At 41.5% G+C, this 288358-nt stretch overlaps 1 protein-coding gene and 1 long non-coding RNA gene across 6 annotated transcripts; one reads left to right on the forward strand and one right to left on the reverse strand.

The window, feature by feature from the left end:
* The first annotated feature begins 61608 nt into the window (after positions 1 to 61608).
* On the forward strand, positions 61609 to 193522 carry ZNF462 (zinc finger protein 462). Of its 5 annotated transcripts, none has more exons than XM_033123997.1 (13): positions 61609 to 61651; positions 117577 to 117826; positions 118374 to 123952; positions 124735 to 124899; positions 126537 to 126823; positions 129567 to 129685; positions 133543 to 133734; positions 163186 to 163453; positions 165572 to 165708; positions 175074 to 175297; positions 187116 to 187248; positions 191594 to 191717; positions 192846 to 193522. In XM_033123997.1, exons 2-13 carry the CDS (start codon positions 117607 to 117609, stop codon positions 193051 to 193053), a joined length of 7656 nt encoding a protein of 2551 aa, XP_032979888.1. In that variant the 5' UTR covers positions 61609 to 61651; positions 117577 to 117606; the 3' UTR covers positions 193054 to 193522. The 5 variants fall into 5 exon arrangements, with proteins under 5 accessions (XP_032979888.1, XP_032979887.1, XP_032979889.1 ...); XM_033123996.1 differs by lacking the exon at positions 61609 to 61651 and adding an exon at positions 64598 to 64728; XM_033123998.1 differs by lacking the exon at positions 61609 to 61651 and adding an exon at positions 64598 to 64728 and having other exon boundaries at positions 126540 to 126823.
* A 74510-nt stretch (positions 193523 to 268032) lies between these two features.
* LOC117032451 (uncharacterized) lies at positions 268033 to 272791 on the reverse strand. Its single transcript, XR_004424733.1, has 3 exons — positions 272616 to 272791; positions 270826 to 271078; positions 268033 to 268190 (listed from the first exon to the last, which is right to left on the reverse strand). It is a non-coding gene; the product is annotated as an uncharacterized LOC117032451 (long non-coding RNA).
* Positions 272792 to 288358: the final 15567 nt, after the last annotated feature.

The following is a 288358-nucleotide window of genomic DNA, read 5'->3' on the forward strand; positions in this document are numbered from 1 at the left end:
CGAGAGGCTCCCTGTCCCCAGAGATCTGAGACAAGCTCCTGAGACGTGCAATATGTCTCCATTAGCCAAGCAACCAGCTTTGGGTGTGTTTTCTAATTCCGTGTTCCTGTGTTCTTAGCTGCAAGCCTGCCAGACACTCAAGGCTCATCAGCTTTTCCGAACAGAGAAGAGAGAAAAGTTTCACATGGTTTGCCTTATAGATCTGTTTCTCCTGGGACCTGGTGCCATAGAGGCTTGTCACCCCCATAACCTGTGCGGACTTAGCTGCAGAGCATGCTGAGATGTCCATGCTGAGTCAGCCGACAGACATGAGGAAGCAGACACAGGCATGGCTGGGAGAGGGGCTGACCAAGCTGCGGGACAAGTTCTAAAAGAGATGGCAGTCATCCAAGTCCTGATGTCCAAAGTGGGCAAGAGGAGAGGGGGAGTAGCACAGCAGGTAAGAGCTCGAACTTCAGAGTTAGACAGAACTGGGTTTGAATCCTGGCACTGCCACTTGGCAATTCTCTGACCTTGGGTGACTTACATAACGTCTTATGCACCAGAGGTAATAAAAGAACCTCCCGATTGTTCTGAGGATAGTATGAGACAATGCTTTTAAAGTTCTTAGCACGCAGCCTAGCCCAGGATAAACTATAAGTAATGCTCTTCGCAGGCTGTTTCTGGTGGACCACACTGGTGTAGGCTGGCAAATGTTCCAGCTGATAGGTTGGACTGCAGATCCCACCTCCTGTGTTAGGAAAAGTGGAGCATAGTCAGGAAACCAAGACAGGTAAGGTTCTGAGCTAACACACAGCCTGAAGGTACCTGGGCCGGGCCCAGGTCCCCTGACAATAGAAGTGATGATGATGATGATGATGGCAGCAAGACACATATGAGACCCACCTTCTGTGGAGCAGGAGCCCGTGACAAAAGGACCAGTTCAGAGCTCACTCTGTGAAGGGGTGGGACTGAGTCTACGAGCTGCAGGACGTGCACTGGGCAGGGCTGAGGCCTCCAGACACGTTATCATGTTTGAGATTGTTTATAAACCCCATCACAGGTAGGCACATCATAACACCTTGTGTTCCGCCCTCACATGTCGTTGGCAGAGATAAGGAATCGAGACACCTCAGTCTAATGAATTCACATCCAACTCAGCATCCAGGGCAGGAGAGAAAGCCAGAAAAATCAGGGAGGAGAAGCAGAAAGGTTTGGGAGGGAAACTTTCCAAATACTGAGTGTGTCCTCAAGCCAAGTTAGCCACAACCAATTTCTAACATGGACATAAGACGCCGTCTTGGAGAACTCTCTCTCTCTCTCATAGCCCCTTGAAAACGTGATTGTAGTTAGAACCGTATGGAGGGTCTAACATGTTTAAGGAACCTCCTGCCTATGTCCTTCAATTGCTCAGTCCCAAGCAGCCTCTGGATAGGATTGAGGGGAATCGACACTAAGTCTCCTCAGAGGCAAAACACGAGAACCTGCCGCCGAACTTCCAAAGTTACAGTTTTCCAAGAATATGTGCTGTCCTGTGTTGAATGAGGGTGAGCACTTGTCAAGTAATTTCTCCAGTTTAGAACCTGAGAACCCGAGCATCTGATCTTGCCTCTGTGACATATAAGCCAATGAGCTTAAATGATGGAGGCATGCAAAAAGCACTGGAGATGGAGAGGAAATAAGGCGGCTTCTCAGCTGATGCAAACTCTGTGATACGCTGTGCTCTGGGCTGGGATTATTTTTAGGCTTTGGCACTAAAATCAGGATTAGTGTTTCACTCCCTGGCCTCTGAAGACACTCATATGACTTCGTCTGTCTGGACATAGCATGTGTTCTGGTACCGGTTGTGTCAAGACCACTACCCGACTCCACAAGGCCACCTCATCCCTGATATAATGTGCAAAAAACAAGTCTGATACCTGTGTATCATGCAGATTTTAAAGGGCCAAATGGCCGTGACAAAAACAACAACAACAACAAAGACCAAAACCACTGAAAAGCAAACTTCTACAAGACATACAGAAACCTTGAATAACCTCTGGAATCTACTGGAAGCCACCCCAATGGCATACCTCCAACATGTCTTACGAAAACTCCACCACATTCGACTGTCTTCCACATTTTCCTGTTGGCCTGTTTCCTTCTACAGCATGGATGACTCACCCCTGTAACGAGCCATCGCGTAATTGGCCCAGTTCTAACCAACAGACGGGGACACAGGTGAAGTGGGGCAGTTTCTTCTGTCCTCCCTGAGGCCACTGAGCTCACCCCCTACACATACCTGTGTTGAGACTGTCCACTAACTCGACCCACCAGGACCCCTCGTTATTGTCTGCTCCATTTAACAGAGCCTGGCACACACTGGGCACTTCATAAAAGTGTGTTAAATAAAAAACGGTGGATTACTGCCTAAAACTCTGAGCTTCATTTTTCCCAGTGCACCCCTGCACTCTGCTTGCAACAAGGAGAAACAAGTCATCTAGCAATTCACTAGGTTATAAAACTGGCCCCTAGTAAGTGCTGGAGAAGGCTGGGGGAGAGGCAATGGAGATATGGGACCGGGCTAAGGGCGTCTGAAGGTCAGTGTTGGTTAAGGAAACCAGAGATGACCAAATTCAGGGTGAGATTAAGAGGTAGAAATAGTCCAAACTCCCCAGGAAACACTTCGGTGATCATATTAAGAATGCTAATAATAACACTAAGAATATTCACTTACTCTTTTACTGTTTGTGACTCAAGTTTCTACAATGTTGCAGACATTGTTCCCAGTGTTTCTGACAAAGCTGTAAACAAAACAGGCCAACTTCCCATTCTCGGGGATGCAGGGAGACGATGTAAAGAAGTAGATGTCTAATGAGCACTTGAGAGGGAGTGTCAGGAAACGAGGGGCTGTGATTTTATACAAGGTAGCCAGGGAAGGCCTCAGCTGTAAATTAGTATTTGAGCAGAGACCTGGAAAGGATAGTTCCAAACAGAGGAATCAAGGAGGAGAGTGGACCTAAAGAAGCCACCAGTCGTGGGAGGCAAAGTCAGAAGGTCAGCAAGGGGCACATCATGTAGCCTTTTCACAACAAGGTGCCCCAGTCCACTGCTTCCCACACGAGAACAGATAGTCGTGTGTCTCATGTTGTGTTATACAATTAATAAACATCCACTGCCACATCAGCAAAACTTCGCACCAAACCTAACTTCTTTAGAGGTGTCCCCTCCCAAGGCCTAAACAAAGGGACAAGAATAATGTCAGCACAGCTTTTTGTTTTCGTTTGTTGACACGTGGTAATAAGCATACTACTGCTGTAAAAGTCTCTCTTAAACGCAAGACACCACCTTCCGTCCAGTCCATGGTAAGCTACACACCACTCTCCAGGGGGGCCTGGGTTTTTATGGACAGGGCTGGACGATGTCAGGCCTTGAACTCTTAGCTTTCATTCATTTAAGCCTCACGATAACCTCTCAGGTAGGTGTAATCACTCCCATTGTGTCAGCAATAAAATGAGGCTCAGAAAAATGAGTTTACCCCCAAATTACTCAGTTTATCAGTAGCAGCATCAGAATTTCCACCCCGATGTTGCCACCCACTCTCTCTAGAGTCTTGGTGCCTTTCTGTCCTATTTCCCCAGCAGGAGGTCCCATGAGTGAGTGTTGAGGGAACCAGGCACAAGATTAGCCCTCTAACCCGGAGATTCAGAAAACTTCCGGGATGCATTTAGTCATCAAGAGAATAAGCCATAGGAAATGCGGCTGTTTACTTCCTTGGGTGGTCAAGAGCATTTGTGGGGAAAAGGAAACTTGACAGAGTAACTTTGCAAATCAGAATGAAATAAAATTTTCCAAGATTACCAGGTATTAAGGTGCTGAACTAGGAAACTACTAAGTATTGCACTCTCCAGGGCTTTTTCTTTCATTTATTCCATTCATTTGTTCATTTCATTTACCCATTTAACATGTATTGACTGCCTGCTATGCTATGTACTCACCTCCTGCAGCTCGAATCTCCAATTTGTAGCTTGGCCCCTGATAAATTTGCTTTTCTAGGAAAGACAGAATGGCATTGAACCTGCTTTAGTTAGAAGCTGTGGGTTCGACTCAGAAAGTTGTTAGTAGCTGTACAAATTACCGTTATCGTTCTACTTCTTCAGATGCTAAAAAATGATAACGATAGTATTAGTCCTACGTCATACTTTTGTTGTAAAGATTTCCTAAGAGAAAGTGTGTGAGATCACAGTTGGAAATCAGGACATGTGAGCTAAGTCTGAATTTGTGGGTAAATGCTCTTCTATTGGGGTTAAGTCTATTGCTGGTTTTTAGAGCAAATTCCAGAATGTGGAATTAAAAGAAATAGGGTCTGCAGAAGGGTGTCCTCCATTTCCCTAGTCCGCTCTTTGTGCGTGTGCTTGGGGGAGCCTCATCTTGATGGCACTGCCAGGAAAAGGAAAAGCCCCAGGAACCTCATGTGGTCCTGCCTGAGACTAGGGTCTAAGGCTGCAAAGCCTTGGTGAGAATGGTAGATGCTAAAAGAACCAAAGACAAAGCAATTTTCTTTTGTCTTGTGAGAGGCAAATGTTTGAATACATCTTCAGTATTTTCCCTTTCTTCTGCAAGAGCAGCCTACAAAAATGTATTTGGTTATGCGCGTGCAATGCTGGTTCCTGGCCTCTGTTCTTGGAAACCCACTTTGGAATCTCTTCACCAGCCAGCATCTAAAATGGAGATGCTTGAGAGCTGTATGTTTAAAGAGTGAAAATGTTTTCTACGATCTAAGAAATAGTCTATCCGGTTTTATGCAGTAATGTAAATTTGGGGTATCTTTAGGCTGAGCTGAGTTTCTGCATGTCTTTCTGCTATTTCTTGTGAAGTGTTTCTTCTCTGGAACTGGTTACTAAAACAAGAGCTGAGATGGTCCCAAATGCAAAAATATGGAGAACTGATAAAGCCCTTACTGCAGGGCTTCAGACAGAAGATTCAAAACACGAGAGAATGCACTGGGAGAACTGAGACCAACTAGTTTTCTAAGGGAATCCTGAATTTCTGGCAGGAGTGTACCATAACAACTGAGGAAGGGTAGAGCCTGCTTCCTCTGAGTAAATTATTTTATATAGCTCAAGCAGCATTTGAGTAACTGTTGCTTGGCCTTATGCGGATGTGTTTGTTCTTGTGGAGGCTATGCTCACAGCAGGTACTAAAGCCAACCCAGAGAAATAAAAGAGGAGGCACTGAGCGATCTCCCCCTTAGACTGGAGAAAGCACTGTACAGATGAACTGGCCTCGGATCGGTGAAATTCCTGACAGATGTTTCGATGTCCTATGCATGGACAGAGGATGTTTTTGATAAACATTAAAATTGTAAGAGCTTGATGACAGTTGCACATTATCTGTGAATATACTAAAAACCATTGAATGGTATACTTTGGATAGGTGACTTATATAGTAGGTTGATTATGTCTCAATGAGCTGTCTCTTCATGTGCTTAAAAAAGGAAGGAGGTAACAAAGAACACCCCTGCCTACCCCCAAGCTATATACCAGGGGTGCCAAAAAAAATGTATGCACGTGACTTGTATTCATCTTTCGGTATTGATATATATTGAGTATTACAGTTTTAACACAGTTTTTTCCTTCTTTAAAATGTATATACATTTTTTTTGGCACCCTCTGTGTGTATTTCTTCCATGACTTGTGAGCTTATTTTGATATCTTCGGTAAGGGCCATAGGGTAAGGTCTTAAAAGTTGGTGGAAGAGCCTGCCATTAAGCAAGTGACCCCCTCCCCTCCACCATCCACCCACCAGTCAGTCATCCCTGCAAAAATGAGGCAGCTATTTGTATATTGCTATGTTCCCTTGGTCATCCCTGAACCTCTACTCAAGTCTTATTTGTGAATCATCTTCTTGTCAGCTGGTTGAATACTCCTAAAACAAATAACAACGTACATTTATTGAGTTCTCACCTAGAACTTCATTATTATTTCCCCATAAGAGCTTTATTACACACTATTTGTATTAGTCTACTCCGGCTGCCATAACAAAATACCACGGACTGGATGGCTTAAACAAACAACAGATATTTATTTTCTTGCAGTTCTGGAGGCTAGAAATCCTTGATCAAATCTGGTTTCTAGTGAAGGTTCTCTTCCTGGCTTATGGACGGATGACTTCTCACTGTGTCCTCACATAACCTTCCCTCTGTGCTTCTGTAGAGACAGAGAAATCTCTAGTGTCTCTTCCTCTTCTTAGAAGGACACCAGTTCTATCAGATTAAGGTCTTCATTTATTATTATTATTAATTATTATTATTATTAAGTTATGAACTCATTTAACCTTCATTCCATACCTAAAGACCCTATCTTCAAATACAGTTAGGGGTGAATTTGCGGTGGGGGGAGCACATTTCAGTGCATGACACTATTATGTCCCCCATTTTATACTTGAGAAACTGAGGCTTAGAGAAATGATTTTGTCATTGCCAAAAGCCAAGAGAAGAACCCAGGGTATCTGATGGAAGAAACGCATCGTTTCTACTTCAGTTATACCACTGGAGTGAATTATGTGTGTGTACACTTTAGCCAACATATAGTTAGGAACACAGGCTGGATGGCGCCTGAGAAATCGATAGGGGAAGAGAAATCTTAGCTAGGCTGAAGTCATGGCAACCAGGTTCTGCCAGCTTTCCCCACCTTTGGGGCAAAAGAGCCTTCCCCCTCCGTTGCCAAACTTGGAGGGTCTCAGTCTGAGGTTTATTAAGAGAGATGACGGTTTGCCTTACATGATTCTTATAAAGAAGAAACATTATAATGCAGACACTAGAGTCCCCACGAGTTTGGATGACAGCCACATGTCTGGTAGCAAAGTACATAGCCCGTGGTTCAAAGTCACCCTGTTCCTTTTACCACTGAGAAGTATCAGTTAAGCCACAGGGATCATCGAGTTCCTTATCATCGCCACAACTAGACCTAACCATCCTGTATGACCGCATGCTCCCAACTTTTTCTCTTTACCCCTAATATCTCAATGTATTTGCTCAGTGCCCTATTCCCTCTGCCTGGCCTGCTGGGTGAAAAATAACAATTTTAAAAATGCCCAGTGGTAATAATGGCTGAGATGTCTTCTAATAGTATTTCACTTATTCATTCAACAAGTGTTTGTAGCCTCCCTATTGTAGATCAGATACCATTCTAGGCACCGGCAATACTAATGGTGAATAAGTCAGAAAAGATCCTTATCCTCCAAGCACACGTGTTTTCCTTGGAACTTACATTATTATGAGGATCTTAACTTTTATCTTAAGGAGAGCATCTCTACTGCTAAACCAGTCATGAGCAGTGCGGAAAAAAATCAGTCATGCTTAGAAGATCTGGTTTCAAGCCCCAGCTTCATGGCTTTCAGTTATTCATGTAACATCCTCTATGCACTAGGAACTTTGCTTAGTGCTAGTCATATAGAAATGACTAGGGGGAAGTCATTTTCATACCTGCTGGGTTGGTAGGTATATTTTATAAATGATAAAACTGAAGATCCAAACAGTATATTGCAGAGTCAAAACTACAAACCAGGTCCTCTTATTTCAAGTTTGACCCACCTTTTGCTATACCTCATGACCTCTCCTACTGTTTTTAGGACAATATGTAGTCTTGCCTAACGTAACTCAGATTTATATCACCTGAGACTTGACACTCAAGATCTAGACATTTGACTGGAATCCCATCTCAATGATTTGTGTAAAGTCAAATCCTTCTCCAAGAGTTTTGCAAATTCCCAGAGGGCTTATGAGCCCAAGCGTTGGTCTGCTTCCTGGAATCCTAATTCATTATTCCACTTTTATAAAATGGGAAAACAAAGGTTAGACTGAGCGCCTCTGCCAATTTCTAAAAGAAACCAACAACAACAAAAACTGCACATACACACACACACACACACACACACACACACAGCATTGGGTAAAGGGATCTGACAGCATATTTTAGACCAAACAACAGAAAATATATTAGAGATTTCTAGTCTTTAAAAGTCCTTTCAGGCCACTCCACCCCTAGGGAGAGTTCCTTTTGTGACTTATGCCCTACAAGACACCTAAATTCTCAACTGCCCCTAGCTTCTTTTTCCTCTTGCTCCTCCTGTCTCCCTCCTGGGTTTCCCCTAGAAATCCAAATTCCTGTCCCTCTACCATTCAGAACAAGTCAGTTCTCTCTAGTTCTCACTTCCCAACCTACGTAATCAAACTCAGCAAGGCTTGCAGCCATCCATTTAAGAAAACTACTCTCTTTAACAGTCAATTTTGGTTATTTTTAAAAGCACATCTTCTGTTATGCAAACTTTTTAAATGTTTCTTTTCAATCTTCTTTGATATTATGTATAGCCTTTTTGAATACGAGTGTAGGACCAGCTTTAAGGCAATGGCTTATTCCATTCTTTCACTCAATACCGTAATCCACCATCAGCCCCGTCTTGAGAACTGAGCCAAGCAAAGTACAAGATGAAAAAGATCTAGCCCCTGACCTCCAGATGTTTACCTGAGAGTGGAAAATCCACGATAATGATCCATAAAATCTCCTGGAACTCTCTCAAGTTGTTACCGGCATAATAGCGTTTGTGAAGGCAACGTGGGTTCAGTGAAGAGCTAATGGGGTTAGGCAAGGTTGCCTGGGGAAACTGGGATTTGAGAAAGGATCAAACGGACATGCAGGGTTGGAGAAATATACAAGATGGAAAAGTTTAATCAAGATAGTGGACAGAGTACGTGTAATGGACTCTAAGTCAAGACAATCTTGTGGGAGACATCTTGGTGTGTGCTGGTGACATTTCACTCCATTCCCACCTCCTTCTGGTCCACCACGCCTAGCGGCAGCTCGCAACCAAGCAAAGTAAAAGATGTATCAACCCAAGTGTTCTCACCTCAAGCCCGAGACTCTTTTTCTTATCCCAGTAGTTCTCAAATAGTGATCCCACAAAACAATAGCTTATCGTGAGCTTCACTAATGGGTTCTACATCTGAAATCTGGTCTTTTTCTAATGGTTGAGGGAAAATATTACTGGAAAATGTTTTGTGCGATTTTGAGTTTTTCTTTCTCCAAATTTTAAAATTCTTTTATCCAATTTTCCCCTCATTGACAACAAAACAGTAACAAGTTGCAAATAAGTATTAATGGGGAAAATAAGCTACATTCTAGGCTCTCAGTTTTGCTTGGTTGGTTTGTTTGTGCTTTCATGAATAAGTACTCTGGGAGCCATTCTGCTTAGGTTCACATCTCTGCCTTGCCACTTAAGAACTGTGTGTCCTTCCTTGGGCAAGTTATTATATTTAACCTCTCCTTACTTCCTCGGTTTCCTCACCTGGAAAATTGGGATACTTATAGATCATTTCACAGGGTTAATGTGAGAATTAAATGAGTAAATTAGATATTATGTGCATTAGGAACAACCCTAACATCAGGAAGTTTGATGGCAATATAATAATAATAAGATTAAAAATAATAATAGCTAACATTTATTAAGAATTTAGTATGTGTCAAGCACTAATTAATTAATCAATAAATGATAGCTAGTACTATCATTATTTTTTAAATTATTATTACCATTATTATTATTATTTTGTCATCAGTGTTCCTGATGGTAGAGTTATTCCTAATGTGATAATGAAAAGAAAGAAATAATTATTGCATAGTGTTCTGAAATGAGCTCCATGACCAGCTTCTTCTCTGCTACCTGTAAAACATTTGAGAAGCCCTGCATTATTCATCGAGGCGGTCGATGCCATTCTTCCTTCACACAGACTTTCATACCAATAACTTTCCATCCAAATTTCAAAATAGAACATTTGCTTCTAGTTGGACAAAAGTCCCTGTTCTGAAGCCAACAAGGCATCCAGAATTCATTGACTGTTCTTGTGTATGCTAGATAAAGGGGGTGAGGGAGAACCGTAGAGGAAAAGGCTTAAAATTTTCTACTATTGTTGCTATTTGGAGGTTTCTTTATGTGTGTTACAGAGAGGGCTGCAATTATGTAGTTATGTAGTTCTCAAATGTAATGGATTCCAGCGTTGGAATCATGGTCAGAGATTCTTTCTATGGTTTCAAATCTTACCATTCTAATAACAAGACAAGTTCTTATTAAAGTGGAGAAAACTGAACAAGATGCATTGCAAATCCATTTTAAGATTCTCCTGGCTAGCAAATTAATCCTGACATCACCCTGAAACAGAGAACATTCTGTGCTTAAATAGTTACCTGGACTATACTGAAGAGTTCTTGTAATGATCCTTCACAGAACTCATGGGCTGGGATGGTTTCATTCAATCCTCAAACAACCAGATAGACAACTTCCAGAGGTAAGAATTCTCATAGATTCTGCTTTACCTAAAGCGAGGATACAAAATTAAATGACCAGATGATTAAAGCAGCATTTTTCTTCTAACCATTAGTCATTGTTTAGAGATCGACGGTTTACAAATACAATTAGCATCCTGCTGAGGGCATAGCTATTTGCATCACAGAGGTATCCCTTCTGCCTGGAGACTGCTGATATGGGAATTTGTTAATATACGTAATTCAAGATTATCCTGTTTGAAAAGACCACAATGAACCAACTCCTGTAAGGTCTCATGGAATTGGAACAGTATGGTCATTTTTAGTGGCCCAGAGAAAATCTCTACATTATCAACAAGGCTGCATGATTAAGTCTTTCAGAAACCAAGGAAAGAACTTCCACAAGAAGTAGTTTCTACAAAGCATAGACAAAAATCTTTTAATAACTAACTTACCAAGACCAAGGAAAGTACCCATCCCAGAATCCCTACAGTGAATTTCAGTTATAGCAAAACCAAGCTGCAGAGACTCACATTAAAACTCTCCTCAGAGATTTAGCAACGTGAAGTGCAAGTTCTCCAAAAGGAAATGATGTTAGCCGAGCACGAGCTTCAGAATCCATTAGACTGGAATCCGGAAACATTGTTAGCAGTGCTCCTAACCTGTCATCAGGAGTTCTTGATTATTCAAATATAATGAATGCCAAGGGTTGGAGCATATCCAGGGAATATGGGTCATGCTGCTTTTGATAAATACTTAAAAATAGTGGTCACTCATGCTAAAGGCTTCATCTGAGGCATTTTTAAACCAATATTATTTCCAACCCTTATCATGACTTTCAAAGTGAGTAGTACCATTATCATTTTACAAATGAAGCCAGAGAGGATCAGTTGTGGTTGGCCATCTTCTGAAGGCCTAGGACATAGTAACTGGCCGAGCCAGGGAAACTCAGGTTTGCTCGACTCCAAGTCAGGTGATTTCCCTATGTATTGAACTACCTCCCCAAAGTTTGCATAGCGCCATTCTGTATATTAATCACCCCATAGGCTCTAGTCAATAGCTCTCTGATGTAGGTATCACTATCCTTGTTTTAAAGAGAGTTAAACTGAGGTTCAAGAAAATAGGTAGCAGGTGAAGGCCATACAAGGAGCAAGTGGCAATTCTCGTCGAGTTGGTACCACCGTGCAACTTCCTGAGAATTAGCAACAGAAATCCATCATCAACCAGGAGGGTGAGGTTCAAATTGAACTGAGTCGTGTTAGATCCTTAATCAGACACATTGCATTTAACTTTTTTCAAAATCTGTTGCCATGGTTGTTAAGATCAGCATGCATTACATCTCACAGCTGATGATGCTGGAAATTGTGTTGTGAGGTGTCATTACAAGGGAAGGGAAACCCAAAAAAAAGTCAGTTTAGTTTATAGCAATTGGCTTCAGTGCCCAAGGCCACTGTTCCATTTGGAATTGTATTAAAATATTTTACCAACCTTTGCAATTATTATTATTATTATTATTATTATTATTATTATTATTATTGTAAAAGAAGTGTGTGGTCTTTATAAAAAAATATTAAATATAAAAAAGTAGAAGGCAGATGGAAGAAAGCCCATAGTTCCAGCATCCCAAGTCAACTACAACTAAGTTTCTTTTCTTTTCTTTTTTTTTTTGCTTCTTTAAATGTATATGTCGTTTTATGTGTCTTTTATAAAGTTCTCATCATACTGGATATATAACTTTAGGTCTTACTTTCCAATGTATATCTTGCATTGAACATTATAACATGGGCATAACCAATGCCAGGTTAACGTCTGCTCAATTATTTATTGAGCTTGGCTATAATGATTTGCAAAATATTTTTCTCAACAAAATAGTCCTTTAAGCTTTTATTGATCTCGGTTATAATGAACACTGCAATGGGCATCTTTATGCATAAAGATTTTATGTTTTAATTAGGTTTATTTCATTGGATAGACACTCAGAAATGAAATTAATCATTTTAAAACTCTTAGTAGATATTGTCAGATTACTTTTATAAACGTATGTATTTCCCACTTGTAATATCATTGGAATATCCCAAATTCATCACGTTGACAGAAAATCCCCCAAAGTATTCTCTGAAAACCTGTATGAGTCTGTGTCATTCATTCTGAATTTAGCCTTTGCACCTCACTAGCATGCTAGAAATAATCTTTGGCTCCAAAGAAAAAAAAATTTTGGATGACTTTCAATAGACAATCAGTATCTTCAAGCCAGAACGGCCCTTTCTGCCATGCACTTCTCTTTACTATTGGCTAATAACTGGGCACTGTGGAGAAGACAGCTGCAACCACAAACTCTTAAGCAGCACCATCCACAGTATCTTAGAGGACAATCTGGTTCTGGGTGTTCTGGACAGTGGTGAGGACTTTGCAAAGCATAGCCTTGTCCAAGTTGGTCAACAGCTGATGTCTGATGAAGCAATTGTCACTTATGAAAGGTCATTTCGGGCTACATGCCTTCCCTTTGGGAATTCTTTTCTCCATAAAAGTTTCCAGTGTTGGGATAGCTTTGAAGAAATAGATCGTAAAAGAGATGGAGTTAGGGCCTCACTGAGTTTTCAAAAAAGAGGACTGAAACAAATATCTGTAAGGAGATAGAGAACTTTATTCACCAGAATCCTGCTCTGGGCCGGGGAGTAGGAGGAATATTCCCAGACTAGGAAGAGGAGCATCATTTTGACTGGGAAAAGGAGAATGGAGGGGCAGGGGACACGGGGAAAGGGACAGAGCTTGAGAGAGAAGCAGAGATTGAATTGGAAACATAAAGAGGGGAAATTTTTGTCATGTCTTTGAACAGATAGACGAGTGCAGAAAAATTTTAATATATTTTAGTGATGATGTAATGTGTAAAGTTCTGGAGTAGCCCTTCAAGAAAAGATAGTAAAGATCTACATTATTTTCTAGTCCTTTAGTGTTAAATTTGTAGTGGTTTGGGGTGGTGGCGGTTAGCAGTGAATTGTACTTACTGAGCTGTTTTCTGTGCCACTTGGCAGAAGCAGGTCTAAGGTAACTTACCTCTATCTAAATTATGTAATTACCTTGCGAAAAAAACCACTCTGAACTGACTGGGTTTTCACCAAAGCCCATATACTTTATATGTTGATATGTTCCAATTAACTTTTATCTTACCCATTTTAACACCAACCCCAGGACTATGACTGTCACTTGGGAAATCTAGAATGTCACTTTTGCTGTCCTGAAGTTGACTTAAGCCCTGACAACTACTCCCAACTATCATCTCCGTATTTGCTCTTCTCACTAGTATGGGCTTTGGCTTTTCTATCTACCCTACGTGCGCTCCCATAGCATTGCCAGCCCCACCTGATGGCTAGTATTTGACTCAGTAGTTTTAGTGTAGCCTAGGCATCCCTTATGCAGCAGAGGTAGCATACCAATCACACAATCAAAGGAAAACAAACTCATGAAAACACTTTTGGTTGCCATCTATCATTTTGATCAATTATAAATCAGAGGGGGATATCTAGAAGTCAAATTGGAAATTCAATATCATCTTCTTAAGCTAGTACACTAATACTCATCTCTCAATAGGAGTAAAGTCACCTCTTATTTGAAGGTTAGTTTCCAGTGCTAGTTTTAGGTAAAACATTCAATATAGTGAAAAAAAATTACTTCCAAAATCGCTTAAACTACCCACAAATTTTTTTGTAATACAATTCTTCAACAACTCTAGAAGCCCCCCCAAAACCAGTTTTTCCTCCAGGATTAAAATGGATCGCCAGTATTTCAAAGGAGCACAAGAGAAAATCATTAGCATGTGTTTAGAGGCCTTGTTGTATAAAAATATAAACTGTGTCTTAAACTCTTGACATAGTATCAGCATGACAAGATACTCCCACTAGAAGAGATACATGGCAACTTGGAGAGACATGGGAACACCAGAATTGCAGCTTCCAATTCACACTCACTCTGAGGTAGAAGCTCATTGACAGGAAATATGAACAGAATACCTATGCATCGTAGTAGCTATGACGTACCTACTCCTAGACTACAGCAAGGGTGTCAAACCTTCTTAGAGTATTCTTTCATTTATTTCAGAAGCACACACCATATGATTACTCTGTACCAAATATTATGTTGGGTACTATAGCACTTACATAACAGAATATGAAATATTCTCTAGGAGCTCACTGTCGGGTGAAAGAGACAGATATTTGAGCCAGTATTGATAACTCAGTCCTCCAACAGAAATGTAGGCATGAATTCATGGGACACAGTAGGAGGCCTTATTAACCTCGCCTTGGATGGGTTGTGGTGGTGATTACAGAACCTTCAGAGAAGAGGTTCACTGATGATGAGTTTACAATTCTCAGTGCAAAAAAAAGTGGTGGTAGCTCCCACCCTAAAGGCAAAGAATATATAATTCATGCTATGGTTTCTCCAAAAGCAAAGCTTATGATCTTCTTAGTACTATTTGTTCATTCATTCATTCATTCATTCATTCACTCATTTATTCCCTTAATTTTTTAAACACCGTGCTGTAGAGAAGAGTATGGGCTGTGGAGTCCCTCAGACTACATAACCTGTGCAAATATGGTAATTACCCAAGCTCTCTAAATCTCAATTATCTCCTGTTTAAAAGGTGAATAATACATCTTGGTATTTTTTAAATTAATTGAGATGATACTTGCAAAGTACTTAGCATAGTGCCTGAAACAGAACAAATCGTCAATAAATACACCTGTTATCAGTCACTGTGCTGTTTTTAAAGATGACTAGGAGCTCTCTGGGGAAAAGTAGAGTGGGGATTCTAAGCCCAGTGAAAAGCTTATACAGACAGAATGAAGAGAACATACAGTGTGTTAAGGAAACAAGACAGTCCGTTTGGTGATTGTGTAGAGTGTGTGTTTGCAGGGAGTGGCAAGTGATGAGATTGGAAAGATAAGTTGGGTCCAGATTGTGAAAGACATTATAAACCATAGAACAAGTTTGAACTTTATCCCGCTGGCAAGGAGTAGACAATAGAGGTCTTGAAGAAGGAAAACAACATTATAACTTTTTTTAAGGAAGAAAATTCTGACAGCAGAGTATATGAGAGATTGGAGAGAAGAAAAGTGGAGGCAGGGATATCAGTGGAATACGTTTGCAATAATTCTGGCAAGAAAACCCCAATGTAGTGGTAATGAGTGGGGAAGGAAGTGGAAGAATTATATTCGAGGGATATTTCTAAGGTGGGATTAACATACCATAATGATGGATCAAATGTGGGGAACAAGAAAGAAGGAAGAGTCTAGAATAATTCTAGCTAGAATTAAGAAAGAGAAGAAAGCAGTGGCACAGTTGATTTTGTTGGTTAGATAAGTGGTATGTGTATGCAAGACATACGAGTGGAACTGTTGAGCAGGCAGTTGAAAGTTGGGTCTGGAGTTCATTGCAAAACTCTGAACTACAGAGATAAATTTGGGAGTCATCAGAGAATAGTGAGCAGTGAAAGCTCTGGGAATGATTCCAGGAAGAGGAGTTCAACATACCATCTTCTTAGTTGATTGCATTACTTTCCCTGGCATTCACTCTTCTGAAATGAAGTGAAGAGTAATCCATGTCACATGGCCTCCAAAAATAAGGTCTTCAAGCCATCCTAGAGCTATTCAACTTTCACCACATTTTCATTCCACAAAATGCAACCATGGTTAAGTCACCACACTTTCTAATGCAGAGGAAGTATCCTATGGCATTGAATTAATGAAAAGAAACATGTTTCTTGGACTTTGGGGCCTTTACTACCTCTTGATGCTAGATAGAAACCATGGCCTCGTATTGCAAATAAGTCGCCTCCATTTTGCTCAGCCACAAAATGTTTGAGAACTAAATTGCTCATTGTTTAGAAGGCAAGAATAAACTCATCTTCAGAAAGTAACTGCATACACATTGAATATGAATGAAACCCATCTTTTTATTACAGAAATCAAAGTTCAGAGGTTCTTCTATCCCCTTACCATTTGTCTTCCTCTCAAGTCTTTTGGGGCGGGGAGGTGTTTTTGTCTCTATATAAACGCAATGTCTTTATTGTGTCCCAGATCCATGATAACTTTGTATGATTCTTCTAGGACAAGAAATTTTGATTGTAGAAAGTGTCTCTAAAAGGGGTTGTGATGATCCTAGTTCCACCTTAAACATCAGCCCTAGGCCAGTTATTTGAAGCAAATGAATGACCAAACACTACCTTTGTGTGTTTTTTTTAATAGTCCACCATTTACTTTGGCTTAGTGTAAAGAATTTATGGGCAGGAGCATTATTAGAGAACCATTATGCCTCATCACCCTCAAGCTAAGTGTTGGGCAAAAAAAAAGGTACAGGAATATAGTCAATGGTCTTGTAATAACTACCCTGTTTCCTCGAAAATAAGACCCAGCCAGACAATCAGCTCTAATGAGTTTTTTGGAGCAAAAATTAATGTAAGACCCGGTATTATATTATATTATATTATATTATATTATATTATATTATATTATACTTTTCTTATAGTAAAATAAGACCGGGTCTTATATTAATTTTTGCTCCAAAAGACGCATTTTCGGGGAAACACGGTATGTACAGTGTCACATGGGTAGTAGACTTGTTAGGGTTATCATTTTGGGAGGTGTATAATGGTCTAATCACTATGTTGTTTTGTACACCTGAAGCTAATAATAAAAAATAAAAGAGTACAGACTACTAAGGATGCCCGCACACTGACTAATAAATGGACGAGATTAATCAGAATGGCGTGGTGGTTTCTTCATTGCTCAACATTTCATATCTTATTAACAATAAGAGTCAGTTATACCAAAGTACCAATGAAAGAACATGGAATTAAGATTTTGAAACATCCAAGCTCCTACTTCGACCAAATCAATTAAATTTTTGAGGGGTCAGTGACTCTATTTCTAAAACACTAAAAATAGTACCACCCTTACAGTTTTTTTAAGCATTAACAGGAGATGTGTGAAAACACTCAGCATGGAACCAAGTAAATAAAGACTTGCCCCAAATATCAATACTGGAACTGGATAGGAGCTTGCGATCTAGATAAGATCATGGTCTGCTTATACGAGGGTCTGAGTTTTTGCTCTAATGACTCAGTGAGATTGGAACTATTGAAATCACAGACCTTGAGTCACGTTAGTTGTAGAGTGTGGATGACCCATCTTTATAGCAACCGTCAGTGAACATATTCCTACTGGAGTCACTAGAAAATGTAAGACTTTTTAAGGGGTCGTTGCTCTTCTGATTGTGACTTTTAAATAATCTATCAGAGAACATATATTTACCTCAACATTAAAAAGCTGTAATCAGCTGTCTGCACAACTGGTGAAGTGAAAAAATTTTTTTAGGTTTTTCTACACTTGCGGAACCTGAGACAGAAAAGGTAGAGCAACCCTCAGATTTAGTAAAGTTTTGTGTAGAGCACTAGCTACCTGTAAGACTCTGAACTAGAGTTGCCTTTATATTGTAACATAATACGCATGACCAATATTGTACAAAATTTGCAAACTGATTTCTAATCCCTAGGGAATTTGACTATGTATATTTCTCTCTCTAGTAAAAAATTTTGTAAGGGAAAAACTCCAGAGAATTTCCACTGAATACAAGGGATTGAAGAGAGCAAACTTAGCAAACAAACCAGCTCATAAAAGGTCAAAGGACATTTAAGGGAGCTTGCCAAGATAAACAGCATAGGTTCAAAGAAAAAACAACAAAACAATGAATTAATATTTTAGAGCTCTATCTCATAGCCTAGTATATGTCACTTTCCTTATATGTTAGAATGAAATAAGTTCATATTTAGCAGATACTCACCAATGGGAAACTGATTTCTGGGACCCACCTGCCATTCACCTCACAGCTTGCTGCTGGTACAAAGAAAGATTAATGTACCTGGTCCCACAGAGCCAGTGGAGGAGGTTTGAGTTTGTGTCTTATTCATGACCAAATCCTCTCCAGCCAACCATGCGACTTCCTGGAACCATCTGTGAGAAGCTGTGGACTTTGTCATCCTGGGCCATTTATCCAGGCATGATGTTTAATTAGTGCACACAAAGTTGATGTGAAAGGCTTGGCAGCTCATCCCCTCACCCCTGTTGGGTTCATTGCCTCATTAGAAAAGCCCTGGATGGCTGACCAGCCAGACAAAACTAACAAGCACATTTTCCTAACCATTCGCAATAGCAGTAACTAACATTTTCATAAAGATTTAAGGTGTACAGAATGCTTTTATGTATGCAATGCTCTCTGTCGCAGTATCGTAGAGCACCAGACGTGGATTGGGAAGTCTCGAGTCTAAATCCCAGTTGTATCATTATGTGACATTGGAAAAAGTATTCTGTCCTCTTTATATCTCAGTTTTCTCCTCTGTAGAACACCTGCTTAGGAGTTGTTTAGATTGATTGAGATAGCACATGTGAAAATAAGTATACCCTTGGAGGTATTCAGTCAGTGGTTATTGTTGGGACTCAGTCTACGGCCTTCCAACTTCTCCATCCATTTAGTTTGAAGAACAAAATGGTCAGCTACACATCTGGCCCCAGAGAGACCCTCTGAATCGAGTGGACAGCCAATAGACTCTAGAGGTTAACTGAGAAGACCATAATAGGAGATTCAGGTGGGAAGAGTGTAGGGGAAGATAGTTTACCTGTCTTCAGATAAGATCTCATTGGCAATCCAGACTTCCTAGAAATAATTTTCTAGCTAAGCAATATGCTTGTTCGTTGCTGACCCAGCATGGCTATGCATGGTTCATGTGACCAAAGCAAACACTTTGGACAAAACACAGGAGACTGTTACAGTTTGACTCTAGAAGAAAGATCTTGCCTCTTGCATCTTTTCTTTCCCCATGTTCTGTTTCCACACTCCACAACTGAGTCCTAACCTCCCTCAAGTAAAGGGGAATGGAGCTTATAGACGAACTGTATTTGAAGGAAAGCAGTGATTACCTCTCCTATCTTTCACAGTCAAATAAATATTTACTATGTAAGGACATACAGCATACATTAAAATTAATGCTTTGCACAGCTTTGGAAATGTCTGTCATATCTGTCAATGTTTCAATAGCTCCACGACTGTGAATGGCTCTGCTGTCTCTCAGTGAGAGCTGCCATTTTCCTGACGGTGCTCAGCAGGAGACTGGGCTGATTACACACTCAGAGCCAGAGGACAGGCAGCTAAGCAGAGGAAAGCCCAAGGGAGGGAGAAAGAGCGTATAAAGTTTCTGTTCAGTGAGGTCTGCAGCCCTTCTGCAATATTTTTGGAGAGTAATTTAATGGTGATTGCAAATAAAGAATAGGAGTTGCATCTAATAGGGACTCCGTGTTTATGGACTATTAACAAAAAAAACACTGGAAAAAACTGACAATCATCTTTCCTTGGTTAAATAGCCTATGCAGAGCTATGTCTTCTGTATGTCAAGTTGTCACCAGCCTAAGGGTTTAAGAAGGGACAGTTTGCACTTAAAACATATCGATGCACATGTTTTCCCAAGTGTCATTCACCCAACGCCTGTGCAGTGCGGCAATATTTGGACTGGGGTAATTTTATTTTAGTGCTTGCCCCTCCTCTAGGAACAGTGTCACCTCCTGACACTAATCTGGCTGCTGAAATGATGGCTTCCAGTTTCCTTAATGGTGTATTCATGATCCCTTTAAAATGCCAGTGATCTACTCTTCTTGGGAAATATACACAACCATTAAAAAAGCCACATTTTTCAGCCATTGGTCTTTCCACAGGCACCTTGGGTCCTACTGTGGTTACAGTAACCAGAAGATGAAAGGAAATTTGACCAGCTATTTTGGGACAGTGAGAGCAACATATCTGGAGAGCTATAGAAATGGAGAAAATAAGAGGTAAAGTGGGAAATAGCAATAACAGAGAGGCATGTGTTACTCAGTCGACTCCATTTTCCCAAGTATTCAGAAATGAATTAGTGACATTCTTGAATGTGCTGGAATGTCTTGCTTCATTCCAGCTGTGTTTTCTCTGTGACTCATACATTAGGGTCCCATCTCTTCAGTTCTAATACATGAGTGATCCAGTTTAACATTAGTGCTAGCTTCCTGGTTGTTGGTTTTTTTTTTCTTAGAAACACACACTTCTTTTGTTAGGAAGAAAGCCAATCCTCTCAATCAATATATTTATCAATAGATATGCTTACCCATAAAAGGTATTTTGCATCCTAAAAATGGGACTGGAAAAATCATTATGCGAGCTCTATCTCTAAAACTGTTGAAGTTACCTGGATGTTTGAAACATTTTTTTCATTTCAGTATATATTGCAAAGAAACTTGAATGTATAATTCCAAAATTCAGAATCAACATAGGTGTTAGTTTGGGTTCCCCAGAAGCAAAACCTGAGATGAGGATTCTTATAGGGGTGATTTATTGAGGAAGTATTCTCAAGAGAAACTGGTAAGGGTGGGGAAATCAGGACAGCAAAGGAAAAGAAGCCAAGCATGGTGTCAGCTCAGGTGAAGTTTCAACCTCAGCCTGAACCTGTGGGAGCTCTGGAGGCTAAATAATGCTACAGAGTTTGTTCCACTTTGAGGCATGGGAGCTGGAATTTCATACTCCTGAACCAGTAAACAACTAGCTCCAGGATGCCCCTGAGAAATGTAAACTACCAAGCACATTGTGCTCTTAGAAGGTCTGGGCAGAGTACCCAGTGGCACAAGGGTAGTTCTCTCAAGAAGGTTGACGGCCTGAATTGTTAAGAGCAACATCAATGTCCAGGAGTGAAGGGATGGTACCTGAGGGAATCTGTGTGAAGCACCAACATCATCCAGTATGATCATATGGTTATTTATTCACTAAGTAATCATTTAGTGCCTACTATGTGCCAGGTACTGGGACAAGTGCTGGACTTATAAAAATGAACAAGAAATGATTTTCTGAAAAAGTTCAACAGCGAGAGGAAAGGACACACATATAAAGAGGTCACAAATTATAATGTGTTTGGTGCTACAAGGATAAAAGTGCTGCGAAATCACCATGGAGAAGTGCACAATGGCCAGGAGTGGATGTCATTCCAAACTTCAGAAAGGACATCATCGTAAGCATCAGACACTTGAACAAATAGAACTCGAAATCTCATGGTGAAAGGATGAAGTTCTGCACACTCAGCTTAGCTGAACTTCGCTCACACCCTGCATTATTGTTGTTGCTTTTTTCTGAGACATTCGTTAGATATTGACCCAGAAAACATTTACGGAGAACCTGATGTGTTCCAGGAACGACAACGAGCACTGGGAAGACAGAGAAAAAGCACAGCCCAACCCAGGAGGAGCTCACGTCCTGAGCTCTCCTTTCCCAGGGTGAAATCCAGATTTTTCCATCTGAAAAATAAAGGTGTAAAAATTCTTGATACCTGTCTGTACCCAAGAATAATACTTGAGAAACATGAGCTGCATGGAAGGGCTTCAAATAATTAAGACCTCAGAAGCCTCCAGGGAAAAACAAAACAAAACAAGCAATTTTTCTTCTCTCATGTTTGTGGACAATGTGGGCACAGTTAGCCACCGACTTAAGCTCAACTCTTCGAATAAGTGACTATTATCCCCAGTGAAATATCTAAAATGTCTTAATATATGGCCAAAAAATAGAAAGTAAATGAATCGTGAGCTCCCTGGGATACTCACTACCCCAGGCAGCCAAACAAAACCACATATAAGAAAGTGCCAGAATGAAGGATGGTGACACCCAGGGCCCACACGTGGACGTGACTGTCACTACAAAATGAAGAAGGGAAGCATATATAAGGTGAAGGAAAAGGAAGTCCTAAATGATTCTTACCTCATGTTGTCTGCCCCAGTCCACCAACTATATGCCCTTCCCTGGCCAGTCCTAATGTTGCCCAAATTACCCCAGCTGGCCAGGTTCTACTTCTATTGAAACAACCTAAACACTTCTCTTAATTCAAACAGTTCCTGTGTCTACGCCATTCAATGAACTCTTTGCAAATCATCTGGTCTTGTTTCTTAACTGTCTCTTCTATCCCCAACAAGTATGCAACCGCCTTGAAGGTAAAAAATTCTTATTCTTCTTTTCAAGCTCTTCACACCGAGTGCAAGGTCAACGGGAGAAATCAAAGCTCATACTTGCTAATGGAGGAACAGGCAGAGTGTCCTCAAGTCCCAAGTGCACCCTCCAATTCTGAAGGACAAAGAAAAATGTGGGTGCAGGGAGAGATTAGATATTGGCAACAATGCAGATGAGTCATCAGACTTAGACAGATTAGCGTGAAAATGCAACAAAGAACAGGCTGAGATCAGGATCTTACTCTGGTGAAAAAGCTGACAACCTTAATCAAAGGTTGGCAAAAAGCAAATGGCAAGAGTCAATTTGAGGAATAAGTCGAAATCAGATCTGGCAGAGGCTGAAAGGCAAGAAGTTAGGGAAATGAAATTTGGAAGTTGGGTCTGGGCTACATTGTACCCACAATTCTCTGTGGACAGCAGCCTTAAAAAAATTTCTTTTGACATACAAAAGGCTGTACGTAATTAATATATATAACTTGATGAATTTATAGATAAGTTTGGTTTGGTGAAACCATCACTACAATCTATGCCATAAACTCATCAATCACCTCCAAGTTTCCTTCTGCCCACTTATTACTATTATTATTATTTTGTGATGAGAACACTTAACATAAGATCTACCCTCTTAGCAAATTTTCAGGTGTACAATACAGCATTGTTAACACTATGCTGTACAGTAGATCTCTAGGACTTAGTCATCTTATATAACATAACCAAAACTTTGTACTCTTTAACTAACATCTCCTTGTTTCACCCCCCAACCCCACCCCAAACCCCTGTCAATCGTATTCCACTCTGTGCTTCTATAAGTTTGACAATTTTAGATTTATCATATAAGTGGTACCAAGTAGTACTAATTTTTCTGCCTGCTTTATTTTACTTAGCATAATATCCTGCAGTTTCATCCATGTTGTTGTAAATGGCAGAATTTCCTTTTTCTTTAAAGCTGAATGATATTCCATTGTTCGTGTGTGTATGTGTGTATGCGTGTGTGTGCATGCACACACACTACATTTTCTTTATTCATTCATCCATTGATGGACATTTAAGTTGCTTCCATGTCTTAGCTAGTGTAAATAATGCTTCAATGAACGTGGCAGTGCAGATATCTCTTTGAGATCCTGATTTCAACTCCTTTGGATATATATTCAGAAGTAGGATTGATGGATCAGGTGGTAGTTCCATTTTTTTAGTTTTTTGAGGAAGCTCCATACGCTTTTCCACAGTGATTGTACCAATTCACAGTCACACCAACAGCGTACAAGGGTTCCCTTTTCTCCACATTTTTGCCAACATTTGTTAATTTTTTTTTTTATAAAACGCATCCTCACAGGTGTGAAGTAAATGATCAGCCTCTTTTGATGATGAAGTCTCCACTCAGTAATCGCTGTTGAATTGCATTGATGGCCTCCTTGAAGGATGAAGAATTACATGTCTTAATAGTTTATGTGAAATTCCAGTTTTGAGAATAAAAATCTTAAGGACTACAACAACTCTCTGTTCTTCAACTTAATCTGCTGAAAAAATTATAGAAACTACGAAATGGCTATGCCCAAGGAAAAGAACATGTGCTCCAACTATGTAAATAATTTATGACATTTCTTTGTTTCAAATGAGTATCTTTGACATTTTTATAGCAATAAGGGTAGAAAACTGGTAGAAATTAGCTAAGGGGGGGTGTACTTAAAATGGTAGAAAAATTGAATACCTAGGTCAGCACTGTTTATAGGACTTTCTGTAGTCGTGGGAAACTTCTGTATCTGCACTGTCCAAACAGTATGGTGGCCACTAGACACAAGTCATTATGAAGCAATTGAAATGTGGCTAATGCAACTAAAAAGGAACTGAATTTCTTCATTTTCTTTAATTCTAATTAATTTAAAGTAAAATAGGCACATGTAGCTAATGGATCCCACATTGGTCAGTGCTAACTTATATCTTATTAATAGAAGAATGAAGAGAAAACAAAATAATGAGGTTGAAGGAAGAAGAAAAAAATAATGACTAAGATTGAAAAAGTGATGAGAATGGATAACGAAGTTGGTCAATAGAAGGGAAGAGGGAACAAGACCATCTGGGAGATCTGTTTTTATTTAGAAGAAGATGTGTTGCTAGGAGATGTATCAGCCTAAGACCAGAGTTAAAATAGCTAAGCTAGGAGAGGTTAGACTGACAAGAGGCTTTGTCAGGAAATATCAACCAGCTTCAACAATTTGGAAAAATGTTGAGCTAAGAACCTCTTCCATGTCAACTTCCAGGCTCCTAAGTAAAGCCATGTGCCGTGTCTGTTTCAGTTTTAGATTAGGCCAAGGGATATCCCTAGAAGTCACTTTATTTGATGTTACTTCCCAAGGAATGGTAGCCATCATTCTTTGAAAGACGATTCTGACTGGTTGAGCCTTTAACCCCAGAAAAAAATATGATAGAAAAATCCCACTAATCCTTGAGTGCATTTCATTGATTTGCGGAATATGTTGGTGTTTGTAGCACTTGGTCCATCATTCCACAGAAAAGCAGATGATTTCACCGCTCATTGTGAAATGGGGAACTCTTCACACAGATGCATAGACCAAACTAACCAATCCACCTTGTTCCTGTTCAACCAAAGACATTTTCTGAACACTGGAAGACTCTATTGAAGTCACTAGAAATTTCAAGGGTGAGGAAGTTCCTGCAGAAGGAGAACAAGAAGAAACATGCTTTCTATCTGCACAAGGTTACCTAGCTGGTGAGTGGGAGAGAGCGGGTGACCCAAATTTCTTTCAGCCAAATCTTATATGAAAGCACCTGACCCAGGGCCTGACCTTGTGGGCTCCCTTCCTTCCTCAAGATCACAGAGGAAACAGAATCCATATTCCTTGGGCCAAAGGAGATTTTCCACACTACAGTACCTAAAGGTCACTAGCAGGTAAGGAAAGAGGCATCAACGCATTAAAATACTCACTGTTAGGTCCGCTGTATGTGAGACAGAGATGTGCCAAATCTTGACCAGAAGTGAGGGGAAAGATTTAGGCAAAAAATGATTTTTAAGTAAAAGAAAGAAGGTGCAACAAATTAGAAATTTGAGGTGGGCATTTTAGGTTTAATTAGTGGCTGATTAATGAAAAGAGCTCCTGTATACTTACCATGTTTCAAATAATGAGCTAAGAGTTTTACAAATAGTTTCCTTAAAAAAAAAAAAAGGATTTGGTAGTAGTTGTGGTTGACTCTCCAGTATTTATTTATCCTGAAATAGTTGGTCTGTGCCAGCCATGCAGGTTCCGTACTTGTTACCAGTTATTACATTAGGAATTAACTGCTAACCCAGTAGCCTTCGGGTAAAATTTCCCTCATTCTTAAGCAAGAGAAACTGGAAAATGTGACCTTTATTTTCCCTCTGAAAGTAGTGAACCCTGACAATGATAATGTTAAAAGATGGTAGGAACATCACTGAATCATTGACTCTCACAGCCCTGGAATCTACTGTGCCTTTGAATATCTTGCAACGTGAAATAACCAATTATCTTACTATCAGAATGTCCGTTACTTGTAGCCAAAATTATCCCAGTTGATTTATTTCATTAGCCTCATTTAAAGACCAAAAAAGAAAAAAAAAATGAGGCTAGAAATATTAAGCAACCAAATTACAAAGGTAGTAAACATAACAGCAAAACTGGGATTTGTGCATTGATTCATCTGATTTCAATGCCCAATCGTAAGCACAAAATTAACTAGACCCATTTTGTTAAGTTTCCCAAAATTTTTCCACTGACAGTCATTTTACCAAAAATCTCTTCACCTCACATTAGAAAAGTGCCAGACTTAACGGTTACCAAAAAAAGTACTTGACCAATTTCGTTTTTAGATCTACCAGCCCTAATTCTTATGTATTACTCTTTTCTTTCTCATTCAAGTACAGATGCACACCCTCAAGAAAGTCAGCCTCGAGTATAGCAGCTATCGATTCTTTTTGCATTTGTGATGTACTTTTAAATACTAAAAATGTGGGTGTGCTTTTGAAGGGATTAAGTTTCTTCCACCAATCACAAAGTATTGTCTCACTGTTGGGTTAGAACTGCAGACTGGCTTGACAATTTCTGATCTTCATTCATTCTAGTCTGCTGATGACAGCTCTTACCTTTCCTTGCAGCAAATAATACCACATTGCACAACATGTTCATCTCATCATACCTTCTGACAGAAGTCACTGCATTAAATGTGTGTACTCAGTTGTAGCAAAAATAAACCTTATTCTTGGATCAAATGTTGGTAATACACCAAGGAAATGTTCATGATGTATCGGTCAACCTTGACACAATCGTCAAGAAACACAAATCAGGTTTAAAAAGACAGTTTTGTAAACAACTAATTACAGTATAGTCTCAGGGAATTCTAGAAAGAAACATCAATGCAGCGGATGAAATAATTCTTTCTAAAGTGTTACCAGAGAAGGCTTCACAAAGGTGGAGACTTTTGAGCTGGACCTTGAAAGATGAGTAAGGTTATGTCTATCTGAGAAGGCAAGTTGGGAGGAATGTGGGGGAGAGGATGCCAGGAGGGAATAAGATGGGTAAAGCCATAGTGGCTTGGCCTTTCCTTTTGTAGTCACAGAAGAGAGGGTTGCCCAGTGAAGCTGGGTATTGCTTGTACTAGGAGAAAGTCTCAGTTAGTTCATCCCCAACAATGAGGAAAAGAGAGCTTTATAAAGATATCTGTGAACTTTAAGACAGAAATTACAATAATTATTATTCCTAAACATGTAAAACACCCCACACTTTAAAGTAAATATTACATACATTATCTAAGTTGGCATTTACAACTAATATTATTACTATTTCCCCTACACTGATGAGGAAACCGAATTTCAGAAAGGTTGGTGATAATCACGTAGCAAATATGCAGCTTAAACTTTAAGTAAAATGCTCTTTCCCTCAGAGATCCAGCGTCTCCCCTCGAGCATCTCAGAAACTAAAGGTCATGGGGAAATTAATGTTCACTGACGCCAATGAACACAGGTCAATTACTGAGTAAATCAAGGAATTGGGAGATAGTACATTTTTGTTCTTTCTGGCTGTATTCTCCAAAAACTACACTCTTCTAATGTGAAAACAAAAATTAGACACACTGTGAGTACATTTAAGATGTAAGTGGTGATATTTCTCTAAATTTCAAAATTGTTCTTTATTTTATATCTAAGAGTATTGCTTTCTAGACTATAAAATGATATATACTCACTTTATAAAATTTGAGAGAGAAAAAACTCATTTTAATCCAATCACCTGTTAATATTTTGATGAGTTTTTTTCTATGCATATTTAAATGAATGTATATGCGTATGCATGTACCTCATGGGCCACCAATTTCTTCTTCAGATTGTTCATTTACTGAGGTGGAAGAGAAGACAAGCAAACTATCTGAATTACCTAAAACACTTCATGCTAAAGGAGTTAAGTTTAATTACTGGAGCAAATAGAGTATAGCGAGCAGAAGTTGACCGAGTTCAACAGAAGATATCTGAACATTGAGAGCATATCTAAGTTACTGGTCCTTCTCAAACCAAAGATCCCAATTGGGTACACCAAAGTGAATAGTGTGGAGATCACTTTGAGACATCATCTAATAGGAAGTCACAGCTTTGTGGTCCCCATAAGGATGGACCTACTTCATGAATCTGAGTCCTAAAAGCATAACGACCACTTGCTGGTCCCCATGATGTAACCTGAACACTATGTCTACACTGCCAAAAACATACGGTCATAATGTATTAAGAGGCAAGTGTAAACAGTGAAATCTGGGACCCATGAAGACGGTTGTCAGCACCAAGATGGTGGTCAGTAGGGAATTCAGAAACCAGGAAATGAGAAAAGATCCTAAGAATGGGACGACCCAAGATGTTTTACTGAAAGGCACATGATCACCCCTTGAAATAAACGTTAATCCATGAATCGTATCATCCACCTCAATTGGAAATACCACACCCTCCGTTCCACCTGGATGGAAATAGCTGCCACCTCCCTGTGTTTGTGCCACCACTAAGCTTGACCTAATTTCTGCAGTGAATTTCTTCCAGCTTCAGGATCTGGCTCCCACTCTTAATGAGTAGAGGGCCCAATCCTTACACTTCACAGATAAAATTCCCTGACACCAGAAGTTGCAAAATGAAACTATTTTCATGGGACTTGTCTGTGTTGAGAATGTTCTTTATCTTCTGTAGGTGTCAGCTCTGGAAACATCTGAGGTTTTTCATTCATCTCTACATGATACTGTCAATCACTTAAGGAATATGAAGAAATGTATTGATCACTTATATGCCAAGTTTTGGGTAAAGTGAATGAATTAAAAGAAAGTTTACTCTTTCTGCTCTCAGCAAGCTTGCAGCCTGTTAAAATATACACGAATAACCCAAAGTCAAGTGTATAAGTCAGGAGGAGATACAATTAAATACTGCATGGTGAGGAGGCCACGCTGATGTACTAGAAGAAAATAAGGCCCTATGGGCTATAGGCAGAGGTGTCCAGTGAAAAACATCTGAAGTCAGAACCTAAGTCAAGTCTTGGCAGCACTACCTTCTAGTTGAGTGACCTTGGGCAACCTCTTTGAGCCTTTGAACTGGATGGCTTTGTCTTCTTCCTGCCATAAAACTCTATAGCTCTCCATGACTCATCTTGAGGAATAATGAATATAGAAAATTTGTGTAAGTAGAGAGTAACAAAAGGGCATTCAAGATATGAACAACGTTAATCAGGAGAGAAATGAATTGAGTATGGCTGGGAAGACCCTAAGGCGTTGACAGTAGTAGTGCCTTCTGGATGGAGATTTAACAAATACAGACTATTGTCCAGGCCAGGGCTCCCATTTGCTCTCTTCTCCCAACCTGGAGCCTCTCTTAGCACTATCAGATCCACATGGATCGAACCCTTACCCAGCCACACCTAAACAGCCATCCAGATGGCCAAAAACTAGAGTTCAAAAGGGCTCCAGTCTGAGAACTTCAACTGTGTCGGGAATCATTTTGTTGCTTTTAGTAAAAACCCATTCAAACTAACATTAAGTAGAGAAGGGCTTATTGAAATAATACAGGAGGATCCTATTAAATCTAACTGTAGATGTAGTAACCAGGCCTCACATGATCTGGAAGGTCATCAGCGTCAGGTACCTACTTTCTCCATCTTGCTCACTGGGCCATGTGATTTCTTTCTCTATGAGGCATCTACATCATTCTCCCTTTCCCAGCTTGTTCATTCTTGTCCCATCCATAACATGGCTATTTAATGGATTCTGTGTCTAACCGTTCATGAGTGTAGTGTCTCAGTGCCCAACATAGATAGGCTATAATTTTTGTAACTCATTTCTAATTCTAGGGAGAGCATCTGACCACTGGCCAGCTGATAGATTTATAAGTTCTCTAAAATTTGTCAAATTATCAGTGGCCAATAGAACTTGTTGTACCCAATTCTGGCTCTTTCAGGGCTTTGAGTGGAATAGATTAAGCTAGAAGGAGAATTTAGCTATGGCAAGCTAGTCAACTACTGTCTTTGCTATCAGCTACTATTATAATTTAGACCTCTTATGGGTTAAAAAGATTGTGTGAACTAACCTAATGACCTAACTATCATTCATAACATAATTTTAGAAGAAAACATGCTTCAAGTTCCAAATTTCAACAAACTTTTGGGACAAAAGGCATTTTTAAGTTGGGGGCTATCGCCATTCAATGTCTACCAACTAAACATGACATATGAAATAAAGGCATTGGTCAGACTTTGTCTCAACTTGATTCCAAGGACATTCCTTCAAAATTTCTAACACTCTTGAAAACCCATCTGTGCCTTCATGTGGAGAATAAAGGCCAATCACTTAGAAAATAATTTACTTTTAGAATGGTAGCTGAATGGCTGGGGAAAAGGTAAGATGGCCAGCCTTCCTCCATGACATTAGGGAGAGCTTCAAAAGAAGGAAACTAACCTTTGTTGAATGTCAATCACATGCCAGAAACTATAACAAGGGCTAGACATGTATTTTCTTATTTAATTCTCATAAATCCTAAGAGGAGGCTATTGTTAACCCCACTATCCAGACAAAGGAACTGAAACTCAATGAGGACAACTAACTTGTACAAAGTCACAAAAGTTGTGAGATAAAGCCAATACTCAAAACAGTCCATCTGATTCCAAAGTACGTGCTCGCTCATTTCCCTCACTCACTCTAATCAGCACAGTGGTTATGGGCATGGGCTCTGATACCAGATTACTGGATTCCTACCCAGCTCCATCCCTGACAAGGCAAGTGAACCTGTGGCTCAGGTTCCTCAATAAATGAGAGTTATTTAGAACCTATTCCCAAAATTGTTAGAAGGACTAAGTGAATGTAAACACGAGACGTGCTTAGAAAAATTCCTGACACATCTCGAGCTACTCACCATTCACTTTGGTCTATCCAACTGGGATTCCTGGGCTTGAGAGATACCAGCAACTTAGATATGCTCTCAAGGTCCAGATATCTTCAGCTGAACTGAATCAAGATCTCTTTGCATCCCCTATATGCTCCAATAATGAGGTTTCAGCAATCCTATTTTGTGGCTCATTCAGCACACAGAGCTTTTCAGAGTTTTTCAGAACTCAGATGATCTGCTTGTCTTTTCTTCAGCCTCTGTTGATGAACAATCTGAGAAAGAAATTGGTGGCCAATGAGGTACCTACATACATAGATGCGCAGAAGCAGAAAATGCATCAAAGCTATTGTTATTATTACCTACCCCAGCCCGACCCTCCCCGTTGTTTTGAAGCTATGATCCATGAGCAGATGGTTAATACTATGAAGGGGGGAAAATCATTTGCCTGGATTTGATTACAAGCACACACTAGTATTTGCAAACTAGAAGATATAGCAAAATGAAGAAGAAATGTAAGGAAATCCACGAGAACATACTTACCCAAAGAAACAAGCTGAAAATCTGTCAGCACAGATATTTTAGAAGGAGGGTGGACCAAATACTGAAGAAGCAGAAGAAGGAATAAAATATGCTATCAGAGTAATCTTCAGTGCTGGCCCTAGGGGGATAAACTAAGTAACCTAATAGGTGTTTTCCATCTTTGAATTCTATGCCTAGAATAGCAATGAAGGTTTTAGCTCAGAATTGGGATGCTACAGCCAGCTTGGAAGGTCTGCAGAAAGAAGCTTTTATATTACCTACCCACACCATGTCTGGCTTAAACTAGTGCTGACTGATTTCTATTTTCCTAAGTGCTCACCTACCATAGCAACATTTTCCCACACTATGTGCAATCATCGTGTACACATGCATGCAATTATGGCTTGAGATACATGAGCATTTGTGTATAGATAGATTTTGAAAGGTAATGTTCATTCCTGATGCATTGGTTCTGATTTACATTCAATACGTAGAGAATGAAAGCATATTTCTTTTAGAAGGGAAAGAAAAAAAACAGAGGCTGATGTAGTTGGGAATTTATGAGTCAAATATTAATTCTCTGAATATTTCAGTAAATGAGTATTATACTGGTAACTTGCAATGTTTATCAAGGATAATCGTGTGCATTGGGGGAAAGAGGCCGGCGGGGAGAGAAAGCTATAACTTGCTTCAGACTTCATTACCAACATGACTTGGACTACCTATTAAAATTATTATGATTATATCTTTAAAGGTAAAAATATGTTCAAACTGATCATATTAATTTCCTTATGGTGGTAATGAGTTTGAGTTACAATGTCAAAATATTGAAACTAAATAACCATTAGAGCTCTTGCAAAGGTTATTAGAAGAGAAGATTTCTCCAGATGATCTAGAAATTAATGCCAGTTAAATCATAGTTGAATAATGTATGGGTCAAATTCCATGTTCTTAAATTCAATAAAAGTATATTTTTATTATACCACTTTTTATGATATTACATGAGTAGATGAATATAATATTAAATAAATAGATCCGGTGATTAAAATGAAGAGATTATTATTACCTGGGACTTTTTTATCTTTTGCAAACAGGTATTTGTTGAAATGGAATCCGACCCACATAAACAAATTTATCTTTATGGATGTGAATCTGATATGGCGAAAACCCTTTCAAATTTCTATGCCACATGTTCTTTCCATTACTAACCACATACAAAGATATGTTCTACGTGCATGTAAAAGTTATTTCCGTTGAATATGGCATTGAATTCTCAATGAATCTCAAAATGTAGTAAATTATGAAATACTAACTCAAACTGTTCCATTTAAAGATACTCATTGTAAAATATATGGGTGCGTGGAAAAATAGCTGAATAACTATGTCAACATTTAATTCCCTCAAAATGCAATCCTTCATTTGCAGATGATTGTTGCATATTCAGGCTTTTCACTTTTTCTTCCCCCATTGTAGTCTAGTGACATTAAAAATAACTTCCTTGCTTAGAGTCTCCCACCTTGGATTTTCCCCCAAGGTGCTTGAGTTTACCAAAAAAAAAAAAAAGTCCTAGGAAGCTTACTACATGGAGACGATCATTGTACAATTTATCTCCAGATAGAATCCTCTTCTGTAGGCAACAGCCAGATACTGTGTTTAGAGTTGGTGCAACCCTCATTCATCCACACATTCTTTTTTTTCAACTAATAGTTACTCGTTGTGCCAGACACCATTCTGAGTGTTTCATGTGGCTAAAGACAGAATAACAGTCAAGGAAAGAAGAGAGAAGAAATCTTACATTCTTGAAGCAAGGCTCTGATTATACAGTACTTCCTTTGTTCACAATAATTGCTTGTTACCTTATGAAACTATCCTTTAATTAGAAATGCCAATACGGGAAAATGTTAACTAGATCTCGCACCTATTATCAAATGTAAGATATGTCAAAATTACAAGCAGTTGTAGAACAGCACATTCATAATAACAATGATAATAGTAATATAATAATAATAGTAACATCTACCACTTATTAGTGTTTCGCATGTACTTGAGAAAATGGCAAACACTTTACATTTAACCACCAGACTGTCGATTCTCAGGGTAGGAACCATGTATATGTCTTGTCCATGGCTACATCTCGTGTCGTGCAAATTGTAAATATTCAAAAAGTACTTTTGTCAAAGAAATGCAATTAGATAAATAAATAAATCTATCATCTCATTAACTGCCTACGAGGTGGATTACAAACACACAATTGTATCATTACCTATCATTACAAGATGAGTCAACTTAGGTACAGAAAGATAGAGTATTCGTGGCAAAACTAGGATTGAAATGCAGTTCTGATTGACTTCAAGGTCTGTTGTTATAACTACTCTTCAGCAATGTCTCCTTGTATTGTGGGTCCCAAGTCTCACTCATTAAATTAAACTTATTCCTGATTAAAACAAGCATACAATTCTCTTTTATTTGATAAATAGGTTTGATCACCTACTATGTTTCTCATTTTTCATGCCATCCCTCTATAAAAACCTATTCAGATTTTTTTCAGACACCTCTAATTAACTTTCAAAATAAATGTACCTTAAAGCAAGTCTTCTTTGTCCCAATCCCAAAATTCAATGTTTGTATTACCAAAGGAAGACAACCTCTCAGCGATGCTCATATGGTTTCCATAACCCAAACCACTCTTCTCTGTACTTTGAAACCTAGTGTATAGTGAAATTAGCAAGCACGCGGGTAGAGCAAACCTGGGCTCTAGTCCTAATTCCACTACTTTACTAGCTGTGTGACTTCAATGGTTTGACTCCTGTGAGCCTCAATTCTTCCAATGTAAAATGGGAACAACTGGAAGAAACAATGATACAATATCTGCAAAGTTCCCAGAACAGGAAGGCATATAAGAGGCTCAATAAATGTCAGATTCCTTCAGAGAACACATTAAAAAGAAGCAAAGAACAGGAACAACCAGAACGGACAGAAAACGCAGGTGTGGGGTGGTTATACCACTGCTGGTGAACAACACCAAGGAGACAGGCAAGAGGGTGAACCTGGGGGACTCTAGAATGATGCCTGCTGCTGGCCCGGGTTTATGGACAAATCAAAGCCATGACTTTCTCCAGTAAAAGTGCTCAGAGGGATGGTTCCAGTGCCTCAGGATGAAGCGTGGAAAGGGAGACTTGCCCACTGACACTGGGCCTGAGTTTTCCTCATTTGGAGAGTCCACTGTCATCTCAAGTAAGGGAATTCTGTGGAGCAGAAGGTCGTAGAGGATCTGAAGTGTGGGACTAGGTGATCTCTGAGGTTCAATCCAGCAATTGCATATTATGATTCTAACTTCTGACCAATTTGCTAAAGTAATGTAAGTGATCTCCAATGGCCTGTGAGTGCACCAAGGCAGAACACCACAGTGTTGAAGGAAAGAAGGGGAAAAAAAGGAAACTTCGCATCACCCAGAGTGCAAAACCTCTAAATGCAAGAGAAATTATTTTAAATGGAACTAGGAAGCATAGTCTAGCTGACTTCAGAGAGGGCACTGCTCTCTCTCTCCCCAGCACCCCAAGAAAAATTCAGTCTGTGCTGATTGAATCTTCGTAAATATATGTGAGTGCAGCCTCACACACAATATTCTAAAAGCATACAGGAAAAATAATCTATAAAATTTCAAATTGAAAAGAGAAGGCTCTGCTCTCTAGGTCGGCAAAGAACATCAACAATATACTAAATACCTGATCTGTGCCTTTTACTGGAGACAAATACAAAAACAAATATGAAAATATCGTGTAATTAAGTGGGGAAGACAACACTCAACATGATAGAGTAAACTGATCACTAAATAGAAGAACAAATAATGTGCTGCGGAAAAACAAAGATTCAAGCTAAGAAACTAAAAGAACGTTCCATGGAGAAAGTGCCATTGGTCTTTGAAGAATAAACAGAATTTATAACAAAGAACAAAAAAAACCCAGAAAAAAACAACCTCCCTAATTTAAAAAAATGGGCAATTCCTATGGACAAGCAATTTCCTCCAAAATACAATATAAATGACAAATAAACATGAAAAAAGATTAATCTTATTATACTAAAAAATGAAAATAAAATAATGCAAAATTATTTTTCATCTATCAGAGTGGCAAACATTTTGTAAATGATAATATCCAATATTGACACAAATAAGAATATTTTATATAGTTTTTATGAGAGATCAGGCAATATATATCAAGGCCCTTAAAAATAGGCTTGCCTTAAAAATGTTAATACAAATTTAACCAGCAAATCCAAATCTAATCCAGTCAGAAGGGACAAAAAACAAAGAGACACGTAAAGACATATATCAAGGCATTATTTATAAAAATAAAGTATTAGAAATTATTTAAATGTTCTACAATATCTATATAATAAATATGAGGCATCCATTACATATATTTTAAACAGACATATTTAATGACATTGGAAATTTTTTATTATACATCAATATATGATTTAGAAGGGTTCTAAATTATATGTATTTATATGTATGTATATGTATTATGTATATAGCTTTGATGTAAAGACTAGAAAATACATAGAAAAATATAATACTATTTCTGAATTATGGGATTATGTATTTTATTTTACTACCTCTGTAAAATACCAAGTTTTTAATTAAAAAAATAATGTTATTTAAAAAAAATTTTTAATGAATTGGATTTAGACAAGTGACATGTGGAAAAGTGAAAATGACATTTTAGTCCAAAGAACAATACAAGTAAAGACAAAAAGACAAATGTGAAAAGCATTTTGGAAAAGGTAGAATAGAAGGAATGTAGCAGTAAATAGGACTGGAAAAGTAGTTGGAATCAGATTACCCAAGAGCTTGAAAGTCATGCTCATGAATTAGTCCTATGAAGAGTGAAGATCCTTAGTGGGGTGATTGCGTGACCACATTGGTTTGTAGAAAAACTATTTGATTGACAAATTGACCTATTGGGGGGGTGGAGGATGGATCAAAGGGAGAAAACAAGAAGAGAGATTGTTGTCTACACACTATACCCTAGCAATGGCTTCCAAACTTTTTAGAATATGCCACACAGTAAGAAATATGTTTTATATTGTGACCCAACACACACACACACACACACACACACACACACACACACACACTTACCCCTACATATGACTTAAACAAAGATTTCATGAAAAAGCCATACTCTTACCTTATGAAATCTACTTTCTATTCTGTTGTGTCCTATTTCTTTCCAGTTTATAACATTATATATACGTGTGTGTGTGCGTGTGTGTGTGTGTGTGTATACATACAAATTATTTTTTAAAATTCTGGCCACAACCCATGAAAATGATTTCATGACTCATGATGTGACCACACTACTCTGGGAGAAATCCAAGCCTCCCTCTTCTCTCCCCAGCTCCACTCTTGTGGAGCAGACCAAACACCAGTAATGGGTTAAGACCAAGAACCCATACTGGGTCATGATACTAGAAGCTGGAACTTTCTGGGGAAGAAGCAAAGAGGGAAACAGCTTTTGACCCCATGTGGAGAAATATTGGGGTGTGGGTGGAGTGGGGATCTTGCTCCCTTGAGCTCCCTTTCTTCTTGGAATGCTTCTCTGCTCAGTAAATTACCTCCCATAGCCAGTGAGATAAGTAGGTGTGGGCCTTGTTTGGACCCTCCAGAATGAACCCCACCCACAGAAAGCAATAGAAAACAGGACTTAGCCTAGGAGAAAGGAGTCTGAAGCAGATGAACAACGAGCCCAGACATAAGCAATCCTTTCAGCGGCATGTCTAATTCCTAATATAGGCATTTGGAACAAAAGCCTAAGCCAACAGAAAAATACGGTAAATTGGCAGGCTGCTCTTGGTATAACTTTCCTTTGGGCACAAATTTGTAGGCAGTGACTGTGGATGGAAATTGTGCTTCCATCTATTCTGATAGAAAAGGATTCAATAGTCCTAGTAAGAGATGATCCAGGGAAGGTAGATCTAATAAACAGGTGATAGAGTCAGCAGGATTTGAAGCCCAGTTGGATTGGGCAGAAATGACAGAAAGAGAAGGGGTAAGTGTGGTGGAGAGTAGCTCCAAGATTTCCAATGTGGGAGATTGGGATGGAAACTGAGTGTATTCTGACATCCTCAACAAAGATAGAATTATGGGAAGAGGAACAGGTTTTACTGAGAAAATAATGAGCTGTGTTTTGGTAGAGGTCCATATCAGAGAAAATTCAAACAGCAAAGGGACAAAGGTATTATATTCTTCTTGAAGTGTTCCTATTTCTTATGGAAGAAGGCAGAAGAAGGGCAGTGAGCCAAATAATAAATCAATTCAAAATTACAAATTTCTGGATTTAGAGTGAGCTAGGGTATATCCCACTTCATGTGGCAAATGCAAACAGCAGCACCTGTACATCTAACCACCTTTTCTTGTGGACCTTTTCACTTATCTTCTCCTAACAAACCTCACAACAACAGGGAGATATTGGGGTCATTACTTCCAGTTTGCAGATGAAAAGCCTAGACACAAAGATTTCAATAGGCTTGCCTGAAATCACATTTAGTTCTGGCACTTTTTACCACTGCCTGTTCTACCCTGCAGCCCCCTCTTATTAAACAGTGAACCTATAAATTCGATCATAAGTAGAGAGGGGAAAGAGCCAGCTGAAGAGGCCCAAATGGAAGAGTCATCTCTAAAAGAAATGTGGAATATTCCAGAAGCCAGGAGTAAAAGACATGCGTTACTCAACTTGGAAGATAGAATAAAATTATTGAACATAAAACCCAGGCCATTAGAAAATGTTTCCATAATTTAATGCTAGTTATGTTATGAAATACAGCTCCAGTGAAATCAATCTTACGGCTTTACACAAAGAAAAATAATTTTAGGAAACGATAGCAAGGCAATTAAAATGTTTTCTGCTTTGATCACTCTGTTGTGTTTTAGCAGATTCAGTAAGGTTAGTATGTATGAATTATGTTTTTATTAACAATTAGTTTAATCCTTTTGACGTAGAACAATGAAGTCAAATTTTCCCCAGCAAACCAGTGCAGTGGAGAAAGAACTTTGGATTTAGAGAGGACAAGGTTTTAATTCTGATTCTACCATCTACTAGTTTGGTGACTGCCATTGGACAAGTTGTAGCAGAATTTATCCGAGTCTCAGTTTCATCATTTGGTAAATAAAAATAACAATACCCACCTTACATAATGGATGTAAGGATTAAAAGAGATAAAAATGTATGTAAAGCTCTGAGTCCAGTGCCTGACATAGCAGAAGTTCAATGAATAGTAGCTACGATGATGAAAGAGAATGAAGAAAAAAATAACACTATACTCCAGCTTTGGAAAGATGAGGTAATTTTTTAGGTCACTAGGTAAAATTCTTTCTGGAGGTTTCAAACTTTTAATAAAACACAGTATATGCTTATAAAATATGTGTTTGGTTCTAACACTCACAGTTTGTGTAACCTGAGGAAAGACACCTTGTCTTCTTTGGCTCTGATTTTGCAAAATACCAGGATAAATACACTTCTGACCTTTCCAGAAATATAGTGAATACTTGCTTTTCAAAGATCAACCATGGTTAGAAGTTTCCTATATCAGAAGTCAGTCAGTCTAGCTCTTGTCTTCAGATAAACACATACACACTCATAATCATGCGTACAAAACCCAAACCATTTCAGGAAGACACAAAGTAAGCCTTTTTGGTGTAGGTTTTCAGAAAGGAAATGTGGCCATCTTTCTAGGGAACCTAGCAAGGTATTTAGCAATTTATACTGTTGGGAAATTTTTCCTTAAAAATAAACAGAATGTCTACGTTTCAATTGTATTTCCTTATGTTCTCATCTTAGCAGAGTTGAAGTACAATTGGTTGCCTTCCTCTGATAATACCCCTTTAAATATTGAAGGATTTATAACAGCTTTCTCTCCCTCTTCTCTTCTCCAGGACAAATCATCCCTGTGCCCTTAACCTCTGCACAGCATGCTAGAATGCCCTGATTCTATTAAAGTGCTTGGCACCCCATGGACCTTAATAAAATACTCTGGACAAACTGGCTAACGTGTTGACTTTTGCCATAGATCTTATTTCCCAAACTTCTAAACATGCCTGTAGCTTTCCTGTCCAAGTTCAAATATAGTATGACACATCACAAGTGCTGAGAAGCAGGAAGTCCATCACTGAATCTGGCACCGCAATCCTGAGTGGAAAATACCATTTGTTTCCTTGACAGTCTATCCTTGGGAACTGGACAAAGTGTGGAGCGAAGGGTTAACGCTATTGTGGAAGAGCCTCTACACCCTACCAGTTCTCAGAGCACAGGGAAGGGTGACAGTGACTGGAAACAGGTTAAATTCCTGGTGCTGTTCAACAGGAAGCTGGAGAAAAGGTCTAAAGGTCTAATGGCCTCATAATTAAGGGCTTCTTCTACTCCACAAGTATATAATCAAGAGCCATCCTGCAGGAAGAAAAGGAAAGGACAACAAATGGGAAAGTCACTTTTGCACTGAGAATTGGCTAGCAAAGAGGATGGAAGGCAGAAGACCTTTCCAACATGTTAAGAGCCAAAAGAGTACCTTTTAGTGTTTGTTTTGATTATATTTGCCTGTAACCCAGCAACTGGGCCCAGATGCCAGGAGCCCAGAGAGAACACTGCTGATGACTAGTGTATGAAAAGAAAAAGAATTCCTTTTATTTTCTTACTTCTATGGTTCTTCTTAAGGTGAGTGGAAAAGGCTAGTCAGGACCTTTTGAAACTGTTGAGAACCCTTACTCATTTTTCTAGCAACAGTCGGATGATTTATAACACCACATGTTCTCATTGGTGGTTTCCTCTTTTTTTATTTTTGAAGACAAGACACAAATGGGAAATGTGAATCTTGGGCCAGAGTTAAACTGATCTTTTAAAGCAACCAAATGAATTTTCCAGTCACTATCTCCCCCATCTTGAGGCTTTTCTCCCTGAATCACTGAGTTCTCCTCCTTACAAGGACAACCATTCATATGCTCAGTGTCTCTCTAAACTTCTCAATTGCATGTTGCCAAATATGTTAAGTTGCTTTTGCTTAATACTTTCTCCCTCTCTGTACTGAAAAACAAAAGTAATGTATTCAGTATATAAAATTCATTAGATCTATTATAAATCACACCAAAACGGTCTCAGAAAGAAGTATATTATTTCAGTAGATATATAGAAAAAGGAGAACACAAAACTAAATCATTCTTAACAATCTTTGCAACCAGGTAAGTCTTCTCTCTTCAAACTAAATCCCACCTCTTTGAGTGTTTAGGTGTTGGTTTATTCTAATTTAACCCTCACCACTTGAAGGCATTTGAAGATAATTGTTAATACAATCCTTAACCTCTTTTTTTCTGGATGAATTAATCCAAGTTCTTGATTCTCCCTCTTCCTGCCCTGCCATGCGTCTATTTAGTATGTTAGAAAATAAGTCTGAATTAAGTATTTCCTTTGTGTTAGTTAATTCAAAGGCTCTTAAAATTCCCCATGATTTGTTGATTTAAATAGAGAAATTGCAAGTAAATTTCATCTGGCTGACAAATTCGGTGAATGGGATTTTCTAGTTAATCAAACGTTCTCTATATATTAATAGTCAAACATTTTGAAGTATAGCTAACAATAAAACTGTGTGCTACAGCAGTTAACCACTCTCATGATTCAGATGGCATTTTAGAATCCTGCATTGCTTCAATACCAGTTTTGAAGAGTCCATTATGCACCTTCACACTGGTAGCTTGAAATCAGCCATGAAAGGAATATTTATAAAATAGGAAGTAGTAAGTTCTACAAGGAGACCCATTTGTTAAACATTTGCCACTGGCTTCTAGGTCACTATTACAAATATAATTATCAATTACCTATAAATTTCTAATTGTAAAATTTATGCCCTCAAATATGCCACAATGTAGTAGAATAGAGAAAAAGTGAATAGCCAGTCTGCCAATATCACACATGCTTAAAGTTGCAAATATGCAACCTGATTTTAATTATCGTTAGAAATCATTTTCTAAATTTTTAAAATAAAAGAGTTTTCTCCTTAAGTTAAAGGTGAGTAAAACAGTAATACATGTTGAAATGACAGAATGTTTTAAATCCTATTAAAAAGGTTAAAGGAGCTTTACTATGTAAAGAATCTTTGAAAATCATTAAGTAAAAGATATGTACCTCAATAAAAAATTTTGGCAAAGAAATGCAAATAGCTACTAATTTTTGAAAAAAAATTACATATTATGGCACAGAAATAAAATAATAAGATTCTATTTCATCTATAAAATTGGCAAAAACTTAATTCTTAATAAAAACATCCAATGTTGGTACAAGTCTGGAGAAACAAGCATTCCTGTACTGCTAGTGAAAATGCAAAATTTGTATTACTGCCCATTCCTCTTTTTCTCTTGATTTTGTAAAAGTAGTATATGGATGGATAAAAATGTTTAGGAAGAAGGTCCTATTCATGATTGAAACAGGAATTCTGACTCCTTTATGCTCCTAGATCCAAATCCTATTGGGAATACAATGTATCTGGGGAAAATTGGAGTGCTTATAGAAAAAAACTAAGAAGAAAAGAAGGACAAAAACACTATGTTGGCCTAAAGTCCTTTGAGATATCTATATAAACTTATAAAATCAATTTAACTTAAACAATCTAATAGATATTTCCCCCAAGGAATGGAGAAATGTCAGTTGACAGGTAATTTTTGGACATTAATAATGATAGTGAAAAACAAGTCTTTTGTCTGATTCAAAAAGTTATAGCACATCTTTTACACTTTCATAGTCAACAAAGATCATGTAATATTTGAGTGAAAGGGAGATTAGTGGTCTTGTAGACCAATCTCCCCTAACTTACAGCTGATTTATTACGTCACTCACAATACTCTATGTGTTGGGTGCCTGATTTGTGCCAGAAACTATAGTTGGTGTTCGGGATACAGCAGGGAACAAACCAAAGTCCTTGATCTGAAGGAACTCAGATTTTAGCTGGAAAGAAAGGTAATATGCAAATAAACAAATGTGTAGTATGTCAGGTGGTGCTAATAGAGATGAACAGTGTACGTACACCCTTGAATGTATATGTGTGGATTTGTGTGTGAGGTGCCTGTGAAGAGTGGTGAGGGAAGGCATCTTGATAAGGTGACATGTAAGTGGAGACCTTGCTGAAAAGAGCATGTCCCTGAGGATATCCGATTGCAGAGAATTCCAGGGAGAGGGAATAGCAAGTGTAAAGAATCAAGTCAGAAAAAGGAGGCCAGTGTGGCTGAAGTGGCCTGAGCAAGAAGAAGAAGGGTAGGAAGACAAAATTACAGAGTCAAAAAGTAGGGGAGACAAAACCCTACCAGGCCCTATAGTCCGAGATAATCCAATACACTTTGGATTTTATTCTGGATGAGTTGGAATACCACGACGTATCAGTCACCTGATCTGTTTAATGTTTTAAAAGATCCACTCACAGTAATCATTGACAGGTCAAGAGTAGGAGCAGAGAGGTCATCAGAAGACCATTGAAATCATCCAAGCAAGAAATGACGGTGCGTTGGCCCAAAGGAGCAATAGAGGAGGTAGGAGTGACTCCTGCAGGGATTTGAAGCGGAAGGGTAGGATTTGATGATGGATTGGATACTGAATGTGAGACAGTGATGTGTTAAAGACAACAGGTTTTTGGAAAATGGAACTGCCATTTACTATCAGGAAAGACTGGGCAAGGGAAAACCAACGATTCAGTTCTGGATGTGAGAAGTTTGAGGCCTATTAGACATCCAAGCAGAGATCTTGAGTATACACTTAGACATAAGGGTTCTGGAGTGCAAGGGGAGAGGTTCAGGCTGAAGATGCCAATTTTGGAGTCATATAGTTATGGTACTTAAAACACATGGCTGTATGAAATCACATTGGGAGTGGGTTTATACAGCCAAGGGAGGGAGTCTGGGGACTGAGCCTAGATCTCTCCAATAAATAGAAGTAGGAAAACGAGGAGAGTCCAGCAAAGGAGACTGGCAGTATATGGCTTGTGAGATTGGAGGAGAATCAAGAAAGCAGTCTCAGAGGTCAACTGAAGAGCAAGTTCAAGGAGAAAGCAATCTACTGAGACAAAGATCAAATCTGATGAGGACTGAGATTTGACTAGAAGTCATAAATTTATAACTTTTATGTTTTTCCCATAACACCATCTTCTCTCTATTCCATTGTTACCTTGCATGAGCTACAGATAGGAGGGACTTCCTTCTCACTCTGGGGAGCTGCTAATTTATAATCAAGTTCACTGAAACTTCCATAGAAATAGTGAAGGAGGATGTCTTAGTTTGTGCTTTCCTGAAAGTAGACCCTGAGACAAGGAATTGAGAGAGGCCAATAGAAGGTGTATTAATGGAGTGTTACTACTATTGACAACTAGCTCTGTTTCACGAGGACCCTCTGAGGAAGTATACAGAATATGCTTTAGCATTATGAGGAGGGTCAAACTAGGGTAGTTATTCACAGACTCATTGGTTGAGAATTGCCTGTCGGGGTGATAAAATACCTACCATTTCCCAGGTTGCCTTGTGCATGTCCTGCGGTGCTAGCAAAAATCCCTAGGCAGCTAAACAGAAAAGCATGGGTACTTGAGGTAGGAAGCTGTCTCCGTGCTCAAAAAATGCCCATCAGCTGCAGGTGAACCCAGAGGTGGTCTGAGTGAATATGGTTATCTTCTATTGAGGATAATGCACCTATGGTAGCATTGGTTCCCACCACCCGGTAGCAGATTGTCTGGACTTTGTTTCTTTTTGGACTGTGAACTAAGCCTTTTAGGCAAAGGATCAAGTGGTATTTTTTTAAGGACTTGCTGGGTGGGGGAAAAATATATACGGAGTGAGAGATTATTTTTTAACAATATTTATTAGGTCTTTGAGTGATAAAACATGGCTTGATTAATGTAAGAAAGCATAACACATTGCCTGCGTATTTTTGTCTAGATATGTCTGGAAAATCTTCAAGTTTCTGCTGTGTAGAAAAACAGAAAGAAAATTATTCAAATATAAATATTATAAATAGCATTCTGTTCTTCTTTTTATTTTAAAATTTATTATTTAGACCCACCTAGAACCAAAAAGGATTTCATCTGGCTAAAATAAATATTAATACCTTTTTATGTGTTTTAGTAGTGCACATATCCATGTGAATATCTCATTAAAATGAAATTATTCATAAGTTCATCCAGTGAACTACCGCCATTATCTCAAGAAGCTATATTTCTCCCCCGATAACCAATGGGTCTTTTTATTAAATAGATGATAGATGTATGCCTTAGTAAGGTTTCTTAACTTCTACAAGGAACTTACCCACATCGATATGCCTTTCATTGACCACACAGACTATCTGAACTCCAGGTTCTCATTAGAGAGCTCAGTTATTCCAAACAAATAAAAAACGTGATTGCAAGCAGTGACATTAAAAGGGATTGCTTGGAGCACAGGAAGTATATTCTTTCCTCTAGGTTCTTTGGGTTGTCCTGGATGAGGTTAGACTGCGAGAAACATGCCCATGAAGATGGAATGACTTTGGCCCTTCTAGAACTGCTCTGAACCAATCAAAATTTCATGTTATCCCACTGGCCTACTGAGGGGCTGCAAATGAATCCACAGAAGTAATGGCTCTCTTAAGTGTTTAACATGTAAAAATGAGAAAACAAATGTTGTTTTGCCTTTATCTTCTGAACGCTGTGTCATTAATGATTTATCTTAACCTGTTTTGGCCTACCCCAAACACACTTACAGGAGTCTATGTGTATGCCATGCATTTCTGTACGCTAACTTGAGCATACATAATAATCTGTTTCTCATAATATAGTAGATCAGATACTAACTTTGCGAGGTGACGTCATCCCTGATTGGGCAATGATAACAAAGAGGATTGACTCATGAACCTATTCCAGCTTGGAAGAGGTCATTACTAACACCCTCCTGAACTCTCTCTTTTGCCTTGATTCTTCAAAGAGATCACAAAAACACTGGGCTTTGAGGACTTAGGATTTCGTACAGCTGGGAGAGATGTCTAATAAATTGGAAAACAATAACAAGATTGAAAACTACTTTGGCAGTCTGAAATGATAGACCATTTTTTTAAAATAAAGATTGTGTATAATGGGGATAATTTAAAAATCTTGATTTAAGAATTAAAAAATTCTATTTCACAAGTTCAAAGTGAAGGAGAAAACCTAATGGACCCATATGTGTTAAAAGGATAAAAAAGGAGGCAGAAGCTGAGTGGTAGTAAGTTGACCTAATAGAAGTAAATGACACTAATGCTAGCAAAAGCTAGACCCATTATTGCAAATATTAACTGAACTTGATATTCAGCATGATATTTCATGTTTCTCATGAAAGTACGTGAAACTTCCTCTCTACTGCCATAGCATTACACTGTTTTTTTTTCACAGCCTTGTCTTTCCAGAACAGTATCAGGAACACATCTGGGGAAAGAAAATTGAGTTGGAGAGGCTCTGGAAATCTAGATAGTTAATGTGGAATAACAACAAAAATTTCAGTCAGATGTAGAGTGTTTTTTATTTGGAAAGGGTTATGGATGGGTTTGTTTTCAGACTTTTGAAGGGCTGCCAGGTAGAAGAGAGCAAGCATTCCATGATCCTCCAAACATCCAAACAGAAAAGGCAAGATTATAAAAAAGCAAGATTATAAGCTATTTGAAGGTAGAGACCGTGTCTAAAGCATTTCTATATTCCTGGCAAGTCCCATTGCACTGGAGTTGTTATTTGATCCTCATGGAGGTATAGAATTGATGTTGCAAGAAGACAGATTCCAGCACCATATAGAGAAAAACTGTACAAGAAGTGAAACAACAACCTTTCAATATGTTGAGTTTCTTATCACTGGCAATGTCACAGCTCTGAAAAAGTAGGGTGTAGTGGTTCAGATTAAGAACATGGACTCTGGGATGAGGCCGGCCGGGTTTAAATTTCAGCTCTGTGAATTAGCTGTGTGACCTCAGACAAATTACTTAACCTCTCTGAGTCTCAGATATTGTCTGTAAATTATGTACAGTGGTGATTGGCTTTCAGTTTTGTTTTGATGTTTAAGTTGAGACAATGTTTGTGAAGAATTAGGACAGTGACCAGGACAATAGTAAACATTCAATAAATCACAATTATTTTACAGTCTTCTAAGAATATCGTGGAAGGGATTCTTGCCTTAGATGGAAAGTTGAGTAAATCATATCTTGGCCTTGCTCAATTCAAAGATTCTCTAATTCAGCACTATTCTTTTCTATATCCTTAGCATTTTATAAAAGCATCTAGAATTGCATTTATCTCACGAAACTGAAAGCATTAAAGTAACCCTCAAACTTCTCAATAGAAAGGACTGGCTCTTGTACATCACTATACCTCCAAGTGCCTAGTACACTGGCTGACATATAGTAACTACTACTACATTCACTGTATAAATGAATGAATGATCAAATAATTATTTTATTCATCTCAAAACATAGACCATATCTACCATCTTTTAATGAAAATTTCAAGTACAAATGCTTGATCAAATCTGCTTGATCAAATCATACTTCCTGTGAGCCCAAATAAGAAAAGCAAGTGATGAAGATTATAATTTACTTATCTTAGTCATTTACGAAACCAATTTACCTTAGTCATTTACAAAACCAACATTTGTTGAGCACCTGCTATGGGCCAGGAGTTTTTCATGAATACTCTCATTTGATCTGTTAATGTATCTATGAAATAAGTATTATTTTACATAATTTGTAGATAACGAAGTAGAGTCTCTGAGAACTTATTCAAGTCACACAGTTAGGTGTGATATTATTAGGTGATAAATCCATGATTTGATCCACGATAGATCCAGAATTTGAGTCTGTTTAATCCAAATACTAAGCTGCCCCTTTTAAAATATTTTTAATTGAAAAAGCAACATGATACATGCTTATTTTGAAAAATTCAAAAAATTAGAAATACACAGACTAAAATATTGAAGCCCCCTTTTAGCAAGTTTTTCTCCCCATGCCCTGTATTAATATCCTATAATCTATAAATCATCTAATAATGCCTCTTTTCAGATATTGTTCTATGCAGTTGTATACTTATATGATATAATATATAAATGCAACATTTATAATATAAATATATAATGTAACATAAAAAGTAGCATTTAAAAATAAGTATGACTATTTTTTTAATTTAATGATATATCTTGAAGATCTTGCCATGTCAATACAAACAGATCTATCTTAATTGTAATGGAAACATGAACATTTGCCACAGTGTAAATTTATATGCTCTAATTTATAAAAAATAATTCCACTATTGTTAGGCATTTAAGTAGCTTCAGATGTTCTCCTATTAGAAACAATACTAGAATAAAAACTTTTGTGCACATATGCAAATATTTCTATAGGATGGATTCTTAGAAGGATAATTTTTGGGTCAGAAATCTATGAATATTTTAAATTTTGATAGATATCACTCCATTGTCCACCAACCCACTGTACAGATTTACATTTCCACAAACTCAGTACTTGTATGTTCACATCAACACTGGATAGTATCAATTTTTTTAGAAGTATTTGACAATCTGATGAATGAAATTATTTTATCATTATTATAATTTTCACATCCATGATTAGAGGTATGATGTCTTTTAAATGTTTTGCCCATTTTGTATGTAGGCTGTGAATTGCTTGATGAAATTCTATGTCCATTTAAAAAAATGTAGATTGTCTTTTTCTTATTGAATCATCGAACTTTTTGCAAATAATATTTATCCATTGTTATATATATTGCAAATATCTTCTCCAGGTCTGTTATTTGTCTTTTAACTTTGCTCACCTATAGAATTTATTATGTAGGTTAACTAGTCAATATATGTCATTTTAGAAAATCTTTGTACACCCAAGATTATAAAAATAGTCTTTCATGACTCCCAGTATATTGCAGTTTTGTTTTTCCATGTATATAATTTTAATCCATCTGGAATCGATTTTTGCATATAGTGTGAGAAAGGAACATAACTAAATCATCAATTATTTCCAACTGATTTGAACGCTATACTTATTATGTACTAATCCTCATGTGTACACAGGCCATTTTTGGACTTTGTGTTCTTTATTGTGCCCCATTCTGTATTCTGCTATTTGTATTCTATTCTTGCACCACTACCACACTGTTTTTGTCACTGTATCTGGATAGTAAATGTTATGATACATGATGAGGAGTTAGGCTTCATACTAGTCTTATTTTTGTAAATGATAATTTCCTCCTATAGATAGACTTTAGAATCAGTTATCAGGGTAAAAAAGAAAAAGGTATTTTGATTGGGACGACTATGAATTTGTGGGTTATCATATAGAGAATCAACATTTTATTATTATATATTGAGACCTCATACAAGAATTTGATGTATCTCAGTAGGATCTGGTCAAGATGGCAGAGTAGGTGAACACTTACCTCCTCTCATGATCACATCAAGATTACAACTAAATTACAGAACAACCATCATTGAGAATTGCCCGAAGTCTAGCTGAACAGAAGTCCTACAACTAAGGACATACAGAAGAAGCCACCTCGAGCCTGGTAAGAGGGGCAGACACGCAGAACAGGCTGGTCCCACACCTGCATGTGATCATTAAAAATTGGGAGGGATATCTTGGCTTCAAAGGTTCCCCTCTCTCCCCGAGGAGAGAGGGGTCCTAACCCCACACCAGGCTCCCCAGCCCAGGTCTTAAGTGACAAAGAGAGAAGTCTCCATAACTTCTGGCTGTGAAAATCAGTGGAGATTGTGGCTGAGGGAGACAATGGCAGCTGCAGTCCCAGGTGGTCTTAAAGGGCCTGTGCATGGACTTACTTGCTGACAGACTCACTCGCTCTGAGCTCCAGCGCTGGGGCAGCAGCTCGAAAGGCACCAGGGACACATGGGGAGGAACTGAATTGTCTGCCTTAAGAATGAGAGCTGGAGGGGCAGCTTTCTCTGGGACAGAGGAGCTGGTGGAAGCCACTGTTTCTTTGTTGAGCCCTTCCCCCTCCTGATGTGCAGATGCTGGGAGGACGCCATATCTGAGTCTCCATCAAACTGGCTATCACCTTTCATCTGCCCTGCCCTAGTGAGTCCCTAAGACCACACCCCACCCAACTTTCAGGCACACCCAGGCTGCTTTCAATGGCTTTTCCATATAAACAGCCTGCCTTGGCTCATGCTGTGGACTTTCCTAAAATCTCTCAAAGACAAAACCCAAATAAGCAGCATCCTGCTTTGGAGTGTCCCATACCTCTGGCTGACCACTTCGCCCTTGCTAACAGGATCCTAATTTTATTTAGGGGTCAGCAGTGTGTCCAGTCCCAGAAGATGAATCATAATTGGTCTGAACCAAACATGGCAATCCAAATGGTCGTGTCTTCTGCTACATGCTCACTTTCCCTGGCACCCATGCCACCAGGGTTGCCCATAGTACCTAGTATTATACAAAATGTAATAAGGGAAATTCTAATAATTTTTACACCTTGATAAAAGTAAAGCCCCTTTGCTCCTGTCCCCATTCTCTCTTCCAACTTTCAATGTGGATGAGCAGGCACAACACCTGTTTGGGATAGCCATAATGTGGCCATGAGGCCACAAATATGAGACAAGAAGACAGCAAATTGAGATGATAGGGCAGAAAGATGAAAAATGTGTAGTTCCTTGAAGACATTATTGAGCCACTGAACATACCAATATATTGCCTTCCTCCAGATTCCCTTCTCAGTAAATAAGTTTTAACTCTTGATTAATTCAGCATTCTCTAACTGAAGCTGAAAGCATCCAAACCTATTTAGATATTACTGGCATATGGGAAAATTATTGATTTTTGTATGTTTCCCTTGTCCTCAGTTCCCTTATTGAACTCTGAGCGCTATTAATTTTTAAGAAGATTGTTTGAAAGATTCTAATTTGCATTTGCTAATAATGACATTTTGGTCTCAACCTTTGTAGTATTAATTCTTACTATTTCTTTAATTATCTCAAAGTCTGAGACCTCAGTGAAATGTTGAATTGTATTAGTAAAGAACAAGTATTTCCTTTTTAACTGTTGACTTTAATGGGAAACTTCTAATATTTCAGTAGTAAGATTTTGCTGTAATTTTCTGATAGGTATCCTGGTAATAATAATTTAAAAAAAAAAAGAATCCTTCTAGTCGTGGATTACTAAAAGTTTGATTTTGTTTTAATTTTTTTGGTTCTAATCAGAAAGGGATATTAAATTATATCAACTATTTGGTAACTCAAGATGATCTTATGCTAATTCTCGTGTGTTCAGTCAATGAGCTACATGAATAGATTTCCTGGTTTTGAGCATTCTTGCTTTTCTGGGATAAGCTTATTTACTCATGGTAAATCATTTCTTTCATACGCTGTTGGATTTTTATATAAAATATTTTATACAAGAGTTTTGTATCTATATTTACAGTAAATACTGATATAAAGTTTTGTTATGTATTTGGTTTTCTTTTTTGGACTAAGGGATGGCAAAGTAACATTAGACACAAAGAATGAGAACAAAATGTTTAAATAACATAAGACTTTTATTTCTAAAACTTCTGGTATTCTTTAAATATTTCTGTGAGCACCTATTACTTTATAATAAATGTTTAAAGATAAATACATACATATATTTTACAAATAGAAATTATCAGTTTCCATAAGATATACTAGAATTTATTTAGTATTTTTGGTGTGGTTTTGGGGATTTAGCTATGTTTTCTCTTTTCTCAAATAATTGGTTTATTTTTCTTTTCTTCTTCCTCTTGAGTCAATATTCATTATTATATAGATTTTTGGAAAATTATCCTTTTTATCTAAGTATTTCAATTTTATTGATATAATATTCTCATAAGTTTTTAATCTTCTGTGTCTGTAGTTATCTTTCCTTATTTTAATGTTATATATTTGTGTTTTCTTTTTAAAATAAGACTTATTTGATTTTTCTGTTGATACTTAAATCGATTAAGTGTACTTATTAATTTTCATAGAATTCTGCTTTTAACACTCAATAGTTTCTACTTAAAAAATTTTTTTAGCTCCTTCCGTTGAAGATATCTGCATATTTTAAATAGTTTCTGCTTTCTAATACATTTCAGGAAATTAATTTTTATATGACTACAACTGGGTCACATCACACAAGTTTTGATACGTGGTATTCCCACTCTTGCTTATATTTAAGTAGTCTGTAATTTCAGCTTGGTTTTCTTTTTACCCAAAGGTTATTATGAAAGGTATTTTAAAGTCTTTTAGTATATTGTATGTGTGTGTGTGTGTGTGTGTGTGTTTCTGTTTTTTGGCAGTTAGTTTATAGTTTTATTGCACTCTGATTTGTATTCTACTTTCAATATTTATTGAGTTTATAGCACTTTTATTTTTGTGACTGAATGGTCAATTTTTATAAACGTTCCATGTATAATGGAAAAGAATATTAGGCACATAGTTCTGTACATACATCTATATTCAAGTTTAATGAATGTGTTATTCAATCCCTCTATATTCTTTTGTATTTGAGGGCCATTTAATTTGTCATTTTTTGGTGAGGCATGTCAAAAATCTACAATTATACCACTATAGTTTTGTAAACTTCTTATAGATATAATAGATTGTACTTCACATATTTAAAACTTATTAGGTACAAAAATGGTGAATTATTCCTTTTATCAACTAAAATATTTTCTCTTTCATTTTCGTATTTTTAACTTTATTAACTAGACAGAATTTTATTGTCTAGTATTACTATATTTCTTCTGCTTTCTTTATAGTACTTACGTGATTTCTGGTTACTCCTTTTTATTTCTAAAATTTCTGGTTATTTACTTTTATTTATGACCTATTTATATAGCTATTTGCATTTTCTGTTTCTCAGACTATCATGTTGTTTAACATACCACCTACTAGAAACTGACAGATTCTGTGAACCTGAGATTGAAAAAAAGGATATAAAAGAATTGTACAACCCATTTAGTAAACTTGATTAGAGTTTATGGTTATTTATTGGGTTTAACAGTGCGAGAGTTTCTATATCTCATCCATTAACATATGTTCTGAAAAATGACGTGCATATTAATCAGTTTTATTTCTGACCTCTTATTCATATTTCTGATATTGCATTTTCTATTATCACATCCTCTTGTTTGTTTATATCGTTTTTCTTTTACTGCATTAATTGAATTTTCTTGTTCCTCTTTTCCTGTACGAATGTTAAAGTCACTGCTTTATTACCTTAACTGATTTCTTAGTGAGATGAAACAAATGAACAGTGAACAGTAGTGTAAGACATTAGACTCAGAATCCTGAATCTAACTATATTAAGAAAAAAGTTGATGTAAAGTTTTGAATATATTTGTAACCCACTAATGTGTCTGTATGCAATTTTGTAAAATGATAAAGCTACCATTTGGGGACATGTGCTTAACAATAACCTGTGTCTTGTTGAGGGAATATGGGCTGAGTTAATTTATATATACATATGCATATATATATATATATATATACATATATATATATATATATATATATATGGAAATTTTGCTCAAAATTTTAATCAAACCTAAATAACACTGTGATCTTTTTCAGTTTAAAGGGATAAATCTGATAATAAGAGTAAATAAGAACCGATAATAAAATCAACGCACATTTACTAAAGTAGACAGATAAATGGAACAAATGGATAACTATCTTACTACATCCAAAATTGTAGTGCGTAATAAACGTGGCATTTCAATTAAATGGGTAAAAAAGGATGCTTTTTTTAAACAATGCTGTGACAATTAGTTAATGATTTGGCAAACAATTATGTTTAATACCTACTTTGTATCACATATTAAAATAAATTCTACTTAGATGGTAGAGTTATATGTAAAAATAAAAATCTTGGAATTAGTAAAAAAAAAAAAATTTTTTTTGTCCTATTAGGAGTTTTGAAGGCCTTTCTGATATTATACCAATGGTAGAAAGCATAAAGAAAATGAATGATGAATTTAAACACAAAAATTTTAACTTCTGTTTATCAAAAAGCATCATTATTAAAGTTAAAAACAAATAAACAACTAAGAAAAATATTTAATTACATATATAAAGGGTTAATATGCTTAATCTATAAGTGACATCATAAATCAATGTAAAGGCGCACACACACACAATCATACTAATAAAAAATAAGCAAAGGACATAAGTTACCAAGTCACAAAGGGAGAAATGCAGAAAAAATAATAGTAATTCCCTTTGTGTTTTGAGACTCGATATTAGTTTTCTTTTTTAAAACTTTTCTATATTTGCTAACGTGGATACAATACATACTACTTTATATCAGGAACTATATCTATGTAGATATAGATACATATAGAGAGATGGAGATAAAACACATATTGCTATGTTAAGCTGGGAGTTTAATACTTGACAATGAGGAAAGTTGGTGCACTCCGGAATCAGAAGTCCTGAGTTCAAGTCCCAGTGCTTGTCGAATGATCTTGGGCAAGTCACTGAACTATTTTGAGCCTTGGTTTCTCCAAACATAAAACAAACAAAAAAATCTCCATGTCATAAATTGTTGTGAAGACCAGATTTTAAAAGTGAATGTGGGAGATGCTTTGTGAGATCCTTCATAGATGTCAGTGATTCCTATCGCTGATCTAGAGCGTTAGCACTTTTCCAGCCTCCAGACAAAAATCTGTGCATCTTCTCTTACACACACCATATCCCTTTGCCTGATGAAGATTTATGTTTCTGACTTGTTGTCCAGGTGACAGCTGGAGATGTCTTGGATTTTGCAATCTCTTCAATGAATGGGACAGGAGCGTCTTCTAGATCTTGGGTATGGACTATAGTCAAATAAAGCTGTAATAACAATCACTATTGCTTTCTTTTCCCATGTTATATGCTTTAACACTTAGTTCTGGTATCCACGGAGTTAATTTGATTACCAAGTGGATACTTTAATTCCATATTCATCACATTTAAAAAGTCCCTACTAATTTCCAATTCAGTGCTCTATCGTAAGTCAAATGAGAGCACTGGCCAACGGCCGTTTTCAATAGTAGGAATTAATTCCTGTGTGAATGCTGCATGATATACAGTGAACGCATAAGGACCAGAACAATCAACTTTTCATATGATCCCTGATATGCAGAATAGTGCTATGTGTCTCCATTTTTATCTCCATGTGTAATAAAAGCAGAATTATCATTTTCCAGGTGAAAAGCTTTAAGCTCCCTTTGTCTTTTCTTTTTCCTTCAGATCCTAAGCCTATAAAAACCATTTTAGATTGAAAGATGAGAAGAAAAGGGAGGAGGAAACCTCTAAATATTCCCAAGGAACAGAAGATATTGATATATGGAGAACACAATTAGCCATTCTGCTAATCCTTTGAGATTAGAAAAAAAAAAATGAAATGAACTGAAAGTCATCAAAATAACTTAGAGAAATCATGAAAACTATTTATTGATTGACTAAGTTGTGAATTATTGTTGGTCATGTACTGTACGGGATCTCATTTCTGGAAAACCTTAGGAAGGAAGGGAGAGTAGGGAGAAAGAAAAGAAGGTAACTGAGTTTTTAATTCAATACCAGCTCAAGGAAATTTCTTTTGCTAGGATAGGCAAATTGGATGTAGTAGAAATTGCCATGAAGAACTGAGTAGGTTCTAGATGTTCAATAACTTGGTATGTAACCCTGGGCAAATCACTGTTCCTTGAGACCATTTTCTCAACTGGAAAACATCAGTGGTTTTCAAATTGTGCTTCCGCAGAACACTGCTGATCTAGAAGGTACATTAATGAACAGTGGTGGTCTCTATACAATTCACAGAAAATGGAGTGAAATAAATATTCCCCCCTTTGCTGTAGTTTAGTTATTTATGTTTATTATAACAATTCCTGCACTGGATGGATTTTTCTGAGCACATACAACTGTTTCTTCGATTTGGGATATCAATAAACAACATCTTTCTTGATATTAAGGTTTTCTCTTCCACTTTTAAAAATCCTTCGGCCCTACTGCCACATATCTGGTAGCTGAGTTCTAGCACTTGACAAAGGGAACTAACAAGCAGCAAATAAATAGTAATAGGAGAAGTTAGACACAGTCAATCATGCTTAGGTTTTTTTTAATTTTTCATTATTGTTGTTGATATTTTTTAAATTGCTTAAATAGTAATGGATTATTTGTCATGGGTACGTATTTTGGTTTTGATTTTCCTACCTAAATATCTGTTTCATGACTCCAAGTCACCCTTCATCAATGCTGCCTCACAGTAAAGCTTAAATTATAGACTGCCATGTTCTTTATATGCATTTTTAAAATCCTCATAACAATCCGATAAGTATTTAATTATTCTTCTTTTATAAATGTGGAAACTGATTTATGAGACCAAGGCCTCCACTGGTAAGAGCAAGAGCTGGAAACTAGATGTCTAGTTTTGTCTTTATTTTAAACATTAAATCAATAAATACTGAGTTAAAATCTGCTCCTTGGGCAGATTTCAGGATAAATATCAGAAAGATACTAAAGAATAAACTTGTTCTGTATTCCAGACACTTAAAAAAAAAAACATGTAATCAATGAGTAACTTTTGTGAAACACTGTTCTTACCAGCTTGCTGAGAAATCTAACCCCGACGTAGTAGACAGCAGAGAATATGTGTGGAGTCCATATTATGGTGAAAAGACGACTAAGATGGAATCTACAAGGGGTCAGTCATGGGCTGGTGGTTAGTGAATGCAAAGGAAGTCAACTTGGTGCTGGCTGTTCCTGCCAAAATCCATAGTAGATGCATTGAACTCTGAGTAAAGGCTGTTTTGGAAATCAAATGAATATATGCAAGGATTTTAAGGTATGATTAATACATTTCTTTTATCAACTAGACAAATATTTGGTTTGGTCAGTCTTTATGACATAAGAAAAATTTAGTGCTGGCAAAATTTATTTGCAAGTTTTAAAACTTTCTTTCTAATTGCAAAAGAGATACGTTCATTGTAGAAATGTTTAAAAATCTGAGATACATAGTGAAAAAAAGATATACTATACCCATAATTATGTCACCTAGAAAAAAATTACATCACCTGGAAAAAACTATTAACACTTTATTTCTACTTTTCTAATTAGTTTTCAATCCTGAAAGACACACACACACACACACACACACACACACACTGTACAAATGTGAGATAATGCTATATATAGTTTTGAAATCTGTTTTTCCCTTATCAAAAAAATCATGTAAATATTCCAATATCATTTAATATTTCCTAGGGAATTTGATAGCTAAATGTCTTTCTACTACATAGATGAACATAATTTCTTTAACCATTCATTTGTTGTTGGGTACAGTGAAACTCCTTGTACATTAATTTTTGATGACATTCATGAATATTTCTTTAATTTCTAAAAGTTAAATTCCTGGGTTAAAGACTTTTAATACATCCAGAATGACTGAAACTTTTCACTCCCACCAACAGATGGTCTATTTTTTCACATCTTCAACAACTGGGAATTATATATAGCCTCTTAACAATTGGGAAATATAAACATATATATGTATATATAGGTATATACACACATACAATATATATTTCTGCCAGGTTTTCAGTATAAAAGAGTATCAAAGCTTTCATTTGCATAACTTATGAAGCTGAACGTTTTTCATATTAGCTGTTAGTAATTTTCTTTTGATAATATTTGGTAATATTTTGAGATTGTAGTAGAATTCTAGATTTGAAAATAGAAGAGTAGAATTTAGGAGAACTGGATTTTAGTCTTCTTCACACCATTAGCGTTGGGAGACATTGGTTAAATCATTCAATCTCTTTGGTGCTATATTTCCTTTTGTATATAAAATGTATTCAAAATGCCCACTCGAATCATCCTATCGTCCCTGTGAAAGCAAATTACATTATCTTTGTGGAAAACAGTTACTATACCACAATTTTATTATAAGTATTAATAAGCTCTTTGAAACACATTTATAATGATCAGACACATAAAAGTAGGTTCTATCATTTAACTTTAAAATGTTTTTAAATAATTAAACAGATACTTGATAATTCAGTTCAAACAAAGCAGTGAACTCCATAGTATGCATATATAGAGGATGCCAAAACAACTGTATACACATTTTAAGAAAGTAAAAAACTGTATTAAAATTGTAATGCTCAATATATACTGATAACAAAAGATGAATACAACTCCCATTTGACTTCAGCAATTACAAGAGGTGCTCAAAGTGGTTACCATCAGCCTCCAGACACTTCTGATTACGGTGAACTACTACTTGAGCAGCGCTGACCAAAGGGACACATTTCTTAAAATGTGTATACATTTTTTTGGCACCCTCTGTATATGGGGTGGGGAAGGAGAGAGGGCAAAAAAATGTATACAAATGGACACTTTGGTCAACGTTGCTCAAGCAGTAGTTCGCTGTAATCAGAAGTGTCTGGATGCTGATGGTAACCACTTTGAGCACCTCTTGTAATTGCAGAAGTCAAACGTGACTTGTATCCATCTTTTGTTATCGGTATATATTATCACAATTTTAATAGTTTTTTCCCTTTCTTTTTGGCACCCTTTGTGTGTGTGTGTGTGTGTGTATGGTATATTTATAATTATATAACCTATGGATTATATATAAGTTCCCCATTTTCGACATTTTTTATAATAAGTCAACTTACTATTGACACAGTATATTTACTTTCAAGGTGATTTCCGTGTGTCTGTACATTATGAAAAAATGATCAGTGATCATAATTTTGCATCTAGGTCTTTCACCTTGCATGAGACCATTTTTCTATTTAATTACAAAATCTTCATATTTTAAATTGCCTAATATGTCATCATGGGAATATATTATTATTTATTTAACCATCCCTTTTATCTTAATCTCATATTTTCAATTACTTACTTTACCTATACAATTTTTTGTATAAATCTTTTCTACATTTCTGACTGTTTCCTTAGGGTAGGTTCTAAGAGGAGGAATTAAGGGGACAAAAAGTGAGAGCTTTTTAAGACTTGAAATATATGTTATTAAATGGTGCTAAAAAGACTACTAACTTTTAATTCTTATTAATGATATATAATGAGAGGGCTTAATTAGGGGGTATATAAGCCATCACTGGACCACATAATTTTTTTCTTATTTTTTTCAGTTATAAAAGTGATTTATGTTTGTAGACACAAAAATAAAAAACACTTTCTTTTCCATCTCTCTCACTCCTTACTATTAACAGTTTGGGATGTATACAACTAGGCTGTTTTTTAATCAAAAAATGTTTTTGTTATTTTAATTTTAATAATAATATATTTATTTTTGATGTATATTGAAAAGTGTATGTAAATAACCCATCAAACCTGTGATTTTATGGGTATTACTGCCTCTGAGGTAGTTAAATTTTTTTAACATTGATTTTAAAATAATATATAGTAAGTAATATATATTAAGTAAATAAAAAGTAGTATGGAAATATGTAAAAAAAAGAACAGAAATATTGAAGGTGATATGAGAATGACAGCTTTAGGAAACTGCCATGGAGGCATATCTTCTAGAGCTGACTCTTCCCCACTAGGTCTGTGTTGTTGACCAAGTCACATCCCCTCTCTGGGCATCAATTGGAGTGTAAGTAAGAATCTGGAAATACCGGTACTTCTGCTATAAGGGATGCCTCAACCACTGGGCAATCTTTCAGTTGAGTCTCTTTCTTCTGAATTTTTGGTTAATCTAATCACAGTTGATCTAAAGTTGCTCTCTTTCCTAAAAAATCTTCTCAAGAACATCATGTTAAATTATGAGTTAAGGGAAGACATTGGCTGTAAAATTAAATCACAAAATTTTACCTTAAAATACTGCTTCTCAATAATGCCATAGTAGAAACAGAAAAGTTCAAATTAATCATAATCTCCTTATGGGCCAAATTCCTGTATTGCTTTTGAGAAAGCCAAAAATCTAAAGTTCTGTGACAAAGTGATGTGATTTTAGAGCTAGTGGTTCATCTTTGTATCCCTAATATTCATTTCTGAGTATGGCACACTGTAGGTGCTAGACAAATACTCAATGGTTGAATGATATTACTCAGGAATGTTCCATATTTCAGTAGCTAATTTAATAGAACTGTAAATTTAACTCCTACATATGGGAGACTTTGTTTTTTGAATTTTAGAACATTGCTACTGAGCATGTTCTTGGGTATCCAAAGGTATACACAAAGATTCATTCAGAGTAAGTTTAATGTTATTACAATTTCTCTTCGAGAGCTTTTCAGAATCATGAATCATCTACCTTTGTCTTCTTTTAGTGACTTCTCCCTAAGCATGGGCACTAGTCAACAGGTTACATATGTTTGAATATGGGTTTATGAGAATATACTGATTTTTCTGTAAGGGATCAGAAAGAAGGTGTGCTAGTGACTTCACTTTCTTGATATTTGGAGGGTCCATAATGATCCAATTTGGAGTTTTCACATACACAAAATTTCAAAGAGTGAAAGATCTCGAGAATCCAGAATCAAAAAACAAAAAAAAAATCACAAACTCAAATTGTAAAAGGACTATATTGCAAGGAAAAGGAGTTTTACATAGGCAGGCAAATATCAAGTTCAAGAGGTGCACCGAGGGGTAGCTGGTTAGCTCAGTTGGTTAGAGCGCAGTGCTCTTAACAAGTAGGTCACTAGTTCGATCCCTGCATGGGCTACTGTGAGCTACACCCTCCACAACTAGATTGAAACAACTACTTGACTTGGAGCTGATGGGTTCTGGAAAAACAAATTGGGGGGGGGGAAAAAAAAAGAGGTGCATCACAATATGGTCAAATGTTTAAGGATGAAATAATTAAGAGTTCTGAAAAAGCCATACTCTATTCATCTATTCTTTGTTTTGCCAAAATCATCAGCTTGAACAGTTTTCCAGCTGGAATTTAGAAAGTGGGGTTATAAACGGAATTTTTTTTTTGGTATGGTTTTCAGGAAGAAGGAGTTTTTCTTTTTTATATAATAGAACGTAAAAATTGAAACAATGACATTAGAACATCTATATGCTCTTGTTTCAGTTGAAATTCTACTTTTTAATGTAACCTCTTGATCAACTCTTCCTTCTTTCCATGATATCTTCCTGCAGGTAATAGATGCCCCCTTCCCCCCATAAACACTTTTCTTTGAGAGAGTTGGGTGCTTTTCCCCCTAAACCTTGAAAAACCAAAATGATTTATAGATTATCCATATCCTGCTAGAGTTGAGCAAGTAAGTGGATCATATTTGCACGGGTCATTCTGATTATAGGACTCCACAGTTTCTTGAACTAAAATTGCAAGATTTATTATTCTATTAATGCTCATAAAGTCACTCTTTTGATGAGCCATAATTTCCCTTTATGAGGAGACTGTATGCCAGTCACTCATGATAAGGGAGAAGAAAGTCCAGACTTCCAACATATTCATATTTCCTGGAACATTAATACAGTCTTGAAATCCCATATGATTCCAGGGGGAAATGGCATAGGGTATAGTAACAAAAGGCAAATTTCGCAGAGTCAACATGTCCCCCTGAGGCTTCCCTCACATTGTTGACTGTGTACAAAACCTAAGCTTTTCCACTTTAATTAAAAAATTTAGAAATTAACCCTCCTGGTGGAGAAGCTAACCCACCAACTAGGCTTGTATTATCTTTGTGAATATTCTTAGGGAATTGGAATAGCAGGAGGTGTAAACTTTCTTCTGTTTATCTTAATGGTCTGCTAATGGCACAGCATAATTACAGTTACTTAAGTGCCAAGTTTATCAAGATTTTCCCTAAAACCTCCAGCCACACTGCTTTCCTTGACTGACCCAGCTTTTATTTATGCAATTGCTTTGCTATCATTTGAAAGAAAACTGCCCTCAGTAAAAACAAGCAAACAAACAAAAAGCCCACTCCCTCATCATGTTTAATTTCTTTCAATTATTTTGGTTGGACAGTTAAGACACTTGTAACTCCAAAAAAGTCGAAAAAAATATGTACGGCATCAATTAATTGAAATTTTAGCCTTCCCACATTCAAAAAGCAGGGCTATAGGGGAGTTTTGCAATAGTTTCCTTCACCGCTTTGGGAGATCAATTTGCTTCTAAACCAGAAGGTGGTCTTCTATAGACCACCCTGTATTTGGGATGGAAACTTAGCCATTGTACCTTCCTCCCAATGCACCCACATGACAAGCCCGAAAGCCACCATCTCCCCATCCGTCTCTGGATCTCCTCGCTGCCTTTGTCCCTTCTAGACGTGGAAGCTTGGAGAGGAGGTTTAGTTTCCAAGGATTGGAGCGTTTGAAGGGCGGGGCCATCTCCAAGTCCATCTCCCCTTTTTGTCCTCTTCTCCTGGGACGGGAGGGAGGAGCCAGGTCCCCCCGTGGCCGGTTCGGGAGCTCTCTATCTCGGTCGCTCGAGGTGAGTGTGAAAGGGCGGCAGCCCGTTTAATTGTAGCACAGGTTAATTTCTGGAGTTCACCGCAGTCGGTCCGCCAGCCGCTTCCCGGGTCTTTGCCAAGAGGGTTTATGAGGTCGGAGGCGTGTTGGGGCGCGCTCACGTTCTCGGGAAAGGCTCCTCCCCAGGGCTCATTCCCCGACTGCGGGAAGCCCTGCGGTGCCCCAGGAGCCTTGGGTTTCCTCTGACCTCGTCGCTTCTTCCTCCTTCCCCACCGCCTGGTTCCCTGCGCCCCAGCCCCCGGGGAAGGGCGGCCCCCATCTTAGGACTTCCGACCCACGCCAACCTAGAAGGTATCTCCACGTCGATGAAGATTTTATCACAGCCTCCCAAACCCAGCAGTAATAGGAGCTTTCAACCTGAAATACGATTGTTATTTTCCCGGTGCACAGCTTGACAGAAAAAGTCAGCTTTTTTTATTAAAGACAAAGAGGTAAATTATCAGCCGGGGCAGTGAAAGGGACGGCGGAGACCTGGCGCGTTTCCTCTCGTTGCCACGAGGAATTTATGGGGGAGCGGTGCATCGCTCAGACACCCCTGGGGTCCCGTGGGGGAGGAGCTCGGGTCAGAAGGACTTCCCCAAGTCCCTCCAGGCACCTGAAAGGGGGAGTCCTCCCAATTCTGCACAAAGCCAGGGTCATTTTAGTTCTGAGCAGCCTTACCGTTCTCCACTCTCCTTTCTTCTTTTTCTTTGACTCCAGTCTCCCTCTCGCCTCTGTGCTTTCTCCTCCTTGTTCTCCCCACCCTACTTTTACTCTTCCCTCTCCTCGTCCTCCCCCTCCTTTCTTCACCGCACGCGTAGAGTGTCATTTATTTATTTATTTATCACCCCGCCATCAACACCCTTTTAGGGCTCCCAAGCTTTTCAATGTGAGTGGGAGGAGAAAAGGGCAGGAAGTGTTGACTCGGCGGGGGTGAAATCGTGCCTCTGGGTGAGAGATTCTGACCCAGAATAAACGATTGGGGAATATCCTGGAAAACGAGGATTCAGATCTGCTTATGAAACCCCGCTATCCGATGGGAACCAACTCCGCGCGCGTCTCCTCCTCCCCCTTTATTGTATGGGTTTATGGATGTATCTTCCCGGACTGTTGTTTGGAGGGGGGAGGGAGTGAGTATTAAAGAGCGCAAATCTTGCCCTGGATCCTCAACACCGCGCCTTCCACACCGGATGCGCGCTCCCCAATGCAAAGGAATCCAGCAACATCCCCCAATTCAGACGCGGACAAAAGAAACTTTAATTAAGGTCTCTGCCGCGCGCTGCGTGTTTCTCTCTCCTGAGGCTGTTGATGTCCAACTCGAGGATGCGAGAAATAGAAATGGTACAACCAGCCCATGCCCTTGAACTTCAATTGCTTCTGACTTGCTGTATTGATTTTTTTATACTGTAAGCACCCCCACTCCCTAATCAAGCCTTAGGAGATATTCGACCTGGTGAGAAGGGCGGGGTGGGGGTGGGGGAAGCCCACTCTTGCAAAAGAGGGGTCAGAACGATTTTGGGAAGATTACACTAAATAAAAATTCAAGGTGTGAAATCTTCATCTTGGCTCTTGTCTTCAACACCATGACACCTTATCATTAGGAGCGCTGATTATTACTTTCTGAGCCTTTAGATGATCAGCCAGAAAGTGCAAACAACGTGGGGCTGGAGGGTGTAAAGTTCTTTAAGTAGGCTTTTTTTTTTTTTTTCCCTTTTGGTGCGCCGTCAAAACATTTCACAAGTTAGGAAAAGAAAGTGGTGGTTCCGAGCCTCGGAATGATGGGTTCTTTCCCTCCCCCACAACCCCTTTCCATATCAGAAAAGAAATAAAATGCACAATGAGCCTTTATTTCGGGGGGGGGGGAAAGACTTCAAACTACGTGCCAGCAATGGACAATTTGAGCTTTTCACTGAAGATACTCACACCGCAAGCTGGAAAGGGATTAAAAAACCCCACGTGGTTGATGTGGACTTAGACTTGCAACCTCTAGTTCCCCATGTATGTTCTTTACAAAGATTGGCCTCTAGATGGATGCGTGTGAGGGACTCTCTGGGGCCGGGGGTGGCCGCCTCGGGTAGGGCTGATGGTGGGAGCGCTATGAGCGGCGGAGCAGGGTCCTCACGGGGGGCTTCCTCTGCGGGCCAGGGCGGCCCGGCGCCTCCGGGACGCGAGCGCGCACGCCTCAGCCGGGCCGCCGCGCTGCTCGCACCGCCTTCTCCGCAGGTCTTTATTCATCTCATCTCCCTCTTCCCCTTCTCCTCCTCCTTTGCCTCCTTCTCCTCCTCTTCCTCCTCCTCCTTTCCCACCACCTCCTCCGCCGCCGCCACCTCCTCCTCTTGCATCTCACTGGTCTGGCTCTGTGTTGCTCTGAGTGACAAAGACAATGTCCCAGCCTTAACTTTGCAACCACCTTGCCTCCTTCTGGGGTTCAGCGGGGGGGAGGGGGTTCAGCAGCCGCAGCCTCAGCATCTCCTCCAGCTTCTCCTTCTGCTCTTCTCCAGCTCTTGGATAATCCTTCCCTTTCCCCCCACCCAGCCCTTCCCTCATTTCTTTCTTTCTTTCTTTTTTCTTCCTCTCTCCTGCACGTTGTTGTTGTTATTAGAAAGGCTTCGCGCACCCCCTGGTGCTCCGGCGTTTTGTGTGGCAGGAGAAGATTGTCTTCCTTCTCTCTTTCTGTCTTGCTTTCTCTCTCCCTCTGGTTGCTCATTATTCAGAGAGAGACACAGAGGGAGGGAGAGAGAGAGAGAGAGAGAGAGCGCGCGAGGGAGAGGGAGGAGAGGAGAGAGAAGAGGAGAGAGAGGGGAGAGAGTGAGAGGGAGGGAGGGAGAGGGAGAGAGAGACGGATATCTCAGGTCATCTGCAGCTGCAGCGAGTCTGAGGAGCCGAGGAAGGCAGGGAAGATGGCGATCCTCCATTGCTGAGACCCGGCAGAAGCACATGAGACTCCCAAACAACTTCCACAACAATAACCCGAGCAGGAAGAGGAGAAAGAGAAAGAGGATAAGGAGGCGGTGGGGCTGGAGAACCCGAAACACCTCCCGGCGCCGGGACGCTTCTTCTGTAAGTTCCTGCAATTAACGGCCACCTCGGGGTGGTCCGAGTGCTCCGGGAAGGAGAGCGCGGGGTGCTGGAGGCACAAACGCGCTCATTCATTCGGCCAAGGAGGGTTGGTGGAGCGGGAGGAGAGGAAGTCCCCTGCTTGGACTGGCTGTTGGAAGAGGAGAAGAAGCGAGAGAGAAGAGGAGGAGGAGGGGGGAGGAGGGAGAGCGGGAGGGGGAGGAGGAAGAGGAGGAGGAGGAGAAGCGAGGGAGGAAGAGGAGGAGGAAGAGGTGGAGAAGGTGGTGGTGGTGGTGGCTGTGAGGTGGCTGTGCTTTTCCTGCTGGCTGCTCCTTCTGCTGGGAGGGGAGCGGAGCGCTGTGGCTTAATTAATTTCGTGTAGTTCTAGGGAGAGAAGAGAAAATGAAAGATGAGTGAGAAGAGAGCTGGAGGCTTAGGACGGATGCTCGGAGCGTGGGGACAGGAGTAGGGACAGAGAGGGGGCGGAGGGCGGGAGGCGAGGAGACCTGAGCCGAGAGCGAGAGGGAGCGAGCGAGGGGCAGAGGAGGGAGCGCTCCGAGCCGCCCCGACCTGAGCTGGTTGACCTCTTTCTTTCTCTGCCCCTCTCCTTCCTTTCCCCCTCTCTGTCTGCCTGTCCCCAGCCCGATGGCAAAGCCGTGCGGATTGGCACCCCCCCTCCCCTTTTCCTCAGGTATTTGGCTCTCTCTCTCTCACCCTCTCTCTCTCTCTCTCTCCCTCCGAAGTTGGGATGCGGGGTCGGGATGTGTCGGGGGTGGTTGCTGGTGCGGCTGGTGAGGACAGAGTCTAGGAGCGGGGGAGGGGGGCACGGGCCGGGTTGGGGGCGCAGGTTAGGAGCAGCTGAGGAGCTGTCTCCAGGCTGGGGGTTCAGAAGCGTCTGCTGGAGGAGGACAACGGTTTCTGGAGAGGAGAAGCCATTACACACGCTTGGCTCTCCTCTGAGGAAGGGAGAAAAGAAGGCAGGGGTCTGGGGGGTCGACTCACTCCTAGTGCAGTTCCCAGGGGTCTGCCCTCCTTCCAGGCACGAGGGGAAGCCGCAGCCGCCCCTCATTGGAGCAGCCCCTCTTTCCCTTTCTTTATCTCCCTGTCCTCCATTTGCAAGCTGTCTGCTTTGGTTCCAGTCCAGACTCCAAAACACAAAGCTCCTTCTCACGTTCATTCTCCAGGCTTTTCACCATTCCTGAAGGAACCCTCATTTTCTTTTCATTGTAGCTTCTAACCTACAGAGAGGGAGGGAGGCTGCCTGGAGTTCCTTTTATATTCCTCCCCTACTAAAAAAAAAAAAAAAAGTTTCATTTTTAAGCACGCGTCTGGGATGGGGAAAGACCAACCAGTTGGGGTTTTCTCCCAGGGCTCCCGGGGGCTGTCTGAGTGTCTGTGTTGGCTGTTTGGTTTGCTTTGGTTTTGTTTCTGGAGGTGGCTTGCAGGTTTTGGAGGAAGTGACTAGTTTGGTTAAGAGCTGGGAACTGAGTCAGGTAAGCCGTGTCATGTTGTAACTCCACCAGAAAATGGAGGAGAGCGTGTTTCCAGGAGACAAAGCTGAGATGAGAAGTGTTTATAAAATTATGGATGTCTCCATTTTGAAGCTCTGTTGGTGATGGCTGGAGGACGAGGCTTGCCTCCCTACTCCTACTCCCTTTCCTGGGGGAAATCTTATGGTGGTTCCTCACTGTCTATTCATTATGCAAGGAAATGAGGGGCTTTTAAAGGCTGCTCAGATTTTTTCCCACCAAAGGAGTGCTTTCACAAGTTATTGAGATGTTTGTTTCCATTTTAAAGTAAACTTTTGGAATTTTTTTTCCTATTGAGTGGACCTGAAGGGTTTTGACCTGGTTCAGGAAAGGCAACGCAAAACCTTAAAACATTTTCCACTGAGGTCTTCACACAACTTGAAGCTGCTCCAGGTCTCCTGAAAGTCACCAGGAAATGTTATTTCCTCATTGTGAAGATGGTGGTGGCCCTAACCTGAGATTTGGAGTTCTTGGGCTTGGTTATCATCATGTTTTGATGCATTGACTTTATTTGATGCAAGAGTTTATTGTCTGGTTTGGGTTGATCTCTGGTTAAAAAAAAAAAAGCCCAACAACAAATCCTACAGGATCTCAGAGGAACTCTGACTGACACCAGTTTCTCCAGGGTCTACATTTCTCTTCAGGTTGTTCCATTTGTGTATTAGGCCTTCTTTTAGTTCCTTTGTTTTCCCCCTTCCCATCCATTCTGCCTTTTTTTTTTGCCGTGTTTTCAAGTACTGTAAGTCTTTAGAAATATCAGATATCTTCTTAATGTCACTATGGAAACAAATTTTAAAAATATTATGTCAGTTGAGAAAGCCTTGTGCCCAGGTATCTTCACCTTTTTAATTGGGAGGAATTTATTAGTCTTGTAGGAAGACATTTTGTGAGCATGATTTGAAGAAAGGACCCATTCCTACCTCAGTCCACACACATTGATTGGAGTTCTTCACGGATTAGTTCTAGAGAATGTATGTAATTGATCCAAGTAAATAACTAAATCCTGAAATGCTTGAGGATTTTATAAAAGCCAACCATGAAGATGTTGCTTTTCCATTAGGTAAGGTAGCCATCTTGAGGATAAGGGAAGATGTTGGAAGAATTTTAGATGGACTATTGAAGATAGGTGAGGATGGTTCCACAGTGGAATGAAAACTGGGAGGAGACTCAGAACCAATTAATATATATAGTGAGGAGGCTGATTAGACCTTGTTTTCAACCAAGCAGAAATATAGAAAGGTACCAGCTTCAACAGAAATAAGGAACACATTGGTGAGCGACTTATACCAGCCTTTTTCTTGCTTTGCTTTCTCATTATGTGTCAGATTTGTGTGTGTGTAAAGTTCCTTATGTCTACAATATATTTGTGCATATAGCAGTGGTTTTAAGATTCCAGATGCAGTTATATTCTGTGGAGTAGCTGGTAGCAGTGTCATTCAGTAAATGCACAATGCTGTCTATGACAACATCACATTTTTCAAACCAAACTGTTGTGTCATTAATTGAGGGTTATTGTTCTTCTGAGGGGTGTGAAAGGAGAGGGGGAAACACATGGTTCTTTAGCTGATAATTGTCCATGGTCAATGAAGTAAAACCCGGTTTTTGCAGATGAAGATGTATGGTTTTCAAGATTTTCAGTTGATGTGTATGCTCATTTTAAAATACTTCAGATCTCTGCTTCGTATTCAAAACCTAGGCCTCTCCAAGAGCACTTTAAAAATCTTACTTGGAATCATACCTGTTATTATTCCTTTTTTAATGCTATCTTTTGATACTGTTACTTTTGCTCTTAAGTGGAGTGTCATCAATGTTAAATTTGCTAGTGCATATATGAATGCTACATGTTCAAACTTGGAAGTTCAAATGCAATGGAATAAGGAGTTATTTGGGAAAGTAATTACCAGATAATTTTGCATCTAATTTACCATATATGTTTGTGTAAGCATAAATACATTAGACGTTGATCTTGAAGCAAATGTCCATGATATCTTATTTTGTTGTTAATAACCAGTACAACTGCTTAATTACTTATTTTAGTGGGGTTGGGGGGAATCTGACAGACTGGTTGCTAGTCCAGCATTTTGACTCACCACATTTTTTCACTTTGCCTCCAAATGTTTTAAATGTCTTTATAGACAGTCGTAGAGTTGAGCTTTCTGGAGGAAAAAAATTTGGTGTCTAAGAGGTATTTTGGAGTTTGAGAATATGTTCTCAGACCCATCCCATCTCTGATGCCCTTCATCAACATGAGAAGTGCCATAATAATAAATACTTGGTTTCTTGTATTTTTCTAGACATATACATTCGAAATGGGACACATATGTTGGATAAACCACTATGGGAGAAATAAAAAATGTCAAATTGAACATTCTCATTTGATGTCAATTCAGAGATTGTTTTTGTTTTGGAGACATCAAGTTGATGAGGCTCTTTATGCAGATTTTTTGCCATGCCTCTAATATATCACAAAGAGAAATCATTCTGGAGAAATATATGTGAGCTATGATGCACACTATCATAAAAAAAGATTTTTGTTGAAACTTCTCAGTCCATAATATCTCTCAGATTTATGTCCATCTAATTCATTGATCACATTCCCTGAGGACTTGTTCCACCCCTCCACCCCCCCACTCTTTGGAGTTAGAGACAACTTTTAAAATATAGTTGTCTATCTTTTGTTGAGACAACAAAATAAAATAAATAAAAATTGTATATATGTATATATATAAAATCTTCTAATGAGTCTTCCGGAAGACAGTAAGGGAAAAGAAATCCAACGCTACTAATGGACTTTAGAGTACTTGTGGTCAGTTTTCCTGAAAGAAAAGAATGGTAAAGTTGCCTTGGGAAAGAGTTCTGTTTTCTGTGTGATGGAGTTTAAGAGGGTGTAGTCTATCTTGCATTCTTTCCTGGTGTTGCATTTTTTTGGTGAAGGTAACCTTACTTATCTTCTTTGTGGTGTGTGCCTTTATCAGACTTACAGTTTACTGCCTCATGGGACAGAACATTGACAAAGCTGTATTGAATGTTTCAAGTTGATGACTGGAGAACAGAGGTGCTATTTCACAATGCCACACTCACAAATTAGGAAATATATAAATAATGAACTCAGATTGCAAAGGATCTGACATGAGTGTATCATTGGATGATTGGTACGTGGAAACTAAGGAAATTCAAAAGAAGTGGGGGAAAATATTTCCAGGGTCTATTGCTAAAATCTAGTGAACTGGAAAAAAAAGTCAGCCTATATCAGTGTGTGTGTGTATGTGTGTGTGTGTGTGTGTGTGTAAGCAAGTATCTTTGGTGAGGTTCACATACTTTTGAAGTTGGTGGCTTTGAGAAACATTAGCTGGTGACCTATTAATTGATTATGAGAAAATGGAGAGGAGAGGAGATAATGCTAGAAGAAAATTCCTCTTCTTGTGTGATATGCCAAGACATCTGGCAGATGTTATGTTGGGCCCTAAGGAACGGACAGTTTAATTTTAGACCTAGCAAGGAAATGGGAAGTTCTAAGCTCTTTTAATAGCACAAGTCTTAGTTTGGAGAAGGTTGCTTAAAAAAATAAGAAAGGAAAAGAGGCATTTGTTATAATATGAAAAGAACTGCAGGGAGCACAGAGGTGAAGCTGAGGTTTTGGGGTGATGGACAAAAATATTATTTCCCAAATAGAAATTAACATGAAAATCATGTAAAAGTTGAGCAAGAGGTACACACCATAAACGATGCATGTTAAGTATTTCATCTTCACCACTCAGAACTTCTAATTGAGAAGCTAGTGGTTTTGTGCCTTAGAAAGAGATCATGGCTATCAATCTCCCCCCTCCCCCTGCATTTTACTGAAGAGGAAACTGGCACCAAGACTTGAAGTGACTTGCCCAAGGTCAGAAAGTTCAGCTGTAACAAAGCCAGGCCTAAAACTCAGGTCGGCTGACTCCCAACCCAGTACCCTTTCCTACTGTCCCAGTGCACATGACTGTAGCGGTTTGTGAAACACCAGCTCCGCAAACTGTAATCACTAGTGGGGCAGGAGTATTGATTTTTGTTAGCTGGATTTAACATGTTGGGGGGCCCAGGGCTGAGCATGGTTTCATGTATAAAAGTGATACACTCCAGAGGCCAATTTTGTTTGTGTGACTTGCAGTCAAGTTTTAGCTGTTGGGTTTGTAGCTGTGCTTTTCTTTGTCGTCCTCTCCTCCATAGTTCTGTCACCCAGGCCTTGGTAGTCCTTTTCAAATGCCCTTCTTTGGAAGTTTGTCTGGGTCAATTGCAACTTACAAAAGTGCCCACAATTGGTCTCTGAGGATCTGTCTTGCAACATGGTACAGATTTAAATTGGCTTCTTTCAGAGATGCCATTTTGTAATACTGATAAATGTCCAAGAGAGTGAAATCCAGTCTAAAACAATTACTGGTGATTTTTCAATGTTCCGAACCCATCCAAAAATGTTCCCTCCATATATCTTCTAGGAGCCCAGTTCTCTCTTGCAGACCAAGGGCTTAGCTATTTCCCATTCCCCCATATACATGAAGTCATCCCTAAAGTGACTTTTTAACAAACGAGCAACATTTAACCGTGAGCAAGAGATGGGTCAGTACTTCAGGAAGGGTGAAATAGGTTTCCATTTCTGATTCCTCTTGGACAAGCATAAGTAGTTTTGCAAAGAAGACTGATGTTTGGAAGTTTCCACATTTTCTAAGCCTCTTCCAAACTAAAGCATAAATCTTAATCCAGGAGGCAGTCTGGAGAAGGTAGTGCTGGATGTGGACTTCTGGCAGAAACACAGTTAACGCTATAAACAGTTGAACCTCAGTGTGGCACTCCTCCAAATGAGTTGACTGTCGAAAATAAAATGTTCCAGAAGAACTGGGAGAACAGGAAAGAAGTTAAAACAGCATGGTTTGCATGCCAGTACTGAAGGAAGAAAAAAAATTGGGGGGGGCAAAAAGGGGTGGACATCAGAGAGAAGATAATCCTAAACTGAACTGTCTCCTAGATTTATAAGACTCAGGAGGAGCAGTTTCCAAGTGAGGGAAAATGGATTTTTATGAATTTAGATTGTGTTTGCAGTTTACTAGGAAGCTCTTTTGAATCTTTTGTCCCCTTGAACTTTGTATCTTGAGAACTGCACACACTGATAAATAGAAAGTCACTTGGAAGTGCTTTGCAAAGATTTACATTTTCTGCTTGGAAACACTACCACAAATTTTATCTACTTTTCAAGGGTTCCTTTCTCAACCGTTGAAGCCTATATAAGATTTTTTAGTCTTTGGCTGTGAGGGTCCAACACAAAGTTGGTTTTTTCAGGGTTTGGAAAGACAAGAGGTAGAGTGGAGTTGGTGCAAGAGGTACCAGTATGGTCACCTGCAAATGTATTGTCTTTTAATTCTGGTGAGCAGATTACTGACTTGGTGTCTTCAAAGCGTTCTTGCCTAATTCCTAGCTGGAGACATTTTTTCTTGAGTTATTCTTGGATGGAAGGTTTCTTTTTGTGCCAGGTCATGGGTATTTTGGTATTGATTTTCTTGCTTTCATGTGTTTGCTTGTTCAGTTCATTGCATGTTGCTTCTGGATATTAATAAAACACTTCTGCTGTGCCTGTCCACATCTTAACCCCAAGCTTCATTCAAAGAGTAGAGCCTGATCTTGGGGCTAAAGGAAAGGTTTGTGGGTACTTATTTGTTCAAAAATAAATACTAGAGATGAAGGTTGCTTAATTCAGAAAGTTATTCGCCAGGCTTTTTGAGTAGCCTTTAACAAAGACCAAGGAAAGATGGGGAAAATTCTAAGAACCAATGTATCAATGTTTTAGGATCACTTAGTAGGAAATTAAGCATTTACCCAAGATGAGTAAGCAAGGATTTACCTTTGGATTCAGATTGGTGTGAGCACAAAAGGAGCTGGAGGCCCAGGCGAGACAACTGTGTCAGAAGTAATTAAGCCCAGGATTTGTGGAGAGGCTTAGCTGCCACACAGCCCAGCTGGGGAAGGCCAAACTCGCTCCCTAAGCCCTCGTCTGGCCAGTTGAACCAGAACATGAGCTAAAGCCTTCAAATTTTGGAATTCTTCTCTTCCCTGTTCAGATTTAAGAGCAGTATTCTTCAGTTTTGCTCTTGTCAGTCAGCAGAGTGATTCCCTCTTGAGCTGGGAAATGCCAGAGGGGGCGGGGGTGCTGGGAGCTGCTTCCCTCTGAGGGAACGTTCTCCCTTTAACACTACAGTGTGCCAATAACATTGTATTTATTACTCAGAAAATAATTGTGCCGTGGCACAATGTGGGATACTTGAAAGATGTTTGCTGCACAAAGGTTCCAATACTCACCTGCAGATTAAGAAATGGGTTTCTAAACCATCTCATTTCTATTGCTAATGAAAAGCTTTGGAAGGCACCTATGAATTAGAGCTCCAGCTGCTATCATGGTAGGGGAAGTTAGGCCTTGAAAGGATACACGGATTAGCCCGTCAGAAAAGCAAACAGTAGCATCAGCATAAGTAGAAAATAGAGAGGGTTGTTAAGCTAACAGAAAAGTAGGCTAAAGCATTGCCATAATTATGTGGTGGAAATTTGCTGGGAAGGAGAGAATGCTTGGATGGCAGAAGGAAAAGAAGAGAGGCAGGGTAATGATTGACAAGTCAAAATAGAAGAGGTCTGTCCACTGGGAAGAGCCTACAGGAAGAAGAAAGGCATTGCTTTTAAGAAAACAATAGAGCAAGTGGAAAAAGATCTTGTAATTTGGTGAAATATGAAGACCAGGGCTCAGACCCACACTCTTTGGTCACTTCTTATTGTAAAAAATAGAATTGGGCTTAGAAAACAATTTATGTGACTTCTGTATTGCAAATACGGCTTTTCTGATAAAGGACAGATGGAAACTTGAAGGAACTGGTTAAGTAGGCCTCCGTGGAGATTTTCTTGGAAAATGAACGAAGTAGAGAATAGAGCACAGCAGAAAATAGCTGCATTATTAATGGGCAGCAAATGTGATAGTCCTCTCTAAAGTTATCCATAGAGCTTCTCTTCCTACGCTCTGGGTGCTAGAAGAAATGAAAAACAAAGTCATGCTTATTTCCGAAGGGAAAAGAATGGACGGGGACAACTACCTGGTGTCTAGTTTGGGATTAAGCCATTTGCTTCAGCCAGGCGTCACAGGCTGGTCTGTCAATCCGATCCTGGCATTTTAAAATCCAAACTAAGGCCATTGTCCCGAAGGTTGAGCCCTTCTGATGCATAATTACATCATCCCTCTCTGTTGTGACCCATTCGTCAGCAGTTGCCCATCAATCACTCAGCCCAGATTGGACCTGATTTGGGCTTCTTCATGTGGGGTAAAATTTGAACACTGGAGTATAGACTGAAGATGGCCAAAAATAGATACCGGCTAGAGATTGGGTAACGATTTCAATAACAAGTACTTATCACCCAGAATCTTTTCAGTGGTTTCTGTCTTGAACGGTCTTCTCTGAAAACTGTGAATTATTATTTAATGATGGTAACAGGGAAGGGGGTTTGTATGGAAGAGAGACCATTTCCATGTAGATGTCAGAAATCAGCTGTAAGAACCTCTTTACCTTCTGTGGCAACTGAATACTATCCCTTCTGATACTGGGTAAGGATCCCATCTGTAAGGAGAATAAATATGATTTCTTCATCACAAAGTTCTGCCACTTCCTCTGTAGAGTGGGAATATCACATAAACCTTCAACGAAATGCTATTTCCCCTCCGAGAGTGACTCATAGTTCGTATTAATGCTAGGTAATGTTTGTTTAACATTTAATGTGAACCAGGTACTGTTCATATGGTCAAGAAAACTGAGGTTTGGGGAGGTAATGGACCCAAGGACATGGAGCTAAGAAATGTGGGAGCCAGGTTCACACACATAAGGACCACCTCCTGGACCACCTCCTGGCTCTCGACTGGTGGGAACTCTTGACTGGTGGGAACTGGCCTTGGTTACTTAGCATGCTAATAGCTCCTTGATTACTTAGCATGTTATTAGCATGCTAATAGCTTTTTTCTTCGTTTTTTTTTTTTTTTTTAATTTTATTGGATAATATTGGGGAACAGTGTGCTTCTTCGGGGCCCATCAGCTCCAGTCATTGTTCTTCAATATAGTTGTGAAGGGCGCAGCTCAGCTCCAAGTCCAGTCGCTATTTTCAATCTTTAGTTGCAGGGGGCGGGGCGCAGCCCACCATGCCATGTGGGAATTGAACTGGCAACCTTGTTGTTTAGAGCTCACTCTCTAACCACTTGAGCCATCCGGCGCCCCTCCAGAAGCTCAGCGGCAGCTCGTTGTCTTCAATTTAGTTGTAGAGGGCACAGCTCACTGGATGTGGGAATCGAACCGGCAACCCTGTTGTTCAGAACTTGGCGCTCTAACCAACTGAGCCATCCGGCCGCCCTAATTGCTTACGTTCTTGATGGTTTGTCTCTTCCAGTTGCTTATGCCAGGAGTACATATATCCTAGTGTTCTGGAAGGATATCTGAGCATAATGGAAAATTAATTATAATATATTAGTTAATATGAGAGATACAACATATTGTAATAGCTTGACAAAGTGTTTTTAACTAAAGAGTACCCTCTGTGTTCTGAGTTATAGAGGAGATGTTGGAAAAAAAAAGAAAGCAAGAGACATTATAGGGGGAAATTCAGAGAAAAAATCTTTTTAAATTGTACTGTATCAAGTTCAGCAGTGGAAAGTAGTTATACACATGGATATTTAAAAAGAGCACCTACCACTAATAAAAAAAATTAATCAATTAAATAAATAAATAAATAAAAAGAGCACCTACCTGTCATGGCAGAAAGATATGCTGTATGGCTCTTTTTTTTTTTTTTTAAGTAGAGAGGGTGTCTTGCTTTTTTCCTTCTTAGGGCCCCCTTTGAAAGTCTCAGTGCCCTATATTGGCTCTAGTTACTGTAAACACAAGAAATGTTTTCAAAAGCCACACAGACATATTTGAAAATTAGTTCCACTGTCTAATGGTCATTTTTGGAAAATAGTGCTGATACTCTTCAAAGCATGGGCACTAGTGTCCCCCACGCCCTGTAGTGATCACCCTGTGCTCTATTTAGATCATGGAGACATGATGAATGTGTTGGTTTTATTTGCCTCTCCCTCAAACATCACAGTACAGTAAGGAAGCTGCTGTTCATGGATGACCACAAATGCCCTTAATAGAGTAACAAGTTGTACTAAGGGAGATGGAACAGGTCCAAATACCCGAAGATATCCAGGACAGTAGCTTTTCTGTAAGACAGGGAATTAAGCAATAATTGCTGACTAGACTCTTTAACCTCGTAGCCACTAGTGGTGGTTTTATAAAATCCTAACTTTGCTGTGGTGATCTCTTATCCCCAGGCAGACTCATACCCAAAGCCTTAGTAGACAGGTAAGCGTATGTCCTCTTTGTAAAGTGTACAAGGGGAGGCCACAGAGTCACCCATTTTTACCTGTCATCCATATCATTATCTACCAAACTTATCAAAACCGTTGTTTTCTGAGATAAAAACTTTTAATGGGAAAAGGGCTCAGAAAACATAACTACATAGTAGAAGAGAATGAAATTGAACCCTATGGAAGCATGTAGTTCTTCAGGTGGAATTTCTAATTTTAGAGTAATGGGGACTCATTCTACTCAGCCTTGAGTAGTATCAGCTGAGACCCTAGTCCGTGGTGCCTAGCCATCTAAGATACTTGCTCAGATCAGCCTGTCTCAATGACCAGTCAGTCCTTAACATGTTTCTTCGACCTTCCTCTTAGTTCTTTGAGGAGAAACCTACCCAGGTTTTGCAGAAAGTGAAGGTAAATTGAGTCTGGTATCTGTGTGTGTGCAGTGACATCCAATTGGCAATAGGACGTTGAATTTGAGAATACACTCATTGTGAAAGCGGGGGAGGAGAGGAAGCCTCAGAGCATGTCTGGGAGGTAAATGTATAAAGTCTATGTACTAAGGTCTAGTGGAAGAATCCTCCATTCTACTGAGCAGGAAAGAAAATCACCTCTTCAAAGACAGAGTCCATTGCAATGTGAACAAAGGACATTATATAGATGACATGAAATAGCGTGTGTTTAAGAAAGCAGAATTGTATCCAGAACCTGTGTGGAAATTCTCAATCATATTTTTCTTCTCCTGTGGCTTTGCCTTTAATTAGTAATTTTGGGAGGTGGAGAAGTGAAGTGGTATTGAAGAACAGATGTCAGCGGTCCCTGAAAATTCTTCTTTACCCGTTGGTTGACTCAAGTGCAGGAGTGCCTCGTCCATTGCTTTTCTGACCAGTGTCTGTAGCTTGTTAATATGAATGAACGTCACCCATAGGTCCTGAAATTAGCAAGTGTTAAATGTTATGTGATTATTAGGGGAAAAACAAGATGATCTAGTCAGTGGGCTTAATTAGGTTGTGATTGCCCAGTTGCTGCTTCATATAATTATATTCATAACCTCGTTTCTAGGCGTCAACTACAATTATCAAAATTGACCCCAGCACAGGTAAGTGTTAGTGATCTTTTTTTGAAGCAGCGTCTGAACAGTGATTTTCCAATGTTCCCAGTGTGTTCCTGCCTGCTCCTTTTTACCTTCTTGACACCTTCCGTCATCTTTACCCCATTTCAGTCGAAAGGATGGTGGCAATATTTTATCTGTGAGCATGCGAGTACACGTATAGTATAGCTTGTTGTCTATAGAAAATTCTTAAGATTCTAAGAGTCAAATGTAACTGAAAAACGTTAATAAACCAACAAATGGGAATCTTGAAACCATAAAAGTAAAAAATTGGCTAGACTGTGTTTTTCCTCAGCACATGACACCTGTTCAGTAGATTTCATGTGATTCATTCGAATAGATCCCTTACTTTATAAGGCATAGTCTCAAAATGAAAAAGAGAGTCATCTGTCTTTTAGATACATGCTCGTTAAGGTCTGAGGAATACAGAGTGAGAGCTTTGAACTTTATTTTACCCCATTTCTTCCCCCCAAATTCATGACATTTGCCATCTGTGTATTCTAGAAGAAAAAGAACATGCCATTGCCGGGGACACTGTTTACTGTTTATCTCCCACACGAAGGCCGTGCTTTCTAGGAAATACAGACAACAACCTGTATCAGAAGTGGGTATGTTAGTGTGACACTGAATCACTAGGCCAGATTGTCACTTGGCAGCCTTCCCTTTCTGACATGCGATTATATGGGAAAACAATGCACTTAAAATTTGCATACCATGGCTAAACTTCAGTGCAGTTGAACTGTCTGAAGAACAACTAGGAACTTGGCTATCATGAGTATAAAAGGGTGTATGTATAAATATATATATGTGTGTGTATAAAGATGTACATATATATACATATATATGTTTACATATATATTTAACATCCGTGGTTGGGAATCGGCGTAAGCTGAAGGGTTGACTTAAGATATACATGAATTTTCAACTGTGCGTTTGGTGCCCTTTGCTCCCTTCAAGGGTCAACTGTATGCATATTCTCTGGGAGAAACGCTTAGTTTTTGCTGAAACATCAGCAGTGCAAATTTCTGAGAATTTCTGGGTGAACATGCAGTTCTTTGTGCAGGGGACTTCATTAAGAAAGTCGTGTGTAATGGGTGGAACATACTCTTTGGGACTGCACCAGTATGGGATGAAGTTTGTCTCTGTCCCTTCTTGGAAGTGTGACCTTGAATAAGTCACTTCTCTGTCCCCACACTTTCCTACCTAATCAAAAGGGGATAATAGTATGAATCTGTAGAACTGACCTAAGCACTGAAAAATTTTATATGTATCAGGGTCCTGGTTGATAATGGGCACTCGAAAGATGATAGTTTCTTCCCTCCTCACTGATAGAGAAACTGGGGTCGAGACCGCCCAGAGCTTTGCCAGATGTGAATTATTTTGTCCTTGGTCTTAAACTTCGTGTTTTGAATCCTGCCTGATTAACTTTGTCCCATGTCTGCCGTAATTGATGAGCAGTGCTCACTGCTATTGCCCATTCACAGGTCGACTTTTCCAGATTGTAAGCCACTGGTCAGCCTGGCTGTGGACCCCGGCGCACTCCATATCCGAAGTGAATTCGTTTAGTACAGATCTGTAAATGACCTGAGGATGCTGTCATGTCCTCTTGGACAAGGACGTTTATAGGGTAACAAAGCCTGTTCCAACCTTGCAGAGTAATTCCCTGGAGTGTTGTTGGGGGGACAATTTTTAATCACTGTGAACTTCTATGAGCTTTTTGGAAGAAAGATGTTATTGCTGTTCCTATTGTCTGGCATCATTCTGGCAAAAAATGATATGTCTAAGAAAATTGTACCTATTGCAATGAAAATACTGGCTATGAATGCTGTTTTATATAAAGGTTGGACGCCTCTTTGTGGCTTCACTCATTTGATAGCTCTGAGCCAGTTTGAGGATTGTCCTGTGGCCTTGCTTAGAATTGCTTTGGTCTTCTCTTTGCAAATGTTTATTTTAATAGTCCGTGTCCACTTGGGCTTACTAGTGTACTGTAATACCAGATGCTTTGAGATCTCAGGGGTAAGGAGGCTAATTTTAGAGTGCCTTAAGGGTAGATGATATTTCAAAATGTGGAATCATGTTGGTAGGGCCTAACAAGACTTACCTAACCTAGTTTGCTCCAAGTCAGAAGAACATTCATCAGTGGCCTCTTTGATGGTAAGGTCGTGGTGGTGGTGGTGGTGATGGTGGAGGTGATGGTGATGTTAACGGGAAAGATACAGAACATGTAAGTGATTCTTTGGTGTAGTGATTATTTTTGCCTTTAAAAGCGGATTGTCTAAGAAGCTTATTTTCACATGTTGAAAATTTCCAGAGATAAGGTGTCAGTGGAATTTTTGTTTAATTATAAGAAACTTTCTAGCCACCACTTAAAAATTGTGTCCAGGGACATTTGAGGAGAGAAAAAGAGACCACACATTTATTATTGGTGTTCAGATCTCTAGGATGATTTCACATGAGAGATTTGTGGCCTCAAAGGGTGGATCCCAAAACTAAAGGAGTGGGTACCTTTGGCTGTGGTAGTGGTTATAATAATATGGAATGCCCTCAAAAGAATAAGACATGCGGGAGGGACAGTAGGAACTGAAACTAGGACTTCCGGGGATGCCTGAAAAGCTCTGCGAGTGGAAAGATTTTTCCAGTCTCCTTGAGACTTAGGTTAGGGATGTATTTGGGAGTGCCACCTTCACAAGTGTTCAGTTCTTTACAAATTGTAGGATCCTTACTTAACCTGTGACTACAAAGTAGTAGGAAAGTGATTGGCTTAATTTGGGTCAAGCTCCTAATTTGCTCCTAGCCTCCAGTTTGTCTTTAAAACGGCATTCTCTCTCTGGTGAAGGAGAAGAGGCATAATGTATGTAAAGCACCCAGCACCCTGCCAGGTACCCAATAAAGGGCCACCTCTGCGGTTCATTTGCAATGATCAATTAGGGGCCATCCAGTGCCTCTGGTTCAGAGGCTTGCTCCTTGCCATTCTTCTGCTGCCCGGCTTTGCATGCCTAGTTAGCGGTTGTAGGATAATGATAAGAGTTGGAAAGAATTTAGTGTTTCAATATAAAAATGGGAATCTTGAATTGTTATATTTAAGACATATATGCCCATTCATCTATGCATTCATCAAAACATGTATTGAGCTCCTTTTGAGTACCTGGGATGCCTGCAGTGTGCCTAGGTGGTTGAACCCAGGGGGATGTGGGAGCTCTCTAGGTATCAGTTGTGTTAGGCTCTTTGTTTTGGTAATTAGAGTGATTATGATGGAGATGAATGTCCTTAGCCGCTTTTAAATAGCTTGGAGCTGGGAGATGATGAACTCTGGAGGAAAGCAGTGGGAAATGGATTCCTCCTTAGTCGCATGCATTTCTGTGTTTTTGTTTGTATATATTTACAAGAAATCTGCTAACCGTGTAGCCAGTGCTGCTAGGGTACGTAATCTGGCAGATCGTTTAAATATTTACTCTGAAATATCTTGTTCTCTGTTGGTGTGAAGTAGAGTTTCCAGTTATTTTTAGGTCATTTTCATCTTAACAACCCTGTTGGAGATGAACCAGACACACTACTGTAAACTGTCCCCCACATTTTGATAGAATTTAATAAAGTTTAATGGTTTGGTCCCAAGAGGCAAACCGACCATCTGGTTAGCAGAAGGTTAGGTTGAGTATTGCATGGCTGCTGAGAGGGCCACAAACCAGCCCTGACGCACTGGTAATACGTCCAGTTGTTGAATGCATTAAGCATTGAAATGGTGCTTTCAGGTCTGCCGAGCCAGCAGTTCTGTTACCACCGCTGTGACGCAGGAGATAATTCAGCTGGGCAAGCAGCAGCATGGGGGTGGATCTCCAGTACAGGATGTGTAATGTCAACATGAATGATTGGAGCTGGCAGAAGGAAGGGAAGCATTCATTTCATGCCAGTGCAGGAAGCCTAGAGAGATGCTTCCCGCCCCCCTTGCATCTTGTCCTCTTCTGGAGCTTCCACCTTATGTGTTAAATGATTACCTTGTGCATGGTCCATGGCAAAACTTCAGCTGATTTTCTGCTTCTTTTGGAACCTGGCAGCATACACGGAGCGAACCACGTTCTGCACACATGTAGGGCAAGGAAAGGCAAGAGTTATCTGCACAGACTGGGAGGAGGAGAAAGGGCTTCGTTAGGCAGGCGCATCTTTGTGCTTGAGATGGAATCCCATTGTACATCCTTTGTGCTCGGCTTTGAGACCGGTCATCCGTTCAAAGGCTGCAATCATCTCGGAACATTGTGCTGCAGCTGTAGTCAGTAGAAGGCTGCAGAATGGTTCCAGTGATTCTGCAGAAGCTTAGCAATTACATAATTGCCATGTAACTGGAGAGAGCCATCAGGATTGTCTGGTTCTCCTGGAAAGAAAGCTTCTACAATTTGAGGGGTCGATTGTTTTCCCTTGTTAAACCTGAAAACTGATGAGCAAGTACATCAAGCCACCAGGCTGGAACCAGGTCCTCTCATTGGCATGAGAGGGGAGGACATTCATAAGTACCCTTTGCTGGGCATACAGTGGACTTGCCAGCTGTGATAAAGGGAGAACGAGAGAGAGAGAGAGAGAGCAAGTCACTGACTCTTGGAAAAGTGGATTCTTATATCAGTTGAACGTAATATCTGACTTGTTGCTAATATCTGAGACTATGTTCTGTATGCATTCAAGACATGGAGTATTCCAGAGCTTTCCTAGGGATGGGACCAATGGAGTGGCACTTGATCACCAAGAGCCCTCTCAATTTCTGCTGCCTGCTCAGGAGGATTTTCGCAGCCTCTCTTGAGTGAATACTCTCAGATGCTGATCAGCAGAAACAAGGCAAAGCCTGACTAGCATCAGATGTTCCTAAATGCTGAATTCCTTGCAGCGTCAACCCATGGAGCAGACCAGACAGTTTGTCTGTGAAGACCTAACAGCGCAGGAATGAATTCCTTCTTTCAGCTTGTTTCCCATAGTTGAGACAAATTTGAGGTGGAGTTGGTTAAATGTAGGCATTGAACCAGCGAAAAGTCCAGGCTCCGTTTCATCAGATAGTCATCTAAAATTAGCCACATCTCCTGAACCAAGTGTGGACTTCATGTTTGTTTATGTTAAGTAGCTCTAAATTTCAGCAATCTTGCCTTTCTGGGGTTGGTTTGGTGGTGCTGCTAAGAGTAGAGTGGTTTTCGGGGTACATTTTTATTAATGGTGTAATTTGGGCCTTTCATAACTATGATATTTTCATCTTTATTTCTCTATTTAAATGTGGTTCTAGTCAGAACTTCAGTAAAAGGGAAAATAAAACGTTTGGCTCCTTTGTGAATTTAAAATGATGGCCAGCCAGAAATATAAGGACTTTGACTTTCAAGATGGATTGGGTCCACAGATTCCTAGACCTTTTTACCTTTAGACTTCTCTGCTTTACTCTGTACCTCCTGGGTTTAACGCTGAGATTGACAGATGCAAATGGTGTCTTTAACAAGTGTGATTCCTGTGAAACAATGTTGGTGGGTTTTCAAGGAGCCAGCCTGTCTCAGCACCGAGCTTTTATTTTGTAGCAATCTGGAGGGGTATAGAATCACTCATGGTGACCGGTGTCTGCGTCATTCCAGGCAGGCCTTGGCACGCTCTAACAGATGAGTAAGGACAAGGGCAATTGGCAGGAGGACCCACTGAGTTCATCTTGCTTTGTATCCTAGGAACTAGCCTGACCTTGTTCCATCATCAGTGTTTGGGCACTCTGAGAAACGCTGGACCGTTTCTCAAGGGGTCTGGAGATTGTGTTGAGAGCAGTGTGCTCTCACACTCGGAAGGAACACTTGACTCTAGCTCAGAGACCACATATAAGGGAACTCTGCTATCAGTGTAGGGAGGCCCATGAAGACCTTGGCGGTGAGGGCCATGGTATGTAGTGGAAAGAACATAGACATCTGAGCCAGAGAGTAGCTGTGTGACTTTGAGTGAATAATTTAATCCCTGATCCTCAATTTCCTTATCTGGAAAAAAAATCCACTTTCTAAGCTTCTGGTGGGGAATAAATGAGATCATGAATGTAAATCTCTGGTGCAGAGCCAGACATACAGTGGGCACATAAAAATACTAATTCCCTGTTCTCCCATCCTTAAGTTTTTCTAAAACACTTATTCTAGACAGAGCACTGTTAAACAGTGACTATCTGATTAGGAATGAGAATACACTTGAGCCCACGTGAAATCCCTGTGAGGGGGCTCCTTGAAGCTTGTACTGGTGGGATTGATAAACATTTAACTTTTTGGCATTAGAGGCTAAACAATATCTTTTATTATGTGGTGACTTTTACAAGCCAATGTGCTCCTCCATGAAAGGTGACTCCAAAATCTGGTAAAGGGTAAGAAAAGTACCTTAACTTCCTGTTTGCACGATCTTGAACATTCTATAATAGATTATTTATTAAATTCCTTAGATGACATTCTGTGGGCTTTTTTGTTATTGTTGTTTGTTTTGACTGTGGTTACACAACTAACTTCTTTAAAAGAAAAACCTGACTGTTCCCAAGAATGGCACAGACGGGAGGTACTTGGGTACCTAGAATCCCCAAGACTGAATGATCTTAATGACTCTTATAAGCCTCTTTTCTTTGACCGCTGGCCCAGGGTGCCATTCCTTATGTTGGTGCTCAATGAAGCCTCGTTGACTGTTTGCAGGGAAAAAGGCCTCCGTTAAAATTTAGCCCCATCATCTTTCAAGGCCAACCGCTGGTTTGTCTCCTGATCAGGTACTGAATGGGATTAGCCTAGAAGCTACAGAAAGTCAGGTGCTAGGTTCCTCATTCATCAGTGCCTTGCACAGCGCCTGGGACAACTGTACACAGTCAGTAAGTATGTGTTGAGCCACTAACCAAATCCAGCACTTTCTAAAACGTCTTATTGCGCCTAAATATCTTCCCTAAATACACCTGGCTTTCTGAAACCAAACATTATCTCTTAGTTTCTTCTAAACAGTGATTGCTACTCCAAATATCACTAGACATTCAACATTCAACTTTAGTAAGTGGAGATTTGGCACTGACATTTTAATTTTAAAATGAGAGTTAATGTAGATTCTTCATCAAGGGAAACTCCTCCACTCTACAATCCATATTAAATATATTTTGGAAGTAAGAATGTCAGATTTGCAGTCGAGGTTAAAGAAGCCAAGGAGGGTGTGATTGTCGGTAGTTTACTAGTAGGATCCTGAATGACCCTTCAGGGCATTATAAAGGTAGGTTTCCTAGAACTGAATCTGCAACTTTGGAGAGGAAAAATTCAAATTTAGCAATACTCAGCTAGTCAAAGCTGGTGGTTCTGGAGGAAACTCATTTGCAGTTTTATATGAAAAAGGAAGACATCTTTTCCTAAGACTTTATTCGACCTATTATAGCTAAAGGGATTGTGGCATGTATTTCATAGGGTAAATTGGTGGCATGGAAGCCTCGAGGAATATAGGGTAGAAAAAAATGTTAGAGAAGGAAAAAATGAGCATGCGGTGTTTCCTATGAATTTAACAGAATCGAAAGAATGAAGCAATGGAACCGGGACAATAGTCACGTTCTTTGAAGATCGTCAGGCAGGTTCAAAAAACATGCTTCTTCACCTTTGACCTTAGTTCTTGAACATTTCAATGGAATGATTTAGACCACTGAAAGTCTAGTATGTGCAGAAGCCTTCTAGGTATGAGGTGACCTTGCAGCATTAAAGAAACCCATGGCTCCTGTTAGTTCCAACTTCACTGAAGGACATATTCTGAAGAGCCAGCTCATTAAGCAAGCTTTTGAAGGGTGTGCGCTGCAGAGCAGTTTCCTGTTATTTGGTTAATGGTTGACCTAGTTCTATTGCCATATGCTTCCTGGAACGCATTCTAATATAAAGTATGTGTTAAAGCAAGACTAGGATAATAGCAGGAAAGTCAAAGCCTTTCTGAAGCAGAGACCACATTTGGTCCAATGAGGACCGAATAGTATGTGGATGGAAAATGAAGACATCTCTTCATGGTCCTGTTTACTAATTCAGATTTTAATCCTCACATTTCATCCCAGCCCATTCTAAGGAGTTGCATTTTCCCAGAGTGCCTTGTACATAAGGCCGGCATCGTTAGTTCATTTCTTGTGCATGCTAGGCCAAGTGTGATGTTGAAGTACCCTGAGTAAAATCATTACTGCAAGGAATGATTAGATTAGATTTGGCTAATGGCAGGTGATTTTGTTTTTGTATTATTAATTTTGTATTGCCAACAAGGGATTAGTAAATCTTTTTGTCTGAAGATTGGATGGAGTCCAGAGTCTAAGACTGAAGCTCGTTTGACTTATTTATCATTTTACCTGGAATCCGCAGCCTTGTTCTTTCAGATGGATAGGATAGCCCACACAGTCATGGGGGCTGCTGAGCAAACTTTGCACCAGACACACAGTGTTTATTTTAACAGCTTCAGAATGTGAAGAATCTGTGGGTCTAGTCTGCTAATTGCTTGATATTTGGGTGGTAGTGGAGGAAGTTGTTCTGTTCTCTTCATTACTTATAAAGAAAATCTTTGAGGAACCACAAGTATGTCGGGTGAGATGGGATGAAGTGGACAGTTCCTTTCAAATTGATTTTTTAAAACATCCCTATAGGAATGGTATGGGGCAGTGATTCCTAAAGCAGGCTGATCTTCAGAATCATTTTAGAACTTAGAAACAGAAAGGAGGTTATTAAAAATAGACGTTTAGGTTCTACCACAGGAAAATGATTCAGTAGGTCTAGGGTGGAACCCTAGAGTCCAGATTAAGGAACCACTGTTCTTGGGAATTCAGTATCATTAAGCCGGCAAGAGAGGAAGAAGTAGCCACAGTGCTTTAATGTCTCACATGCAGGAAGTAGGAAAAGGAAAAGAGATGCTGTCAGAACTTGATATTTGTAGCTGCTAATAATTTGAGCTATGGAGTAGGCTTTAGTCTTTTCTTCCCCAGGAATTCAGTACCTCCAGGGCACCTTAAGGGTACCGTATACCAAGTGATTTAGGTTTGGGAACTGTCATCTTAGTGGCAGGTTACTTACTATGCTCCACCACCACCACCATTCCCCACTGCCCTGTCACCTTGCTCCCACCATGGAGACAGTGTTAGCAGAGTATCTGTCATTCATCAATTAAATTGGATGCAGGTTTTCATATTAATACCTTTGGCAGAAACAAAGGGAAGTTATATTATGTTGATTTCTATATACAAAGAAATTGCTACTGATCCACCCAACTAGCTTCTGGATGTTTTTTTGTTTTGTTTTGTTTCTATTAACAATAAAGAGATGTACTTGGTGACCGAGGACTTGCTCCATATGGCTGTCTCTCTGGCCTGGTTTGAAGCTGTTGCCTCTGATTTTGGGTCGCAGCTAGCCGACCCATTGGGAAACCAGAATGACCTTAACTACATGATCACCCTGATCTGGGGTCTACTCGTGTGCCTGATAATAGTTGATCTTCAATATGTGGTTAGTGGATGAATGAATGACTGAACCAGCTTAATAATCATTGCCTCAAGGGATACGAAGCAACTTGGAGAGAAGATGCTACTCAAAGACATGTGTGTGGTCAGCATAACCTTTTAAGGATGTTTTCTGCATTAATCACAACAGAAAGGAAAATGATCCTCTTGTAAAATTTGACAGATCAGACACTGGCTTCCTAAGAAAACGCAGGGAAATTTTTTCTTTGCATGTTGTCTATCCCCAAAACACCTATCACCACTACTACCACAAGAAACCCTGCATGCATTAATGAAAGTGGCTGCAGAACAAATATTGTTAAAGATATTTGATGTTCTTTCTCAATTCTTCCTTCAAACTTTAAAGGCCTCATAGGGAATGAGAAGAATGTTATTTTAGAGGTAGAAGAAACAATTGAGTAGAAAGCTGAAGACATTTTTCTCATTGCCAGTAATTTATTAGTAACAGAAAACAGTGGTCATGGCCTAAGAACTCATGGTCATGTCCTTGGCATGCTTAGAAGCTCCAAGAATGGAAGATAGTCTCTTCAAAGTTATTTTGAGGAGTTGGACACTACCTACTAGGCTTCGAATGCTTACAAGTTAAGAGGTTGAAGTGCCTCCAAGGCTTTAAGTAGCAGCCCCAACATGTGATCTTATTAACCCTGAGATGTTGCTGAGAAGTGACTCAGATCACTGCAAATGATCCTGTCCTGTTCCAACTGCCGCAGGAGCAATGGTATTAGGTCACCCTTTAGGCCTAGGGTGCAGAGCTCACGCTACCAAGACTATAGATCCAGGACAACTTGAATTGGCTATCCTGCGCATGGGACCGATTTCGAGGGCTGCTTGGTGTTTTTGGATCCGTTTGATTCTTAAGCCTTTTCTGTTCTTACCTTCACCCCTACCCTCTACCCTTACATAAATCACTAGACCAGAGAGAGTCATGAGTTGTGATGATTTGCTCTTTGGATGTTTCCTCATCTAGATAGATGGAGGCTTTTGTTTTCCTCAGGAAAAGGTAAAGTATGCTGAAAGTATTAAGAGCCTAAATGATGTGTGATGACTATTTTAAAGAAAGCAACAGACTTGAATAGTTTGTGTTTTACTAAATAATAAACAAGAGGTAACTCATACCCAAGAAGCTGGTTTGTCAGCCTTAGGATGAGAGGAGGTATAAATGAGGTATAAATGAGAGGAGGCATAAATGGCTCATTGACCATTACTGATTTAGTACAAAAGGAAAATGGGGATGGGGTGGTAAGAAGGTGGTTGAGATTGTTATCTCACCAGAACACTCTGGAAGCTTTCTCTGTCTTTTCATGACTCTAGCATGTGCATGTAAATCCAAAATTATTTTAAACTTTGTCTTTTCATGACTATAGTATGTGTATGTAAATCCAAAATCATTTTAAATCTTGAAATGTCTTTCTGTTTTGCTGAGCAAACGTTCTGCCTATTTCGAAAGTTGATAATGACTCAAGGGTATCCAGCTCTCAGAATTCAAGCCACTGCATGTTGGCAATGATACTGGATCCCAGTTTTATAAATAAAATGCCGGGGCACTGCCTTGAGCATCCAGACATAGTCTGGGAGCACATTCTAAATCCTGATGCATGGGTACACAGCAGTGTCACCTACAAAGAACAGGAGGAGATGGGGTCCAAAAGGGAAGGAGTTACTATCATGTGCCGTGATGTCAAGTCCCCCGCTAGAGTCAAAGAAATGAAATCCCAGGCTAGAAGAGACCTATGACGTCATTGTGTCCAGCCCCTTCATTTGGCAGCTCTGGAGAGGCTCAAGTGATCCTTCCAAAGTCCACAATGTAAGACGTTCGTTCGTGAAGTCTGGAATGGAATTGCAGTTTCCTGCCTTGGCCATCTATGCTTATTCCACTACAACAGTGTTGGCAAATGCCTTCTATTTCTTGTGCCAATTTTGATTGATTGGTGGAGACTGCCTGGAGCTCCGCTTGGAGGATTCTGTCTGTGCCCTGTTCGGGCTTGTTGGAAAAGAGCGTGGAGATCAAGTGGAGAAGGCTGCGGTAGGCGGGAGAGGGTGAATGATAGGTGGTGGCACTTGGCCACAGTTGCCTTCCCTTAAAATTATGTGTTTTAAAATCACAGCCTTACTCCCTACCAAAACACTGTCTCACTTGGTGTTCACGGAGACTTCCTATTTCCAAATGTTTTAAACCAAAGAAGAGGATATTTAGTCAGGAGGAGACTCGCCTGCAGATGATCCAAGTGATTTAGCCAAAATAACTAAGTTGTTAAGTAGCCATTGGAACCAACAGTTGGGTTTTCACCGTGGTTTTTATCAACGAACCTGAAGAGCTTGCTTTCTGTGTTATTCGTGTAGTCCAACCTTGATACTGGTGAGGGGTCACTCAGCTCCCTGTTTCACTATCACCTTCTTATTGTTCTACATCTTGTCCGCAGTTTGCCTTTCATGGCCTGCCTTGTGGGACCTCATGGACCATTTACTAAATCCCTTCCCTCTGTAGGTGGTTCACAAAAGTCCCAGACTTGCCCAGGGTCATTCAGCTAAAGTGTGGAAGAGAGTCATACTAGACCCCTGGTACCCTGACCATTATTGTTCCAAGATATTTCCTTAGAGGTTTCCTGCTTATGATAACACATGTGACTTTGAAACTAGAAGGAACCTTAGAGGTTATTTTATTTAATCTCATTTTATGGCTGGAAAAATTGAGTCAGTCCAAGAACATTTAAAGGACTTGCCCAAGGTAACTACGTTGTTAAGTACCACAAAAACCCTCTGGATTGTGAGGAACAAAGCCAAACCCACACTGGACCGCCCCCCCCCCCCAATACTTTTCTCTTCTCTTTATTTAAATGAGGAAAATGAATTGTTTGTCACAAAATCCACAAGGGGCATGATTACCTTGTAATATATTAGGATTTATAGATGCCATATAGTTAGAATGATGCAACTGCCATTAGAGAGGACTTTTTGGAATATTCTTCTGTAGTGTATGTAGTAATTGTAGAAGGGAATACTTGGGTCATAAATTCTCTTGTAATATGACCCTCATAAGGTTTTAAGTGTAATTTTGGAACCCTTTCTGCTTCCAAAGAGAAGCTGTTGTGAAGACCCCTGTGGGGTGTAAATGTGCCTGGCAGTCTACAGAGTGCTGTGAATTTGATTGTCTAGCTCAGTGCTAGGCACATGAGACTTGTTCTGTAAATGTGACTTTTTTTATCTGTAGATAGCGGTACCTACTACCTGAGTTCTGCCATGATTATGCTATGTATGAACAAAGTATGCATGGTGATACTTTGCCCTGAATAGGGTCAATGTTTGGTAGGGAGGGAGCTGTGTTTCACAAACAGAGCAATCTGTTAACATCTAATTTGAGATGAATGCCCTTGATATCAACATAGAAAAGGCCTTGTCATTTCCTCATGCAGGTGCATTCATTTGCCTCTCTTGGCTGGTCTGGAAAACAGAATGGAGGCTCTCCTATTTTTCAGCATCTTCAGCAGCAGACAGCTCCTCTTAAGCAATGCCACTGCCATCTGTTCCCATTGGCCACTCCACATCTCTTCCTCTCCCCACCATATGAGCCAGTGAGGAGGGAAAGGTAACTAGATGTCTATGAGACCTTTGTGTTCAAGAGTGTTCACTCGTGGACCTCTTAGCAAGTAGGCGAGGCAGCCCACCTTGGAGCTTTTGCCCTCTGCTGGAACATTTTCTTTTGAAGTTCCACCACATACAGAAGCATCAATAAAAATGTTTCCCTTGCTCCTTCTGGAACTTCAAGCTAACCTTGAGCCTTTGTTTTGGAAGATAATGGTATAATTTCTACACAAAACTGGGAACAAACCATTCGTAATTCCTTTTCCTCCCAGTCAGTTGTTTCAGCAAAATGATCCCCTTTCACTTTAACAAAAAGATTCTCTTTCTCGCTTAAAATATTCCGGATATGCTTTAACTTGCCTTGGGGTCATAGCACATGTCTCCCAGGACTGATGAGTCTTGTCAGTTGCCCCAGGGCGAGAACTTTAATAAGCAAATTGCGCACACCTGGTTTTGCAAAATATTGGCCTAATGGGGCACCTAGGTGGAAGTCCGGACTTCCACTCCCTGGGAACACACCCTTCCTCCCCACCCCTTTTAAAAGAGAGGCCTCAGAAATTGCTGCCTCTCCATTTATCTTGTAAAACTTTCCTGTCTCTTTGCTCCCCTGTTGTGATCGTTAACGAGCTCAGGTTGTTGCTGTCGCTGCTGCTGTCTTTTGGATTTGAAAGTAATGCCCATGATGGGATGTGGTACGTGTAGGGGGGACTGTGGTTAAAAGGGAGCAGGGCTGGCGAACTCTCTTTGTCAGACTGTGCATCTCCTGCCCTTTCCTTTGATTTGTGGCCGCCATTGGTGTTGCACAGCATTTCGCTGCTCAGACTCTTGGTTAGTTGAAAAAAGACAGCCTGTTTCTGTTTTTGAATGCTGGGCACCAGGCTTATTTGTCTTTCACTCCTATTCATTCATTTGATCATTCATTCAAACATTTATTGAGCATTTGACTATTTGTTGGGCTTTGTGCTAAATGTTGGAGATTACAGAAATGAAAGACCCAGACCCTGCCTTCTAGAAGCTCATCATCTAGTGCTTACATCACTAATTGGCAGGTGTGACACCACATTGCCACATTCAAATGGTGCACTGAATGCATTTTCTGTGGTTTCAGTTCTCTCTCTCTAATTGCTGAAAATCAACTCCTCCAAATAATGTTATTTGGACATCTTTCTTGTCATCCGTTCTTTCAGACAGTACCCAGGTGGTCAGGATGCAGGATCACTCCTTAAGCTGTGAGTAGCATTGATGTATCTGTATCTCCAGACCAACTAATGAGCATGACTATCTTTGGGTGCGTTATGCTCTCGACCAGATTCTACACTGATCTCATATTCCAGCTGCCGTCCTTCCAAAATGCCTATAGGATTCTTAGATTAATTTTTTTCTGCACTGGTCAACCTGTATGTCATTGGATGACGTTTTTATACAAGTTTATAAAATGTATTGATGGCATTTAGTATTCTAGTCAATAAAAACTATATACTGTAAAGCTTTCCTAGCTTTGACTAGGCTGTGGATGACCTTACTCTTCAAATCTGTTGTCAGCCTGTGATCCACCATCATCTGCATGTATCTACTTCAAAAATTCCAGTCATGAACCCAGCAACACCTGAAGTTCCTCTTCCAGGAACACTGGTGATCTTCTAGTCTTTTGGTTTAGAAGAGTTCCTTAAACACCTTTGGGAAAATGTTTTTCATCCACTTCTAGAGTCCCTTTTCGGGTATATAAAAAGCTAGCACACTACATGGCACATGAAACCACTTAACAAAATGTCGTAACTACCTTCTGCATTTCTTTCTCTATGTATGTCGATAATAACCATGGTTATACATCTGTTTTATTATATGCAGTTAGGCCAAATACCATTTATGGTGAAAAATAGTTGGGTATAGTCCCTACTCACGCTGACCCTCAGGCTTACCTTCATAGTGTGGGTGAGTGTCTCAGGTGAGACCAATGTGTCTAGGTCAGAGGGCCTATGCTTTGATACGGAATTCCAGAGGTCATTCCTTGTCTTTGTCTTCTACTCCAAAGCTCATGTCTCTTGCATCATGCTGTGACATGAAATGATGTTGCATCATAAGGAGTGCATGAAGGACTGTGTTGTCCAATTATCATGAGATTACCAAATATTTTTGCCTGGAAACTTGCCAGCGATCGTGAACAAAGAGATGCCCCAAGCCACTGTCTCACCTTTATTCCTGAAGACTGAATGGCATTCTTAATATCCGATGGTTTCCTCTGTACCCTTCTGGTTGAGTAAAGAATAAAGCCAGCTTTTTTTTTTTTTTTGACAAGAATATGGCTAGTACAGGAAATCAAGATTTTGAGCTAATTTGATGAAAATTAGTAAAAAGCCAAAGGTGGAACAGAGAATACACTGGCTAGAAAAGGAAATGATCAATTTCTAGGAAATTGGAGACTGATATTTTTACAGTAATGAAGAAAAGGTCTTCCTGGAACAAAAGTACTGAAGAAATAACAAAAAGAGGCAAAAAAAAAAAAAAATTCCCTAGCACACAAATTATGCAGCCGAGGCTTTTTGTTACTGGAAGTTCTGACATTTCTTGAATCTCCAACTTTCTTGATTTTTAAAATCTAACATTTAATTCCAAAGTAATCTTTATTCATCTCTGTGTTTTCATTCTCCCTGAGTTATCTGTGTCCTCTGAAAGTTTAAAAACAAGTGGTATTTTTTTTCTCATCTCTGTTGGCAAGAGACACACAATGGGCTGCCTTTCCCCTTCTCTGTGGAAAGAATGGAAACATAGTAAGCAGCCAGCGCAGCTCCATACGGGTTGACATTCCTTGCTTCTGCTTCTGAAGTTAAGATGGTCACGAGAGAGAAAAATATTTTCGGTTCCAAGCCTAAGAAAAGGACATTCCTTTTAGTCTTGGCACTCTTGTTTTCATGGTTTTGATTTCTCTCAGAATCATCTTCAGTCCCATTAATAAATCACATCTGAAAATGAAATCACTTTTATAAGTTCTTTTCCTCTCCACACCCTTCATTATAGACAAAGTGATGTTTTCTTAGATTTATCTGAAGTAGCTTAGGATATATTTTCCTGGCATTTTTTGCTCTGGATGAGTTCCCATTGTTGATCAAGCACATTCAAGACAGTTTTCCAGAGCCCTGAGAGACCCATCCGTGCTGACTGTTCTGTTCAAGCAGGGCGAGGGGTGGGGGTGGAGGTGGGGTGGGGGTGGAGGTGGGGTGGGGGAGGGTGGGAGTGGGGTGTGGAAGGGTGGAGTTTAGTTTGCACCTTGCTTTAGAGAATGAAATCTCAGAGGAATCATTTTCCTTTCAGGAAGACAGGGGTTTGTAGGTTAAATTCCACATTATACAAATTCCCTAATGGCAAAGAAGTTAAGTGATCAACAACCTTTCTTCAAAATGCATTTCCCTATTGAAAGAGGAAGGGGATTCCATTTGAGGCTGTTGATTAAGACATGAAGATGAGGTCTGAAATTGGGGGTGGCCCAAGGTCATTGGGAGAACTAATGGACCATGTGAAAATTATTAGCAGCTGGTTTAATAGAGTTGTATAACTACAGCTGTGTGAGAAAATCCAAGCACAAGGTATTTGGAATGTCCCCTTTGAGGTCCTTTCCTACTGTTCTAGAATAATCCTGGCATCCATTTAACAAATGTGCAACTTGGACAAAAGATTAGGTATCTCTATACATGAGCATGTATAATAATACAGGTTTTATTGGCTTTAGGGTTTTTTGACCATCTTTTAAAATTGTTGTTATTATTTTTTTTAAATTCTGGAATCATTAAGCTCCTCCTACAACCTCCTCCTCCATGTCCCACCCGGTAACACCACAGCTTCAGAGTCTTATAATATTTGAGAACTTGAATGGCTTATCTAAGGACTTTTCTTTTCACTTAGAGTTTTTTATTAAAAATTTTAATCATATCAAAGGATTTAATTTGCCAAACTCTGAGGTCTAGTGAAGAAAAAGACAATTGGAAGAGAGATGCCATACTTTCTAAAACACATCTTTTCTCAAAACATAAAGCTGGTTTCTGGTTTTATACAACCTAATAGAAGAATGATTTGCTTAGATCTTTGCATCCGTATCTGGAGGCATACTCAGACACACATAGCTATGTATGTAGGCATATATAAATAATAGTTGGTCTGCAAGGAAATAGGCTTATGTCTTCCGTCTGTCGTGTACCTTGCTAACCCAGGAACTTGACATGGAAGAGAAATGCGGAGGGCATTCTGCCCATTAATGAATTCCACAGCTATGAGTCACACCGGCCCCAGGCTTCTTGCCTTTACAGCATCCTATTCCTGCTCTCAGAGTCAGCGGTCTGGATCTCCAGTTCTGACTTTGGGACTGGGGAAGAAGGTAGGCGATGTCAAAGGTCGTATAAAGTGAGAGTCCCTTCTACATCTCAAAGCAAATTCCCAAAATAGACTATCAACACACACAAAAATGTGGAAGTCAGCTTTAGATAACTAATCCTTGCCGTACATTGATGTTCAAAGCTCTTTATAAATTAGACCAAGGCCTCTCAGTATACATTCGGTAAATTGGTTCTGTACAACAATTTCTTGAAGTAGATTTGCTCTCTGCGACCCACAGAGGTCAAGTGACTTCCCCAAAGTCACAGCTGGTTGAAAGCCAGGACAAAATCCCAGATCTCGTCTTCTGACCAGCCCTTTCCAGTACTCTCCATGGATGACTCACCCACAAATGACAAATGCTTTGTAGCCTTTTAAAGGAAGTTGGCGATATTCAGGAGACATCCTCTAACCTTGTGAGGATGTATCATCATGGAAGGAAATCACCACGCTCTTCATAGAATAGTCCTCCTGAGAACCAGTGGCCAAGCTAGCCTGCTATGGCTAATGTAGGATGGATTTTAGTGATGATTAAGGGCATGGCAAAGATTTGGTAAGGTAACAAAAGTCCGCTGAAATGGTAAACAGTCCTGTCATAGTAGTTTCCCTTCGCCTTTGCTTCACTCAGAAGATGAGCTGGAATCCCAGCTCATTCCCAAAGTAATGTGTTCAAAGCAACAAGCTCTGTTGGAGACGGGGAAAGGAAGATACTAACACTACTCAAGGCAGGCACTGGATTATCTACTGTGTGTGTTGTCTGATTTCATCTTCACTGTGTTATTGTGCAGTGGATGCAGTTTGGTTGTTACTCCCATTTAGCCTATGAGAAAACAGGCTCAGACAGGTCGGGTAATTTGCATGTGTTCACATCAGTGTTAGGTGTCAGTGAGGCGCTGTGACTGCAGGTCAGCTGTGCTCTTTTCATTGTGCAATATTGCCTGCATACTTCTCTGAGGTCGTTGAGAAACATGATTTTAGCATTTCTGAAGGATTAGAGAAGTCCACGAAAATAATGGCTGAGAATCATCGGCGACAGACTATGTGCCCAAATAGTTTTTTATATTTTACCTCATTTAATCCTTAATAGAATCCTATGAAATGAGTACTACCTGTTTTTTTGTTTACACCATTTTTTACAGGTGAGGAAACAGAGGCATAGAGAGGGTATATCATTTACCAAGATCAGACAATTAATTAGAAACTGGATTCAAACTCAAGCAGGTGGGCTCCCAAGCCCCTGCTCTTAACTACCATGCTGGGTGCTGCTAGGCAGGCCAGCTGCCAAGCTCAGAACAGCCCTCGTTGGCCAAAGGTATTTTTCAGCTCAATCAGCTCTTTGGTTGGCGTATTACGAAAATGACCAGCTTGACAGTGTAGGTAGAGAAAGTGCATTTTGAGGACAGTCTTCGTATCTTGAATCTCTGTTATTACAGAGATAAGATATCAAGATATGATTTCAAGAATCCATAAAACTTGGTGTGACAGACTCTCCCTTTTGAATGGGAGGGACCCCTAACTGATTAGTCTCTATCTTAAGTTAAAGATACTGCAGGGCTGTAAACCTGGGAACAGATGTGATTAGATTAGCATTTTAAATCTCTCACTCCAGATGTTCCCTGCAGTAGGTGACCACCTCAAGGTGAGTCCCAGTGAACACTATCAAATAAGTACTTTGTTTAAAGGGATTTTTGAAGGTTGTCTAAGTATACACTGTCCGAAATAGTAGCCCTGAGCCACATGTGGCTATTGAGCATTTGAAACATGCCTGGTGAGAATGGAAATGTTGCTGTAAGTCCAAAATACACTGAATTTTGAGAGTTAGGAGAAAAACAACAACAACAACAAAAAAGAATGTAAAATATCTCATTAATATGTGTTTATCCTGATTACATCTTAAAATAATATTTTTTGATATATTAGGCTAAAGAGGCTTGTTGAAATGAATTACACCTGTTTCTGGCTGTTAGACACTAAATTTCAATTACATACATGGCTTGCATTGTATTTCTCACAGTGCTGGTCGAGGTAATTTCCTTGCTATATATTTAAATAAAAAATATATAAGAATGCCATTATCATCGGTTGATGCCCTATCTGAAGAACCATCTGGTTAAAATATTCCAACCTAAAGACTGTTGCTTCTTAAAGTTCTTGGGCAGTATTCTACACTTCCTTTGGTACTCATCTTTTCAAAATGTAGTTAAAAGTATAATTTTTTTTGTTTATTACTGGAGAATTAAGTGTTCTTGACATATGTTTAAAAAAACTGAGCTCAGACTACGTCTCATTAGTTACTCTTGATGGTTTAGACAGTGGTGACCTGGTTATTAGATGGGGTTCACGGAAAGAATTAGCCTCTGATGTGTCTCCCTTCTCAATACTGTTTAGGTCCGACCACCTCCTCTTCACCCCCAGTGCATCCTCCTGGCCCAGACCTACTTTATCTCATCCCTGGACTACCTCAGCGGCTGCTTTAGCAGCTTGTGTCTCACCACTCTCCCTCCCCACCGCCTGCCCCCAGAACTTCTTCATGGTGTTGCCAAAATAATCTTGAGAGGACACAGCTTTCATTATATCACATTCCCCTGATGAAGGACGATAAGAGTTCCCTGTCCCTCTCCAGTGAACGGAGGGAGGGAAGGATCTGACATTTGAGACTCCGTAGATGTTATCTTATTTAATCCCTGCTGAAGTGGATATTTTTAGTCCCATTATACAGGTGAGGATGCAGTTCTGCATCTTGCCTGAGGTCAGGTGGGAGGCAGTAAAGCTAGATCCTAAGTGCTAGGGTGAGGTGCTATTACCTTTTTTTGCTAAAACCTATGCTACTTCCACTGACTCTAGCTTTCAAGAACCTTCGTTATCAAACCCACGGACCTACCATGTCCTTTGCTTTCCCAGCTGCCCTAATCATCTTTGTGCTTGGAATCACTACTATAACAAGTCACCCTTCATTATAGAGTATTTATAACTCTTCATTCTCTTAATTTTTTTACGTTAGTCTTGTTCCTCCTATATTTTAGCTTCCGTGGGGAAGAGCGTGCCTTATACCTGCCTTTTGTCCCCACGTGTTTCTTGTTTTTCTCTCATGTCCGGAGCCATACCTGCTACCTACCTAGTAGGCACTCAAACGTTCAGTAAATGGATGGTATTGGCACGTGGTAGCTGATCAATAAATATGTGTTTTGGGCTCAATTGAAAATGATTTTTCTTTTAAATGAGGGCAGAGAGGGCCAGGTCAATGACTCCCTCTTCACCCATCTGGATGTGGATGAAATGGACCTTGGCAATGACGAGACACTTCTAAGCCAGACTTTACCTCATCTAGTCTCAGATTTCCCACTTATCTTAGTTGTGGGGTGAGATGGTCATGACTGGTGTCCCATATATCTCCATGGGGTTATGGATTATATTGCTTCTGATATTTCCTGGAGGGACATTTAAGATGTTTTCACATGTTTTGGAGTGGAGGTAAAGTGGACAGTCCCTTCAGGAGAGGGCTTTGCCCAAACTCCAGAGGGCCTCATGGAACAAAACCAAGCATTAGATAAAAGAGTCAACTGGTTGATTAAACTTTGTTCAAATATGTATATGTTCCTGCTAAACCTTACTTTCTCCAATCGTGTGGGACACACCTGCTTCTGTCTGAAGGTTGATGAGAGAGCTAGCAAAGCATTGACGGTCCATTTGCTAATAGGCGGCTGGTGTTCTGTGGTCAGTTTTGGCTGTGCCACTTTGGTTCACGGGGCCGCAGTGTTGTGTGGACACATTAAGAATTTAAACACTAAAGTGATCACACACCCACACATTCCCTAAAATGTGGGCTGACTTGTTGGACCTGGGGATTATTTTTTAAGGGAGATTGTTTAGCGTGTTTACTTATTTCTCTAAAAACACTTCAACTTTAAAAATAATTTCCAGCTTGTAAAACCAACATACTAATAAAAAATACACAAACATTATGGAAGTAGTTAGAATTCAGAGGAAGTGAAAGTCCCTTTAAACCTCACCTCCAGAGAAAACTTCACTGTTAAGGGTTTGGGGAAGATATCTTCTGATTGTTTCCATATAGTACCGTGTTTTCCCGAAAATAAGACCTAGCCAGACCAGCAGCTCTAATGCGTCTTTTGGAGCAAAAATTAATATAAGACCTGGTCTTATTTTCAGGGAAACACGGTAGGTAGTATTACAGCATTATTTAAAAAGCAAAAGACAATGCATTCTGTTTTATAACTTAGTTTTTCATTGTCTGTAAATGTTGGGGAATGCTTCTAAGAACTCCTTAAGGAGAAGCACAGGTTTTACAAGGCGGGCAAACGAACTGCATGTCTGGGGTTCATAGCTTTGTTGACAAGAGAGCTTTGCCACTGCTGTTCTGAACCTTGGCCATCAGCGACCTCATTCCACTTGAGCATGTGGGTCTTTAAAGACGTACTGTTTTGAGTAATTCCATAGAAATCAACTGTTTGGGGACCCGTGAGTTCTTTTGCATCCTAACATTTCTCATCTCCCAAATAGACCAGACTTCTGGAATGCAGTGCTGTTTGAGGAGTGAAAACTGTATTTTGTAAGGACACGCTTTGAAATTTCATTGCCCGAGACAGGAACAGTATAAGGAGCATAGTCCTGTGCACAAGGATATGAGAAAGGGAAGTTGGAGATAGGAACATATCATTAAGTTCAAAAACTCCAGATCAGCTGGGAAGTCTTAGGCAAGGACAGGGGAGAGATTAGGGAAGGAGGTGACTTGTGCTTGAGAATACAGTGGGAAGGAGGCCAGCAGAAGGGTCCCGCTGGTCTAACTCATGGCCATATGGGACTGAAGCTAAAGCCTTTCTCTAATTCTGATCCTCAGCTCCTCCCCCAACACACCTCCCCCAAGCCCCGCCCAAATACAGAAGGTCCATCAGCTCAGCCTGATTTCCTTATTTTGGGGTACTAAGAAACACTTTTTTAAAAACGGATACATGTTACAATTAAAGTTTATATTTAGTGTGCATGGGTTTTTTTTTTTTTTTTTCCTCTTGAAAATCTGTAGTAAAGTATGTCTTACAATAAATTTCTTGCCAAGTGGAGGAAGAAGTCTGTCTAAGTTCCAGACACTGGCCAGGGCCTGGGTTGAACAGCACACAGTCCCTGCTTTCAAGGCACTTACAGTTCGAGGGAGGGAGACAGGGAATTAAGCAGATGGTGCTGCAGGAAACAATGCCTGGGAAATTCAGGAACACCTAGAGGGGTCTCAACCCCGCCCTGGAGTGCCAGGCAGGGCTTTCTAGAGGAAGTGGTTCTCAACTGGGGATGATTTTCCGCTCTGTCTATGGTGAGACCAGTGGAAACACTTTGGTTGTCCCTACTAGGGGCGATGGGGGTTGGGAAGAGAGATGCTCCTGGCAGGTAGTGGGTACTGGCTGGGGATACTGCTAAACATCCTCCAGTGCCTGGGACAGCTCACAGCCAACATCATCTGGCCCCAAATGTCAGTGGTGCCAAAGTTGGGAAACCCTGGTCTAAATTGAGACTGAAGGATGGATGCAAATTGGTGGTGCTGGGGAGGGAGTCAGGTTGGAGAGGGTGATAAGTATCCAGGGAAGAGAGTTATTTAAACAGAGTGTGGGCTATGCATGGTGGAGAATGGCGTGGAAGTAATAGTCTAGTTAGATAGCATTTAAAGTATCCTTTCATTGGTCCGAAGGAGGTCATTCCTGGCCGTGGTGAATTTGTTTTAGCAGAATGGGAGTTACAAAAGCCATGTAGAGGACTGAAGGAGAAGTAAGGAGCATGAAAGCAGTTTGTCTGTAAAAAGGAGGATTAATGGTAATAATGGCAATTATAATTAAGTCCTCCTATATACCAGGAATTATGCCAAATGTTTTGTGTTCATTATCCGGATTATTGCACACAACAACCCTGTGAAATACGGATTTCTTTGTATGGATGAGGAAATGGAGGTTTAGGGAATTTAAATAGTTTGTCAAAGATTCATATAGCTCATAAATCATGGGGTTGGGATGCAACCGTAGGTGGCTTTGACTGTGTTTCTGTTGTCTCCCCAGGGAAGAAGATAGGCCAAGGGACATGGGTGGGGTTGGGGGTGGGGGAAGATAGGAGGTTTTCTTCCTGGAGAGGAGAGTTTAAGATGGGAATGACTTAGCTAGCAGTCAGAGAGAAATTGAAAATGAAGATCAGATGGGATCAAGAGCCCACGTTGGGGAATCAGCCTTAGGCCACAGGGAGTGGGGAGGAGCGAGAGCTACGCCTTCCATTGTGGCCGGAGAAGGGGGAAAGGATAGATGCCCATAAGGATGAGGAAGGGAAAGACAGACAAGATAGAAGCCTCGTTCTCTTAATTAGACACGGAGGAATGAGAGATAGGTAAACATCAGGCTGTTGGGTGGAAACCATGAATTTGCGGGGACACCAATCTGAGGGTAGGCAAAGAGAAGCTTGGAGGAAACACTGATTTAGACAGATCGAAGGTAGAGATTTTCCTAATCGTTATAAGGGAAGGACAACCGGTTAGACTCATAATTTGGTTTCAGGAGTTCATTCTTACAATTTTCTCTCCACCTACTTAAATTCCTTTAAGGAGCAGATGGAGTTGTAACATTTCTTTTCACAGAACTAGAAGACTTTTAAATGCATAGGTGGAGCAATTTGCTTGAGAATTGAGTATATGCAGAAGTAATCAATTAAAAATGGTTTCATGACCTTAAGGTTGGAGTTCCTAAAATCACTGGATATGAATCATCAGAGATTATTGACTTGAGGAGTCATTACAGCGTTCCACACAGGGTAGGATAAGAAATGCTCAGTTGGCAGGATTCGTGGGCACTTGGTCCTGTCCAGAATGTCCACAGAGACATTTGGTCCACGCCCAAAGGTCTTTGATATTTGGTCCTGTCCAAAAAGTCCATAAGTAGTTTTGGGCCATGCCGACCCACCCACCTAACCCCATGTGCCACGAGCAGCCAGGCTGCTACCTTTTTGGTAACCATGAAGGGTCATTATTGCCAGTACAACCACAACACCATTATTGGACCAGTAAAACTTGATCATATTTTTATGTATTAATCCTGTAAACCAAAAGTATAAATAAACGTTACGGGTTATTTGAACCCAGGGATATTTTCTAGGCATGGACGTTTTTGACAGGAACAAATATCAAGGACATTTTGGCTTGGACCAAGTGTCTCCATGAAATTTTGGACAGTACCAAATGTCCTGCAAGGGTTGGCAGAAGAGTCAACATTCTTAGTAACCTGAGTTATTAAACCATTGATAACCAATACCTTGCCAGATCACTCCAGTGCTTTACATTTAACGATTGTTTTAAAAGTTAAAGTAATAAAATCTTGTGGAAAAAAATTTAAGTAGAAAGTGAAAATGTTGTTTACCTGGGCCGTCACCCAGGTAATTTACCTTACTTGTAAATTTTGGTAATTTTCTTTTTCCAATTATTATTTCTCTTTATTTTTTTGTACAAGTGCATTGGCTAGGATTTCCACAACAATAGTGATAATCCTTGTTTGATTGTTGGCTTAAATTTTTATAATGTTTTATCACCGAGTGTGATGCTGAGTATATGAGAGGGTGTGTGTGTGTGTGTGTGTGTGTGTGTGTGTGTGTAAATTATCTTACTACACCATTTTTATTAGAAATGGACCTTGAATTTTATCAAATGCTGTCTAGTCTCTTCTGTATTGTCAAACTATTTTTTTCTCCTTTGATTTTCTAATAAAGTGGAATATAGATTTTCAATATGAGAAAATCTATAGTATTGAATATATATTGAAAATCCTGCAGTGAATTCCATTTGATCACGGAATAATATTCCTTTGATGTGCACCTGGATTTTATTTTGAATTTTTGCTTCAATATTTATAAGTTCATTGACTTGCTTTTATTGTTGTTGTTGTTATTATTATTATTAATTGTTTCGGAGTAAGCCCTGGTATCTATGTTATACTACAATGTACTTGGAAATACATTGGTGAAACTCTTATGCTTTAGGCTTTGGACCAGTTTAAAAAGTATCTGATTTACTGATTTCTTTGAAGACTCTCTTGTGGTTAGGTTGGCTCTTTGCTTCCTAGTCTTTCATTGTTGTGGTTTCTTCTTGAATTAACTTAGGTAATGTGTGTGTTTCTAGACAACCATGTACTATATTTAAGTTTACAAATACTACTAAGAGTTGTACGTAATCATTTTGAATTATATTAGGTTGGTGCAAAAGTAATTGCAGTTTAAAAGGTTAAAATTAATTGTAAAAATCACAATTACTTTTGCACCAACCTAATTTTCCTTTACATTTGTGGATATTTTCTGCTCTTATCCTTAATTTTCTATATTTGTGTTTTGCCCCCCCCCCCCCCCGCCTTTTAAAATTAGGCTAGATAGTGTTTTTTAATTTTATACTGTATTATATTTTTTGAAAACATAAGTGGTTGCTTGGTTAGTTTTATTGCTTTTTGATTCCTAATTTTCTATATCTTAATTAAATCCTTCCTTTTTCTTCTTACTTTGAGTAAGATGTTTAATTCATTTAGTATTATTATTTCTTGATTTGTAAGAAGTATTATTATTTCTTCATTTATAATTTTCATAGAGCTATGAAATTTCCTCTAAGTATAGGTTTTAGCAAATTTCACATTTTATATACATAACATTTTTAAAGTCACATTCTGCAATTGAGTTTTTATTTCTGGTTATACCAGAAATTGTTTAGGAGAATGTTAAAAAATATGTTTCCAAGTGTTTGGAATGTTTTGTTTTCCTTTTTGTCCCCTAAGTTTTGTTGCATTGTAAGTAGAAATTATAGACTGTTTTTTCCATTTGTAATTTATTATCTCTTAATTCTGGCATTATAAACTCTTGTAAACCTCCACGGGCATTTGAAAACCTTTGCAAGTGTCCCACAGTCGCTTGAAATGAAATATGTTTTTTGTTTCCAGGGTATGGAATTTGAAATGTGTCTCTTAACTCAATTCCATTAATTATATTAATTCTATCCTTAGTTGTCTTTCTGCATTTAATCTATTAAGTGCTGTGTCTGTTTCTTCTTATATCTGTTGCCATTTTTTTTTCTTTATTTGGTGATGGGGGTATAATATGATAAATCTTCATTGTGGATTGTACATTTTTACGTTATTAAGTATTCATCCTTAAACTTTTAAAATTATAGTTTATTTTCCTTTACATCTGTGGATATTTTCTGCTTATCAAGCTTTTTTGATAAACTTACAAGTTTTTATATCTTGAATTTAACCATGAATAATATTTATTATGATCCCTACTTTTCCTTTCTTGAAGATCTTAGATATCATTACTTTAAAACGTCTTGTGTCATTTTGTATGTATGTGTGGGTCTCTCGGAGACAAAATGCAATTAGACTTTGTTTTTGAATCTACTCTGGGGATATTTTCCACAGGAGTTGTCCAATTCACATTTATTGATATAACATATATACTTGATTCTAATTAATTTTTTGCACTTTCTTGCATATTTCTGTGCAATTTCCTCTGTCTTTTAATACATGGTCTGTGTTTTCTTTGATTAAAAATAATTAAAAGCTATAGAGTCTGTTTTTATTTTTATTACTAATTAAATTTTAAACTTTAATTAGTGTGCTTTATACCTCTATTGGGGGAGTTTTCAACTTCAGAAAGAACGACTATCAAGTATTTATTTATGTCCTGCTATGAAAGTCGAGAATATTCTCCCACTTATATTTATCTTCTAATGCTGCTTCACCCTCACCTCTTTATTTTTATTATTATGCTTGAGGATTTTCCCCCGTTTTATTGTTCCTATTATATGGAATACTTTATTGTTACTATATTTATAACATTTAAGGGATTATAATTTTGTTTTGCGATTATTATAAATTATTCAATCTTAGCTCTCAATGTAAGTGGGTTCAGTGCTCACGTCCTCTGCTTACGTCTAAATCCCTATTCTTGAGATCTTGATTTTGAATCTTCTGTTGGTTGGATATATTATATCGCTGAGTAGATTTTGAAGAAGATTTAACAAGTGCTGTATTCCCTGATGCTTATTGGAAATTGCATTTGTATTACTTTTATACATGGTTACGACCTTAGTTGAGGCTGAATATTTAGATCATGCTCTCTCTTTCTCAAGCCTCCGCAGACATCCCTTTGCTCCTTTCTATCATTGAATGCTACTGTGAAAAACTCAGAGGCTCTTTTCCCCTGTAATTGACTAATTTTTAAAAATCTTGATTTTATGGAATCCAATGTTTATCCTTGAAAATTCTATTACTTTACCAAGATGTCTCAATTTTGATGATTCTGTTATACTTTTTCCTGGAACATTAGATATTCCTTTATTTCAACGAAGGTATTTTTTTTATCACAGATTTGAGCATATTTTGTTTTGCTCTGTTTTGTTTTGCTGTCTACTTCTAGAATACCTTTTATCTGTATGTTGGATCTCTATTTTCAGACCTTCTTATCTGTCATCTTCTCTACTTGCTTTCATCTACTTGTCCTTCTCCTCTGCATTTTTGTCAGTTTTTTGAAGACTGTTTTTCACGTTATCAACTTTGTTTTTGGTTTGTGGATTTTTACTTCTTATTACTTTAATATATTTATTGATTCTGCAATGATACTATTTTTGTCATCAGTTTCTTTCTTCAACTGCCAGCTCCCCTTTCATCTCATTGTGATATCTTATCATCTTATCTTTGATCTTTTCTAGTATCCCTGTTAATTGTTGTATATAAATTTCTTCTGTGCCCTGTTCTTTCAAAATAGATTATTCATTGGTCTTTTCCATGCCCTGTTTCTTTCTGTCGCCCCTTTTTCCTCCTCAGTTCATTTTTCTTTTCCCTAACTTAATTGTCTTCGATTGGGACATAACTATCAGAACTTTCCCTTGCCCCCTAAACAATGATGGTAATATCTCTTTAAATTTCTTCCCTGAGTCCTGCTTAATTCTGCTTTAAGAACCTGATTTTGGGTCTTTGTGGTGTGTCTTTCTTCGGTAGCCCTGCAGCAGTGTATAAAAGTCATGATTAGGTTTCTAGGCAAGACACAGTTGATGAATTTTATCTCTGTGATTCTGAGTTTTAAGTCCTACTTTTGATTTGAGGGCCTTATTGGTCTGTTGGTTTGGTGTGGCCAAACTTTATTTTTCTTTGTTTATGTCTTCCTCTTTCTTTCCCTTCAGCCAAGCCTTTCTTTGTTTGCATTTTGAGACAATTAGCCACCATATTCCCCAGACGCCCCTTCGTAGGCTTAAAGCACACATCCTTCTTTTGAGGGATTTCCAAATGTGAAAACACATCTCTGTTTTCAGATGTTTATTCTTACTGTGAATTTAGTCTTGTTCTGTACCTTTAGTGTAATAATCAAATAACTACTCCAAGTTTGGAGGTGTTTTCTATTGACTTTATCACGAAAACCTCCTGTCATGTTAGAGTCTAGGGTCCCGAGGATTTTCTGAAACTCTTAGTATTTTCTTGATAAAATACTCCAGTTCTTTCCTTTGTGGATTGCCACATCCCACTTTAGAAATTCAAGGATACCATGTCCTGAACTGTTCTGAGGTTTTTAAGGGACATGAATATCAGCAGCATGGCATTGTACAGTGTTTACTCTTTCAAAGATAACAACTTTGTCTTTTGCGAGTGTGCTCTCACTAGCTTCTGAGGCTGGATCCTGCAACTTAGTGTTTTCCCATTAATGGCTAAAAAGTGAAATATTTGTAAACATTAGTCCTCCTAGGCTCTTTAAAGACTTCAAAGCTATTATCATATTCACTCCATCAATAGCGTTTGTAAGTAGGGTGCCCATGCGATAGAGAAGGGGACTTGCCATTATCGCTGATAGTCCTAGGGACCATTGCATGCAAGAAGGAAGTTTTAAACTTGATCTTAAAACCTGAATGGACATCAGAATCACCCTGCCAGTTTGTTAAAATAGATTGCTGGGCCCTACCCCCAGAGTTTCTGATTCATTAAGTCTGGAGTGGGAGGTGAGACTTTATATTTCTAATGGGTTGTTGGGTGATGCTGCTGCTGCTTTAGGAGCCCCTCTTTGAGAACCATTGTCTCAAACGATGGAAATTCCTTCGGTCTTCAAAGTGTAGGTAAAAGTATTCTGCAGGGAGGCAAAACATGAACAAACATGCACATCTCTGCATCTTCTTGATTTCTAAGCCATTCTCGTCATTACGATAAGAGAGAGACTTTTTTAATAAGAGACCCTTATGGAGAGTATTTCTGGTACATTTTGTTTGTTTATATCTAACAAATGGATACAGATATTTACTAGGAATATAGGTAAGTAAAGGATAAATATATAAATAAATACATGTATTAGTAAATGTGGTAAAATACTCCAAGTTGCAGCTGGTTTCAGAACACCGTCTATGATTTGATGTGAAATTTGTTATCAATAGTATTCTGGAATTAATTGGGCTGAACTGCCCACTAGCTCTGCCAGGAGAAGACTGGCTTCCTTGCCAGGCGTTTGTGGGACTGACTGCTCTTCTCCTCTCCGTTTTAAATGAACTGACCCTGGTATTTCCAGATACCCCTAAGGCTCATTCAGCCAGCCCCTTCAGCGTCTTTGTTGGCAGTGCACATTTTCCATAAGAAACAAGACGATGTTTCTCATGGGGTAGATTTGGCAGGCATAAAGCTACTATATAACCTTGTTCTGATTCCATGAGGTTGGATTCTGAAGAAAGATAATCAGTGTTATAGCTCTTGTTCTTCTGTGTATACCTTTGTCAGCAACTTTCAGTCTTCCAAATGCCTTTCCAAAGTATGAGCACACTGCTTGCATGCCTAAGGAGATCTTTGAACAGTCAAACTGCAGACGATGGATTTTGCACCTTTGCAGTTGCTCTCCAGAGTGTAGAATTCAGAGCAGAGGAGACACTGGGGGTTATTCTGGAATCTGTCTCTGCAGTGAATAAAGACGAGTGTTACTGAGAATATATGTGGGGCATGGACTTTAAGTGTGAATAGCTATTAATGAACCAGGTAACATTTCTAGAGTGTCTTTACTGCCGATTTCCATTCTCAAATTATGGAATTCAAAAGACTTTTTTTTTTTTTCTGGCTTCAGCGAGTTTGTGTTCCAGAAGCCTTGAGCAGGTGACTTTTCCTGAGACCTCAGGTTCATTATCTGAAAAATGAAGATATTGGACCAGGTTGGACTACATGGTCTATAACATCTCCTCTTTAATGATGTTATGAGCCTATAGATAATTACCTTTTAGACTTAATTCTTTATTTGATTTGAGGAAGTCACGAGTAACATATTGTTTCAGTACTTTACAAGGAAGCAAAGTAGAGAAAACGCTGCTCCTGCCTTCATCATACTTCCCTCCACTGAAAACGTTTATAGGGTATTGAGCTATAACAGAGAATGGTTCCTCAGACTTTCCAGAATCCTGGCAAACAAGAATTAAAAGGTGTTTGTGGAGGGAGGGCCACCAAATAGTCTCAAGTGCAGCCTCAGGTGATGACTCCAAGTGTCATGTCAGTTCGGGGTAGCCTGGCAGAGTTACAACTATGTGAGTGGGATGATGCAGTCCGAGCACCTTCCTCGTGGATGATAACGAGGAAAAGGAAGACGAGCACTTAGTCAAATATCAAGGACAAGTGGGGACTTAGAATTCTTGGCATCCCAGTAGTCAGCTCCTCACTGGGATGTGGCTTCAGGAGCTTCATTAGTTGGAGTGGGCGAGCGTTACATAGCATTAAGTGTTGTTTCGTTTTGTTTTTCTGGCCATGGAGACTCTCTGGAATTGATTTGGTTCCTTGAATTGGTACCACTGGTTAATACTGTCCTGGAAAGCAGGCATGCATACACTCATTCATACCGCAAATCTCATCAGGGCCAGACCTGTGCTGGCCCCTGGGGATATAAGAACCAAAAGGAACACATTACTCGTCTTCTGAAGAGTGATTTTGAGTAGCCTGGGGCACCATCAGTTTGAGAGAAGATAATTTTACATGTTGAACAGGAGAAAATGTGCATCGTGTTTTTCACAGAAATTTTGGTTGGAGGCCACATGCTAAATGTAGAACTTGACCATTTTTAATGACATGGACTCCTTACCCACAAAGCCTCAGGGTCATTAACAGTGCCAAGGACCTTATCACTCAAAAAAAGGATGGACTGGTCACATGCTTTAATCTTGGAGTTTTCTTGAAAACTGTTCAGGAAAACACCCAAATCAGAAAAATAAAACTAAAAACTTGAGATATCATATGACGTGAAGGCTGCTAAGATCACTTAGAAACATAGAGTCATAAAATCTTTGAGCTGCAAGAGAACTTGCTGATCATCTAGTACAGAGATTTGCCAGCCAGGGCTCCATGAAAGGCATATAAAGGTGGGTTATATGCAGAGACTGAAAAGGTCTAGAGACTATTTGTGACTGGATTTCCAGCCTCTGCACTGTTGATATTTCGGACCACATCACTCTTTGTTGTTGGGGCTGTCTTGTGCATTGTGGAATGTTTGACCGAATCCCTGGCCTCCAGCCACTAGAAGCCAGGAGCACCCTCCTACAGTTGGGAGAACCCAAAATGTCTCCCGGTACTGCCAGATACCCCTGGTCTGGGGAAGGAGAGGGTGTGAAACTGCTCTATGATAACATAGGGTTAGTAGAAGAATCTAACGATCATGACCAATCTTTTAATGTTTGATTAGAATCCTATAATTCAGAAGCCCTGATTCATTCATTTGTTCATTCATTCAAGACATTTGCTGAGTACCTGTTGTGTGAAGTGTCCCCAGTGCTAAAGATAGCAACGTGAATAGACAGGCATGGACCTGATCTCAGCGTGCTTATGTTCTAGCGGAGGAAGACAGACCATAAACAAACAGGTATCATGTCAGCACTGAAGGAACTAAAGCATTGTAACGTGATAGAAAGTGAGTGTGGTCAGGGTTGTGGATAGGGGACTGGATTTCATGGAGGTGGGGAGTGCGGGCTATTGTTACATGGAGTTGTCAGGGAAAACACCTTGGAGGATGGAACCTTGGAGCCCAGACTTAAATGATGAGGAGTCAGCCATACAAAATTGGGCATTTGCCTCTGAATAATAATAAAAAGTAAGGGAATGAATTAAGTCGGAAAAAAATCTTTCAAAATATGAGAAGGAAATCTTGTAAAACACATGTCCTTTGTACAAAAAGGTTGAACTTCATAATTTAATCTCTTCATTTAGCAAAATGATCCAAGTAAAGACTTCAAAAGACTTGCTCAAGGTGAAGATGGCAGGCAGTCATCACACCTGCTGGGAACAAATTCTTTTATTTGCTAGGTAGGCTTTCTGTACCCTTGTCATCTCCTCCTCCTCCTCCTCCTCCTCCTCCTCCTCTTCCTCCTCCTCTTCCTCTTCTTCCTCTCCCTCCTGTTTCTCCTCCTCCTCCTCCTCTTCTCCCTCCTCCTTCTCCTCCTCCTCCTCTCTCTGCTCCTCTTCCTTTTCCTCCTCCTCCTCCTCCTCCTCTTGGTCTTCCTTCTCTTCCTTTTTTTTTTTTTTTTTTGAATAGCCCAGTAGTGAATACCTGAGCTGAGAATCCTAAGTTTGTTGGGCAAAAGTGAGATTTATCATTAAGGATTCATGGAATGTAGGCTTGGCCAAGTACCTGAGCACTCTAGTGTTTTCACATGGTGATAAATTCTACTGTTATGTTTAGAGACAAATGTCTTAACTTTCTGCTTAGAAGTTCTTGGGGTGCAGTGATTTTTAGGAGTAAACTTATTTGCTGCAGGTAGATTGGGGATTATGAAGGGGCAAGAAATTTTTTAGCTATCTTTAAAAAAAAAAATCCTAGTTTTGGGGTATCTGCCAGTTCCATACATAAACACATACTGTGTTCTCCCTATTATATGATTCTATTAATTTGTTGGAACATGGGTGGGAAAACTAATGGATCTAAATGGGCCATTTGGTTGGTTTAATAAGGAGGAAGGACAGCCTTCTAATGGCTTCTGCTATAGGTAGAGAAAAAAAAATCACAGTATCCTTGGGTAGGAAGACTTGACAGTGTTTATGATCCACACAAGCCCAGCCATTATTCACCTTGCCAGAAAGCAGTCTGTTTAGGGGCTTTATTCTGACAGGGTAGTTAGATCAGGAACTATGTTTGGAGAGGGACAGATAGACCTAGGTGACAGGCTTGTGTAATCAGGTTTGTCAGATATAAAAAATTAAATTGGAAAGGTCACTGAATTGCTTGGTTCAGGGCTTTGTATGCCACTGATACAGGCAGACTTGGGACAATTCTCATCTAAAGGAAGTAACTTGTCTGAATTTTCTGAGCAAACCAAGAGTACAAGGTGATGAGCAAGTCTCAGCGGAATTAGATTGGGATTTTTATGGGCTTTTTCCCAAATAAAAGAAGTTCTTCTAGCAAAACTTTCTTATACTCTCCACAAGTCAACCCAACATCATGTTTGGGTCTTTTTTCTTTTTTCTTTCTTTTCTGCATGGTAATTAAGAGCAAGGTAAGTTGTTAAAATAGTTTTTGGATTCACTCACCAAAACTAGAATTTAGACCTTGTGTGGTTGGTGGGACCTTCTGCGCCAGGAACAGTTAGGGCCATGAAGACACACCCAAGGCTTGAGGTTAGTCAAGCTTTCAAACCCTAAGAGGAGGTACTCAATGTACGTGTACAGTTAGGTCTTTTGTCATGTGGAAGATGACTTTCACTGCAGCTTCTGCTTACTTTGCGTCTTAATCAGTTCCATAATGAAGACCCAGCAGCATATCTGCAGCTTCCCTTTAATTTTACAATTTTTGTAATGAGAGTAGAAACCCAGCCAGCATTCTGAAGAATCTATAAAGGAACACCATGATTTTCTGTCTCTGCCTTTTGGGTGAGGTTTGGCCCTAGGGGAGAGAAATCAGTTATCTCTTGTTCTAAATGCTAGGGCAAGAATGGCTTCAAAGTTTCCAAGGAACTTCTGCTGGGCTCATGACATTTCAGAGAATTCAGTCAACACCAAGAGTGGTTTCCATCATTTGAAAGAACCAAATGAGCTGAGATCTCATTTGTCATGGTTGCCTTTGAGAGTTTTAGTGTGAGGAGGCATTTTGTTTTGTTTTGTTTCTCAAGGAGAATATTGTGAGGACACTTCTCAGAATTAGTTATCTAGTGAACTGCTGGTCCCCTTTGCAGACAATGAAGCCTGAAGCTACTGAGATACCACCCTGCTTCCTCCCTTTCTTTTCTAGTCCCTTCTCTCCTCTTTTATCTCTTTGTTCAAATCACACGCTTCCTTTTCTAAGGACAGGGGAGCTGGCAGACTGCCTATTGGCCTGTTGGCCTCAATTAGCCTTATATCATTGCAAAGGAATGCATGAATTCTCCAGAAGGTATGTACTATCTCTTTCTGTATTAGACACTCACTACCTGCTTTCATAACAGGTCACTCAGCCAGAATCGCTTCTTATTTACATACCTGAATTTTCTTTTTAGTCATTTCGATTACATCCCTATATGCTCATCTCATTTTAATGATGATCCCAGAGGTATCTGTTATAAAATATTACTCCAACATGCTCTGTAATACTTGAAAAATTTACGCAGGAGGACAAAGCTAAAACAAGATAACCTGAAGACTTACATTCTTGACCAGAAGGTGACTGGGTTATTCAACTGCAGATTGCCTGCTTCAGACTTGACGCTGTGTACAAGGTCCCACAGATGGACCAGGCCAACCACATAGAACAGAGGCCACATGCATTGGCAGGATTCAAGGTCTCATGGTATTTCTCTGCTACTATTTAAATTCAGTCTCATATTGGGGGTTACATATGTGATTGCAAATTAATTCTTTCTCTTCTGAAAATTTGGTTTTGAAGAACAGCTGTGTCTCCCTTCTGAATTCCTTAATTATTTATCCTCCCTGATATGTTAAACCTTTCATTAGTGTGTTGAATTGCCAAGAGTACACAGAACTGCTTAGATCATGTAGCAAACAGTATAAACATTTGATAGGACATTTGAAGACACCACATGGTGAGCCAGGATCTGTAGTAGTACCAAATGCCGTGGGGTTGATGGAGGTAGCTTGTTGTCAGAAGTTCTTTGTTGGTTCATTTTGCTGGTTTATTTTTTTAAATCTATAACATAGGAATAGTACATACGTCATTTATACTTGAATTCAGAAGGGGACTGACTCCTAACCGACAGGTCTCCTATTAATTTGGCGTGCACTTGCTCATATCTGAGTTCAAATTAAATAAAAAATTAATTATTTATATGTGTGTGTGTGTGTGTGTGTGTGTGTATATATATAGAGAGAGAGAGAGAGAGAGAGAGATTCCTTAACCACTTACTGTTCCTGTTACTGGAAGAAGATGGATTTCGCCTTAGTTTTTCAGTCTGGCCCTCTTTGGAAAGATGCTTTAAATGGTTTTTAAATTATTAGGACTCCCACTTTGACCATGACAAGAGTAGATGATAAGTAGTGATACAGATCAACCCTTGTTGCTAAGAGTAGCAACCCAACATTCAGAAGTGGATTAGTTAGTGATCAACCTCCCCACCCATTTTTCATCTAAAGCAAGAAAAGTCCGCCCAAACCACGGTCCTGGGGCTTGCAAATAGAAACGCTAACCTCCCCACACACCCCACAGCTCTTTGCCCTCATCATATCAACAATTTCCCATCTGCAAATATGTTTGTAAAATGATCTTTAGGCTCCTGATTTTTCTGTTTTTCTAGTTGAACTATTTATTCCAAAGTTTATGCATTCCACTACCTGTCCTTGGATAACTGGGTTTTTTTTGTTTGTTTGTTTGTTTTGTTTCGTTTTGTTTTTCACTTGTAGGAAAGAAAAGTAAGAAAAGCACAAACAACAGGTGCTCACTAAAGCCTTTTATTAGAATTGTGATTCAGGAGAACTGGGGAGTTCAGTGTCTTATAAATGAAACTAGGTTTCTGGAGTGGACAGAGGAAAAGCACCTGATGGTGTTTCTGGTTCTGTTTCTCAAAGGCTTTGAAGGTTATAATTAGTTGCTACTGAGTCCCTGTGGCCGGGGTGCTTCACAGCTTTATTTCTGGTCTGCAGTCCTTCAGGCAAAGAACGGGTTAGATCCAGGCAAGGCTTGCATGTTTAATTTGGACTCTTCCTGGAGACAGTTGGGATTTTGATGACTTGAAGACCACTTTTATACTTCTGGGCCATGCACACTTAAAGAGCAAAGCTCGCCAAGTTGAACTGGGCGAGGGTGGATGGTGGCAGGATTGGGAGAACCCTGTGAAATGTCAAAGGCACCTCCCCCATCTCTAGTTACTTCTGGACAGTGAGTTGGAAGGACTCAGCATGAAGCTGTGGATTGTCTCCTTTCACCTTCACAGGAGGAAAATGGAGGCATCATGGATCCCTGGGATCCTGAGCACAGAGAGTGTGTGGGCAGACAGTATAAATTAAAATTGGTGTTCTTAAGATGGAGAAAGAACAGCCTGTGTCCGTAACTTCCCTTTCCCCATTCTCATGTATATAGTCCAAATGATTAACAAAAATCTTTGGATTTTTTTAAAAACTATGATTTAAAAGTATTTGTCAAATATGGAAAATTGGATTTAGGGTTTCCCTTTGAAACCCTACATTTTGAAATCCCCAAAGTATAAATGTAAATGGAATAAACCAACAACCGATAATAAGTAGTACCAAAGAATAATGGAGAATTAGAATGGTGCAGGGCTTTCATGTTAGGAGGACTAGTCACTGTGGGGGCTAGGTTATTTGAGAATGAGTCCATATTCACCTAGCAGCTGTCATCATGGGTGGTGTTTGGCGTCTAGTCACCTGATGGAAATATTCATTGGGGGTAGGTGATGGGGGTGATTGTTTGATTTATAAATTCATCTCATGACCTTTTGAAATAGCATTCAGAGGCTTCCTCTTCTGCTTTTGATTTTTCTGATTTGGTCAGTGAGGGGGAAAAATTGCTAATCTCATCACAGAATTTTTAAATGAAGTGGATATAAGATTTAGGCTTTTGACTTGAAATCATCATTTGATAGCAGATCAGTCTAGTTTAGCATTTTAGGGTTGCTGCTTTTTCGGGGTTGATGTAGCAGTCAATTATGCAGAGCTTATTTCTCATCTTTTTCCTCGTTGTTGGTTTCTCAGAGGATTACCATCTGCTGCAAAAAACGTACTCTGGTTGACGGACAGGTCGTCCTCAGGTCCAGTTCTCATTGTCTCTCCCCTCTCCTATTCCCTTCGTCTCCTATTTCACTTCTCGCACGTGGGTACATCCTCAGTCTCATAACACATTAAGTTTCTGTTTCTTTGATTGTTTAGACCATGCTGCAATTTCTGTTTTCTTCTCCTGTCAGTGTCTTCGGGAGAAATGTGTACACAAAGACAAAATGGCTTTCAAAGGAGGCGACATCCTCATTTCAGTCCTTGGTGCAGACATCACATTGAAGGCCATTCAGCTGTACCTGATGATGGTTCTCTCCGCAGCCCGGAGATTAACCTCTTCTAAGGCTCTGAGCTATTTTTGAGGTAGAGGACGCAACAATATTAAAGCTAGAACCCATTAGGAAATCACTTTCATCATCTCTTCTTTTTCCAAATCAGTGCCTTTTTTTTTTTTTTTTGATCTCATAACCCTTTAATCTCCTTTGTAGCAAGCAGAACAAGGAGACTGTTGGTTTGTGTTTGCATCCAGCGAAGTTAGAATCCTTGATAACAGCATCAGAAGACACCAAGGTATTAGAGAACTGTATAGAGAGATGAATTTCATCTCTGGGTAGATGACTTAATGCTGAAGGTGCCCTGCTTTCCTTGTGCAGAACCGTAATTTTTGTTGATGTTGTGCAAACCAGGCTCAAACTTTCCAAAAGACACAGCAGAAAGGCTTTTGTTGCATTATTTCTAAAGGCTTGAAGTTTCGAAGGGAAGAGATTTTGTTTTCCTCTCAGCTACACAATGGAGCTTTCAGAGAACCTCTTTTAAAAGGAATAGCTACAGCCTTTGTGTTGAAGGGTGTGTCTGTTGGCAGGGTCTGCTGATGCAGACAGACTGGCTGGTGATTAACAAAGGTCATTAGACTTTGGAATCTGGCAAGCAGAGTCGGATGGTATGTCTTCTGTGTGTGGAAGGACGACTCCCAAGAAGCCAAGGCATTCTGGAGGTCCCCCCACCCCACCCCCAAACCCTTCTATAGAACAGGGTCTGGTCCAGATTGTCCTGCAGTAACCAGTGCTCTGCTGGGACTAAGGGACAAGCATATCAATCATGGGATAAAAGAACCTTCGGAGATCTTGGTGAATGACATTTGAGGAGGAGAAAGGTGCAGCTTTTCGGAAAGAAATGAAAACAGTTCATTCTTTGTTGGGAGAAGAAGAGCATAGGAGGAGCCCAGCCTGCTCTTCCACCGCTCATTTCTGATTGTCAGCCTAGCAGAATCCCAGAGAAGCCATGTTGTGCACGGAGGAGAAGCTCTGAGCTAAAATGGCTGCTCCTAAGCTCAGAGGACTAGGGCAGCTTAGTGAGTCTTAGAGCTTCAGTGACGCAGGAGCTCATATCTCTTGAAAGTGTGATAAACACATTCAGCAGAGCTGTGGCTTGTTTGGCTGAGATGAAAGGACTAAGCTTGGGGGATGGGGAGTGCACACTGGATGATCTGCTTTTTTCTGTGAAGTGTTCTAAATGCAGGAGTCGTCTGCACCATGGAAAAATTTGTTTTCAGGTCTAATGGACTGTGCGAAAGGAGAAGTGGGGTGGGGCCTCAGTGACTGCTGTAATTCGATCCAGAGCTGATAGCAACCTCTTCCACACAATTTGGGTTGGTGCTTAGACATAAAAGCTTGTGTATCTGGAATATTGAGACTTAGTTAGCTGAAAAGACTCTGGTGCACAGTTCAATGTTTATTGAAAAAGGATAAATTTCTGGGTGAAAGAAGAGGAGGTAAATATCTGCGTCTCACTGGGCAAGCTCAGTCTGTCCAGAGCTGGACCTGCCAGAAGTTATTTTAGCAGGCTATCAGCAGGAGTATTCTTTCATAGAAAATCCTCCTGCAATGGCTTCTTTTACTCCATTGACATATTACTAGACTTTGTTCTCTTGCAGGAATAATTTATCTTTTACAATGAAAGTAGAGAAAGTTGCTATACAGTAAAAGTATAGATTTGGTTACAACTTCAGTTCTTGGCCATCTGGTTCTAGATTTCAGTGACTCAGTAGAGTTTGCGGTGAGCTCAATGAAGTACCTAACTCAATTAAGATAATAACTGGGTATCTCAACTCAGGATATATATTAAGATAGGAAGGACTACACCTTCTAATACATTTTTAATTTAATGGTGGGACTCTCCATTGAGTTAGTGTGAAGCTATCTGTATATTTCTAAGCTATCTATATATTTCTGTCCCATAGTAAACAGCAGAATGAAGGTTAGCTGGGCAAGTTTTTTATTCTTCATCAGGTTCACAGATTTTTATGCCCAAGTGTACACTTCATATTTGGAAAGGAAAAGAAGTAGGAAAAGATAAAGTCATGACTTAGAAGCCCCTTTTCAAAACTGTGAGTTTCTGTTGCCTTAATGTAAATTGAGGTACCAAGGTGCAACTTTAAACTAGAAACTGGATTGTCATCTAAAGTTGGTTGTTTGAGAATCTCATGAGAAATATTTTATGACCTAATTAGATTGGAGAAGCTAAGCTGTTAGGTTATAATTGGTAGTTAGTAAAAAGCAAATAACCATTTAGCTCATGGAAAGAAAAAAAAAAAAAACTCCAGCAAAAACGTTTGGGGAAGGGAGTAAAGAGGTGTATCCCAATATCAGTTAAGATATTAAATTAAAATTATTTTAAAATGCTTATTTCTTAAAAATTACTAAGATTGAAATAATAAAAGCTCTCTCTATCACCACTCTGAGATTCAATACTATTTCATCATTTGGTGATAAAACATCAATGTTATATTAAAACAGCAAATAAAGATTAAAATTTGTCCTTTCTTCTGTATGCACATCTTTTTTGCTTCTGAGAAGATTCTAGTTCAAAAAGAAAATAGGTCCAATACAGAACTAAAGTCAGTATTAATTTACCAAGAAATTTGAATTCAGTCAAGAAATTCAGAAAATACTAACACTGTGGAAGGTTTAAGGGTTTTTCTTTACAAATAGCATTAGAAGATATATTCATATCAAGCCAGAAAAAGTTTCTGCTTTTCTTTATTCCTTCTTTGAAGTTAGGAAGTTGAGGACATCATCCCTATTATGTTTGATTGCCTTCCTTTTTGGCCAGTGTTCCAACCGGTAGAGTTCAATACGAGAAATCTGCTGGTATTAGAATTTTCCCATTAGTGGACTGCCGCCCCATCAGCTTGGGGGGTATGCATTTAGTGCATTACCGAAGATGTTTTGTTCTGACTTCTGCCACAGGTTCCTAATGTGAGAGGGTAGACCCAGATCATGGAGGTGCTTCAGTGTGATGGCTGTGACTTCAGAGCCCCGTCTTATGAAGATCTCAAGGCGCACATTCAGGATGTCCACACAGCATTTCTGCAGCCAACTGATGTTGCCGAAGACAATGCTAACGAACCACGATCCGGGTCCATGAATGCCAGTAATCAGACGGAGGTGGAGTTTTCTTCTATAAAGGATGAATTTGTGATTGCAGAGGATTTATCAGGTAAATCTATACTAAACTCGGCATATCTCATGTATATCGTTGCTCTCATCTATTTTGAGCCGGTTGAGGCCATGGTTCTTGATATGCGTGGTTTCTACCGAGTTTCTTGCTCTTCTGAGTCATTTTCGTAGTTTGGGTGTCATGTTTCTCTTCTTGAGTATCGTAGGTTATTGTCCTTTCAGCTTCCTTATGTCTCTTAGTTTCCCTTCAGTTTGGAGAGCAAAGTAGTATCTCGAAAAGTCCTAAAATATTATAGTTTGTGAAACTTGTACTTTTATAGCTATGTAGCACATTAATGGAGATGAGATGACTGTTGTACCTAAAGTTGAACGAACACTGCATCTTCATCCGTGAGAAGCAATCTATGTATGTTCTTTAATGCTTCGTTAATATTCTTCAGGGCCTCATCTTGAGCTGTTAGGCCTTTTGAGTGTGATGTTTATTAATGAAGAATAATTGAAAGGAAAAATTGATTTGCATGATTAAATTTCTTAATTCTCTTTTGCTTTGCTTTTCTCTTCCCACTTACCTTATGCTTTCTCTTTAGGTCAAAATGCAACTGCATTGGGGACCGGAAGTTACTATGGCCACAGTCCAGGATATTACGGTCAGCATATTGCCCCCAATCCCAAACCAACAAATAAGTTTTTTCAATGCAAGTTCTGCGTACGCTACTTCAGGTCAAAAAACCTCCTCATAGAACACACTAGGAAGGTCCATGGAGCTCAAGCTGAAGGGAGTTCAGCGGGACCCCCTGTTCCAGGATCCTTAAATTATAATATCATGATGCACGAGGGATTTGGAAAGGTCTTCTCTTGCCAGTTTTGCACATACAAGTCACCAAGGAGGGCAAGAATAATGAAGCATCAGAAGATGTATCACAAAAACAATTTGAAGGAGGCCACTGCACCCCCCCCTGCCCCTGCTCCAATGCCAGACCCTGTGGTCCCGCCCGTGTCCCTGCAAGACCCCTGCAAGGAACTGCCAGCGGAAGTTGTGGAACGCAGCATCTTAGAATCCATGGTCAAGCCTTTGACCAAGTCCCGAGGCAACTTTTGCTGTGAGTGGTGCAGCTACCAGACCCCCCGCCGAGAACGCTGGTGTGACCACATGATGAAGAAACACCGTAGTATGGTCAAGATCCTTTCCAGTCTCAGACAGCAACAAGAAGGGACGAGTCTACCTGATGTGCAGAACAAGAGCGCCTCCAGCCCCACGCCTAACTCTACCTATCTGTCCATGAATGCTGCAAGCCGGGAGGTACCCAACACAAATGTCTCCAATTTCAGGGGCTCCATCAGCAACTCCATCATGAGACCCAATTCTTCTTCAGCTTCCAAGTTTTCACCTATGTCTTATCCTCAGATGAAGCCGAAGTCACCTCACAATTCTGGCCTTGTAAACTTGGCAGATAGATCGCGTTATGGAATGGCTGACATGACCAATTCTTCTGCCGATCTGGAAACTAACAGTATGCTGAATGACTCTAGCTCTGATGAAGAGTTAAATGAAATAGACAGTGAGAATGGTTTAAATGTTATGGATCACCAGACATCCGGCATGTCTGCAGAGCAGCTGATGGGCTCGGATGGCAACAAATTATTGGAGACCAAGGGCATTCCCTTTAGAAGATTCATGAACAGGTTCCAGTGCCCCTTTTGTCCTTTCCTTACCATGCATCGACGTAGCATCTCACGTCACATAGAAAACATCCACTTATCTGGAAAGACCGCTGTCTACAAATGTGATGAATGTCCGTTCACTTGCAAGAGCTCATTAAAACTGGGGGCTCACAAACAGTGTCACACGGGTCCAACGTCAGATTGGGATGCTGTGACTTCCCAGAGTGAAAGCCTTGCCTCATCACTGAATGAAGGTGTAGTGTCCTACGAGGGCCCGAGCATCAATGGTAGAAAGTCAGCAGTCCTGGTGGATCCCTTACAGCCACCCCCACCACCCCCGCCGCCTCCCCCGCCACCCGCACAGCCACAGCCACCACATCAGCTGCCACCCCAGCCCCAGCCCCAGCCCCCGCCGCCGCCACCACCCGTGCAGGCCCCACCTCTGCACCCTTACAAATGCACCATGTGTAACTACTCCACCACGACTCTGAAAGGGCTAAGAGTCCATCAGCAGCACAAACACTCGTTCTGCGACAACTTGCCAAAATTTGAGGGGCAGCCCTCCAGCCTGCCACTGGAAAGTGAGACCGACAGCCACCCCTCTTCCAGCAACACTGTGAAGAAAAGTCAGACCTCAATTCTTGGGTTGTCCTCCAAGAACAATTTTGTCGCTAAGGCCTCTAGGAAGCTCGCTAATGACTTCCCTCTCGATTTATCGCCCGTGAAAAAGAGAACCAGGATTGACGAGATCGCAAGCAACCTGCAGAGCAAAATTAACCAAACCAAACAGCAGGAAGATGCGGTGATCAATGTGGAGGACGACGAGGAGGAAGAGGAAGACAATGAAGTGGAGATAGAGGTTGAATTGGACCGGGAAGAGGAGCCAACAGAGCCGGTCCTGGAGGTACCCACTTCTTTTTCAGCCCAGCAGATTTGGGCGAGAGATGCCAGTGAACCCCAGAAGGAGCCCAACTTCAGAAACGTCACCCACGATTACAACGCCACCAATGGGGCCGAGATCGAGCTCACCCTGTCTGAAGACGAGGAGGATTATTACGGCTCCTCGACAAACTTGAAAGATCACCAAGTTCCCAGCACTGCTCTGCTGAATACCCAGACTCCTATCTATGGAACGGAGCACAATAGTGAAAATACAGACTTTAGTGACTCTGGAAGGCTTTACTATTGCAAACACTGTGACTTTAACAACAAATCTGCCCGGAGTGTCAGCACCCACTATCAACGAATGCACCCGTACATTAAATTCAGCTTTCGTTACATCTTGGACCCTAACGACCACAGTGCGGTGTACAGGTGCCTGGAATGCTACATTGATTACACCAACTTTGAAGACCTGCAGCAGCATTATGGTGAACACCACCCAGAAGCCATGAATGTACTCAACTTTGACCATTCGGACCTGATCTACCGGTGTCGGTTTTGTTCCTACACGAGCCCAAATGTGAGAAGCTTGATGCCGCACTACCAAAGAATGCATCCCACAGTGAAGATTAACAATGCAATGATATTTTCCAGCTATGTCGTGGAGCAGCAGGAAGGGCTGAATGCAGAATCCCAGACGCTGAGGGAGATTCTGAATTCGGCGCCCAAGAACATGGCAACGTCCACTCCCATGGCTCGTGGCAGCATGCCAGCTACGTTTAATAAAAACACTCCTTCAAAGACCTTTACTCCAGAATGTGAAAATCAGAAGGACCCCTCGGTTAACACCGTTGTCGTTTACGACTGTGACGTTTGCTCATTTGCGAGCCCCAACATGCACTCTGTCTTGGTTCATTATCAGAAGAAACACCCTGAAGAAAAGGCTTCCTACTTTAGGATCCAGAAAACCATGCGAATGGTGTCTGTGGACAGGGGCTCTGCCCTTTCTCAGTTATCATTTGAGGTGGGTGCTCCAGTGTCTCCCAAAATGTCCAACATGGGTTCCCCACTCCCCCCACAGCCCCCGCCACCAGACCTCAGTACTGAGCTTTACTACTGCAAACACTGTTCCTACAGCAATCGGTCAGTTGTGGGAGTGCTTGTCCACTACCAGAAAAGACACCCAGAAATAAAGGTTACTGCCAAATATATCAGACAGGCTCCTCCCACAGCTGCAATGATGAGAGGGGTTGAGGGGCCCCAAGGCTCCCCTCGGCCACCTGCCCCCATGCCACATCTGAACCGAAGCAGCTCTGAGAGAGACGGCCCCCCTGTGGAGAATGAGATGTTCTTTTGCCAGCACTGTGATTATGGGAACCGGACGGTCAAAGGGGTACTCATTCATTATCAGAAGAAGCACAGAGACTTCAAGGCCAATGCAGACGTGATCCGGCAGCACACAGCCACCATCCGAAGCCTCTGTGACCGTAACCAGAAGAAGCCTGCCAGTTGCGTGCTTGTCCCCTCCTCTAATGTGGAGCGGGACAAAACGAAACTTCGAGCACTCAAATGTAGGCAGTGCTCATATACCTCCCCCTATTTCTATGCACTGAGGAAGCATATCAAGAAAGACCACCCTGCCCTGAAGGCCACAGTCACGTCCATCATGCGGTGGGCATTTCTAGATGGTTTGATAGAAGCTGGCTACCACTGTGAGTGGTGCATCTATTCCCACATGGAGCCTAATGGTTTGCTCCTACATTACCAAAGGAGGCACCCAGAGCATTACGTTGACTATACTTACATGGCTACCAAACTCTGGGCTGGGCCAGACCCATCCCCTCCCTCTCTCACAATGCCAGCTGAAGCCAAAACATACAGATGCAGAGACTGTGTCTTTGAAGCTGTCTCCATCTGGGACATCACCAATCATTACCAAGCATTCCACCCCTGGGCCATGAATGGTGACGAGTCGGTGCTGCTGGATATCATCAAGGAGAAAGATGTGGTGGAGAACCCCATCCCTCCATCTGAAGAGTTGGTGGCTCATGTGAATTGTGAAAACAGTATGCCCATCCCACTGCCTGAGCAGGAACCAGAATGCCCTGAGGATGCGAGGCTTTCCCCAGAGAAAAGCATCCAGCTCTCTTCGGCGAACCCTGCCATCTCCTCCACCCCGTACCAGTGCACGGTGTGCCAGTCTGAGTACAACAACCTGCATGGCCTTCTTACCCATTATGGGAAGAAGCACCCTGGCATGAAAGTGAAGGCTGCTGATTTTGCCCAGGATATTGACATCAACCCGGGCGCCGTCTACAAGTGCAGGCACTGCCCGTACATCAACACCCGCATCCACGGCGTCCTGACCCACTACCAGAAGCGACACCCGTCCATCAAGGTGACCGCCGAGGACTTTGTGCACGACGTGGAGCAGTCAGCTGACATAGCCCAGAATGACGTGGAGGAGACCAGCAGGATCTTCAAGCAAGGATATGGCGCCTACCGCTGCAAACTGTGTCCGTACACCCACGGTACTTTGGAGAAACTCAAAATCCACTATGAGAAGTATCACAATCAGCCTGAATTTGATGTCTTCTCCCAGTCACCCCCGAAGCTGCCAGTCTCCCTTGAGCCCGAGATAACCACTGAAGTGAGCCCCTCCCAGATCTCCGTCACCGAGGAAGAGGTGGGAGAGGAGCCCGTGTCCACTTCTCACTTCTCTACCTCGCACCTGGTCTCGCACACTGTGTTCCGGTGCCAGCTCTGCAAGTACTTCTGCTCCACGAGGAAGGGGATAGCCAGGCATTACCGCATTAAGCACAACAATGTCCGAGCCCAGCCGGAGGGCAAGAACAACCTCTTCAAGTGTGCCCTGTGTGCCTACACCAACCCCATCCGCAAAGGGCTGGCGGCCCACTACCAGAAGCGCCATGATATTGATGCGTATTACACCCACTGCCTGGCAGCCTCCAGGACCATCAGCGACAAGCCCAACAAGGTCATCATCCCGTCCCCACCCAAGGATGACTCCCCGCAGCTCAGCGAGGAACTCCGGCGGGCAGTGGAGAAGAAAAAGTGCTCCCTGTGCTCTTTCCAGTCCTTCAGCAAGAAGGGCATTGTGTCCCATTACATGAAGCGCCACCCAGGGGTGTTCCCCAAGAAGCAGCACGCCAGCAAGCTGGGGGGCTACTTCACCGCCGTCTACGCCGATGAGCACGAGAAGCCGATGGTGCTGGAAGAGGAGGAGAGAGGCAGCTTTGAGAAAGCCGAGGTGGAGGGAGGCGAAGCTCAGGAAATCGAGTGGCTCCCTTTCCGCTGCATCAAATGCTTCAAGCTCTCCTTCAGCACAGCCGAGCTGCTATGCATGCATTACACCGACCACCACAGTCGGGACCTGAAGAGGGACTTCATCATCCTGGGGAACGGCCCTCGCTTGCAGAACTCCGCCTACCAGTGTAAGCACTGTGATAGCAAACTGCAAAGCACCGCGGAGCTGACCTCACACTTGAACGTTCACAATGAGGAATTCCAGAAGCGTGCCAAACGTCAGGAGAGGAGGAAACAGCTTTTGAGCAAGCAGAAATATGCAGATGGTGCTTTTGCAGATTTCAAACAAGAGAGGGTAAGGATATGTTTTGATTTCCCTTCCCCCAGGAGGCCTCTCATCACTGGTGCCCACATGCACTTCTTCGTTGCCAGCCAAACTGCTACAGGCTTCCTAGCGACTTAGCTTGCCAGAGAGCTCAATAAGTCAATTAAACATTTCGAGCTTGATTATCCCCATTCTGTGCTCACCCTTCTCCACGGTCCTGTGCCCCTCCCTCTCACTCCTCCCAAGGCTCCCAAGGGGAGGGTTGGGGTGGTTTCTCTGTATTTCTCTCTGCCAAGTACCCTTATTTGAGGCCTAGTTCCACGACGACGCTCGCTCTCTTTCCTAAGGCAGTTGTGGGCTGTCTCTTGGTCTCATTAGCGCTTCTCAGCCATGTCTCGGTCTGCAGTGTTGCTACATGAACCTAACATCTCAAGGAGTAGAATTTTTTTTTTAATTTATTTTTTTATTTTTTTTGTCAAGAAGCTCACTAATGGCGTAGCTATGCAACGGTTCACCTGCGTAGTTGAAATTGGTTTGAAAACCAGATAACTTGGTGGCAGTGACGATGAGGCTTCTGCACAGAAATCTTCTCTCCTCACAAGTCGTAACATACTTGGGTTCCAGAGACTGCATAGCAGGCAGTGTGCCACGACTCTGACGAATTTGTTATGTAAAAATACTCACATATATCTCCCTTGGTTTTTAACCTGCTAATCTGCTTTAAAATAAAATCTGCTAGTAAGCTACAAGAATAAATGCCGGCTATTGAGGGAGGGCTCGGAGTACTGATGGCTACCACTGTATTTTACCAGCCTTTTGGTCACTTAGAAGAGGTGCCAAAGATCAAGGAGAGGAAGGTGGTGGGCTACAAGTGTAAATTCTGTGTGGAAGTGCACCCGACGCTCCGAGCCATCTGCAATCACCTCCGAAAGCATGTCCAGTACGGCAGCGTCCCGGCCGTGTCCGCCGCCGTGAAGGTGAGAACTGGGAAGGTCTGGATGAGCATTCTTGTGTGCGAGCGATTCGAGTTACTCATTAACCCCACTGCTCAGAGCAGCTCAGGAAAGGGCGTCCCAGAATGTGGGCATTCCTGAGTTATGCTTGGATTGGTCTGGCTTGTTTTGATTTCTTTGCAGGTTGGACCTTCCTCATCTTTCGTGTTTCGACCTGGTCGCGTTTCGGTCTGGTTCTCTTCCACGTGGAGAGTTTGGTGGAAACAGAAGACCTGGGCCTCTCGGTACAGGAGGCTTTGGGTCACCCTGCTATTCTGCAGTTAGTGCCATTAGGTGTTTACTCTTCCAAGTGGCTCGAGCTCTTGAGAGGAATCAAGTGGGTTCTGCCCCCATCATCTTCTGCTCCTCCCACTGCCTGACTCCTTAGCTGTTCTCATCTGGCTGACGGTGCAGACAGCCCAGGAGAATCCGTCTTTACTTCTTATCCTGGGTCCTCTGAGGAGCGGAAGAGACAGTAAATCTAAAACTAAAAGCCTTCAAGTCACAGTTGGCCCTGAGAGCCTGTTGACCTGACTTATCTCCCCCACCCCCTCGCCTGGTATGTTACTGACAAGTGCCTTCCCTCTTCCCCCGCCGACCTTTATTAGGCCACCTGTTTTGAATATCATAATCCTAAGAGCTACTGTTTCAATAACCACACCGCCATCTCTGCCTTCCAGGATATGCCCGAGCACTTGTACTTTTTGAGCAGAGACGTTAGTTCAGGGCTCTGCTCTTTCGGGATATGTGAATATATTTTTTGTCATCTGCCCTTCCTGATCTTGTGTCCTGTTTTGCCAGTGTGGCATGGAGGTAAAGCTTCTGCTTTTCTTCTTTGAAGACGGAAGCCTTCTGGCTGTCGGCAGAACAGTGGCACCCAGGGGCCGCGGCGTCAGCTTCTTCCATGCCACTGCGGTGTGTCCCAGCCTTGTTTCCTGGACTCACTCAAGGGAGACAGAGCAGCTCTTCCTGTGTAATCAGTAATCCAAGGAGCCACCTCGAAACATGAATAACTTAAAACCAGGCTGCTTCCTAATATTTTTGAATTGCTTATACAACAACCTTCCGTCAAGGGGTGAAGTCACAGTCTGCTGGGGCAAGGATGAGCCTGGGGGGGCAGAGGGCAGGATCTTTCACTTCCCTTTTATTTCCTAAGGAAGAAGGCCCAAGGCTCCTAGATGCCCAAACTACTTGGCTTTTCGCCCTTCTTCCCTCCTTCCTTCTCTCCCTCCCTCCCTTCCTCCCTCCTTCCTTTCCTTCCTTTCTTATATTTAAGCCATAACCCTAACCCTGCTTTATGTCAGTGTAGGTAGGATCACAATTTGAATTTTCTTTTTAAGTTGGGAGATAAGTGAGTGAACTGTCTTCAAGTTGAGAGAGCCCTTCTCTCACATTTCCCAGGCAGTAGCACCTTATCTGTTGCCTTAAAATGCCACCACTGCATGAAGAATGGCAGTCGGGTTTGCCCTCCCTCTTGGGGGAGCCGGAGAGGCAGGGAAGAAAGCTCCGACAGAAAGCGCTGATGAGTGTGGGAGAATGAAGGGAGAGGAAGAAAGCCTGGGCAAATGATGATGGATATTTATTTTGTTGGTGGGGCATGTGTGTGTGTGTGGTTCTCTTAGCAGGAGGCTGAAGACCCTTCCCACTTGTTTCTGGATGGATTGGAAGCAGCCAAAGATGCCAGTGGCACCCTAGTGGACCGGGTGGATGGTGAACACTGCTTGCTTGATGGAATGTTGGAGGATGAAACCCGGCCGGGGGGATACCATTGTAGTCAATGTGACAGAGTCCTGATGTCCATGCAGGGGCTGCGTTCTCATGAGAGGAGCCACCTGGCCCTGGCCATGTTTACCCGCGAGGACAAGTACAGCTGCCAGTATTGCTCCTTTGTTTCTGCTTTCAGGCACAAGTAAGTGCTATCGAGTGGTTGCAAGTGGTAACTGGGAGGAGGTGTCATAGTGAACGGCAGTTAAGCCAGAGCAGGAGAAGCTTGGAGGGGTCAGAAGGCCCCATTCACGGTTCTCTCCTGCTGTTTAGTTGCCTGTTACCTTGAACCTCAGTCACCTCATCTGTCAGATGGGGTTAAGAACAGGAGATGGCTTGGTTGACATTAGATTTGACTAAAGCAGGCATCTTTAAACACAGTTTTGGAGGTATCACCGTGATTTACACAAAGGAAAAACAGAGAGTAGATACGTTTACTGGTGTATCTGTCAAACATTCACCCAGAACCTAATCATTATTTGAGGAGTAAAGTTCCATTTGGGAAATTTGAGTGGCCAGGAGGTAAAATTAGGACTGTTAGTCCACTATGGGATGAAAGAATGATTGCTTGATTTATTTTAAAAAGACCTTGAAAGGGAGTTGAGTGGATGGACACCAAAGAGGTACTTGACGGACAGCAGATGAGAAGGTGCTTCTTGTTGCCCATCAGAGCTTGGAAACTGTAAATTTGGGGTCTCGTGTAAGGCTTTTCAGGGTGAGGGGAGGAGGGGTGGCTCTGAGAAGAAACAACCTTTTGTTGCCTTTCTCTTTTCAACTGTATAAGAGAGAAATGTTCAATAATGTGTTCTGCAGTCTTGGATGAAGGTGACTGATTGTAAGACTGACATGCTTTTTATTTTCATGATAATTGAAAATAAATGATGGGCTGTTTGCTTCTTTAAAAAGATAAAGTGATAGTTAGTGGATGTTGAAAGGCAGGACGAGGCAATGCTTCTGCAGAGGTTAGAATGGGTTATAAACTCTTTATTATTATTCAGAGCCTAATATCTAATCTTTGTTATCAGATCCGGGCACTGGCAGAAAACTTGAGTAGTTCTCATCAATTCAATAAGTATTTTTGGTACAGCGTCTGTCACATTTTCTGACACACAGTAGAACCTCAATAAATCATCGTGAATAAATGAATATGCCTTGTGCTAGGCACAGTGCTAGAGCCTTTGGGGGAATATAAAGATGAGTCGGGCATGGTCAATGATGTAAGGGATTTTAGAGTCGAGTTAGTTGGTTTATCAATAAAGCAAGCATACAAATGACTTGGCGAAATCAGGCACATGTCTTCAAAGTGTATATATATATATATATATATATATATATATCAATAAAATGCTATGAAGTTTCAAAGAAGGGAAATGTTACGACTTTGGAAGAATAAGGAAGGTTTTTATGGAGTAGGGAGCATTTGAGTCAAGTCTTAAAGTAGGAGGATAGGACTTGAGTTACTTGGAAAGGACAAAGGGTGTGGAGGAAAAGGTGCGAGAGCACAAGCTTGAGGCAGAGTGTGTGGGGTGGGAAGGGTGGGGGAGAGGCAGCTGAGTGATCTGTAAATTACGCCTAAGGGAGTAGTGGAAGATCAAACCCGAATACGTGAGTAGAGACCATATTTGGAGTGTCTGAATGAGGAATTTGTACTTCATCGTTTACGTTACTGGTAGAGGAAGGCTCTGAGATGAATAAATTCACCATGATTGCTAATTGTTGACCCTCACTGTGGACCGGGCGCTGTGCTACGCGCTTCGATGTATGATCTCATTTTGTTCTCAAAACACCCCTGTGAGGTTTGGTCCCATTATTACCTCCATTTTATAGAAGAACAGTGGAGGCCTTTTAGTATAGAGAGCTTATATAACTTGCCCAAGGCCACACCACGGGTAAGTAATAGCTGGGATTTGATCCCAGGCAGTCTAACTTCAGAGCTTACGTTCTTGTGTTGAAAAAAAGAGAGGGGAGACCAATTCGGAGGCAGTGATAGTAGCCAGTCCAAGACATTAGGATGGAACTTTGGGAATGGTTGCGGGAACAAGGAGAAGCCTGCCGTGGAGAAAATGATTTCAGGTAGGGGATGAGGGACAAAGTGGAGTACAAATGGCACCTAGGTTTGCAGTCTGGTTGGCTGAGAGAATGGTAGTGCCCTTTATAGAAACAAGGGAATGAAAAAGAGAATTTGTTTTGCAGAAGAAAGGGGGAAAAAAAAATTGATGGTGTGTTTAGGGAGGGTTGAGCTTCCAGCTAGCTAAGCGGCATCCAGAGGGAGATGCCCACAGGCAGTTCAGAGTGCTGCCCTGAAGTGCAGGAGAACTTTGCATGTTCTGATGATAAGCAGTGCCACTCCCAAACGAGTCACTTAGAACGGGATCTAGTTCTTTGGGGTAGCAGAACTTCTTCCCATACCTCGTTTGGTCGATTGATTAATTTTTTTTTAATCAATAAGACTAGTAATACTTATAAAGTACTGGGAATGCATTATAATCAAGTACCTGCCTTACAAGTTGCTTCTGGAAGACTGACATATACAGCAGCAAACAGGATTGTGTTTATCAGAGGTATAAGCAGCCTTTACATACACCTGCATGTTTACAGACACGTTGGAAACAGACAGCCCACTGCAAGTAGTTCAATCACTTAGAAACCTCCCTTCCCCACTCAGATGCTCACCTCTTCTTTCCTTTAGCTTCCTCTCCTTTTAGAGTAGGTGCAACTCTTGCCTTTTTTTAATTTTTTTTTTTTTTTGGTAAGCTCTCTCAGTGGGAAGTAACAAAACAACTTTGAACAGCTTAGAAATGGGACTTCTGAAAAAGGGCAATGAGAAAATGTTGTGTGCAATTTTTAATCCTGTCGTTTTATTCTTTTTTCTCTCCTTCTACGTCAAGTTTGGATCGTCACATGCAAACCCACCACGGACACCATAAACCATTCCGATGCAAACTCTGCTCCTTCAAATCCTCCTACAACAGCCGGCTGAAAACACATATACTCAAAGCTCATGCTGGTGAGTTGGTTTTTGTGATGCGTAAGGTCTCTGAGTTTGAAAGCCAGTGGTCTTCACTGTGTGACATTTTAAAAGTGTCTTGCCCCACACATGAAAATACATTATTATTGCGATGGTTCATGTTACGTTTTTATTCATCTAGTAAATAAAAATTAAAGAACCACCCAAAGCCAAAATAATACCAAGCTTATGTCACCCATGTCATAGTTGATTCATCCTAACAGGTATACCTACTAACAGATTCCTGTTAACAACTTTTGTTAGAGAAGTTTCTAAATTCCCTCGTCTTTCTCATGGAAATACAAGGATTGTTACATCCACTAAAGATAATTCCCAACTAAAATAACATTATAATCTTAAGGAAGTTCAAAGGGGCAAAGAGAACTCAAGACATGTAAGATTTCTCATGAGATGCCTTAGATACATTTCCATACACAAGAGGTGACTTTGGGTGGTGAATGTCCAGGAACCGTACTACCGTACTGGTCTCTTGTCACTCGATCGTTCTATCTCCTTGTGCTTGCCTCATGAACCAGGCTCTGCAGTAAGCATGTTACATTCATCATTTTGTTTAATCCTCATGACAATCCCAAAGGGCAGGTGGTGTTGTCACCCTCAGTTTCAGATGAGGAGAGACGCAGAGTGAAGTGATCTGCTCAAAGCCATATAGTCCATTCACTAAGAATTTGACTCCAGAACAAATTCATCCTTGTTGCTGACAAGATGCCGCCCCTCTGTCTTTTCTGTTCTTCTCTACTTTGCATATGCTAGAGGATGCCCACAGGTAGCTAATCAGAACTCAGCCAAGAGAGAAAAGAGGCGATGTAGGAGTGACAGTGGGGTGAATTCAGCCAAGAGAATAGGAGAGGCAGCAGGGCGGGTTCTGGGGACTTGTCCATGACATTCTCCGTCACTCTCAGAAGCCCAGCTCAACAGCAGCCTGTGGCCCTCTCAGGTTTTGAGAGCCTTAGAGGAACTTGCATCAAACACAAAGGAAAATTGGGGAAACGAAGGCCTCAGCTAAGATACGTAGAATTCTAGTTGAAATCTAGTTTAAATTTGTAGTCAACTACAGTTCTTCTGTCTCATTAATTATCAGCTTCCCTTGTGTGGTTATAAAATTCATCCAGAACCTGAGTCATTGACTTCTGCCATTTTCTCATTCCCCGTGGAAGTAGGATCTTGTCTCTGCTGTCTCCTGAGTGTTGAGTCCTGTTGAGCTGGCTTAATGGAGTAAAACTACTGAAGTCTTCCAGATACCCTAAGCCCCACTGCGGGTGGAGGGTGGGACAGGGAGATTAGCTAAATGTGCTTTTCTCTGTTAGTATTTTTATATCTCCAGGAAAATTCAACCAAAGTCCGTGGAGTAAGAGGCTTCAGTGTTCGAGCCACTCTTTTCTAACTCTATATTGTAAATTATTCAGCTGGGAAACCATCCTAGTGAGTTTTTCCTATAGGCCTCAGCCTTGTCAAAGCGCTTTTACCAGTGGGAGTTGGGTAAATGATTTGGCCTGTAGGAAGGGCTTTAAAAGAGTGCCAGGGGCTGCACACTGGCTCCAGGGCACTGAGCTGAAGTGTATGTTCTTAGAGCTGACCAAGCAGACTGGCCTTCTGTGCTCACTCATTGGAGAGAAGGAAACATCCAGAGAGACAGAGTAGGAGCAATGTAATTCAGCTCTCTACACACCTGGAACCTTGGTGTTCATGACATGGTTCTTAGCTACCGACAGTGGCTTAGCTTGGAGAAAGCCAATACATTTTCCAAAGGACTCTTGACTCATCTCGTCTGTTCTAGATGGATTATTTTATTTTATTTTATTTTAGAGGATAAAAAGTTGTATAGACTAACCAAATAACTTGGGTGTGAATTCTCTCTCAAGTTGGGCTTCTTAAAACCACCAAACAAAATTCATATAGCAGGCTTGCATTTAAAAAAATTGAAAAATTGAATCAGGAGAGCAGCTGTGATACACACACACACACACACACACACACACACACACACCATTTATATGATTAGTAAATCCTGTTATTCATGGTCAAGCTTTATCCTGTAACTCCTGTGGTTGGGGGTAAAACAGACGGGAGTTCTGTTTGAACCCTCTGTCTTCTTTGAAGTTTTGTTCTGCCTTGGGCTCTAGCATGTTGCATAGATCAAGGTTAGTTTAGAGATTTTCTTGAAAATACAATCTCTGGGGCTCATCAGTGATGAAAAGGAGGCTTAACGCAGAACTTGGGGTGCTGGGCTCACTTGGCATGTGAAAACATTTAGTGGCAGAATAGTAACCATCTCAGCTAGGTGGGGCAAGGGTGGAGGTTTACCTTCCAATTCCTGCTTCTCTTAGTGAACGGAGAACCGTCAGCTCCATCCTTGGTTCATCTTCACTGGTCCACAGAACTTGCATTACTAAGGATCCTTTCTCCTCTTGTTCCTCTACTTCCTTCTCTTCTCCTCTGGTTTTTAAATTTCACCGTAAAAATAAATTTTTAAAATACACGTTTATTAGAGAAAATTTGAAATTGAAAGAAATATAATCAATCATATATAATCTTATTATCTAAAGACCACTGTTCTTAACATTTAATATTTCCTTTTAACCGTTTCCGCTATAACTATTTTAACATTTGTGATTATAATTTAAACTGAAATATATTATGCCTTCCTATGTATTTTTCTGAGTGTAAGTATTTTTCTGTTATTACAAACTCTTTCAGAATTTATTTTAATAAACAATAATTCATCAAGAAGATAGGCCCACATTTACTTGAAATCATTTCCCTTTGGTTGGAAATTTAGGTTGTTTCATACTTTTTCAAGCAGAAATAAATGTTTATTTCTAAATAAAGCTTTCTATGTATTAAAGGATATTTCCTTACTAAAAACTCTCAGAAGTGGAATTACTGCATTGCAGGTATGACCATCCAAAGCCTATTGTTATAAAAAGCAAAATTGCTTTCGGAGTTTATCTGTCCAACAGCATAAGCATGCCCATTTCACACTCTTGCTTCTTAAAATGCAATTAATTGAAAAGCTGACTTAGGGCAAAGGTAAATCATACTCTTAATTTAATTTAGTCATAGTGATTTGTCCTGTATTTCAGTGCTATAAAAATAATTAAAAGAAAAATCTTATTTTTACTTAAATGTCCTGTTTATTGAAGAAAGTGGAGATATACACACGTACGCACACGCATTTATATATATACAACTCTCCCTTAAAAAACTTGTTTTTTACCCATTTCTGTACTATTGATTACATAGGGAAATAGAGTTTTATGCTGAGGTTTGTGAGTTGGTCCCCCCCAAAGCCCATTATAGAATGTGTGGAACTGCGGAGGTATATAGTCAGCAAGGAAGTGAAGAATGAGAACAGCACGTTAGAGTTTGCACTGTGTGACTTTGTGCTGGAAAGCCACGGATAGACCGCTGGAATAAGAATTAAGCGTGTTATTTTCTGCAGATGTTATAAAGGCCACCTTGAATGAAAACTGACATGGCTGTTTCTAGTATAGAGAGGGAGGAAGAGAGATGGCAAGGCTTTCTGACGGAGGTATTATAGACATTTGGTATCATTCCCTGTGGGGGAACAACCCATGGGCTCTTCCATGTAAGTAGACCGTGAAATGAAAAGGAACCAGGTCACGTGACTATGGAGCTCTTCTAAGAGTTTCAGTCCCAAAGGAGTGCTGTGGTTGTAGTAGTGGGCAGGTGGTTGGTCTGCGAGGGTTAGGCTGTGCAGCGCGAGAAGCACTTCTCTAGTGTGAATTTACCATGTTATTTTTATTTTGTTTTCCACCCCTCTTTATGTCCTCCTCCCTCTTCTTCCTTTTCTGTCCCTTGCCCCGATCTTCTTCCAGGTGAACATGCCTACAAGTGTTCTTGGTGCTCATTTTCCACCATGACAATCAGCCAGTTGAAGGAACACTCCCTCAAGGTCCATGGAAAAGCCCTGACCCTCCCCAGGCCACGAATTGTCAGCCTTCTCTCCTCACATACCCACCACGCCTCCCCAAAAGCTACCCCGGCCGAAGAAGTGGAAGACTCCAATGGTAAAAATGGGCTTCCAAGCCAGAATGAACCACTTAGGGTTGAGGTGGGCTGGGATGAATTGCCAATCATTCTTTCTGGAGAAAATCTGACACAAAAAAACATGGCAGCTCAAGTGAAGGAAGAAATGTGAAAAGGTTGAAACAGCATAGAAATTGGAAGTTGAAAGTGTTGTGAATTCTGAATGTCTGGTGTTGCCTTGTGTGCGCATTGCTTGTGGAAAGAGCATGATGTGTGCAGTGGGTTAGTGTTTGATTCTTGCACTGTATTTGCAAGCAAGAAAGCAAAAGGAATACCAGACAGGTTTATTTCCTTGTTTACTTATTTATATCCGGTCTTGTTCTAAAAAATGTATGTTTTGTGAAGTGTTTGGGGTGTGAGATGTGTAAGTTAACTACACAGAATTCAGAGTAGGAATGGAAAAGGTGAATGGGTGGGGCAAATATGTCTGATTGGGTCAAAAGATAATTTAGGGGTAATGCATTGATTTCTTACAGATGAAGGATGTTGAGAAAGCATCAGGGAGGAGGGTTTAACTGCCCGGTTTTGAAGCCTCAGGAGAAATACAGAAAGTCATGGAGAGGTCTTCTACTGGCAATGGAACCAAAGCTGTAGGGGAGGTGAGGGAAAGGAAGAGGAATGGGGAAGGGGGGGGTTGGGAGAGAGAGAGAGAGAAAAAGAGAGAGAGAGAGAGATCATCGCAGGTGTGACATAGTGAGCAAAGGAATGGTTTGTTGTTTTGATTACAAGAAACAAGTGTTCTGATTACTCAGCTCACCCCAAGAGAATGCAGAACCAGGTGCTTAGGAGAGGAGGAAATCTAGATTCTGAGAGATGTAGAAGACCCTAGAGCTGTTCTCTTCCATGCCCCTCTATTGCCCAAATCCCTTCTGCAGCATCTGTAGTAACCAGTTAGTTACCACCAGCTTGACTACTTCCTGGGTCAGGGAGCGAACTGTTTCCCAAGGTCTATTATTACGTTCTTGGGAGGAGCTTCGTGGACTGGAAAGAAAGTTCATGGGCTTTTGGAAACAAAGGCTTGGCTTTGAATCTTAGGTCTCTCAATGCCAGTTGTGTTTTTCTGGACAATCTTAGTTTCCTAAGCTCTCATATAAATAAAATTGGATGAAGATAACTATTTCAACCAATTACCTTGAGAGATTAAGGAGAATGCCTCAGAAAGCATCTGATATATAGTAGGTATTTAACAAATGGTCATTTTGTTCCTATGATCTTCATCCTTTGATTGAAATTCTGGCCTTTGGGACCATTCATAACAAGCATGAGTTTTGGGTTATTTTTAATGTAAGGGTTTAAAAATATAGACTCTTCAGGTAATCTGAAGATCTGACAGCCCAACATGTCAACATGGTCTAATTATCAGATTATCAAGAGAGTAAATGAGTGATCTTTATTCATGAGGTCTATAAGAAGACAACTGTAGGAGGGAAAGGAAAGGTAAGTCCTGAGGCTAAAAGCTGGCTTTATTGAGTTGCAAAACTTGGTCGCCTTTTCTTTGCAAATCGTTAAACACAATAGCTCCTCACTGGTATCTCTGTCATAAAGGACTTCTGTTTAACAGAGAAGGCTTGTTATTATGATTGTGGCTTGTGATGATGAAGTGGGCACACTGTCTCCTCAACTGTTGTGTGGTAGTTTAAAATGTAGGAGGAAGCGTGTTATAGTTGTTGTTTTCCAGGAAGACTTAGAGTCTCAGAGCTAGGGGTGGGGGAGAGTACATGTGAAAGGGTCCAGAAAATGTCCCCCTTTGCACCTTGAGATTCTGTGTGTTGGAAAAGATTGTTTGCAACAAAGGGCAAAATATAATTTGATGTAAATTGTAAGATCTTTATTAACATGATTTTTAATTAATTGCTTTCATCTGAAATGGAAGCTACACCTGTGGAGACGTTTCGGTGAAGTTGATTCATCCAAATACCATTTCCAGCAAAGACTTTACCTGGGACATTGCTCTCAATGTTCACACCTTCTTTTTCCTTTGTCCTTCTCACTTGAAAGGTGGGTCTCAGTCACAGGACAAGAGAATCCCACAGACCATCCACTGCATGGATTATCTTCCTCAACATAGACTAACAGAGTTAAGTTGAATCAATTTCCTGAGTCCAGACTCTCTACCAAGAGCTGTACTATGCATAGAATAAAATGAAAACAGTACCAGTACTATTCTATTCCTCCATCAGCTTAAAATATTTAGAAGATATTATCAGTACCTACGTCTGAACTAACCACAACCCTAAGCCTGAGGCCTAAACTTTTTTGGGGGCGATTTCAGATTCTCGGAAGTTAGACTGGGTTTGGACCAGGGAGAGGGAGGGTGGACACAGAAACATGATGATATGATTTTGAGTCACTCTCTATGTAACACAAATTGTCTTTATTCAGCCACGGGAAGATAATTTGCAGTATATACAAGCGATGGATTTTAATGCCTTCTAAAGAAAGAACATAGTGACTGTGAAAGCCCTGGGTAGCAGCTCTGTAGTGAGGCGTACACAAAAGTCATTGGACCTACGCTGTTTTTAACATAAATAACCAACATCAGTGGGTCAAAAGTGATTCATTGAATTTGATGAAAACAGAACTTGATTAGAGAGTGGGGTAAACAGAAAGGAGGAATGGAATGGGCTGTTCTCATGAGTGGATAATTCCGTGGAAAAACTAATTAATAGATTGTTCGTTCAATAAATCTTTTCTTGAATCCTGGCTATAGGTCTTGCATAGTTTTGGATGTCCAGGAATGACAGAGGAGGTCGAAAATGAGGAAACTATGTATTAGGGAGCTGAGTGGCGGATTCCTAGAAACGGCTAAGTCTGGGGGATGAAGAAACAGCTGTGGGGCTAGACAGTGGCCTGTAAATCACGCCTTGAATGGTGTTTGAAACACACATGTGAAATCCAATTGCACATTTTAATAGGGAGAAGCTGTGGGGCTATTGGCTCTGGGTTAAGGTTTCCCACACTGCAGATGCCAGGACACTGTGAACATAAGAACCAAAAATGTGTTGCAAGCCTGGGGGGAGTAGAGATCCATAAAACCAGGGAAATCACTAGTGTGTCCTTGGCTTTCTGATTCCCTAATGAGGGATGTGAATAAAACGAGTTGACATGCTCAGTGCTCTTGCGGTGGTCAAATGCTTGCAGTCTTGAGAGTGAGCCAGTCTTCTCTGGCAGAAGGAAACAGCCTGAGAAGGTTGTTCCAAAGCTGCTCTCCCTCCCAACTCGGAGGGAAGTACTGCAAGGGTGGGAAGCTGAGGAGGCCGAAATGAGAAGGTAGAGGGGAGATTTCACCCAGGTGCCTGGCCGCACACCTGTGCATAAATAGAGCTTTAGGCTCTGGGCTGTCAGTCTTGACAGGTTTCACTAGCATGTGAATTCTCTATATATTCTTTCATGTTCAGTTGTTAGAAAAAATGAAAAAAAAGATGCGGCTGTGTGGTAGTGGTTCTGTGTACAGGATAATGGGAAATGACGCGTAATCGGTATTTCTAAACAGTGCGTTTAGGGGAAATCGTAAGGTTGTCAGCAAGAAGAAGATCTCTGCTGTGTTTGTGTGTGCAGGGTTCCTTCTCCTGCCATATAAAATATCAGGCTTTTCCAAGTCTCTGCTTTCAGCATTGAAAACTACATATGCACACATCTATAAAATAACAAACTGGAACAGAGTCGTTTAGTTATGAGACTTGTTTAGGTCTGAGAAACTACACAATACATGGGCAGTGGGTAAGTAATTTAAAATTCAACTGTATCATTTATAAGAAGTCATCCCAATGGTGGCATTCCATCTTTTTACTTCCTCAAATTTCTCCCAAAGAATAGATTATTTCTTCTATCCAGTTATGCTGTATGGAATTGTCTGTTTTAGGAGATAACTTCTGTGATGTGTTTGAATAAAAAATAAGACACTAAGACCAAGTACAAAATAAAAGACGAATGAGAACAACATAGTTTTTTTTTTTTCATCCGTGCTCTGGTTAGCAACCCAGGGAAAACACAAGAACTCTTAGTGGCAATGCCCTTCGCTTTGTAATATAGTCCACCCAGCAGAGAAATCTTTGCTATTATGAGTTAATAGAAAAATGTTGTAAGGAGTTTTTTGATTTTTTTTTCCCTAGGGAAAGATTTTCTGTTATAACTTTTCAATTGGCTTTTCTATTCTAAACTCTAGAATAATATTTGATACAAACACTATTTTTATCAAGACGCCTCTCATCAAAGAACCACAGGCACTTCTTACTGTCATATCAAAATCGAAGTCCTCTGCATTGCATTCAGAGTCTACTGCCCTTCCCCCATTTCATAGTGGCCTCGCTAAGAAATACTAATGTTTCTAGCCATCTCTGTACTTGCTACCCCGAGCATCTAACTTTTTCATTTCTATCCCTGTGCCTTTGAATGAGCTCTGCTGGGAGGTTGGAAGGATTTCCTCCCTGTCTGCTTCCTTCTACGAATCTCTGACTTCCACATTCTCTAAAGACTGACATTTACTGGTCCCAGCCCTCCTCTGACCACTCTGCTATCGCTGGTCTCAGTGCTCTCTTTGCATTTACGGATACGCTGTTGGTTCTGTCCCCTAATTTCCCAATGGCGTCAGTTAGGTAGGTCCTTATCAAATGCTGACTTCTTTTGACTGACCAGTGATTTCTGCAGGCATCATGATTTTTAATTCCGTTAATTGTACTGAGCCTCCTAACGTGTCTAAATCTACATAACCAAATTGTACAAGGGTAAGTTTATTTCATTTCCACTTAAGAGGCAAGTTCAGAGATGACCAATGCAAAGATGAAACCTTAGGGACTGCTCGGACACATCATTCTGCCAAGAGGAAAAGATCTTTTTTGACAAAGCATTTTAGATATTGTCATTGTTCCTTGCATGAGACCTTCTGTAGAGGTGGGAAACTGAAGATTAGACAGGGTGTAAGTCTTTCCAAGCCTCAGAAGGAGACAGAAAGTGTAGTGGAGTTGGAGAGATGGCATTACTGGTGTGGTCACCTGGTAGCAGAGCCCCTTTTTGGACCAAATGCAAACAATTGACCCTGGAGTGAGCTATCTTGTTCTCTGCGTCTTTGTGAAAAAAACATGTGTTTGGTTGTGGTTAAATCTGCATTCAGAGAAGCTATAGTGTGAAACTGAACAACAAACTCATAGATTAATGAAATCTTCTATTCTACCTGAAAATTTTATGCACTGGGATTTTCACATGATATAATGGTAGGAAGACACCTGTTTTATGAGATTTATACTGGTCAGTTTCTCTATACCATAAATAAAGGGTTAGAAAACTTTTTCTGTAAAGGGCTAGATAGAAAAGATTTTCAATTTTGTAACAGTCTGTTACAACTATTCAACTGTGCCATTGTAATGTGAAAGCAGCCATAAATAATATGTAAACAAATGAGAATGGCTGTGTTCCAATAAAACTTTATGTACAGAAACAAAGGGGAGACCAGATTTGGCCCATGGGCATTATGTCACTGACCTTTGTTATAGATGATTGGAGGAAAAAATTATAGTAATACCCATGAAATTAATCCAGTCTTTAATAAATGTCATTATAGACCTTTCTATATAACATATGGACTACTCTTGGGTGTCACTTAAAATGTAACTTGACCTAAATATATCCTTTATTTTATATGTGAAATGTAGGGTATTACATAGAGCTTTAAAAACATTAGCATGTGAGTTACATTGAAACTTAAAATATTCTCTAAGAATTATGTTGCGTCTAGCGCCAAACTATCAACTCATTTAACCTTGACTGCAGCAATACTTGACACTTAAAAATTAAGATCTGAGATGCCTGCTTTTCAAAGGGAAGCTTTTTAGATTTCTAAATAGGTCAGACATAAAATTCAACCTTTAAGAGGATCCAATTAGTTGCTAGGGCATCAGACCTTCCACACAGGTTCCAATTGCAATCAGATTTCTCTTGGGGTGAAAGAAAGAAGAGGTGGTTTCTTTAAAAATGACAATAATGAAATGGAGACTCGAGTGAATAGTTATGAAGTACAAAGATTTACATCATTTATAGCACATGGGATACAAGGCATAATTTTAATGGCTTGACCATAATGTGTAATAGGTTCTGCTGGTCTCGAAATTATCTGACCAGAGAATACTAACCTTCCCTTTTCGACATCAGAATTTCTACATTAAAATGTGATCTGGAGTTTATTTTAATGCTTGTTATGAAGAATGGCATTTCTACTATCAATACTTAGAGGTTTATAACTCCAGTGGTGCAGAAGTCTTCTGAGCTTAAGTTATTAAAACTTGGCCTCAACGGCAAATAGGAAGCCTCCAAAATTATCACCACCCTGAAGTTGAATATCACGCTATATAGCCTTCCCAAGAAACCCCCACCTGCCTGAGATTTCTAAGACTTTTTGAATTAGCCTCAGTTTCACATGCCAAGGATTAGAAAACATTTCATGTGTAAGCGTTCTATGTTCCGGAAACCTTGTCAACTAACCATCTCCCTTTGCCCATGCCAAGAAAAATATTTGTTCATCAGACACGTAAGCATATATTACCAAAGTCATTGAGAACCAGTGCCTAGGAGCACCAGAGTTTCCTTCATAATTCCACATCCAACTTTTGCATCTTAGGGCTGGAGATGACCTTAAGTCTTCCACAACCTCAATTATGAGAGGCAGCTAACAGAAAGAAGAAATCTACTTTATTCTTTAGCAGAAAATATATTCAATTGTTAGTCAGATCATCTAAAATGACTAATCTCTTCTTCTCAAAAAATTTTCCCTTATCTTCTCATTGCCTCCTCCCCCCAAATTTTTCCTTGGAACTCGATCTAGATATTTTAGCCCAATTATATTCGATATAAAATTCTTCAAACTCTCTTGAGACTTCTTATGACTCATGAGGTCTCTCTTCTCTTTCAAATACTATTCTGCATTAGAGGGTTTCACATAAGCAGAAAGAAGAATATTGGATTGGGAGAACTAGCATGAGTGAGCTGTGAGTGAGAGGTACAGATCCTGGGACAGCCTTGCTGGAGAAGAGGGTATGGCCTGGGCAAGATGAGTATGTGGAAAAAAAAAAAAATGTTTTTTAAATGCAGAGATGAGAAGAAGATGCCAAATATAACTTTTAAGAAACAACTGTTACGTAATTTTCAATATAAATCATGAGTTTCGATGATGGTATGGCCCAGGAAAACCTGTCCAAATGATGTACACATCTTGTTAACTCATTCATAATCCTAAATAATATCCCATGGAAATATCCCCACAGTGGTGGTTAAATAAAAATGGGGAGATAAGTAAAGAATGGCCAAAGTTGACATGAGAAATTCAGGTAGGAGGATCTGTTTGCTTTTTTGCCGGATTCAGTTCTTTGCTGTTTATGCCCAGAAAGGGAGGTGTTCGGACCACAGGGCTCTGCTACTTTGCAAGCAGTTTCAGAGCTATCAAGCTCAACCCAAAGGAGGTGTTTGTTTGGCTGAGAGTGCAGGGCGCAGCTAAGGTTTTATTTACCAGTACACTGCTCTTCGAGAAGTCATTCCAGGACTAGGTTCTTCAGTTTCCTCAGGGACACAAAATATTCTTAGACGACTCGTGCAAGCCACCCTCCTTATGTCATCTTTTATTTTCATACACCGTGAGCCCTCCACCAGAGCTGCAGTGACAGCCACATCAAGCAACTTAGGACCTTCTAAACGCTTATTCGAGGCCTTGATTTTGTTTGTTTGTTTGTTTGTTTTTTAAGCATTGCTAGCTATTTTTCCCCCTTGACCAGTTTGCAAGTCATTCATTCTGGTTTATTACAAGGATGCTGAATGCCTCTTGAATTCCTAAGTGATAAAATCAGTCATTATTTTTCTTTTTAAAATTCTGCTGATGGATGCCTTAAATTTGTCTGTCACCTGAATTAGTTTGTCTAATGAATTGGAGATACAAATTATTAGTCTCATTTAATAGAGAAGGAAACTGAGACCCTGAGGAGTGAAATGATGAGTCCAAAAATCACAAAATGTGTTGTATGTGGTGGAGCCGGTGTAAATCCAAAGCCCGTGTTGTTACCTTTTGTGCCATCTCATTGAAAACTCAACAGAAATACACATCCGTAAGTGATCCAGAGTGGCTAGGGCACAACCTCGTCTTATGTGTCTGGGGTCCCGCAATCTTCCAGAGGAAACTAAAGCCAAGTTTAATAATGGATGGGTATTTAGAGCTTACATTAATTGATATACAGATAGTGTGAAGTTGAAAGAATGGAATAGAATGAAGTGAGAAATTGTGCGTTTGGATTTTAATAGCTGAAGCCATGGGAAAGAGAAGGAAATGACAGTCCCAGAGGGCTTCTTGGAAGAGGCGGGGCTCAAGCTGGACCTTGACAGGTGAGTAGGATTTTTACAGGCAGAACGAAGTCCATTCCAGGTGGAAGGAGTATCATCAGAAGTGAGCAAACGTATAAAGGAAGGGGTCCTGGGACAGCAAGGAGACCAGTCTAGCTAGAGTGGTGGGTGTGTAGGGAAGTTAGTGGGAAGACAGTTGGTGAGGTGAGGAGAGGTAGAGCCAAACTACGGGCCTACTCAGTACCAGGAAGAGGTCTGTGGATTTGTGACGAAGCAGTTTTGAACATGAAAGACCAGCAGCAAGGTCCCTGTCCCCTTTGGAAGTGGAAGGGTACTTTTCAAGTCTTGGTGCATTAAGCTAGCATTTGTAGGTCTTCAGGAATGAATGTGCATTAAAAATAGTTATGGGTGGTAGTTATCCCCTTTTAAGATACCTGCATAGATTTTCCTACCGATTACAAAAGTAATACCTACTCAGGATTAAAGATCAACTTTATGGCAGTATATGACAAACTGTAAGGGTCACATAATGCCAGCCTCTTTCTGTTAGCACCCAAAATAATCTCTATTAACAATTTGCTGTAGAGTCATCTAGATGGTTTTTATGCATATACAAACAGGTTTTTTGTGTGTTTTTTTCCCAAAACTGGGACCATAAAAACAAACTTTTTTTTTCATGCTTTTGCTCTCGTTGGAAAGGTTCTCTCACTATTTGACTCACTATAGTTTTAAACCATGACGGTCCATATCTCAAAACAAACAAAATGATTCCCCTTAAAATGATAAGTGTTGAGTACTTAAAAGCTTCGCGTATTTTTGTGTATATCTGATATATGCATTTAAAATGGCATTCTCCGAATCATATAAGGCCTTAGAGGTTTCACCAATCAAAAATTCACTAATTTGTTTCATTTTAAGGCTCACTCATCTCCTAAAAAATAACTTAAAGTCTTTTTTGCTACTGCTTCATACTTAATCCATTTGACATATTGGCAAATGGTCCATAAGTTAAATGACAAAATCAAGATTACAGACTGTCTAGACTGTTCAGAGTAATGAGCTAAGAATGAGCTTTTGCAGGGGGATAAATATGAAATAGGTTGGGTGGCTTCTGACCCTTGCACTCACTTCCACGACTTGCCAAATAGTCTTATAATTGTCAGTTATCGTATCTGTCTCCCCAGCTGAACGGTGTGCTCTCTGAGGTCAAGGACTGTTTCAGAATCCGAGCACTTGGCAGGCCATTCAGTAAATATTTCTTGATTTGAGTTAGGGCAGCAAAATCAACCACACACGAGGAGAACCGACAAAACAATAGTTTATGTGTGAAAAAGCCTGGGAGTTTTAGTGACTGCCAGCTCAGTTGTGTCACACGACGTTGGGAAATAGCCAGTGGGATTGGGCTGCGTGGATGCCGTGATGTGCTGTCCCCCACGGTTGCACATTTGTTTGATCACACCTCCCTCCCCCGTTAACTAACTTTGGCCTCTCCCGCCCCCAGTGGCAACACCATCTCCCTTTTAGTTTTCTGTAAGCAAAGTGACTGACTAATCCCTTCGTAGCGGCCAAGAGAAGTGAGCACATGCCTTACTTTCTGCTTTCTTCATTGATCAGTCCCTTTTCAAATACTTGCTCTCTGCGTATTTCCTTCTCTCTATCTTCCAGAACGTTCTTTTAGGTTTTTCAGTGAACTCAGTGCCAGGCTCGCAGTCTACCTTATTTCTCCAACATTACCATCATGCTGTGGAATTCTAATATACTAGACTCAGTGATAATGACCCAACCCATACTTGCTCTCTTCTGCTAGAGATTTACCTCCTTCCCGACTGGACTCCAACCGCCATTCATCTGTGGCTGAATTCACCATAACTGCTCCACCATCAGCATCTCAAACTCTTAAATTCTCTTTGCCACGACCCAACCCTTCTCTACCCAACCCGCACCCTAGGGGTAGCTAGTCCAGAGGGGCTTTCTCCAGAGTCCGTGTGTCTCTAATTCCCTTGTCTTTCTGCTTTCCAACTTGCCAGATCACAACCCTGAATAACTTTCACTCTGCACTTCCTCTGATTTTAGCCAGTCTTCCTGCCTCTATTCTCAAGTTTTTCCAATCTGCTTTCAAGATTATCTTTGTTAACCACAAATCCGATCTACTTTTAAAAATAAATTTGAGCTTATTCAGATTTATCCCTCTATAACGTCAGTTGACTTGTAAGTATTCCAGGGTAGCTTCTTGAGTGAAAGTGACAAAAATGGATTCACAACTGATGTGCTAGAACAGGGGTGTCCAAACTGCAGCCCGCGGGCCAACTGCGGCCCGCAGTCCACTTTTAATTGGCCCACAGCAAATTCCAAAGATATATTTAGTTTACTTAAATAAACCAGGTGAGGCAATAGGTACTTCACCTCCAGTGAGCGGCCCGGCTATTTGTGTATTTTACCACATACGGCCCTTGGTGAAAAACGTTGAAAAAAGTTTGGACACCCCTGTGCTAGAAGTAGTAAATCACTTCAGTCTGTCTTGCCTGCCCCAAAGCTAATAGTGAAGAAATGGAGTGAGGAGCTGGATAGTTAATAGCTGTAGCAATCGCAAATTATTGTACTTGTGAGTTGCAGTTTCACTGTTACTCCAGTTTTACAGTATTTTAAAATTTTGCCCGTGGGTAAGTTTTTAATTAGGAAGACAGAGAAGTAAAGAAGAAGATATCCACATCTACCTTACATACAAGCAAGAATAATGCCACCAACGTGTCTGTTGGAAGAAACAATAATCATGATAACTAAATCAAAGGCAGACAGGAAAATGTAAGTAAAATTCCTAACTAACGCATTAAAATTAGTAACTTCTGTGTGTTGTTATGTTAACAATAAAATAAGATCATTTCTCCTAATACAGCCACAGTTTACTTCAGCATCTTGGTTATGTTACCTACATAATGGAAGACTGGAAGAAAATAACTCTTTAAAGAATAAAACTCAGTGTTTAAATAAAAGATAGAAAGATTTATTTTTTTCTCTCGAAGTTATTTTCTTCCAATGGCTGCATTATAAGTGCCTCTACCCCTGTAGCTTTTAACAAAAAGGTTTACAGTACTTTTTGGTATGTTTCTCCCTCTTCTATAATAATTGCTCTGGGGTATTATCTAAATCCCTCAGTATGCCGGGGAAGAAAGTTGACTACAGAGATGTCCTCCCATTATGAATTGCCAGAGCAGGAAAGAGTCTGAGAACCATAGGACAGAGGGATGGTGGTTCTGTGCAAGTCAGGTGCAGGCTTCAGGTTTTATTTATTTATTCAATTATTTACATTTATTCACTTACTTGTTATTTACCATTTTCACAATTGAGAGGTGGCAAAAACAATATATGAGAAATTTTAAAACTATAATGTACTGAGCAAACTGGTGGTTGTTTTATACTGATCGTCCTAATGCTTGTCCACGAAGGGACTCTACTTGAGCTGGCCATCTAAAACCACATAAAGTGAAGAAGTGCTGACGCCAGCCCAGCGCTACAGCACCAGACTCTCCTTGCAGACCAGGTGACGCAGCTCCTTGTGCCCCTTTCCCCTGGGCTTCCTGTATGCTGAAAGGGAGTGAGGGCTATTGACTTACAGCAACAGGTCTGTACATCTGATGACTCAGCGAGCCCTCCCAAGTTCTGCCACAGGATTCTGGTGGCGGTGGCTTCCCTTGGGCACTCCCACTCAGGGCAAGCATCCAGATGTTCATGGAACCTCTTCCTCAACTCATAACCTTTTTTGTTTCTCCAGTGGAATATTGGAGTCGCGCTGTGGTACTGGCATTGAGTGTGACTTCCTCTGTATCATTGGGTTCCCTCTGATTGAGCTAACGCTAGGAGGAACCGTTTTCACACAACTGGAGCTCGTGAAAGTTAGGCACAACTGATCCTTGCAAAACTGGTTCTCTGAATAATCATCTTTTCTTAATAGTCTGCATGGAGATGTTGAACCCCTGAGGTTGACGTTTGGCTTGAGAGTGGCGGTAGGCCCAAATCCAGGAAATACCACACACATTGTAGGCCGTGAAACACCCAGCCTGTGCAGGCTTAGGCAGAAGACCTGACGATGTCCGTATCACACAGGAGTGTGCTAAGATAAATCGTTTACCTTCTCTGAGCTTCGGTTTCTAATATGTAAAGTAACGATGCCTAGTTTTAGAAGTTATTTCCAGGGTCCAATGAGGTGACACACAGAAATGCTTTCATAGTCTAAATTACTGCAGAAATGTTAGATATTACTAAAGTAGTATAGTAGAAGCAAATTTTGTGTCAGTTTATGATAATGTGTCATCAACCCAAGGTTGATGAGGATTTTTCTTCTTCTTTTTTTTTTAATGGAAAAGGAAGAAAATTTCGCGTCTTGCCTTGGAAGCTGAATGAAATTTCTTTACATCATGAGCTGTTTCTTAGTAGTCTAAATAATTCACTGTTTGGAAAGTGATACTTAATCTGGAGCCCTGTGCATCAAAATGTGTGTGAACTTTGGGGCTTAATTGAAGCCACGCAGACAAACGGCTTAGCGCCTGACGTCCTAATGGGCTGGTAAAAGGCATTGATAAGTCCTGGTGTCAAACACCATTAGTGTTGTTATTATTGGCGTTAATCAATATGCATTTTAAATTCATAACTGTTATTAGCGTTGCGTATCTGCTGAGTGAGTACTTTACAAACATCGTCTCATTTCATTTTAGCCACACGACAATCTCATGAGACTGTCACGTCCATGCCTAGCTCCCTGCTGTTTCGGAAGTTGGGAAGTGATTCGTGGACATTTGGTCCTGTCCAAAATGTCCACTGTTACGTTTGTTCGTGCCATAAGGTCCCTGAAATCCAGTCCTGTCCAAATGGCCCGTGCTTAGAAAATGTCCCTGGGTACAAATAGCCCATCGTGTTTATACTTTTGGTTTAGAGGGTTAATACATAGAAAATACTATCATCATTTATGGGGGTAGGGAGATGGGATGTGGTTTTGAATCTTGCAGAAGAACAGAATTTAAATATCAAGGACCTTTTGGAGTGGACCAAATGTCTCAGTGGACATTTTGGACGGGACCAAATACCTGCAAAGAAGAAGAGGAAAACAGGCTTAAGAAGGGTCACAGTTAGCACCTGGCAGAGCTGGCGTTAAGGTGCACAGCAGCCTGACGCCAAAGCTCTGTCTACTATGTCACACTGTTTTCCTAAACCTCAGTTTTAGATGTGTTATTTTTTCCTTTGAAAAGTCTAAAAACGGGAAAGTGGTCTGTGTTTTAAACAGAACCATTCTTGGATAGGACCTTCTGCAGTTTTATTCCTATAATTGCAGTTTTAGCCTTCAAATCTCTTGAAAGAACCAGTATCCCACCTTGGATTTCCTCACCATTCATTCTCTTCTTAAACTGCTAGACTCTGTGTTCCGCCTTCAGCATTTTATTGAAACCACTCTGATGATGTGGCCTGCTCTTGGCGAACTCCAGTGACATTTTCTCTGGGAAGGAATCGTTCCTTGCTTGTTTACACCTGCTGCTGCCTCCTTTGCCTCCCACCTCTCTCTCCCTCTCTGGAATCCCTTGTAGTGTGACTCGCCCCCCACCACTTTAATGAAGTGGCTTTCACAAGGGTTGACAGCGACTCCAGACAAACAAGTCCATGGCCTCTGCTCCTGTCTCATCCTTTTTTTTTTTTTTTTTATCATGGCATTTAAAACCGCAGACCTTCCTCCCAGGAAAATTCTCCCTTGGTTTTGGGCCTGCTGTGTGTTTCAGGCTCTCGTCTGGCCTCTCTGATAATACCTTCTCTTGACCTTGTTTTCACGGTTTTCCTCCAGCTGCCGTCATGTAGAGCACGGTCTGGGCCTTAGTCCTCTACTTGCGCTCTCCCCCCTCCCAAACACATGGAATCAGCACTCACTCTTCTAAACGATGCTGCCAAAATCTCAACCGCCAGCCCTCACCTCTCAGGTTAAGCCCAGACCCGCTTTTCCTCTGCTCCTCACTTTCTCTACCTGGAGTTCTCACACAGCCTTTACCTCTAAGGTTCTAAAATGGAACTCATTAACTTCCTCGCGAACTTGCCCCTCTGCCAGGGCTCAGGGTACCCAGCTGGAATCCTCTGCATCTTCAGGTCTCCTTGGATCCACATTCCATCAGCCAGTCAGTTGCCTCCTCAGTCCTGTTGTTTCCATCTCCTTCCTTCCTCTCATATCCACCCTTCTTCCCATCCCCATCTCTTACCTAGCCACTGTCATAGCCACCCTACCTGCAAACTCTGCCCTCCAATCTCTAAGCAAGGTTAAGAGTCATGTCATTCTCCTATTCAAGAATCTTTAACAGCTCTACGTGGCCTGTTAATTTCCACTCAACATTCTCCATGCCCATCCCCCAGCTGTCCCGCCTTTCCTCTGTTTCCCTGTGTCCAGACCCTCCTTGTCCTTCAAAGCCATGTGCAAATTCTTTCACTTCCATGATGTTTCTCATGATGTCCCCAGATGTGGGTCAGCTCTCCCTCTGATAGGTGCTATGCCCTATCCCTCTTGGGGATATGTTGTCCAATTCCATAATACCAGAAAGGAAGCTCATTAGGGACAAGGTTTTTGTCCTGTTCCTCTTTATGTTCTAAACGCCTGGCACAGGGCCATTTCCTTCCTAGAGTAGATGTCCTATGAATGTAAAATGAAAGTTAGTTGTGTCCTATAAATAGTCATAACAGTTTAAAGCAGTAAATCAAGATTGATTTTTTTTTCTGATTCCAGAGTCCCACTGTCTGCTGGCTACTCTGCTAACAACGGCTAGAGGAGCCCGTGGGCATTTTCTCTTTTCTTTGAGCACTCTCTCATTTTCCTGTGTGTCGTAGTCATCTCCCCTACCAACCTGAGAGCTCTTGAAATATGAAACTAGGTGATCTTTGTGTCTGTCCAATACCTAACGTACAGTAGATAAAACATTTGTTATGATTAAACAAACCATTTATAAAAGCTAATGAATCCAGAAGAATATTAAATCACTTCACAAAATCATATTTTGACCATTGAATTGAGTCTAAAGGAGTCCAAGAAATACGTTAAGTGTTCTTGGGTTGACAACACGAGTGTGAAAGCTAAGGAGTAAAATACAGATCTAGAAACATTTTGGATGTTCCTAAGATCCTGCACTTGGAAAACAGACCACAGGATCTTGGCTGATGCCTATACATTTTCGGTGTTGCCAGCACATGGATGTACCACTTAGCTTCTTGTGATGCCTTATAATTTTTTTGCACAAGGAAGGTTGGTAGGGAGCAGAAAAGGTAGCCTACTGAGTTTCCATCTTTCCTTCCCCTAGGTAGAGCCATAATCTATTCCAGATGCAAGTATAATACGTTTAGTAAAACTTGGGGGAACTGAGTTTCAAATGAACAATTTCAGCCTGCTAGTATAATCCAGAAAAAAAACGATATTGCATTGGTGTTTTCTACTTAACCAATGGAATCGTAGGCTGCTGCTGATAATCCATCATCAATAGGGAATGTGCTGTTACTTGATTTTTCTCACAGTGGAGATGCATTTATTCCAAGCTGCCTTCCCCATCTGAGAGAGTTGGTCAAGGCTATGGGTGCAATTTATAGGCACAGAAAAGGTGAAAGTATGAGGCCTCCATCTCACCTGCTTCCTGCTTGAAACCCTCCAGTGGCTGTCTACTTTGCCTGCCTTCAGGATCAATTCCAAGCTCAGCATGGAAAGCTATTCTTTGCACCCCCCATTTCTCCCTGGGGTCATTCCTCTCCTTCTTCCCTCTTTCCCGTGCTGCATCCATGCTGCCTGCCCTGTCTTTACGGACTCCTGCTGTCTCACACTCCAGGCCTTGCTAGTCCTTCTTCCTGGAACACCTTTCTGCACTGATTTTCACCCTTCTTCCTCATTTTTCCATTCAATTGGCTAATTCCTATTTATCCTTGAAAACTTGAACCTTGTCTTCTCCAGAAGCATTCCTGACTCTTCCTGTCTGGCCGAGGGGCTCCTTTTTGCTCCTTTAGATCTTTGAGCTCTCTTGAGTATCATAGCACTGATTATACTCTGTTGTAACTGTCTTTCCATCTCCCCCAAGACAATCAGCTTCTTAAAGGCAGAGGCTATCATTTCATTTTTGGGTCCCCAGAGCATGGCAATGACGTTGCACACTGTAGGCCCTCCAAACGAGTTATCTGAGTGAATGAGTCTGGTCTTAAGTGTTGGTGTTTATGGTGCCACACACTGGCCACGACACTCAAAAGGTTGAAACATGTAGATGTACAGGGGCAGGTCTAAAGCACAGACCCTTAGGTTTCTCATATTGAGTATTGGGGAAATGCTTCATGCTCAGCTGAGCCTTCCCAAGAAAGTTTAAATGCCCACATCAGTCATGAACTAAAATCCAAAAATCCGTGCAAGCTAAGAAGTTTGAGACAAAATCCCTCACAAATAGTAAGGAGAATCAGACAATCAACCAGTTTGTATCTACTATAGATTAGGTGGCAGGTAACACTACCAAGAGAAAGAGAACAAGGTAAAGGACGGAGGAAAGGACAGTGTCAGTCGGGTGGTTAGGGAGAGGACCATTGATGCTGGGGCTGGTTGCCACATCTATCGATTGGATACCTGAGGATTTTGCTCAAAGCTGAGGTGAGCTTGAAAAACTTTAAAAGGAAGTAGACCCCAGAATGTTTGGCAAGAAAGCCTGTAAAGTTTGGGAATTAAATTTGCTCTGACAAACCTTTTTATAGCAAGTTGATTTGTGACCATTCTGTGTGCGTTGTTACCCAACAAAACAAGAGTAAATTATTGAATTGAGTCTGTGGTATTATTCAGGCCACGCCCTGCCTTCAGGCTGCATTCAGACCTCATAGTCAGGGCCCTCCTCCTTGCAGCCATCTCCATCTACAGAATAAGCTAGTGGGTTGTTGCCAGCAGCAGTAGTGCAGTTGGCTTTGCCCAGAATCGTTCATTCAAAAACTAGCTGCTTATAACCCATCACGTACTTGGAGCTGGGAGGTACGTTCGTTACATCTGTTTAGAGCAGCATAAGAGATGCCCATCCCACTCCATCCTGCAGTCCAGCTAAGGAGACCACATTCTTTCATCTCTAGAAAATACAAACACTAAATGGCATTTTATAATTCAGTATAAAATTATACGATGTAGGCTTTTAATAGCTGTAGAACTGAGGCCCTTAAAGCATTCCCTGTGTGCCAGGCACTGCACTTCATATCCTGGTCTCCTGTGCTCTCTGCAGCATCCTATGAAGTTGCCAGTTTTATCGTCGCCATTTTGCAAACGAGGAAAAGAGAGTCTTCACAGGGTTAGGAGAAGGCTCATAGGTATGCTCTGGATAGCTGAGAAATGGCGTGTTTTCCAGTTGCTCCCTTAGTTTCCCCATCTGTACAATGGGAATTCATACTTCCCGTTTCATAAGGTCATGGTGAAATCAGCAAGTGACCTTATAAAAAACACCTGACACAGTTGCTACACGTGGACCTGGCTAAGACAGTGAAAGGCGAACCTGGATCTCATTACCACATCCCTCTGGCTTCATGAAAGCGTACACCCTACACCTGAAACCAGCATCACTGAGCAGTATTTCTGTGGGTCAGCTTGGAGTGGGGAAGAGCTAGCCTAAAGGAACAACCTACTGCTTTAATGGTGATTCAAAACACAGCTTAAGCCAGAGCCAGGATTTTCTTATACTACGTGGGAATAGGTGAAAAGAAAAGGAAAAAAAGGTAAGATACCCAGTGGGTTTGTTGGTGCAGGGACTCCCACTGCTGGGGGACAATTTTAGAATAACTCAGCTTTTGAAGTATGGCTGTTCATTCCTGTTCTTAATCAACCGTCACCTTTCTCACCTGATGTCCATGTTATCACGTAGAGCTCTATGTGTATCCAAATATATATGCTTACAGTCAGATGTGTTCTTTCCTCCTGATTATCTAATCTTTTAAGAAATCTCTACAGTGGTTCCCTGTCTGGGCCCTCACTGTCCTGCTCACGGTGAGCCATACATTGTAAACAAGTCCTTGAAGTCCCTAGGCATCTCCCCTCCAGCCGGCTCTTGAGGAGGTGGCTCTGTGGCCTTGCCCACGGCCTGTGAGCTCCAAATACCATCTGAAGTTGCTAGCAAGCTCTCTGTGGTCGAGGCCAAGTCACTGATACAAAGAGGCTTTTGTACTCAACGTGTTTCGCTGGATTTTCAGTGTGGTAAAGACATCTATATGATCTAAACGAACAGCAGGAAACATTACTTCCTCATCACACAATTCAAAAGAGTCACAGGTGAATTATGCATTTGGTATTGTAAGAGCTTCTCAATTAACAATGGCAGATGCCACCCAGAGTTTCCTCCGACAAACATTAGAAAAAGGCTCCTTCACCACACATTTCGTTTCTCTACAAATCTCCAGCCTGTTTCAAGGAGGTTTTTTAGGAACATACACTTTGAGTTCCAAATACTGTTTCGTGCAAAAGGAATACCTACAATGTTTGCTATTGACTATGGCAGAAAAGGAACATGTTTTCGAAAGTGGGGCATGCAGGTGCCTCAGGTTATGTTCCTATTTCTCCATTGACTGGCTGGGTGACAGGAAGCCATCTCCGCTTTTCTGAGCCGCCACAAGTCTTTCTGCAGAATGGAGAGTCTGTGTACTACATAGCTGGGATGAGAGTGCATTACTGATGGAGGAAAATTGGTAAAAACATTTTATACAGTGAGAATGTAGTGCTAAATATCTAAAAGTAATCCATGAGTACCTTCACAGGGATTGCAGAGGGCCCTCTATTCATGGCCTTAGGGGTTGACTATAGAAAGTCACGGTGCATTTAAATGCATGTACCTAATACACCTGTGCATTTCACAAACGTCTGTGCTGACCAATGGGTTCAAAAAGGAGGGAGAGAGAGTTGCATGTAGAAATATCTAAAGTGGTTCCCAGATGTCCTGATAGCCTTTGTTTCAGAGTTTTAGACTTATAGCAGATTTAGAGTCAAACCCAGAAATTATACCTTTGGCTTTTTTGGATAGCCATGGATTATGAAGTTCATTTCAAATTCTCAAATGTTCCAGAGGCCAGGTAATTAAAATTAAGCTTGTTTCAGTGAACGTGGGTCAGTGTTTCAATGGAAAGTCTCTATTAACCTCAGTGTCCAAAGAAGGGGGGACATTTGGTTCGTTAGATTTTTCATTTTAAATCTGGATTTTCCAGAGCACTTTTTCAGTTTGAGCTCTTTGGATTTTTGTAACATGTTCCCTGAGCACCTGTTTTGGGCTAGGCCTGAGTGAAGTTCTGGGGAATATGAACTTTTAAAAAGTTATAGATGAATGGATGGATAGATGGATATCCTGCTTGTAAAGAGATCGTAGTCTGGTGGAAGAAAAACATATTAACCTCAATGTAGCATGGTGAATCCTAGTGGGAGAGCCCGAAGGGGGAAATTGAATAAGTATATCTAAAAAGATCAAGGGAGATCTTCATAGTGATGGGAAATTTGAACTCACTTCAGTTTTGGAAGATCATAAGAGTTTGCTAGGCTCTTATGATCAGAAAAATAGAAGAAAGGCATTGCAAGAATGTGCAAAGATTCAGTGAAAAAGAGCAGACGGAGTGAATGTTAGGAACTTTCCATGTGGCTGGCAATCAGCAGTGTGGGAAGAGTGTGGGTGTGGAGTGGAGAAGGGTCTGGGACAACGGAGAGCCAGAGTTTGGACTTTTCCTGTAAGAAGGGGGGAGTACCATGACCATATTTGCTTTTAGAAAAGAGGGAAATCTTAGGGGAGAAGAAACTTGAAAGGCGGTTAGGAATGTTGTGGTGTGGAAGTGCACACAAGCAACCACGAGAACCTGAACAAAAGCTATGACAGTGGCACAGTGTGTGGGTCACAGACCAAGAGCTTTTCAGGAGGTTGAACCAACAGGGCTTTTTCACTCATCAACCGTGTAGAATGAAAGAGGGAAATGAGTCAAGGATTTGCTGTGATTTCGTTAACTGGGTTGTTGATGATGCCACTAGGGCAGGTGGGGTGGGGGGTGGGGAAGAGACAAACGGGCTTGTCCCTAAATACAGGACCTAGTGAGTTCCAAGTCCGGGAATCCTCTTGGTCTTAGGTCAGACTTGCCTGGATTCCCCCAAAATATATAGAGAGAGTGAGATTGTGAAGCTTCATGCAAAACAGAGAGACCCTTTCAATGAACTTATGGAGGATGGGACTCTAATCTCAAAAAGAGAAGTTTGCCCATTTTTTTGCTGTGTTTTTGTCATTTTGAAGACATTTTTTTGTTTGGTTTTGTTTTTATTCTCATCTATTCCATGATCATATTTCAAGGTTTTGTTTTTATTCGTCAGAATGGCAGGAAGTTTTCAGTGTGTGTTTCCTTCAAGTTTGGCCTCAGCCGTATTTTCGGGATTAGGCGTTTGTTTTCCTATTTGCTTCCATGACTACCAAGCCCAGAATTCCTATATATAGTTATCCAGTGCCCATTGTCCCCCTGGCCATTGTATCATAATCTTGTGCGTTCAGGCCAGCGAACGCCACTGGTGATAGAAGAGAAGGAGGAGCCGGAGTCCTTGGCCTGGAGATTTTCAAGGCATAATCGAGAGAAGGAAATAAAATAACATGGCTGTCTCTAGAGATTTATGTTCCCCTGTAGACACTATCCAGAAGGAGTTGAAATGGCTTGTGTTCCATAGCTTAGTTTCTAATACAATTTTCTTTTTGGAATGGCCCATAGATAGAGAACATTTTGAGACTTTTTGAAGGAAATACTTGGAAAGCTGCATTGGCAATTTGTACTTGGTGGTTTTCTTCTGGATGCCAAATTCCATTCTGTTAGTTTAATAGCACGAAGTGAACAACAGGTATCTTGAGAAAGAAAGGGAGTTAAATAGCGCTTCAAAGGAATTGAGAGAGAACCTAAGAAATCTTTTAAAATAAGTAAACTGCTTGAGTTTGTGGATCATCTTGACAACTCTATGCTGCATGCTGTTTTCATAACCGAAAACAGACAGACAGAGAGACAGAGGAGAGACAGACGGACAGACAGGACAGGAGGTAAGGACGTTGTCCACAAATCCAATTCAGCAAACATTTTCTCCAGTACCTTTCTTTGTGAAAGGACCATGAGTCCTTGTGGCTATATAAGCACATAAGGTACAGTTCCTGTCCGTGTAAAATGCAAGCTCCACAGGGTCCTTGCTGGTTTTTTTCGCTGATGTATCCCAAGTGCTTAGAAGTGCCTGGCACATAGAAGGTTCTCAGTAAATATTTTCTGAATTAATGTAAAATGGGAGCAAACATTTGGTAGATACAGTAGAAACTGTTCTTTGATACAATCAAGACCTACAGTTTCTCATTTATATTGGAAAGTTTTTTAATGCAGGGAATCCTTTTAAAAAGACATTTAAGCATTTTATTTTCACTGAAAAATCTAAAGACGTTCATTCACCAGTATTGTGATGTAGGGTCAAGCCTGTGTGTTTGAGTTTGGGTCTTTTGGTTGGACTTCCCCATGTACTCTCTCGCATAAACCAGTCACCTGCATTGCATCATATGCTACTTCCAGTTTCAATTTTTTTTTTAAGTGGAATGATAGTTTATACATTTGTGGAACAGTCTTAGAGCAGAGTCCTTCTAGAATTTTATGTTCTCCTCAATCTCTTACAGTTGGTTTTGCCAAAACATCATTTGACAGCAAATTTTTTTTAGCAACTTGACTTTATCAAAGTCTTTTCAAAGCATTCACCATAGCTTTCATAGAAATGACACTTTTTATGCCTACATTTCTTCATTGTAGATAATTAAATTGAATAAGCTCAGTAACAAATAGAACTGACACAAAGAACGTGGTAGCAAATAAAACTGATTCTAGCTGGCATTCACTCAACTGCTGGAAGCAGAAATGAATGGGCCTGCTCAAGAGTGACCCTCAGCACCAGTCCAGACACTGTTTGCTTTGGTCAGGATGTTTTAAGGTCAAAGGCATTGATTTGGGTATGGTGGTGGAAAGTGCTTAAGAAAACATGTACGTGTAACGTGAGGTACAGTGAGATCAGGGTGAAAATCATGATGTGTATGTGTTGCCAAAGCCCAGAGGAAAGCAGACTTCTGTCTGGATTGTTGGGGGACAGCTTCACAGAATAGGTGACATTTCAGCTAAGTTTTGAAGGGTGGGTAGGAATTTGCCAGATGAAAAGAGGAAGAGCATCAGGTAGCCCTGATCCAGGACTCCCAGTGATGAGACATAAAGAGTATGCAAGGAGTCAAGAACTAGCTACAAGTGTGAGGCCGGAAACATGGGCTGGGACTAGACTGAAGAACTGTATATACCAAGATAAGGAAAAGAGACTTTAATCCTTGAGCATTGAGGCGTAATCATATAAGTGATATGTGGTGTATGTTTGTATGTGTATGCTGGCCAAACTAGACTAGATCTCAGAGGAAGGAAGACCAGATAGGAGGCTGTTAGAGTTACCCTTATACAATACGGGGACCTGAATGCACAATGGGAAGGGAAGGCAGGGGACTGGAAAGGAAGTGATTGGAGGCGGGTCATGACATGTCTCTAAGACATGGTACCTGGTTAAGTGTGCTGCCACAGAAAACGTCTGACATTTTCAAGGAAGAGTCTCACAGTTTGAGCTTGAACAAAGTGGTGAGCCATTCACTAACATTCAGAACACAAAAGGAGATGTGTGGGCAAAGATGATGTCAGTTTTCAGCTTGTTGAGTTTGAGGAGTCTGTCAGACATAAAGCTCGAAAGTTTTTTAGCTTTAGATGAAGACTCAGATCACCTCAAAGATCACTGGGTTACCCTTTGCAGCAGAATTCTCTATCTTGTCACGGTAGGTAACCTGGGTCGTCACTATCCCACACATGAAACTTTATTAGCAGTTGGATGATAGAAGTTGCATGTCACTCTAAAATTCTCCTGGCTATTAACTGAAGTATGTCTTTAGCTGCTCTCTTGTCGTTTATTAGTGTGCCTTTCTCAAATGTTCTACAATTTCTCAACTAGAAATAGTGGATGGTATTTCCAGCATATTTGAGTCCCATCCCCCCCATACTTTGGCTATTTACAATATTTATGGTTAATTATCCACAGGTAATAGTCTATTTTTGGTTCCTTACACCACCAACCTTTGTTGCCAAATCACCTACTTTTCTGAAGAAAAGTTACAATTCATGCATTATTTTGAACTTTCTATGCTATTTTAGAACTTGAAGATTTTAAATTCTCCCGTATGCGATCTATCCCACCCTCTTCTGTACATATTTTGTTGTTGTTGTTCAGATCCATCCTCTGATCTTCATTTCTTTTCCCTATAGGAATTAAGTCAATTTTTTTTTCCATTGTGATAAGAATGTAGTTCTGTTTTTACACCTTCACTCACACCCTCTACATGGCTATTGAACATCCTATTTATGGCTTAGGGTGGAGGTATGGTGCAGTGAACATTCACGCATCTTCATGTCTAGTGTTGATTTCATTAATTAACACACTAATACTAGTTACATTTATTAATGGGCACTCAAGGTTCTCTTGATATCCTCCTTCCATCTCCCTCACACCCATATTCCATCTGTCACCAAGTGCTGCTGGTTTTGCTTTCTTCTCCACTTAATAGATGCCAGTATTAAGACTTTATTTATTTTGGCATTGTATCACAATCAGTTATTTACATGTCTGTCAGAGACAGTGAGTTGCTTGAGGGCAGGGACCAAGTCCTGCTGTCCCAGAACGGAGGATAGGGGACATTGGCTTAGATGTTGAGTACGTATTTGCTGAATGAATGGGTGTGATTTAATCATTTGCCCTCTGGGCACCTCTAAAATTTGCTCGCCTAACATCCTTTGTCTTTTATCTTTTTCCTGGTACTTGATTCACACTGACCACAGAGCCTCTCTCCCAAGTCTGCACAAAAGCCTAGCTCAAATATGATTAAATGTAGTTGCTAGCACCGAGACACTTGGGCTACTTGTTCACCTTCACTCATGCCTTGCAGAAAATTGAGAATTGATCCTCCGGTATGGCTTCCTTTCTGGATCACTCAGTGTCCCAGGGGGCTGTCCTCTGCGGCTCCCACAATTTACTGCCTGATTGATTATTGCTCTTCGTCGTGTCTTCCTTAATCTTGCAAGAGTTAAACTCTCGGTACTATTCATTTGTTTTCTTTGCTTCTTTTATTCCTTTTAATCAATGGAGTACGTTTGCTCAACATGGAGATGGCCTATATTTTCATACGTAGCTCGGCTCTGCTCTCTTCCTGAGTAGATCTGAGTTCCTAGAAGGCACCAGTCCTGTCTTCTGTGACTTTGCAATCGCAGAGCCAGCATATGGCCTGGCGATTAAGGGGGTGTTGACAAAATGTTTCTAGATTCAGAATATTCAAGAAAGCTTCATTCTGTCATGCTAACAGTTCTTCCAGAGTTCACTTGTTTGTCATTTGCCTTTCTAAAATCCAATTCCCTATGATTGTTCTCGTGCTGGCTAATTTCTGGAGACACAAAGAATTAAAAAACCCTCAAACTGATACTTACCTGGGTTTGGCTGGTATTCTGGGGAGCTGGAATCAGAGCAAGAAATTTTCCGTTTCTCTGGGGACATGACTGAATGAGAGGGATAGGAGCCACATTTGGAACTCAGCCCTTTCCCTGGTTTGAAATCCTGAGCTAAGAGCCACCTAACTGCACCCGTCTCCCGTTTGTGTACCTTTCTTTTCCCAGCCACATCCCAACTGAGGAATTTTAGAACATTATCATTTGTGAGGGCAATTCATCAAGCATCTAGCTACAGCATGCCATGAACAGGTGGATTTCCAGTTCTGGAAGTCTCCAGTGCTTACGGTGCAGCGTGCTTATAGAAATGTCTCCTGTATGGCTCCCCGCCACTCCCTTTTTCTTTAAATAAAGCATTTTTAAATTTTGAGTATTCTTTTTCTTTCTCACGAATCTTACTTGGTTATTTCTCCCTGTGTGCTCTGAAATGCTTTTTTCAATGTTTTCTGTCATATTCAGTTTAATGTTATTTTCTGTCTGTTCTGTCATCTTTTCTATCTATTCTCATGCTATTTCCTCAACTGTTCCGGCCTTTCTACCACGTTCTCTCCTCTCTGTTACGTGTTTATTGCCGGTGGCACGCTTAGACATTATTTCTCACTCTTCTGACTTGCATTGCAGGACCCCAGAGGTCACCACTGGGTACAGATATCGAGCAGACAAGACTCGGGCTTTAGAGTCAGACGGACCTTTGTTCAACTCCTACTTCTGCCTCTTAGCAGCTGTGTGACCAACCCCTCTCAGCCTAAGCTACCTCACTGGTAAAACTGGGATAAGAAACCATACATAGTTGTGAGAATTCACTGCTGGCTGCTCAGGGAATTTCAAACGCCTGCAAGCAGTGTGACCATCCGTGCTAAAATTCGAGTTTGATCCTGATTTTTCAAAATCTAATTATTTTCTGATTATCGATAATTTACACCATATGTAACTACACGTAATTAAATGTATTTTATAACTGTAGTTATAATTTAATTTCTTCAGTTTTGCCCATAATAAAGCCACAAGTCAGAGAATGAATGTTTCTTCTGAGACTGATGTCCTCAGTGCTGGGTTAGGAATGGATGCTCCAACCTCGTCGTTGCTGTGGGTCCCATTGTAGATATTACGGGCAGTACAGGGATAGAGAGGTAATGTAACTGTGTGACCTGCAGTTGAGTATAGAGTTTCGCACTAGATTCACAGCTTTGTGTTTCCACTACTGTTATTTCCCCCTGACCACAAGTCTGGCTCTCCAAGCACTGAGTGTTTTTACTTTCCTTTCCTTAATCTCAGGATGAAAGAAAATAGTCTTAATGATAATGACCTGTAACGTAGGCGACATGCCTGTCACTGCTAACAATCTGCCTGTCTTCTGATTCTAACCTGGGCACAAAATGACCCTCTTCCTGCTCTTCAGGCTGTGCTTAGTGAACAAACTGGAATTTTATGTAGCTTAGCAAGTGGGCTTTTATAAGATCGGCAGAATCATACATGCTCACATTTTTGTCACTTCAGTGCCCAAAGTGCTAAAATTGTTCATTATTCAGAAACTCCAAGTGAGAGGAAGAGAGAGGATGTGTCTTGGCACCAGATAAGAAAGTAGAGCTCTAAGAAGACCCCAAAAGTTGTAACCTGTGTATTGTTACAAATGTATCATTAAGTGGTGGGATTTGGTGATTTTTGTGAATAAACCTGTCTATCTGATTTTAACCAGGGAAAAAAGGAATTTAGACGGAGAACACATAGAGCTGTCCTGTTGCATTGCCATTTGAGGAGGGTGAGGAGCCGCCCTCTCCTGGAATGCTTTCCTCACTATGTCTTAATGTGTTTATCTCTTCAGGTTTCATATAACATGTAAATACCGGAGTTAAAATTTAGAATTCATTTTTTTAAAAAATATTTTATTGGGAAAGGGGAACAGGACTTTATTGGGGAACAGTGTGCACTTCCAGGACTTTTTTCCAAGTCAAGTTGTTGTCCTTTCAGTCTTAGTTGTGGAGGGTGCCGTTTAGCTTTAAGTTGTTGTCCTTTCAGTCTTAGTTGTGGAGGGCGCAGCTCAGCTCCAGGTCCAGTTGCCGTTTCTAGTTGCAGGGGGCGCAGCCCACCATCCCTTGCGGGAGTTGAACCGGCAACCTTGTGGTTGAGAGGATGCGCTCCAACCAACTGAGCCATTTGGGAGCTCAGTGGCAGCTCAGCTCAAGGTGCTGTGTTCAATCTTAGTTGCAGGGGGTGGAGCCCACCATCCCTTGCGGGACTCGAGGAATTGAACCAGCAGCCTTGTGGTTGAGAGCCCACTGGCCCATGTGGGAATCGAACCGGCAGCCTTCGGAGCTAGGAGCACGGAGCTCCAACCGCCTGAGCCACCGGGCCGGCCCTAGAATTCATTTTCTGAGATGAGTGGAATAATATGCAATTGACCCTCGAGACAAAAAAATGTGTTAAGTTAAAGGAGACTCCTTCTCCTGGAGGGGGGTCTACCTAGAAGATTAGTGCATGTGTCAGTTTGGGGGTAGGTGGAAGGGAGGAAGAGACAAATTTACCTGGCTTATCGGCTGATTAGGAGCCACTTTATACATCATTTTGCTATAAAGGGATGGAAGCTGTCAGGTGCCTTGTGTCCCAGATCACTGCCAGCATTCGTGCTAACCTGTGGGACTCACCACCATGTCCTGAAGGGAGTTAGGCTGCTAGTAGAGAAAAGGGCCGTTCCTAGGGATACGTGTTTTGGTCTCTGGATAGATTTATGGATAGTGGACAGCTCACGGGCAGCGGGACCTGGCTTTGGCCTTGTTGGTCACGGAATTTGTATTTTGAAGAGCTAAGAGGAAACCAGGACCGACCCTGCTGAGGGACTTGTTAGGGATGCTGGTGAGGCAGTAGGAACCTGTAGCTCAAGCCTATGTTAACAAGAGAGGCTGAGTGTGTTTTGTGCTTCATTGTGCGTGTGTTAAGCAGAAACTAGTCTTGAGGGCTTAAATAGAAATCATCTCGGAACAATCCATGAAATGGTAAACAAACCTGCTATTGAAATAAAGAATGAGAAGTTAACAATTGCATTATTGCGATCCTGAGTGGGTTCATCAGCTGGGGTCGAGGAATAAAGAAAAAGGAGATAAAAGAATCGGGTAGAATGAATTCAGTTGTGTCCTTCCTTTCTTCCTTTGTCTTCACTTTACACCTGGTAATGAACCCAGGGAGGCTCGGAGGTATTGTTCAAGTTTCCTTTTGTTTTATATTTTTGTGTGTGGCAGGTTTGTTTACAATTTCCAATGGGGTTTTTCTCAATCTTGAGGAATACGAATTGAAGAGGGGAGGAGGAAAACAAGAAGGGACAGTGTTTTAGTATTTTGAAGGCAGGAGGTGGCCCCCCAGTAAGGGAGGCTGCTCTATCTTGATTTTCTTTTTGGAGAGGCCAACGGGATGGATGGTACTAGTTTCATCAAATGTGGGTTGTACAGAATTCCTCCATGTCCTGCCTGGGGGATTCATGCTTTGGAAAATTAAGTGTCCATCAAATCAGGAGGAGACTGGTGCAGCTCCTACCCCATTTTCCCCCCTGCTTTTTGAAAAGCTTAAGAAAAGAGCCCTTTGTTTTCTTTTCAAGGGAAGTTACACTAAAATTCGTCTGTGTGGTATTCATGGACTTCATCTGTGTTATTCATAGGCAGCTGTAGGTTACACAGGACAATGTTGAATTCCTAACCTCAACATTCAAAGCAGCGTGTTGGGAAAAGGTTCAAGACCTTTCTTTTACTTTCCCTCTCTCTAAAAAAAATTTTTTTCTTAATGTAAAGGTTTCTCCTCCTCCCATCCAGGTCCCATTTCTCCACCACCTGCCATAGAAGCTTCTCAGGGCTGAGATTGGTGCCTGTCATTTCCGACAGTTTTCTCCGAATTGTGAACTTTAAAATACCGTTCGGGGAAACTTGTTTGGAATTTCATTTTAATGGGATTTATGAATAAATCTCCATCTTAATGCTGACTAAGCTTTAAACATCCATTCCAGGAGAACACTATTGGATTTTTATATTTTAAAATTTAAATCACTTGACTGTGAACGCATAAAACATTTTTATATTTGTGAGTGCCATGTGCCTGAGCATTTCTGTTAAAGAACTTTTTTTTTTTTTTTTTGGTTGGCTTGAATAATTCTGGGCTGCAAAGGAGGAGATATTGCATCATCTACTTTCCCTTTCTTATGTTGACTCCTGTGTACATTATGCGGGTTTATTTATCTCACCTACAAGGGCTGGTATTCTGTGGCAGCCTGTTGCCACGTTGCAATTTCCTTTAAAAAAAAAAAAAACAGTTTACTTTCTTCCTCCACTTTGAAACCTTTAACCTCAGAATTTTATTTTTAAATGCTATGAGCCCTCAAAGTCAGACTAAAAGAAGTGACACTTCCTCCCTACCTGCTTTTCCCCAGATAAGTGTTATAGAATGTAAATGAAGGTGAAAGATGGGCCCATAGCCATCCCCTTCAAAAAAAAAGTACTCAAAGCGAATGTCAGGGGCTTCAAGTGTTAAAACTCCAGTGTGTTCTCTTGTGTCCGGTGTCATTTCCCCCCATCTGTCTACAGACTCATCCTACTCAGAGCCTCCAGATGTTCAGCAGCAGTTGAACCACTATCAGTCCGCTGCTCTGGCGAGGAACAATAGCCGTGTCAGTCCTGTGCCTCTTTCTGGAGCTGCTGGGGGCGCGGAGCAGAAAACCGAAGCCGTTCTCCACTGTGAATTCTGTGAATTCTCCTCTGGCTACATCCAGAGCATCAGGCGTCATTACAGGGACAAGCATGGCGGGAAGAAGCTCTTCAAGTGCAAAGACTGCTCCTTTTACACAGGCTTTAAGTAAGTGCCTGAAGAACAGCCTCGAAAACCAAGGTGGTTGCACTTGCTCCGCCCCTCACCACACTCTTTCCTGACACTCTCCCCTGCCTGGAGCTCAGGGGAGGCCGTGGCCATAGGATGATGCAAGGGTGGGATCCAGTCTTTATACAAAGAGGCTAGCTCCAGAAGACTGCTTTGGGGTTTGTGGAAGGGATGAAGAGCTGTATCAGAACAAAGGAATTTGAAAGTCTTAGGAAATGGGCACCTGAGCAGTGTGAGATCACAGGAAAGGGTTTCCCTGACCCAGTGCATGAAGCAATGAATGTTTTCCCTTCAGAGCACTACTGCTTGGGGAAAAAATATGTTCTTGGAAAGAAGGTCTAAGTCAAGGGAGAGAGCATCCAGCAATAGTGACTTCCCTGCTGACCTGGTAGAAAAGTCTTTTTTCTTAACATCATGTTATTCAGAGAAACCCAGAGAATCAAGACCCCAGCACTGTGAAAACTGAACTTGAGCAATCCTAGAGAGATGGTTCCAATCTAGAAAAAGAGAATCCAAAGTCTTCTTTGCTCCTGTGTATGACAGAATCGATGAACTCAAAGAATGGAGTGCTTCCTGTCACTTAAGCTAAACTCCTGGGATTTAATCTCATCCTGTGAGATAACATGTAGGCTAGTGGTTACACGTGTAGGATGTGGAGCCCGACTGGGTTTGAAGCCCAGTTTTGCCGCTCACTCTCTGTGTGACTTTGGGCAAGTCACTAAGCCTCTCTGTGCCTCTAGTTCCTTATCTGTAAAATAAAGAGAATAACTACCTACCTCAAAGGACTTGTGTGAGGAATAAGGGAATCAATGTATCTAAAGCACTTAAAATAGTGCCTGGCACAAAGGGAACACTAATAATTGTTATAATATAGGTAAGAATAATATTAGATGCTGCGTTACAGATATAAAGCTATTATTATCTGCTCCTGCTGCCGTCAGGACCTGAGCCTTAGGGCCACCCCAGACAGAAGCTAGCAAAAGTAGGCTTCATGACCAAAGTAAAACATGAATCGGTGGAACAAGTCTCTTTTCCACCAACATCTTAGTTGCTGCGATTTAGTGGGAAATGTGTTATATCTCTCACTATTAATTTGGCTCAGTTGTTTTTCAGATAAATATGGATGTGACCTTAGAACTGAGAGAAGGCTACAAGGACCCAAATAACAAGGGCCTACTGACAGGCGTACGTGTTTCCCCAGAGAGAAACACACGGGTTAATAAGGAGGCCTCGCCCATTAAGCTCTTGGTTTCATCCATTTTTATGAGACATTTAAGGCTTTTTAAATTTTGCAGTGTTGAGCAGGATGGAGGGGAAGGCAACAGTGCCCCTCTGCCTTCCAGCTGTACCACAGCTCTGAGGTTAGGGTACCTGATTGTCAATCGCCCTGACTTCCCAACCAGCTTGTCCTCCCCTCCTTACCTGTGAAGCGTGACACAGGCAGTGGGTAAATCAGCTCACATGTAACCCCTCCTTTTAAGCATGATGGAAATTTGTTTCGTTAGGGATTTTGTTGTCATAGTTTTAACAGGCAATTGCCAACTTTTAAGAACAAAATGTTTGGAAGACTCGTAGAAAGAGATCAAAAGGATGATTGCCAGAAGGGAAGCAGTAGGGGGAGGGGTGCGTGAAAAACGTGAAGCAGAATATAGTCGATAATATTGTGATAAGTTTACGTGGTGACAGGTGAGTCCTACAATTAGAGGCGTAATCACAATGCAAGGTATAAAAATACCGGATCCCTACATGACACACCTAAAACTAATATAACTAATATATGTATATAAACTATACTTAAAAAAAAAAAAAAGAATAAAGTATTTGGGGAAATCCATTTCTTTTAATACTACTAAGCCCTGACACCCAGACAAGTGGCAGAAGGTCCAAAAAAGGAGTGACCATGGCTGACAGTGTTCAATTATTGGGTGAGTGACCGAGGAACTTGTGGTCAGCCAACATGATTAGCAGCCATGGTGTGGGCCCCTCGAGCAGGGGTGTCACACCCGGAAGCTGGGTAATAGGGTGGTGGGCAGGGGACATACGAGTGAAATGGTCCCTTGCCGCACTCATCGCCTGTCTCGCCCACCCCTCCCCTAGATCTGCTTTTACTATGCACGTGGAAGCGGGGCACTCGGCGGTTCCGGAGGAGGGCCCCAAAGACCTTCGCTGTCCTCTCTGCCTCTATCACACCAAATACAAATGCAACATGATCGACCACATCGTGCTGCACCGAGGTAACCTTCCTACTGCGGTTTTGTTGGCGTGCAGGGGGAGGGTGGCACGGGTGGCATTATCGGGATGCGCTCTCAAGGTGTCAGTGGTACCTTGGCCCTGGTCCCTTGTTCCTCACCTTATCTCCAGGCAAGAAATCACAGTGATAACCACAGTGACAGTCAACAGGATAAAAACACCTTCCTGCCGACAGGATTTCCTCCACCTGGAGGGAGGCAAAGGTGATGGATTCTGCGGTGAGCACTTCTGCCGGCTTCCCAGCGTGTGGGATGTTTATATTCTGAGTCCTCTGCTCTCGCAGCCTTGTAATGAAGGAGTGAGGGAGAAAGAGAATGGGTGGCTGACGACTCATTCTAAAATGCGAAGAGCTATGTGTTGTAAGCAGTTCTTTGGAGGAAGACCAAAAGGATGATTTCCAAAGCAAAATGGAATCTCTCTTGAAATGAAGAGAGAAAATTCTTAAAAGTAAAAGTCGCCTGATATATATTAGAAAACCCATAGGGTTTGGATTTAAATCCTGGTTTTAAAGCCTCGTGTGCTGAACCTCTCTCTCATCTGTAAAAAGAGATGATAATTATGCCTGTGAAATGACAGGGTGTTCCCTAGTGGATGCATAGTGAGTGTTTCGTAAATGTGGGTTCCTATTGATAAACAGGGATCTTTCTTTAAGTCCTCTTCGGTTTTTCTTTGAGTTGAGTTTGCTCTTGGCCAGTTATGACACTGTTAAACAACAGGCTTCCTCTGCATTGGAAGGAACAATGTTTGTGTAAAAACCACTTTGTCCTGAAAAGATTCAAGCCGGAAGTGGATGGGAAAAGATTACTAGCACACCCACTGCCAATCTCTTGCTGTTTCCGTCTACTGAGCTTTCCATCTCTTCTTCATTCATCCCCTCCCTCCCTTCTTTTCTTCCTCTTCCTTTGCCTCTAACCTGGGAAAGCTTTTCAGTGTTTGCCACACGTGCCTCAAAAGCAATGAGTGTCTTCTGCTGTCCTGCTGAGATGTCACTCACTCACTGAGAAATGTTGGATATTTGAGGGCATTTTCAAAGGCCCCACGGGGGCCTTTGGCCCGTGCATTTTGGGACATTTTCCCATATCTGCAGCAAACTCTATAGAAGGCTTGCCATGAAGCATTCTCAGATTCCCCGCCTCCCCATGGCACTCTAATGAGATGGGAGATCCTTGCTGGCTAGGAGGTCCTCCTGCAAGCTGCAAGACGCAGGGTAGGAACATCTAGGCAGGAATGCTTGGCCCGAGTGGTCCCACCTGGTGTTGCACCTCAGTCACCTGGCTTCTGGTCCCCAGGTCCCTGTGTTGCGGTGGCTCCATGCCCCTCACAGCTTGGGGAGAGGCCATGAGTAGCGTTACTGCCAAGCAAACAGAAACGTTGAGACCTCACTTCGGTGTCGGGTCCCTCTCTTTTCCCATATTGCTGTGCGCCAGGATCAGGGCTTTGATGCCTAATGAGCTCTATAACTTTCCTTCTCTGAGCTGGGAATCCAAGAAAGGGAAAGGCAAAGAGTGATGAAACACTAATGCCATGGACTTAGCCTCAGAGCACTACGTGTGACAATGTGCGTCTTCCTCACACCAGTGTCTTCATCTTCCAACAACAGTGAAGGATAATACTATTACTTACAGTCCTGTTTTACCTACATGAACCTTGAGGCTGAGAAAAACAACCTTTTCTTTAATTTTGTGTACTTATTTGGGGTCATTGCAGAAAGGATTTAAGGTATCTTAAAGACATTCATGCAGAACTATAGGATAGAAAACAATGAGAAAATTGGGGAAAATGCAAAATAAAGGGAAACCAGTCAAAAGATCCCCTGAAAGTATGATAAAGCTCACCAAGAGTTGGGTACTCAGTGTATGCCAGGAGGTGCTGTGTGTGGGTTAGCAGTGGGCTGCAGAGTTGGCCCTGAGATTCCTGCTTAGTGTAGGAGAGAAGAAAACGGCAGCAGTTGGATTCAAAGTGCTAGTTAGACTTTAGGAATTTTGTTCAGGAAATTTTCAGGACTCCTAGACTCTGAAGCCTGAAAGGAATTTCTCCAGTGGGTTCTCCTGAAGGGACCATGTATGATGTAGTGCATCGTGCCCTCTATAAATGCAGTGGTAAGTCCCACAGGGCTCATGAGAGCTGAAGTAGTTTAACCCAAGTCACCCAGCCGGTAAGCAGTGGAGCTATGAATCAGCCCCAGTCCTCTGATCCCCTGACCCGTCCATCGTATTGCCTATCGCTGGTTCCATACAGGCTCTTCTGCTTATTTGTAGATACAATTTATATTGAAAGAGGCATCTGAGTATATAAATATTGTCCTCATCGCGGTGAGAAAGCACACAGTCTGGAACGAACATGAGCGTTTGAGGACTGGTAGTGGTAATGGCAACGCTAGCAATAGGAACGGTGGTTACTGTTACTGAATGCTCGTTAGGTAGCAGGTGCTGTCCTCCATGCTTTTCAAGTGTCATTTTATGCCATTCTCACAAAAGCCTCTGTGATGGGCATTATGGTTATCCCCGATAAAGGAAAAAGCAGGTTCCGAAAGCACCTTACCTGAGGTACATGCCTAATAAGGAAGCCAGCAGGGATCTGAACCCAGGCTGTTCTCACCCAAACCCCCTTTAGCCACCACGCGTCACTGTCTCACCCTTGGGAAGGTGGTTGGTGTCATTTTGTTGATCGATCTAGTGGCTGTGGCAGCTGGGCCTGGCGATGGAATTATCTGTGGGGCTGCAGGTCAGAGATGAGGCCCACTGAACCACAGATGGCAGGGGGCTTCAGGACAGCCGTGTCTGCCATCTGTGTCTTGGCCTGGCTTTGGTGTCCATCTCAACTCAAAATGGCTGCTCAGTGGGAAGCTGGTCTTAACAAGTCAAAAGACAGGGTTCGGTGTCTGCCTTACAATTTTGCAGTGGGGCTGATCTCAAAGTAACAAGATGTGGCTCTCTATGCACCTGTGCCCTCCTGGTTCTGCATAAACATCGTTGGTCTCTAGGGCCTGCAGGAAGAGATCTTTCTGAGGCTTTAGTTAATTAAAATACTTGGGATGAAAGGCAAGAAAAACATCTACTGAACTGGCCCTGCAACTGAGCTACTGCTTGTAAGAATAGAGTTTTCTTTGCTTTTTGTCCAGACAAATGGATATATTTAAATAGGAAAGGAAAGAGAATCCATTTCACTCATGAGAACTCTGAATGAGAAATGTTCATAGATTTATGTTGGCTGGGGCCGTAGAGAGCACACTGTTCATTCGTGCATTCAGCAAGCATTCATTATTTGCTTGTTACATGCTGTGCTATGCTGGGTTCTTTGGGTAAAACAGGGCAGATAAGACCCAGCACCTGCCCTCCTAAGGAGATGAAGTGTGTGCATAAGTATGTATGAGATAATGACTGCTCAGTGTCTGGGAGATTCACAGTGGCAGATATATTTCTGCTTGGGATTGAGAAAGGTTGTGAGAGAAGGTTGGCCTTCAAACTGAGCCATGATAACATTTCAACAAGCAGAGAACTTAAGGTGGGGTATATTAGCTTCCTGGGTGGCTTAAAACAACTCAAATGTATTCTCTCACCATGGCAGAGCCTAGAAGTCTGAAATCAAGGTGTCAGCACGCTGCTCCCTCTAAAGGCTCTAGAGAAGAACCCTTCCCTTAGCTCTGCCTAGCTTCTGGTGACTCCGACATTCCCTGCCATTCCTTGTCTTGTGGCTGCACCATTGCAATCTCTGCCTTGTCTGTGCAGGCCCTCTTCCCTGTGTGGGTCTCTGTGTGTCCCCTCCTCTTCTCGTGAGATCATCGATCCTTGGATTCAGGGTCTGCCCTAATCCAGTGTGACTTCATCTTGACTAATTACATCGGCAAAGACCTTATGTCCTAGTGAGGTCACAATTTGAGGTTCTAGGTGGACACCCATGTCTGGGAGACACTATTTGATGCACTACATGGGGTGGAGGGAATGGAACAAACCAATCGGGTGCATAAAAGAAAGGCGGGTTTACAGAGCGGAATTAGACTATTCTGAGGGGGCCCTGGAGGGAATAGGAGGCAAGGCTGGAAAACCATGCTCTGGCCAAACTATAGACGGCTCGTATAGCAGTGTGGGAGTTTGAACTTTACTCAATAGAGAGATGGGAAGCCAGGGGACTGATGAGATCCCCGACAAATACTCATTTAGCAACGATTGGAGCAAAGGATTGGTAGAATCATCTCTTTGAGGAACTATGAACTTAGGTGGGACCAACACTTGGTGAGGTTGGCCAAAAGGGAAACATTAAGCCCAGAGGCTTTTATTTCAAGGAGAAAGTTGGCGGTAGGACTTTTGATGGGTTTTCATTCATGCAACAAATATTTATTGAACACCTACTATATGCTAGCATTACTTTAAGCTCTTGGGACACAGCCATGAAGAGTCAGGCAAGGTTCGTACATTGAAGGAACTTGAACTTTAATGGGAAATGAGACGTGAACAAAGAAATAGTTTCATGAATACATTTCCATTGAATTTATCATCATTGGAAGCAGGATGCCTCATGCATAGCTTTGCCTGTGGATACTTTGCATATCTACAGTGAACCTGAAAATTTGAGCATAGATTGAATTATAGGATGAAACACAGTTTTGCAAAATATTTATATTATAATTATGGAGCTATGTAATCACTGATACTGGTCTCCAATTGACATATTAACCTAAAGTCTCTGTTTCCCAGTCCATAACCCCTGTGCTTAGACAAATGCTGAATTGAACCAAATCCTGCAGGTGGGCGTCTTTTTGAACTGGTACTAATCTCCTGTAATTTATATGATCAGTATCATTTTTCTTGAGAAAAGAAATCTACAATGAGATGGCCAATCTTTCATTTTATTCAGTGAAATTACATGTTTCCTTCCATCCCCATCAGATACATTTGCCTGTTAGAATTAGAGGTGTGGTTTTTGGCTCTCTCTAGCTGAGGGTAGTAGTCTAGCTCACATCAAAACTTAATAACTTTTTACCAGGAGCTGTCGTACTTATGTTTATGTCTCTTTGTGGTTATATTTTTTAAATGATTGGTTTTTGTTTTTGTTTTTAGAAGCTATTGTTATTTTCTTAACGGCTTTCTACCGTGTTTTCCAAAAAATAAGACCTAACCAAAAAATAAGCCCTAGCTTGATTTTTCAGGATGACATCCCCTGAACATAAGCCCTAATGTGTCTTTTGGAGCAAACCTTAATATAAGACCCGGTCTTACTTTTTGGGGAAACACGGTAGTACTCAGCCCTTGTCACTTGTTTGGCCAAGAGGGAGTAATGAGTGGGCCTTTAGTTTGGTCCAATAGTTAGGCCCAAAGAGGGTCCAAGTCTTCTAGCACGATTGCTTACATACAAAGTTTGTTGGAGTGAATACCTTCCAAATCTCTCCCTGCTTCATTCGGATTTGGCACGCTGCGGGAGGAAACCCACGTGTGTTGTGGTCTGCCTTTCAGGAAGAATTTTTACTTGGTGATGCTGGACTCCACAGGGATGTGGTTTTCATTGTTTCGAGCAGAAGTGACCCCACTTTGTAGTTTAATTCTGCAGATTTTTCCACAGAATACCACAAGAGCTTGACGGCACATACTTCTCAGCCCTGGTTGGGCCTTAGTATTTACATACTTCAGTGTGTCATTACTCTGAGGTCCAGCCTCTTGGGTTTTATGTCCAGCTGCAGCACCAAGCATCTTCTGAGTAGGAGGCGATGCGAGACATGATCTATCTTATAGTCAAACTGCTGAACTCATAATATTTTTGCAGCCAGTGGTGGAAGCTGATTCACAATGAGTGTGATTCAGGCCTTAATTTCTTACCCAAGGTAATTTTGAGAGGTGTGAAGTCAAGAAAGACCCACAGTTGTCGCTGCCCCTATAGAAATTAGCCCTGAGCGCTGAGCTTCTGTAGCCAAGACAGGGCTCAGTCCGTACCTGGCAACGTCCCAGACTCTAACTTTATGTCCTTCACTTTGCTTCAGTGAATAACCTCATTCAGAAAATGTTGTTGGTCATTTGCCTGCCTTTCAAAGTCTGTCTTGTTTTTTATCTTGGTCATGGTAGCCATGTTTTTAGAAACGAGAAAAAGTTAACGTTTTTCTAAAATTAATCTCTTAGTAAAAGTCCACGTGGCACTAAGAGACTTGAGACTCTGGGGACGTCTTAGTTTGGAAATGGGAGGCCTTAGCATTTCAGAGGAAATAAGCAGGGAAATGACCTTCTATCAAATCCAGAAGATAATCAAAAGAAATTCAGATAGAAATCGTTGCCTTCGACATCTATGTCTTTTGCGTTTTTAAACTATTAGGGGAAAAGAGGCTTATAAGGATGCTGCATGCAGATCTGAGGAGCCCTGCTCTTTTCAGAGGTGAAGGAGGAGGGCACCGGCCAAGGTCAGGAGGGCACTGCACTAGAGGAGGGACTTTGAGGAAGTCCCTTAACAGATCAGCTCTCAGTTTCCATATCAATAAACGGAAGGTAATAAAACTGACTTTGCAGAGTGTTAGGAGGAGAGAAAGTAACTGTGAGGGTAGAGTACCTAACCCAGATTGAAACGTACTGACCACTTAAGAAATTGCAGCAGTCGTTCAAATTATTTATTATTTTTAAACTGCAAGGTTATTATTCTGAGTGCTCAGGACTGTGTAACATTCACTCAGACACACAGTGTGAAATTGGAAACTGCAAAGAAAACTGAAGTGGTAGAGGAAAAGGAGACATCTGAAAACCAAGTTAGGAAAAACACGGTAATTTATGGGGGAGAAGGGAAGACTCGAGGGTCCTTAAATGACTGTCTTTGAGGTGTTTGAGACATCTCCGTATGGAAAATTATACCCAGCTATTCCCCATCTCCACGGAGGCCCACAGAACCAGGGCAACCGGCCCAGGCCTGAGCCGAAGAATGAAAGTGGAAGCAGTAGAAATGACAAAATATAAATCAGGAACAAACATGGAGAGAGCAAGAGGAGGTGCAGGCTCAAGGAAGGTGCCAGAAAAGTTCACGTGAACCCTTCCTGTGAACCCCTAAGGTGGGAAAGTATGCCCTCAGTGTGTGAGGGCTGGTTGCCTGGTTCAGCCTGTACCCCTGTCTTGCTGGGCACGGCCTCCTGGTGGTTCGTGTCCACACGTCTCCCCCAGAGGAGCGGGAGTTAATGCTTGGCACTGGGCTTAGAGCAGTGGTTCTCAACCCAGGGTCAGTCTTGCCTCCTCAGGGTACATTTGTCTGAAGGCATTTTGGATTGTCACAACTGGGGAGGAAGGAGGTGCCACTGGCATCTGGTGCATGGAGGCCAGGGACACTGATAAACACCCAACAATGCACAGGACAACCCCACCCCATCCCCCACACACACACCCCACGAAGAATTGCCTGGCCCCAAAATGTCAGTAGTGCTTGCTACTGAGAAACCCTGGGTTAGAGGAGTAGCACATCGCAGGATGGGCTTCCTTAAGGCTCACTGGTTTACCCAAAGCATTTTTCCACTTATACCAGACCATGGAACTGAATGGTTAGAAGACTGTTAAACATTTGCTATTCTAAGAAAATGTGTGGATTACATTATAATCATGTGTTTCTTAGCTGTCTGCTATACTTTGGTTTAAAAATATTTATATTTCTAAATAAGCAACTGACTCTTTGTACAGGGAAAATAACATATGCATTAGAGCTCCAGGGGGAGTATGTTGCAGACACCACCTTCCACGCTCCCTCTGCCCAGCTTTTTTGCTGGCCAATTAATCGCCTCATTCAAGGGCTCCCCAGGCAGTGACTGCCCTGCAGTGAGAATGTGATGGCTGAGTCTAAGGCATGACGTTGGGTGGGGAAAATCCCCAGGGGCCCAACACACGCCAACAACAAAGGGAGGTCTCACCAAGTGAGTGGCACCAGCGCACAAAATCCCGATGCTCGGGAAACATTGCTACTCAGTGACTCTGAGAATAAATCAGGCTTTCTTGACTTAATAATACATTGCTGTTTCTAAATAATATAAGTATATGTTGTGTGCGTCCATTTGTAAACTTTCAGAGAGTCTCCTGAAATCTAGACACAGCGTGAATACACACGCTATATTTGATCCTTGCATAAATAGCACAGATTTTAATTTTATCCCAGTTATGGATCTCTGGCGCGTGTGCCCATACTCTGGGCAGACTGGTGTGAAATTTAATTTGAGCAGCTAAACACAAGGGTGAGAGAGTGCAAAATAAACAAGCGCACGAGTTTTCAGCCCTACAGCATTTGGTATGTTAATGAGAAAAGCACCCAAATCCACTCCCTCTTTTGTTTTTGCCCTCCTGACAATCAGATTACAGATTGAAAAGGCACAAATCCACCATTTTTCCCACACTACCCGTTCTCCCCCTGAATGATGCCTGCAGCTTTTTCATTTGTACAGTCTTCATAGTTAAGAGTTGGAGTTTTCAATATAGTCAGTGGAATTGTAACAGCTACATATGATAACAGAGGGATAGTAGACTGGGTGGGGGGACTTACCACTTTGTGAAAGGTGTAAATGTCTAACTATTACATTGTTTTGTACTCCTGAACCTAATAAAAAATTGTTTTTTAAATAGAAAAAATGTTGGAATTTTCGTGAATGAAAGTATACATACAGGTTTCTTTGTTTTTCTATTTGATACTAATTAGAGATTCCCTCGGTGTCAGGAAAACGAAAACGGTCTCCTTGAGGACATTTTGGAAAGGGGAACAGGAATGGAATTGGAAATGGTGGGAAATAATGGGTTTGCTGTTGGACAGACAGGGATACAGATCTCAGCTTGGCCAGTCTGTGACCTTTGGAAAGTGACTTAAGAGCTCTGTTCCTCACTTTAGCAATTTGTAAAAACGGGAAGAACTCCAACCTAAATCGAGTTGCTAGCAAGGTGTACAGTGGTGGCACATAGGTGCTTGGAGAATGACAGTTTCCTTCCCCCTTGAAGATAATCCGTAAGTCCAGCCTCAGTAACACTTGGTGAGAAAGTAGGAAGTGCTAATGATTGCTGTTGATAATCATTAATGTTGGTCAAAGTGGCAGCCACTAACATTCTTCTCCCCTCCTTTAATCACCTCCATTCAGGAATTAATTAGCAAGCACCTTCCAGCTTCCCCACCCTTATTTATAGATCATTCTGAGAATTAAGTACACAAGGAGCTTTTGGCCCTAACAACACTGACTTGTACCAGAGGAATATGTTGTTTGGGGGTTGGAAGAGGGTATCATACGTCTGTGTATACAGTTCATGGACCCAAATTCATAAGAAGTTGCAAAATTGAGTGGGTGTTTCTTTTCATAGACCAAAGAAAGGACGTCTGCTGATCAGTAAAAATTCCCGTCTCTCTATTCAATTTGTCTCCACAGAAGAGCGAGTTGTCCCCATTGAAGTGTGCCGTTCCAAACTGTCAAAATACTTGCAAGGAGTAGTTTTCCGCTGTGATAAGTGCACCTTCACCTGCTCCAGTGACGAGAGCCTCCAGCAACACATAGAAAAGCACAATGAACTGAAGCCTTACAAATGCCAGCTCTGCTACTACGAGACCAAGCACACGGAGGAACTGGACAGCCACCTTCGGGACGAGCATAAGGTACTTGTCTGCGACTTCCTGCCTCCCAGCCTCGGCAGGCATACCTGTGGAAAGGGCCCGCGTGGGCTGGAGAGCTGAATTGAGTCACACCCACTGGGTGCACGGCAGAGATTGAACGAAAATAATGTTTATAATGAGGTTCAGGTTTTTTCTATTATCAAAGACATACCAGGTCAATTTTTTAAAATTGGAGGACCCTGATGGCAATAAGGAAAATCACCCATAATGCTAGCACCCAAATCCGAGTGCTTAACATTTTTGGTCTCTTCTACGCCCACTTTCTTTTGTTTTACATAATTGTGATGATGCTATACATGACTTGGTGTATTTTTCCATATTAGTTGAAAGGCTAGATAGTAAATATTTTAGATCTTGTAGGCCAAATGGTCCTCGTAGCAACTACTCAACTCTGCCCTTGTAGCAAGAAAGCTATCATAGACGAGACATAAATGAATGGGCATGTTTGTGTTCCAATAAAACTTTATTTACAAGCACAGGCAACAGGGTGTGGACCCATAGTGGCCATGTCACTGTGCCCCTCAGTTGTGTAGGTTGTTTCCAACACTTGGCTAACTAGGAAGATTTTCCAAGACATCGCTGTTCCTGTCTTAAATAATATAAGGACTATAAAATGTGTTATTTCATTTGAGGAGGGGGATTGATGACGAACAGATTCGTACACGACATAATGAAAGGTTTGTGAAAAGAAAATTCTCTTCCAAAGATCTGATTGTAGGGTGACGTCATCCAGGAGCTTCCTCGTTTCTCAGTTCCCTAGTTTGGGCATATCGGGAATTGAGATGATTGTTTGTGTTATTGCCCAATTTGGGGGGGGTGGGGGCGGGTAGGGAGTGGGGGTGGTATGAGCCTATTGAAATGCTTCCTAATTAACCACCAAATCCAAAACATCTAGAAAGTGTTTACTTAAAGCACAATGAAAAGCACTTTTGATATTGTTTTTTTTCCCTTGCTCTGTGTCCTCTCAGTGGAAAATACAGGCCCTCTTTACTTGCCTTTACAATCCCAAGTTATAAATACTTTAGTTTGAATCATCTGCACCCAAGGGTTGAAATTTTTCTGTGGGGTGCTGAGGGAGAAGGCTGAGTTTTATCACCCATCCACAATTTAATGATTTTATGGTAACTTTTCTGCTTTGGAACACATTCATTTTCTAATGTGTCTGCCCAAAAATGAAAGCAGAGAAGAAAAGCCTGAATTACCTCACTTAAAAACTTTAATATATTTTCTTACTCAAACTTCCTGGGCATTTCTGCCCCCAAACTCAAAGGAAAATCACTCATCCATTTCGAACCAAGCTTTCTACATTCATGTACGTGTACCTTATGTATGTAACCACTTCAGATCTTTTCATTATCTTGTTCAAGCCTTCAGGCTCATGTTTTGGGACAGAGCAAACCAGGAAGATAAATTCTTCCGCAGTTGTTGCACAGTGGCTTGTGAGTCACTGGGGAAATCCAGAAAAGATTAGAAACTGTGCAGATGTGGAACCAGAGGCTTCCTGGGCAGGCGTGGAAGGTTAGGGCTTCCAGATATGCATCAGAGAAATGGGTTGCTCAGGAAGATAGGGGCCTGTCTTAGAGCTTTTTGGAGCCAAACAGACCTGGGTTTGAATCAAGTCACTTAAATTTCTTTGTCTGTTTTCTGATTTCTAAATGGGAATCTTGATACCTTTCTCAGAAGTTTTGTAAGGTTAAATGAAGTCCTGGTATTTCCCACATTTTGAGACCCATTGTGTTCTTCAGTCCATGTGAATTGATTACTCCTCAAGTATACAACAATTATACCTATCACAAAGGAAGTTATGTTCCTGAAGACCTAAAATGTATTACAAAATCACTTATACCTTGTGTTCAGACACGTCTTTCATGTTATATTTTCACTATGCCGAGATGTGCTCTTTAATTTTACTCTTTCTTGTGGTTGACCAGCTTATTAAGTCCAATGAGCGCCTAATTGAGGCTACAGAATTGCCACTTTCAGCACGCCTAATGATTTTCATCTTCGTCTCAGTTGTTAAGTTTATGAGATTCATGCTTATTACTGATAGGAGCACTTTTTCCCGTTTTCTGTTCCTTGTTTTCTAAATGCTGAGTACAAAATGCAGTTTGAATTCTTGAAATAATTGTCCAAACACTATTTTATAAACAAAGATGGCAGTGCTCCTGAAACTGACTTTTTGACTGATAGGGAGAGTGACATTATACACTTGTTAAAAATGGCCATTTATCAGGGTAAAGGATGTACAAAAACCCGATTTCAGCATTCATGAAAGGGGTACAGGAGTGTCAGTGTACAATGTACTTAATAGAAGTTTGCTAATAATTCAAATACAGAAGTCAAGGATCATAAGGCAAGAACAAGAAATTAAAGGCGTAAGAATTGAAAAGGAAGAAATAAACAGTTTTTGTTCAGAGCAGTGTGATCTTTGTAAGGAGAAAATCCTATGTAATCTATTTAAAAAACTACTAAAATATTATTGAGTTTAACAAAGTTGCAGGATATAAGATCAATATATAAAAATCAATTATATTTATATACACTGGTAATGGACAGTCCAAAAATGAAATCTTAAAAGGATCAATTTCATTCACAATACATCAAAAAATAAAGTCCTTAAGAATAAATTTTAACACAAGAGCTGTGAAAGCTGTATACTGGAAATGACAAAATATTGTTGAGAGCAGTAAAAGAATTAAGTTAATTCAGTATATACCATATTCATGGATTAGAAGACTCAATATTGTAATTCTTCCCAAATTGATCTACAGATTCAATGTAATCTCTATCAAAATCTCAATAGGATTTTTTTTCTTTGGATGTTTTCTTTGACAAACTGATACTAAAATGTATGTGGAAATGCAGAGGACCTAGAATAGCCTAACGGTGTGGAAACAGAACAAAATCAAGGACTCACTCTTCCTTATTTCAAAACTTACTATAAAGTTACAGTAATCAAGGGCATGGGGTATGGGCATAAGGATAGAGGCCTGGATCATTGGTGCAGAAGGAAAAGTCCAGAAATAAATCCTCTGGTCAGTTCAATGTGGTCAGTTGATTTGCATCACAGATGCTAAGGCAATAAGGAGAGGATAGTTTTTCAATAGATAGTGCTGGAACAATTGGACTTCCATATGCCAAATAATGATTATTGACCCTTACGTCACTCCCAACACAAAAATTAAATCAGAATGGATCATAAACTTTAACATAAGAGCTAAAAGTATAAAACTTCTAGAAAAATGTTAGAAAATTTCCCTTGGGTTAGGGAAAAATTTCTTAGCTACAGTACAAAAGCTACTGTCATTAAAAGAAAAAATATCAATAAATTGTATGTCATCAAAATTAAATTTTTGCTCTTCAGAAGACACCATTAAAAAATGAAAAGGCAAGCAACAGATGGGAAGCAAATATTTGTAGAGTAATTATCTAACAAAAAAAACATATAAAGAACCTTTATAACTAACTCAATAATAAGATAATTCAACTTAAAATGAGAAAAAGAAATTGAATCGACACTTTACTCATGAGGATATATAAATAGCAAATAATCACAAGAAAAGATGCTCATTGAGACTCATCATTAAGAAAATGCAAATTAAAACAACAGTAAACTATCACTACCTACTCACTAGAATGGCTAAAATTAAGAAGACTGATAGTGTTAAATTGTTGGCAAGGATGTGGAGAAACTGGAATTTTCATACAGTGCTGGTTGGAATATAAAATGTCATGTCCACTTTGGATCATTTTGGCAATTTCTTTAAAACTTAAACATACACTTACCATCTGATCCAGTAAGTCTACTGCCACATAAAGTTGATGGATAAACAAAGTGTGATATATATATCCATCCAATGGAGTAAATACTGCTTATCAATAAAAAGAAATGGGCTACTGATACATGTAACAACATGGATAAATCTTTAAAACATCATGTTGAGTGGACAGAAGCCAGACACAAACTCCTACATGTTGTATGATTCCATTTATATGAAATTTCTAGAAACTATGGAGACAAAGCAGATCAGAGGTTGGTTGGGGCTGGAGATTGGGAATATGGGAGTAGGGATTGATTGAAGAGAGTATGAGGGAACTTCTTAGAGTGACAGAAGAGTTCTTAAACTGGATTGTGTTGAGGGTAGCACAAATGCATAAATTGACTAAAATTCATTGAATTGTTCAATTAAAATAGGTGAATTTTCCAAAAAGAATAGATGAGTTTTATAGTAAGGAAAATATACCTCAGTATCTAAAAGGTACAAGTTTCCCAGGACCTGACACATAGTAGGTCCTCAATAAATGGTCATTTCCTGCAGTCTTTTCTTATAATGTTGAGCCTGGGAACACATAGATCTACCACATGCTCAAGATACAGATTAATGTGTAAACTACCAAAAGTAAAATGTGCAATAGACTTAGCAATTGGTTCTAAGCTAAGGTTTACTTTTTGTTCTCTCTCCAGTAAGACTAGCTGTTGAGTGCATTACTCATTACATTCTTCCACGAGTAGCTTTAGGTGATTTTGTGTGGTGGAAAGAATCTATTGAAGAAACTAAAAGACACTGTAGGATGTATTTTCAGTCAGGATTTTGTTAAACAGAACTGGACATTCAAAACTGGACTTCTCAATTCTGCCTGCAAAGCTTGTAAACCTCAGAAAATGTCTCTAAAGATGTCAGATGGTATCGTTCATGACTAGACAAAATACTGGTACCAGCAGGAAGAGTCCTTGAAGTCAAATATACTGTTCCTTTTAAGCACCAAATTCTCCAGTGCACTGGGTTTACACTGCCATGTTTATCCTCAGAAGCCAAGGTAACACACTGCATCTTGTCTTCCTAGACCTTTATCTTTGTGCTGGGGAACAAGGAAGCACTTGTTATTTCTTGGAATCTAAAGTAAACAGTGCAGGCTCTTTAGATTTTTATTTTTTCATCTTTCAACTTCCTGTCTTGTTTTGATCTCACTAGATTTTCTAAAAGACAGACTACTATTTCAATCCCTCCCTTCTTCCTTCTTCCATGTCCCTCCCTCTTTCATCTCTCTCTCTCTCTCTCTGTCTCTCTCTCTCTCACACACACACACACACACACACACACACAAAATCACCTACCGGTAGTGCCATTTATTAGCAATGCCAGTGAAAGTTAATACTTAACATTTTTAGGAAGTTTGAAGTCATGAAAAAAAAACCAAACCTTGCACTTGCATTAAAAAAAAAACCCACATTTTTTAAAAAGAAAGTGTAAGTGTATGCAGTACCTTGTTAGTGTTCTTTATAGTCCTGAAGTCTCTTTGCTAGTTTAAGGAACATAAAAATATATTATCTCTAACTTAGTTTGCTCATAAAATTGTCATGTTCGGTATATTAAATTTAGAAGGATAGTCTATTCAGGCAATACACATTCACTAATTTAATTTACTTTGAAATGTTTTTAATTTTTTATACAAATGGAGCCTCAGGCGGCTGAACTCTAAGGAACTCGTATCTCTCACTTTTTGCCAGTTTGGGGAAAGCAGCAGAACATTAAGCTCAGAAGGAATCACCAACATTTTAGTCATTCCAATAAAATTGTTCAGCTTTCTGGACTAGTGAAATCCACAGTGGCATAACAGTCACATGAAACATTTGTTTCCAGCAAAGAAAATGAGAAGAAGTAAGACAAAAGAAGAACCTTCCCCACGCCAGATCATAAACACACCGTTGGCCACATTTTTTTCGGATTCCATTTAATTTCTGAACTAAGAAGTAGCGGCTTCAGCTTTATCAACTCCAAGGATTTTTGCAAGCTGAAGGTTTCTATATAAGATTATTGTGTCATTTCACCCCCGTTTTCCCTCATGTTAGTCTGGCTTCTTGATTTATCCACCGTAGATCTGTTTCTTTTGTGTATTTTGGAAGACAGAGAAATCAGAAGTAGATGAGCAAGAGGTGTGACCGTTATAGAGGGATGTGTCCGGCACAACCTTAGATCATATTTCTCAAGTAGACACTTGAAGATGTTCTGTGCCTATAACCTTTGAATTTATCCACTAAACTCTCCAGTCAAAATTAATTGTTGCTGCTTCCAAGCTTCCATAGGGCTTTCCTTCTTCCTCTCTTCCTCTCTAAAGGCATTTATTTCATGCTGCCTCAACTCACACTTAATTCTTAACAAGTGCCTGTCTTGCCATTGGGTGCAATGTTCTTAAAAGTGGAAACCACGTTACATATTTCTCTTTTCTTCCAAAATCTAGTATAGTACCCTGCATACAAGAAAGGCTCCAGGAGCTGTGACATAAATCAATAAATGAAATCACTTTTCAGGTAGGAGATTTTAAGGATCCTGGATTTGTTGAAATAAGCAAAATGCAGCAGCAGCAGCAGGATCTCTGCCTCTGGATTTCCAGCCCACGAGACTGGCAACAGCTCAGTTGGCCAACAGCGAAGTTCGTGGACTTCCTTAATGATACCTTTCACCTTGGCTTTTTTGACGGGAGTTGTGCTGAGATTCTCCAAATGAGCTGATTTGGTTTGTGTTGCTAAGTAGATCTATTCCTTGACTTCCATCCTCCATATCCTCCTGGGTACTTGCCCACCATTTATTCTTACTCTTCTTAGGAACATTTTTCTTCTGAAGAAAATGTCTCCAAAAATTCTACTCCTCTATGCCATCCAATTTTGCAACAGAACAGTATTGTCACAGTACTTTTTCCTTCCTTCTTCTTGTGTTCAGCCAGTATACCATGGATAATATTTACTTATTTTGTGAATAATTTTGCATTTCTACAGATGATTTGTATTCTAATGGGGAAACTGGAGCTATAGCATCTGAAGATGTGAGTTCTCATCCTGGCTTTATTACTTACTGGTTTTGTGTTCTGTTTTCCTCGTCTACAAATATGGAAGATAACAGATATCTTACCCAATGGTCATAAGGGTTAAGTGATAACATAGAAAAACTACTGGATTAATTTTTAGCACATAGTAGATATTTGGAAAGAATCAAAAAAGTCTTTTAGAAAATGTCCAATTTTTTCTCTAATTAGCAAGCAAATTTTTATCATGGGATATACATCTTATGGCAATATTATGAATTTTTTTATACTTTGTGATCTCCCATGGGTTTTTATGTTACCGGTAAATTCACGTGACACTTATTGTGTGTCAACTACATGACTGACCTTGTACCCTGCACTGAGCATATAAAGCTAAATAAGAAAGTCACTAGTCACTACCCTGGAAGAGTTTATAAGCAAGTGGTCAAGAAAAGCTTAATAAAGAATCACAAACCAGCTTGTTAAATGCTTGATAAAGGTATCTATAAAATGGGAAGGCCGAATAGAACAGAGCGAATATGGTGACACAGCTCTTCCACAGAACTTTTGTACACTTAGCTATCCTTTCTAGAAGCTTGATTGAATTCCGATTGAAATGCTCTTATCTGAGAATTCAAGATTTTTAGCCTGCACTTTTGACCACCTTCCTATAAGAAATTGTAGAGACAATGCTTTGCTGATTTCTTTCCCTCGGTCCCTTTCTGACTTTTAAAGACGAGCAAAGAAGATCTGCTGGCTAAACCACCTGATATTATAAGTATGGTCCACCAGCTAAGAATGGTTTTGACATTTGTGAATGGTTGAAAAAAATCAAGACTAATATTTCGTGACATGTGAAATTATATAAAATTTGAACTTCAGTGTTCATAAATACAGTCTCGTTGGAACACAGCCAAGCTCATCCATTTCCTTATTGTCTGCAGTTGCTTCCAAGCTATAGCAGCAGTTGAGTAGTTGTGACAGAGACTCTATGGTCCAGAAAGCCTAAAATATTTGCCTACCTGGCCCTTTACAGAAAAAGTTTGCCAGCCTGTGCTGTAAATCCTTTAAAATCTTCACTGCACTATACATTCTCAGTTTGTGGCTGAAATAGGCATTTCTGATATAAGAGGCAGTTTTTCTGTTTTCTGGTGTCCCTGTTTCTAGAAATAAAATACTCACTTTGGCCTTTCTACATAACATGGACATGCACTAGTAGGTGATGTGAACGTCCTGATTGGGTGTTCCTTTTTGAAAGTACAAATGTTAAGTCAGTGGGAGGGGGAACTCTGGAAATATTAAGTGGAGTTTTCTTCATCACCGTCTCCCCCATTTAATGTCTGCTAAGTAATCTGAAGACAAGTGTATCCAATTAGATTTTTTTTCATTAACAAGCAAGTTTATATTAGTCTCTGCTATACAACTGGGTTTACTAACCTAGGACAATATGAAAATGCATGTTCAACTTGGCTAATACTTGTAAGTCATGTAATGCTTCTCCCCTTTGAATAAGCCACAAGTCTGGAAATTCTTTTGTATACTAGGGACAGATCCAAACTATTTTGCTGAATGGTTAAAAACCAACAAACAGAATGACAAATGTAGGTATGAAGCTTGAACATTAAGCATGAGGGTTTGAAGTACTGTCACTTTAAGAATAAAGTATAACTTTAAGGGTAAAGCATTTGCTGGTCGATGGCACTTCGTCTCACATTCTTATTGGACAGCAGACTTCACCATGACTCTGGGTTACTGGCCTTCACTGGGAACTTTGGGTCTTGGACATTCCCAAATAACTTTCACAGGATATAAGGATCTGCATATAGTTTTAGAGTCTGAGTGATTATATATTTGAAAAGTCCACCCTTCAAAACCATGGGTAGATTCTTTTGCCTTCAAAAGGCTGCAGGGATCCAGGTTCTAAATCTTAAATTCCTTGCCTTACTTTTTTGTCTCTCTTTTGTGGGCCTTGGGGGAAACGAGGTAATAAATACTTCTTATCTCCAGAGAAAAAGGTGAATTTCCCTCAATATTTCCTCAGCACCATTAAACAGTTACTCAGAGGCCCACTAATCTCCAGGGCCAGAAAGTAACTCGTATGTCATTTTAGAAGCCAACTTAGAAGTATGTTGGAATTTTAATAAAGTCCATACTCCTTAACTTTGACCCTGTAATTTCATGTTTGGAAATTTAGCCTATAACGTTAAAACTAAACATTAAAGAAAGGTTTATGTAAAATAAAGTTTATAACTACATTTTTAATAAGCCAGAAATAGCCAAAGGTAAACTCATAGCAAAAGTCAAGGAAACTAAAATATAATGAAACTATATACTGATTAAAAATAATAGTTATACATACAGAGAGTGATATTTATGCCATGCCAGACTTAAGAAACAGGATATACTTGCATATGTGTTAGTATGATTACATCAGTGTAAATAATCTATGCACAGAAGACAGGCAGACAGAAGTACACAAACTTGTTAACAATTAGCATGTATAAGTGGTTGGATTTTAAATGAGTTTTGTTTCCTATTTTCTAAATTTTCTTTGTGAAAGTTTATAGGAAAGGAAAATGTATTAAATCAAAATGAAGACACCCAGTAGCCAGGAGGTGAGAACAGCCCCGGCTCTGACCTAGACACTGCAGTGTCAATGGACATCCAGCTGTGAGTCGGTCAGATGCCGTGTCCTCGTGCAGTGTGCAGTTCAGTTATGGGCAGGGGGAGGTGCTGACTAAACAATTAGTCCGTGGGATGAGGTACACAGGGGGCGTGTAGGGTGCTGTGGGAGCACAGGGCAAGGGTATTTAACCAAGGAGGAGTTCAAAGACTGTCCCCCTGTGACACTGAAGTGAGGCTGGAAGACTAAGGGGTCCCCGCATGAAGGAGAGAGAGAATTTGAGACAGAGGACATGGCATGTGCAGAGAGAGAGGCATAAAGGCAAGAGCATGGCATATTCCAGGAAGCTTAGTAAGTTCAGGGTGGTGGGAACCAAGGGGAGTCAGTCTGGAGAAGGGGAGCCAGAAAAAGGTGATAGCCAGCCATGTAAACCACAGTGAAAACTGAGGATTTTATCCTCAGGGCAAGCAGAGACTGACATGAACAGATTTCTATTTCTTTTAAAAAAAAATCACTCCGAAGGCATTGGAGAATAGATGCAAAAGGAACAAGAATGGATGGTGGGAACCAACAGGGAGGGAGGGGACGAGGGAAGGGACTTCCGATAATCCAGGTAAGAGACAGTGGCTCAGAAATGCAGCAAGGAGTCTTCCCTTTGTATTAAGATTAATACTGGATTGCTGATTTCAGGATTTAAAGTAGAATAAGAACCCAACACTATCAAGACTTTTTATTGGAAAATCTTCTAATTACATAGCAGAATTTTTAGTTCTTACTTTTAAATCTTTTAATTGCGTAGAAAAGATTTTAGAAATCTTTCAGGACCACTAAATCCTGAGTCAGCCTGGTGAATATCATACGGTAAAAATGTCTTGTACTCTTTTAAAACTGTGTATCATCCAAAACGTTAACAGTTTTCCAGTGAAGGGAAAAGAAAGAGGAAGGAGGAAAAGAAAAAAAAGAACATTTGGTTTGGTGACAGCTCTTCTGTCACCATGAGCTCCTTGAGAAGCAGGGGCTGCAATTCCTAGTACAGAGCTGGCTTTTATATCATAAAAATTCACAGAGGTCCGTAGGAGTAAGGCATAGCGGAAAAATCCCTAGTTAGGAAGGTGCTACCAGCAAAGGCAGAGACTGTTACTGTGAACTCTTAGAGGGGAGGAAGGAGAAATAAAGATTCAGAATGCTTCTTCCTCCTCCTCTTCTTCCTCCTCCTCCTTACCTTAGTCTATCCATTTTTAAAACGTTTTTTAATGAGCAAAACAAGAACTTGCCTTCCCTGAGTGTTTAGCATTGAGCTTGAGGCAGACATCTTTTCCACCCTCGTGTTGAGTTTTCGAAGTAACTGAATTCATGGACTTCATTATTATAGTTCGATCAATGTATTGTCTCTCTTGTTTTAAAAGAGCTTTTATCCTGAGTGTTCTTCCTCCTTTTAAATGCTTCCTACCTCTTACCATGACATTGGGACAATATTAAGCCTTTCACAGGGCTTGTCTGTTGGCCCTGATACTCGGAGTCTCTCTCTCACATTTGTCACAGTTGATGATGATGTCCCCATCTGCCAGGCATATGGAATCAGTGGTGCTCAGCAAATCTCTGTCCTAGAGAATATTCTTGAATTGTCTTATCGATTCCCCTCGTCCTCTTCTGAGCCCTCATTACACTCTCTACTGCAGCAGCTTTGGAAATCTGCCTTGGAATCTAATGAATGATCTCTGTCTTCTCTGCTCAACTATACTGTGAGCCTCTGGAGGCCCAAACCGGGTCTCATTCATCTTTGTGGGTCCCTCTCCTGGCCCCCAACGGGGAACACAGTGCCTTCCACAGAGGAGTAGCCATCACTGTTTATTAGATTGACCTAATAGTTCAAATAGTTGTCATCTGGCCTTTGCTGAGACAGCCCACAGCCCTCCGGGTTGATAGTATCATGGAGAAAAAGGTCGTTACTCGCACCGCTAGTTTTTAGGATACTTACAAAGCCTCTTCACTTCCAGAAGTATCTGGAACTAGGGTAGTTTACAAAAGTTACCCCTTTGAATTCAACTCAAAAACTGCTTATTAGACACCTACTCGATGCCCCAGGATTCATGATACTTCTGATTTCCTGTTGACTGTAGCTCACGTTTCTTACTAAGCTTGGTAAGGAAGGTCCAATGTTGACCGTTCCATGGAACATGGTGGAATGTGGGAGCCGAGGATGGATCCACCTCTGGAAAGGTCAGTGAAGAAAAGGACCTCTTAGGCACTGATGTTTTTGGTCCTCGTTCCAAAAACACAGTCACAGGAAAGTGAGGTTGGCAAGAGCTCTCCGCCAGGGCGAGCTGCATTCAGGCTGTAGTTCATTGTTCCATCATTCGTTTGGGCCTTTTTCAGGTAAGCCGTAACTTTGAGCTGGTTGGACGGGTTAACTTGGATCAGTTGGAGCAGATGAAGGAAAAGATGGAGAGCTCCAGCAGCGATGACGAGGACAAAGAAGAAGAAATGAACAGCAAGGCTGATGACAGAGGTTAGTCTCATCCCTGCCGCCCCGAGCCCCAGATGGCAGCCAGCACGTCCATGGGGAGACAGAAGGGAGGCAGAGGTTGTTGAGCAACAGAAGGAATGATCCTTCTCGGTTAAGTAGCAGAACAGACTAACTTAAGAAACATGTCAGGAGTCATGTCTTTGTAAACTATTACCAGCTATAGAAACTCCAAGGAAAACAGGCATTTTCTCTCTAACTGGAGCCATTTGTTTATTAAAAACATATAGCGGTGATTTGTTTTTAATAAGGAAAACTGGTGTCTAGGGAATCTTTACAATAAGGACTGGCAGACAACAAAATGGATGACACTATAAAGCTATGGAGGAACGTAAAGGAGCTTCCAAGTGAACGCGTATTTAAAATTGCTGCTTCTGGGGCATACACTGCTGAGGTTATGGGGGAGGAGCCCTGAGTCCTCCGTGTGGCTCTTTTCTTAATCTCTTTGTTGCTGTTTTTGTGTTGTAAAGAGGGAGAAAGAGACCAACAGCTTTCATGTAGCTGTGTACTTACAGGGGATGCAGGGGAAGGTCTCATGGAATGTTTGTACTATTTTTTCAACTTCCTCTTGGTCTGTAATTGTTTTCAAAATGAAGGTTTTCAAAAGTATATTAGGTTATACATTTATGTGATCTAGAGTTGGTTTTATGTATTGTTCAAAAGAGAATATTGTGGCAATGCCAAGACAGTGCATAGAAGCATATACGTTGGTCTGTGTTACTTGAGTTATTGCAGATTTATCAAAAACACACAGACAACATAAACATGAGAAATAAGCACTACAGATGTCATCCTGGTGATGAGAAAAATGGGATTAGTTGCTGCTTTTGAGCGTCATCACATGCTAGGCCTAGTATTGGTAGTTTCTAGATAACTTTATTCTTTAATCTTATGTACTGTAGAGGGTTCCACAGTTGGCCTGCCTGAATTTGGCTCCCGTTCCATTACTTACTAGCTAAATTGGTAAATTATTTTAACTCCATGTGCATTTAGTAATAATAATAATAATAATAATAATAATAATAATAATAATATCACCTTCCTCCTTTACGAAGGTTGTGTAAATTTTAAGTGAGATAACACACAAGATATTACCTAGTTCCTGAAACATAGTAACCACCTAATAAATGATAACCCTGCAATGTAGGTGGTATTATTGTTATTTAACAAATGGGGAAATAAAAGGCCAGAAAATTTAAGAGCTTATTCAAAGTTTAAAAAAACAAAACAAAAACAAAAAAAAAACCCTGGAGGTTAAAGTTAGTCTTTTGGCTCCAAAGGCAGGATCCCTTTTACACTATGTACCATTTCCGCAACCCTTTGTCAGTGAAACGTTCCCTGAAGGAAACCTGACCCTGAATTGTGTCACTTCAGTGGCGCTAGGGCCTCACTCAAAGGTGCACTTTTGCAGAATATCTTTGTTTTTCCTGCTTGCTCAGTCCGCAAGCCTAAGAAAGCCCATTAGCTGGCCTTTTCCCTCTCTCCCTGTTCTTTTTTTTGATCTGCCCCTGCCCTCTTTCCCACCCCCACCACAGCAGTACACCACAGGTTTGCAAAGTAGGTTTCCAGGTTGGCCCCTGAATTCCCAGCTAAGATGACTGCCAGCCAAGCTGTGCCAGGGTGCCCGTGGTCAGCCTGAAAAAGAAATGGACAAATGAAACTTCTTCACCAAATAGGTTGACTGTCGTTGTCAAGTTACAACTTTAAGGAGCCATGGTCATCCATTCTTACAAGGAAACTGGCTGTGATCTGAAAATCATGGTTTTTCATTTTCATTTTTGTTAACGTTTCACAAATATGTTCTTGGTGATGAATTCTTTAACGTCTGTGCTCTGTTACCAGAGGAAGAAGGTGCTTTTGACACAGGGTAGAGAGGCTCTTATTGTTTCTTGATGCTCTGTGTCCTGCTGTTCCTCTTCAGGATTTCAATTATTCTTCCTTGGCTTCTATGCCTTTTTAATGTCTAAAGCTGACCACACGTGATTTTAGAGGCATATAAGCATTGCAGAGGCGAGAACCCCTTTAGTCCTCCCCTCCCCTGTGACTCCTCCAAAATAAAAGCATAGAAAATCAGAAGAAAAAAGATGGCAGTTAGATGTGTGGGGCACCAGGCAAATTTCCTTGCTTGCCCGGCGTGGCCACCCCCCTTTGCACGAACACTGTGGCATCAGACCAGCTCCGTTTGACTGGAAAGAGCTTCATGGTGTCTGATCGCTTCTCACTGGCAAGTAGCATCACATTCACGAGCCTTAACCACATGGGGGAAAAAAGTCTTGGGGCGGAGAAGCATGTATTCCTCTCTCAGGGTGAGGGATTTACATGAGTAACTTCTAGTAATGTTAACGGGAATCATAAGCCGAAAGCTTCCGGTCCCCCTCGCCAATCCTTGAAAGAACAGCCTCCTTTGTCTCATCTCGTTTGAATCAATTTGCCACCATCTAGGTATATTCTTGCCAACAAGAAGAAACGACACACAATAGCCTCGGGGTGTTTTTGCCAGACGGTCTGTCTTCTAGGAGTAGAGAGTGGGAGGTGGCTTTCGCCAGGCTCTCAGGGCTGATGGAGAGCTATTTGATGTGTGACACGTAATGATTGGCCTCTTCCTTTGAGGATGAAACAGCATGAGCCATTGGAAAGAATAGATGACTGGTTTCATGTTTCCTAAGGGCAAAGGAGCAAATGTGCCAGGAGCATGCCCCTCGTTGGCAATGTAAGACTTCCAGCAGGCGCACTCAGTTCTGGGGGGCTCACATCCTTGTGGTTACCCCATGCTCAGCATCCTTCCCCAACACGAGAACTGGAGAGAGGGCTGACTGTGGCCACACTGCAGGTCCTGCCTAGAAAGCCCAGAGGGAATTTGAAAGAGAAGAAACCAGGCATGAAAAAAATCAAAATTAACCCAAGCAGAATCCTCCCCACCCCCTCTCATTATGCAGTTGGGAGGAGTCAGGAAGGCATTCTGTTGATTTCTTGCCCAAGATAATCCCTGCTAAGGAATTAATGCGCAGAGCAGATGGTGCTGTCTCATTTCCAATGAAAAGAATCAAGGAAGATAGTCTGTGCAATTATTTTTAATGGCTTGTGTGGTGATCTTCTTAATTTGTGAGAAAATGTTTCATCTTTTGTTAAAACTGGCCCCGTTCACATAGCTTTTTGTGCTGAAGATTAAGGCAGCATAGAGGTACCTATCCTGTTAACGTCATCCTGAGGATTTTATTAGATGGACTATTTCAACCAGGAGACGTCTTCCTGTAACATCGTGTATGCACAGGCACAGACTGATCAAATAGTGGAGACGATCCCCATTTCCCTGTGCACTGCCCTCATTTTGCAACGTGGCTGCAGAGCTGTCTAGGTGCTGTGGTTTATAACCCACAGGAAGACTTGGCCCTCTGTGGTATAATGAAAGACATATGGGCTTGGGACTCAGGATCACACAAAGGCTGTGTGAGCTCTCATCTTTGAGTTTGCCAGGAGGAGTAGCCTATAAGCAATTAGCCAGCCAATCCACGTTTGTCAGACCTCTCACATGTGCCCAGAACCGTGGAGGAGACAAACAACGACAATCAATATTTGATGTTTGCAACACACCTGTCCAGAGCTGTCTGTATATCCCCACATTCATGAATTCCACCAATGGAGGAGTAGATGCCAGGCAGCTGGCCAGGCTCCCTGGTTAGCTGAGGACATGCTTTCGCACACTGGCCTCCCCATTGTCCAGGATTCACGTTCGTGCTAGATTCTTTGCTTGTGGCTCCCATGCAGAGCTTGTAGCCACCCTGGGAGCTGTTGATTATGATATCCATGACAGATGACCACAAGTTGTGAGTCAGGAAGGCATTCTCACTCGGAAGGAGTCGGAATCCTGAGGTCTACCGGTGCATAACCCAGTTCGGGGTTTTCAGTTGTCTGTGTTCTTTTTAGTGAGCAAAGATAAACCTCTGTCAAACAGAAAACGAATAGGTGCTAAACTGTGAGCCACTGATAGAACATCACAGGAGGGAGAGATTCAGTAGGAATCAAAGCTGAGAGACACCACTGGAATGGGCAGAAGGCGTTCTTCAGGCAAGAAAGACCCAGATTATTTGTAATAGAAGCAGCTGGGCAAGTGAGGTGGAATGGGGACGCTTGGGGCCTGGGAAACGGGAGCGATTCTTGAAATACCCTTTGGTGAAAAGCCAGATAGGAGAAAGAATAAGGGATCTGGAAATTGCTTTCATGAATGGATTTTCAAGTGAAGGAAGGAGAGCAGGTTTCCTGATGAATGTTGACTTATCTCTTCTGCCTATTCCCACAGCACACAGGTAACGTTTCTGTTTTCTCCTTACAGATCTAATGAGATTTTCTGACCATGGGGCTGCTATTAACCCTGAGAAGCGTTTTCCATGTGAATTTTGCGGACGGGCGTTTTCACAGGGCTCTGAGTGGGAAAGGCACGTGCTGAGACATGGCATGTAAGTTGCGCTATCCCAAGAATGCTTTTGCCCCAAGTGAGAGGTGGCAGGGAGACCAGGTTCTTTTTTTTGGTTCCCCTGATGATACCCAGACCCCTCTGTCACATTTCTGGGCATGGGAGGAGAGGCAGTTGTCAGGAACTAGGTTTCTCCGTTTCTGTTGGTTTTGAAAATCGTCACCCAGACACAAGTCAAATGAAAAATCATCTTTACGAATGACAACTCCTGCTCAAACCCTCCCTCGCGTAGAAGTTTTGCACTTTCTCCAGCCAGTGTCCCTTCAGCTTTCATTAGCATGACATTCTCTGATAGAGCGTGGACCGGGGTCAAAAGATCTGGCTTCTGCTCCTGCCTCTGATGCCTCATTCCTTGAGTGGCCTTGAACATTCCCACGCACCTCTTGGTGCCTTCAATGCTCTGCCTCGGGGACAGAGCCAGCTTCTGCCTGCCTCCCAGGTAGGTGGGAGCATACCTGTAAAACACTTATAAGATCCTTGAATATAAAATCGTCCCTTCCACAAAATGCTCTTAGTCCACCAAACACAGAACCTACAAGTTGGTCCTTTCAGCAGTAAATGCCCCTGAAACCTGAAGCATCCAAACTTCAGAGAACATATGTAAGCTTCCCATGGCATGGGTTCCATCTTCAGGTTTTTGCTTTTTGTTTCTCTGATTTGTCTCTGGACCTGTCATTACGTCTTGAATATCTGAGTTGCTCTTTTAATCTAAATAAGTAGCCAATCTCCTGGCTTCGGCGTTCCACTGATGAGTTTGAGCATAAGACAATTCTTGCTATTACCAGTTATGACTTAACACTGTTCCCCGAGGAGGGAACATAAACCAACTATGTTCATCTAGAAACAAAGCATGATGTCATCCAAGCATAGTATAATAATGGATATTTTTGTAGGTTCAGATCTTTGATATGATACCAGAAATACTTGACCTAAGCATAACAGGTAGCAAGGATAAATCATTCACAGTGTAGTCATACATTTGTGGCATTTGTTCCAGGGAAACCCCAAGGCCTTTTTAGGATCAGGGAAATAAGGACGTGACTCTTTTCTTGTCGTTTAATTAGGAAAATATATGTATATTCATCTGTCTCTACCATCCATGTTTTTCCAGGGCGTTGAATGACACCAAACAGATGAGCAGAGAAGAAATCCACCTGAAAGAGAGTGTGGAGGACAGTATTAAGGTGCCCTCTATAGAGGAAAAGGAAGATGACGAGGCAATTGGGATAGACTTTTCCCTAAAGAATGAGACAGTAGCCATCTGTGTAGTAGCTGCTGACAAATCTCTCCTGGAGAATGCAGAGGCCAAAAAAGAATAAGTGTTTTGGTAAAATTCTTAATCACACCTTACTTGAACCATGATGAAAAAGTGGGAGGGCCAGCTTGGGCTGAGAAGTTGGGGACAGAAAAGAGAAGACAGAACAAAGCTGCTTTTTAGGACTGAACAATCTATTTTCAAAGCACTGGTACCTGTGTGAGTGAGTATGTAAATTAAAGTTATTTAAATGGTTGGAATATGTGGCTCCTTTTCCATCACTACATCTTTTCTTCCGGATCTTCATCATGGAAGCTTCATTTGTTACGGAACATGAAAGTACCTCCCATGCGCACGGTGTGCTCTGTGGTGGTCTTGGACAGGATGTGGAAACAGAAACTCCGTGACAGTAGAAGACTTCTTAGGGGAACAACTTTTTGACGCACAACTTTCGGTGCGTTTTTCTAGTTTTAATACCTTAAGCTTTTTCAAGACCTAACTGCAGCCGCTTTGGGGAAAAAAACAAAACAAAAAAAACAAAAACAGAAAAGAAAAAACTGCTTTGCATAAAACAGTCACCTGTTTCCTAGTACCTCAAACTTAACCAAGGGATTTCTCTGCATTTGTCAGTACTACCTGTCGTCGTGGTTAAATGTAGAGAGAACTGCTGGGCAAGATGGTGAATGGAGAAAAAAAAAAGAGTTTTAAAGAAAGGAACACAAATTGTGCTTAAAATCCCCATGTGGGTTTTATTTCTTAAAATACTGTGATTTTTTTAATTATTTTAGTAAAAAACAAAACAAAAAAAAGAAACAGACTTTAATTATTAGATAACTGTTTGTGAATTGTCATCCTTTATTCCAGGTAAGCTGTTTATTAGTGTTCAACTATAATTTAGAATTTGGTAGATTCATACGAGCTAATTTTAAGGTGACTGTGGAGTTTTGTTTGCCACATGTTTATTTTCTATCAATTTGAGTGTTACAAACACAGCACAATTCAGTTTTTCATATAAATTGTTTTTTTGTGTGTGTTGTTACTGTTTTAATTTGGGGGCAAAGGAGATTTAGTTTTTTGTGAATAGGAATGTTTTTATTTTAAACATGGAAATAACAAAGATATTAACTTTCTTTTTTTTATTTAACTAAAGAACCAAACTTTTCGGCACAGCTATGCAGCTTGTGGGCCAGACGAGGAAGTCCTCTTCACCCTTTTGTTGCTTGTCAAATTAACACATTATCCGTCTCACACAAATAATTTCTGTTAGGATGGGCTGGATTTTGTGTGTGATTTAAAATCTGTGTTCTGTTTTTGTTTGCGTTGTGTTTTGTGGGGGGGTTCTCGTTTAATTTGGGGGATAAAGCAATCCCATCCCTTTGGTGAGAGTGGACAAGAAATACTTATATCCTACAAGGAGCCTGGAGAACTTTTTTTTTTTTTTTTTTTTTTAAATCTAGCTGCCAGCTGCTCTGTTTCCCCATATTAGCTTTTTCAGGAGGGAGCAGCTTAGACTATATCGAAGTCTACATTTATAATATGTTCTGATTGTGAACAGAGGGTTTCGTTCCAAAATGTAGAAAAGAACTTTCCTTGAAGCCTAGGTTTTAGAAGCCTGTGTGCGTGTGTTCTTATGTGCGTGTGTTTTCATGTGTGTGTGTGAGTGCCTGTGTGAGTGAGTCCTTTGGTTTTCATGTTTTGTTTTTTTTTTTACTTGGAAGGGTTGAGGGAGGGGGAGGGAAGCAAGGGAAAGGGAATTGCTGAGATGACAGTGTCCCACACAGCTTCAAATAAAATCCATGGAAAGATAATTGCATTTGTGGAATAAGTGCTTACTTGAAAAGCATGTTCTTCTTTTATTTTCTTGCTGTTAAGAATTTTTATTTGTAGGGCATTTATTTTAATTTAATTTTTTTTTTTTTTAGGGATGAGGGCCATCATGTGGAAACCAGAAAATGGGGAAAGTGTGAACTATCTAAACAAAGATTCATTTTGTGTCCATATTTGTTTTTAATTGGCCTCATTTCAAATGTATTAAACAGTTCCATACCTGGATTGGGTGTTTGTAATGATTACCAAAAAAAAAACAAACAAAAAAAAAAAGAAAAAAGGAAAGAAAGAAAAAGAAAAGAAAAAAAAGAAAATAATTGTGACATGCTTTTATCACTACTTTATTTTTCAAATAACATGTAAATATTGTAATCCATTGGATTTTGTTTTGCTAACCTGTTAATAAAAATATGGGACCATTATCCTTTTAACAAGGCTAGAATGTCATTTTTTTTCTTTTTTCAAACATATACCTGATATTTTGTGGCCGCACATTTTGGATGCATTATTATAATTCTGTTGACTGTAATGACATAGAATTTACAACTTTTTTTTTGTTTAATTTATACAGAGGACATTTTTTTTTCAGAGCTTGAGAGAAGAAAATAAATAGCAAAATGATAACCTATTGACTCCAATAATCAGTGTTTCCCCATACTTGATAAAAGATAGGGGATCCTGAGTTCTTGAAGCCAAGGGTTTAAAAAACAACAAAAAACACACAAGTAGGTTATTCAAGTTGTTTGCAACATACATTTTGTAATGAAATGTGAGAAATTAATAAAGAATTTTTTTCACATGTGTCTATGTGCATCTGTTGTAGATCATTTATAGATATAACTACAGATAAATGTAGAAATAACATAGTGTTGCCTTTCAATGCATATACACGAGATACTTCAGGCCATTGAATCGACACAGATATGGAAAGCAAAGATGAAATTAAGGTGACGTGTGAGCTGTGATTTAGAAATGTTAATATTTCTATATCAGATATTTATCAGCAACTGGGGAAATTTCATGGAGGGAATGTTTTTCATCAAATATACGTAGACAGTGGTGTAGGAAGCTTCAGAAGGAGGAAGTCCCAGTCATCTGGGGACCCTGAATCCATGTGCACGGTTATTTTTAACTTCAAGTCACAACCACTGCCTCAAACTATTACTGTGCATTCTGCACCAGGAATTACCATGAAGTTATTTTTTGAGCTACCTTGTTGTAAATCAAAGGAAAACGTGACAGTCATGAAACCTAAAAGAAGAGTAAAGTAAAATTAACAGCACTGATTGTTAAATTAAACTCAGAGCTGATCGACTTCCTTCAGTGTTAGGAAACAAATGGATCATGTGTCCTGAGCTCATTCTAAAAATTTGGTTCTCACCCTTCCTCTTTTTTATCCCCTTCACAAAGGGAAGTTTTACTTACATGAATGCAGAACACAATTAGAGAAAACAAATAAATCAGGACCCAAAGGGAAAAGGAGGACTGAGTAGCAAAGGGATAACTGAGTAGCAAAGAAGGGAATTAGCAAAATGCATTCCATGAGGCTATACAGAAGCCACATATTTGTCTCTGAGCTTCCTGGTAAGCAAGACAAAAAATGACCAAGAATCACATTATTAGTAACATTATTATCAAATGTTTGATTGCTAACTCCACATTTTCTAGAATTACAGATTGAGAAGTTTGTTCTGTATGTTTTTCTAAAGAAGAGAAAGTGACGAGAACTTGTCTATTGCAAAGCGTAGCTATTCCCTCATGGCCTCCATCAAATATTTAATGAGCAATGTTTTTATTGAGTTCATGTCTAATCCATACTCCCACTCTGTCTTATGGAGAGGAAGTAGAATTTTCTGATACATGTATTAGTCATGGTAAGGCTGCAACAAAGCAAACCCTTAGCACAATAGAGGTTTAATTCTTACAAATTCCAAGTAAGTGTGTGTGTGTCTGTGTGTGCGCGCGCGCAAGCGCTCGTTGGGGAGGGGAAGGGGGTGCCCTGTCATCTGGTGATTGAAGAATCCAAGCTCCTCCATTTGATCTCAAAAATGAGTTCCAGGGTTATTGATGAGAGCTTGGAGGTGGTCTGCCCAACTCAAATGTCTCATCCAGGAAGTAGTACACATCACTTCCTGCCTTGCTTCATGGGCTAGATCTGGTTCCAGAGCCCCACCTACCCATGAGAGGGCTGGGAAATGTGTGGTCTTGTCTTGTCTACCAATGTGCCCAAGAAGGACACGAGCTGGCCACCTCTACCACAATCAGGAACTCCCAGAAGGTGTTGCTTTGGAAACAGTAGGGCAGATAGAAACCCTCTGTTTTTTAAAAAAGTGCAGGATGCTGGTCTCGTTACCCATCTACTTAACCACTATTTTCGAGCAACTGTTTGATGCTCGCCAGTGTATAACAATGAGACGCGGCACCTGTCTCCAGACAAACAGGATAGATGCAATGTGGGAGAAACGACAAGTGAAGGTGTTGGGGCTTGCTGAACCCTTAACTTCCCTTTGTGAGGCTTTGCCTCCACCTCTGTGCTGATGCTGCCAACCCTGGGGAAAGGTGGCCTTGATTGTGAATGCATTTTTTCTGTCCATCTACACGCACACATTTGATTTAGGGAGGCACATGAGAAATTGGTTGTTCATACACAGGGTGACTCTTCAGCCCTGAGCTTAACAACACTTACTGTAAGAGCCTCACTTTTCTTGCAGCTCTCCAGATTTCAGGGCCAGGGGTGGCATAGGGGACAGCACTCCTTCATAAGAGACCGTAAGGTGATTTGAAGTACTATGTTCATCATTTCCTGAAAATGTCTGTTCTTTTCCAAATGCTCTACCATGCACATGCCGTTCCCTCTGCCTTCAATGTTGAACTCCTTTTCTTCGCCGGAAATTACCTGCCCTTCAAGACTCAGCCTAAATATAACTTTGGACGTGAAGCCTTCCCTGATTTCCTACATGTCACAGGATATGGACAGTCACCCTACTTATCACCTATCCCGTCTTCATAAACATTTATTGGAGACTTTTCTTTGCCACTCCTCACTCCGACTCAGACTTTAAGTAGCTGAGACACTGCTGTCAGATGCAGCTAGCCTTTTTAAATTCAAATATATTCCTGTTGATACCAAGTGTTAGTGATCTGATTTGGCATCAATGTTACATTTTCTTTCGGAGCTTGAGATTGCTTTTTAAAATATCTAAGTATCTAAAAATATGCAGTCTGGTAGATGAAAAATGTCTTTGAAACTCCAGGCGCTCTCTCTGAAGACATGTCAGACTACTGAACACCAGCTCCCTCTCAAGAGGTTACTTCAGCCACCGTCCTCCTCTCCTGCCCAGAGGTGAAAAGGAAATGGGTAGGGAGTTTCACTGGGTCTGATAATTAGACATCAGTGGTGACCAGCTGCAGAATATGAAGGAGAAGAAGCCAGAAATGGCCATGATGGCAGTGGAGATATGTGACTGTGACAAGTGGGATTAGACGACAAGATGCAAAAGCAAGCAGGCAAAGGTGAGGGGAGGGTATCTTGAGAGGCAGAGTGGAGGCAACACTTTCCAGAACACGAGTGATTTGGATGTTTGTTACACTGGAGGGAAGAAGCCGTGGCAGCAGCAGGGTAACTGACAAGCAAACTCATACTGGGATCCAGGACACAATAGAGCAATTGGCTTTGCAGATGAAGAGGGATCCTTTTGTCCTGGAGAGGGAAAGTAAGAGGAAAGGGAACGGGCTCTCTGTGTGCAATTGCAAGGGGTGACTGAGTTCAGGCTGATGAACCTTGTCTTTGAGGTGGAATCCAACGTGAGAGGTGGGGGATGAGTCAGCAGAGAGGTTAAGATTTGGAGCTGCTGCTGAGGGCCCTGTAGAGGAGTAAGTGGAGGGGACAGGGAAGCTGAACAGAACTGGAAACAGTTATTACTATGGTCTCCATATGACAGGAAAAGCTGATTTCCTGGGTCCGGGGCAATAAATCTTTTGTTAGGACTTCCCTCACAACACCCACATACACACACTCTAACGAGAGAGAGAGAGAGAGAGAGAAAGAGAGAGAGAGAGAGAGAGAGAGAGAGAGAGAGAGACACAGCTCATGGAATCAGAAGGGACACTTCCTTTCTCCGCCCACTTAATTATCCGGCTTCTCGAATTAGGAGTGGAAAGCAAACTTGCCTTGTTTCTATTCACAATTTCTCTCCTGAGTTTGCTCCCATTAATGAACAGCTTAGTTTGGTTTAGCTAACTGCATGCATGACTTCCAAAAAGCACATCACAGTGCAGGAGGAATGCAGCCTCTAGCTACGCTACAGCAGCTTAACCACATTGTTTAAAGAGAGGAGCAGGGGCAGCGCCAGTGCCTCTGAAATCCATTTAAGATGTGTGAAAACACAAGATTGCAATTCTGACCTTTTCCTGAAGCTGAAAGAACCTACTCCAGAGGGCTGTTCGAAAGACTGCAGCTACCCGCCTGGGCGCATCCACATCTCCCCAGGACTCTGGCTCTCAGTAGCCTATCCAATAGGAAGCCCTGGCTCTCTGTGTCCTTCTGTCTCCGACATGACACCAGCCTGAAGGCTGCTGGACATTTTGGAAGGGGAGATGCTGCTTAAGGGTTAGTCATTGAGGCCCAAACGTGGTGTGAGGGCGAGCCATTAAAGGGCAAATAGGGGAAAAGAGAGAAACCTCTTCTGAATCGTGTGGGTCTGGGTCTATGGTCACTCACTTCCTTTTCAGATTTGGGTCAGGGAAGAGACACTACCCCAGTGGACTTTCTGGTGCTAACCCAGATGCCGAAATGTCAGAGGCATCGTGGCGCAGGAGGAAGGTTATAGGAACTTGGAATTTGAAGAGCGTGACCAAATTTTTATTCCATTTCATGAGTGTAGACGGTACATAAATATAGCATAGCTGGCTAAAAGCAGAGTCTGCAGCCAGGCTGTCTCATTTCAAATCTTGACTCCTCCAATTACTGTGTGGCCTTGGGCAATTAACTTCCCTCAGTTTCCTCATCTGTGTAATTGAGGATAAAAGTACCTAGTCATAAGTGATATGAGGATTAAATACGTAAAGAACTTAGTATAGAGTCTCTCCCATAGTCTGTGCCCGACTGATAAAATCCATCATCATCCTTCTCATTGTAGTTAACTCTTGACAGACTTGGAAGCTTTGTTTCCGCATCTGTAGGGAAGGGATAGTGAGGTCTCTTTCTTAAAGCGACTTAAGATGAAAACAGATTAGAGACAATGTGACATGTTTAGCCCATCGTAGGCACTTGCTATGTGAACACTGAATCTACACCTACTGATTTTTCTCTGGCTGAGCCCTGTGAAAATGTAAAGGGCTTGGTTTCTTCAGACAAAATGTGTAGCAACAGAAGATATTTAGCTGACAGAATGGGCTCTGGGCTCAAAGAGAGCTCAGTTTTAGTTTCCAGTTCTCTTCTTATTCACTTTAAAACCTTAGACAGGCTATTTAGTCTTTCTCTACCTTGGTTGCTTCATAAAATGGAGAATACTGGTACCTACTGTGGAAACGCAACGAGATAAGGCAGAATCTGGACCAGAGGAGGGCCACAGAGTGTGAAATGCATGCTTGTTGAGGGAAGAGGCTCTCTTCGGCTTCCCGTGATACTATGAGCATGGAAATATGGTCACTGCCCTGGTTTAAACATAAGCACTACATGACTCTTGCTTACGATTGGCAAAGATGCTGGAAGATCCTAACTGGTTTCTACATCACACTTTGAGAGCCCTTGGAAACCAAGTTGCCAAATCATTAAAGAATTTTTTAAAAACTAAAGAGGTTTCAAAAAACTATGACGATGATGACAGTTAATATCAATTGAGCAGTGAGTGTGCTACACACTTTACCTGTATCAGTGCCTCAGTGCTCTGTGCTTTATTCGCATCTAGAAGAAAAACCTTCCTTGTAATCTGATTGGGTCACCTTAGGTTGGCCCACACATGGTAGCCCTGGACCTTTGTCCAGTAATCACCATCATCATCTTAGTAATCACTAATCATGATTTCCATCTGGAATAGGAATGGGATGAGGGAAAAATCTGAGTTCAATTAGGAAGGAGGAAAAGGGGACTAAATGTTGGCTATCCAACCAGCAGTACCCCGTACGTAGGTGCTGAATAATTATTTGGTGAATACTAAACACTTAAGCTAAATAATTATACATACTAAAAATGAGAGCGTGGCCTGATGCTCCCAGGAGTGTTCCAGTGGGGAAGTCCACCGACAAAGTAGGAAGAAGCTGGGGCTCCTGTGGTGGTTGTCCTGACACTGGAATGTCCTCTGCTTCAGGAACCTCTCACAAACCTAGGCACAACTGGGTCTTTTCCAATACGATGCTTCTACTCCTCAAAGGTCCTCTTACTTAGAAATGATAATGATAAACTTCTCCATCCACCTAAAAGAGTTTCGAGAGTTTTGCAGGCAGTAGCCATGTCTCCCCATCTCACGCCATTTCCTTGACTCTGGAGAAGTGCTTAGCAGATGTACTGCTTTTGTCTTCCTTATGACCCAGCCTCTTTAGTTCTCATTCATTTGCAAGAACCAGAGTCTCTCCTTGGATACAATTAAAGAATTACAGCCCTTTCCCCCAAGCCTGTGTCCTCTAATCTACCCAAACTACTTCTCAGGGAGGTGGTGAGGGCAGATGGTAATACAGGTCTTTGGGATCTGATAGGTCTGTCTTAGAACACCAGCTCCACTAGTGACTGTCAGTGGGACCGTGGGAAAATCACTTACCCTCTCTGAGTCTCCTTTCCTTTATCTGGGATATGGGGTGTTTATAAACAAAGCACTGCCTCCCCTACTTCAAAGGATGGGCTTCTGAAAACTGCCTAGCAGGAGATTCGGGGCTTAGAAAAATTAAGATCTTACAGAGAACTGTGGAGGATAAGGGGTCAACATCAGCAATAGAACGATAACAGGTCTAATGCACATATATTTTTTTGAGTTTTCCTAAAATAGACTTTAAAAAGATACAAAACATCAGTGACATTTTTAACACACGGTAAAACACTAATAACAAGTTCTATCCAACTAATTTCTATTTACCATCCCTGGCTTGTAAGACTATTTCAACATCTCCCTCCACTTAAGTTTTCTCGAAAATGCTAAAAATTCAGCTTGTGGTAAGAGGCAGATTAAGAGGAGGTTGTGGGTTTGTTCTCATGTTTAGGTCTCCATCCATATGTTTGTTGTCTTTCTGTTGGTTTGCTTGGGCATTGTTTCTCCTGTTCCCCCGGCACCCAGGCTCAAGTCACCTCAAAGAACAAACCCCATGCACCATCTGTCTATACTAGACCTGCTCCTCCCGTGGGGCTCCCAGTCTCAGGGAAACACTACCATTTACACAGTCCGCCAAGGAGAAACCTGGGCACTGACGCTGACACTCTGTCACACTAGCCCCTCACCTTCAACATATCCCCAGGTCCAGTCGTCCACTTCACACCACACCATGAATCCATCTGCCTCTCTCCATACTCACTCCAGGAGCTGTAGCTTAGCTCTCGTTAATTATCAAGAGCCCTACAACCACTTCCTGTCTGGTGTCCTCCAGGCTTACCAGACTACATGAGGCAGCCAGAATGGAGGCAAATCTGATTCTGTCATGCCCTTTCTTGAAACGTCTCAGACCTTCTAGCTCCATCCTCCAGGACCCCGCCCCAGACCTCCTTCCATTATAGACACCAGTCATAAAGAACACCCTGCAGCCCCCCAGTTTTCTCCAGGCGCTATGGATTCTCCATGCTTTTCTACCTGCTGCTCCGATTGCTTGGAACATTTCCCTCCACCCCCAACCTCTTTGCCCTTAAATACTCATCTCAGACTTAACTACTCTGCTCCTCAGTTTTGCTTTGTCTTTTTTCCCATAAAATGAACATAATAATGGTACTTAACTCATAGGTTGTTGGAAGGAATAAGTAAATTAATCCATGTAGAGCATGAAGAACTGTGCCTGGCAGTTTGATCAATGTTAGCTATTATTGTCCTTTCCAGGGAGCCTTGACTCTGAACCTTACTCCTTATATTGTCCCACATGTCCCTCCTCATGACTCTTAACAAACGGAATTCAAATGCAATCGCTAGACTTTGCATTCCTTGAGAGCCTGAGTACAGGGTTGTATTTATTTCTGTCTCTGCTCAGAGTAGGACAGGAACACTGAAGGGATAGAGGGAATGTTAGTTGAACGAATAAGTATTCAGGCCAAAAGGCCCTTTAGCCTCTGCCTGAAAGTCTTTCCAAATGACTTATGGCAACTCGCTCTTCTAGGTCTTCTGACAAATTCTCCTGAAATGTCTGGACTCCTGACTGAGCTCTCTCTCACTAACCAGAGATAATCCCCATGTTAGTGACATGACAGACAGGGCGCTCTCTCCTTCACTTTAAAAAGGAAAAAAAATGAAGAGGAAAATGACCTAGTCATCACTGTCAACCTTGGCAAATAAACATTGCTATTACGTACTCCAGAACTCAAGGAGGAACACATAATTAGGCACAGGTCCAATCTGGAGCAAGAGGCAGCTTAGGTGAGAGCTCTGCGTATGACTGGCTCATTTGCACTGCAAAAGAGGTGGGGATGATGATTTTCATGCAAACGCTGTCTCTAAGATTCCCAGTTAAATAAACACATTAATATTTTTGAGGCCCAACCTAGGTGAAATGCTTTTTCTGAGAAAAGGAGCAGGGAAGTTGAGTCAATGTGTTTCTGAGTGGCAGCAGCAGATTTATTATGATTTTACTTGATTTCTGACTGCAAAAGGAATATGTTTCATTGTGAACCCCTTGGAAAACAGAGAAAACAATAAAGAAGAAAATTAAAATCTGTAATAATCTTATCATACACTTGGTCCTACCACCCACTTGATTCACTCTCTCTACATTCAATAACTCAGTAAATGATTTCATCCAGTCCCATGGCTTTGGATGCTGTTTTTATGCTCATGGTTCTCAAATTAATATCTCCAGTCCCATCCTTTCCACCAAGCTCCAAACTAGATGTCAAGAGACAGAGCCTTGTGGATATTTAATAACATCAGAAACTCAATTTGGCCACAATAAATCTCGTGCTTTCCACCCTCTCACTGCAAAACTGTTTTCTCCTCTGATCTATCCCTTTTTAGTAAATGTCACCAAGATACCCAGTTGCTTAAGCCAAAAACTGTAAGTCTGGGCAGCCAGATGGCTCAGTTGGTTAGAGTGCGAGCTCTCAACAACAAGGTTGATGGTTCAATTCCCACATGGGATGGTGGGCTGTGCCCCCTGCAACTAAAGATTGAAAACAATGACTGGACTTGGAGCTGGGCTGTGCCCTCCACAACTAGAAGAACAACAACTTGGAGCTGATGGGCCCTGGAGAAGCACGCTGTTCCCCAATATTCCCCAATAGAATTTAAAAATAAAACAAAAACAGCTGCTTGTCAATTCTTTAAAAAAACAAAACAAAACAAAAACTATAAGTCATACCCTGACCTTCACACACATTTTGTTCATCAGCAAATCTTAACTCTACCTTTAAAAAAAAAAATCCCAGTTTCCTACACATCCTCCATCTCTACTGCCATCATACAAGTGCAAGAGGTCAATATTTGTTGCTTAGAAAACTTTTAAGACCCATTCCTAATCCATGTCCCTGCTTTCTCTATTCTTTGTACAGCGGTCAGAGCGATACCTAGTTGTTGTGTTAAGACTGATACCTAAAAGTAGTATTGCAAAACCATAAATAATTTAAGGTCTTGATTACCTGTGTATATATGTATATTCAAGTAGAGTTACAGAAATCATCTTCCAAGAACAACTGCACCGGTGGTGGCTGTGAGTGTCTGGATTTTCAGATAGAACCCCCAGTTGTACGACACACTTGTCCAAGAGCAAACTTGGATCTTTTCATTAGTTTACATTTCTATCTCTGCTACTGACTGAAGCAATGATTACTTCTTTGATCATTTCACATCAATATAGCACTATGAATTTTCAGTCTATGATACAAGTGAGTCTAAATATTTTTTCTCATAATGGAACTTAGTGTCTATCTGGAAACCCCATGTTGTCTAGTGGCAGGAAATTCAACCTATTTAGTTCTAGATAAACTCAATCACTTAGGGGTTTTCTCTGTCACCTCAAGTTTAAACTTAGTCAATGTGGTTATTCTCCATCTCTTCCTTCTGCTCCTGACCTGGGATTTATCTAAAATGATGGAGGTAGCAGGATGGGGAGGGTTTTTATAAAATCCTACTCCCAGACAGAAAAAGGGGCGGGGGATCTCGTTGATAGCTGTCATCTGTCCTTGCTGGAATAAACCAAGAGGAACTTTGTTTTCTGTGGCCTTTGGTTAATCCCACTTTTATCAGCTGAGATGTCCCCGCCCCACCATCAATTCCACGTGTCAGTTGGTCCAAGTGATCCATGTCTGAGCCTCTATCAACCATTGCTGGACTCTCTTGGGGACATAGGAAACTTCCAGACAATTCTCCATGACAGTCTGGGGCTGTACAAGACAGAAGGGTCTATGTTGAGCACTCTGTGGATCCTGCTGCCATTTCCTCTCTTCTTCTAGTCCACCATGCTGCCTCTCATGGGTTGCACTTGGGAAGTTCTGCACAGGTCCTTTTGGCAGGCTTTCCACACCTATCCAAGTGTTCTATCATCTCCTGGCCTGGGATTAAGCTTAGGGAGGAAAGAATAAGTGTGGTAGACACGGAGACATGCTACTACCCAGATCCCTCTTCATGGAAGGACTTGCTGTCTAGTTTCAGGGAGTGAGTGCAGTCAGCAGGTGGGTTCCAGCTGTCAACTCCTTCCAGATGTGGAAAGCCATCTCACTTAAGGTCATGCCCTTCCCAGAGCAGCTTGTATCTGATGATTGAGTAAGATGGAGGTATAAAGGTCCAGCCATTCCATCCAACACAGAACAACTTTGGTGAGTAATATTTGCTCCAGAGTTCCCTACTGGCCAAGGATTTGTCAGGCTTGCATCCCAGTTCAAATTCTGCCTTTGCCCAATTCTGCTTTCTTTCCCTCCTTTTTTATATGTCAATTCCTCATAAGCATTTTGCACTCAGAATTTATCTCATCGTTTACTCTCAGAGAGCCTCACCTGTAACATTTGTGAAGCTGAGCCACATTCAGGATCCCCTGTGAGGGATCCTCACTGTAACTCTCTTACTTCCCCTAGGATCACCCCCCTTCCCCCCACCCAGCCACTGCCCACAGCCAGTGCAACGCCTGGAATCTCTATAGGCTCTACTAGAGCATTCACTTTTAAAATATATTTTAAATTTTTATATATTTCTTTATATTTTATATATTCTTCATATATTTTTTTATATATCACCATGCAAATCTCCCCAAATCTATTGTAAATAGCATAGCATCTGACTTCTGGCACAAGAAAAACCAAGCTTTTGAAACTCAAAAAACTTTTCTATCAACCTGGTTTTTTGTTTTTGTGGGTTATTTTTGCCAGGACTCTTTGAAAAGGCTCTTTTGAAACTCAAGATTGAGAATTAATGCCTTTGTTCTCTTTTGTTTTGGCTGTGCCTGCCTTCCTTGAGGCAATGAGCTTAGACTGTCCTAGAGAAGCCTGAACCCATAGAAGGTTCCCATGGTCGATTAGAAATGGGGAAGTATGTGTGTCTGCAACATGGAAAACACTTGGGTTAACTGAAAATCTTATCGTAGCTCATTTGCCAAATACTCGTAGCCTTCTAAACACCTCTGAAAACAGTTGGAGTTCAAGTCTGTGCTAGTTCTGAAACCCAGACATGGAAGGCTAAGCCATAGCAAGTGTGAGAGCTCTCTAAAATCATAATTGTCAGTACTTAAAGCGAAAAGATATTTTACCAAGAACTTAGAAATAAATTTTCTCCTGAAAAAGATATGCAAAGTCACCTGAAAGAGACAGAGCAGCACTCAGAGAGTAGGGCTCTATTATATCTCAATAGACATATAGCTCAGAAGATGGAGTTAGAAATATTAAGCTGTATGAAGAGAGAGTCTCAGAAGCAGACGTGGTTAGTCCTTTTGGAAAGTCCTTCCTTACTGTGTAGGTCGATAGGAGCAAAACGTCTGTATCTCCTATTAAAGTGGTGGCCCTTAATGAACCCCATTCTGTTTAATCCTTTCCTTTGAATCTGGGCTGGTCCTGAGATGTGCTTTAATCAGCAGACTTCAGAGAAAGCGATGCTGTGCCAGTTTGGGGCGTAAGCCTTAACAAGACCTATTAGCTTCAATGTTTGTGCTTTGAGGAGCCCTGAGGCCCATGTTAGAGTCTGGCAACCTTGCTAGAAAGATCTTATGGAAAGGCCATGTAGAAAGAGAGGTCCTAAGATTATATGGAAAGAGAGGAGGCCCAGCCATCTCAGCATCCCCACTGAGTCCAGCCCCCACCAACAGAAACAGCCACGCGCGTTCCCTCCAGTCAGCCCAGTAAAAGAACTGCCCAGCTGAGCCCAGCCCATTTGAAAGAATTACATAAATCAATATAATGTTTTCTGTTTTAAGCCGCTAAGTTTTGTGGTGGTTTTTTAAGTTTTTTAAATTTTTTGTGGTCGTTTGTTAGCTAACTAAAAGAAAGATGTATTAATAGCTTACAGACTTAAGTCTTCAGGGCAGGCCCTCCAAATTATGAAATGAAATCATCAGACATCTTAATTAATGACATTAAATATTCAATTCACTCTATTCCCTGTGCTAATTCCAGGCTCACCCAACAACTTCCCAACCCCTCCCCGAGCCCCCTGCCCCTACCCTGCCATGCAGTTCTGACTTGAGAGAAGGAAGGCATCTAGAAAAAGACGTCGGGAGCTTTCTTCCTGGTTTGCAGAGGCTTACTTCTCACTGTGTCCTCACACGGCCTTTCCTCAGTGTGTGAGGGCAGAGAGAGAGTGAGCAAGCTCTCTGGTGTCTATTCTCATAAGGACTTAAATCCTAATGGAACAGTGCCCCTCCCTTATGACCTCATTTAACATAATCACCTCATTATATGCCTATCTCTAAATACAGCCATATGGGGGGTTAGGGCTTTGGGGGAGACACATTTAGTCCATAAACAATGGGTAAAGAGATCAGTTAGGAAGTAGAGAGGAAGGGAGTTGAGGAAGTTCATGTTTAGTGGCCATTATTTTCTGTGACCTAGGATATAAGACCTTCTGTTGATGATGAATGGGATCTGGAGAAGGTGGAGGCCAGAGGAACAAAGTTTTGGAATGGAGCAAGGGAAGGAGGAGGCAGGACGGTGGAAGCCTTGGCGGAGAGGACTGTTTGCAGGTGAAGGCACAGATCTGGAATGAAGCTACGCCAGGGCATGGTTAAGCACTTTCATTTGGAAACCATCAATAGTTCAGGAGCAGAAGCAAAGGAAAGAGAGCTGTGAATTTATCCCAAGTAAGAGAGGAATGTGTGTGTGTGTATGTGTGTCGGGGCAGGGTGCATTATGAAAGGGGTTGTGTGTAGTTGAAATACAGTCCGTGGGATCCAGGCTTGGTTAGGAAGAGAGCAAAAATGAAATGGGATTTAATGGAAGCGAAAATTTAGATGGGATCAGAAATATTGGGATAAAAGAGAGGAAGGGCTTAGGAGTACCTGAAAAATAGCCTCTCATTTCACAAGAACTTATGAAGGTTAATGGTTTCATTTGTGTCTAAACCTGACAATGCTGGTTTGGGAGCTGCTTGACGCCCCTTTTATGCTTTGTGCCTTTCTCTCCTGGGATGGACTGTCTCGCTTGCACACTCATTTGTTGGATCATTTTTTTTAGTTCCAAAGCCATAAAGCTAATGCGAGATTTGTATGAAATTGTATTTATAAAGAGAGTCTCCTGAAGGATGAACAATTCTTGAGAATGTCACCAAGTCAGAGAGACACATTACTTTAGCAAAGAGAGGTGATTAGTTGAGGTGTTTGTGATATAATAATTATAGGTCTGTGGTGGGAGAATTCTTTGTGCATTGTCTCCAATCATGCCTATGTCCCTGGCATAGTTTGGAGACCACTAGCTCTACCACTCCTAGATATGTGACCATGGCAAATAAATTAACTTTCTTCAGTCTTTTTCCTCCTCTTAAAAACAGCTTCCCTTCCAGGGCTGTAATGTGGGCAGAATGAGATCATGGATATGAAGTCGTACAAGAGTTTGTCATAATTACTGTTGAAGGGCCCAGCTATCGTAGACTTCTTTGAAGCTGATCTTTTAAGAGTAGTCTTACCCAAAAGGATGATCTGGGACAGGTTGACTGCTTTAAATGAAGTTCCTTCAGTTTTCATCCAGATCCATGGAGGAACATGGAAAGATGGTTGAGTCCATGAAGGAACAAAAGCTTGATACCCATGCCAGATGCAGGTCCTGGCTCTAAAGCAGTGGTTTCCAAGTTTCAGCATGCCTCAGAATCACCTGGAAGTCGTAAACCATCGCTGATGCCTGCAGTCCACCCGAGAATTTCTGATGCAGTAGTGCCGGGGTGGGACCCAAGTATTTCCACATCTAACAAGTTTCCAGATACTGCCGCTGCTGTCCAGGACACCACACTTTGAGACTCCCTGAAGGAAAAGAACTACAGACCTGACACAGTGCGTTGCTCCTCATGTAGCCCCTTTTCACAGCAGAATCAGCTCTACTTCCTGTCAGCAGAGGAGGACATGTTTTCATTTCACAGATTAGTGTGGACCCTTCTTCCTTGTTTCCCAATCCGTGGTCAGAAGTGAAAGTCACTGGCCCTTAGTGATTAAACCCTAGAATTGGTTTGACCAGTCGTCCAGGGATGAGGGTTTAACCACACACCTAAATGAATGGGTTTGATCAATAATTAAGTGAGCTGTTTCTGGAATGATTGGGATGAAGAAGCCATGGTTGTACTGAACGGTGTAGGAGGTGGTTAGGAGCGGTTTTCCTGGTTCATGCTGGGTTCCAAGTGCTTCAGGGATTGAGAAACTGAGCCAAACAGAATAAATATCATTTTGAAAGCAGTGAAATCAGCACTACTGACAGATAAGGATAAAGGGAGTGTAAAGTGTTGCCACCTGGCTTCTAAACCTCCTTCTCATGCTGGGTAATTACTAAACTTGTGAAGTTGAGTTCGACTTCCACAAAAGAAACGAAAAAAGCCAGGCATTTGCTTCTCTTAGCTTTCCCCACATTTAGGGGACCTGATGGAGACTCGGCTCTTCAGTGCTCTAATGTTAGACTCCACCAGAAGTATGGGACCCAAGGAGCAGGGATCGCGAGAATCCATCTGCCAATGGGAGGGGCAACTCCACTGAGTTTCTAGAAGCATCTGAGGCAAGAGACATCACAAGGCATGCTGGTAGTTTCAAGTGTGCAAGCTCTGGTATCTAATGCCCAGGGAAGTCTTCCCTGGTGCCTTTGCCAGGCCAGTGCTAAGCCTGGGTGATGGGTCATATTCCTGTTACAGAGCTTCCAAGACTGGTGCCAGAGGGGTATTTTTGGATTTTTTGTTTTGTTTTGTTTTGTTTTGTTGTTAATTTTATTAACTTTTGCTCACAGCTAAGAACCCTGGTCATTTCAGAATAAGTTCAAATAAACTGAAATTAAAGAAAAAAACTGATTTTGAGATCTGCTTTTCCATTTTTTGTCATTTTGAGCAAATCTCTTAGCCTATCTCAGCCTCAGTTCCTTAAACTGTAAATAAGGAAGAACAGTAATTTCTACATAAAGGTATTGGAGAAATAAAATAACAATGTGAAAAATGCTTTGAAAACCATATCGTCCCATAAAATTGTGAGTTACTGTTTTTATATAAATATGTACTAACACACATGGTTTCTCTGTAGCTGACGCTTCATTTGGCCCTTCATAAATTAGTGAGCCTTTCCGTCTCTCTACTCATCAAAGTGTCTCTACGAAAAGCACTTTCAAAAAGAATTTCCTGGGACATCCCTGAATGTACCAGGAAGTTTCCAGCTCAGATGCAACTCTCACTTTCTTCCTTTGCAACCCTTTTTGAGCTGTAGCAAGATGCCCCAATGGACAAGGAAGTGATCAGATGGAATATGCTCCTGGCGAAGGTCCTGGTTGTCCTACAGGTGCGAGTGATGGACACAGTGGAGGAAACACATCTTAATTGGTAGCGTGCAAAACATTTCCCAGGTGCTAGGTTGGGTTGTAAGTGCCATCTGTCCTGCCACAGAGGATTAAAGGGAAAAATACCTTTCTCTGGGTTCTGGGGACACTGTAGGCATCGAGATGAGCTGTTGATATTAACTTGTCTGTGCTCCACCTGGATAATTGCAGGCAAGGGAATCTGTCTCAAGTTTCCATTTTGAAATCAAATGGATGAGGCAGTGGCAGGTCTCTCGTTCCCAGGTGTTTGGTTGCATGTGTGAAAGGGAATTTTGGGGAGAATAAAAATTAACCCCCCCCCTTTTTTTTGGCCTATCTTGGAAGATTTTATGTCAATATACTCCACACTATTTGATGTTTGATCTCCCAGTGGTAGAAGAAATAAAATTTGTTTCTTCATTCTGGCCCTGTTTTGTCTTAAACATCCTCTTTCATTTGTTTATTCACTCCACAATTACTGAGTTCCCACGAAGGGGCCAAGCTCTGTGTTGTTGGGTCCTGGGAACATGAAGGAGGATATGACATTGCTTCTGAACTCAGGAAATTCACTGTCTTTGATGGTAGGTGGGGGAGGGGGTCAGACATGGCAACAAAATACAATATAATGAAGTGAGCAGTATACAGAGGTGTATATAAATAATTCTGGAGAACGGGGGAGAGAGAGAGAGAAGAGAAAGGGAAAGAAAAGATCTTCAGCTATGTCTGGGGATTGTAGTCCCTGTCTGTTGTACTTTCTGTGCCTCCTCCTTCACTCACTTGAAAACTGCCTCTCCTGCATCATTGAGGTTTCACTACAAATCATAGTGTTTCTCCACTGTCCAGAAGGAAGTCGTGTGGCCCACACACATCACTTCTGCTTACAACTCAATGGCCAGAACTAGTCATATGACCCCAACCTATCACAACAGATTCAGGAAATGCAAGTCTTCTGTGTTCCCAGAATGGGGGATAATCAGAAATATTTTCAGGACGGCAGAACTGAGATGCAGGAATGTGTGTGTGTGTTATATATATATATATATATATATATATATATGCATACATTTATATATATATATATATATATATATATAAATGTATGTGTATATATAGATGTATGTGTTATTTGTGTATACCAAGTTCTGACAATTAAATTCACAAACTTCCCACTGTGCACATACATGGTGGAAAGTTTGTGAACTTAATTGTCTGACCTTTCGTGTATATGCATATCTACATATATATATATATATGCATATCTTTCTATATATATATCTCTATATCTCTATACATACACATATATGGATATAAATATATATAGAGAGATATAGATGATAGAATATGAATATGAGGGAGAAAGATATATATGTGTGTGTGTGTGTGTGTGTGTGCATATATATATATATATGAGAGAGAGAGATCGATCCCTGATGGCATTATAAGCTAAAAGCTCCCTGGGACTTTCAGCTACTTTGGCCAATAAATCGCTTTTGTCTAAGCTAATTTTGCTTTTGTTTTCATGAATGTACAATTCAATGAATCCTAATATAGAAATTACAGAAGGTCATTCAGATAAAGCTGCATTTAAACTTCAGTTTCTCACCTAAAGAAGGGCTGGGTGTTCCAGACAGAAAATGGCGTATGCAACACCATGAAAGAATAAGTCCTGCCTGGAATGTGGAGATGCAACTGCATGTTTATCAATGTTTGATACAATAGCATTTTTATCACACAGTCCAGGTGATTCTAAACATGTACACGTTTGAGATCCTCTGCTTTAAAGAATTCCCAACTATTCACACCTCAAGAGTCTCCTAAATTTGTTCCTTCATTAAAGGAGATATTCCAAAATCTTCATACCTGTTACCCATCACACTGACCCTGTGGAAATGCACTTAAAAAGAATTTAAACTTCTATATTTGGCTTTCTGACTGTAAGCTTCTTGAAAAAAGGGCTAAACAATTAATGTATCTAATTATGCTTCCTAAATTCAGGGACATCCTTTCCTGAGACAAATGCTGGTACCTGTGGTTGGGATAATGTTTCTTCCCTGACACCAACAAATGAACCATCAATGAATAATGAACACATACACAAGTATTGCTGCGTGGGTTTTTTTGAGGGGGTAGGGTCATTACATACATTCCTAAGCGTTATTATAATTACCATCATTATTAATGCTTCTTTGCCTAATCCATACGTGAACTTCATATCTTACACCAAATGAAGTAAATATAATTCAATGAAGAATACCAACCCCATTTTCAGTAATAGTAATAAGACCAATAATGTTCATTTATTATGTAACTCCTTTGTGTCCAGCTCTACATTGGGTGCTTATATGCTTGATCCAACTCTGTTTTCAGAACACCGCTGTGGTAAGTATGGGCACCCTTATTTTAGAGATACGGAAACTGAGGTCCCAGAGAGTTTAAATAATTTGCCTGCAACTAGTGGACATCAGGAAAGAAATCTAGATGTTTCCTTTGTGTCACACTTACCTCTCTGCCTCACCAGTTCCCAAATCCACTCTCATTGTTCACTTCTGGGGAAGTGAGTTTCTGGCACTTTCAGCTTCTACAGTGGGAAGTGAGCTATGGTAAAGAAGTCGGGGAAGAAAGGGAGTGGCTGTTCCAGAGGTTGTCAGCAGCAGCTGCCCCTCTGTTGTCATAGGGGACAATTTTGTAGAAACTGGAAGAGTTTACTCCAGAGGGGAGAATAACAAAGAGAGCACATTAACATCCTAAGTCTCTCATCTGAGTGGCGTTAGGAGGTAAACCTTGGATGACGGTGGAGATTGCAGAAAGAATCTTCTAACCTCAGTACTCAAGAGAAGGGGCTGAACCAAGGGGAGGTAATGCACGGTGTTCAGATGGGAGGTGGTGGCCATGGGGAAGTAGAAGCCTCTGGTCTCAGACAGACCTGGGTTGATCCAGCTCTGCCATATCTGAGCTCTGTGACATAGGACAGATTATTTAAACTTCGAGTCTCTTTCCTCATTAACAATTTAGCCTAACAATACCGATTCTGCAGGCTTATTATAAGAATTGGAGGCAATCTATGTTTAGAACTGCCATAGACCAATGGAAATAATACTGCAATCATTGCTAGGGAGTGGCCATCTCCCTTCGCACAGTGCTTTAGATTCAAGAATCAAACGGGAAACGCATTAATGCGAGAGATCCCACCAGGTTAAAAAGGTCTTTGTTAACCACAACTTCCCAAAAAGTGAGCAATTTTCTGGGTGATTCCAGAACGCTTTTATGAGCAACACTGATTGGTGGGTGGTGAGAGTCTTTTTACAGGAACTTTTTCCTTTGTGCGTGTTGGGGGAGGGGCCAGAGGTTCCCATATTACGTATACTTCTTCTCCAATAAAGGATCGAGTTCCTCTTGACAGAACTGCAGCCAGCCTGTTGTCTGCCCTGGAACTCTGTAAAATTCTCACCACTGAGTTTACAGTTGATTGATTGTTCGTTCCACATACTATAATTGCTTCATTAGAGGCTTCAGATGGTTCATTGTGTTGGCAACTTCCTGTAAAACTGTCTGCACAATCAGGGCCAGACACATGCCACTTGAGTCATCACGAATTGAAGCATTTGTTTGTTTGTTTGTATGTGTGTGTGCTTGTTTTCAAAAGGCAGCACATTACACAGGGTTTAATCCCAAGGCTGGGTGAAGCCCCGCCAGATCGGGGGCAGCTCACGGCAGACAGATTTCTCCCTCAGGGATCTCAGCACCACACGACGTCCATTACCATCCGCGTATTAAGGACTTCCTGATTTCTCAATCCAGCCCCACCGCTCTCATGAACTTCAGAGTGACATAGCTGAATGCCTCAAGACAGCCCCCACCGTCTCTTGGATTATCTCACAGGCAACTCCAAATCAACATCTGCAATACTGAATGTACAATCCCCACTGCATTTTCACTCCCCTGAAACCTGTATCCTCTCCTGTTCCCCAGCTCAGCAAACAGCATCACCGTCCAGGCAGGAGCACAGCCTCTGCTCATCATCCGCATGTCCAACCGTCCCATCATCCTCTGCACACAATACCGAGGCCCAGGAATTCCTCCTTCTACCCCTTTTTTATCACTGGGACCATGCCCTCGTTTCCGCGGTCACTTCCTTGACCTAAGCATTCTCTATTTCTTTCATGGATGATAGCAGCAGCCTCTTCCATCCGGGCTCCCTCCAGGCCACAAGAGCAGAGCCATCTTTTTAAAACCGAAGTCTGATAATAGTCCTTCAAAAACTTCCCAAGGTCCTTAGGAAAAAAAAATCTAAGCTGACCGTGCTTACGTCTAATTATACCTTTTTCCCACCACCTTGTATTCCCTCCTCCTCTTCTTTGAAAACTCCCTTCTTTCTTAGGGCCCTCTGTGCTCACTAATGCTAGGGGCCGTGTCTTTCTCCTTCACCATGGATTCACCCCATGATTAGCAGGCTGCCAGCCACAGAGAAGGAGCTGAGGGACTATCTGCTGACCTGTAGCCATAAAAGAACAAATGGGCATTCCGGTGGGCCGGCTTTTCGCACCCTATTCCAAGATGACTTCAGACATGGAGAGAGGAACACTTGGAAAGAGCAACTGGGCAAACATGGCAAATCAGCCTGCCCTGACGACGGGGTACAGGCCTTACCAACGTGCCGCTCCGCCAGGTCCTGCTCTTCGTCTCCCAACTCTATCACCGTGCTGTGTTCCGGGGACAGGAACTTGCTCTGCTCCCCGAACACGCCACGTCCATTTGTGCCACGGGTGCTTTTGCACGTGCTGCTCTTTGCCGTGAAGGCCTTTTCCCTCCTCCCCCCAACCCCGGGGCAATTCTATCCACCCTCAGAAAATCAGCTCAGTGACCACTTCCCTGGCTCCCCCAGGTGAAGACAGTCGCTCCTCCCTTGCCTTATAGTCAGCTTGGACGGCCAGAAAATAATACTGTAGACTGAGGGCGGCGGGGGTGGGGGGGCTTCAACAACAAATATTTATTCCTCACAGTTCTGAAGGCTGGGAAGTCCAAGGTCAAGGACCTTGCATGGTCAGTTCCGGTGAGGACTCTTCCTGGCTTGCAGGCGGCAGCCTTGTCTCTATACCCACACACGGCAGGGATAGAGCAAGCTCTCTGGTGTCTCTTCTCATAAGGGCACTCATTCCGTCGTGAGGACCCCAAGCTTGTGACCTTACCCAACCCTAATCACCTCTCAAAGGCCCCACCTACAGATACATAACATTGGCGGTTAGGGCTTCAACGTATGACTTTGAGGGGGATACAAACATACAGCCCATAATGTCCCTCTGTCCTGCCTTCACACTTTACTACAGGTAGTCTTTATCGTGGTTATGAAGTCAATATTCCCCAGTGCACTTGCTATGGGCTTCATACTGTTTATTTCATGTAATTCTCAACAAGTATCCTAAGAGGGTGGTACTTTTGTCCGCCTCTTAGATATGAGGAAACAGTTTCTAAGTGGTTCATCTTTTGCCCAAAGTCACATAACCACCAACTGGTGGCTCCAAACCTGGAATCAGGGGCTCCTGCCCCACAGCCAGGGTTCACCCTCTCTCCAATGTTTGCCTAGACCAGGAGTTGGTGAATGTTTTCTATAAAGAGCCAGTTAGACAATATTTTAGCATTTATGGGCCATATGTCCTCTGCCACCATTATTTAGCTCTGCCACTTATGCAAAAGCAGCCAGAGACAATATATAAGTAAATGGACATGGTTGGGCTCCACTAAAACTTTATTTATGAACTCCAAAATTCGAATTTCATAGTTTTCATGAGTCATAAAATATACTTCTTTCGATTTTTTCCCCAACGATGTAAAAACATAAAAACCATTCTTAGCTCACAGGCTGTACAAAAACACATAATTTGCTGATCCCTGGCCTAAACAATTGCAATGAACTTTAGTAGTGATTATTTTTTAAAACACGTTTCTCTTCTCCAATACCTCTTGACTCTCTCAAACAGGGGCCCATAACATTTATTCTGTGTCTACAACAGCCCTCCTAACATTGCCCATCTCAGGGTCTTTTTACTTGTTATTTTCTCTGCCTGGAATGGGTATCCCCCAGACAGCATCAGGAGTGCTTCCTCACCTCTCTCCAGCCCCTAGCCAAAATTGTGACAGCCTCCTGTCTCACAGTGTCCCCCTTATTCTACTTTGTTTCTCCTCCATTAACCGCCATCTAGCCAAGCACATATTTCCCCCCATTTCTCTCGTTTATCGTCTCCCCTCCAAGAGAATGTTAGCCACATATAGGCAGGGACTTTTGCTTTGCTCACTGCTATAAACCCAGAACTTAGAAAGATATGTAACACATAGAGTCAAACAAATATTTAATCAACCCATTCACTCATCTAAGTCACTCACGGACACCCAACATAGATTCTCAAAAACCGAAAGCTTGGATGAATAGAGAGATGAGGTATGTATCAAATCTCTTCCCAGATCTTAATGCTGTAGGGTTTGTTGAAAATCTCTCTCACTTTCCATGGAGTTTGCCCACGGCATAAACAGGCCCTTGGCTCTTCTCTCTGGCCTCCCTGGTAAGCACTGATCTGAGCTGAGATTTCTTGGAGGTGTGAACTCCTGACCCTGCTCCTTCTGGAATGCTGAGCTGGAGGCTCTCAGGGAAGGCAGGAGGTGGCTGGGGCACAGCAGCAGCCTCAGACAGGAGCAGCAGATGGAACTGGGGATAGCTCGGTGAGGAAGGTACGGAATTCTGGCAGAAAAGGGAAAAGGTGTGTGCCAGAGCTCCTGGGTGGGCTGGCACGGGGGGACCTACGTCTTGTTAAGTTAATTGAGGTAATTTTTGCTGCCACCTTTTGGATAGTAACAAAATTCTCCTTCCACAAGCCACTGATCCTGCCACATTTCATTGTAAAGAGACAGTGCTCTAAATTTAGCTACATTTATTTAGCTATTCCTTAAAACTTTGTCACTTAAAAAATAATTATAGGATTTCTCTGACAGACTATAATACATGGAGTGCACCAAATTATAGGTATAATTTGGAGATCCAACTGGGATCACCAAATAAAATTGTCAGCAGCAGCCTAATTCCAGAATAATCCATGTGGCAGCTAAAGAGACTGTGTTCATTAGGCCCCCTCGCCTTAATCTGCATATTGAGCCAAAGGTCAAAGGATCCAAAAGAAACTAAAGAAGTGATCTCTAGGTCACGGTATGGACCCCAGGGGAGTCCAATCTTCCTGCTGCTTGGCAGAGCCGTGAAAACCACCAGGCCCCCAAAAGTCAGATTTTTTTTTCCCTGTGTACAGATTGTTAGCCTGAGCCACCCAGCCAAGAGCCTGACATACATGGGTAATCTCTAGGATGGGAAGGTTTTTTCCTTTTCTTTAAAAAGAAAACTCCTTTTGAGTTTTCTGTGATTGTAAACTGCAGAAACCAAAGTTGTCTTCCCAAGGAAAACACGATGCCTGGGAGGAAAAGAACAGGTCCCCCTGGGAAGTGACGCCCCATTCAGCAGAGCCCTGGTGGACATACAAGCCATGGAGAGATGAATAATTCTGTTTCTGATTCATCCCACAAATAGTGCTGTGCTCCTGCCAGCACCCACTTTGGTACAGTCCCTGGGGACACAGAAGCAAATCAGAGCAAGACGGGAGATCTAGTCAATCTGAAACCTTCTGTAGACACTAAAAAAAAAGGGCCCAAGAGGGATAGAGAGGACCCAGGGAATGATGGCTGGGAGAGCAGTTGGGCCTAGAGGCAGGGAACTGGTGCGGAGGCTGGAGCGACCCTGCTGGTGACCAGTGATAGCGATGTCTGTGGATGCCCCCGCTACCAGTCAGGCTCCTTTCTTCACAGATGGTTCATCATGGCTTTCAGGTCAGAGTAAAAGGCTCTCTGGCCAGGAACTCTGGGGTTCTGGGTAGAGTCTAGGGTCCAGGGCTAACCCTTCCATAGTTAACCCTGGCACATCTGGTCACTCAAAGCACCTCCAGCATTAAGATAGCGGGTTGGTCCCTTTGAAAGGGACCTTTCAGGTTTTCCAACCTTTGTGTTTGTCAGAGTTGCTGACTCGAGCCCAGAGCAGTTAAGTGACTTGTCTCAGGCCACAGAGCAAGGCGGTGGCCACATTGTGAAAAGGAGCCAATGCTCTGCGTCTCGGTCCAAGGCTGCCATTTTTAAAGCAACTCCTGCCCCAGTGGAAAGAGCACTGGTTGTTCTTAGATTTGAATCCAGACCCTGCCACACAGGCTTGGCAGGTTTCTCAAAGCCGCTCTTCCATCATCTGTAGAATGGGGAGAGTCATGCCTGCTGGGTCTCCTGAACTGTGAGGTTATAAGGATTAAATGATCCAGCCTGAGGAGAAGTGCTTTCTTTGTAAACTGTAAAGCGCTGAGCAAATATCGCCTGCTGTCATATTTTCTCATCCATGGTTCAGATCTCAAATGGGCCCGACCTTCTGAGTTCAGCTCTAAACAGCCCAATCATGCACAGGAACAGTGGCCACTGCATGTCGCCAGAGCAACAGAGAGCAGAAAGCAGGCCCCTACATCCTCCCACTCCCCACCCCTCCCTCTGTGCCCTTTGTCTCTCCCAGACCCGGCCTGGGTGGAAGGAGCTGCAAATTGTCCACTTTCTGCAGTGACACTGGCTAGGCCAGAGCCCAGGGGCAGATCCTGTGTATTTGACCAGTTCTTTCCCGCCCACATGGACATCTCAACTCTCAGCTTTTTCCCACGGGTTTAGGACATGCAGAGGACCCTTCCTGTCGCCTACAAAACCAGAGGTTACCCTGTATTCTGGAAGGGGTAACAGACTCCCCAGCCACCTTGGAGGGCCCCACACCGGGTGGCTGATGGTTGGTGACTGGCCCACAGATTTCCCTAGCCCTGACCACGGCTTCCACAGCGCCTGTGACCAGAACCACCAGCCCCACTTTGAGGGGGTGTGGATTGCAGAAATCTCGGGACCCTACATGATCACACAGCCTGCTAGTATGTGAGGGAGCAGAGGGGAGACTTGAGCTGCCCCTGCAGATAGCCTTTCTGTCCAGTGGCCACCTCTGAGCACAATGTCCTGCACTAAGAACAAAATTAATATTCACTGAGCACCTTCTACGTGTCAGGGACTTCCCGAGGCACAGTCACATTGGTTCTCCAAATGCCTGCCAAGTGAGAAACTACTACTCCTGTTGTACAAATGAGGAAGGAAAAGTCCAGAAAGGTTGTGAAATTTGCCCAAGGTCATGCAGCCAGCAGCAACAGTAATTCATAACAGTAACGATGAGTGTTTTTAATCAGCCAAACATTTTATGTGCATATTCTCACCAGGACCTCACGATAACCCAGAGGTGGTGATGACTCTCCCCGTCTTACAGATGACAAGGCTGGAAGGGAGGCAGTAAATGCCTTGCCCAGGCACTCAGAGAGCGAGCAGTAGGTCTAGAGTCAAACCCAGAGCCCATCTGTGGTCTCCCGCTTACATGGGCTGCCGCTGGTTTAGGCTCCTGACACTAATACCACCATCATGTCACACACCAGCCAGTAGGAATTCTCACGGCAGCATCCCCCGGGGATCCATCACAGGAGGTTCTCAGGCTCCACCGCTGAAGATTCTTGTTCAGCAGATATGGGAAGGGCCTGTGCGGCTGTGTTTATAACAGGTGCCCCAGGTGTGTCCAGGGCTCTGTCAGCTTCCAGAAGCACGATGTTCCCATGGCCGCCTCCTTAACTGTCAAGGTCTCTAATGCCGAGACCCTGTGGTGTCCATCTTCCATCCTCAACTTCTGTCCTCACCACAACTGGTGCTGTCCGTGCCTCGGTCCCCGACAGCCTCCGTTCATTATAAATCCAGAGGCCACTTTTAGGTGCTCACCTCAATCGCCCTTTCAGGGCCAACCAGCAGCAGTGACTAAGTGTCCTTCGTGAACCTCTATCACATCGCTTTTCCGCCACTACTCTGGCCTCTCCTTTCTGGTACTTACTTGATGCCTCTGCCTCCTTCTATCCCTTTAATCTTGCTGTTCCCAGAAGTCTTCACTCCACCACCTTCTTTGGCATTTTCTTCGCCCTGGATGACCTCATCCACTCCATGATCCCAGGTACTAACCTTGTGTTGGTGATACACATCACCTGCTCAGAGCTCCCCTAGAGCCCCAAGTGGTGGACGCTTCTTCCTCGTGTCCACCTGACTGTCCCACAGGTACCTCAAACATGGTGCCATGTCCTTAATAGAGTGCAACATCTTCACCTGCTGCCCCTGGTACCTCATCTCTGCAAAGGTTCATTCATGGTCACTTGAAGGCAGAAAACTGGTGGTGTGTGGGGCAGGCGTGCATCCCTAACTCCTGTGTGCTAGTATTACCAAGCTCTAGGGATTCCAGCTTCCAAATCTCTCAGAAGCACCCAGCTCTCCTGCTCCATGGCCACTGTCCCAGTTCTTCCTCCCTTCTGTGCCCTGGCGCATGACTCTTGTGTCTTCCTGGCCAGGCTTTCATAGATTCAACCCACTCTCCAGCCAATCAATCAGGCCACGCCACTTCCTTACGGAAAACCATTAGGTATTTCACTTTTACCTTCAGCATAAAATCCAAGCCTTTTATCTCCTGCCCAAAGCGTTTCCTGGGGGGGCCAATTTCGTTTCCAGCCATATTTCTTGCAACTCCCCACAAAACACCCCTGTCTGGACTCAGGCACTTAGGCCTGTGCACAGTTCTGGGAAAGTTGTGGGTGTTTCGATACCTTTGCACATTCTGTTTCTTCTGGCAGGAAGGCTACCTCCTTTCTCTCGTTTGTCCTTCAAGTCTCCCTAAGGAGGTACCTTCTCCAGAATCCCTCTTTCAGCACTGACTTTGGGTAGGTGTCCCTCCCTTGCCTGCCATGGTACCCCATGGTTACCTCTTTCCTAGCACTTACACCAACCCCGAACTATCACAGCCTGGTCTGCTTTTCCCACTGGACTGCAAGGAATGTCCCATCTCCTTCATCTTTCTGTCTCCATGGGTCCAGGATAGTACCAGAGACATTTATTAAATGCCTGTGGATTAATAATGATAAGAACAACAACACATACCAAACATTTATTGAGGACTTAGATGAAAAGGCACATGCTAAGTATATCCATTGTATCATTTAACCCGAACAATCACCCTAGAAGATAACTAAATCTTATTCCCATTTTATAGATGAGAAAACTGAGGCATGGGGATGCAAAGTAATTTGCCCAAAGTCACATGTTGAATCAGTGACAGAGCCCACATCCCAATCAAATGATTAAATAAATGAATGAGGAAATGGTGACTCCAGGAGGCTGAAAGACTGGAGCTTCTGCTCAGAATTGAGACAGGGTCACATTCTGGTCGTAATATTAACAGTGTAATCCTGAGTAAAAGTCACTAAGAAATGAACTCTGAATTCACCGTGGGAAAGAGAAGACCATTAGCTTTTTAAAACTAACCTGCCATCCGACAACTCTGAGGGCCTGAGGTAACCATATTCCTAAGAAAAACAAGGTGGGAAAGGTTTCCCTCATGCGTCTCCATGTCCCCCAGCCCCGCCCTCCATCCTCCTCACACTGTCCCCTGAGCTGTCCCCAGCACCACGTTGCTTCCCCCACAGGCGAAAGGGCTGTAGGCAGAGGACCACAAACCCCACCACTCCCTACAGTTGCCCCCAATTCCAAGCTATGCCAGGAACACACGAGGGCAGAAAATGGCTTGAAATCTGTGTGCAGGAGAGGTTGGGAAGGCTGAAGAGAGCAATTTTTGTTTCACATCATTCCTTTGTGTAACGTTGTATCCTTCTGACAAGTCCACATAATACCGCTTAACTTCACCGATTGCTGCCGTAAGAGAAAACAGTAAAGACCTATCTTTAATGTCAAACGAACAATGGGCATCCTTCCAAAGGAGGAAAATGACTTGCGTTGAAAGAGTTGGAGGAGAAAAGTGCAGAATGTTCCAGCTGAACGTGAGGGGGGAAGAAAGTCAGCAGCTGTGTGTTGGCATGTCGGCTCCGCGGCTGCAAGACTAGGGCCGCCACTGCCAGCCTCTTCCATCTGTGGAGCCCACAGGCTGAGGAGAAAGCCTCTTTGAATAATGGGTGTGTCAGATAGTGAGGCTTATTCCTAGGGCAAGCAGGGCCAGCTCCCCTCAGCCCAGGTATGTCTGTGGGTATCTATATGTGGATGTAGAACTTCACCTTCAGAGACGACGGATGCCTGAAAGCATATGTGGAAACCCCTGGGGACTTCGGCATCTGGTTCTTCCTCCTCCTTCTGCCAGGGCATTTTGTTTGCTCCTGATTCTCCCCACAATAGCCACTCTCCACTAGTCATTGAGAAGGGGCTAGATGCTGACCCACCTCTGCACAAAGGCTTTGTGGACTAAACACCATTTAAACTCTTTAGGCTTTTTTATTTCCTCCGCTGGAGTCCTATCTGATCTCCCCATAAATTTACCATCCTCTTCTTTTGGGCCCCAGGCTACCTCTGTTATGTCAGACATTACCCTACATGAAATGTATCAATTTACATGACTTCTTATTAGACGATGATTTTTTCAGAAGCAGAGATTTTGTCTTACTCATGTATACATGTACATATACATATACACATATGAATTCACATACATATTTATGTTCCTACCCTGGACCTAGCTCAGTGCCTGGCACATAGTGTGTGCTCAGTAAATACTCGTCAGCTAAGAGGGTCTAAACCCGAAGTTCTTAATCCTGACTACAAATTAGATCAAAAGAAAGAGCAATTCACTCATTCTGTATTAGTCAAAAAAGATGAGATTTGAGCGAGCTGGTTCTTAAGAATGAGCAGATCACAAAGTCAAGGGTCTAAGGCAGGTGTATTCTGCAGAAGGAAGAGTTTATTCGAAGCTTTGAAAGCCCAAAGAAAATTGGTACATTTAGAGAATAGCAAATATTCCTAGATGCCTGGTACATTGGTGGGATAGTGATAGGAGTGGAAAAGTATGAAATGTCAACATTCAGGGAAAGAATAAGGGTGCTGGGACTTCTTTGTCCAATGGGAATAAAGGGTACCTGGGAATCCCTGCCCATTAACCATTAATCATTAGCGTCCCAGGTAAGTGGGTGTCAGAACAGCCATTATCTCTCCTGTACACACATTATGATGGTGCCTTTCAGATGGATGGAGAAGTCAAGGGTCCATTTACAGTTCCTTCCAAATGACTCACAATAAATCACAATATTCATTATTCAGAATCTGGTTGGAATGAAGCAGGATGGTGAGTTGGTGAGGAGTGGCTTGATTCCTGGGGGAAAGGTTGGGGGATCCAATGAGATAATATCAATAAAGTACTTTGCTCTCCCTGGGGCAATCTGCTGCAGCTCCTGCTCAGGGATTGTGAGATCTGGAAAGATGTTTCTGAGTAGGGATGCCAGACTGCAGGAATGGTAGACAGAACGGAGTGGGGAAATACTTGCTCCTTAAGTAATTTCCCTCATCAGTGTCACGGCTAGAACCATCCGTGACAGTAAGCACAAAGAAATGCCAGTCTGCCAGTTAGGGGACGTAGGTCCAGACACCAGGTCTATGAGTCGGCTTTCACTGGGAAGGAACTCACCCTTTTCCACTCTGAGCTACACACCAGGCCCACATCAGAGACTGCCCAGGCTCCAGAGTCTGTTCAGAGGTTGGTCCTGAACTATTCTCTCTAAGCCCTCTTTGTCCCATGTCTCAGCCTAATTCAGATTGCCAGTTGTGATAGAGGGAAAGAGGAATCAGGATCCAGAATTCTAAATTTCTGAACTTACGGATGCCACAGGCCCCTCAGGGGTGCGCACCTAAAAAAAACACACGCAATTTGTCCACCCCCAGGATGAGTGGGGAGGGTTAGGCTGCACTGTGTGAGCTGAGGTCAGATTCTCTCTTCTTACCCTGCTCAGTGCCTCCTTTTCTCTGGGTCATTCCCTCCTTCCCATATGGCATCGCCCACAGACACAGGAGAAGCCCCAGTCCCATGCATGAAGGATTCCAGAGAGAAGCCCAAGAGGGTGAAACAGTAAAGTATCCACAAAGAAAAGAGAACTTTAACTCTCTTCATTCGCCTCACCCAAAGCTTGCCCGCCTTCCCTGTGACCCAGTTTTAGGTCCCTGATGACTGTATCTGAACGTGATCCATTTTAGAATTCCTTCTCCTTATACGTTTGCATTAGTTAGGATGAAACTGCTGTCACAGGTGAACTCCACAATTTCAGAGGCTTAATTTTGTAGAAAGCTTGTTTTTATTCAGGACAATGTATATGTTTTTCTTTAGTCATGGGGAGCAGGTTAAGGAAAAGGGATGGAAGGTGCTATGTACTCAGTGTTTGTGTCCCCCCCCAAATTCATATGTTGAAGCTCTAATCCCCAATGTGATGGTATTACGAGGTGAGCCGTTGGGAGGTGATTAGGGCGTGAGAGTGGAGCCCTCAGGAACGGGATCAGTGCGCTTATGAAAGAGGCACAGAGGAAATCATCTCTCTCTCCAATCTGTGAGGACACGGCAAGAAGGCAGTCATCTGCAAACCAGGAAGTGAGCCCTGACCGGGAACAAAATCCACTGGCGCCTTCGTCTTGGACTTCCCAGCCTCCAGAAACATGAGAAATACCTTTGTGTTGTGTAAGCCACCTGGTTGACAGTATTTTTGTTATAACAGCCTATAACAAGACAGAGGGGCTTGTGTTTCATTCAGGAATTCAAGGTGACAGGCTCTGCCACCAGCGTCAGGTGACTTGCAAGGTCATCACGGGTATGAACATTCAGTTTGTAAAGGGGGGAGGGCATGGAGGATTAGGTGCGGTTGTTGGGGGCCTGGCCTTAAAGGGGCATATCTTAGCCCCACTCACATTCCATGGACTACAGTGCAGACGAAGGCCCCACCTAACCAAGAGGAAGGCCGGGAATGTAGTCTTGCTACAGTGGCAGGAGCAAGAGCTAACAGGTTGGATGAACAGCTAGCCAGTTGCCATGATTCGGATCTGCAAGGTCCAAATTATGAAACACTGCGTGAGCCTCTGGCTTTAAGAGTACAGAGCTGAGGTTTTGGAAGGGGAGAAGCAGCATCGGGTCTGAGTTAAATCAGTGGAAAATCAATGAAGACATGGTGAGGGAGATTAGATGTCAGCTCTCGCTCCAGAAATGGTGCTTGCAGGAACCTTATGCGCTGGTGCCTTAGACACAGGGCTGAGGTCTCAGAGTCCCATGGCAATGGGGAAACACCATATGCTGAGAGTTCTGGGTAGAAATGGCCATCGAGAAGACAGCCACACAGACAGTGGGACAAGCTTAGGGATAAAGGAATTGCTTAAAGAGCTCATCTTTGTATATCTTAAGTCTCTGAGGAAAATGATAGATATGTGTGAGGAGAGGACGTCTGTGAATAAGGTACAAAACTCTTCTATGAGTGAAGAGAAGTGGCATGGAGGTTGGTAATATCACTAGGGTTGGGAAAACACAGTGGGGTTGCCTTAAAGAAGGAGGAAGCACAGAAGGAAAAAAGAGTCAGACCATATTCTCAATAGGTGAGTGGAAAAGGACACGATCCAAAGCCCACTGGTGGTCCTGAGGTGGAACGTGCGAGAGGGTGAGCAGCCTTCTTGAGGGGGTTATGCAGGATGCAGTGGGTCAGGTACAACCAGGCCTCAGGTCAGATGAAATAGGAGATGGCGCATGCAGGAAACCCTGGAGGATGGGCAGCATCTTATAGGGCCCAGTACAGAGGCGGTCCATGAGGAGAATGGCTTGCGACAGGGCCAGGGCTGGTCGAAGTGGGAGTTTGAGAAGATGGGAAAGGAGAATGGAGCGGAGGGAGACAGTGAGCCCCATTTTATGACGGGTGCATTTCACAGTATGCAAGGGACACCCCGATTTATAAAACTATGGAACAAAAGCTCAGGAGGGCAATTTTTAAAATGATGTAAGTTACATAAAAAAGTATCAACTATTTCCCTCAAGTGAAGAGGCTTGGGTTATACACATATTTTTTTAAAGGCATAAAGTATGAAGAAGGTAAAATTACTCTTATAAGTGTATATAAATGGCTAATATGTGAACAATAATGAATATTTAACAAAGACCCCAAAGTCAAAGAAACAAATGATTTTGATGCTCTTTTACTCACTTACATTAGACTTACCCGAGCTGGCAAACATTTCAATTCAGGTTGACAGAAAAGTGAAAAGTTAGTTTCGTTGGGAAAGGAAAAGGATGGTTTCGACTTTAAAGGTTAAATTTCGATCGGGGAGCTGTAACAGTACTGTCAAGTAATTATTATTGTTATTTTTGCAAATCTATTTCACTTTGAAACAAGTTGGGAAATTTCCGACTTAGTTTAAATGAGACCTCAATTCTCCCAGGCCTGATGGGCCACCTGAGGCAGGGTCGCCTGCTGAAACAGTGCTGTGCTGAGTCATTAAAATGGCAGCTCCCACAGAGAGAAATAACTGAGCCAGATTCTTGTGGCAGAGCTGCTCAACAGTAGGGGGAGGGAGGGAAAAGGGAAGCTTATTTTTCCAGGCAGATCAGTACGCTTCTTTTTCCTAGGCACTCTTAGTCAATATTTATCTAGCTATCCAAAGAGTTATAACTAATCATTTATCTCTTTTGCCTTTTTGTTGTATTGCTCTGCCTTTCTGTGGTAGACTGAGCTTGGGCAACAGGAGGAAGTCCTAGCTTCATCATCCCAGACTTTAAGATGTCAGAAGTAAAATTTCTGGCTGAGGTATGACCCAGTTGAGAATCTCGGACAGTTGGTACAAGACCTATAAAAAAATAAGGCATATGCCCCCTCCCTCTAGGTGTGGATTTATAGAGAGTGAAGCTTCATTAAGCATGATTTATTTTTCTGGAGTCTTTATTTTTATTTTTTATTTTTTTTGCCATGGTACCAGTTTGGGGGATTGCTAACACAGCCCTTCTCTAACTTACTATTTGCTCTGACTTTGGGCATTAGAGTAGTTTTCCCTGGGAGAAGAAACGTTGTTTTCCATTTGAAGTATAGTGGGACGCACAGCAGATGTCAGCTTTAGAGTAAAAGGTACCACTTGCATTTCTGTAGTTATTAACAACATGAAGAAGCCAAGGCCTTACCCCAAGCCTTTTGATGGGGCACACTGAAGTAAGGGCCTGGTCCAAGGCCCTGGAGGACAAGAAGCCAGAGGACAAGAAGTCAAAGGTCAAGTTTCCAAAACACTCGGAAAAGGCTCTTTCTGTGCAGATGTTCTCTTGAGAAGGAAGTGAAGGAAGTTCAGAGTTGAAGGGGAAGCTGACTTGGGATGCAGTTCCAAAGGACCCCAGGGGAGCTCTGAAGCGGAGGTGTCCAAAACTGAGATAGCAGGGCTGGGCTTTTGTATCCCACATTGACTAGTGACTGGACGGAGGCCATCCCCAGGAGGAGCTACCCTGGAAGAGGCAGATCCCTTCAGCTAAGAACAATCCCGTAGACAGTCAGCACGCAGCACTCCCAACAGCTGGGGAGTGAGTGCCTCGGGTAAAAAGGGGCATCTGAGCACCACATCACAGCATGTACGATGGGGCCGCCCTTTGTGTATGTGAAGTTTACTGCTGAAGCCTTTCTCGGGCTCTAAGAAGTGACTCTTCTTTATCATTTGTGCTTGGATTTATCATTTGCATGACCCTTCCACATCTACTGTCTGGTTTTACAAAACAATAAAATGCTAGATGGGAAAGGAATATGACCTAATCCAACCTAACAGTCGTAACAGAGCAAAGACTAGGGATCCTGGTCTTCTGACTTCCAAACTCCCAAGCTGTTTCCACTGTCCGTGCATTGCTGCTTCCATTTTATTCTTACAGTGCCCACGGAGAGCAGGCAGGAAAAGTGTTTTATACATATATATTTTGAAAGATGAAGTGACAGCAAAGCTCACAAAGCTAGAGAGTGGGAAGAGTCCAACCCAAGCCTGTTTGAGGACAAAAACAGACTGTCAACCGTACCTCCCTGGGGCCCTCCCAAGTGGCCCCACCTCTATTCAGTTCAGCTCAATGATCAATTATCGAGCATCTGGAAACTGTGCTAGGCCCTGGTGATACAAAAATTAATTAGACACTACATCAACTTTCAATGAGTTCATCTCACTTAAGTGGGAAAAAAATAGAAAAGAACAGATCAGTTCAATGTCACTGAGTAAATGTTCTAAGACAACTAAACAATGCCGTCGGGCTGCAAAGGAGGACCCCGATTCAACCTGATGGCTGGAGGAGGCAATGCCTAAAGGTGTTCACCTGTGAGTGAGAGACCCAACAGCTCATTTTCCCTGCAAAGCCCAGCTTGATCTTCCCTAGTTCAGGTAGTGGCTCCATCACCTACTCAGTGCCTGGAGCTAGGCACCTAAAAGAAGGGGCCAGAGCAAGGCTTTCCTTCTCCTTCACCCACCGACAACAAGCCATCTGTCACTGAGAATTCATTAAGTTCTCTCCTCCCACCCCCACCCCACCTCTGTCTTTGCCTTAGTTTATATATCGTGACTTGTTAACTGGATGAGTAAAACCACCTCCTCTCTGGTTCTCTGTCTCCAATTTTGCCCCGCTCTTTTCTTTTTGACCGTACCATCTTTATACAGGGCAAATATGACTCTGCCATTTCCTATTAAAAATCCCCCTATGACCTCACACAGCTTTCACCTGAGATGAAGGTCTTGACACTTCTGTGGCTTCAGATACTTCCAGATACTGCCTGGAAGTCCTTAACGGAATCTTCTTTTATTCCCTTACAAACTCCTGCTCGTTCTTTAAAACTCACTTTGGACACCCACCTCCTCCAGGAAGCCTTCCCTGATGTCCCAGTCTGATGTAGATGTCCCCATTGCACACCGTATTTAGCTCAAGTGAGCCCTTACTGCACAGTGCCACACTCATTGGTATAGTCGTCTGTCTTTCTCACTAAGCTATGAGCTCCTGGAAGGTAGGAGGTTGGGGTGGGAAGGCTTATTTGCTTTATATTCCAAGCACCTGGCACATGGAAGCTATTTAGTAATTGTGGAAGACAGGCAATTTCAGGTAGCAGGAATAGCTTGAGAAAAGACATGGTGCAGGGTAACAATCTGGTTGATTTGGTGGTACTGCATGGCAAAAAGTATCACGATAATATGAAGCAGGGGACAATCAACTTGTCTTATATAGGGCCAGACAGTAAGTATTTTAGGCTTTGCTGCCCATGAGGCAAAATTGAAGACTTTGTGCTGGTTCTTGTACAATTTAGTATGTAACCGTTCAGAAACATAAAAGCCATTCTTAGCTTGTGGTCTGATCTGTGAGGGCCAGGTCTGGCCTAGGGGTGTAGTTTGCCAACCCTTGCCACAAAGGATGAGTACATGAGGTCCACAGGGAAAGATGAGGAAGAATGCTGGGGAGGTAAGCAGTTGTCTGATCATGGAGAGCTAAAATAGCAGGTGGAAGGTCTAGGACTTGATTCCATATTTAATGGTGAACCACCAAAGGGTGTTAGGCCTGGAAGTGAGATGATCTGATCTGTGTTTTATGAAGGCTCAGTTGGCTGTAGTGGAGAAGGGACTCTATTCATTCGGGTAAGCAAAATTACACCCACCCAGTCACCACCTTCTGATTCAAACACGCAAGTATCTCAGACGGATCCTGACACCATCTCTTTTCCCAAGTGAAGAAATCCTGGAAGGAGATACCCCCCCAAGACTACGATTTCTTAAATCTTTCTGCATGAACTAGGGGCCCTGGTTTTGGGAGAACATGCCTAGAGGACAACTTTCCTCATACATTCCAAGGAGAATGAATCAGGTCATTTAGAACCACTGGGATTAGACCCACAAAGAACGTTTCCCTGTGGATCTGCACACCCATTTCTGCCTGGGTTTCCTCATGACAATGGTTATTTATCTGACCTTGACTTTCACATCAGTCCAACTCCCACACTTAGTTCCAAAACAGGACTTAAATCACTCAGGAGCCAAGCCAAGCCAGGCTAAAAGAGGAAGTAACCTTGGCCAGATCTGTGTTCCAGCACACTCTACAGACATCAAAACAAAGACAGGGTAAAATCTAATGAAAACACCCTCTAACAATGAAAGCAAGATGTTGACATCTCTCATTTAGGGACTGGCCCAAATTAAGATTTTCATGTCCATAGATGAGACAGGCAACTGAGTCAGAAGACTTTCCAGTGGGAGGTCTTAGTAGCAAATCAGATGATGACAAGTACTGGCTATTACAAATATGCACATGAGTTAAACGCGCATCTGCTTTCGGATGCCTGTTTTGACTCAGTGAGATGGCCTCCAGAATGATTAACTTAACATAGACTTCTGAGTGCCCACACCCACTGCCTATATTAACTTTCCGCTACACACTTCCCTCCAAGAAAGCAACCTTGAACCAGACTCTACTGACCAGCTGAGGGGTGGTAAGCAAGCTTTGCCATTGTCTCTCTGGTCCTACATCCTTACTCAGAATCCTTGGAGAGGAAATGCGTTTAGTGCTGGTGTGAGATCCAATCTGTTAGCTCCAGGCTACAATGAGACCAAATTAGTCATTCAAACGCTGAGACTTCAGTGCATCAACTCTGCCCATACCATCCCTCTGTAATGTATTCAGGTAAAGTGGCCTTCTTAAGGTTCTGCAAAAATCCTCTGTAGATTATGTCACCAAGGAAGGACAAAGGTCAGACTTGGCTGACATTATCTTGAGAGCTCTTGGTTTTCAGAGTTCTATTTGGAGTTGAGCTAATATGGATCAAATAATTTGAGATTGGCCAACTTCAAAAGTTTTAAAATTAGCTTTAAAAAGCCATCATGAAACGTATCTACCATTCCTCCAGAATAACCTGCCTAAAGTTTTGATGGCCAAATATTTCAGATGAAATATCAGAAGAAGTTGTACTAAATCCCTAAGGCTCTTATAGTCCTGACCCTCATATAACATCTAATATCAAAATTTTAAATGGGTATCCTGTGATAGGCAATGTGATTGAGAGTTTGAATTAAAAGGAATCTGTGTAAAATACTGAGATTAGAGCACATTATCTCACCAAACCCTTGGCTACTTTGGAGACTGACAGAGAATTCACGTATTTTCTGCTGCAGCAAGAATCCAGTTCATCTACAGAGGGTGCCAAAAAAAATGTATACACATTTTAAGAAAGGAAAACTGCATTAAAATTGTAATACTCAATATATACTGATAACAAAAGATGAATATAAGTCACATTTGACTTCTGCAATTACAAGAAGTGCTCAAAGTGGTTACCATCAGCTTCCAGACAGTTCTGATTACAGTAAACTACTGCTTGAGCAACGTTGACCAAAGTGTCCACTTGTTTACTTTTTTTTGGCACCCCCGGTATAAAGAGAGAGAGAAAACCTTGGCTGACAGGACATGTTTAGCTGGGGAATCTTCCTCAGAATCCCAGGGCTTGGGGAGTTAGAGGTACTATAGCACAATTGTAAAGGATTATTTCTGGATTGCTAAATCAGCTAGTGACATATTTTGAGGTTATCTGGTTAAGACTAGGGTACTATTGAAGAGGAAGAGGAAGCTCCAGAAGTAACAACCCAGGCATTCCCACCACCACCACTGCCAACCTCTCAACCTTTTTGAGAATTGGTGAACGGTGTCCTATGGCTAGCTATTAGAAGTCTGCCTTCACAAGCTTCTACCAAGTCCTTATTTTATATAGAGAGGTCGGCTTTAAGGACCCGGACTTATATTAGGATAAAGATAAAGAGGAAAGCCTACAGCAGTCACTATCAAAGGCCGGTGTGTATGACAGACCAGGAACGCAATTCAGAAATCAGAACTCCTGGCCTCAAAATAAGCAATCATTTTCAAGTATGGGGAGTATGTGTAGAGGGTCATTAGGCATGGCAGTTCAAAGAGGGAACCTGTGTTGGCTTACATGTCAAAGGGTGAATCGACAACTTCCTGCTTACACATCCATTGGCCAGTAGAAGGAAGGAGCCAACACCTAGGAAGTATGTGGGTGACAATTGTTTCACCCTCTATGCCAGGCTTATCTCACTATCCAAAGCCACCCAAATTACAGGAGAGAGGTTGTTTTTAGTATGTGGGTTCTCCACCAGAATTCACCAAATAAAGGGGAAATTCTGAAAATAATTTATTGTGCGAAGGCCCTAACCTAGCAGAGGTGCAGAAATCCAATAAAACTCCAAAGTGGGGACTGTGCACGGAGCCTTCCCGCCCCCTAAATGAGGGAGGTGTCAAATGTCTCAGGTTCCTCTTGCTGAGTAGCTTTTGGTTTCTGCTTGGCAGACTCAACTGTTTAGGGCAGTTCTCCTAACCAGATCTCTGGACAATTATTTCATAGAACCACCAGGACTTTCCCTGGGCCACTCATTTCAGGCACTTTGAGCACATGCAAGAGCCTGAGTTTCTCTCGCTTGAGTTAGAAGAAGCCCTCCGTGGTCAGCTTTTTTGTGCTTTCTGTGTCACCCCAAGCACTGAGCAGCACTAATTCGTTCCCCTTCAGGTGTCTCTTGGTGTCTTGGCTTGGGATCATAACAAGTGAGGGTCATAACCAGACGCTCTGCTGGACTGGGGCACTGACCCTGCAGACTGGCCAGGGCAGAATGGCCTATTGCCCGAATGCGGTCATCACCTAGCTTTGAACTTAGCCTTCCTACTGGATGATTGCCACCGAAACCCAACCTGTGTTTCTAGACCTTGCAAGACAAAAATCTCATCACTACCTGAGGGCACCTCCCAGCTACACCACCACACACGGAGAAACTCCAAGGGACACTGCATCATCTCTTATAGGAGAGAAGCTGAATTTGGAGCTAGACAGATTCACTAGCATGCCCCTGAGCTTGGGGTGCAAGGAATGGTCAGCTGATTTACAATAAAGGCAAGTATTTGTCAAGTGTTCACTCGGCAGTAGGCATTGGCTAAGCATGAGGTCATTTAAGCCTCCTAGCCATCGGACGAGGTGTGCACTGTTTTCGTTCCTATTTTATACATGAGAAAGGGAGCACAGAGAAGTAAAGGAATTTGATACTGGTAGTACGGGGTCGGTCAGAGAGTCAAACTCAGGCTGTTGGCTCCTGCACCCCTGCTTCTGGCCGCTATGCCACACAGCCCCTGCTAGGACTGTATTTCATGATCTATCATTGAACCCTCCTGGGTCCTCTAGAGCTTCACTAGCCTCATTTTATTGATAAAGAGTTGAGTTTCAGAGATGTTAAGTAATTTTTCCAAAAATCACAGTTAGTCAGTAGCCAAGCAAGGATTTCAATTCCTGCCTCCAAGGCCCACACTTTCCTACGTATACTACAACCACTGTGTTCATTTTCCTGAAGTTTTGAAGCCTGTGAGAATGAGAGAGAGAAAGGCGGGAGGTGGGAGAGCAATTCAGAAGGAAGGAAAAGATGGATATTTAGGGAACAATGAACTTAATGAAATATTTAATTTCTATACATGTTACAGATCTAAAGTCACATCACGTGAGGTTTGGAACATACAAATACATTATGTGTTACTTGGTTTGCAAAGAAAATGTCCATGCATTGCTTCTTTAATGACTTATAAGTCTAGAAGAGGATTGAAACAAATTATGACAATTAAAAAACAAACAAAACCTAAGGCCCTTAGGGGATTAAAAACTCAAACGCCATGTTTTTTGCTAATTTAAAAAAATTGTCATGTTTCCCTTCTTCGGTTATTACAGGGCTCTGCAGCAGTCACACACAATTTGTAGTTGACCATTTGGGAGAAAGTATTTTGGTCCAACTGTGCAGCCTCCCTGCCTCACCCACAAAGGGTGGCACACTCCCGAGAGCGGCTGCCATTCATCAGATGGGCCCGGCTTTTAGAATCTGCTTTTAGAGCCACCCCATGGGGAAGGGCAATTGTTCCTTATGGTCCCAAGGGAAGACGTCAGTTTGGCTGTGACAGTCCCCGAATCGAATGCATAATTGTTCTGGGGGAAGTATTATAGGTCCAACAAAAAGAAATCTGTGCTGTATTATTTTGTAGGTTCCAACTGGTTGGATATAAAACAAAACAAAAAAGAAATTACATCTGGATGTGAAATTAGAGCATTTAACATTTCTATTTCTTTTAGACATTTTAATCTATTCCTCCACAAGGACAGCTAATGGTTGTCTAAAAAGCTTTTGCCACTTTTCTACTGCATTTTAAGATGCCTATTTTCTTTAGCTGGTCCTTCCAACAAAACCATGTTCATTTTGTTCTTAGGATTTATTGCCAAGGATACAGTTCTTAGAGTAATTTAGGAATTATCCAAAGAATTATTAAAGGATTTAAGAGTCTTAATATAGCAGTATTCATTTACTAAGGGATCCTTCAGGAAATTTTTTTGAATGTCTGGTGGTAAAAAAAAATCGTAGAAGAAATATTGAAGACAGGGGCTTCAAAATGATTAATAAGAGATGGAAAATGTAATTGGCATAAAAGAAGTTTTTTTCATATATAGATTTACATGTATGTTTATTACATTTACATTAGGCAAAATCTCTTGATAGTGTTATGCTATTATATTTTCCCCAAATACATTCTATTTTTCCATCATCACGGAAGAGATGCAGGATAAGTAAGCTGATCTGTGAGGATGGATAACATGCTTGTTTACAAAATGCCTTTTCTATTTACAGTTCTATTCCTAAAGTGAATTAAGTTCTCCTTTGATCTCAGGCTTAATAACAAGAATGATTTGTGTTTTAAAAGTCATATTTAATATCAGAAAACCAGTCCTGTAAGTATTTCCTTCTGTTAGCTACTTACTGCTGAATGAGCCAGCTGGTCTTAATTAAACAATCAACCTTGCGCATAGACGAGGACACAAAAAAGCAATCAGTGACTTTGTTGCTGTGTCTTCCTCTTGTACTCATTATTCATCCATAATCTACGCGGTGCATCATCTCCTTCACTCACATATCACCCCAATAATGAATATGAGGTAAAAATGCTCCTCCATAGAGCATTTTTAATATGTAACAATCGTTACTATGTTGTCTGTCTCCTGTCATCCTCCATAGAGTATGTCTATAACTTGTGGGGAAATGCTGTGAAAGCTACGAATGTGGGAACAAGAGTCCAAATGGTATGCTCTAGTGCAAAAAGGGGTTCCTAACTTGCCTTCTAAGGCGGTGGGTCTATGAATCGGCCAGTCTTTTCTTTCGCTGAGCACCAGCAGGTATTTTGGAGATAACATCTAGGGTGGAACTGAACTGTGGGAAAAGGAAAGGATGGTGACTTTTCCATCGGTGCACAAGGAGAGAAAAGAAGGACCCCTTGTGGTTGGGCAATAAAAAAGGAACTGAGGAAGAGGGAGATGTCTGAATTTGGAATTCCAAGGCCAACCCTGTTTAATGTATGGTACAAATGACTAAGGTGTATCAAAGTGGACTCTGAGGTGGTATGCCGCCAATAAATCTCAATTAGTTTATAGGAATTCTGTACTTTAGCTAGAAATCAGGGGCTCATAATTAAATCCCTTGGAATCATTGTCCTTCTTACATTTTATTAACTGCAACGTAATGATAAAACAAATAAATCACTACCTTCCTAACATTTAAAGATTATTATTTAGGGTGATAGGAAAAGGGGCAATGGAGGCAATTGGCAGGGACTTCTTTGTTCTAATTCCATTTTTGAAGATTCTTTCATTCTGTGAGCTCTTTATAGATTCTGAACTTCATGTGTAATTAAATCTTCAAAAAAACTGAGTAACAATTGGCAAGTTGCTGCTCTAGAAAATATAATTGATTTAACAATACATTTCTGATTGCTCTCTCTGCTTCCATGACTTTTCCTCTTTCAACTCATAGTAAATACAGCCGCGATGATACTCTACCCAAAGCCTAGCTCTGAACATATTACTCACCTGCTCAGAAACCTATGAGGTCTCCCCAATACCTGGAAAATCCGACCTTGCCTTTAATGACACCTGTCATCGCAGAGTAAATGTTCTCAAACTTCCTGAGGCCCTGAATAGATCCTAGATTTTTCCTCTTCCCTGCATTTCCTCTCTTCCTCCTGACTGAACATCCCTCTCTGCACTGACCCCCATATCCCAGAAATTCACTGCAGTGACCTCCTTTCTAGAGAGCTTCCTATAGACCTATCATCATACATGCTCTTGAGATATTTTCTATCTCAGATTGATAGTGACTCATTCTGCCTTTTAATAGATTTAATCATTTGTATCTTATTACCCATTCAAAACTATCCGCATCCTAAAGCATGGAACCAAGCCTCATTCATATGACTCCAAAACTCTATTCTTTCCACTGTTCCAAACTGCTCATTTCCTTTGCAGGAGCAGCAAAGTCACTTGATGATAGTGTGTCTCCTTGAAATGAGAGACATTTGATTGGTGCTGTCACTGCTTTTTAACATATAGGTATCCCCTAATTCTGTCACCTGTCACCTATTAAAGGACTGTGAGTCACAATGGTAAGACCCCTCCCTTCCCTACCCACCAAGGAGGCCAGTGCATGATATGAAGGCTCTTATCATGCAGATAGTAAAGACTGTCTACATCAGCACATCCTCCTTAGCCAAGCAAATGCCTTTGCAATCTAGAAGGAGCAGGAGGGGATTTCCTTGGAACCTTGGCACCTGTATTAGTTTCCGGTAGCTGCTATAACAAATTACCACAAACTGGGTGACTTAAAACAACAGGAATTTATTCTCTCACAGTTGTAGAGGCCAAAAGTCCAAAATCCAAGTGTCTGTCTACATGCTATCTCTGAAGGCTGTAGGGGAATCTGTCCTCATCTTTTCCTAGCTTCCGGTGATTGCCAGCAATCCTAGGTGTTCCTTGGCTGGCAGATGCATCACTCCAACCCTTCATCTTCACATGGCATTCTCCCTGTGTATCTCCTGTCTCTGCGTCACTTCTCTTTATAACGACACCAGTCATACTGAATTAAAATTAATCATCTTAACTTGATTACATCTGCAAAGATCCTATTTCCGAATAACGTCATATTCTTCTTTATGGGGGCTTAGAACTTAAACATATACCTATCTTGAGAGGACATAATTCAACCCACAATAGCACCCCAAATCCTTCATGTACAGCTTACTACTCACAGAGAATTAAATAATGCCATCACTCATGGTACTGCAGATTAGCTTAAACCTCCTCTCCACTCTCCGGCAGAAAGACAATAGTAATACCAAAATCCTTGAGGAAGAAACATCGCTTCCTTTTTTTAAAAATTGAGCCATAATTTTTTAATTACTAGTTTTAATTGTGGTAAAAATAGATATAACATAAAATTTACCATCTTAACTACTTTTAAATGTACAGTTTAGTGGCATAAAGTACATTCACATTGTTGTGCAACCATCACCATCTACTTTCAGAACTCTTCATCTTGCAAAACTAAAACTCTGTATCCATTAAACACTAATTCTCCATTACACTCCCCCATATGGCTCCTTGAAATATGGAACTTATCCTGAATGTCTTATAATTGAGTTGTGTTTCTCTAACAAGGTTCTGATTTTACTTTATATACACACATGTTAATTAGAAGTGAAAACAATGGTGCTAGTAATAAAGTCTTTATTATACATAAGTATAATAAGGTAGTCTGGCTCAATTAAGAAGAGTTTTTACACTGCTTGTCCCAGAATGTGGCCCAATTCCCTCATTGGACTGATGAAATTATTGCCTAAGCAAAAATGAATAGGGCCCCTTGGGGATGTTTGCGATAAATCCTCATGGGAAGGTGTTACTGGCCCCATTTAAAAGTGCATTCAAATCAACACTACAAACATTTGTTCATAACTCTTATCTGTGCCAGACAGTACTCTGAGCGCTGGGACACAGAAATAAATAATACATCCCTAGCTCTCAAGAGCTCAAGTCCATACTACATACAGACATTTTTTTTTTCTCAATTACCCTTTTTCATTGGAATTATATAGACATTTAATACCAGGAAATACCTGGTGTTTTCTTTTCTTTTCTTTTCTTTTTTAAATATAGCTTTTGCATCCTTGAATATTTTTTTAGGGGATGCTACAATCTTCCACTGATCAACTCATTCCTCTTCTTTCTTCCTCCATTTAGTCAATCTCTGATCCCTGGTATTCTACATTTTATATATATTTCAATGGGGATCAGCTTTGCGAGGGAGGATGGGGTGCTTTGGGGGCATCAAGGAGACACTAGAAAATGTGGATCTAAAGTTCAGGAGAATTTTGTGTTGGAAAGAAAGGTTTAAGGGCTGTCCCGGTGGCTCATGTGGTTGGAGCTTCGTGCTCCTAATGCTGAAGGCTGCCGGTTTGATTTCTACATGGGTCAGTCGGCTCTTAACTACAAGGTTGCCAGTTCGACTCCCCAAATCCTGCAAGGGATAGTGGGCTGCGCCCTCTGCAACTAACAATGGCAACTGGACCTGGAGCTGAACGGCGGCCCTCAACAACTAAGATTGAAAGGACAACAACTTGACCTGGAAAAAGTCCTGGAAGTATACACTGTTCCCCAATAAAGTCCTGTTCCCCTTCCCCAATTTAAAAAAAAAAAAAAAGAAAAGAACTTTAACAAAAAAAAAAATAAAAAAGAAAGAAAAGTTTTAAGAGCAATTGGCCGGGGAGATCCAAGATGGCGGGATAAATACTATGCCTGCATCCTTCCATGAACACATTAAAATTACAACTAAATTATAGAACAATCAACCTGGAGAACTATCAGAAGTCTAGCCAAACAGAAGTCTTATAACTAAAAATATAAATAAGCAGCCACACTGAGATTGGTAGGAGGTGTGGAGACACAGACTGGACCCCAAACCTCCCTGTGGCAGTTGAGAATCAGGAGGGATATCTCAGCCACAGAGGTTCCCCCCAGAGAAGCAAGGGACTCCAGCCCCCAACAACAGGCTCCCAGCACCGAGTACTGGTGCTGGGAAGAGGAGCCCCACAACATCTAGCTGTGAAAAACAATAGGGATTCTGACTGTTCGGGTAGGATGGAAGGCTTTGGGAAACCCAGACATCCTCTTAAACGGTCCATGCACAGACTCACTCGTTCGCAGGCACTTACCTTAGGCTCCAGCGGAGGTATGGTGACTGAAGGGGCCTCAGAGACATATGGGGGGTAGACTGAGGTGTGTGGCTCTAGGAAGAGGACTGGAGGACAGCTGGCATTTTCTGGTGAGGAGTCCTCCTCTCCTACAGCCAGCAGGCTGACGCCATCTTTCCTATGTTGAGCCCGCCCCCACAGGCCAAATCTGAATCTGATTGGTCCAGTGAGCTCCACTGCTCTGCCCTGCTGACTCAGCTGGGACCCAGCTCCACCCAACTATTGAACCTACAGAGGCACTTCCCCGAAAGCAGCCAGCCCTTCCTGCATTGCACTCTTTCTTGGATGGACCTGGAGGGTGTTGTGCTGAGTGGAGTATGTCAGGCAGAGAAAGACAAATGCAATGTTATTTCACAGTTTTTTTTGCCCCTGCCCCCCCCAACCCCCCAGTTTTTAAGCCGTTGTTTCTCAGTCTAGTTGTAGGGTACAGCTCCCTGGCTCATGTTGATATTATGAGCCTTGTGCTTCCCCCAGCTGAGGCAGTCGGTCACTGGTCGTTGGTCTGCTGCTCACAGCAGCTCTCATTGGCTGCCGGCCACTCACGATGGCTACCGGCCACTCACAGCTGCTGGCCAGCTCACAGTAGCACACGTCAGCACACAGCAGTCCACGGCAGTCCATAGCAGCTCACAGCAGCTCACATCAACCTCCTCCAGCTGTTCACGGCAGCCCAGCTCTAGGGAGAGCCGTTGTTCACAGTCTTAGTTGTAGAGGGCGCAGCTCACTAGCCCATGTGGGAATCGAACTGGAGGCCTTCGGCGTTAGGAGCACGGCGTTCCAACCACCTGAGCCACCCGGCTGCCCTGTTATTTTGCTTATATGTGGAATCTAAGAACAAAATTAACAAACAAAACAGAAACAAACTCATGGATACAAAAAACATTTTGATGTTTACCAGATGGGAGGGGGTTGGGGTGTAGGTGAAAGAAGGGGAAGGGATTAAGAAATACAAATTGGTTGTTACAAAGTAGTTATGGAGATGTAGGATATAGCATAATGGATATAGTCAATAATATTGTAATAACTATATATGGTGTCAGATGGGTACTAGATTAATTGGGGTGATAGATGGGAAGGGATTCGCAGGCACAGTGAAAAAGGTGAAGGGATTAAAAAGTACAAATTGGTAATTACAAAAGAGTCATGGGGATGTAAAGTAAAGCACAGGGAATACAGTCAATGATATGGTAATAACTACTATGTATAGTGCTAGGTGGGTACTAGACTAGTCAGGGGGATCACTTCTTGAATTATACAAATGTCCAACCACTATGCTGTACACCTGAAATTAATATAAAATAATATTGAATGTCAACTTTGAGGACCTAAGCAATGAGGTCCAGAGCCCTGTAATTGAAAAATTTAAAAGAGGGGGGAAGGGGAATAAGAGGCCCAAATTTCCAGGTATAAAACAAGTAAGTCATGGGGATGTAATATATGGCATAGGGAATATAATCAATAATATTGTGATAGCATAGTATGGTGTCAGATGGTTGCTGGACTTACGGTGATCACTTCTTTAGATATATAAATGTTGAATAACTATGATGTACCCCTGAAACTAATAATAATATTGTATGTTAGCTATATTTTTAATAAAAATCTTTTTTAAAATGACAACCACAGGTTTTGAAAAAGGAAAAAAAAGAACAATTGGTTGGAAGTGGTCAGAGGACAACTGGTGGATACTGCCTCCCCAATAGACATCTCGTGCTTCTGCATCTTTTTGTAGCCTGAAGGAGTAATTGCATTCCTTCATGAAAGTATATTGCCCAGAACAATGTAGTACATCCTTTCCCAGGAAGCTCTTGTGCATCTTGAATCTCCTCTTTCTCTGCTTATTCTTAAAGGTTGGTATTCTGTCCCAGGTATTCTTTTATGATCACTTCATGCTATCTCCCTGAACCATTTCATGTAATCCTATGGCTTTAATTACCACATATAACTCATGATTCAAATGTTTAAATTATCAACACAGTCTTCGTTCCTCAACTTTAGAACCACAAATCCAAATGCTCTCAGACATTTTGATTTTGATGCTCTATTGGCATATTCCTTAAACATATTTAAGTTACCTAGCTTCCACTTCCAAATCTTCTGTTCATCCCATGGTGCGTGTGTGTGTGTGTGTGTGTGTGTGTGTGTGTGTGTGTGTGTGTGGTTTTGTCTTGGTGAAGTGCACCCACATCCATCCATTTTTTTCCTCTCTCCCTCAATGAGACATGGTAGGGAGAGCAACATAAATCAGAGTCTCAAGATTCTCAATGCTTTTGGAATTAGATTGTCTGATATTCAGGGATATGTAAAAACACATGAAAGATTAATGGCACCATCTCTCATTCCCATGCCTTTTATGTTATGTTCCACATTGTAGTAGTGTATCAGAAACTAGGCAAGATGGAGATGTACATAGACTACCATTCCAAAAATATGCACACAGAAAAAATAAAACAGATCAATATCCCATACTCAAAGCCAAGATCATCATAGCTGTTTCCTAGTGAGTCAGTACTTTTGACTAGTGAGTCAGTCCTTTATTTGACTAATGGGTTTTAGCAACTATTTATGGCTAATAAGAAGGGAGAAAAAAAGTCTTCATATAGCCTGTGGGATTTTGTCAGTTTGACTCCCTATTAGTTTTCAACGTTGAATGAAAAAAAGCCAGCAAGACATGAATTACCTGGAAGAGCTGATTTATTTGGACGATGAGCTTGTTTCTGGTAAGATCTTGGTGGAATGTACTACTGAAGATCCTGGACTTTTGAAGGAAAGTATATCTAATATTGCTCTTTGATAGTTATTAGTTCTGTTAGATCTGTAAAGGATATTGAGTATTAAGTGTCATAAGAAATGTATTAGCCAATTGACCCTATCCTTCCAATTACAGAAATTTGAAGATGTTCCTGAAGTTCAATGACAGTGGAGGAGATTTTGAGAAATTATCCCTGAATTATGAAACCATAAATGAGTTTATTCAGAGCTATCAGGTCAAGAACCCAGAAGCAATGAGGGCCAGAGCCCTGGCCTCTGCATCTTTAGAAGGGAGGATTGTGATCAGACTTTCATATCCCTGATGGGTCATTTCAGTTTAGTAGGTACACGTTTCCTTTGGGATGACAGAAATGTTTTGGAACTGGATAGAGGTGCTGGTTGCACAACACTGTGAGTGTACTAAGTGTCACTGAATTGCCATTGAACTGCTCACTGTAAAATGGTTAATTTTGTGTTGTATAAATTTCACCTCAGTTACAATTTTAGAAAATCCTGCCAGTTAATAGTAGTTGAACTCCCTCTTCTAACAATTTCCTATTTCTTTTGCAATACACTTCAAATTCATTGCCATGGATTCTATATAAGACTCTACAAACCTGGACCTGCCTGTTTCTCTCATCTCTCTTTATCCTCACTGTTGCTTTACTATACACTGGTCACACAGCCTTTGGTTTCTTAAACATACTAAGTTTGTTTTCACTTCAGGGCTGTGGCACTTGCTGTTCCTTCTTCCCAGACTGCCCATCCATTGGCTTTGTACAGGACCACCAATTTCTTATTCAGGTCTCAGCTCAAAGCCACTTCCTCAGAGAAGTCTTCCCTGACAATCATATTTAGACTACTCTCCCCTCGAGCACTATGATACCACCTGGATTTGTTTCCTTTACAGCTCTTATACCACATGAAATGATTTTTTTTACTAATTTTTCACATCCTTAAATATCTGTTTCTCTCCATTAGAAAGTAAATTTCATGAGAAGAGGAATTTTATAGATTTTATTCATTACTCCATCCCCACTGCCTGGCACCTGAAGGTAATCAAAGATTATTTGCTACATAAAAGATTAAAAGAGAAAAAGAGAGGGAGGGAGGGATAAATGATGGATGTATGGAAGGAAGGAAGGAAGGAAGAAAAGAAGGAAGGAAGGAAGGAAGGAAGTAAGGAAGGAAGGAAGGAAGGAAGGAAGGAAGGAAGGAAGGAAGGAAGGAAGGAAGAAAAGAAGGAAGAAAGGAAGAAAGGAAGACTTTTAAGTCAAATCCAGGTTGGGTTGGATCAGAATTCTGTGATTGATTAGCCATGTCTGCCATGAGTATAAAACTGCATAAACGTGTCATAAAGGCAATGGTATGCTGGTAAATGTTTAATACCTAGTTCTCAGAGTTGGGGCTGGGGGTGTGGTGTCCCAATTTGTCGAATTTACTAGTTTACATCGTGTAAACATTTCCACCATGCCAGGTTTCAAGCAATCAGTAAGTTGTGAACTGGCTCACAAAATTCCTGAAAATACTCAGCTCTCATGAGCTGGCATGAGCCAATTCCAGCACACCGCTGGAATAAATGACACTTGCTGTCCCTGAGGCAGTCCTTTCCTTTTACAGAGAGGGAACCTGAAATCCAGAGAAGAGAAAACCTGGCTCAAGATTACACAGCCAAGCATACAGCAGAGGCCAGGTCCTTGTTTAAAGGCTGTTTTTCTTTGTGAAGACCTTCAGATGCTGTCAGAAGGGAAGCACCAAGAGGCACACCTCAAATTTCTGACTTGAAAGGGTTTATTAAGAGCTGTGAGCAGTGTAGCGAAGGCTTCTGGCAAGGACCCAAGCAGGTTCACAAACTCCTTGCTTGCCAGAAGTTTGACTAGCCAGAGGGATTTTCAACACTTGCATTTTGCTTGGCAAATGCTTTGCTATAAACTGTTGGCTTTCCACACCCCACCCCACCCGGCCCGAATTCAAGTTGCTTCTTCTGGCCCTATGGACATCAACAAAAGGGCTAAGGATCTGACTGGTTGTAAATGCAACTTTCATATTTCAAGGAGTAAAATTTACGGACAGTCTTAACGTTTGTTTTTTGTTATTCAAAACAGAATTTAATTCAGAATTAAAATGAACACCTAGGGAACACACACACACACACACACACACACACACACACACAATTAGCAGACATTTGGTCCTGTCTAAAACATCCACTGAGACATTTGGTCCATGCCCAAAGGTTCTTGAAATTTGGTCCTGTCGAAAATGTGCCTAGTTAATAGAAATCCCACTGTTCTGCAAGATTTGAATCCAAACCCGTCTACCTAACCCTGTGTTCCATGACCAGCTAGGCTACCGAGGTAAGAAAGGTTACTAGCAATACAGCACAACACACTTATTGGGCCAATAAAGTATAATAGTATATTTATGTATTAATTCTGTAAACCAAAAGTATAAAGAAACATTATGGGCTATTTGAACCCAGAGACATTTTCTAAGCGTGGACGATACTGACAGGACCAAATATCAAGAACTATTTGGCATGGAGCAAACATCTCTGTGATTGTTTTGGGCAGATCCAAATATCAAGGACCATTTGGCACAGACCAAATGTCCCTATGGGCGTTTTGGACAGGACCAAATGTCCTGCAAGGCATGCATGCACCTGCACGCAAGGAAAGAAACAAAATTCAGCACCCTTCTCTTACAACACAACATGCTCTGTTCACATTCCGGGATGTTCATGTAGTAGACTGTTTGTTCCCTGAGAGCAGGGAAATTTCATTACTCATCTTTGATTCTTCCCCCAATTTGAACTCTCAGAACCTCCCAGGCATTTCACACAGAGCCTGGTTGATTGAGGTGCTGATCTGAGAAACATGGAGCCGTGTGACCAAGCAGAAGGAAACAGGAGATGGAAGACCTGGGTTCTAGACCCAGGACTCTCACTGAATGATGGAGACTTAGACAAACCATTTCCTCTCTTAGGGCCTCAGTGTTCTAATCTGTGAAATGAGGCAGTTGGACTACAGAATCACCAAGGTCTCTCTCTCTCCTGTCTCTAAAAAATCTGAGTATGGAACAGTTTTCAGATTGCATATTACATTCCCTGGGATGCATGCTCTAATTCTATATAAAGTTGGGTCTCTTAGATATGGTTGTTAAATATTTAATCATCCTATGTTTGGTTTGTTATTGAGACTTAAGGTCGTTAACTGAATTTTTGTCTTAACTTTTTCTGAAAAGCAAAATTGGTAAGCTATTTCAGAATGCAGCCCTGTTTACATTTGTAAAAGCTGAGAATAACCTCTGTGTAACTGAAAGCATATGGTCTTTGAAGCCAGATAAAACTGTATTTTTAATCTTCTTCCTCTCCATACTAGCTGTGCAACACTGAGCAAATTGCTTTGCCTCGCTGATCTTTGCATCCCTCATCTGTAAAGAGGAATGATTACCCTCTTTATGAGGTTGTCGTGAGGAAGAAATGAGGAAAAGCAGTTAAAGTGCCCAGCATCTAGGACGTAGGCACTCCACAAAAATTCATTTCTTCGTTGCTTTCCTTTTTTCTCCCACATTCAGTTTAAGAATATATATGCGTATAAGCCAAAGAGATAATGTCACTGAAATATTTTTTAGTAATTACATCTAACATTTGGGTTGGATCTGCATAAGATCCAAGATTACAGAAATCCCCCCCACCCCCAATATGGAAGCTCATTCGAACGACAGACCATGTCCTTCTCTTGGCTGCTGAAATAGATTTATCCAATAGCAACTTTATTAGTGCTTTTTACACCCAGCGAGGCTTGTCTATAAAATGGAAAGGTTCATATATTAAAAACAAGAAGAAGGGAGAGAAAGAGAGGGGAGGCGGAAGAAGAGGAAGAGGAGAAGGGGGAAGAGGGAGAGGGGAGGAGATACGTGGAGAAACGGTCGTGCATGGCTGCTTCTGCCCTCTTTGAATGGGGGTTGATATGGAGGAAAACATACAGAGCAGAAAAGATTCTGGATCATCCAAAGCCATGACTTGAGTGGCACCGGTCACTTGTGCCACTGGCCTCAAGACCAGCAGTTAGAAACTTCATTTAGAACCAGTCTTTTTTTCTTTTTACGGTTCTGTCGCACATAATTTTAAAATTGTTTTCACAATTTATCATTATGAATTATAGAAAAATAAGAATAGAGAGAGAAGAAACACAATGAAAACATTATACGTATTTGCTTAACCTGTTATATTTGTTTACGTGTTATATTTGCTTACAACTTTTAGTACGTGTTATATGGCATTACATTTACGTTGACAGGATTAAACTAGAAATCATGCTTAACAACTTCTTTCCTCACTTAATTTTGAACAGCAGTCCTCCCAAATCAATAGATATCAGCATCATCACCATTTTTTTTTCTTGGCCAGCTATGAGTATTATTATGCTGTATGGGTGTGGGAATAGTTATTTAACCAATTTCCATTTTTGGTCATTTTGGCATTTTCAGTACCATGCAAAGCTACAGAACTACTTTGAAAGAAATTCGCCTGGCCTGAAAAGACAGACCTTAAACAAGTAGAAAGAACACATTACAACTGAAGTAAACTTTGGAACTCCATTCTTCCAAGCTTATGACACTCTAAATTGCAGTGTATGTGACAGAAGGCTACGGGAATTTCTTCAGCTGCTAACAATTCTGCAAAAAATTTTTTATTTTTAATGCCATAGACCAGGGGTCAGCCAAGTACAGCCCACCACTTATTTTTATATGACCCGGGAGCTAAGAATCATTTTACATTTTTAAATGGTTGAAAAACATCAAAAGAAGGATATTTTGTGCTCACATAAATTACATGAAATTCAAATTTCAATGCCTATAAATAAAATTTTTTTCACATCAGTTTCCAAATTTTATTAGAAACACAACCATGTTCATCTATTCACATAGTGCCTATGGCTATTTTTGTGCTCTGATGATAGAGCTGTCTAGATGTGACAAACATTGTATAGTCCATAGTGACTAAAATATAGTCCTTTATATAGAAGTTTTGCCGGTGACTTCCAGGGATTATTTTCTACTCAAAATTAGCATTTCTTATGTTCACAGTTATATCTACCTAGTCATTAAAATCTGGGGCTTTATAATAATTTCTGGTCTTGGAGAAATCTCGGGCTTGTAGACCCCACTCTTTACTGATGAACTTATGTGACTTATTTTTCTTCTCCAAGCCTTGGTTTCTATAAAACAGGCAAGTGGAACTAGATCTCTAAGACACTTAATTTATTTATTCATTCAACAAATATGTGCTTAGGACCTACTACATGCCAAGCTTCAGGTGAACTCTGGAGCTTACCGATAATGTGTGTGACATGGGACAATATTCTGTGATTTTCACTGAAATGTAAATTACTGCCGACAAGAAAAGGAAACATAAAGCAGTCTGCCAGCGAGACATTCAGAAGGGACTCCAGCAATAGTGCAGGCAAATGACTTCCCCCCTGAAATTAAACCTAGAGTCTCAAGGAATTCCAAATTTAGTAACTTCCTTAGCAGGCTTTAAAGAGAAAAAAGGTGTATCTTCTGCCAATACTTTCTCCCCTCTTAAACTTTCACCCACTCCAATCTACCAGAAGAGTCTTTCCTGAAAAATATATTCATAAGATGTCACAACTCAAAAGGGACCATCTCATTGACAGAGAGGAACTACAGCACACCTCGTTTTCATTGCAGCTTCAGATCTGTGGGACTTACTGATTCAGTAATTACTCATCGAGCTCCTGCTGCCGTGTGCATCTGTGGCTTGGACTATCCTGTGCCCGGCTCTTTGTACCCAAATAGGGCTCCTCAGAAGGTACCAGCACAGGCTGACTTTCTCTCTTAGCCCACCACACTGACTTTTTCTAGACTTCTCAGGCATTGTAAACCAAGGACCCTTTCAGGCCATGAATGTGTCTTTATGGTCATTAATGTAATAATAATAACAAGAATAATAACAATGATGATGATGATATAACAGCTAACAGTTATTGGACATCTATGTTCTAAGCTCTGTGTTGTATACATTATTGCAGTTAATTCTTATAAAAATCCAAAGGTAAATATTATTAGTCCAATTCCTGATGAAGAAAACAAGGCTCAAGGAACCTCAATACTTTGTTCAGAGTCTCTTAATCAGCTTGAGATACACAGAATCTGAATCCAAATCTGTCTGACTCTGAAGTCTTTGTTCTTAATACTACCCTGTACCCCAGTTTTATTACCCTCTTTCCTTTGAACTCATACTCTCCCAATTCCTTTAAATTGCCTCCACTTTCTGCAATTTGATGCAATTTAATTCACTGATATTTAAGTTTCTACTCTAGGTTCCAATAAACAGCCCACCTTTAATTACTTTGAACAATTTTCTGCTAAGCCTCTTTATGATCATGTCTTGATTAAAAACAGTTGGTTTGCAACAGTCACACAAACGTTCTTACCTTAATTCTGATCCAGTGTCCCCCATCCACTAGATTCTGTGCTCCCTAACATTAGGGGTGTCTTATCTCTATCTTCAGGGCTCAGCGGGTGTACAAGACAAGGAAATCATGGTAACAGTCACATCCTAAGCTCCTCCTAATGGCTCTTGGACCTCCCACAGCCCCTGCTGCTGAGGGCGAAGCCTTAGGCAACCATGTTTTATGGCACTTTTTGCTGCTCTTGCTCTCTCTCTCTCTCCGCTTAAAAAAGAGAAACTTATTCCTCCTCATTCTGAAGGCTGGGAAGTGCAAGATCAAGGTGCTGGCTGATTTCAGTTGCTGGTGAGAAACCTCTTCCTGGTTTTCAGACGGCCATCTTATTGCTCTGTCCTCAAATGGCAGAGAAAGATCCTCCTCCTCATGTCTCTATGATTCCCTCTTTCTTAGCACCTGACCCACGAGAAGCCAATCCATGCCAACGATTAATGAGTTATCTAGTTCCCAAAAGCACTACCAAAATAGGGACAAACTTTGCTAATCAGAGTCTGAAAAATTCAAACCAGGAAATGCAGACAGATTCACACAATTGGCAATGGAAGCCAACGCTGTAAAGTTCAAAAGAAGGGAAATACTAGGTGTCGTGAATGTGACAAAGGTCTGAGTAAAACCAATAAATGAGGTACAGGGAGACATGCAGTGGGTTAACAGAGTTGGTCAGCAGAAGCAGTTTCCCTTACTGTACCTGGACCAGGCTGAGAATGGCAGCAATGATCCTTGCAGCCCTGAATTCTCAATGAGCTTCTAAAAAGTTTCCATGGTTTTCCATGAGCTTCAAGTCTCTCTTGTCACGTGTATCTTTTCATTGAACTTACCTTTACGAAGTAGCTTAAGTGAGTTGCAATACTTTGCAACTTCAGGAGACTAAGTAACACAGGAAACATAAAAACAAACAAACACCAAAACATTGGTTGACTGGCTGGAAGACTGAATGATAAGCCTTCAGGGCGCTGCAGTTCCTTGCACTGGCCATTGTGGGGATGTCGGTATTTTCTCTAGCTGAACGTGTAATTGGCACCAGAACCCTTGGGCATCAGGTCACCTGAAAAGCCTGTGTGTTAGCTATGGGCCTTCCACCACAAACCCTCTGCAGTTCTGCAACAAGATCACCGAGGACCTTACACGCCAGGCGAAGGAGCTCAAATTCCATCCTGTTACCATAGCAATTGCCAAGAAGAAAATAAAGATATGCTAGGAAATAGAGCCATGGTACCAACAACTTCTTTATTAACAAATACTGTGCTGAGGCCTCTTCCCCGGTTTGCCATGTCAAACTTGGGCTCTTATTGCTGTCATTTCCTGGTATGACAGAAAGGCATGGCTGATACTATTTTAGCAAAACATCAATCTCAAAAATAAGGATAAATCTCTGTCAGCCACAGTCGACCTCAGGGGGTTGATGTCCTTTGCAGCCGGACATTGTTTCATTTCCCTGCTCTTATTAAAGGCTAGTGAATAACTGCTCCAAGGTTTTACAGTATCATTCATCCCTGACTGCCGGGGCTGGAAACATGTAAAACAGGAGGAGATCCAGCTTTGTGAGGGCTGATAGGACTCTGCGAAATGACAGTTTATCACCAGAGAACTCTAAGAACAGCTCTACTCTAAGAATAGGTTACTTCAGATGATCGTCTCAGAATCTCCAGCAGGGATAGCTAATCGAGTTTATCTGTTACGTTGACTCCACTGGAAATGATTTGCCATCCCTCCTTAAAATGCTGTATAGAGAACTGTTAACTTTTGACCATGCTCTGTGGAGAAAGTGCTATTTTCCATTAATAATGTCTGACAGGCACACAGAAGGGAAAAGAGGCAGCATGAGTGCCATGGGTTAGAAGCAAGCACAGGTTCCTTCAAATTATAATCAGTCCTTGCTTCTGTGACTCTACAAATCTGAGTCATCTAGACTTGGAAAGCTTGAGTCCTTCAAGGACAGGTTGTTACTGTCCTCCATTTTTCAAGGATGAGAAGAAGTGAGAATGTTTATTGTTCCTGTCTTTAGTTAACCTATAGTAATGCCTTGATCTTGTAAGAAATAATTGAATCTCTTCCCATCTACAATGACAAGATCTGCCATTTGCTGGCTATGTGACCTTCAAAAATATGTCATAATTAATATCCCACTTTCAACAATCGCTGGATAATCCAGACAGAAAATCATAAGTAAATGTTGGACTTGATCTATAGTTTAAACCAAATAAACCTAACATAGCAGACATGTATAGAACATACCATTCAATATCAGTAGAATAGACATTCTCCTCAATTGCTCATGGAATATTCTCCAGGATAGATCATATGATAGGTCACAAAACAAATCTTAGCAAATTCGAGAAGATAGAAATCATAACAAGTACCTTTTCCAATCACAATGGTGTGAAACTAGAAATCAATAAAACTAAACAACAAACTCCCGAATAAACAATAGGTCAAAGAAGAAATCAAAGGGGATATCAAAAAATATCTTGAAACAAATGAAAATGGAAACACAACATACCAAAACCTATGGGATGCTGCAAAAGCAGTTCTGAAAGGGAAGTTTATGACAATACACAGCTACATGAAGAAAAAAGAAAGATCTCAAATAAATAACATAACCTTATACTCAAGGAACTATAACAACAAGGACAAACTAGACCCAAAGTTAGCAGAAGGAAGGAAATAAAGATTGAAGCAGAAAAAAACAAAAGGAGGCCATAAAAAATAATAGAAAAAAATCAACAAAACTAAGAACTGGATTTTTAAAGAGCCCAGGGCAAAATGTCAGCTTTAGTTTTCCAAGAGCAGCAGCAAAGCAGCACATGCCTTCCCCTACTGGGGACAGACCTCATGGTGTGTGGGGGTGGGCACCTCTACAATGATTAGATGTGAAGCTTAGAATGTTGGGGTGTAATCAGACGGTGGGGAGGTAGGACTGAGAGCAATACACTGGAGATAAGGGTACAAGTTAGAATAACAAGACCTACATTGGATTGTCCATTGAAAGGGCTGGACAGAGAGAGGGAGGCAGAGTGTGTGATCACAGTATGGTTGAGTCCTGCTAGTCTGAGAGTGAGAGGAATCAGAGGGCCGACAGAAGGAGACCCGGTGGAATCCCCATGAGGAAGGAGAAAGGCTGGCAGGTACGGTCAGGCCCATTTACTCGGACAAGGAAGTACATCCAGAAAGAAAGTGGGCCTTGCCAACAAAAGACAGTCTCGCATCCCAGTTTTGCCACCTCCTGGATCTGCAGCACTAGATCATTCTGAGCCTCAGTTTCCTTCTCTGAGAAAGGGCTTCTAAGAATACCTGCGGTGGAGGTCGCTGTAAGGAAATCGAAAGGGAGGGAAAGAGCCTACACACTGTGTACACTGGTTTCTTGCCTTTTTCTTTTTTTAGGGAACATTGGTGAGATAAATTCTGCCTCAGATGAGGAACAGCCAGTCTCCTTGCTAATGGGCTTGTGAGAATGCTTTTGCCTTTGATCCAAATGCATGTGATTCCAACAAAGCATTCCCAAGCACTCAGTGATTTGGTGTCAGAGTGTTTGCCACCCACATGATAACAACAGCGATGTCTGTGGTCTTTGACTGTCATTCCTCCATGGACTCCAGCAAATTGTGCAGGTTGGTGCTTTTGAAGAACCTTCATTCAGACTTAGAAATAGTTGACTCTTCAGATATACTTGGTAACAGCATAAACTAGAAATGTGACAACCACAGGAAAGTGGTATGCTTTGTGTGCAATTTGGTATAGTTACTATAGCTGGACTTCAGATTTGACCCTGAGCTTCCTGGCAGCCAAGGCAAAAAGGTAAGTATGTTGGATTACTTAATTCTCACCATCTGGGAGGAGAAGGTGTACCAATTCTCACAAGAAATTCTAAAACAAATTTATTATAATGAATACTGTGACAGCTTCCAAAATACTATTTCTGCAAATGCAGAAATGTTTTTAAGATGGCTATTTCTCATACCTATCCTCAATGAAGACCAAGGACAAGGTATTAAAGCATAATTGCAAACCTCTTGATCATTAGGAAGCTAATATCATTAGCAAGAGTAATATGGTCCAGTAGCTTTTCAGTGTCCAGCTACATACAAGGACAGAACTCAGAACACGCTGCAGAACCAACGGACTGTATTTCTATCATCAACCATATCCAACCCCAGATGCGCAGCAGGAACAGCCTATGAATCAGAATTTTTGGGGCGGTGGGGCCTGAAAATAGCATTTTCTCTGAAGTTTCTCCTAATAATGCTGATGCGAGTCCACACTGAAGAACCACTGATAAACTATCTTAGCAAAGTAGTTAAGCAGCTAGAGGTCAGACCCTCCCAAAAGGACCATGAAGCTTACTGTTGGTAGCTAACCTTTTAGGAAAATGTACACAAACCCTTGGTTGCCCCAGATAATTTGAAAATCCCCTGCCCCTTCACTTGATGAGTCCTGGCATCCCCTTTTGCACGGTCTTCCTTCACTGTCATATTGGCCCCCTGAGTACTTGTCAGACCCTATGCCCTCTGCTATCTCATTCACCAGTGTGGCCCCCAAACCTAGAACAGCACTTGCTCACTGCTTATTACAAGCTTTTTGAATTAATGAACCAACACCTTTTTTTGAGATGACAAAACTGAGGCTCATAGAAATCAAGTGAGTTGCTCAAGATCACACATTTATGAACTAGCAGGACTGGAATTCAACCACATTGGTTCCCTCTTCTGTAAAATGGGGACAATAATTTCTCCCAGAGCTGTGATCTTGCAGGTGAAATGTTTTACGAGGAACGCCATGGTGCTATAAGGTAATATTGCAACTTGTCCCACTGGGGGATACCCCTGGTGTCCCATCTCACCTTTTTATGGAGCAGAAATGATTCCTTCAGAAAATAGTACCTCCTCCCTGCCTTCCAGAATCTGGGAGAAGATTCTAGCATAATCTGGCATAGGCCACTAGTCTTGGAGCAGTGTGGTATAATTGTGGCTTTGAAAAGACATGAATGTGAGATGTCAGGAGCCTCTGAGCCACACACACAGGACCTTGGGTTCTGCAGGGTCATCACCCACGGGTCAGCTTTGTCCGCTTTTGGGGTGGTCTCACAAGGCCCAGGACCACAGTCCAGAAAGTAACTAAAGAAGGATGGCTTTGCTACAAAGCCAAAGGGGCCCAAGCTGAGAGTGTTAGAGACCGAGGTTGCCTACGGGAGCTGCTTCTGCTCATTCTGCGACGGAAGGGGCTAGAATCATTTCTTGCCCACCCATCCCGTCTGCCCTTGAGGCTGAAGGTACCACCTACAAGCCCCATAGCAAGTGCTCTGTGGATGACCCCAGGCCCAGCACACAGTTGCCCCTGACCTCCACTTTCATGCTGGCAACCACTTTTTGTGCTGTTTAATAGCAGTGTGAGGAGCCGTGGCCTGCCCTGGGGAGTGTCTGCAGAGAGAGCAGACACTGAATTGATTTTTAAGATTAACTGTCATCCCCAGCTGAGAAACAGCATGCACGAGAACTGAGCAATCTTCCTGGGTTTTCTCCTGCCTCAGAAATCACTTTTTCTGCCAGGTGTCTGGTAAGGCTGGATTGGTGAGTCCTAGGAGGTCTTTTTCTGGCCTCTGAAGGATAAAGCCTTCCGATTTGTGAGCATGCGGAGGCACCAAGAAAACCTCCAGTAAGAAGGGCTTACCCTGTATGTGTCATCTTTTTGCTGTGTGGTTCTAGGCAAATTATTTATCCTCTCTGAAACTTCTAATCTTCATCCAAAAAACATAGACTAGCAATACCTACTTTATTGTGTGCTCGTGAAAATTAGAGATAATGTCTATAAAATGCCTGGTTCATATAGGCACTCAATTAAATGAATGGTGGCCATTCCATTCCCATCTCTCCAGTAACTGACATCACCCAGGGCTGTTCTCCAAAACTGAGTTGAAATTTTCAACAGGAACCATACAAAGTAATGAGAGGTCAAAAAGGAAATGAACAAATAAATACTTTATTTGATGTAGAAAATTGTCAAATTTTCATAATCCAAGTTCCTAATAGTTCTAGACTTTGGTGGTTGGCATTACCCTTCTTCCCTAGTAAGTTCACCTGTCCATCTCATCTCCAGGTAGTCCCCAGGCCATTCTGCTCTCCAGAATAGGTCCAGATATTTAGCTTATCCTGTTCCTTGGATCAATGCCAAAGCTCTTCCTTATTAATTTCAACCCATTCCCTTTGAATCTTTCATGCCCCAGGTATGCTTGTTTTGGCATAAGATTTCCATGTTACTTGCAGGACTCTGAGATCCATCTGTTGAGATACAATGAATGTTCTGAGTTATTAACCATTTCAGTTTTGGATGTCACAGGGCACTCTGTCCTGTGAGAACCAGCTTCCCTGCCATGTTCATAACCCAGCATTCAGTGTTTCTCACCTAAATCAGGATCACATCGGTTGCTTGTCAAAGACGCAGAGTCCTGGGCCACAGTGATGCCTACCCAAGCAGAATCTTCAAGGGTGGGGCTAGGAACCTGCTCCTAGAGACTTCCCATGGAAGTCTGGGAACACACTCAAGTACATTAATAGGAAGGACTCTTAAAATGTCATAGTCCCCTCTGCTTTTATGTGTTGGGAAGAAGGTGCAAGCATTTGAGTGAGGTGCTTCACTGTGCAGAAGTATTGCCTGTCTGTGAGTGCCCCACATGTTCAAGGGATCATGATGACGAATCTTAGTTCCACATTCAGTTGATCTATATATCATTTCGTGTAGCACAGAGCTGTCCAATACAAGTGTGCACTGAATACTGAGTCTACGTCAACCTACATATGATGGGCAAAGGGGATAGAAGCATTTTATTTTTAATTGAATATTGCCAATATGAACTTAGTTTTATAATATTACAGATTACTTGATATCCATTGAGAAAGGATTTGGGCGCGCGCACACACACACACACACACACACACACACACTTGACTAGCAGAAACAAGTACATACTTTCTCAGACTTATGGTGAAAAGGGGGAAAAAAGTAATATTAAGAGCCTACTATGTGCCTGGCATTTTTATATAATTATCTCATATAATCCTCCCAACTGCCTTAGGTAGGTATTGTTAGTTCCACCCTCAGATAAAAAATGTGGCACAGAATGTAATAATTGTCCCCATTTCCCTTAGCTATTAAGGGGCACAGCCCATCTTCAAACTAAAGTCTGGCCGATTTAAAACCTTCACCCTTGGTCTTAATCCTCTGCTTCTTTCTTAACTTATGTTTGTGTGACTCTTTATATTTAACAAAGCATGTGTCAGGAGGTGAGAGTCTAGTAGGCAATGTAAAAGAAATGGACAAATATTTATATTAGGAGGTTGACCTGGATTTGAAGAGAGATACAGTATTATAGGGATTCCAAGGAGGTGGCAATTTGCATCTCACTGTAGGGATTTGGGATTGGCCTGGAAGGATGGGCAAGAATGCTCTAGGGGAGAGAAAGCGAGAGGGCCTAGCGGCTGACAGGAACAGTATCAGTAATTGTATGGAGGTGGAAAGAGCAAGCAATCTAGATTGATTGGAGCAGCAGCGAAGGCCCCAGGAAGAAAGCAAGCACGGGCTTATAATATGGCCACCGGGCACAATTCTATACTTCTCCAGCAGTACTTTGCAGCCCTGAAGATTGCAGACAAAAGAACACCAGGACTTGTTTAGGTAGAAATGGCCAAATGTCAATGTATAAGGGCAGGCAGGAAGTGTTCTACTATCGGAATAACTGGCTCTGGAGTCCCAAGGGCTCTACAGCTAGGGAAATAGCAGGAGGAAATAGGGATGGACCACGAGCATATAAAGAATTGATCATTTAGAGGAGGAGCCCATAAGGACAGGTATAGCAATTTGGATCTCTTCAGCTGAAAGGAACAGAAACCCCTAAATCAAACTCATTTAGATAACAAGGAAGTAGCGAGTTTACCCATATAACAAAGAGTCCCTAAGTAGGGCATCACCAGACAAGGGCTGTGAGGCTCTGACTTTGCTTTCCTGACCACCCAGAGGCTCTGTCCTTCTCTATATATTGGCTTCATCCTCTGGCCAGTGGCAAGATGGCTACGGAATTACAGAGGTCCCTTCAGAGAGCACATTATTCAGAGGAAATCAGGGACTGTCTCTTTCTTGTGTCTCTTATCAGGAGAAAGGAAATCTTTCCCCAAAACCATCTGACAGACTTCCTCTCATGTCTCATCAGCCAGAATTAGCTCACGTGCCCATGCCTAAACGAAACAGAGTACACGGTAGGAATTCTCATGGTTGACTTATCATCTGGGTGAAACAGAGGTTGGGGACTCAGTTAAGTGGCCACTACGGGGGGAAAAGGAAGGAACCCACATGTTCTTTCTAAGACTGTGGGTGTTTCTCAGACATCCCCTCTTTTAGTTCTTTCATCCACTCTCCAGGCATATGCTGTTACCTTGTCTGTATTAATAAGAAATCAGAGGCTCTGGGAGGTAGGCCACTGCCCAGGGCCACACATCTCTACTGTGCTCCAAAGCCCCTGCTCTTTTCATCACTCTATACTGCAGACTCAGAGTAAAGTGGAAAGACAGAAGCTGTGCTCAGAGAGGGGATTTTCAGTGTTAAATGTCTTACATGTAGCAACATTCCTTTTGAAGTGTTACACGCTTGGTTGGCTTCAATGAAGACCTCTAGGACTGAGGGCTGTGAGAGCAACAGTTGAAAACATCATCAAAAACAGAGACCCCTCCAACAGGTAGCCTTCCCCAGGAAATAATCCTGGAAACAGCCGATGGGGTTGAGGGGGGTGGGTCAGGTACCAGATACTGAGGGGTCCCATGACAAACCACACAAATTGGACAGCGGGTGAGGGAAGCTGGGTGAGGGGCCAGCCTGCCTGACCAGGTTGGCCCCAACATCATTATTTTCTTCTGCTCCTCCTCTTACATCAGACCAAACACAGAAACAGGTATCTGCCTATTTCCGTGTGTGTCCCTGAAGATCTACAACTGCACAGTTCATCCTCTAGAAGGTGGGAGCCGGGGAGGGTGACGTTTTCTTTTTTCCTGGGCATTCGTAGAATGGGAAGCCTATGTACTAGAAGCAACATGAGTGATCATCTAGTTATTTTGAAGTGGAGAAAAGTCCTGAGAGGCCAAGTTACTTGTCCTGGCCGGTATCAGAGCTGGACTGGAAACAAGGCTCTGATCTACCCGACCAATGCCCTTTCCACGGACTGTGCTGCTTTCCCTCATCTAGTCGACAATCCAAACCAAAAGCAGGTGTCTTCTCCCTTGCGAAGAGAATCCCAACCCCACTGCATTTGATGCCCCAGTATGAGCATTCTCCCAGAGTCCCCACTGAAGTGGCTGCTGACTCTTCTCAGGGTCAGTAATGGCAGAACAGTCTCCATCTCTCTACCTCAGCCTTTACAGAGCAGGGTCTCCAGGGACTATATTTCACGTTTTACTCTATGGTTATTTCCTGGGTGGTTGTGCCAACAGTGTCCCCTGACCTCTAGCAACTTAGTATAGTTTTGCACTTTAGACATTTAATCCATACTATATATTAATAACCTAAGGCTAAAGCATTAGGAATTATTGGATTTGACGAGGTGAAGACAGAAGTGGCCTGGAATGTTAACTGCTCGTTATTTAGGGAAAAGGTAACTGTAATTCCTAAGGAGCAATGAACTAGATTTTGGTCTCATAGAGTCAGAGTCAAAAGAATGGGAGGATCTGACGGATCCCCAGTCTTGGATTTCAAAACTTAGAAAATTCTAGGAGTTGCTCTGCCATCCTACACCCATCTCAAGCAGTTGAGCTCTTATCCAGCTTGACTTTGAGTCCTAATGGATCTTGGTGACCAAAGATGAACTTATATGGTAGGAGTTTCCAGAACCAGCCTCCAGGCTTAATGTACCGAAGGCTGGTACCTATTCAACAGGAAAAAGCAAATGGAATGAGTTAAATCCTACCACTCACTGGAGAAGACTTGCAAAATGCTGTTAGGAATACCTGATGTTGAATTCAATTGAGCGTGATGGTAAGACACGGACGTCGTGAGGCTGTTGTCTTCTCCTACAGGGTCACTGATAATGTGGCATACTCCTAGAGCCACTCCTTCATTCAGGGCCCGCACTGGCTGTGAATTGTAATTCTGCCTGCTCTTGTTCTTCCCCATAGTTCATCATACTTGACGGGTGGCGATCCAAGTTGTATTCACCCTTTACTCCTCCACAGAGCCCTCCAGGGCCTGGACTAGAGTGAAGCCAGCCAGGTAGCGAGGGCATAAAATTTAAGGGAGCACTTCCTCTGAGCGTCCTTACACTCTAGGTGCCTGACTGGCCTTACCTTTTTCCCTACACCATCACCCTCCTGTGTATCTGACATGTCGGAGATGGGCGGTGAGTATATGTTTGCATAATGTTCACTCTGCGACTTGAAATCCTCCAAAGTCTCCCCATCACCCGTGGCATGAAGCACAAGCTCCTGAATGTGGCCGACACAGCCCTTGGTGAGCTCCCCTGTCCCCATCCATAGCATCAGGGACCTCCACCCTTTCCTCATTTTACTCTACAGCAACCCTCGACTCCTTGAGGTCCCCTCCCACGGGGTTTAAAACAAATTTGGTCCTCAGTGAGAGATTGCCAAACGCATACATGTGTGCGAGCTGAAACACTATTAATACCCTGATGCCAAATGACGGAGGGAATAGCAGACCTGTGGGAGAGGTGTGGCAGTGGCTAAGAGGGCAGGCTCTGGATGTGATCCTGTCTCTGTCCGGAGTTCTGTCCATGGACACCTGATATTCCCTGAGCCTCAGCTACCTCTTTTAAAAGGAAAAAAGAAAAACACCTATTTCATTGGTTGCTGTATGTAGTATTTTTAAAAATAGTTCATGCAAATCCTTAGCACAGTGGCTGACACATATAAGTGCTCAATAGTGGTCATTAATATTCTTACAAGTTGGAAACAAAATCCAGTCTTAGAGAAGTATTTCTTAATCTACTGACTACAGCTGAATTTCAGGAGGTGACAGCGACATAGAGCTAGCTAGCACTTAGATGCAGCCAGTCATCCAGAGAAGTCCAAGTTCTCTCCTTAACAGGTGCCTGCCAAAACCAGGATAGCAAGACACCTTTTTCATTCTAGACTGCAGAGGTGTGCTAGAAGACAAAGCATGGAGTCTAGGTTTCCATGTATCAGCAGCAAGACCCTGCCCCAGAATTCGTACCTCATTACTTAGAGTCGGAGCCTTGAAGAAAACATGTAAACTATGCAGAAAGGCACCATATTGTTGGAGGCAAATGAGACCTTCATTATCCCTGTGTGAGCAGGGCTTAGCCAACAGAGCAGAGAGAAACAGTAAACCCATCAAGGTCTGGCGGCACAGATGGGCGCCCAAAAAGGTTCCAGGGACCCTCAGAGCAGGGCCAAACACTGTCGTTATTCAGGCAGTTAACACATGGCCAGGCACATGGTGTGTCCCTAATGACTCTGCTTCTCTTCAGCCTTCTCCAGGGGAAGCTGCTCATCTGCCCACAGTCCCCCTACCATGCCCTTAAAACACACGGCCTGCAACCAGCGGGCTCATAGCATTTTCCTAGTCCTCCACTACCAGTTCTAGGATTTTCCATTCCCATGTGATTCAAAGACCTCCCATCTCAATGAGTCCCAGCATCAAGCTATACCATTGTCTCCTACCCCCATCCCTCTTACACATCGACTATATTAAAATTCATCCCTTGTGTTTACTGGGAACTACAGCATTCAGCGCCTGGCATGACGTACATACTCAACATTTGCTGAACGTTGGCATTAGTTCACAGCCTTACTCTTCACCCCCAACCCCTGCTGCCATCTCATATGCCCTCAAGAACTGTTGAAGGATTCTTCCAGGATCTCATCTTCCAGAGTCTTGCTTAACTTATTTCCATAGCCTCCTCTTCCATTCCAGGAACTCACATTTATGGCCTGCCAACATTTACCTCTAAAATCTTGACCTCAAAAAAATCATCAGTCTGACCTCAATCTTTCATTCCTTCCGTTCTCCAATTCTTCACAAACTTGATCCAAACCATCAGCCCTCTTCTCAAGACTTATACTACATCTGTTCTCCCACTACCTCAGTCCTCTCTTACTTCACAAAGTAAAGGTCACCACATATAAATTCCCCACAGAACCTTTCCCACTCACCTCCAAAATCATATATATTTTCATTTGTTATTATTTCCTCTCTTGTGTCCCCTTAGGAGGAAAAGCTTATAGCAATAATCCTTCTACTCTTGCATTCTATTGTTGTCTTCTTGAAACAGTGAACGTTTTAGCAACCTGTTTCTTCTATGACTCTACCTCTAAAGTTACTCCCTATTTGTCAAACCCAGTGAATTTTAGGTCTTAACCTTAGTTGATGTATGTGAAGGATTTGACAAAGTCAAACACATCCTTCTTAGAAGCCTCTTTTTCTTCTGAATTAACACTCACCTTGGGTCTTTCTCTGCCCTCTATATCCATCCTTGCAGGTCACTTTCCCTGGGTCCTTAACCTTTGTTCACTCTTTAAATTCTGATGTTCCTGGATCCCCATCTCTTCCCATTTTGTATCCTCTTCTTGGGTCCTGGTACCCACTCACACGGCTTATACTGTACTGGTGTGCATTTCATGACTCCCAAATCTGTTTCTCCAGCCAAGGCGTCTCCCTTTAGCTTCAGACCAGTATATACATGGAAACCTCCACCTGGATGTCCTGATGAGACTCAATACACTTAAGAGTCTGTGCAGTCTCTTCCTCAGCATATTCACTCTGTTCCTGTATTCTCCATCTCACTTAGTGGCCCCACTGTCATTCTATCTGAAGCTCAGACATGAGAGTAACTAGGCCACAGTCTGGTCTGATGTTCTTCCTTCTCTCGGAGTTTGGATATGGAAAGGCTGGGCCCACCAAGGGATTGACTGCAACAGTTAGCTGTAAAATAGCTGACCCTCAGGTGTGAAGGAGCTCTAACCTGAACAAGGAGGTACTTTCAGCCAGGATGGAAGGGAGGTTATTACTAAGAAATTGACTGGAAGGTAGAGACTTCTGGCATCTTGAAGAGAGAAATAGAAATTGAGAAGTGGTCACTGGCATTTACCAGCAGGAGACCCAGGTATCAGTGACCCAGGAGACCAACACCATCGACGGCCATTCTTTTAGGAAGGTCTATACAGTTTTGAAAAACATTTTGAGTGCCTATATATCAAGCTGTGGGATGGGGTTAGGAAAGAGCAAATCCTGGTCCACTTCTGTACACCCTCCCACCATCCTGCCAACTTTCCAGGTATGACTTGTGAAAAGCAAAGAGAATTTTATGTTTGCAAATGAAGATCAAAAATAGCCACAGCCAAGAAGACCTACAGAAAATTCATATGTTAGTAAGATCAATCCTACAGTTTCCACTTATGTCTCCTTGTATAGCTGATTTAAATATCCTGCCTTTGTCCTATTGCAGACATTTCTATGAGGATATAGCATTATTGACATAGCATTATTATTTTAGTGATGAAGACAGCATTATTATTTTAGCATCCCATACCAGTCACAGGTAATTCACTTCTCTGAGTGGTAAATGTGGCATGTGAAGTGCCACATCAATTCCCAAGGCAGGACAGGTTGCGAACTTTGAGAGCAGCCTCTGTATGTTGATTGAACTCTGTGCGTTCTGATTGTTGAATTTCCTCATGGTCTGAGTGATCCAAACATCAGACAGTGATACACATTTACCAGAGCACAGGTTGCAGTGACTATTTCTGCTGTGATGTGATGGTAGGAGTGTTATATGTGGAATGGAGCACACACATTTTACTTTGTTTTAAGCAAATAGCCAGTTGAACAGATTATGCAAATGAAATATCCCCAAACACATCTCTGAGTAGAACGTGTGGACCTGTACGTATTATAGCTGAGGAGGTCCCACTCTCATTTCACACATGCAAGGGTATAAGCAGTATTACATTTTAAAATGTTCTTTTAATCAGCAGTCTGCACACCAAGTCCCCACACTTCCAAGCTATGAAGAATTCAACTCCTTAGTCTTCCTGGGGCTTTCTCCCATAGGACAAGGTACTGGGATTTTATGTAGTACCACTAAACTTAGGAGCCTCCGCTGCCTGAAATCATTAGTTACTTGTTTATGCTGATAGTTGAGACACCGATTGTCCAAATGCAGGTGGTCCCTTTGGGTCCACTGCTTCTGTTGCCTCTGGGGAAAAGTAATATTTTTCAAGTCTGGAAACCATGCAGCCATTCTCCTGTGAGGCCTAAAAGGATCAGGGTGCAGTTGCCCATTCTCATGGAGCCCAAGCTCTCTTTCTCTCCCTGTTTCCACAGATGCCTGCTGTGATCTCTCCTTAATAACAGGATGTCTCTGCCCCCTCCCTCCAGTACACCAAGCACAATCTCATCAGTGGGTATAGACTTTTGAAAACAAAAGCCAGGAAGGGACATCTCTTGGAGGCCACTTCTGCTTTCTATTCTATCACAGACCTCTTTTGAGACAAGAAAGCACAGAGTCTCCTCCCTGACTAAATGAAGGGAAAGAAGAGAACATAGAGGAGAAAAATATCAATTTGCATCTCCAAAACTGACTTTAGCATTTAGAGTTTCCATCAGTGTGCACTCTGACAGGTCAGTTACCCATGGGAAAAGTAAGATGAGATCCTTTGGGGAGCCAGCTCTTGGACGGTGTCATGGTGGACTGGTACCACTACTCCTGGTAAAACTGTTGTTTGGTAGCATAATAAAAGTGATGTCCTAGCTTCAATTCCAACATAAAAGCTGTGTCTTATAAGAGGATTTTTTTCACACATATTATTTCACCTGAGCTCCTTTACTATGAGAAATGCTGTATTATCCCCATATTGATGATGGAAAGACCAAGGCTCCAAAAACTAAAGCCTTCCAGCTAGTGTGAGGTGGAATGGGATGTGAACCTATGTCTATCTGACTCCTGGATTCTTTACTCCTTGCACTCCCTGCCCTCTGACTCCCTTCTATCCCTGTCTCAACAGGGCTGCCCACAACCAGGCGGTCTTCCCTCCGCCACGTGAGGCTGGGTAGCACATCTTCTCTGAGCCCCGTGAGTCTTTTGGCTATGCTGCTCCCTCCCTTGGAGCATCCTTTCACCACCCAAATCCAGCTCAATGCCCCTCCCTCATGATCCCCCTTCCAGATGGCTGTGAGCTCTGTCTCTCTGTGTGTGTTTCTTCAATTTAACCATTGCTCTATAGTGACCCTTACCTCGTCCTCCCTTGTACTTTGGGATTTATATACATGTCCTTCAGTACACTGTAGTCTCTGGCGTGGCATGACCATGTCTGATTCATTGCTACACTCTCAATAAATAAGGCCCCATACCTTATTTACTGAGAGTGTACCCAAGGAAGTACACAAGGAATCTTTGCAGAATAGAAGGAGGACAAACAGATACATGGGTAAAAGAATGAATGTATGAGGCAGGGGAGAAATGAGTGAAAGAACTATTGGATTGAGTTGAGAATGAACACCCATAGATTATGGCAAGAATCGCAAGCAGCCATTATAGAGTGTTGAGACAGAGATCGGATTCACTGCAAAGAATGATGGAGAGAAGAAACACATGGAGATTAAGATGATGCCAAAATTCAAATATGGCTCCCGGTGTGGAAATTGAGAAAAACACTGTTCGGGTCCCAATAACCCATGTTTCACCCTGGATTCACGCTATGGGGATATGGGTACTGGTTTTCTTGGACCTGTTCACTTCTATAAGGCCCTAACCCTCTTCCTGCTCATTAATAAACAGCCGTGATACAACATGATATTGGAGAATAATTCTGGTACACTCACAATGTGCTGGGCATTCTTCACATGGCACATTTAATTCTCACAACCATAAAAGGAGACATGTACCATTATTTATCCCACTATATATAGGAGGAAACTAAGGCTTAGAAAAGTTAAATAATTTTCTTAAGGTCACTCATCTAATAAATGGCCAAGTCAGAATTTAAACCCATGTCATCTCTGGCTTCAGAGCCATCCCTCCCAATCACCCTCCATCAAGCTTTCCAGCACATTCCCATGGCTGAATAAGTTTCCATTCACTGACCAGTTGGCTTTGTCATGCACTGAATACTCTTGTGGACATTGAATCTTCAATAATCTCGTGGTGGAGACACTGTTTGATTCCCATTTTATACACAAGGGTGCTAAGGCTCATGGGACCAAGTGACACCACCAGAAAGTGACAAAGCTGGAATTTGAACCTAAGTTGGCTTCTTCCAAAACTCATGCTCTTAACCACAATATCCCAATGGAAGCACTCATAATACTCTCTCGTTTAACAAATGGCTATGGGGTCATGGAAAGGGTCCTGCGTTTGAAACTAGATTGTGCTCTAGCCTTGGTTCTTCCACTTAGGCCTGTCCCTTGGCAAGTCATTTAACATTTCTGGGCCTCAGTTCCCTATCCATAAAATGGAGCCAATCATGCCCCTTGTAGAATTATTGTGAGGGTTAAATGAGAAGTCAGTGCTGATAAAATCACTGTGCAAATCTTTATTTCTGTGAAGTAGAAAGGGGTTGGTAGATATGATTATACTTGTCCTGGGAATGGATAAAATGAGTCTCACAGAGACGAAGTGTCTGATCTAACAATCTCACAGAGAGTTCGTTCATTAGACCAGGAATAAAGCCCAGATGTCCCTAGGCAGAAGTCCATGTGCCTTTTGCTAGGTGGCCAAGGATCATTATTTGCAAGGGTACGATCCGGCCAGCCCCACAGTGCTTCTTTAGTTTCAGTGTGCATCACTGCTTCCCCCTCCCACACCACCCTGCTCTTCCAGGGCCCCTTGACATTCAGGGTAAAAGCCTTTTTCCATCTTTCCTTGGCTTAACTGTTAAATGAAGTGGTCTTGTTCTGTTAAAGAGGTCCACCCAGAATGAGCAGTTTTGAGAAAGGCAGCATGAGTCTGGTCCGGGATGCTTGTCAAGTGCTTGAGATGCTCTGCTAATGAACGTCGTTTTGGAGCTGCTTGGGATTAAGCCATTATCTGTGCCATCTTCACCTGGCCCTTTATGGACCAAAATTCATTCATTCCAATTCCATGCTTAACTAGGAAGGCTTTACAACTCCTTTCCCCCTGGTATCATTTCTCTTCAATCTCCGGGACCCATTATGCAGCAATTTTGCTCTCTCCAATTTCATTTTCACTTTCAAAGTGAATGTCATTTGTCAGGCAAACCACATATTCTTTGGATCCCTATCTGTTAAATTATTTCTGAACTTGACTTTTTTTTGGCCCCATTCTGGCTGACCTAAATTCTTCTCTGTCTTCTACCATTTCCCCCTTCTCTCTGAAGGCAGCCATTTGTGACTTCATTGCCTAAAGAAGCTGTTTCTGGAAGCACTTATCTGTTACCCCAGTTGGAAAGTTATCATTCCTATCTAAATTAGCTAGTGCGATCTTTTATCTGAACTCCAGGCAGAACCGATCATATGTATAAGCACTCTCCATCAGGCTTCAAGACCCGTCGCAGCATCATTTTCAGATGATTCTCTTTGGAACTAAGATTCAAGTCCTCAATGTTTTGAATGCAAAGGTGTCTCTGTAGCCCCTTTTCAAAAGGACGTGCCACTCTTGCAGAGATGATGTCTGGAATCCCAATTAGGCCATCTCTTGTCCCAAGGCCATCTCAGAGGAGATGTCCTGCAAAGACCCCTGGTGTTTTTTGTCCTGTTGTTGCCAACAGCAGACAGAATGCAGAATGTGTGATGGGGGTGAGGGGGGACAGCTCCAGAGTAGCAAGTAATGATTTCGTACAATTCACCTTCAGGGGTGGCAGCAAGGAGCTTTGACAGTGAAACCATGACTGCTAACATATGTTAAAAATGATCTCATGAGAGAACTGGCAGCCCTGCTCTACCCCAGGTTGGACAGACCATGGATAGAGTGTTATTCTAGGTCTGAAGTACCCCAATTCCAGAGGATGTGACCACATGTAAATTCCACAGAGAATAACCATTTGTGAAGAGACCAAACTATGAAGGATGGTTAAAAGAACTGGAATGTTTAGCCTGGAAAGGAGAGCCTTTTGCAGGGATAAGCAGGATGGAAAATTCTATCTCAGACTCCTGTTTTACAAATTAGAAACCTGAGACTTAGAGAACACAGACTCACGGAATAACCAGAGGGAACTTTTTAGAGAATAAATGAGATCATTTTGCGTCGGTGCTTCAAATCTGCCAATGATTCTCCCACTGCTGTTAGACTAAAGGGCCAACCCCAAGCCACGGTCTCCAAGACCCCACATGATGGTGCTGGCCCCCTGTAGTAGGTGAAGGCCAGCTAAGCTGAGGCAATCAAGAGACACCCTCCCCTGTCCCCCGCCAATACCATGGTTTAGACAAGGTAGAAGCTTACGTCTTTACCTTTTTTGTAAACAACACTATAAGTTGCAGACCAGATCAGGCTTCAACAGGGGCCAGTTAGCAGAAACTCTTAGCTGATACTTCAGGAACATGTCTGAGAATGACAAAGAGACCCTCACCTACTTCATCTACATGGTGAAGAGTCACAGGAGAAGACTGGAGCAGAAATTTTGCACATCCTTCTGGAGAGTGTCCATGAAGGGATGGGGCTGGGGAGTGAAACCCCAGCCATAAAGGTTCCAGGGTAAGAGTTGTCATACAAGCTCACCAGGAAAATCGAGGCCTGGGAGGGAAAGCAAGAGGGCAAGAGGTTTTTTTAGTAGTTTATTTGCATGGAACATAAATGTTGGGTTTTCTTTTTCTTTTTTCCCCCCACAGGGGCTGTGTGTGCGTGTGTGTGTGTGTGTGTGTGTGTGTGTTAGTGTGTAAGTTAGCTGCTTCTGGTATCCAACTGGGAATTTGATTCACTTAACTTGTTCAGATTCAGTTGCAATAAACCAGGTGGTTTTGCATTGCTCATGCAAATCACTTTCTCCTCACACATGGCTACAGTCCCAGCTGCCAAAATGTTGTCATGTTCTTGTCTCCAGAGCCTTAATAAGAAGAAAAAAATACAGTCTGTAGCATATATGTGCTCAACACTTCCTGGTTATCACTTAGCCTGTGTGGTCACGGCTAATCCTGCCAATGGGCCAGTTCAAGCTAAGAGAAGTATACAGATGCTGATGGGGCTGAGGGCTGGGGCTCTGGCTCCTCCGGTCACAGATTCTGCTGACTACTCAGAGTGTCCCTTATTAGAGCCAACACAACCTGGGCTATGAAGACTAAAATTCCAAATTTCAGTCCTGCCTTTGGATTACTGACTGGGCTCGAACTGATAGTACCCTAGGGCCCTAAATCTTGTGAGAATAGAAACAATCAAGTCAAGATTCCCAACTGTTTTTACTTCATGGTACAAAAAAAGATAATATTTGTGCAGCATGCCGGTGTAAATATGAAAGATTACTTGCGTCAACGATGACCTTTAGAGGGTTCTGACCTCCCAGCCTCTGCCCATCCACTCTGTGGCTAAGGGATCAATGGCTCATAGTACACTGATTGACTGCTCACCAAAATTAGTGGCCTTCCCCCAGGAGAAGATTGCATTTCCTCACCCTGTGGATTCATACATGGCCATGTGTCTTGCTTTAGCCAACGACATGTGATCAGAAGTGACATACCACTTTCTGACAAATATTTAAGAGCCAGTATATACTCTGTCTTGCTCTTTCCCTCAATTACAGTGACCAGCAATGCTCCAGACCATCCTGGCCCCCAGAATGAAGACTGTGTGGAACAGAGCCAATTCACAATGGCCATCTAGTATGAGCAAAAAAACAAACTACTTCTGCTTTAAGAGATCTAGGGGTTATTTGTTACCTCTGCAAAACCTCTCCCATCTTGACCATCCCATGGCAAACCCAATGGGACCCTTTGATAACAGGGAAAGCTCTAGTTAAGAGTGCCAGATAAATATTAGTTGCCCACATACACAAGCACCAATGGAATATCAATATATTTTTTTGAGAGGGGGTCAGCGTTATCCTCAGGCTCATCAAAAGATAGCTGAAAATTCAGTTATCATAGCTATACAAAAAGAAGTCACATCTTTTTGTCACTTTCATAGAGAATTAAAATCTCTCAGAAGCTCTGTTGAAGCTTCTGTAGCATATAATTATAATAAAAATAAAGTATGGGCTATGGAGTCACACAATCTGAGTCCAAATCTTGACTGGGTGATCTTGGGCAAGGGGCTTAATCTCAGTTTCTACATTTGTAAAATCGAATAACAATAGGACCTAGCTCAGTGAATCATTGCCGGGAATAAATAAGGTAATGTGTGTAAGAATTTGGGACCAGTGCCTGGCATATAGGACACACTTTATACATGTTAGCAGTGGACATCTAACATGTTCTTGATCTTCCATTTTAGAGCTTTTCATTAGAAATGTTCTAATATTAGGAGTCCCACCATAATCTCTCTCATAGCAAATTTATCTGTGGTCAACCCAGAATTATACAGAGAAGGGGAGTCTGGAAAGCATAGTTCCAGCTTAGCCAGATTGACCCAAAGTACAGCTATCACAGTCGGGAAAAGTAGATCATGGCAGACTGTGCTGCCAGGATAAAGATTTTCCTCTAAAGTGTGTAGAGGGGGGTCAAATGTATGGTGATAGAAGGAGAGCTGACTCAGGGTGGTGAGCACACAATGTCATATATAGATGATATACTATAGAAATGTACACTTGAAACCTATGTAATTTTACTAATCATTGTCACCCCAATAAATTTAATATATATATGTATGTGTATATATATATATATATATATATATATATATATATATATATATATAGCACTATATATATATAATATGTGGTGCCAAAAAATGTGTACACATTTAAAGAGAGGAAAAAACTGTATTAATTGTAATATTCAATATATACTGATAACAAAAGATGTCATTTTAGACTTCTGCAATTACAAGAGGTGCTCAAAGTGGTTACCATCAGTGTCCAGACACTTCTGATTATAGTGAACTATTGCTTGAACATAGATAACATCTCTTAAAATGTGTATACATTTTTGGATATATATATATATATATATATATATATATATATATAGAGAGAGAGAGAGAGAGAGAGAGAGAGACAGAGAGACAGAGAGACAGAGAGACAGAGACAGAGAGACAGAGACAGAGAGAGACAGAGAGAGAGAGAGAGAAGAAAAAGAAAATGTTTGATTTCTTTTTAAGTTGCTGTGGCTTGATCAGCTTTACTTCTAAAAAGATCTCTTGAGTGCCAGGGTGGAGAATGATTGGTGGTGGGAGACAAGAAGCAGGAAGAACCAATTGTTGCAGTATTCTGTAATTTCTAAGGTACTGCTGCCAATCCTTGTGGAACAAGGTCAGATAAGAATGCAGATGCAAACAATCGCTAAGGTAATTTTAGTTCTAATTATCTGTGATACAATACAAAAATAAAATCTATGTACACACACTAGATTAAGATACTTTTTTCCCCAAGAGACATTCAATCCTCTTAGTTTCTCCAAATGTGGTATTGTTATTGATTTAATTCCAAAATTTCCCCATGATATTGTGTGTCAAATGATGAGAATAATTAACTTATACTTTTCCTCACGTACAAGTAGAAAAAAGCTATGAAAGATATTGAATCTACTTACCTACCTCGTGTGTGAATTTCAGTTCTCAAAAACACATTTGGAAGTAAGAGAGAAGGAAAGGCTCATCTCATGGAACAACCCTCTGCACTGAATATTCACATTCTCCCCTCTCCTTCCCATCCTTCCTGTGATTGCTTGGGCTTGCATCATGTCTAGTTCTGACCAATGGATGGTAAACAAAAGTGTCGTGCCCCACTTCTGGGCCAAGGCAGCTTGGAGCCAGGTCTCAACTTGGAGATAACAAATGACAGAGCTGCAAGACGAAGAGGATTGCCTGATCAGAATGGGACTTCATGTGAGTGAGAAACGGGTTTTAATTATGAAAAATAATCAGGGATTTGTTAGCTCAGATAGTCTAGCGTAGCCTGTCGCATATATTTGCCAAAGCCTGTGTCAGGTATCTTCACACCTATTTTCCTTATTGATCCATTCCAATCAGTCTATAATAAACACAAGGGTAGGTAATGTTATGTAGCCTGCTGAAGTTCATATAGTTTGGAAGTGGCACTGATGGAATTTGAACCAATTGGTACAGATCCAAAACCTGTGATTTTTCTATTCTGCCATACCATAGCATATCCCATTATCTTCTCACTAAGGAATCTAAAGGATCTGGCCATAGATGAAAAAGAAGTATTGGGAAGGGCACAAAGTTCTAGCTGGTCCAAGGTTCTCACCAGATCTCTAGGTCTTCAGGTTTGCCCTTTGACCTCTCCTTCAATTTCTTTTTCCTTTTAATTCTGTGGCAAAGCAGCACTGGGTTACAGCAGCACATGGATTTTTGGAGCTCTGCCACTCATAAGCGGTGTGACCTTGACGAAAATACTTTACCTCTGCAAGGTTCAATTTCCCGATTAGTAAAAATGAGGATAAAAGTAACTACCACATAGGGTGGTTATGAGGATTAAATGAGATGGTGTCTGCAAAGTACTCAGTGTGGGGCTGGTACATTGGAAGCACTTGACAAAGCACTTGGTGAAGTACTTGGTGAATAGTAGCTAATAAGCTGCCCAAAGCAGCCACTGATTATTGCAATAGATTATTTTTCCAATAAATGCTTTCTCTAGGAGGTAACTGTATAAATGGCCTCAGATCACAATGGGACGATAGCCCCAACCTCAGGGGAAAGGTGACATTTTGTCACCTCGCTTTCCTCTCCCATGCGTCTATCTATGCTTACACTTTATTTCCATTCCTAGTTGTTCTTCTCCTAAAGAGCTCTGGGCTTAGCATCAAGCAGGCTGTTCTTCTAAAGAGCAGAACCTCTTTTAAAACAGAGGTTCCACTGTGAATCTCAGGACCTTCGACATCAGCTCCTCACCTGCAAAATGGGAATGCTAATTTCTGCTTTACAGGGTTTGTAGGAGGATTAAAGAAATCCCATAGGACAAAACCTATTGCATGGTTCCTAGCACGTTGCAGGCATTTTGTAATTCAGTGGTAGGAGTCTCATCACCTCAGACAGGAGGCGAGGGCAAGTCCCCGTAGATAATAGTGGAGGGCTCAGCTGTGGGAAATTGTCCTGTGGGACACACATGGCCTTTATTTTTTATTGGTATTATTTTTTTAATTGTGATTAAGAACACTTAACATGAGATCTGCCCTCTTAACAAACTTTTAGGTGCACGATACAGTAATGTGAGCTATGAGGCCAGCATTGCTCAGCAGATCTCTAGAACTTGATCATCTTGAGTGACTGAAACTTTACGCTCATTGAATAGCAACCCTCCCCAGCGCTTAGCAACCACCATCCTACTTTCTGCTTCTACCCGTTTGACAATTTCACATACCTCATATAAGTGGGATCATCTTTCTGTGAACAAGGACGCTTCTTTCTGTGACTAGTTCATTTCCCTTAGCATAATGTCCGTGAGGTTCGTCTGTGTTTCGAATATGGCAGGATTTCCTTCTTTTATGATGCTGAATAACATAGAGCCTTTTGATAGTGATGAGAGAGAAATTGGAATTTTCTTCTCCCTGGTATATTTAATAATTATTAACTAAAATTGTACATATAATTTATGTTAATGAGAAAACTTAGAAAAATCCAAATAAATCCAAAAAGGGGGGTCGGGGGGGAGAAAACCAATCATAATTTTGACAGCAAAGATAGTTAGATATCTTTCTAGACGTTTTTCTAGGTGTGCATTATTTTTTGAGGTATCCTAATGTATATTGCTTTGTAAATTGTTTTTTGCCCTTAACTATGTTTTGGATCTATCTTTCCACATCAAGAAGTATCTATAACCAGTCACTACAATGGCTGCATAGTATTCCATCATCTGGATATATCTTGGTCTATCGGTGGTTTCCAAATTTTTGCTATTGCAAGCAACACTGCAATCTTCAGAGCTGAAATAATCACAAGGCAAAGCTTTATTAAATCTGCTGTCTAATTCATGTCTCCACTCCCGAATCCCTTCCTAGTCCCTATTATAAATAATTAAATGCTTTCCGTTAAACCTACCTAATTACATATTAATGGTTCCTAAATCAAAAGCTCATTGCTGAAATTCACTACAACAGAGATACTTGTTCATAAAAACCTAATCCTTATTTCATATCAGAAACAACACAATCTACAGACTGAATTTCACAGACCAGGATCATCTTTTACAACAAACGGATGTCGAGCAAGGTCTTCTTTGGTAAGGCAGGAATTACCTCATTACTTAATAATTCAGACAGGGGAAAATTAGATCAAAAATAAGGGAATTTGGTTGTGAAAGCAATTTCTCAATTGTAAGCAATGTTGCAAAGTGGACAGGGCATGAGATGGAGTCAACCAAAATGAGGGTAACATTGGTACTGACTCTTATTTGCTGTGTGCCCTTGAGTAATTCACTTACCTTCTCTGGATGCCAGCCTTTTTACCTGTAAAATACTTAAGATCTATTGCAGAGCTGTTGTAAAGACTAAAATGATAATAGATAACACCAACTTTGCTTTGGCCTCAAATTAATTGAGAAAGAGAGTAAATTCCCCTCTTCCCATGCAGAAAGCAACACATGGGAACCAGGAGTGAAATTTCTCCTTCCTTACTGTGAAGACAAGGAGAATAACTAGAGTCAAGGCCCTCTCCAACTTAAAAGAAATTGTCTCTTAGTCCACTTCTATCTTTGACATGTCAGGCCAACAAAGTTCTCCATTAATAGGGTGGCCAAAGAACTTACATCTACGTTGGGACACTTTTGAGACTTAAGTGGGGCACTATAAATAGTTAGCAGGGACAACAGGTGCAAACTCAAGCTCTGCCAGGCAGACCAGCCACCCTAGTATTAACTAGATAATGACCAGTTTACACGGAGCAAGTGGGAAAATCAGGTCATTTCATTTCAAAGTACTCATCTAAATTTTCTCAGTTGCTCCCCATGTGACTGTGAAAAAATAATTCAGTCACAGACCAAAGTTTTATTTGGCCTGTCCAGAATGACCCTTTGGTACCATCTCTGAATTGTCAACTCTGTTATCAGTCTTCTCAGAGCTGAGCAAACTTTGTTCTCTCCCCCATAGAGCTTGGTGTGTAATTTTATCAGATTTGTGATATAGTTTTCCATTTGACATTTTTTACACATCCATTATATGCATGTGGATTAAGCCTAAAATTATACGAACTACAAAGATGGCTGAGCCACAGTCTGCTTTCAAAAAGCTCACAGTTAATCCAGGGATATGAACACAGAAGCCATTCACAAAAACGTATAAAGTGAAAAATTCCAACATGGAGGCATGTGCAAGTCACCGTGGGACACAGAAGACAGGGTGACTCTTCCTTAGAATTCTTTCAGAAATGGTAACATTTGAGGCATCTCAAATAATATTTTCTAATTGAAGAAGTGTGGGAAGTACCTTCTAGGTGCAAGTTTAAGGAAGATTGAGAGAATGGAATATGTGAGGAACAGCTCATGGAACAACGTGGCTGGAGCCTGCTATGAAAGAGAAAGAGGGCCTGGCCTCCCAATTCTCTCTGGGTTCTCTACAACCCTCTTCTGCAGTGGCAATCTAAACTGAGCAGTCTTCTAGCTCCTGCCACATCTCTAACAAAATTCCCAATGGCTCCAGAACTCCTCAGAAAGCTCCAACACATCTTCTTTGAACTCTAATAGTGATGCAACTGTCTTTCAATTTCTTAAAGTGTGTGTGTTTGTGTGTGTGTGTGTGTGTGCGTGCGTGCGTGTGTGGTGTCACATACCCACTAGCTCTACCAGATTTTTGCCATGGTTCTATACCAGTGAAAACTTTGTGAATAGATGCCATACTCTGACTTTTAAAACACCTATAAGTAACTGATTTCTGGAAGAATTTTTCCTTACAGAATGCAAAATTGGTCTATTCATCTGGGGAACCAATACGAGACCCTATACTGAGTTTACATCCTTTTAAAAGTGTTTTTCTGCTATTATTTCTATATGGTATAAAAAATATCAATGTGATTCTAAATAATTCTGAACTCTTTAGAAGAAAACAAATGTTGCATTTGATTAAAAACAATTCCAGTGCTTAAAAAAAAAAAAAAAAAGCAAGTAAGAAAATGAGCAGTCTATCCATATGGAGATGGAATCACTCAAATGCAGTACCATCTCAGAGAGCCACTTACTCACCAACAGAGCAAGTGCTCTAATGGAGAGCAGAGTGGGGGGTGCTCATGTCACTGAGGATAGAGGGAAGGGGTGAGAGGGTGTTCCAGAGTTTTGCAAATGGGCCTATATTAGGCCTCTAGCTTATGTGACAGAAACTCAAATCAAATTGAGTTCAAGAATAACAGGACTGAATATGGAATACAGATACTCAAAGGATATCGTTGAAAGGGATCTCTAGCTCTTTGCTCTGCTTTTTTATTTGTTAGCTTCATTCTCAAGCAGGTTTTCCCATAATGCTGACAAACGGTTGCTCACTGCAAGGTGGTTGCCCCGGTTCATATCTTTACACTTCAGCAGCCCTAGTGGAAAGAGAGGGTCTCTTTGTCAAAAGTTCCAATGAAACCCTAGGATTGAGCCTCATTAATCAATGTGGGTTAGCTATGTGTCAATACCTAAACCAATTATTATGTGTAGGAAATGAAATAAGCTGATTTCACTTATTATTATTATTATCATCCAGGTTGAATCATCCTGGATCTTAGGTAAGGGGGATGGAGGGTAAGAAGCAGGAAACTCCACCATTTGGATCTGTGGGCTGAGACATCGGGAACAATGGTTCACCAATGCTATGGCAGTGTCTGTCTCACTTGTTCCCTGTTTTCTCTTCTTCCTTGCTACACATTCTAATTATCATTTTCAGCCTCCTTAACAGTTGGGTGGATCCATATGACTGAGTTCTAGCTAATGGAAAGTAAGGAGCAGTGATATATATTGCTCTATCAAAACCTCCCAGCCAATTTTGGAAGCCATGATTAGAAGATGGTAGATGCACAAAATGAAAGGAGGCTGGTCCCTAAATCTTTACCCTTGGAGGACAGTTGCACACCAAACAGGAACAACCATTGTGGGTATTCTATCATGTTTAAAATATTATGCATTTGGGATTTGTTATAGCAGCTCACATTATCTTTTTATTAATTTTATTTTTTTTAGAAAAATATATATATATTTTTTTATTTTGGGGCTTCTGGTCAATATATGGAGTAGGAAGATGTTTTGCTTGCCTCCTCCCACAACCACCTCAAAATTACAACCAAACTATAGAACAACCATCATTGAGAATTGCCTGAAGCCTAGCTGAACAGAAGTCCTATAACTAAGGATATATAGAAGAAGCCCCGTTGAGACTGGTAGGAGGGATGGAGATGTGAAATGGACTGGTTCCACATCCACATGTGGCAGGTAAAAATCAAAAGGGATATCTTGGCTGGTCCCAACCCCACACCAGGCTACCCAGCTCAGAGTGTAGGAAAGAGAAATCCCTATAACTTCTAGCTGTGAAAACCAGAAGAGACTGTGGCTGAGTGAGATGGAGGACTGCTGGAATCCCAGGTGTACCTCTTAAAGGGCCCCACACATGGACTTACCTGCTGACAGACTCACTCACTCTGAGCTCTAGTGCTGGAGCAGCAACTCAAAAGGCACCAGGGACATATGGGCAGGAATTGAATTGTCTGGCTTCACAGTGAGGGCTGGAGGAGCAGCTTTCTCCCAGACGGAAGTGCTCACAAAAGCCATTTGTTCCTTCACTGAGCCCTCCTCTCACCCAGCCTGAATACACAGGCAGGCACCATATCTGAGTCTCCATCAACCTAGCTACCACTCTGGTGATTCCCTGAGACTCTGCCCCACCCAACTTGTGGTCCCATCCAAGCCATTTCCAGTGCCTTTTCCACACAAATGGCTTATCTTGCTTGGCTCATGCTGTGTAGTTTCCTAAAATCTCTCAAGGGTTCACAAATTCCGAACAAGCAGCATCTGGTCTCAGTGTGCTCCCTAACTTGCTAAGCAGCCCCAAGCATGGCACTAGTGGCAGCTGGCCTTAGTTCACAGCTTAGCCTCTCCCAGGCACCTCCAAGCCCAGTACAAGTGGCAACCACCTGCAGATCACTTTGTAACTCATACCAAGTGGCCCCAGGCAGCAGCTAACCTTGGCCTGCACCAGCGCCCCTCTCAAGAGGCCCAAGAAATAACACACCTGATGGCCAGCTTCACACTACACCAGAGAACCACCCAACCACTTCCACAAATGACACACCCAAAGGGAAGACTCGGCAGGCACCAGAGCCCTGCTAAAGCACATGATGCTCCACAGGGTATGCCCCTGCACTACAGTTCCTCCACTGTAGTCATAGCCAGTTCTCACAACAAATCAGCCTGAGAGTCAGTCCCTCCCATTGACATGCAAGCAAAAGCCAAGACTCAACTACAACAGGAGGGTACACACAACCCACACAGGGGACACACATGGAATATCTGGCTCTGATGACCAGGAGGACTGTGCCACTGGGCCCCACAGCACACCTACTACATAAGTCCACTCTACCAAGACCAGGAGACATAGCAGGTCTACCTATTACATAGAAACAAACACAAGGAGACAGCAAAATGAGGAGACAAAGAAACATGTCCCAGATGAAAGAACAGAACAAACCTCCAGAAAAAAAACTAAACATAATGGAGACAAGCAATCTACCAGATGCAGAGTTCAAAACACTGGTTATAAGGAAGCTCAATGATCTCAGTGAGAACTGCCACAAAAAGATAGGAAACATAAAAATGGAAATAGAAAACACAATAATGAACCAGTCAGAAATGAAGAATACAATAACTGAAATGAAGAATATATTAGAGGGAATCAACAGTAGACTAGATGAAGCAGAGGACCGAATCGGTAATTTGGAAAACAGGGTATCAGAAAACACACAATCAAAACAGCAAAAAGAAAAAAGAATCCAAAAAAAATGAGGATTGTTTAAGGGGCCTTTGGGAAAACATCAAGCCCACAACTTTTACATCATAGAGGTACCAGAAGAGAGAGAAAGCAAGGAATTGAAAACTTATTTGAAGAAAAAACTTGGTAAACTTCTTTACCTGGTGAAAGAAATAGACACATAAGACCAGGAAGTGCAGAGAGTCCCAAACATGAATGAACCCAAAGACGCCCACACCAAGGCAAATCACAATTAAAATGGCAAAGGTTAAAGACAAAGAGAGAATCTTAAAAGCAGCAAGAGAAAAGCAGTTAGTTACCTACAAGGGAGTTCCTATAAGACTGTCAGCTGATCTCTCAATAGAAATTTTGCAGGCCAGAAGGGAGTGGCACAAAATATTCAAAGTGATGAAAAGCAAGGACCTACAACCAAAATTACTCTACTTAATAAAACTATCATTTAGAATCAAAGGACAGATAAAGAGCTTCCCAGACAAGAAAAAGCTAAAGGAGTTCATCACCACCAAACCAGTATTACAAGTATTACAGTATTACAATGTTAAAAGGACTTCTTTAAGAAGAAGAAGAAGAAAAGATGAAAAATATGAATAATAAAATGGTGATAACTACCTGTCTACCAACACTTACTTTAAATATAAATGGATGAAATGCTTCAATCAAAAGACATAGAGTGGCTGAATGGATAAGAAAACAAGACCTTTACATATGTTATTCATAAGAGACTCACTTCAGATCAAAAGACACAAAGACTGAAAGTAAAGGGATGAAAAAAGATATTTCATAAGAAAGAAAAAAATCTGGAGTAGCAATACTTATACCAGGCAAAACAGACTTTAAAACAAAGCCTATAACAAGAGACAAAGAAGGACCCTGTAATTCCACTTTTGGGTATTTATCTGAAGAAACCCAAAACACTGGATATTTATCTGAAGAAACCCAAGACATGTATTCATATGTTCATTGCAGCATTATTTACAATAGCCAGGATATGGAAGCAACCCAAGTGTTTATTAATAGATGAATGGAAAAAGACAAAGTAGTGCATATACATGAGTACAATGGAATATTACTCAGCCATAAAAAAGAATGAAATCTTGCCATCTGCAAAAACCTGGATGGAGAACATAACAGAAGGTGCGATGCTGAGTGAAATAAGTCAGACAGAGAAAGACAAATACCATATGATTTCACTTATATGTGGCATCTAAAAAACTTGGGGGGTTGTTGGGAGGATGGCTGAAAAGGGGAAAAGGACTAAGAAGTAAAAATTGTATTTACAAACCAGTCATGGGGATGTAAAGCACAGTGTAAGGAATAAAGTCAATAATATTTTAATAACTATGTATGGTATCAGATGGGTATTAGACTAATCAAGGTGATCATTTCATAAGTTATATAAATGTCTAATCACTATGTTGTACACCTGAAACTAATATAAGATTGTATGTCAACTGTAATTGAAAAATAAAAAAATTGTTTAGCAAAACCAAAACATGGGTCCTCTAAAGCAGCTTTGAGACCTTTGCCAAGGCATTCTGAGCTTCAGTTTATTTATCTGTCAATGACGACAGTTCTTACTCTAGAGGGTAGATGTGAGGATCAAATCAGAAAACAGACATTAAACCTCACAGAAAATTGTGTGTAAAGCATTCCATGAGGGCCCATTAGTAACAGTTTTCTGATTGTGGAAATGCACATTTGCCTGGAGCTTGTCAAGTATATCATCTTCAACTCTTTCCCTCACAACCCACACCCAAGGCAAAAAAAATCCTATCAGCTCTACTTTCTAAATACACCATGACTCCAACTGTTTCTCACCACCCTCACCACTATCATCATAGTCCAAACTGGCATCATTGCTCTCTTGGGCAATGCAAGAGCTGTGCAGTTGGTCTCGGGCCTTTCATTCCTGCCTTCCTACAGTCTCTCTTCTCTCAAAGCAGCTAGAATGATCCTTTTCAAAATGTAGCCAGATCATGTCATCCTTCCCTCAAAACCCTCTGATGGCTTCTCATTGTGTGTACAAAAAACCCCAAAGTCCCTGCCATGCCCTGGGAGGCTCCCCATGACCTGCCTCCTACTGTCCAGTGGCCTCTTGCTGCTCCCAGACCACACCACGCTTGTTTTCACTCCAAGGCTTCTGCTCTCATGTGTGACTCACTCCTTTCTTTGAGTCAGGTCTTTGTTCAAACAGCATCTCCCCAGGGAGGTCTCCCTGGCTATTCTATTTCAAAGAGCCCCCACTTCCAGAACTCCAGCCCCACCCCCAGCTCAGCTCTTTCACTCATTCCAAATCAACTGTTGTCTCACCTAAAAACCAGCCTCCTGCTTTATATCTCATCATGAAACCAAGAGGACAATCTGAAGGGCGTCTGCCTTTGCAGAAAACCCCCTCCATATTCTTTCCTAGGAGGGAGGAGAGAAGGCTCTTTTGAGAGGCTGTCTCCAACCTCGGAGAAGCCATTCACAACTGTCCCAGCTTTAAGGGGTTCGTGGGACTTCTCGGGGCTCTGCCCTGTCCTAGAGAAGAGGCAGTGAAGAGGAAGCAGATCCCTTATAACTTGTGTGTGTAGCCAAAGGAAGTAAACACGTTGCTGGTAACAAAAGAGGCTCCAAGATGTCCTGATAGTTTTGCTCTCAAATGACCAAAAGAAAAACAAAAAAGGGGGCCAAACATGCATCCATGAAGACATCCACAGTTGGGAGTCTGGAGAACTAGGAGAGTTTAAAGGAAAAAGCTGGGAGGTGGCCGAATATGCAGAAGCAGAGGTCATGGAGTCAGAAGGTCCCAGCATGACACGGCTGGAAACAGCCTGAAAGGTCTGCCAGTCTAACTTCACAGCCAAAGCTTGTGCATTATGCAGCCTCCCTGCCAAGAGTCAGGGCCCCTGCTCTTGCACTCCTCACTTACCTGGAGCGCATCACTGCCCCAACACCAAGGTCCACCTTTGCACATCTCTCTGTGTGAGACAGCTCTCCTTCTGGTATTCTGAAAACCTGCCTCCCCTTTGCTTCCACCTACTGGTTCCAGGTCCAGTCCCTCGAGATCCCACAGAGCAAGTCCAGTCCTGCTTCCCAGAGATAGCCCTTCCAACCCTGAGAAATGCCCCAATTCCCCGGCGTCTGTGAAACCTTCACAGCAGGTCTGAAGGGGGCTGCAGGAGAGAAGCTTTCTCTTCTTAACAAACAGGTCTAGCCTTTCTGGTTAGGAGAGCAGTTTGGACAAAGAAAACCAATCCTGCTTGTCTTTCGAATCTGCAGCCTGATAGGAAGGGAACAATAGCCCAGGGAGAAATGGGGGAGGACCTGACTCTTCACATCTTAATGAAGGTGTGAACTTTGAAGCTTTATTATGAACACTTGAAAGCCTACCCCTGGTTAAGCTCCTTTCAGCTGCTCACAGTCACCCTGGATAATGAGGCCACAGCTGTGTGGGAAGCACTGGGGCAGGAGAAGGGGAGGACCAGGGTTATCTGGTGGCAGGAGCCTGGCCGGTCCTGGCAGAAAAGCCACCCTTGGCTGCAGGCTCTGCCCCGTGACCAGGCCCTGGTGGCTTTCAGGGACAAGGAACTCTCTGTTCAAGCCGAAGGAGGGCAGCAACCCTATTAAGAATAGGAGAAAGGCCTGGAGAGTCCTTAAAACACACACACACACACACACACACACAAAAAAAAACTTCCTAGGTAATAAAAATAATGACTCACACCTGATGGCACCTTCCATCATCACGTCATTTTGATTCACACAAAAGTCTCTGTGAGGCAGGACGTACAGGGGCTCAGAGAAGTCAGTGCTCTTGCATGAGGTCACTTAGCCAGTAAATGGCAGGTCAACTAGTTCCAACCCAGGTCCCAGGTCTTTTCCCACCCCACAAGCAATTCTTCCCTTGGAGCCTTCAGGTCAAGTCTCAAGGTGCTAAAATGTCAAAGCATGATAAGTACACAAAAAAACCATGATGACAAAAACAATAGCCTAATGTTGATCAAGTGCTTCCTATGTGCCGAGGACATTTAAGCCCTGCTGACGGTACTGATCCATGTCTCTCCTCAGCTGGACCGTGTCACCACGTGGAAAGGAGTGTCAGCTGGACAGAGCTGGGCCATCAGAGGCCAGGAATGAAGTGTTTGAGGGAGATGCTGGTGAAGGTGAACAGATGTGGAAAGAACACCGTCCAATTCTGATTTTGCCCATGTCTTTGGGGTTGGGGTCAAAACGAGAGTCTTGAAAAAATAGGATCAAAGGATAAGGGCTGACAAGAGGTGAAAAGAAAAAGGACCCTGGAAGCAGGAGGCACCCAGTTTGCCCTATTGTTTTTGCAATATTTGGTGACAGGATCCGATACTTCCCAGGAGATATCTTGTGTCTTCATTCTCTTGTCACATTGCTTGGCTGGGCTCTCATCACCTTTCTTCTTTAACTGGTCTCTCTGCTTTCAGGATTGGCCCCTCTAATCTACCCCCAACTCTTCAGTCAGAGCTACCTTTCTACAATGCAGGTTTGATCGTGCCTCACCCATGCTTAAAACCCTTAAACATTCCCTCTGATTGCCTACTGGGTCAAGTCCAAATTCCTTAGGGTAGCACAGAAATCAGGCACCAGCTGGCCCCTGTTGTCGTTCACACTCGTCTCTTCCTGTTCTCTACTGTCCAGCAACCAGCACTTCCTGCCACCCCTCAAACACACCAGCCTCCTCCCCTCTTTTGGCCTCTCATGTAGTCTCCCCAAGGCGTGGTGGACCTTGTCCTTCAACAGCCAGCTCAGTTATTAATTCCTCTCAAGTGGAATTTGGCATTTCTCTACATTTGTACATAATAATCCATGTGTTCAAGATGTGATACCATTAGTGCTGTTCTCTAGATGTTTCTGTCCTCCCCCAAAGTCCCTTCTGGGTCAATGATAGGATTACACTTCCTGGTTCCCACGTACTTAGATGGGTCCTTGTAACTAATTCCAGTTCTGGACAATGAGTTCTGTGAAGAAGTGAGATGTGGGACTTCTAGGCCAGAGAATTTAATCGCCAGTGAAAGACCATCCAGAGCTCTCTTTCCCTTTGGCACTGCAATGGGCAATATCTGCTAGTCCTGCTCCATCCGCCTGGGTACCCTAGAAATTCTGATGACCAGAGCTCCCACCCTCGCCAACGCTCCCAAATCCTCTGCCAACACATGATGTATCTATAGTGCATCCTCTGAGATTTGCTGATGAAGCCTAACCTGACTGAGGTGGTGATCAGAAATGGCCAAACCAGAAGTCTACCCTGACTCTGAGTTTTAAACAAGGCCAAGCCAGTCAGTACCCAACAAAGGAGAGTGTCAGGCCCTCTGTCCCCTACCACCAGCCTGTCCTCTAGTTATCCCGGGCCCTTTCTGTCTGGACTTGGCTCTGTCCTTGCTCTTTGCTACACTCCTGGGTCTGCCCAATGTACAGACTTCTTGACTTTGCCTCCCACATGTAGTCTCTTTGACTGGAGGGTGAATGTTAGCCTCACTGGTTTTCACCTTCAGTACTCTCTAGCTGATATTTGCTTTTACTTCCTGTGATATGAAAAGATATGGCCCCCAAAGATGTCTATGTCCTTATCCCCAAATCCTTACATGGTAACAGAGATTTGTCCATGTGGTTAAGGGTATGAGCCTTGAAATGGGGAGATGATTCTAGATTATCTGGGTGTATCCAATCTGATCACGTGAATCCTTAAAAATGGAGAGCTTTTCCCAGCTGAGTCAGAAAGGGAGGTGTGACTATGGAAGAAGGGTCAGAGAGATGTAACATTGTCGGCTTAGAAGACTGAAAAAGAGACCCATCAGCCAAGTTCCAGTTCTCTGGAAGCTGGAAAAGGCACGGAAATAGATGTTCCTCTTAAACCTCCAGAAAGCAAGGCAGCCCTGCTGACACTTCGATTCTAGCCCAGTAAGGCCTGTGTTGGACTTCTGACCTCTACAATTTTTAATACAATAAATCTGTGTTGTCTTAAGCCAAATACCTGTGGTGATTTGTTATAGCAGCAGTAGGAAACTAATACGCCATGACCCCCTTTAGTCTGTTCTGGAAAACTTTCCCATCTGCCAGGGCCAAAGTCTCAGAGACATTTCCCAACTCACCCTTGAGAAGGGATAGAATGGTAAAACCATGTTGTGAGCCCAGGTCCGCCTTGACTGGGAAATTATAGAGCAGAGTTATGCTCGATAGCACGGTGATAAGAGTACAGCCTCCCTGGCCGGAAGGCCTACCTTTGTCATACTGAATCTGTCTACTTATCCAGTTTATTCCTGAACCTCCGAAATGTGAGGGTTTCATTTGTTTTTCTAAATGATCTTCTCTGGCTTTTATTTCCCATGCCTGAGTTCTCCAGAGCCATTGTCCATTTACACGAGAAACAGAAGAGGAAAGCAAAGGCCAGAGCGTCCAGGGTGCCTGCCACATCAGTCTCTGCTTTGTGCGACTGAAATTAAAGGAAGAGGAGCAAAAGTCAGCACAAAGGTTGGCAGAAAGCCAGATCTGAGATTTGCATGCTAACTCTGATCCGTCCTAGCTGTGTGACCTTGGGCTGCTAGTTGCTTAACCTTTCTGAGCCTCAGTTTCATCGCCTGTAAAATTTGAACAATAACGCTCACCTGCAAGGTTGTTATAAAGATTAGGCAAGATAATGTATGGAATGTTTCCAGTAGAGAACCTGGCACACAACCAACAGCATCTAGGAGAGGAGCACAAATGAACACAGGATGTGAATTTCATGTCGGCTACACACTCTAACCACTAGGGGGTGCTCAAGAACCCTCTTCACTCCACCCCCAAGGAGGAACAACTCATCTTTGTTAGACTAAGAACACAGTGGGACTTCACACTAAGGGATCAAGTCTCCAGAGGGAGCAATGGAAGAGGTTAACACTTCTATGTCAAGAGCTAATTCTCACATCTCGCACTGTGAGTGGTTTTTCCTTGTCCCTTCTACATGGCTGGCATAGTCAGATGGACCAGGGGCAGTGGTGTGCTAGAACCAAGTCAACTGCTGTATTTTCAGGAATTCTGCAAGCTGGCGGTCAAACAGCCATTATTTAATATTAAATTGCATTGACTTACAAGTACATAAATCAAATAAATTAAAACCAAAAGTAACAAGTACTCAAAAATAATCACTTCCTAATTATTCTACAGCATTTTACAATTACCTATTCTCTTGAGGTTATGTCTGTTGCACCTTTATGGTGGAAATATTATCTAATGGTGTGCTAATGCACGTCTCTTCCCGACCCAACCTTCAGTGATGTCATGTTGGTAGCTTGAAATCGGCCATGGTGGGAGTATTTGCACCACAGAAACTGGCAAACACTAGCAACCAGGGCCTGATTTATTGTTTTGTTGATTGTCCAGAACAGAGGCCAGTAAACTACAGTTTGTGGGCCAAATCCAGCCTACTGCCTGTTTTGTACAGACTACTATGAGCTCACAGGCTAGCACTGTGAGTTGTAGTAACCAAGTTGGGCATTCCCCTCTGCCATATGTCCCCCTCTGCTCCCAGCACCGGCTTCCCTGGAGGGTGGCCACACCACGCCACTGCCTACGATCTATGCTGGTTGTCACCTACAGGCTGCAAACTCTGCTGTTGGCAACTGCTGAACACCGAGCAGAAGAATTTCAGTCCAAGAGTTGGAGTCTTGGCAAGTCTCTACGCCACTGGTCAGCTTTGCAAGTTAAGAAGGCTGGGCTCTCTTGGAGAAGAAAAGGGTGTGCCAGGATCTGGATGCTCCCAAGACAGAGGGTAAAACTGACCTTGGTGGTCAAAGACCTTGTGAAGAAGCATGGCTCCTGTATTGGAAGATGGCTTCTGGCTCAGAAATGTGGGGCTGGCAGTGGTAAGGCTCTGACAGCAGCTTAGTCCAGCAGGCAAATAAACAATGATAATCTAGTGAGTACTGTAGAATTGAGGCATGTAGGCAGCTAGCTGGATCCAAAAGTAGGGCATGAAGGACTGGGCTAGCAAAAGAGAAAACCTATAAGGGATAATGAACAGAGAGTTCTCTGGGGAGTTATGGTCTACCTTAGTTGGGCCAATGCTAAATGTTCAAGATGAGCACCATGTCAGAAGAAATGTTCTTTCTACTCTTTGGGAAATAGCACTTTATACTGGAATTTGGCCAAATCCTGCTTGCCTCATCTCCCAGGATTAATTTTAATGGCCTCCCAGGGAGATTTTCATACTACACTTCCTGGACAGAAATGTGTGAGGGTTCCCAGCAGAGAAGTAGAAACAGATGCCCTCCTTCCATCTGACATTTAATTGGCCAGGAGAAAGAAACTGGGGGGAAGGGGAACGGTCCACATTCCTTATGAGTCTGAAAGGCCCAGGGCAAACCCTAGAAGACGCAAGAGGTGAGAATCTATCCTATCACATCTCAGATATGAGAATAATTTACTTCAGCTTTCTAGTATCTTTCAGTTTATGCTGCACGAGCCAATGTATTGCCACACTTACACAACTGGCATAAAGAAGTGAACACAGTTTCTAAAATTACGTCAACCTTGGTTCAAATTCTGCTTCTTCCACTTACCACGAGACGCTATACAAACCATCTCAGATCTCAGAACCTCACTTTCTTCATCTGTAAACTGGGGTTAATTATAACTACCTGAAAAAGTAGCTATGAAAATGAAATGAAATACATGTGAAGCCTGATACATACAAGACCCTTACTGAGTGGTACCTATGTGTGCTGGAGCCAGCAAGCTTACAAGAGCCACCTGGTAAATATTCAGAAATCTTGTCAGCCAGTGGTTAAACCACCAGTATCCTGAAATCATCCCTGGTGTATTTACACCATAGAAATTGGCAAATGCCACAGACCTTAGGACTTTTTCTTGTTTCTGGAGATCCAGTTTCCCAACACAACACTGTTTTTATTATGATTTCCCATCCTCTTCCTTACATCCTGGAAAAGGCCCTGGGAGGTAGTATTGTTAACCCCATTTTACAGATAAGAAAATGAGATTTAGGTTCAATGACTTGCCCAAAGTCAACAAGAAGTCACAAATATCCAAATTTTTTGGTCTACAAATCTAATGCACTCCCCACTCTACTGCGGCAGCATAAGTGTAATTTTGAGTACACCCAGATCCTACCGCAGCTTCTGGTACCCCTTTTCCAGCCGCTTCAGAGATGTGACTTTTCAGGGCCCCAGCTCCCCCTGGACAACTTGGTTTGATCTTCATATCAGAAAGCCAAAGCGCTGTGCTGACTACAGAAAGGTCCAATCACATCTTCAAGTGTTCACATTTGTTAATTTCACTACACTTCTACAGACACTTCACTGTCTATATAGCATCCTCATGCTAAGTGGCTTTAAGGGTTCCAGAGACATTAGCTCATTGTTCTTCTACATCCCAGTGGAGAGGGTTGGAGATCAGGGCCCTTATTTCACAACTGAGAAAAGTGACTTGGCTGAGGTCACCTGAAGAATTACAGGTGGTGGCAGCAGCTCTCCGGTCTCTTCTGCCCAGGCTGCTCGACACACTAGCAAAGAGCAGAGCAGCAGCTGAAACCTCTCTCCTGAAGGAGGAGAAAAATGTCATGGGCTATGAAGACTCTAGCTGCAGGGCACAGACTCATTACCAGCTAGGGTTAAGGATAAATTAAAAAAAAAAAAACCCTGCATGATATACTGCCATCCAATTACAAGTTTCACCCAGGCTTGAGCAGCTGACATTGTCCACAATCAGGATTGTACATCCAGTCTGGATGAGGACGTAGTTTGCGTTCTCTGGCTGGGGGCTGAACCTGAAGTAGATCTGGAAAAAATAAATAACATGGAGAGAGGTTCATGCTACCAGATTGCTTGAGCCGACAGTATTACTATCACGCCCAGTGATTAAAAAGAAAATAAAGACAGAGGCCCACTTGTCTAATGTGATTATCAGAGAAGCTCTGTGTTGATTACTAAGGTCTGTTTGCAATTGGGGGCAGAAAAGAGGTGGCCAACCAGCTGAAAGCTGGGAAATCACACACAGGGGCCTGAGGTCTGTGTAAATGGAATTTAATAATAAATGGGATCTGCTCCCAGATAAAGGGGTAAATACCAGGCCAAGAAAGAGGAGGTCCAGATTATATAGGCGGGAAGGGGATTCTGGCCAACCTGGCATCTTTGTAGAAATGGCCTGTGTTGAG

Source organism: Rhinolophus ferrumequinum, chromosome 12 (assembly GCF_004115265.2).
Source record: "Rhinolophus ferrumequinum isolate MPI-CBG mRhiFer1 chromosome 12, mRhiFer1_v1.p, whole genome shotgun sequence".
Lineage (NCBI taxonomy): Eukaryota > Metazoa > Chordata > Mammalia > Chiroptera > Rhinolophidae > Rhinolophus > Rhinolophus ferrumequinum.

Coding starts and splice junctions, on each gene's coding strand:
- ZNF462 (XM_033123997.1), top strand. CDS start 117,607: ATGGAGGTGCTTCAGTGTGATGGCTGTGACTTCAGAGCCCCGTCTTAT. Junction 123,953..124,734: donor CAGATTTCAAACAAGAGAGG/GTAAGGATATGT, acceptor GTATTTTACCAG/CCTTTTGGTCACTTAGAAGA. Junction 133,735..163,185: donor AGAAGTGGAAGACTCCAATG/GTAAAAATGGGC, acceptor ATCTGTCTACAG/ACTCATCCTACTCAGAGCCT.